This window comes from Perca flavescens, chromosome 1 (genome assembly GCF_004354835.1).
Source record: "Perca flavescens isolate YP-PL-M2 chromosome 1, PFLA_1.0, whole genome shotgun sequence".
Taxonomy (NCBI): Eukaryota; Metazoa; Chordata; class Actinopteri; order Perciformes; family Percidae; genus Perca; species Perca flavescens.
Genome location: NC_041331.1, coordinates 36230528 through 36490374, shown reverse-complemented (window position 1 = coordinate 36490374; position 259847 = coordinate 36230528). Strand labels below are relative to the sequence as shown.

At 40.5% G+C, this 259847-nt stretch overlaps 8 protein-coding genes and 1 long non-coding RNA gene across 16 annotated transcripts; 6 read left to right on the top strand and 3 right to left on the bottom strand.

Annotated features, from left to right (window-relative positions):
• Positions 1–17500: 17500 nt before the first annotated feature.
• Positions 17501–29491, bottom strand: LOC114554441 (N-acetyllactosaminide alpha-1,3-galactosyltransferase). Its single transcript, XM_028576332.1, has 5 exons — positions 29487–29491; positions 28892–28969; positions 28669–28758; positions 25650–25787; positions 17501–18985 (listed from the first exon to the last, which is right to left on the bottom strand). Exons 1-5 carry the CDS (start codon positions 29489–29491, stop codon positions 18304–18306), a joined length of 993 nt encoding a protein of 330 aa, XP_028432133.1. The 3' UTR covers positions 17501–18303.
• Positions 29492–39417: 9926 nt separating this feature from the next.
• Positions 39418–44736, top strand: LOC114556787 (cytochrome c oxidase subunit 5A, mitochondrial). Its single transcript, XM_028579835.1, has 5 exons — positions 39418–39569; positions 41076–41192; positions 41661–41782; positions 44267–44389; positions 44600–44736. The coding sequence occupies exons 1-4, from the start codon at positions 39497–39499 to the stop codon at positions 44378–44380; spliced, it is 426 nt and encodes a 141-aa protein (XP_028435636.1). The 5' UTR covers positions 39418–39496; the 3' UTR covers positions 44381–44389; positions 44600–44736.
• A 933-nt stretch (positions 44737–45669) lies between these two features.
• fam219b (family with sequence similarity 219 member B) lies at positions 45670–51554 on the top strand. Its single transcript, XM_028575819.1, has 6 exons — positions 45670–45896; positions 46480–46588; positions 47844–47937; positions 48515–48592; positions 48849–48900; positions 50598–51554. The coding sequence occupies exons 1-6, from the start codon at positions 45822–45824 to the stop codon at positions 50745–50747; spliced, it is 558 nt and encodes a 185-aa protein (XP_028431620.1). The 5' UTR covers positions 45670–45821; the 3' UTR covers positions 50748–51554.
• A 2080-nt stretch (positions 51555–53634) lies between these two features.
• Positions 53635–113090, top strand: LOC114560371 (AT-rich interactive domain-containing protein 3B). 2 transcript variants are annotated; one of them, XM_028585704.1, is made up of 9 exons: positions 53635–53967; positions 54912–55544; positions 82556–82630; positions 84168–84240; positions 104465–104648; positions 106663–106922; positions 109342–109617; positions 110011–110103; positions 110717–113090. In XM_028585704.1, the coding sequence occupies exons 1-9, from the start codon at positions 53833–53835 to the stop codon at positions 110908–110910; spliced, it is 1923 nt and encodes a 640-aa protein (XP_028441505.1). In that variant the 5' UTR covers positions 53635–53832; the 3' UTR covers positions 110911–113090. The 2 variants fall into 2 exon arrangements, with proteins under 2 accessions (XP_028441505.1, XP_028441514.1); XM_028585713.1 differs by lacking the exon at positions 53635–53967 and adding an exon at positions 54085–54163.
• A 2289-nt stretch (positions 113091–115379) lies between these two features.
• Positions 115380–164801, bottom strand: LOC114545680 (semaphorin-7A). Of its 4 annotated transcripts, XR_003690930.1 has the most exons (15): positions 164334–164801; positions 161547–161680; positions 160847–160915; positions 160652–160750; positions 159677–159785; positions 159121–159225; positions 158842–158984; positions 156443–156621; positions 155483–155585; positions 154588–154774; positions 147906–148021; positions 146042–146181; positions 144012–144088; positions 141664–142525; positions 115380–115893 (listed from the first exon to the last, which is right to left on the bottom strand). XR_003690930.1 is itself a non-coding variant. In XM_028564157.1 (14 exons), the coding sequence occupies exons 1-14, from the start codon at positions 164431–164433 to the stop codon at positions 142170–142172; spliced, it is 1917 nt and encodes a 638-aa protein (XP_028419958.1). In that variant the 5' UTR covers positions 164434–164801; the 3' UTR covers positions 141474–142169. The 4 variants fall into 4 exon arrangements, 3 of the variants coding, with proteins under 3 accessions (XP_028419958.1, XP_028420082.1, XP_028420164.1); XM_028564157.1 differs by lacking the exon at positions 115380–115893 and having other exon boundaries at positions 141474–142525; XM_028564281.1 differs by lacking the exons at positions 115380–115893; positions 160652–160750 and having other exon boundaries at positions 141474–142525.
• LOC114545876 (semaphorin-7A-like) lies at positions 117378–139293 on the bottom strand. The gene is made up of 14 exons (XM_028564476.1): positions 139131–139293; positions 136199–136332; positions 135500–135568; positions 135305–135403; positions 134872–134980; positions 133847–133951; positions 133568–133710; positions 133207–133385; positions 132780–132882; positions 131377–131563; positions 127421–127536; positions 126547–126686; positions 123359–123435; positions 117378–118435 (listed from the first exon to the last, which is right to left on the bottom strand). Exons 1-14 carry the CDS (start codon positions 139228–139230, stop codon positions 118080–118082), a joined length of 1917 nt encoding a protein of 638 aa, XP_028420277.1. The 5' UTR covers positions 139231–139293; the 3' UTR covers positions 117378–118079.
• A 7654-nt stretch (positions 164802–172455) lies between the features above and the next one.
• On the top strand, positions 172456–187462 carry LOC114554367 (synaptotagmin-5). The gene is made up of 5 exons (XM_028576207.1): positions 172456–172540; positions 174655–175658; positions 183305–183476; positions 185332–185498; positions 185654–187462. Exons 1-5 carry the CDS (start codon positions 172519–172521, stop codon positions 185801–185803), a joined length of 1515 nt encoding a protein of 504 aa, XP_028432008.1. The 5' UTR covers positions 172456–172518; the 3' UTR covers positions 185804–187462.
• LOC114559331 (uncharacterized) lies at positions 176403–177825 on the top strand. The gene is made up of 3 exons (XR_003693078.1): positions 176403–176423; positions 177601–177671; positions 177809–177825. It is a non-coding gene; the product is annotated as an uncharacterized LOC114559331 (long non-coding RNA).
• A 29790-nt stretch (positions 187463–217252) lies between the features above and the next one.
• Positions 217253–254105, top strand: LOC114556935 (collagen and calcium-binding EGF domain-containing protein 1). 4 transcript variants are annotated; one of them, XM_028580091.1, is made up of 13 exons: positions 217515–217593; positions 218193–218289; positions 219341–219458; positions 220448–220528; positions 247094–247146; positions 248876–249010; positions 249254–249391; positions 249761–249894; positions 250047–250161; positions 251256–251395; positions 252088–252123; positions 252575–252610; positions 253245–254105. In XM_028580091.1, the coding sequence occupies exons 5-13, from the start codon at positions 247125–247127 to the stop codon at positions 253431–253433; spliced, it is 945 nt and encodes a 314-aa protein (XP_028435892.1). In that variant the 5' UTR covers positions 217515–217593; positions 218193–218289; positions 219341–219458; positions 220448–220528; positions 247094–247124; the 3' UTR covers positions 253434–254105. The 4 variants fall into 4 exon arrangements, with proteins under 4 accessions (XP_028435885.1, XP_028435892.1, XP_028435912.1 ...); XM_028580111.1 differs by lacking the exon at positions 218193–218289 and having other exon boundaries at positions 217523–217593; XM_028580084.1 differs by lacking the exons at positions 218193–218289; positions 219341–219458 and having other exon boundaries at positions 217253–217593.
• Positions 254106–259847: the final 5742 nt, after the last annotated feature.

The window sequence follows — 259847 nt, the reverse complement described above, 5'->3', positions numbered from 1 at the left end:
CAAAAACAACCACCTCAGTTTTTTCATCATTTAATTTAAGAAAGTTCTGGCACATCCAGTCGTTAATTTGTTCAATGCATTTTTCATCCGCATAACTATGGTAACTTATTTAGTTGTTTTCCATAATCTGAGCCAGTGGAAGCATGTAGATGTTAAACAGAAGAGGCCCCAGAATGGAGCCTTGGGAAACTCTGCACGTCATATTTGTATGCTCAGATGCATAATTACCTATAGACACAAAGTAGGATTCAAACCAGTTTAGTACTGAGCCAGAAAGGCCAACCCAGTTTTCCAATCAGTCTAGTAATATGTCATGGTCGACCGTGTCAAATGCAGCACTGAGATCAAGTAATACTAAGACTGAAGTTTTGCCACTATCTGTGTTTAAGTGGATGTCATTAAAGACTTTAACAAGAGCCGTCTCAGTGCTGTGGTGTGGTCAAAAACCCAACTGGAAGGCATTTGTTGTTTAGTGACAAGAAAAAGTTGAGTTGTTGATATCAGCCTATGTTGCTCATTAGTGACGTGTCTAGATGGTTCTTTTTAAAGAGTGGCTTGATTACTGCAGTTTTCAGGGCCTGTGGGAAGATGCCTGAAAGTAGAGACGTGTTTACAATCTGTAGAAGATCTGAAACCAAACAATTTTAATTTTTTTTTAAAAAGCCCATTGGTAGAATATCAAGGCAACAGGAGGAGGTTTTCAGATGTGGTATAATGTCCTCCAGGTTTCTATGGTTGATCGTATGAAGTTGTGTCATGTTGGAATTTGTTTTGCCTGGACACTGTGACAACACACAGCAGAAAAGCTGAATGAATGTTTCACTGGTGTTTTCAGTGATATACCCTTTTCTGATTACCTTTGTTTGGACACTTTTGGGCACAGAGATAGTGCTGTTAAAGAAAATCAGAGAAAGCAACATCAGTCACCACAACCTTGGAAATATTCAAACCCTTGGAGATAATCAAGTCCAGAGTGTCCCCCCCATTGTGTGTGGGCTCCGTCACATCCTGAGCACAGTATTTAGGTGGCCTATAGATATTTAGAAATATAGCTTGAGGAGAGGACCTCAGCTGAAGAGCCACATATTCAAAAGAAGGAACATTTCCATAAGATATTTGCATACATTGGAATGAGTCATTAAACAAAATGGTGAGTCCACCTCCTTTCTTATTCACTCTATTCTCACTCATAAAACTGAAGTTAGGGGGAGCTGACTCAATAAGAACAGCAGCATTGTTATTATGGTCTAACCAGGTTTCTGTTAAAAACATAAAATCAAGATTGTGCTTAATAACAAAATCATTGATTAAAAGATTTGATCGGCTGGGTAGCATTACGTGAGAGCATTTACAATGTTTTGTTTTGCAGATGCAAGTCTGTTTTTTATTAAAGTGATATAGAAAGACATAACATACAGTATTGTGATTGTCTGAAAACAAAAAGCTGTGAACTCCACATAAAGAAACTTAAATCATATCGTATTTTATGTAAATGGTCTTATCTCATTTATGCAAAGGCATGATAACACGGAACATTTTACTTCCCTTTGTGCAGAGCAAACCAGTTTTGGAACAATGTTGTGTTTAGCAACTGTAAAGTCCAGTCAATACTTGCTTTATTCTCAGACTTTGTTCATGCCTCCAGCAGTGACATCTTGGATTTTATTTGGCACATGCTACAGTAGAGTAGAAATGTAGAGGCAATATACTTGTTTACAATGCAGTGGGTAAGGAAAACCTGTTTGCTGTAGTGGAGGTTATGTTTTCAGTACACGACTCAAAATGCACATCCGGACCACGTGAGGTCAATGGGAAGTTAGCAATCAAACGTAAATAAGTGCACATCATGAATGTGTAGTGGGGTTTGCATGTGTGCAGAACTTTAGGTATTGAGCCCTGTAGCTACTGTCTGCTCTTGAACACACCTCCCTACTATCCAGTTAGCTCCACCCAGATCAAACCCCACTCACTAGCTGATCTTATTTAAGGCACCTGTGCCATGATGGCTACCTCTGGTATTCTCTGGCTGTCAGTCGCTACATGGAACCTTCTCTGTGACCATTTAGGAATCCAAAGTTCCCCTGCCTGGAGTGCTGTGATATATTTCTTGGTCTACTGAGCACGTGGTGTAAGGTTGTCAGCTGCTGTTTTGCCTTGGTTTAGTTTTTTTACTATTTTGATTCATTTCGTACGTCATTGTTAAAGTGTCATCAGGCAGCTGCTTGTATTTTATAAATGACCAACTGTTTTTTATATCTTTACTTTGTTGTTTCCTTTTCAGTGGAGCTAGTAGCCAGCTTGTGGTGGAGGCCAGTCACACTAGTGTGGGTCCCTGCACAGTTTGTAGCGATGATAGCACTGGGACACAATTTGCGGTGACACGATTTGCAGTGATCTGATTTGCAGTTACTATCGATTGCAGTGAACTAGGGCTGGACCCAAATATTCGAATATTCGTTCGGTGGGTTGGTTTTTGATTTGAAAATTTGACATTCGAATATTCGGGTTTTTTTGTTTGTTTTTTTTATTTTATTTTGGTTTATTTATTTTCTGCATTTATCGTTCACACTCCAGTCCAGTTGGTGGCGGTAATGCACATTTAAGTTGGTTTGCCAACCGCCAACTACAAAGAAGAAGAAGAAGAAGATGCTGTCGGTACACAATGACGCCCACTTCGAGCATTTAGCAAGCTGGGCAGAGAAACTAGCGACGATAACAAGTGCGGAAATGGAAAACTGTTTCACGTTTTTCCGTTGTGATTCAGCCAGAAACTTCAACATTGTGAGGCGAAGTGATCGTTTTGGAATATAAAGCTTGGATATTACATTTCCTTGGACTCTTCTTGATTTATGAAAATCAAGTTTTGGTCAAAATACCACTTTGTTGCTGAAAGGACAACGAAAACAGGTATGCATGCACTCTCGGCTGCGCATATTACGGCTGAATTGTTTTATTTTCTGTTACTTTGTAACAGTTGTGTACATGGCTGTATATTTTAAATATTTAATGCTTTAAAGTTATAACAACGCACATGAGTGGAAGTTTTGTCGAGGTTACAGCGACGCCCCAGTCACAAAGTGTCCCGGTTAAAGAGGTTAAAAGTTTATTAATTCTGAACGCGTCTGGCCTGTCTATCTATATTGTACCAAATACGACACTGCACTCCCTTGTGAAGTCGTTTGGATGAAAGGTTCTCAAAATAATCAAAATGCAAACAAACAGACAGACACATAGATATTCCTGCCTTTATTAGAGATAATAATATGTTCAGCCCCCTCTCTCCCAAGCTTCGAATATTCGATGCTCATTACTTCCGAAGCTTCAAAGCTCAAAAAATGGTATTCGGACCAGCCCTACAGTGAACACATGTGGTGGGTAAGTTGATGCACCCCTGGAACACACCCTGAGTTAGATTGTCTATCCACAGCTGGCCTCTTCCAACTTCCCCTTTTCATTTGGTTATTTTAATTAACCGGGAATGTAATTGTTTTAAAAAAGAATTTACCTTTTTAAATTGTCGAAATTGTAATAAACATTTCTATCTTTTCTACTTAAATTTGATTATCCTAATTTGATTTACCTACATTTCTAATCACCATCTTTTCAGTCACTTCCAGTCTTTAACCATTTCATTTTCAATAAATGTCTTTTTGGAACCACGTCTGTCTTGCTTTAGTGAACGAACCTGTGTAGCCTTTGTATAACTGGGTATTAGCTAAGGTAGAAGTAAAGTATATCTTGGGGTGAAAGTCCCCAGGTGGGGTTGTCAGATAGTTAAGATTCTAGTGGTGGTTACTCCTGTGGAGCAACCGCACCTTGCCACACATGGAATACAACTGCATTGCTTTTATTTTGAAGGCAATTGTTTTTTTGTTTTTTTGCACATGTTTGAGCAAACATATGCAGCTTCTTCTTCTCTGGTTGCAAGTCACAAATAAAAAGAAGCAGAAGAACTGCAATGTGTTGGACCCCTGTGTCGGCACATCCAGGGATGTAGCAGTCAAGACCAGCTTTGTGACATCCCACAATCTCCAAAAACGGTAAGCCATTTTCTGAAGGGGAGTTTATTAAAGTGTTTGGACTCTGCTGCGCTAAAATGCCCAGAGAAAAAAAAGAGGCATTTGAGAATGTGCTGCTTTCCAGGCGATACATTCTTTTCATTTGCTGCCTGGCAAAATGAATAATGAGCAAAACAGTCCCTGTTTCTCATGTGACCCCTTGGGAAAATCCATTGCCCACCCCTGCCCTAGAGAGTATACTAAAAAGATATATACATATATAGATTTTATCAAGTCGAATTGCAGAAGGGATAAAAGAATTAGAGTGGCAATTAGTTTTAAAAGCAGGTAAAATATAACGACTTGATGGCAAAATAATCGTTGCTTTATGCAAGATTTGGTGATTACAAAGATAATTTAAGTCTCTTGGTTTCACACCAATAATTTCATAGAAGGTTTTGACTATGTTGTTAAGGCTGTTTCTGTCTTTCGCTGTGAAACCAGGCTGTGAATCTTGCTGATGTTGTTTTTAAATATGGCCTTTAGATAAAGTGACTTGATTTCTGAGCCTACAGCCAAAATTAGAGCGTACAGAACAGATCTCTTACCTAAAGTTGAGCGTGTCGTCTAAATTGATGCTCAGATTTCCCTCACTGGTCACGTCACTGGCCACTGACCGACTGTCCGCAAGGACGAGGCTCGCTAAATCATTTTGAAATGTGGAATTGTTGGGTCTCTGTAAAATATAGTGTGGTCTAGACTTTCTCTTTCAGTGTCCTGAGCTAACTCCTGTTATGATTTGACACTATAAATAAAATTGAATTGAATAGTATAGACCAGGATGTAGGTTAGCTATCTGTAATTCAATTCTTACTAGTCAAGAAGAACATTTCAGATATCCACAATAACATTCTTTATATTCACACATAATTTTCCTGGGACAAATGGCGTCACTTTTGTCATTCCTGTGTATTGGGCTATTCATTTCAGATCCCGAGTCTATGTAGTGTCAGATTTCTTACCCAAAGTTGAGCGTGTCATCTAAATTGATGCTCAGATTTCCCTCACTGGCCACCAGCAGACTGTGCAGAGGGACGAGGCTCGGTACATATCTAGTATTGAAAAAAATTCCATTGTGACACTGGAATAAAATCATTTTGAAATGACTCTTGCCAATACATTAGATTGGCTCGTATGTGCTCTTGTAGCGCTTCAAGAGCCTTCATGCTGACTTTGTCTACTCACCTTAAATATAAGAAAGTGAAGCTGACAACGAGCAACACAAGACAGCAGAAGAGCCCACTGAAACGATGCAAAAGCAAGCAAACAAAAACGAGTGTTAAGTTGTGTGAGCAATTCTGGTCTTTAATTTACTGTAACTGAAAGATATTGCCTTAAAGGTCCCATGACATGGTGCTCTTTGGATGCTTTTATATAGACCTTAGTGGTCCCCTAATACTGTATCTGAAGTCTCTTCCCCAAAATTCAGTCTTGGTGCAGAATTACAGCCACTAGAGACAGTCCCACAATGAGCTTTCCTTAGGATGTGCCATTTCTGTGTCTGTAGATATTGAGGAGGAGAGAGGGGGGGCAAGGTGGAGGGTGGGGGTGTGGCCTTGACCAACTGCCACTTTGCTCGTTTGAAAGCCATGATGTCTCTCTCTCATGGGTGGACCAAATTCTCTGGGCGGGCAAAGCAGAGAAAGGGGAGGTAACCTTGCTCCTTATGACCTCATAAGGAGAAGATTCCAGATCGGCCCATCTGATCTTTCATTTTCTCAAGGGCAGAGCAGGATACCCAGGGCTCGGTTTACACCTATCACCATTTCTAGCCACTGGGGGACCATAGGCAGGCTGGGGGAACGCATATTAATGTTAAAAAACCTCAAAGTGAAATTTTCATGCCATGGGACCTTCAAAACTCCTTTAGTGTAAACTTTCAACACATTCTCACTCCCATTGCGTAAAATACGGACACTTAAACGTCTCCTTTAGCCTCATATCTAAACGCGCTTTATCTAAATGCACTTCAACTAAACGCACTTTATTTAAACGCGCTGGGTTGGGACAATTGGCTTCACTTTTGACGCTATGGGTCGGGACGTAAGTGACGTAACTACGGGACAGTTAGGTTTAGAAAAAGATCATGGGTGGTCTTATAAAAGGTACATTTCCGTGACACGTGGGACAACAACGGGACAGTTGGGTTTAGGAAAAGTTTGAGTGGAATAATAAATTACAAACAACGAGACATGAACCCCGGACTCTGGGGTGAAAGTCCTTTGTTGTTTGACGCATCCACCACCCTAACCAAGCTCCCTACGCGGCATTTTGGTCTTTCATACTACTCGCTACCGTTGGCACTCTTAATACTACGTCATCTTAAAGGCGTACTATGTAACTTTTCCCTCTTCTGTCCCCCTGCAGGTTGTCTCATTGGAACTCCAGCTGGCACAGCTGTAGTTCTAATGAGACAACCTGTAGGGGGACAGAAGAGGGAAAAGTTACATAGTATGCCTTTAAATTGCAGCGGAGCTGCTGCTCTGCCCGGTGCGTTACATACAGATGCTGAAGGGTGCTTTTTGCATCGCTGAGAGCCACTGACCAAGCGTCCGTATTTTACAAGTTCGGAGTGAGAACGGGTTGAATCCTTTCATGTTTTGTAGGAAGGCAATTCTACAGTTTTAATTATCTCCTCATCCATTTAACAATGAAAACAAAATGGGGAAAATGTATCCCTAGTGGTATCATACCGATAGTTAAAGAGCATTTAAATACTTAGATTAGAAAAATGCTCCAGAAACAATGTCCCCTGTCACTGTGGATAGTCCACCGACCTCATAATTGTGCATCTTACTACAGGGAAACAGATAAATAAGATCAGATCAACAGGCTAGATTAAAAAGATCCTTTAATTAAAATGTTTTTAATTGGATTTTTTTCTCCATTGCCTTGCTTATATTTACACATGCTATTATTCAATATTTGTTTATTAATTGGCAAGAATGACATCACCAGATATAAAAAGAAAACCATAGAAGATGAGAGACATACATACCTCATAGCTGTGGAAAAACTGCTGCCTGTATTTACCCAGCAAACAAACTCTCACAGGAGGTGAAGGTATCCGTTGGCTGGTGGCACCTTGAAGAAAAAAACATTCAGGTTACACTGCAGTAAAACCAGTTAAACAACAGAAGAATGCCAGTCTTCTTTACTCGCTGTCACACCATTGTTAAGTGATGACAAAAGAAACTTGTTATTCAGGTTCTTATGAAACCACACAAATGTCTATTGATGTCTATTCGTGCATATTGTCTTATTTTTTATCTACATCACTACCTAGTCCACTATTTGTACTAACTGTATAATGACTTTCACTACATTCAACATCCACATAGACTGTCTATTCCGGTTAACTGTGTTATAACTGACCTATATCACTAACCAGACCACAATTTGCGCTAAGTGGCTATTGACTTTTCACTACATTTCATTACATACTACATACTACATATTCACTACATTCATATATATGAATATAACTGATTCAACACCACTAACTAGATCATAATTTGCACTAACGGTTTCTGTTTTGTTTTGTCTGGCTCTTCACTACATCTTAGCAGTGTTATAGTCTTCATGTATATGGTGTTATTACAATATCACTTTCGCATATCCTTCGTCTTACTTATACCTCACTTTGCACCGACTTTGTAATGCCTAGTTAATCTGCACTTTATGTAGCCTTTTGTGTTCTGTATTCATGTATTGTATTGAATGTGAAACTGTATGTTGTCCTGCACACTTATGCTTTTATTGGCCAGGTCCAAATGAGAGCCCTTTCTCAATGGCCTACCTGGTTAAATAAAGGTTTAATAAAAAAATTTCAATACAATGGCATGCCCAAGATCACTCCCTCCTTCTCGTAGTCACTATTCACAACATAGTCAACACTCAATAGTCCTGATCCCTTCCATGTTGTGTCATCACTGATAGATATGGTTTTGCAACATCACATTGGGAGATTGTTATCAAGAAGCAGTTTTCATGGCATGAACACAATTTCATTCTGTTGTGAGAATGTTTATGGCAATATATCATGTATGCATTTCAGAATTCTAAAACTCACATTAAATGGCAGGGAGTAACTACTAGGCATGGTTTTTGGAAAGGTTAGGATAATTTTCAATCAAAATAAGCGAAAGTAGCACAGTCAAATTTGAACTATAATTATTTAATGTAAAGGATTACTTGATATCATATTATGATTTATTAAAGGAGACCTATTATGCTCATTTTCAGGTTCATATTTGTATTTTGGGTTCCTGCTAGAACATCTTTACATTCTTTAACATTGAAAAAAAAACTTTGATACTCATACTGCCAATGGCTGCTATACCTGTATTAACCAGACGCTGTGTTGTAGCGCCTATCTCTTCAAGTCCCCCAAACGCTCTGTTCGGTCAGCGTTTACTTGTCTCAGAATCCGTGCTCTGCTCTGGTTGTCTCTGTACCAACCGTTCTACCGTGAAAAATCACCAATAAAGGCTTCTTAACCAAAAAACTACACAACCAGACATGTTCCAGCAGGAATGTGATTTGAAATTGGGGAGAAATGAATGTTTGGAACTACAATTTCAGCTTTTCCTGACATCAGCATCTCAATGTATTTAAGTGTAATGTAATATAATATATAAATATATGCAGTGGTGGAATGTAACTAAGTACATGAACTTAAGCACAAATTTGAGGTACTTGTACTTTACTTGAGTCTTTTCTTTTCATGCCACTTTCTACTTCTACTCCACTACATTTCAGAGAGAAATATTGTACTTTTTACTCCACTACATTCATCTGACAGATTTAGTTACTAGTTACTTTACAATTTAAGATTGTTGAACACAAAACACATGTGGTTTATAAAATACGATGCCTTTATAAATTAAACATCCCAACAATATAACGGCCTACAAGTACAGCTGAAATGATCAGCCGATTAAACACTTGATTGATCATTTCCAGTTTCTAAAATGTGAGGATTTTACTGTATTGAGTAACATTTTCAATGCAGGACTTTTACTTGTAGCATTATTTTTACAGTGTGGTATTACTACTTTTACTTAAGTAAAGGACCTGAATTCTTCTTCCACCACTGAATATATGTAATGACCATATAAAGAAATCCAGCACGAAATTACATCAGAAAACAGTTGGAAGAGGAGTCTTCAGAACGGTCTGAAATCTGAGGTTTTTCCTCACTGGGATTACTTTTACATAGGTTTACTTCGACACAATGTGATCATCCAACACTGTAATATTATTCAGGCCTATATGACAGAAAATAAGGAAAAGCATATTTTATAATTTTATGAGTAAAGCACATGACCATCACATTTCTCATTCCTAATTAACTTTCAACTTTATTTCAAAAGTACTACTGCAGGGAAACAAAGAATTTGACATCCAAGACAAGGAAGGGAACTATTTTATGTAAAGTCTTTCTAGGTTTGTAGGTTCAAGATAAACTGCACCTTATTCTGAACAGTCAAGGGGAGCCACTCGTTTCCTGGCAGACAGTGCTGATAAATTACCTTCGAGCAGGTGGTTTTCAGGTGTAAATCGACAACACGTCCAGAACCATAAAAGGATTAATGTTCGTCTAGAAACTTTGTTTGGATTTTCCTCAGGTGTAATTTTCCAAATGGCCAAATTTGTTCCACTGCTTCAGAGATCTCCTTCTGTACCAGTTTATGCTCCGTATGACATTACATGGAAAGAGGACAAAAAGGGAGTAGCTCCTTTGACATGGTTGATATTCTGGTTTCAGTCACTGCCCTCCAGCAGTGAGAATTCTCACTTGAAACTTTGACTTCACAGCAGGTATACTTTGCTGTAATGGAGAGGAGAAGAGGAAGATGATAGTGTTAATAGTCGCTATAAAACTGCAGTGTTAGGACAGGTGCGGGAGGGTGTATCATTTTGGTACACACTTATTATACTATGATGGCTGCCACAGTCTAGCCAGGTCAACAGCACACTATGCACAGGTGTACTTACAAAACATGTTCAAAAATAAAATAATTTAATCATTTTTATCTTTAAAAAAAATGTATCATTTGTTTTATTATTTATTTATATGTGTGTGTGTGTGTGTGTGTGGGTGTGTGGGTGTGTGTGTGTTACAGTGAAAGAACTTCCATTCTAGGCAGAATGGTGCTTGGAAAACTGTGCTTTCTTCGTCCTTTTAGTGAAACTTTCCTGTAGAAATAAAGGTTAAAGAAAACGTCCTCTGCAAACATGTACTTGGTTCTCCGAGATTACAGATGTCAATTTCCTCCCCTGAAACCTCATAAAACTCCCGGCCAACCTGATAATTCCCCCACCCCTCTTATCTTATCACTAACAAGGCTGCTTTGGCAAGCAGTTTTAACATTTAATAAAACCACATTACCATCTGTAATTACATTTTGGATATCCATAATAGCATTTCTACTGGATAAAATTGTATTCTCACTAGTTAGAATGGTAATTAAAGAACTACACAATAACATTTTTAAAGGATATTATTTTGATATTTTTCAAGATACCTACAACTTTGATTGTACTGGTCAAAACTATAAATAAAAGATATCAAAAATTGTTTTAAAATTGTAATTGGCAGTTTAAACTTTTAATAGCTGGACTGGATATTTATTGCAGATATCCTTAATCCAACTCTTCCTAGTCAAAAAGAACAATTCAGATATCCACAATGACATTCTTCCTATCTACAATGGTCATTTCAGATAATCACAACGTCATTCTTACTAGTACAAATGACGTCACGTTTCCCATTCATGTGTATGGGGCTTCCAATTTCAGATATTCACAACGCCATTCTTCCTATCCAGAGTGAACATTCCAGATATCTGCAATAGAGTTATTACTAGGAAGAACTCCCATTTCAGATATCTACAATACAATTGTTACTGGTCAAAACTCTAATTTCAGATATCCAAAAGGAAATAAATTATATTGTTATGTTGACTACAGACACAGGTACACAATCCAACTTTATACTTTAGCAAATACACATATTGTTGTTACTGACATAAGGTGGATATATACATGATATTCTGCTTACTGAGTCAACAGTGGCAACCAGGAAACAAGATTGTTTGGATTAATAATTATACAGGTAGGCAACTTACTGTCATGGTGTATACAGAAAACATTAACTTCTTCTTAATAACTTAGTTGCTGTGAGACATTAGCATTTCCCAGAAAGCGTGTTTGGCAGACTCATGTAATAGTCATACATACCGTATAGGGTTTATTGCTCTGTAATCTTATCTGTTAAGAGCTATACAAATGTTTCTCTCTTAAATATTATGTATATGATTTATCATTATATTACAGTTTTTTCCGATTGCTAAACAACAGTGGGCACAACTGGAGTCACATGCAAAACTCTAACTACAGTCTGCACTACCAACAGTCACCTGAGCTAAACAGTTCACATCAGCTGCAAAACGGGCTCAGTGCAGCCAAACACTATGCAAAACCCTCACTGAGATAACACACACTGTCACTCAGAACACACTGAGGGTAAAAACACTAGCATCAAACACCAATACAGAAATTACAAACTTTATAATCTTTACAGTTTGAACAATTTGAGTGACTTGACACTACTCAATAGTTTATTTAAGAAAAAAAAAAGATTGTATAGCATACCAATTTTTACATAAGGTAAAAAAAGAAGGAATGAAAATCAGCAGTTTTCTTCAATAAAGTATTTTGTCTCTAGTAATTTATGGAATTACTGGGGGAAAAAACTAAAGGTACATACGTAACAGTACCAAAGAATAGTGTGACTAATCCTGCCTCGCTCCAGCATCATGTGGCAAGTTTTCTTCATCACATTGGATGTCTGCATCATCTCTAAATAAAAATGAATGTGGTGTTTCTATTGCTTTCACCGCCATTACTTTCTGAAAAACAGTAAGAACACAGTTTTACTATTGTAAAGATATAGTGTTTTTCACTTTTTTTTATAGCTGTGTACATAACCTCAGACATCTTACCTGGACATATTTGTATCTTTGCTCTTTTACCTGTTTCTCTCAAACGGTACAGTGTATAATTGTTTCATTCTTATTTGGTGTTTGTACACAAAAAAAGGCTTTCTGAGCTTTCTCTGTATAAATACCATATATGTTCACTAACTAGTCTAAAATAAGACACCTGCTTAGGCTTTCAGCTAAAATTGCAATCAGCAGTGTTTGATAGGCACCAGACTGAAATCTATTCTGTTTTGAATGTGTGGTTAACAGTTTTGACAGCAGTGTGTTAGCATTTGAACAAAGTGCTGTAAATCTACAGTGTTTTGCACTTTGTGGTTCTTCTTTTGGAATATGGTCCGTGAACCTGAAATGGGGCCTTTTATTCCTAAATTCTCGTTACACAAACGGCAAATATCCTTTACCGACATGTTTGCATGCTGAGCTAATGAGCTATGCTTTGCCTGCAGCAGCAGGGGCGGGCTTGTGGTTGTATTTTCCTACACTTCGTGGATCTGGTTGATTTGGCCCGTCTATCACCAACATAGGTGATAGACAGATGGTTCATCCAATCAGTTAACCAGTATTTCCGCCCCTTCCCAAAAGTTCTCCAACGGAAAGTTCCCAGATGGATATGCCGAGCAAATGCGAAGCAATCCATCTGGCGGAGTCAGGTTAACAGTATTGACCTTCTGGGGGCAATGTTGTGCTACTGACTTTTATTCTTTTCTTTCTTTAGTTAGGAATGTGTTTTGACATATGTCTGTGTATGTATGTGTGTGTGTGTGTGTGTGTGTGTGTGTGTGTGTGTGTGTGTGTGTGTGTGTGTGTGTGTGTGTGTATTTACAAGGTCCATCACTATGCCCAGATTCAATTCTGCTTTTGACACGTAATAAAATGTTAAACTTATTTAAGGGTAACTACTGTTTTTTTAACCTGGACCTTATTTTTCTATGTTTTTGTGTCTAAGTGACTGATGGGAACAACACTATTTAACATTGGTCCAGTATTATTGATCCAGAAACAAAATAAAACTTTGGAAAGCCGTTTTTGGGTCATCTTTACACTTTTCCAACCATTACACAAATTTAAAGGGGTAAAAGTTTACCGATTTAAATGTGAAAATATGTTGGCTCTATACACGCTAAAAGTACTGCTTTTTTAAATAGAGTCTGGTGGGTTTAGCGCTAGCGACTTCAGAGCTTGTTTAAACAGAAAGGTCTCAAAGAGGTTTTAAAGGTATATCTCTGAAGGGATCCATCAAATACTGTTTTCAGACACTTAGAATATTAATCTGAACCTGTCAGTGGCTAAAACAAGCACTTTTGTAAAGGTTAATACAAGCTGGACAATTGCCCTGATAACTTACATTGTAGCTTGTTTTGCTGCTGCCGACTGCGATCTTAATGCTGGGTTTAAAAAAACTGTAGTTACCCTTTAACTACTGCAGGAAGGGTTTCATAGCAATCTGAGTTTTAATGTAACACTATGTTTACAGTATGTAGCCAGCCAGCAGTTAATTTGACAGTGAAGATTTGTTGCTTTGTACAATCCTTCCCCCCACAAGCCTCTTAATCTCGCTTGATTATACCCCTTTCACACCAATGGCTCAATCAGGCTTATACCCAGGTAGACTGTGTGTTTAAATGGGGTAACCGTCCTCGATCTACTCGGCTTTGCGACCCAGGTGCAAGGTGGGTTGGATCAGGGTAGGACAAGGGTCGATTTTAATGTGAATTCAGCACAACCTCAAACTCAAGTCGCAGTTAAGTCGCACAAACAGCTGACTTTAGACTTGACTTGCAACTCGACCCAAAAGACTTCAGACTTGACTTGGACTTGAGCTTCGAGACTCGTCAACAACCTGTTTTCATTTATTGCTTTTTAAATCTAAATGTATTCATGTATTTCTATTTTCTTTTAGTGGTGCATATACGTTGGGGAAATGTGACGAGCTGCATGTCCCCGGCCTTTTGCCATAATGTGCAACGTAACGCATGCGCTATGACTTATGTGCGCATACTCACATATCAAAAAATGCATTGACGATGGCAACACCAAGTCCTCCCGGAGTTGTGCCTTTTGTCATTAGTTTTGCGTGTGTGGCACCAAGATAAATGATGCCGGATCAACAACGTTGAACTTCATCAGGCATCTCAAAACGCACCCAGATAGGTCAGTCACTTGCTAATGTGAAAGAGACGTTAAATTTAGCATATATCGTCACAGGTAACAAGCTAACCATCGCAAAGTGTTGTGCTAATGCTGGGAACAGGCAAATTGTATCTTTAAAGTTGTATCCATATGATGTTACAGACTTAGGTTAATATTTCACCACGTTGTTGTTAAATAGCAATACGGAAAGTATGAGTTCTCACATGTTTGCACCATGGTTGGTGTATTAACTTTCAATACAGATGTTTCCCTCAAACTTTGAACACTGAAAAATGTAGTGCATGATGAGGTTGGGCCTTAGAGCCAGTTAGTAACACAGACAAACATGTATTCTTTGGTGCTATTGTTAATTTCGTCGGACGAGACAAGACTAAATATGTTCGTCAACGACCTATTTTTCCATGACTAAGACGAGACGATGACGAGACTGCACCAATGTCCAAAAATGCTGACTAAGACTAAATTAACATGCATTATTTTTTGACGAAAAAAGACGAGACTAAAATGTTTTGCATAAAATAAAAACTAAGATAAAATCTGACTTCATTTTCATCTACAATCGTCTCTACTTTTTCATCATGAGATAGAATATTCAGCTGTTAGGGCACCGGTGCCTTAACGACCGTTATCTACCGGTCAGGCAATGCGGATTTCGGCTGCGCTTCTCCCTGATGCTCTGAACGCTACACTTTGCAGCAGCTAACGTTAACCTACCGTTAGCTAGCAGCTGAAGTAAACACGGTTAAAATGCTGACAGCTAAACAGTGTAGAAGTTTGTCTGTATTTCACTGTAGGATTCCTGTAGCGGCCGTTGTCTGAAAAACAACAGATGTTGCGTTCACTTGCGTGCTGCATTCAAAATATTAACTTTAATTTCTTATACTGCACTGTAACTTTTATTCTTATACTGCACTATCAATTTTATTCTTGTCTTTTAATGTTTTTAATTTGTTTATTATTGTTTTTTAATTGTTTTCTAACTGCTCTTTAATGTTTTATGTAAAGCACTTTGAAATTGCCCTGTTGCTGAAATGTGCTATACAAATAAAGCTGCCTTGCCTTGCCTTGCCAAAGTTATTGTAAAATACCCTTTTCCCATCCAGTGGTTGTTTTTGTCGTTTAACACGAATTTACTGGTGAAATAAGGAAGAGGCTCAATATTTGGTCGCATTATAACTATTTGATTGAAACTATTTGACTATTTGATTTGACCCCCGGGCCGGCTTGGGGACCCTTCACAGTGTTGCCACTTCACTTGGCACTGAATTACCGTAATTATCTTAATTGTGTGAATGGTGATTCAGCAGCATTCACTGCTTTCACTCCAATTCATACATCAAAACGTAGCTATTCTTGTCTGTTTTTCAGTCAATGTGCTCATTTAAGCAATAGGCCTTATAGTTTTTGAATTAGCTGCCTCAAAGCAACAAGATACCCTCTTCTCCTTATCATCCACGGCAATGTTATTTAGCTTAATCCAGTCTTGAGCACAGACCCTTATTCTAAACTGTGATATTAGAGTAATGTTTAACCTTATGTACACAAATAACATGTCTACAGCTTCAGCAAAGTCTTGAGATGCTCGAAGTGAAGAGATTTCAGGAATACGGTTTACGGTTTTGAACTGGGAAGCAACCAGCAGTGTGCTGCAAATCCTTCTCGGAGATTCTACCTCTCCCAAGTGTCACTATCACTATGACAACCAGTTTATGAGCCACACCTGCACACAGCACTTTCCATAGACTGACTGACCTGTCTGCCTGCCTACCTGCCTGTCTCTCTTCTTCTGTCTGCATTTAAATCTTAATATGCTCCACATCTTTCATTCATTAAGAGTTTTATACAACTTGTTAATTCTATTCTTACTTTTTTTTATTTAGGCTATTCATTCAAATTAAAGCCGGTAATTCAGTTTTTTACATCAGCTTTTACAAACACGTTCATACAATGTTAGTATTATTCAACTTTTTAAAAACATTCATATTAATTACAACCATTTCCTACAACTTCACCTTCTTCTTACACATTGAAGCCAGCAATTCAGTGTAGTGACAGCTTTTCAGAAAACCTTAAAATATTCCATATTGTTTCATACATTTTTGGTATTATTTAACATTTTCATTACAATGTATACTAATTTAAACCATTCCCACTTTTCCAACTATTCTCACTGCTTTACCTTATTATTTCCATTAAAGCCAATCTAATGTAGCTTTACCAATTGAACTTTTCAGCATTCACAAGCATTTCCTGCAGGAAATGCATTTTATAGTTGGAATATTAAATCAGCACTTATTATGTACAAATAAGCATTTAAAGACTAAAGGGAGACCTATTAGCCGCAACACTATCTTTAAATAGACTACAGCAAATACACTATTTGTCTATTAGGCCTACCTCCTAACTTGGGATCCTTCTCAGCGCTTTTAGCTGGATCTGGTTTGACGCATATATTACGTTATCAATGGAAAGTGCTGAATCTCACCTGTCTTCAAGTGTAAGATGTCCAAATGTAGAAAGGATAGGACACAACCAAAGAAGAAATGATGCACAAGGCGACCATAAGGTGAAGAGCATTGGCTACATTTATTACATATAACTAACTGCAAATGACAGCCTATCATCTTGCATCAGAGTTGTAACTAAACCAGAGACAAGATAATCACGTGCGCATCAATGTGCGCATTTGAGGAGCGCCCTCACACACCCTGGGGACTGGTCCCCACGGAGGTTATAATTGCTGGAAAACACAATTTGTGCACGCACATAAGAAAACACGTTTTCACGCACGACGCGGTTGCCCGTTAATCGAATGTATGAAATGACGTTAGTTTGATTTCACTCTCACTAATTTGGCAGAGTCACAGAACACAGGGAGTGGCTGCAAGCAAGCGACTGTCTAGAGACTAGAGAGAGAGAGATGCACTGCAGGTTAAAGCAACAACTTCACTGTTACTGTTATTTTCTGACATCAAACTTGTAGAGAAAGTTGTAAAATACGGTAGACTATTAGGGGACGCAGCGACTTTGCACAATTTGCGCTGGCTTGCAGAACTAGTTTCACAGGCTGTTGCATTATTAGACCTATAGTTCCATTTCCCCTCAGCCCTTACAGCATAAATTAGCATCGCAAGGAGTATGGCAAGCCGTTGTAATAGCTATAGAATTGATATTGCAGATATCCACAATTTTGATGTCAGATATCCACAACGTTATTTGAAACATTTTCTTGGTAGAGCTCGTTTTTTTTTTTTTTTTTTGGGAATTCAAGCTTTTTATTGAATTATTCACAGGCTTGTTACATGGCAACATTTTTTGTTTCACGATACACAAATGTCATGGAAGCAGACTTCATCTTTTTAGTCCAATTAACATAAACACATAAATAGCATGAACATGTTACAGAAGTAGTGCAGTATTACAAGGTCCCAATGAAGAGAAAACAAAAACAATCATTTAATCTGCTTAACATACATTTACATGATGCAGTTTCAGTTTTCATATAGATGGCAGTATTGATCAGAATACAATGTGAAGCACCATGCTTCATTATACAATTGTCAATAAAGGGGCAATTCTAGGATCAGACCTTTAGAGGGGCTCAGCCCCTAATGAGAATGTGACACGGATACAGTACCCTGCTAAAGTGCTGGTGTGCCTCGTAAAGAAGCCAGCTCAGCCAGCCTGGCCATCAACAGGCCCCAGCCCTGCCAGGAGAGAACAACCAACAAAAAAGGGAGGAGGGGAGAAATGAAAAAACACCAAACACAAAATACACACAACCAGGACAAATTCCCTCAGAAAGCCAAAAGATGGAGGTCAGAATTTCTTTGTATAAAACCATGTATTGAAGACATCTTTAATATGTTAAGTAACGCAGATTTGATATCAAAACTTTTTGTCAACATAATCCTTTCAACACATCCTTGACAAAGACAATTAAGATTTACCTGAGTTGGATTTTCAACAAAGTCAAAAAGAAAGGTTAATTCTGTTATTTCTTTCCTAGGTAAGAGTCCAACACAAAGCCTTTCAGTAAACAATCTTGCACTGAGTTATTGCAATTTCTTGCTCTTCTAGCCACTCTACTTAGTACGAAGCGTGTCATAATGTTTTGGTGCCCATATTAGGCGGATGACTTGTATGTTGTCCTTGTTGGAAACCTGGTCCCAGCAGTACTCGGGGGAGAGCAACCTGGTTGGTTTGTGAAGCCAAAAGTATTTGTTTAGATGACTCTCATCGTGCCACAGAGCCTCCACATCATTTAGTTTGTCCTCCATGATACCCAGAAAGCAGTGATCTGCCAAACTCTTCACATGTTCACACAGGCCTCCAAAGAGAGCAGCATGGTAGTAGTAATCTCCGCTTTCCATGAAGGCTTTGGATTTGGGGTTTCTGTCATAGGTGAGGCTTTGCTGTGGAGCTTTGAAAAAGCCAGCATGTATCTGAGCTACAGAATCCCCCAGAGCCTCTGATCCAAATCTTCCCTTAAACTCCTGATCCACGTCTAAGCAGAAGACGTAATTGCAGCGGTGACGAATCTCTGATTCTATGGTATCTGATATCGTTTTCATGCGCATCATAGAGATGTCCTGCCACCTGGAGTGCTTTTCCACCTGGATAACCTTCAGGCTTCGCTGAGGACCAAGCTCGATGTGTGGTACCTTGTCTGGTTGATCCGTGAACACGTAATATGTCACTTGTAATCCCAACATGAAATGTTGTTCTGCAGAGGTAAGGAAAGTCTTCAGGTAGGCATCCAGGTACCTTAGGTAAAGAAAGAGAGAGAAAAACAATGTTGCTCATAGCTCATAATGATGAAAAAAAAAAACACAACAAAAACATTCCAATACTATTATGTTATTTATTTCATTATTCATATAACTATCATCACATTTGTTGACTTTTTAGCCTGTTTTAACACTGGAGTCATTCCTTTGAGTTTAAACCCAAGCTCAGTTGTCCCCATTGCTCTAACCCTGCAGTTCTGCTGTCATGTGCGGTAGGGCTGCACAATATGAGGAAAATATGCAAAAATGTTGTTGAATATCTCAATAACGTTATATTTCTTGTGATAAATAAATTAAGTGTGCTCAGTTGAACTGAAAGCAGCGGAAATGCAGAACTGAGATAGTTCTTTAAATATCTATTTTATTCTATAAAAGTCACCACTAAAAAAACAATGACGGTTACATTTTAAAGGTCCAATATGTAATATTTGTACTGTAATAAATCCAAAAATGACACCAATGCCTCATCAGATATTAAGGAAACATGTTAAACTGAAATACTATCTTTTCTGACAACAATGCTAATGTCAGTATTTTTTCTTTTTGAAATTTACATTCTGTGACGGAATTTATGTTTATGTTTTGATCTGTGTGTTGTTATCAACGGCCCAGTTTGACAGGCAGGCCGGGTTGCCAGATATACCTGTAAACACGTAAACCCAGCGCGTTACAGCTGTAACGGTAGTACAGCCATGAAAGCAGTAAACAAACGAACAGGATCAACGGAGATAGATTCTACATGACATAAAAAAAGAAAACAGCATGTTTCTGACAGTTGCGTGACCAGAGACGTAACAACCCCCTGGTAAATATTGGAGATGTATTTGAAAGATGGAGACAGCTTAGATCCCAAAAGGATGCAGAGTTGGCTTATTTTCTCCTGAACAGGTAAGCATTAGCTTCAGGCTAATTTATCACAGCTAGGATGGGCATTTTTTGTCATTTCAACATTTGTGTACTCACATTGAATTATATAGCTAGAGTACCCGAGTTGGTTACTCGCAAAAACAATTGAGACATAGCCAGTAAAGTCCCGAGTGGTCCTGGCTAACGCCGCCATGCTAACGTTACCGGGAGGACCAGGCAAGCAGCCCATGGCTGTTTACAGCGTGTAGCCTCTTCAGCGGCTGGAGCCGACAACGGTGAGTTATTTTAATTTTTATTGCTGTAAATCGGAAAGAGAGGACTGTGAGTTTGCAGTGTGTTTAGCGATTGTTGCCGTAATTCTAAGCCAATGAAGTGTGTTCCGTCGGCAAGGTAGTGGTATTTTTAGCGTTTCGTATTGTAATTCTAAGCCGAGGAAGTGTGCCTGACTGGCGTGTGGAGAGGACAGTGAGGTTGTTGTGTTTTTAGCGGTTCATACTGTAATTTTAAGCCCAAAAAGTTTGTCTGTCAGTTGGTTACAGAGCTCCGCGTGAGCACTCGCTTTTATGACTGTCAATATAGCCAGCAGCTAACGTTAGCTACTCCGCTGTGCTGTGGAGTAATGTCTGGCTATGTGAGAAAAGCGTCTAGCAACATTGTTAACGCTGCGGTCTCAGCCTGGCAACCCCTGTGAACTTCGAGTCTGGGCAGGAGGGGGCGGGGGAGACGACTCTCCAGTATTTTGAATTGGTAGTGCAGTAACGATTTTAACCGCTAGCTGCCAGTATTACACACAATATTACATATTGCACCTTTAATGTTTTCTACTGATATTTTTTTTTCAACTAACACAGACAATCTCGGAGTGCCTTTCGCAATGCGTGCAGTATATTGCACCAGTTGATCTCGCTAAGACCAAACAACAAGATATTGTGCAGCCCTAATGTGCGGTATGTTTGCGTGATGGTTTTTACATATGCAGGTGTTCACCAACATTGTTAGAAAGTCGTTGCACACTGTGATGTGAAAAAAAGGGGGAAAAAAGAGGGATGACATATGGACCGGTGGAGCCATGTGAACACAACTGAAGTGAAAAATAAACCCTTTGCAAACACGTGACAGCAAACACGTGACAGCGACCACGTGACGATGGCGGACGGCAGAATCACTGGAAGCACAAGCTAAACAGCGTAGCAGACGAGCAGAGAGTTTCATTAGTTTCAATCAGTTTAAAATAAATAACACTAAATAAACTGTAGTAATAATACTATCTTCTTCTTTATGGCTTCTTCTATTGAACTACAAGTTGTCGTGCTGTTATAGGTCGAGGTAGGGGCATCTGGTAGGTGCTCACAAAGAGCCCAACTCTGCTTTATTGTTTAATTTAGCAGCTAATTGCCTGGACTGCATTTAAACTACACTAGTTATACTCAAGCACTTACAGTTTTCTTCTCTTACAGCGACTGCCTCGCTGATCTCACAATTGTTGAAACGCTGTTAGCTACTTTTGCTTAGCTAATTCCTCTCTGTCTCCTGCTCTCCCTTGCTTGTGTCAAATGTTTAGCTATGGTGCGTTCTTTTTGTCCACCGAAGTCGATTTACGAGTCGTTTTCCGGAGTTACGAACCGGAAGTTGCAAAAAGAACGCCACCGAGGTCGTATATATACGACTCGTCAAGTCGTCTGAACTCAGAGGACCCCGAGTTCACTTTCAAAGATGGCTACGTCGTGCATCACACGTAGTAAACATTGTGGTTTTCTACAATCTTAAGCACTTTTGTCTTTGTTGTAACCAAATGAAGAAGTTGTACACATAGCACTGTATACTGCTACCTATAGGCATGTCGCTACAGTCTTATTAGGAGTTAAACATAGTGCTGTATACTGCTACCTATAGACATGTCTCTACAGTCTTATTAGGAGTTAAACATAGTGCTGTATACTGCTACCTATAGGCATGTCTCTACAGTCTTATTAGGAGTTAAACATAGTGCTGTATACTGCTACCTATAGGCATGTCGCTACAGTCTTATTAGGAGTTAAACATAGTCCTGTATACTGTAGTAGATAACTTTATTGTCCCCGTGGGGCAGTTGGGTTTGCGGCACAATCGCAAGGCACTTTATAACAAGACATCAGACATAATACAAACAAATAATTATTATATCAGACACCGACAAACAAAAAATGAAGAATATACATCACACACTACAATACACTACACACCCTTGGGTATGGTCAGACCAGCTGGACGACTAGCTTATTCTGACTGATTTAAGGCTTTTATGGCTTGTGGTACGAAAGAAAATTTGTATCTGTTCTTGATCAGAAGGGGTAAGCAGAAACGACGCATAGATGGCAGTAGTTTAAAATGTGATGCCAGGGGGTGTGTGTGGTCACATACAATGTTATTAGCCTTTCTCAACAGTCTGTCTTTGTAAATGTGTTCAATGCTTGGTAGTGTTACCCCAAGTAACTTGCTGGCAGTTAAGACTGCTACCTATAGGCATGTCTCTACAGTCTTATTAGGAGTTAAACATAGTGCTGTATACTGCTACCTATAGGCATGTTGCTACAGTCTATTAGGAGTTAAAATACCGCCTGATTAGTTATTTTGTAGCTTGTGCAGCTGAAATTGGCTAGAGACACTCGGTTGCTATATGACAACAACGGCTTTAAGCAGAGTCTTGAGCAGAAAGCAGAGCAGTAGCCTAACGTTAACGTTAATCAAAACGTAATTTTTAGGGCTGTAGTCAACCAAAGAAATGCTTAGTCGACCAAAGTCTTGTCCCGCCCAACGATCAGTCGACTAGAAAAAAAAAAAAAAAAAACGCGATGTTTTGCATTTTGATCGAACATTTATTAAACAATTGTCATAGAGCTTTTATAAAACAACAACGAAAAAACATCAATAATACATAAAACTATAATAATAATAAAAAAAATTGAAAATGAAGTGATGCAAAGTGAGGACCTCTGTCCTAGGTCTATAGTGACAGTCACAATCGCGCACCTGACCACACCACACGCTACAAAAAATATAACTGCTAAAACTGCCAAATAATGAAAAATCCTAACAAAAGCTCTTGTTTATACAGGCTGTATATTCTTCTTTACTTTCAAAGCTATGGGTTAACTTTTGTCCAGCCGATCTAGGCGTTTTAAAACAAACACACAAAAAAACCAAATAGCCTAAAAAAACAATCCTAATAATAATAGGCTGTATAGTAGGAAGGCCTATAGGTTTATTTTCGTTTTGTTACATTATTAAGGCTATTTTCAAACACGTCAAGTGTACAAATAAAAAAAACAAAAACATAAGAAAACACAATCTATTGAGTCAGCATAATAAAGCCGTTAAGGCTACTTACAGATCTGCAGGCCTAGTCCACCTTTTTTATGTTGTGGGCCAAAAACACTAACATGTCCACATTCTTGGGTAAAAGACAGCTCCTCGACTTGTTAACAATAAATCCTGCTTTGGAAAATATGCGCTCTGCAGGAGTGGAGGTTGCAGGGATGCAGAGCAGGCGTTTGGCTGCCCAAGCAAGTTGTGGATATCGCTCCTCATCATTTTTCCACCACGCAAGTGGCCCAGCAGTGTCCACTTTACTTCTGTCCTGAAGATAATCTTTCATTTCGTCGCAAGAGGATCTTTGTGCGCTTGGCTCATCAGGGTCATCCTCTGCACCATGTCCACAAAGAAGCATTGCTATCTCCTTCTCTTTTGCCGTTTTCTGTTTTTTTTGCCAACGGGTTTTCATCATCCCCCATCTGCTTTGCGCTGTCTCCTGAGAGGCTTGGCCTTTGTGCAAGTTTTGCGACTCCAGAATAGGCCTCATCCCGTTTCTCATCACTAAGAAAAGGTAGCTGTTTGAAGCGCGGGTCCAGTACTGCAGCTAAAATGTACAGGCTGCTTGTCTTTGAGTTTCCATCGACTATCTATTTCCTGCACAAGCTTAAGTTTCATCTTCTTCTTTGTTAGGCTATCGTTATCTGTGACGGCAAGATGAAAGTTTTTCAGATTCTCAAGCACTGGGAAGGCCGCAGACAGGGATGTGTTAGTCTGTGTTATCTGTGTTAGATAACAGCTCGGTCAGTGTAATAAAGGGCTTAAGAACATCTGTGATGTCTTCAGCCATATTCCACTGCTCTGTTGTCATGTCCAAAGTGCTGCTGTCACTCCTCTTGGTGTAATTGGGGTCCGATAAAACGGCGGTGATGGGCCAGCGTTGTCCGTTACCACTGACACCCGCTTCTCTGGTGGAATGTTGTAAGTGTCCGCGACTTCAGTGAGTCGCGCAGCGACATTTTCTCCCGTGTGCGCTTCATCCATCTGCTTTGTTTCTAACACAACGCTATTCATTTTCCAGTCCGCATTGATAAAATGGGCCGTAACTGTCATTCATGCCTCCATTCTAAGCGAAGACCACAAATCAGTTGTGAGACTTACAGCCTCGGAGGATTGGAGTAGCTGGTTTACATTTACTTTAAGTCCATCAAACCGCGAACGTAGCGCACGCATGACAGTATCCCGTGCTGGCACGGTATATCTTGGCTCGACGATTTTAAACATGTTCTTAAAGCCCTCTCCTTCCACTGTGTTGACTGGCCTCATATCTTGGGCGATGTAATGCACAATCCCCTTAGTGATGTCCTCCTTTCTCTTCGCCGACAGAGGATGGACCAACTCCAGTTGCGTCTGGGTGCTTCCTGACGCCTGTGGCATGGCCTAGGGATGCGCCTAGTACATAACCAATAAAATATATAAACGTTTAGACATTAGACACAGCAAGCTCAGCTGTCTGACACGTGTATAAATCGCTTACCGCTTTTAGGTGATAGGCCATATTGGTCGTTGAGCTATGGTAAGTTAGCTTTAGGCTGCATAGTTTGCACTCCACAGTCTTGTCGTCTTTTTTTGTAAAATGCAGCCAGACAAAATATTTAGATTTCTTGGACATTTTGCACACTAGCTGGTCATGCTAGTTATCTGTATTAGTTTGTTTAGTCTACACGTTAGCTCTTTAGGCTAGCTAGATCATACCACCACAAGTCTGCTAGCCCATTAGCTGGTCATGCTAGGTAGCGTGTTTTCCATAGGATTAAAGTGGTTAGCCTAATGACTGACATTCCATCTTGTTAAGAGATAGAACTGGACCGTGATATTTTATTTCTTATCAATATCACATTTGGTAGCTCAACCCTTTCCAATTGAATTACTGCTAGCACACTAGCTGGTCATGCTAGTTATCTTATTAACTTGTTTAGCCTAGCTACACATCAACTCTATAATGTTTTGAAGACGTTCAAACTCTTGGAAGTAGGCTAAATCTTACCTTTTAAGCACCATAGTGAAGCATCGGCGGCAGCTCTGGAACGGGCGGCCGTTACGATAGTGAAACTGGCAGACGTTTTTTTTCTTTTTTGAATTTGCCATCACGTCGCACTATTAATGACATCACAAGCAAAACGTGCCACTGATTTGTTGGTTATAATGTTAATCCAGGGCAAACAACTTTGTCATTGATCCTGGACTGTTAATTACTTGGTGATATCAGATCGTGCTATTCTCTCCTTATACTGCAACACAGTTTTCATATTCAGATGTAACCAAACTAATTGTATCTCGTTCAGACAGGATTCAGGGAAGGTATCTTGATGGAATTTTTTTTTCTTCAAATAATACCAAATCTTTTGGCAAAGTGCTACCAGATTCAGACTGAACTGCTGGTGTTTAAGCGCTGGTATTCTCACAGTGATACCAGAGAAACAAACCTTCCCACAGCAAACACAGTGAGGGCCACAGATGATTTTTTTTGGATGTGCTTTTGGTCGTAAAGTTTGGGGTCAAACATCCCCTCCCAGATGATAGGAGCTTTCCAAGATGTGCGCGTTTCAACATCCTGTCTGGCCCTGAAACGGAAGATGAAAACAAATGTTTATGTTAAACAGTCATACGAAGAAGAGATTTATATTGTTTCCACAATTATGAGCAAGCAAGTAATGAAACATTAAGTGCAAAAGGAATTTGTAGCAGTTTTGCCATAATTGCCTTGTCAAACATGTGTATTCTTGTAGGTTTCACCATAATAATGATGAAACTAACATCATATTTGCATCATTTAATGTTTTCGTTTTATTGACATTTGATTTGAAATTATTCCCGGAAAAAGACATTTTGATACTGAAGGAGTTTAACATGATCTAATGTTGCCATTTATTGCCGAGGTAGTCTTTGTTCAGGAGACGTGTAGACCTGCATTCTAATAAAAATCTAACAAATATTTAAATGCAGAAATGATAGTTTAGTAATTTTTAAGGCCTCACAAATTATAATTTAAGATATTGTAAGACTGTAAGAAAAAAGGGAAAAATCAAATCAGGGGTAGCAAACCAGCTTGCTAATGTTAGCTAGCCCTCTTCTGTACAGCACCACTAAATTCAAACTAGATGGGGTGAAAAAAAAAAAAAAAAACTGCTGCTGCGAGTCTGGAGGCAGATGTCTAGCAGGAACTTTGCACTTCAGTGCACAATACTGATATTATACAACAACCTGTAAATAAGATATTATTAAAACTGATAAGGCTATCATAAAATAAATAATGTGACTGAGAGCTATGTGCCAATATAATCTAATCTAATCTTTTCCTAACAATAATATTAAAATGATTGAGAATGAGCATAAAGATGAGAACAAAGAAAGAAAGATTGTATGGGCTGGCATTTCCACAGAGCTTTAAAACAGGGTTTCTGTGGGCTCTTAAAGAATCTAAAATTTGAAAATCTTTTTAATTTTTTGGCTTAAGTATTGTGTTCTAGGTCAATCATTTTAAACAGGTCTTGATTTTCCTACGTCCATGCAAAGCTACCTTGAATGCTCTTTTTTAATTTCATGGTGTTGTAGTTCTTTCTTTCGCTTGGCTAAATATAATTTCGCTCTAGAAATAAGACTAACATGCCACCTACTGTATATTGCAGCCAATCAACTTTTGTGTTATTGGCGCAAGTCTCTTTCGGGTTGTACCACAGACATACACTGAAAAAAAAAACAATGCAACTCATCTCAGCTGGTATTCTGTCTATAATGGATTTGAATGGAAATTTCTAAATGACCCCAAACTTTTGAGCAGTAGTGTAAAAAGGATTTTATTCTTTAGCTATGGGGAAGTGCAAGTTAAGCGATATTTGGCTTGATAAAAAAAACTGAATTTAGGGCTTAGTTGTTGTTGTGATAAAGGTCTTAAATGTCATTCATAGTGGTTTAAAAAGGTCTTAAAAAGTTTTAAATTTGATTTGGTGAAACCTGCAGAAACTCTGTAAAAGCTGTTTATACAGAGTACAATTAAGAAGTATTTCGATGAAAGTTTGTCAAAAGGGAGCAGAGCAGAACTCATCACAACACTACCACAACATACTTATGTACTTACTCAACGTACATTGTATACCTTCAGCAACAATATAATCACTAATAGTAGGCTACTGTATGTATGTAATACACATAATTGTGCCTAAGTTTCCCCAGGAGAGGGTGCAGTCTGACACTACATTTTTTTTTTTACTGTGAGGACTCACAAACTTGTTGAGATAGGGCGCCATTTTAACATTAACAAGGCTTCCTTGACCATCCATAATCACATTTCTCCTAATCAAAGTTATATTCTCACGAGTCAGAATGATAATCAAAGATATCCACAATAACCTTCTTACTAGCAGAAATTGTATTTCAAGAAATCAACAACTGTATTCCCATAAAATTAAAATCCAAGATGTCTTTCAATTCGTATAAGTATAAGTTGTAACATATAGAATAGCCAGAATGGATTTCTATTGCAGATCAGAATCAGAATCAGAATAAGAAAGGGATTTATTGCCTTACAATGAATTTGCCTTGGTGGTTGATACATAAACAAACATATTAAACATTAATATAAAGTAAACAATTAATACAGAAACAAATATATACAGTACAAAAGAAAAAATAGGCTGAATTGTTTAGTGCAAAATGTGCAAAAACATATAGGCTAGTATGTGCAAAGGGCAGGTGTATAATGGTGGAATTGTTGGGTCTCTGTAAAATATCGTGTGGTCTATAGAACTTCTCTTTCAGTAAAGTGTCCTGAGCTAACTCCTGTTATGATTTGACACTATAAATAAAATTGAATTGAATAGTATAGGCCTAGACCAGGATGTAGGTTAGCTATCTGTAATTCAGTTCTTACTAGTCAAGAAGAACATTTCAGATATCCACAATAACATTCTTTATATTCACACTAAGGCATGGATACCCGACCCGAGGCCGACGGCCTACCCAACGGGCCGGGCCGAGTTCGGAGTCCGGACAGATATTTAGAAATTATGGCCGGGGTCGGGTCGGGCTCGGTCACATCAGCGCGATAAGGCATTTGTTGTAAAATGGTGCTGTGGCTCCTTTTAAGAGCGCTCACTGCGTGGGTTTGTGTTGTGTGTTTGAGTGTGTGTGTGTGTGTGTGTGTGTGGGGGGGGGGGGTTTGTTGTGCTTTCCACACAAACAAACGTAGCCTACATGTGTCATTAGTATGAGGGGGAAAAAAGATTTTAACCAATTTCTTAATGCCTGTCGGGCTCGGGCCGGGTTCGGACACGGTTCTGTCGGACGCGGGCCGGCCTTGGACAGAAAAATTCGGCCCGATCCAGACTCTAATTCACACATAATTGTCCTGGGACAAATGGCGTCACGTTTGTCATTCCTGTGTATTGGGCTGTTCATTTCAGATCCCGAGTCTATGCAGCCAAAATAAAGTGTCAGATTTCTTACCCAAAGTTGAGCGTGTAGTCTAAATTGATGCTCAGATTTCCCTCACTGGCCACCAGCAGACTGTCCGCAGGGACGAGGCTCGCTACATATCTAGTATTGAAAAAAATTCCATTATGACACTGGAATAAAATCATTTTGAAATGACTCTTGCCAATACATTAGATTGGCTCGTATGTGCTCTTGTAGCGCTTCAAGAGCCTTCATGCTGACTTTGTCTACTCACCTTAAATATAAGGAAGTGAAGCTGACAACGAGCAACACAAGACAGCAGAAGATTCCAACACTTTTATCCCTGAGCCCACTGAAACATGCAAAAGCAAGCAAACAAAAACGAGTGTTAAGTTGTGTGAGCAATTCTGGTCTTTAATTTACTGTAACTGAAATATATTGCCTTAAAACTTTTCTTTTAGAGTAAACCTTCCATGTTTTGTAGGAGGGCAATTCTACAGTTTTAATTATCTCAGTCATCCAATTCACTAATTTCAAAATAAAACGGTGGGGGAAACCTGGTGGTATCATACCGATAGATAAAGAGCATTCAAAACTTAAATTAAAAAATGCTGCATGTCCAGAAACAATGTCCCCGGTCACTCTGGATAATCCACCGACCTCATAATTTTACATCTTACCACAGGGAAACAGAACAATAAAATCAGATTACCATTGGGGGAACTGATCCTTTAATTAAAATGTTTGTTTTTTTGTCAGTTGCCTTGCCTATATTTACACATATACTATTCAATATGTGTTCATTAATTGTCAAGAATGACATCACCAGATATAAAAAGAAAACCATAGAAGATGAGAGACATACATACCTCATAGCTGTGCAAAAACTGCTGCCTGTATTTACCCAGCAAACAAACTCTCACAGGAGGTGAAGGTATCTGTTGGTTGGTGGATACAATGGCACCTTAAAGTAAAAAACATTCAGTTTACACTTCAGTAAAACTCGCTTTTACTCGCTGTCACACCATTGTTTAGTCATGACAAAAGAAACTATTCAGGTTCTTAAACCACACAAATGGAATGCCCAAGGTCACTCCTTCTCTTTGTCACTATTCACAACATAGTAGACACTCCTAGTAGTCCTAATCTCTGTCATGTTGTGTCATCCCTGACAGGTAGTTAGATTTTAGATAGAGTTTGCATGAATGAAATGTGTGCATCTATTAAATGTGCCACATCACATTGTGACATTGTGAGCAAAAAGCAGCGTACATGGACACAATTTATTCCATTGTGAAAACTTTTACCACACTAAATCGTGCAAACATTGCAGAGTTCTAAAACTCACATTAAATGGCAGAGAGTAAATTTAGAAGTAAATAGGACATGATTTAGGAAACTTTCCATCTTGTTTAATGGTTGACAGGCAGGTGAGTAAATCAAACTCTCACCAGCACATTTCTCATTCCTAATTAACTTAAAATGTTTAAACGTTTCTTTTTTTAAAAGCACAGTTGAAGGAAAAAGGGATGTGCCATTTATGACAATGAGGCAAAGAATTGTGTTGTTAGAGGAAGAAACAAAAAGGGAACCATTTCATGTAAAGTATCTGAGGTAGAAAAATGCTACTTATTCTAAATTGTCAAGGGGAGCCACTCTTTTCCTGGCAGGCGATGCTGATGAATTACCTTCATGCAGGTGGTTTTCAGGTATAGGCTTAAATCCACAACGCTTCCATAACCTTTGCAGAAATAATGTTCCTCTGGAAACTTTGTTTGGATTTTCCTCTAGTGTAATGTTCCAAATAAAAAAAAATAAAAAAACATTCTAGTGTTGTAGAGATCTCCTTCTGTACCAGTTTACGTATGCTCTGTACACCGACAATACAAGGCAGGGGACAAACAGGGAGTGGCTTCCTGGTTCAGGTATGTCGTCATTGGGTTAACCCATTCTGGCGGCCAGATTTTTAGAGTGGCAATGTTGGTTTGTTGGTCGGTCCGCTGATCTGGTCCAGACAGAAATATCCAAACAACTATTGGATGGTTTGCTATTTAATGTGTCACAGAGTCAGACATTCACTTGTCCTGTGATTGGATTGGTACACAATTTTGTACAGATATTTATGGTTCACAGATGAAATGAAATGTATCATATTCAAATCATCTATCCCTAACCACTGATCCAGTTGCCACCTTGGAGTTTCGGTATATTGCAGCCAATCAGCTTTTTGTGTTATTGGCGCAAGTCTCTTTCGGATTGTACCACAGACATAAAAACGAATTTTATTCTTTAGCTATGGGGAAGTGCAAGTTAAGCGATACTTAATAAAAACTGAATTTAGGGCTTCATAGTGGTCTTAAAAAGGTCTAAAAATTTGACTTGGTGAAACCTGCAGAAACTCTGTAAAAGCTGTTTATATAGAGTACAATTCAGAAGTAGTTCGATGGAAGTTTGTCGAAAGGGAGCAGAGCCACCTTGGAGTTTCGGAGCTTTACTCCTACCTTTTACCATTTATTAGTCTGAATTTGCTTGACAACTGTGATTTCTACTGAGGCTGTGCCAGAAAGATGAACTTCCATTCCAGCCAGACTAGTGCTTGCAAACTGCGCTTGCCCCTTCCCTCCTTACCACCACTGATGTGCCCCTGAGCTGCTCAGTGTCCAGCAGATCAAAGAGGTGTTGTACTGGGCAGCTTTCATGTGTGAATTTATTTATACATATGTGCAAATGTGAACAGGTTTTCATGCAAAAGAGGGACTTCCTCCCCGTGAAACTTCCCTGAAGAAATAAAGGTTATAAAAACATATGGCTCTGCAAACATGTACTCTATCCACCGAGATGACAGAGATGGTTTAGTTCTTTCAGTCCTAGGAAACCTCAGCGGATCATTAGTTGGAATGCTGTTCAACAGCATTCCAACTCCCTCCCTCCTTCCCTCCCTCCCTCCCTCCCTCCCTCCCTCCTTTTCTCTCTCCGTCCTTCCTCTGTTTTTTTGTTTTTGTCTCCCTCCTCCTCCCTCATTCTCCGTCTCTCGCTGTCTCCTACCCTACTTCTGTCTTCCTCCCTCTGTCTCCCTTCCTCCCTCTGTCTTCTTTCCTCCCTCTGTCTGTATCCCTCCCTCACTCCTTTTTCTTTTCTGTCTCCCTCATTCCCTCTCTATCTCCTTCCCTCCCTCTCTGTCTCTCTCCCTCCCTCTCTCTCTTTCCCTCTCTCTCTCTCTGTCTCTTTTTCTTTACCTCTGCCTCTCTCTCTTTCTCTCTCCCTGTCTCTCTCTCTTTTTCTCTCTCTCTCCTTCTCTCTTCATCCCTCCTTCTCCTTCCCTCTCTTCCCCACTCTCTTCCTTTCTCTCTCATCTCTTTCTTTCCCTCTCTCTCTCTCTCTCTTTCTCTCTCTCTCTCCCTCTCTCTCTTTACTTCTCTTTCTCTCTCTTTGTCTCTCCCTCTCAGACCTCACAATGTTCTACATATTTTGTCATTTTTCAACTTTTGAAGCCAACAGTTCTGTTTAGCGTCAACTTTTAGCTTTTTAATGAAATTCATACTTCTTAAAACGATTTCCACTTTTTCTACTACTCTCACTACTTCAACTACTACAAACATTCACTGGCCAGTCGTTACCATGACAACAGATACACACCCAGATACTACAGGCAGGAATATGAACTTTAGTCTGCCTTCTCTCTTCTATTCTCTTGTTCTGGTCTGTCTGTCTGTCTTCTCTCGCTCCCCCTCACTATCTCTCTTTTTCCACCTGCCTCTCTCTCCCTCTCTATCCGTCTCTCTCTCTTCCTCTCTCTATCCCTCTCTCTCTCTCTTTTTCTTTCACTCTCCCCATCCCTCCTTCTCCCTCCCTGTCTGTACCTCCCCCTCTCTTCCTTTCTCTCTCTCTATCACTCTTTCCCTCTCTCTCTCTTTCTTTCCGTTTGCCTCTCTCTCTCTCCCTCTCTATCCTCTTTCTCTCTCTTTCTCTCTCTTTGTCTCTCCCTCTCTCTCCTTTTCTTTCTCTCTCTTTGTCTTTCCCTCTCTCTCTCTCTCATCCCCCTCTCTCTCCCCTTCTCTCTCTTCCTCTCTCTCTCCTTCTCTCCCTCCCCCTCCCCTCCCTCTCTCCCTCCCTCCCCCCCTCTCTCTATTTCTCTATCTTTCTTTCCCTCTCTCTCTCTCCTTTCCTCTCTATCCCTCTCTTTCTCTCTTGTTTGTTCTATGCAATGGATATGGCTGATAATAAGTCTTTTTAGTCAATTTATTGAAACTTCCACTTTTGACAGTATTACAGTTTAGCTTACCGCTTTTCTACAGATGTATTTCAAGAAATTATTTTATTATTATATATTATATTATATTTTATTAGTGGTGTTCTTCAACTTTTCAATGAAATTCATATTTATTGAACCAATTTCCACTTTTTCAACTATTCTTCAGCTTCAGCTAAAGACCTCACAATGTTCTACATATTTTGTCATTTTTCAACTTTTATAGCCATCAAATCAGTTTAGCGTCAACTTTGAACTTTTTAACGATTTCCACTTTTTCAACTATTCTCTCTACTTCAACTTCTTCTTACGGATTTGAGCTATTCATCCAGTTTAGCTTTAGCAATTCAGCTATTCAGCATTCCCACGCATTTTCTGCAGGAAATGCATTTTCTAGTTTACATACCTCCCTCTCTTTATCATATCACAAAAAAGCTGACAATTGACGAACCATCTGTCCATCTTGGCTGCCATTTTTGTTTTGAACGAAGAGTCGTGGCCGTCACACACACTTCAACCACACCTGTAGCCAGCTCCCAACCGTACGCTGGCTGGTCCGGTGGTAGTTAAACACATTGCATCACTTTAAAAGCTGCTTTATCTTTAGGCTCTAGCAAACAATACATGTATTGTTGTGTGTGTGTGATATTCTGCTTACTGAGTCATCCATTTCAACCATACAGGAAAAATCACACAGTAATCAAACAGTTTTAAGAAAGTCCAACCCACTTGCCAAACATTTGTTAATATGTTAATGATTCAAAATACCAAATTGTGGCTAATTCAGGAACAATATTGCTCTCATGTTTAGTTTTAACACTGTGCTCTTTCTGTATACTTTCTTTCATTTTTCTATTTCATCTCTCTCTTATTTTTAATAATGTTAGTTTGTATTTTTATTTTTAACCAAAAGCCCTACTAGGTGTCGTGAATTAGCTTCAGCTCAAAACACTATGATACATACATCAGATGACTGTTTAAGCTTATCTATGTTTTTTGTATCTGTCCCTACCTAAATGAACTACAATAATAATAATAATAATAATAATAATAATAAACAATTAGGCAACTACAAAACTAAAGCCCTGGGAAAGCGTGTTGTCATGGTTTAAACAGGAAACATTAACTGTCCGAAAATAAGTTAGTTGCTGTGAGACAGGAGGATGCAATTATGGCCTCCAACATTTGCATTTCCAAAAAGCAAGCATATATGGCAGATTAATCTAATAGTCATACCTTACATGACATTATAGGGTTTATTGCGCTGTCTGATCTTATCTCTTCTCTGTCACTTATGTTGTCTGTTAAGCTATACAAATGTTCTCTTAAATATGATGTATATGATTCATCATTATAATAAATGGATACTTTCTCAAAATATCTTTCGATGTATCTTTGAAAAAAGCATCTCCTTTTGATATTTCAAATTAAGTTTAGTGGATTTGAAGAATGCACAACCACATGTATCATCAATCACCCACACAGCTATAAACATTTAAGAAGCATTGCCAACACAGCCGTATAATATAGATAGTGTTAAACACTTGGCCTAGACAGGGCCAGCATTGACCTTCTGGGGGCCCTAAGCAGAGGGTTTACTTGTGCTACTGACTTTTACTCTTCTCTTAAGTTTAGAATGTGTTTACCTCATTATGACATAAAGCAATGTGTCTGCATTTATAAGGTAGAAAAAAAAGGCTGAAAAGAAATCAGGTGTTCATACCCAGCCCTTGCTCTGTAAATGGGAAAAAAAAACAAGGTGGCTCAGACTGAGTCACACAACACTATTCCGTTCATGCTCGTGCACAGGACAGGGGAAAGGCCATGGATCGAGAAGGACAGTAAATCTGGCACATATGTTCTGAAGGAGGGTGTATTTGTTTGGGTGTTGAGTTCAAATATCAAAAACCTTTCTCCTGAGAATCACAGACTCCATCTTTTAATTTCACGTTGCCATTTTTCACAGAACGGTGAGGTACCCATGATTTTCAAAGCCATACAAAGCTCTGATTGGTTCTCAAGTCAAGTCAACTTTATTGTCAATTCTGCAATATGTGCCAGACATACAGAGCTATTGAAAATACGTTTCTGTCCGACCCACGGTGCAATAAGGACACGTACAACAAGTATAATATAAAAGATGAGAAATATATACAAATAAAGATACAAAAGATAAATAATATGTACAAATAAGATAAAAAAACAGATGAGTATACAATAAGTAATACATTCTAAATAGTGCAAATGTGTGTTTTGAGGTAAACGGGTAGTGCTTTGGTATGGCCTTGTTTTAGCTGGCGTTCTCCTCTGTGAGGTTTAGCAGCAGGTTCTATTAGAATCTGTTGCAGGGGACATCTTTAGTGTGACGGGGAAAGTGGTTGGAGCTATATGCTCGGGATCACATCCGTGGTGTTCTGATGGTAACTGCATAGCAGGGGCGTTTTCAGAACCGCTGGTTTGTAATAATGTAATAAAGAGCAGCTGAAGAAGATTGCTCAGCACTACTCTATTGTTGTTCAAGGAAACCCTGAAGTGTATCATAATGGCCAACTTGCAGGAAGAGGGATTACTGGCGGATGAGGGAGGTAAGAGTGGTGTAAGTACTTCTACCGCTGCTTTAACATTTGAACAACAAAAACTATTATTGGTTTTGAAAATGGAACATGAACAAGAATCGGAGAAAATCTAATTCAGAATGGAACAACTGAAATTTGATTTGGAAGTTCAAAAATTTACATTGCTGACAGAGGGCAAAATTTCTGCATCAGCTTTGAATTTAGAAACGTCTCGTTCATGTTTTGATGTTGCCAACGTTTTTTTCAGTTTGTTTGAGCGGATTGCAGATTCAACAAGAGACTGGCATGATGAGGCGTGAACTTTGTTGTTACAGTGCATTTTTACTGGTAAAGCACGGCCTTACTCAGCTTTGTCTTCTGAAGCCTGTAAAGAGTACAAAACGGTAAAATCAGCTGTCTTAAAGGCATATGAGCTCGTTCCTGACGCATATCGCCAACGCTTCAGGGCCTGCGTAAAGACTGGTGAACAAACACGGGTTGAGTTTGGTGAACACGGGTTGAGTTTGGTGAACAAACACGTGTTGAGTTTGATAAACACGGGTTCAGTTTGGTGAACACGGGTTGAGTTTGGTGAACACGGGTTGAGTTTGGTGAACACGGGTTCAGTTTGGTGAACAAACACGTGTTGAGTTTGCCAGAAAATTGAAATTACATTTTAATCGTTGGTGCTCTTCTTCGGGTGTTACAACATTTGAGACAGTGTGTGATTTAGTGGTTGTAGAGCAGTTCAAACAGTCTGTGCCCAATTATGTTGCGACTTATGTTAATGAACACAAGGTCAAGTGTCCAAGTGAGGCTGCAGTGCTGGCCGATGAATATGTGTTGAAACACAAGCGTGTCTTTGGTGAGCGGTACAACAATGAATACTTTTCCAAGGCAGAGTTTATGTCCCCAAAGTTGGAACAGCATTCTACAGAAAAAAGTGACCCAACTGTGTGTAATTAATGCCATCAAATAGATCATTGGAAAAAAGAGTGTCCTCTGCTAAAAGAAAAAAGATGTACAATGTTAAGTTGGTTGGTTTGGCTGCCACTATTCAGAGTCCTACACCTGGTATTGCGGCAGAACTGGTGGTTCAATTTCAGATGCAGGTTAAACTATTAAATACTTCAGAGATTGACTTGTGTTGTGCTCCATTTGTGTCCATTGTCTAAAGGCTTTGTAAAGCTGCTTAGTTGTGATGAAAAAGTTCCAATAAAAATTGAGGGACTCAGGAGCATCGCAAAGCTTTGTGAGGAGAGAGATTTTGCCCTTTTCTCCATTATCCGACACAGGTAGCTGTGTTCCCGTTTGGGGGATGGGTCTGCGGACTGTACCTGTGCACAAACTGCATCTGTCATGTGGATTGGTACAGGGGGAAGTGGAAGTAGGTGTTTGTCCAGAACAGTTGAAGGGATTGACATTATTTGGGGAAATGACCTGGTAGGAGGTTGTGTGTGGCTGATCTAAGCCCAAACGGTGTACACCTACCTGACCTGCCAATACAAATACATACTGTATGTGTTAGTTTCAGAAACTTCAGAGGTCCCTGAAATAGAGAAGGCAGCGTATAGAGTCTCGTCTTCAGAGACACAAGGGCCACTTGTCCAGAGCAAAAAAAGAAAAAAATACGCCATATTATGGGCAAGGACAATGTGGTGGCAGATGCCCTGTCGCGTGCCCCATTGTCATAATGTTTGTTAGAACTGCTTATCATTTTCATGTTTCATGAATCTTTGAAGTGTTTCCTTGGATTTATGGCCACTGGGTTATGTAGATAATGCGCTGAACTGAATGGGTGTTAGAGTTTGTTTTTTCAAGGTTGTGGTGGGACTTTGCTCTTGAGGAGGGCAGGTTGCGTTCTAACGTTGCTACACCTACACACATCCATGCACTACACACAATACTGACAAACTGATAGCACGTTTACCTTTGTTCATTTAAATACATTTGATTTAACTGAGCAAACGTGTGTTCTCCACCTTCTGTCATACCTTTGAGCCAGGTCATGACAATCTTATAGTGTTAAACACACAAATTAAACATGTAAATGTCTATCAAATATACACTGAATATCCACTCCAGATATTGGCAACAATCTGTTTGTTGTATGTATGTACGTATGTGTATGCATATGTAGCCTATGTGTAAGCCAATATGTTGGTATATACACTTTGTATACAAATGTATTTCTACAGAGTATCAAAATGTTTATGTTTACCTTTTTCTGTGTATGTACTCTAACAGCAACAAAAAGACGGAGTCAAATTCCTTGTATTTGTTCACACTTACTTGGCCATTAAAGCTGATTCTTATCTGAATCTCATTTGATAAGATTTGGTCCCAGGGTCCTCCGCCCAATGGGATTTTTGCTTTTAAATGTTTTATTACAGAAAATGTTTGAAACCCATGAGCAAAATAGTTGTGCATTCTGTCATGACTGGCATACAGGAAACTTATGCTTTAAGCTTGTAATACTTTGATATTACTGTAGGGCAACATTCGGTCCATAATGGCGGTGCACTGTAAGCGCACCGTGGCTGATGCACAAAAAGGTTAGTGTTGATTCTTACTATAACCTCATTGATGTGAGTGTCTTTCGGTGTATCAGACAGGGAGGGTCTAATAAAAGATGCTATCAAGTTGCATTATGGTGTGGGATCCAGTGTTTCGGCATGATAGGCTACGCTGGGCTAAAAGTCAGGATGTTTTGGCCTCTGCTGCTTTGATCAACTATGCTCTAATTTAACCAGAAAAGGTTGTTGTTTTTTGGGCGGGCCCGAAGAGAATAAAGAGTCAGTGTCAGTGGGGGTCTGGAGCCTTGTTGATGAGACTGCTCAGGGGAAAAGGCGTGAGGTTTTGGTCCTGGTGGACGGCAGGGGGAGGGGTTCAAACAGTGTGTGTCCAGGGTGAGAGGGATCGGCTACAACGTTTCCTGCCCGCCTCAGCGTCCTGGAGGCGTACAGGTGGCAGATTGCAGCCAATCACCTTCTCAGCAGAGTGGATGATACGCTGCAGTCTGCTCTTGTCCTTAGCAGAGACCGCAGCGTACCAGATGGTGATGGAGCAGGTGACAAACCAACATTCTGAAGTACTAATAATAAGCTGAGAGCCAGGTTCAAGGATGCTGTCATTTACTTTCAAGAGGCCCCAACCCCCTTTTTCCAGACAGGTTTGTGGCAGTATGATGTAAACTTATGTGTTGAGCTCTCATAAATAATCACAGAGTAAAGTAGTGATATGTTCAGATTCTGCCGGTGCAATTCAAAGTATAAAATCAGGTAAACCAGTTTGAGAGGATCTTTTAATTGAGGTGAATATGGCATTATTGAATCTACAGCAACTAGGAATAGATGGGAAAATGAGGTTGCAGATAAAATTATTAAAAGTGCAGGTTGCAGATAAAATTGTTAACAGTAGATTAAACAAAAATTATAATGATATTTTAGAAATTAGTTTTAGGAGGTCAGAAGCAAAATCACTAACTCATCATGAAATAATGACATCTTGGCAGGAAATCTGGAATAACGAGAATAATTAAAAAGTCTGTCGGAGTGAAAAGAAGTAATAGAGGTAAAGGAAGGAAAGTATAGTAAGAGGATGCAGTTTTTTCTAGGTTCAGATTAGGACATATAGGCCTGCTACTGCAACTTTATAGCCTACATGATGAAAAGACAGCGTCAGATAAATGTGATACTTGTGACTGCAAGGAAAACCGTTGTGATGATAGGTTGTAGGAGGCTCATAGTAGAAATAGAAAGATTGAAGGATACAGTGGTGGATATGGGAAGGGAGTCGAGCACCAAAGGATTGTTAGAAACAGGGGAACACATGAATAAAAAATAATTTATTAAAAAATAAATAATAGGTTTAATATCCAGAATATAACTTCTTTATAAAGTGTATTATTATTATTAGTGTTGGTTGTTTAAAGTAATAATGATAAATCCTCCGGTACAGTAGGTGGCGGCCTGCATCTTAAACGTTGGTTTGTAGCCCGCCAATAAAACTAAAGAAGCAGAAGAAGAGGTCTCCTTTAGCACCACACAGGACGGTTAGCACTCACTGCGGTACCATGTTCCGAGCCGTGTTCCGACTGTCGGCCACAGGGGCCCGGAGTCTGGCTCGGTCACGACCCTGCTACTCTGGTAGGACCGTCCGCTTTACTTCTACCGTGAAACGAAATAGCCTCTGTTATAAATATGACTACAATAGGCTTGCTCGGCTAACTTTAGCTGTCTAGCTTAGCTAGCTAGCTATAGCTGTGTGTGGAAAAGCTAACTTCTGGAGACAATACATTCTTATTATGGTTAGCTGCCGTTGTGGTCTTGAACTGAATATTTTTCTGGAGTTCCACCTCACGTAGCGTATTTTATTTAAAGAAACCGCGAAATGAATTAAGCAGAAGAAGTCACGACCTTGTGATGACCCCCCTTAGTTAGTTCGAGAGTGTCATTGACCGCAGCTTATGCGCAGCAGAACGTTAATGTCTAACTCGGACCATATGATGTATTATCATAGACAGTATAGTGTATTATCATAGCTAGCTAGCTATTTAAAATGTACATATCGTTTACTACGGAAGCCTTGAATGATTTAGTTTGGCCCCTGTGTTGGTGCTAATACACTCTCATATTAACTGTCCTGACCTTAACTCTCTTAGGTCGTTATAGCATAAATCTATTATGCAGCTTGCCCTTTTGACCTATTCATGCCAAACCACTTTTTGGTGAACTCAGCTAACTCCCCTACACATTGCACAAAGCTTATTTTTTCAAAACAACATCCTTTTGATTTTATAAATATGTATTTGACAAGAGTAAAAGCTATTTTTAAAATCAAAGGGTGTGATTTAAAAAAAAAATTAAAAAAAAAAGCTTTGTGCAATGTGTAGGGGACTTAGCTGAGTTCACCAAAAGTGGTTTGACATGAACAGGTCAAAAGGGCAAGCTGCATAATAGATTTTTCTAATGTGTCGAATATACAACGTCCAATATAAAACCAACTTTACCACTGTTTCAAAGACCCTGCTTTTGGTACCACTGGCTTACAGTATATGGGTATCTATTCAGACTACTTAGAGCTGATGAGGTGCAATCCACTCTCGCTAGCCTGTATATATTATTTTTTATAAATTTGATTTAAATAAGATGATTTTTTTGTTGTTGTTTGTTTTTTAATGACTGTTTAATTTGAAAACCGACTGTCTTCTCGCACCTACTCCATAGTATTCTGTTTATTATTCTAATTTAATTGCCCTCTTCTTTGTTTTTGAGTGATTTATATATGTATGTATATGTGTGTACTAGAAGCTGCTAAAAAAAACTCAACTCACATTCCCTGTATGCAAAAGCTCACTTGGCCTATAAAACTGATTCTGATCAGTCAGGTGTTAAAGGTTGGCACAGAGTGCCTGGCCAAATTTATAATCTTGTTTTAATAAGATATTTACTCATTTAAAAAAAAAAAAGATATCCTAAACATGTAGACATTCTTGTATTACTGCTGGTGTTTGGCTTATTAAAACCAAAACTGGTATTGTAGAAACTGATTTATTTATTTGTATATTACATGTTCTTGAAGCTTCAGTATTGAATTGTCACTAGTATTTACAACCATATTGAAAAAATCTATTTCTAACTCATGGTTTCCAGCTCCATTGGCCTCTAGATGTTACTCCCATGGCAAGGTGGAGACGGATGAGGAGTTTGATGCCCGTTGGGTCACTTACTTCAGCAAGCCTGACATAGATGCCTGGGAGCTGAGGAAAGGTGACTTTGTTGACAATATATGCTTTTCATATTCAGATGATGTGTCCTCCTCCCCTTGTTCCTCGTTTGGACATAGTTATATTTGTGGTTTGGGTCAAATACCATACCCATATAAAATAAATTGGCCTAATTATTTAATTCCCATACAAGTTCAATCTCTTTGTTTTGACAAATTGTAATATATATATATATATATATATATATATATATATATATATATATATATATATATATATATATATAAATATAAATAAATTATTTAATTCCTGATGTTATACAGCAGTGGACAGTTACAGTTGGCTTCATTCCCACGGTAACAACCTATAGCAAAACTGCTAGTATTGTATGGGTTTAATGGTCTACCAGATATTGCTTTTTCTCTTTTTTATTGTTTGCATTTCCTCTTCTTGTTATTGCTGATTCTGTGAAGTAACGGGGGATTTTTTTTCATTCATTTTTAACCTGAAGGCATGAACACCCTGATTGGGTATGACCTGGTACCCGAGGCCAAGATTCTGGATTCGGCGCTAAGGGCTTGCCGGAGACTGAATGACTTGGCCAGCGCCATCCGCATCCTTGAGGCCGTTAAGGTTAGTGTCCGTCCCTTAATAGGTTCACTCGGGGTCTGCCTAAAACCTTTTTGCTTTGTTTCAGTGGGGAAGTGTGACTCCTGACAGACCCACAGCTTTAATGAGAATCCCTTAACTTACCAGAAGTTTAAGAATTTGTCTTTGTCGGTGTCGTGCAGCGACGCGTCACACTCTTTCACATTAGGGGTTAATATTGTCACACGTTGCTTGAAAAAAGGACCCAACAATTTAATTAGAAATAAAGCACAACTAAAAATGTACTCAGATTTTACTGGAGGGTAAAAATACACCCCTAGTAGCCTATTAAATACTACATTATGAGATGAATTGTAGCTTCTCGCTGCTAAGTTTGCAAGTATTGGCTATGACAAAATAATAATAACTTTTATTTATATAGAGCCTTTCATGAAACCCAAGGAACAGAAGTACAGTGGCTATACTAAGGGAGGTTGTAGGCTGTGGTGTTTGAGGAGTTTTTGAAACCTGTCCAGGGATGTAGCATTTTGAATATCTGCAGGGAGGGGGTTCCAGAGGGATGGGGCTGCAACACTAATGGTGCTTACCCACTGCTAGTACCAGCTCGGCTTGATTCGGCTGCAGTGCCCCATTTTCCATTACAGATTTAGTACCGCCTCATGCGTGAGGGGAGCGTGGCTGGTCGTCATAGCAACACCGCAGGAAACCGCCGTGACCTAACGCGACACACACACACAAAGTCAAAGGTGTGTTGTTTTTGATTCTGTGCATGTTTGCCGCAGCCAGAAGACTAATTTTGTTTCAAAAGAAGGTGGAGGCAACAAAAACAAACCCCACTGACTAAACTATTAGGACACCCCCCATCTGTCACTTGCAATGATGACGCAGTGATTAGTGACGATTCTCTGCGACCAATCAGTAGTCGTAGGCTTTCACGTCACCTTTTGATATCGCCTCAGCTCGCTTGGAACCCTGGACAGAGGTGATACTAAAAAAAGTCAAAAATTTCAAATCCGATCATCACTTTCCAATTTAACATGCGCAAGTTTGGGTTTCTGTAGCGGCTAGGAGCTTGTTGTGTTGCAGCCATGTAGCACAGTAAGCGGTGCTCTAGCGGGGCTTTATTTTACGTTGGAAAAAGCTGGAAAACTGCAAACAACCATTGAATCAAAATAAAACTTTCCTCTTATTTGTGAAAGTAGGCATGTGACCCGTTTCAACTTCACCCCTCAGAGAATCGGAATCGAGAATCGATAAGAACCGGAATCGAAAGGAAGAATTGGAATCAGAATCGTTAAAATCCAAACGATGCCCAACCCTAGTTGGCAGGTACCAGGGACTTTTTTTCATAATATAAAAAACAAAAGCGGCGAGTCAAGCATGTACCATGTAATAGAAAAAACGCCGTCAAGGCTCGGTTTCCAAAGGTACAGAGTCTGGTGTGGGGAATGGAGAGCAGACCAGCGTCTGAGGACAGCAGGTTTCCTGGTGGGGTGTATGGATGGAGGAGGTCTGAGAGGTACTGTGGGGCCAGGGCATGGAGGGATTTGTTGGTGAGAACGAGGATTTTATATTTGATGCGGAGGTGGAGGAGTGTTGGAGTGATGTGCTGCCACGTCTTGGTGTGTGGGTGAGGACTAGAGGGTGACAATTTTTCAATTTTACTGTCGGTAACGTGTTCGGGACGGATCAAGCATAGAAATCAACGGGAGCAGGCGGGACGGAGCCGGAGATTAAATTTAAGAAATGACGCTGCAATGCGGTGAGTGCGCCCAAAGATTGCGAGGCATTTCGTTTTAGAAAAGAGAACCACTTACAACACACAATACGTTTGTAGATTGGGAATACTGTGACCCGCGGGGGTCTCGAAAAATTGTCACTACCTAACCCAGCCTAACTCCAATCTGCAGCGCTGCATTCACACAACATCAGCGCAGCAGAGGAGCTGCTCTTGCTCCCTCGGACCATCGACACACACACACACAGACACACACACACACACACACACACACACACACACACACACACACACACACACACACACACACACACACACACAGTCTGATAACTATAGACAACATAGGGAACGAAACAGGAGAGGGATGGGATTTGGGAGTCTTTCTCTCCGGATTTTGCAGGACAGGAGTTTTTTTTTTTTGGGGGGGGGTCACGTTATCGGGATGTGACTGGAGTATTTTCGTGGGCACGGGATGGGATGGGAGCGACAATTGATTCCCATGTCACCCTCTAGTGGGGACCCTGGCGGTAGAGTTTTGGACATACTGGATCCTGTCTAGGGTTTTGCTGGGGTCCCCAGACAGGACTCCATTGCAGTAGTCCAAACAGGAGGTAATGAAAGCATGTATGAGGGTTTATGCCACGGAGTCAGAGAGTCATGGCCGGTGTCTGGAAATGCTGAAGATGAAAAAAGGCAGATTTGGGCATCGACTTGATTTGAGTATGGAAAGAGGGTGGTGCTCATGATTTGTTTTTTTGTGTGTTTTGCAGGACAAAGCAGGCCCCCATAAAGACATTTATCCCTATCTGATCCAAGAGCTGAAGCCAACCCTGTCAGAACTTGGCATCTCAACACCAGAAGAGCTGGGCATTGACAAGTTATAGACTGTCAAGGTGAGACTAGGCTATACTATACTACTACATGTTCCTTGGGAAGGCTTTAGAAAGAGAATTGCTTCAGGTATAATGACTCCTACTGTCCAGTGCTGCCTCAAACCCTGAATGTGTTTGCTGGACGACTCTATAAATGCACAGCAGAACATGAATTATGTTGCATATAACTTTCTTGCAGCTAAACAATATCTTTTTTTCCTCTTTCCTCAGGTTGTTTGATGTATAAAGAGAAGAGCTCTCCTGATTCTCTCCTGTCAGATATGTCTATATTGTTGATTAAATCCATGCTGTCCTGTTGTGTACAAAATGGTGGACCTAATAAAGTAAACAAATTATCAAAGAATGTGTATCATTTTCTTTTCTGGTAAATCATTGAATACTTTCCAATGGGCCTTTTATTATTTTTTACATAGCAAAAAAAAAGCACAGGTGTAAATAAAACAGATGTTTGCTGCATTTCATTGATGAGATCCCTGCTAATATGCATGCTTCTTTAGTGACCTAGCTTACTGGGCTACTTACATGAAATGGAGCCATTGTTAGTTATCAGTCAGACCTTTGCGTTGACAAGTCAAAATGTCTGTTGTGAAAAAAAGTCTATGCACCCACCTGCACATTCATAATAGACCTTTTTTTCACAACAGACTAAACATTCCATTTTAGTGAATAGAAATACTAACCACTTCTAACTGATTGAATTAAAACTACGAAGACCACAATATCAACCAGTGTGCAGATTTTGGTCAGTGCTTACATTATCCTATTTAACATCTTAATAATCATTTTTTTTAAAACAAGGAAGTACACTGTTTTATTTGGTCTACCATTACAGAAATGTTACGTTTCTCAAGAAGACAGTGGAGGTGTGTTTCCCCTCTAAACTTCTCTCATCCACCTGATGGCGACAGAAGGCTGGAAATCTTTCTCCTGCGTTCATTTTACAATAGTCTTGCATTGCCAGACATTTACAACAATACATGTGAGATAACCAACATGCACTCTGCCATTATATATTATAACATGTATGTATTTTACATATTCTTGTTTATATTATAGTTTTATATATTATTGAAGCTAACTCAATTAAAGCATTTCTGCAAATGTGATGAAAAAAAAGATCCTGTAGATCATTATAATGAGAAATAAAAAAAAAAAAAAGACTAACTCATTATTTTAAGAAAGTTTCTCATAATGATTTAAATGGGCTAACGCTACAATTTTACAAAATGTTTGCGACAATGGGTTTTATTTTTGAAATTATTGACCGGAAGTATTATGAAACTTGTCACTGATAGCATAATAGCATAGCTAGCTAGCTAACAGAAGTGCCTGCCTGCTTCTGGGGGAAAAAAACAACACCGTCCTGCGCCGGTGGGACAATTGTCATCATCATGGCTGTGTTGTGGTGTAGATTCTGATAACTAACGCCAAGATGATGAACGACATCATAGAGGAACCAGAGAAGGACACCTTGCTGGAAGCGCAGCCGGAGCCTCAAGTTTTGTCGGTAATGTCAGCTAGTCCGGCTTACGCTAGAATGTAAATAGAAACTGGGAGGCTAGCTAGCTGACTAGCTTACTAGCTTAGCCTGTGGGTTTGACCGTTATTTAGATGAGACATGCTTACAAAATTAGTGTCGAAACGGTAAACTTTCTGAGACATTGCTAAGTTTGTCTGTAAATGATAGTGAGTGACATGATTAAGGAGCTTTTAAACATGTTTAGCTACATCTCTTCCTATAAACCGAAGGGACTGCTAGGGACATTTGGAGGAGTTACTCCATCTGGCTGGTAAAATGTTTGGGTTTACCACTGGGGTCAAATTTAAGCTAATTTAGAAATATATCAAAATGAGTTACGCTACAAGAGACATGTATAAACAAATTGAATTAATGAAGATTATATTTAAATCACATTGGAGTTTATTTAAAGACTTGTTAAGGTCTCCCCAACAAAAACAAACAAAACAAACAATCTTATCATTTAACTATCACATAATTCCATTTCATTATTATATTATTATCTTGTCATTTACTTAGCTGCCATACATGAATATTAAATACAAATTATCCCTCATTTCTCCAACCTCAGGGGCCCAGTAATGGCACAAGACCTAAGACCGCCGATGGAGGGATCAGGCCTGTGGAGAAAAGAGGACCTTACATCATGTCCAGAGCTCCAGCAATCCACCTCAAACTACGTAAGCATTTTCTTCTTGACTCATCATAACCAATGTTCTTATTACACCTGTCTGTAAGTCAGGAGTCATTTCATAATTGTTATTTTTATGAGTTCATCTGTGGTTTATGCTATTGTCCCAAGCTCAAAATGGGACAGCTAAAGACTGTTGAAGGCTCAGCTGGCAGGAAAGCAGAGTCTGAGTCATGATGGGCAAAGTCGAACAGTTATTTTTATTATTTATTATTATTCAGACTGTGTATAGAAAGCAGTCCATGCAGTCAACTTTTCATAAAGTATTTCAACGCCCTCAAGGTCTCTGCAACAAACATTTCTGCACTTTGTACTGCTGACTGACTGGCGATTCTAATTCCAATATTTATTTGTCATCCACAAGAAAAAAAAGACTGTAGTTGCACATTCCTGAGTAAAGCCAGTAAAAAGTCATGGACAGGGAGGATTTACACACAGAGAAGAGGTTTTATGCACCGTAAAGTGACGGTCGTGTGAGTCGGTCATGTGAGATTGGAGGGACACATTGCAAAAGGCACATGACATAGTTCACAGACTCTTTAGTTTCTGTTTTAAATATTTTCACACAGTAAAAAACAGGAAACCTTACTGACTTTTGGCATTTCTTGGAAATGGAAGGAAGAGAAGAGAGGATGTGATTCGTTGCTGTTGTTGCCATTTTTGGGTATCTGATTGGCTAACTCTTGACATATATACATACATATACACACACACACACACACACATACGTGTAAACGAACACTTTTCTGAAAACTGACAGCTGTGCATGATGTTATTTTTGAAAACGGAGAGGTTGAAATGTCCGTTTATGAAATATCAAAAAGTTATGCACTAAAGCTTTAAAATAAAAGCTTCTACATGGGTATTGATTGGATTTGAACTTGTAGTCCCAAGCTCTGCTTGAATAATGAGAACGGAACAATAACAGAGCCAGCATGTTGTCATACAGGTAATCCAATTTTATGTTTTTCTTTTCCTGAATCAAGTCGTTGTCTCGATCAGGCTTTTAAATGTGTTCAATCTACACCATGCAAAAAAACCCTATAAAACAAAATCATTGATTTTATTCGATAGGTCTGATCATCAACACGCTGTCAGTAATTCTCAAAGACCTTACATACACCTATTGGGAGTGTGTGTAGGACGCTTCATAAATCTCAAGTCCTACTCTGAGATATGAGTATTATTTCAGTATATAGTGTTATCAGCACAATGCACTTCTTATGTGACCTTTTGTTTCATAGAGAAACACCGGGAAATGGCGAGGAAAGCACTAAAGAAGAAAGCCCTTTCACCCGGACCTCCAGTGATGCATCAGCCCAGGCAAGGAGCTAAGAGGTAAGGAGAGGAGTTATGATGAGGAAAGATGAAGCGGCCGTTTGTGTTGTCAGCATAAAGCAGGGGAGGAGATGTTTGTTTTGCATTTGTCTTGCTTTGACAGACCTTTCTGCACAGCGCTGCCGAGGAGGGTCTGGCTAGTCCACACAGCATTCCGGAATGGTATAAAAAACTGCTCTGGTTTATCGGCATTTCTTTAAACCAATCACAATCGTCTTGGGCGGCGCTAAGCGCTGGGCAGGGCCCCGGTGCCGCTGCAAAATAGCCTCGGGGAGGAACTTGTTTTGGTGGAACGTGTGAACGTTCAAAGGTTGTTTTAGTCGTGCAACAGAAAACTCAGATTGGACAGATAGTCTAGCTAGCGGTCTGGATTTACCCTGCAGAGATCTGAGGAGCAGTTAACCATAGTCCTCAGAAATCCACCGGAGTTTAAGATTCCAACACAAAGAAAGCGAAAGGTAACTGACATCCAGCCAAAAAGAGCATCCGGCGTCATCGGACCAGTCACGGAAGTGGAACGTCGTGGATATAGACTAGTTTTGCATGCTTTTTTACGGTTTCTTGTTCTCCCTTTTAGGACGGTGAAGTTTAACAAGGGCTACGCCGCTTTGAGTCAGCACGCTGAGGACACTTTGGTTGCACTGGACTCCGACAGGTAAGGTTACACCAGGTGTACAGGTGATAGTGTTGTTGAATTCCTATTATATGCAGGAAACTGAGCACTGAAAAACGATATACTGTAACAGGAGACATTTTACGTTGTGGCCATAAAGTCATGTCACCTGGACATTTATCAGTTCCAGTTAGAACTTTGGCATCTCCCCAGCTTAAGTGTAAATACGTTTGCATTTGACACACACACACAATAGTTTACATCAGAATGACAGAACCTGTCCTACTTGTCCTTACAGTGATGAAGAGATTGATTTTGAGCAGTATTCCTCAGGATATTCCTCAGCTGAGGTAAGTTGACCCCACAGCACCTTCTTTAGATGTTTTAAGAGGAATCTTAGTTAGTTAGTTACACAGTCACTGGCTGTGTGACTTTTCAAGATTCTAGATGTTTATTGTCACACTGGTTATACGAGTCCACATGTGTGAAATGCTTATTCTGGGAAGCTCCATTAAGGGAAAGTGTGTGTGAGAGTGTGAGTGTGTGAGAGTGAGTGTGTGTGTGTGTGTGTGTGTGTGAGAGTGAGAGTGAGAGTGTGTGTGTGAGAGTTAGTTAGTTAGCATTCTTATGGCCTGGGGAAAACAATCTGTTCCTCAGTCGGATGGCACATGCTTTAGGTGTCCTGCACCTCCTACCTGAGGGCCGCAAGGAGAACAGGCTGTTATATGGGTGTGTTGGGTCCTTAATGACCCCCAGGGACTTTCTGAGGCACCACTGGATGTACAGCTCCTGCAGGCTGAGCAGCTCACCCCCAGTGATGTACTGGGCCATACACACCACCCTCTACAGCAACGTGCGGTCCATGCTGGTGCAGCTGCCCTACCAGGTGATAAAGCAGCATGTCAGGAAGCTCTATTTAGTGCACCGGTAGTTCAGGCCAAATTTCTTTAAGCACCTGAGACCCCCAGGTATTGGAATTTGTCTACTATCTACACCGCTGTGCCGTTGATGGTGGCTAAGGGTGAGTGTCGTCGCCCCCCCTCTCCAGTCACACAGTGCTGGGTTTAGGCCCCAATCCTTGACCTGACTGACGAGCCCCGAAGGTATTATGGTATTGAAGGCTGAGCCGTAGTCCAAAAACAGCATCCTCACATTAGTAGTGTTGAGAATTTGTGCCAGATCTTGTGTGCGTTTGTATGTTTTGATACTTATTGTAGGAACAGTATATATGTAATGCCGGTGCATGAACAAATGTGAGAAACGTATGTGTTTTTTCTTTTTCTTACTATTGTTGTTTTTCAGTTAAACGCACTCGGAGCCTCTGGCTATTTCTTGATTCAAATAAGTAGCCAGGGTTTTTTGTGCTGCCTTTCAACAGAGCTCAGTGTTACTTTTGAGTGACTAGAATTTCATCATAGCTAGGATGCATACAACCAATATATTTAAATTCAAAGATAGAGTTAGTTCATTAGTTAATTCATTAGTGGGGCATGAATCCCAGCTAAGTATGTACAGTACACACTACTTGAAAGAGACTGGTTTTGGGTGATTCAAAAGTGACTTTGAAATTGCTAACAGTGACAGAGATGTCCAAGTGCCTTAGAACAAGTCAGGTGAGCTCATAACACAATTCTGAGAATTCTTGTTAACGTCTGTGGCTTATTACCAATGTAAACAACATAGCTACTGTGGCTTGAGAACATTGTTTGATATTTGAAGTTCCCATTTTTGAATATAACATTATAAACTGTATTTTGACTGCAGATTAGAGTATGTTCCTAATTTAGGATCATAAAGAAGATCATACATATTACTATTGAGACCTTTATGACCTTAGTATTAAACATGATTTTGCTTGAGTGCGCAGGGAAGAGGTAGCTAAAGGCATTAGACATACGTATTTAGTTTGGTTCAGCAGGCATAAGTAATGATGGGGTATGAAAGGGTCCATTTTTAACAGTTGAACTTGAGTGAGATGTCTACCAGGTTTAACCACCTTCCTCTGATGGTTGTGTGCGTTAGTGACGTCCTTCTCTTTGCTCTTCAGGTCCATCCTGATTTAAGCAGGCAGCTGCTTCAGGATGGCTACCGTCTGGATGAGATCCCCGATGACGAGGACCTGGACCTGATTCCGCCCAAAGCCATGGGCTCCTCTGCGTGTTGCTGCCCCGAGGGCCCGTCCTGCTCCATGCAGTGATGTCTGTGCTGTGACTCGAACCTTTTCAAAGGCTTGGCACCAGTTCCTGTCCCTGACTTTAGTCACTGGTGCCTGAGGCCCTCTTTCTGACCCAGCTCCACTGCTGTGCTGCCTGAGGACTTTCAGCTCTGAAGCCAAACTTCTGTTTATGCAGGACTACGTGCACCAGGATCGCTGAACCCACATGAAAACGCGAATGGACATAAGAAGCCTTATTCACTGTGACCCCAAAGCTTGACCTATTTTTTAAATTATGCCACTGCTCTAAATAGAGTGGCAGAGTAAACCATAATTTGGGATATGTCGTCATTGACCCAATGGGGAGATGGTTACTGTCTTTTCTGCGCTGGTGAACAGGTCTGCAGCCCTCGAAAGCACGACATGCATACATGTGGTGTATTGTGTTTTAATGTTCCGGCCCTTGGCGAATTTGAAACTTCCAGTTATTAACTAACTGCTGTGTGAAGGCAACTCGGTTATCATCGACTATTGTTGCGTGAATGGTTTTTGTTTCTTTACTGTATCTGTCCTCAAAAATTACACAGGACTTTTTATTCCAAAATGAGATGGCCACCACTTTGGGAAATAAATGACACCGAGTTAATTACATTTTACAGGTCATTGAGCAAACTGCTACATACCAAGGACTCACTCATCCTCTGCCTGTAGAAGATATACTTGGAGAGAATAGCATCATGAAAAGTTATCCTACAAAGGGATTCACGGTTTTAAAGAGTAATACCTACTCTTACCAGATGTTACACTGCTGTGTATGGCAAAAATGTAGATGCAGATGAGTTACTTTGATAGATGAACCAATGACATTTGATTTCCAATCTCTGTATTGTAGAAATAAGTTTCATTCCAGAACACAATACCCTCCACAAAAAAAAGCTGTTAGAAAAAGATTGAAAGCAAAAATATATTGTAGATTCCCATACAAGTCATCATCTTACAGCATTTAATTATGTGGTCAGATAATGTACTGTATATGTTTCTAATTTAAATGATTGTTTTTTTTAGAAACGATTTGGGGTTGATGTTAAAAAATCGATATACATGAACTTTTTTGCCAAGATGGATAAGTTGCATTTTGGATTAGTACGCTGTCCAGGATCTGATATAACTCTTAGAAAGGATGTGTCATCTTTAACACATCACAGTGTGTGTACATGGCAGATTTGAGTAATTATTTATTTATTCATATATTTGTTGGGGACACTAAAAATAGTTGTTACAGGTTAAAAACAGTAAACTACATTTGCATAAGGATTGAGGCATGTGTCTACCCTTATTATGTGTTAACCATATTTACATACATCAGTTTAAACTATGTGTTGGTATATTTGTGTATTGTGTTATGATGTGTCTGTTAGACACATGCTGAAAATCATGTTATCATTATTTAATTATTCCACTTTAAAAAAAATGTATCTGTTCTCTCATGTTACAGTCTGGTCAGATTTGTACTATTAATTGTCAGTCCTGAATATTTTAACTGCAACAAAAAATGTTCAATATCAGAGCAAGTGACAATGACGAGGATGTTTTTTTTGTGTGAGTGTGCAACTAGAAAGTAATTTGGCTTTCACACACATAGTAAAATAAGCAGTTTGAAGATTGCACAACTGTTAAAGTCAGGCTAAATGTGTGACTGATGTTTTACTTACTTGCGGGCCACACTGTTATTTCTCATGCTGTGACGTTGGTTGTTACAATGCGTAACTCTGTCATATAAATGAAAGGTATAGAAGACCACTTGGCCACCATAAAAAAAATGTAAGGACGGGCAAGAATATGACATTTTGTGCTAGAAAAAGTAAGAACCTTGATTTTGTACTCCAGAGTCTGGATCAATTCACAAATTCAAATTCACTAAGTGGATTCTGTTAAAACATTTGCAATGAAAATGGTTAGTGTTCAAAATGTTATATTATTTACATGTGAAATGTCCACTGTCTCCACACAGCATTCCATTGTTCTAATGTGGATGATTTAGAAATGAAAGCAGATTCTGCTATTACACTAAGTGAGTCACTTGATACGAGCTTGAGGTAAATGCTTTAAATGTAACCGCTGAATTTATAGTGTATTGAACCCAGCCGTGGGTCTGCACAATGTTTTTATGTACACAAATATTGCACTTAACACCAGTGGTCAGTAGCAAGTACACTTTACTCACCTGTACTATGCAACTATTGGGACAATCTGCTTGTTATACGAAATTGGAACAATGTAAAGTTATTGAGTGCTAAATGCAATAACTTCGTTATTTTTTGATGGTAAACACTTAACTTTTTTTTATTGTACTGTTTATTGTTTTTCATTATTAAAATGAAACGTATCTATACTTTCATGTGTGTGATTGTGACCATAATTATTAAGAATCGTTTCCGGTATTGCTCGTGTAATTAGGTAATATGTCGTTGTTTCCACAAGGGGGAAGCATGGAGCTATGCTGCTTTCTAGATGCAATACCTCCTGCACTTACAATGAGGCTTCTGTAATATTGTTGTCATTTAAACATTGCATCATCATCATAATCATTTCCATTTAACATTCAGAGAAAGATGTGATACTGTAAACAGGCCATGTGAAACTTTTTCACAAGGTGAATGAGACACACACACACACACATCGAGGATACTTTTGCTGTAGGCTTTTTATTGACCTATCTATATCTAGTTTTTGTAGCCTACTAAATAACAAATATATTATTATTATATTATTATATTAAACAAATGAAGATATGTATATGAATACATTAACTTAATAAGAGTGTCATGAAATTGAAAAGGCGGCGAGACTTGTTGCTTTCGCTGGGCGGGTCTAAAATGCTGTTCGCCATGCGGGGGGTGTCAACTGAAGGGGAGGAAGAAAAAAAAAAAAAACGACTGAAGGGAGTTACCTCAGCGCTTTCCGAGATATGAGATCGGGCCGTTTTCCAGTCGGTCCCCTTTTCTATTAAAGAAGAAAATCACAGGGGGAAGAAAGACAGACAGAAACACAGGTACATTTGGAGTGGTCGCGCCGAAGAGAGCATATAGCGCCTTTCTGCTGGCGGATCAGTCGGTATCTACGGTGCATGCACAGCTGCCCCCGTGCGCGCGCGCGTGTGTGTGTTTACAAGTGTTTGAACGAGTGCCACAAACAAGGGAAGGACGATAAAGCCAAGGAAGGAGGGATGGTGGACAATTCAAGCAGTAGTAAGGCACAAATGGTAAGTCGTGGATCCGGCTTGGCGTCCCTTTACATTTCCGTGATCTGTAACGTTACGTTAACGAGCTAAGAAAACAAACTCCGAAAGACAGACTTTGAACGCCTCATTTAACGTCACGGGAAAGAGTCAACGAGCTTAACGTGACCTTTTCCAAAAGAAAAAGAACTAAATAATTTAGAGCTAATTTGACCATATGGTAGGTTACTTTTTTAATTATTTTACAATTCTGTGACAACACTAATACAGCTTTTAGAAAAATGACTGACGTTAATAAGCCAGTTTCGCTTATTTGTACCGTTACAGTAATTTATCCTAAAACCCTATTACGCTTACGTTATCTACGTATTTTGAGGATGTGGCAGCTAAGCTGAATGCGGAAAGGGTGTACCATGTTTTTTGTTGTTGTTATTTTTAACAGTTTTAACAGACTTCTATTCACTTTGGTGGTTGTGTGCTCTATTAAAGATGTCTAGATTTCAATTTACCCTCCTTTTCATTTAAAACTGACGTTTCTACTGGATGCGAACGTAATTTGGAAGCAGTTCATCCCCCAGTTTTACTAAAACGCAATAGTTGGGGAAACTTGTTCACCTCTTGCTTTGATTAAGGCGTTTAAACGTGTAACGGATTTCAATATGATAATTAATTAAACTGTAGGACTATAGTGAATAACTAACATTTTAAAAAATTTTTCCCCCTTCTGGTACACCCAAATAATCTTTCGTGGTTGGCTGCAGTAACTTGATGTCTAACGTTAAGCTTAGCAAGGACCTGATTTAAATTATATGGTTGGGTTATCCATGTTTTTGTATCATTTAAAAATCAGTCTCCTAGGCCATCAGGCCTACACATGTGTGACATGTCTTTTTTCGTCCTGTAATTAGATAAAGTAGGAATTAGATTTTAGTATAGGTCATCCATGACTCCTTCTCTTCCTCCCACAGCCCAGCATGTCTCAGGACCCTAGTGTGGCCTTTCCCCAGAGCAGCTCTACAGGGGGGATGAAGCTAGAAGCAGTAATGGAGCAGCTCCAGCGCCAGCAGCAGGCCCGACTGGAAATGGAGCGCAAGGAGAGGAAGCTGCGAGAGGCCCACATCATGTATGCTCAGCAGGTTGCTGCCCAGCAAGCCATCCTGGCAGCTGCCCGGGCTTCTGGGGCCAGCTTCATGGGCAAAGGCCTGCCTGTAGGGGTCCCCGGTGGTGGGTTGCCTCCCCGGGTCTCCAACCAGAGCAGTGTGGACTCGGAAAGAGAGGATGACGAGGACAGAGGCCGGGATTCCGGGGATGAAGATGACGACAATGAGATGATGGAGGGGGACGAGGGCAGTGACGATGAGGATGAGGGAAGTGCCAGTGGTCTGGAGTTCCTCCGCAAGCAGACCCTCGCTTTGCAGCAGAGTGCCTCCCGCATCCCGGCCCGTCCCTTTGGCAGTTACTCTGCGTCAGCCCCCCAGAGGGCCGCATCCCCACCTATCAGAGTGAAGCAGGAGCCTGACGAGGGCCTGTCCCCTGCTGGGCCTCGCTCTGCTACGTCTCCTAACGGACAGGCCGACTGGGGCTTTGATGACTTCAGACAGGTTAGTGCCCTTCCTTGGCTCCTAGCCACAACATTTTTTTCCCTTTTTTATATCTTCAATTCCTCAAGACAGAGCTGCATAATCAAAACACTGTTCCTTGAGACCCAAAGGAGTAAGGGCCCTCTCCCGTTGAGTGCTTTTTGATTTCTCAGCCCGACCCCCTGCTGTGAGCAACTGCTTGATCTTGATTGTGGGACAAACCTCTCCAGCAGTATCTTTTGTGTGACACATCAGATCTCTGTGGCTGGTTGACCGCCGATTGGCTTTTGTGGCTAAAAATCCTCCTAAGTAAGTCCTGGCAGTGGGCCAGGCTGGGGCGCAATGTGTTCACACTCACTAGTTCTCTCGTGTGTGTGTGTGTGTGTGTGTGTGTGTGTGTGTGTGTGTGTGTGTGTGTGTGTGTGTGTGTGTGTGTGTGTGTGTGTGTGTGTGTGTGTGTGTGTGTGTGTGTGTGTGTGTGTGTGTGTGTGTGTGTGTGTGTGTGTGTGTGTGTGTGTGTGTGTGTGTGTGTGTGTGTGTGTGTGTGTGTGTGTGTGTGTGTGTGTGTGTGTGTCCCTCCCTCCCTCCCGGCTCTGTGTTCAGGCTTTGGTTTGGCTCTGATCCAGGTAGCGGAGTCAGCCAGGGCAGGACTGCTGCTGTGAGGCTGTGGGTGGTTGGCCGGGTCAGCACGAGGATTTTGGGTGGGTGGGATGCTTGGATGTTGTACACAGTAGCAACCTGTCACACCCCCCCAACCCAAGAGTTTCGGCTGTTTGCCAAGTGCACTTTCCCTTGAAGGTAAATATTGCCTCAGCACAGTGTTACCAAACACTGGCTTTTAAAATGGCAGTGTTTCCCATACATTGATTTATTTGTAGTGGATTGTATTGATTTTCTATATATATTTAAAATGGGTAAAATCCTATTTCATTGTAGAGCTGCTCACAGTGCATCGATTTGCTCAGCCCCTCCTTGTCCTACAAACGCATTCGGACCTGTCTGGGAAAAGCCCTGCGGCCGCCTTCTCTGCCAACACGACTGCTTGACCGCAGTAAGCCTCTGGCTTTACCGTATATCTACTGCAACTGCTTTCACGAGTTCGAGGCAATTAGACAGTCTTGTCTGAACTGACTCACTGGAATAGAGGTCTACGTTACAGCCTATAGTTTGTAAATGACATAGGTCATATACAGAAAGCTAGCATTAGCTAGCATATTTGCATTTTCGCCAAGCCAGAATGTTCAGTCTGTCTTCATTTGTTCAATAATAATTATCACTGGCAAACCTCAAAGCTAGTTTTGGATTCTTACTTAGATCATTTGAGCAGAAAAGCTTGTGGTTCTTCATGATTGACCAATACATGTAACCAGGGTGCGATTTGCCTGGGGGGGGATTCGTGCGTGTGCCATTTCCCCCTTTCTGATCTACATATCCCTTCCTCTGCTGAATTATTTTTATCCCCGATGGGGACAAAATGTATCCACCCTCAAAGTGATCATCTACTTCACCAATAGCCTAGACCATATATTAATTACATACCTAAAATAGAAGTATTTTAAACTGTGCTGTAACATGACCAGTCTGTAGTGCCATAGAACAATAAAATCCAGCATTTGCTGGTTGTATTTAGCCGCTACAGAGCTCCGGGACGCCGGCTACCAACAGCAGTTGTTTAGCCGCAGACAGTGAGTTGGGTACAGGCACAGTCCGATAAAGGGCCTTTTCAGGAGCCATGGTAGTTGAGTTAAGCCAGAAAAAGTAAGCATCATCCGGCGCTGACGGTTAAGTTTAGGCACCAAAACGACTAGTTCAGTTTAGAAAAAAAATCTGATTTGGATTAAGACATTACCGAGTAATGAACGAGCATTTCCTTGGTGAAAGTATTTAGTTTTTTTTGCTGCAAAGTAAACTCAACAAAAGTAAACTTTAAAAAAAGAATTTTGAAAAACTAATATTTAAATAAAGACATGATGTTCATAAAAGTCAAAGAAGATTACTTTAGGTAAACCATTCAGTACACAGAATCAGGTTGTTAGTGAGCACATGTTTATATGCTAAAGTAGGCCAAAGTTCAGCCATAGCTACAATGTTAGCTTCTAGCAAAAAGTCAGGCACTGCTAGGCACTGTCAGGCAAGGACACTAGTGGTCAGTGTTTGGAATAACGCCGTTTAAAAGAACGGCGTTAGGTAACGACATTATTTTTTCAGTAACGGGGTAATCTAACTAATTACTTTTCCTGTCGTTACAACGCCGTTAACGTTACTGGACGTTAAATGCGGTGCGTTACTATGCACTGATTGAATAAACTGTGTAATCCGAATGCACCCCTGGCTCGCAGCTAGTGAGGAGGTGGGTTAATAACGAGGTAAGCGATTTTATGATTGGCTAAGGCAGAGTCATGTTTCATGGTAGCCAATCAGAGCCAGTGTTTTTACACACACACACACACACACACACACACACACACACACACACACACACACACACACACACACACACACACACACACACACACGAACAGAGATTCAATGAAGCAGCAGAGATGGCAAGTCAGGAAAAGTTGGCATTTTCAAGGTGGAGATATAAGCACTACTTCAAATTCATTGTGGTCAAAGGCAAGAACGTGCATGTAATGTGTACATTATGTCCAAGAGTGAAGACTTTGTCAACATCCGTTGTAGCAACTCTAATTTAATGAAGCATCTCACAACGACACACGTATCTACAAAGCTAGTGGCCAAAAACACCGATACCTCCACCACAGATGATCGCTTGCCATCCACTAGCAAAGAAGGACTCGGAGCAAAGTCCTCCAAACAGCAAAAGCTAGATCTTTCTGCCTCACAACAAAAACCTATGACACAAGCTGAAGTCAACCGTATGATAGGCTGGTATGTTGTTAAAAGTATATGTGTCATATAAGTTTATATGGTGTAACTGTTAACTGTTTACTTTTCTTACAAAGATAATACTTGAAGTGCAGGATAAACCTCTTGCTGTCTGTCGACGTGCAATAAATATAGAAAGTTATATACAAACACCTGTCTGTTCTACTCATTTCAACTGACTTGTGAAAACTGCTAAAAAAAAATCCCAATTCTTTGACATATAGCAATTTTTTTTTTTTCAGTAACAAATAGTTACTTTCCCTGGTAACGAGTTACTTTTATTTTAGAGTAATTCAGTTACTAACTCAGTTACTTTTTGGACCAAGTAGTGAGTAACTATAACTAATTACTTTTTTAAAGTAACGTTCCCAACACTGCTAGTGGTGCATCTAGCGGTGGGGGGTTTAAACACAACATAAACCTGAACCACTATATTACATGAATATTTTTGCACGTAAAAAAAAAAAAAAATATCGATATTGCATTTTTGAAAATTGATACAGTATTGCAAAATAAAATGTCGCAATACTCAAGTGTATTTTTTTTCTTTTCTTTTTTCTTACACCCCTAATAAATAAGTGTTTTGGCATGCCTGGCTGAGACTTTTCTTCACAAATCACACCTAGGGTTGGGCATCATTTGGATTTGAACAATTTGTCTTCCAATTCCGATTCATCCTTTCCATTCCGGTTCTTCTTGATTCCGATTCTTTGAGGGGTGGAGGTGAAACGGGTCACATGACTATTTTCATAAATAAGAGGAAAGTTTTTATTTTGATTCATTGGTGGTTTGCAGTTTTACAGCTTTTTCAATGTAAGATAAAGCCACACTAGAGCACTGCTTACTGTGCTCCAAGGCTGCAACACAACAGCACCTGGTCGCTTCGGAAACCAAAACTTGCGCATATAAAATTGGGAAGCGATGATTGGATTTGAAACCAAATCCTCTGAACGATTCCAAGTAGGAATCGGTTCTTGATGCCCAATCCTAATCGCACCCTGCGTGTAACTGATGCTTCATGTTTTTAACTTTACTTTAATATTAATCAGGGCAGCATTCATTCCAAAATGCGGCTGTGCTGTAAGTGAGCCCTCTTGTGACTGTTGCGCCAAAAGGAACATCAGATATTATTATAACCTCTTTGGCCTAATGTTAGCTACAATAGCTGACGATAGCTGACATTAGCTATTGTTACCACTTGTTAAAGCGGACCACTTCAGTTAAGTTAACTTTAACCAGGCTGGTTCTATGAGAAAAAAAAAAAAAAAAAAAAAGAAAAAGCCCCGGCAGAGAGAAACAGACTTTACTCAAAATACTGTGGTGATGCTGGTGTGGCTTCGGAGCAGCGCGCTGTGGGTCCAGAAGACTCTCCAGATTACATGTAAATCACGCTATCCTTGCTGTCTCTGCTCAAACCCCTCAACAGTGACAGAAATCAAATTTGAAACTGAAAAAAACAAAAAGGGTGACATAAAAAACCAATCACATTGGTCCCCCAACCACAAATAGGCTGTGATTCTGTGGGAACCGCTGAACTGGGAACCAAGCCGAGCTACATGCCGTTTAGCATCATAGCTTGTGACGTAGCAGGTTTGAGAGAGCTCAGCAGCATGTGGGTGATATAAAAAGCCTGAGTTGCACAAGAGTGGGTAGTGTCAAAGGACATATCTGAGCTTGATCAGTGGCTTATCATGTGTCTGGCTTTTATTACTGCCTATTTAAAGGCAAATGTCTTTGAAGGTGCTTCTCTAGACCACATTTCCATATTTAGGGAAAGCAGTAATATAGAGGTGGGATGAGGAAGCAGTAGTAGTCTTATTTTTATTATTACTTACTGTATATCAAGTAGAGCCTCTGCGTTCACAGGGATCTGCTTGAGATGATATAAAAGATCACATGCATATTGTATGAAATGGAGTATCATTGCATTGTTTGGGCTGCTTATTGTTTCCATAAGTGTCAGAAAAAAAGTTGAGTAAGAAGTATTCTACTGCGAGATGGCCAGACTTTGTGTGAATGTCTCCGAACAGAAGATCACAGCAGCAAAGTTGCAGCTGACCAGTGCTCTGTCTGTGGCTCGGTGTCTTTTATTAGGAGAGCCTGGGGGTTGGGGGAGGCATTATGGGACGAGAATTGGTCTGGCCTTTTTTTGTTTCCTCTCCTTTATCTTTCCTGTCATTATGTCAGCTCTGCAGTATTTAATGACGGCTCATCTCTTCAGGCAGTTTCAGGTTGCACCACTTTAGGGGGGAGGGGGGCAGTGGAGGCAGGGGAACTGTTTTTGTTTTATGTCATTGTCTTCGAGAGGCCAGATGCCGCAAATACCGCCGTCCCCTCCCTATAATAATGTAGGGAGCACATTTTATTATGTTCTAAAAAGCAGTTGAGAGATTGGATGGCTAGCTAGAAGGGACAAGTGTATGGAAGACCATTTACATTAACATTTACATGTAGCCAGTACCATTAGGTGGAGGCTTTAACCCAAAGCACCCTGTTTGTGAATGCTGTGACCACTCTGACAGAGCTACTGCCATGCTCTCGCAACAGATAGCAGATCCCGTAGAAACAGTTTGGCTTCTGATTTCATCCAGAGCAGAGTCCAACAGGATAATAATGTCAGTTTGCTAGTTCATCAACATTTCAAGCAACATATAATGATGATTTTCTTTTTTTCTTTTTTAAAGGTCGTACTGTAGCTCTTAAACAATGGGTGGAACATGAGTGTCATACTGCAGAATAAGAACAAACATATCCCTGTAACCAAGGTAATGTTTAGTTGTATGTTAATTACCAGCATAACACTTGACTGACAACCATTTGATTAATCTGTCTTGTAGTCCTGTACTCCTTTAAGTGTTTTTAGTGTATATAAGTGTTGATGGCCTGTACAGGTCAGATGGGGGTGGACAGACATGGGTAGCCAGTCTTTTCGTGTCAGTGATGTATGTGTGGTGACCTAAGCCCTGTCCTAAACAGCAGAGTAAATAATTGTCAAACAAGGGGATGGACAAAAGCGTCGCATGGAGAGTGAGAGAGAGAGAGAGAGAGAGAGAGAGACAGGGTGGGCAGCCGGCCGGCCTCAGCACTCTGGCCTCCACCACAGTGGTACAGAGGCTGCATGACCCCTGTAAATCCCCCCACACCCATCCCTCCGGCTCTCATACACACACACACACACACACACACACACACACACATGTCCATAGACCCCTCTACTCCTTGTGATAATCCCTCTGTGATTAATAGTTTTAATCATGCCTGCAGAACAGCAGATTGTGTCTTAACGTTCCACTGTGTTGGTGGTGACAGCGCTTCAGTCGGATTGGCTGGGTGTTGTAACTGAGAGGTGTTGTGTGGTATACTACAGGTGGTGTGTGAATGCAGTGGCTTTTCGTTCCACAGGTTTACAGGTTTTATTTCCACGTGCTGTTTGTTCCTGTGCAACTCCGTCTTCCGACAAATGAGACAAAGTTGAGGTAGTGAGCAGAGCATGTCTAGATTTGTAATGCTGTGATCACAGAGGGAGAGTGACGACACAAAGCTACAAGACAGAAACCGATGTGAGTTCTTCTCTCATCACATAGCAGGGCTGAATAACAAGTTTAAGGAGTGATTGTCAGGTGTGGAAGTAGGCCTCAGGTTGAGAGATTATTGACCACATTTGAATGTGTCTAATTGGGGCATTGGTACTCTTGTTCAGGGATATCCCAAGATTCAATGAAGAAAGTGATATTACAGATACTCAACATTGCATCTTTTTCATTATGTCACATAGACTAACAGCCAAGAACGTTAGCTCAGTTCTAGAGCTGCAACGATTCATCGATTAAGCTGTTTGTCAACTTTTCAATTAATCAGCAACTATTTTGATTATCGATTAGTCGGTTTGAGTAATTTTTTTTTTTTTTAAGACAAAAGTAAAAAAAATTTGATTCCAGCTTGTTAAATGTGAATATGTTCTTGTTTCTTCTCTCCTCTGTGACAGTAAACCGAATGTCTTTGAGTTGTGGACAAAACAAGACATTTGAGGACGTCATCTTGGGCATTTTGGGAAACACTGATCCACATTTTTCACCATTTCCGGACATTTTATAGACCAAACAACTAATCGATTAATCGAGACAATAATTAACAGATTAATCGACTATGAAAATAATCGTTAGTTGCAGCCCTACTTAGGTCATTTACATTTTACAAGGTAATGTTTTTAGCAGGCTCAATTACAAGAGGCTGGATAATTAGCCCCTACAGCCCGATGAGATTTTTCTTGACATTTGGATCGGAAATGCTGCAAACCAGAATGAAATGCCGTTTGAGAAAAAGGGGTATTGCTTTTTTTTTTTTAACTGCATGTAAACACACTGATTGACGCACAACCCAGTGGTCTGTATATAGTTTTATGGATCAAACAAAGCTTCAATGCAAATAATTTGCATTAATGATTTTAAGTAATCAAATTATTTGTGTTTCAGCCCTACTCTTATTTGCCTAGGCAGAACAGAGGAAGGCACACCTTGTCTACAACTTAGGTCAGGGATTCATTTGACACAAAGAAAGGGCCAACAGTCCACAGTGGTCCAAATCTGATTCCTGGGGTTAACTGTGCATCTGTCACGGCTGAGCACTGCCATCCTTTTGCCACCCATGAGCCCTGCTTCTGCTGCTCAAGCACTGACGCCTGTCTGTTGATCCAGCGCTGTTGCATAATTTAACTGTTGCCCCAGCAACACATCAGCCAGGAAGTAAGGAGCTGCACGGCTGCAGCACAGAGATCAATAAGGATTGTGTGTGAGCTCTTAGAGGCAGGAATGTTTGGCCTCGTTTATGGTTCATTTATGATAAATGAGGAGGGCATTGTATTTAGCAGATGGGACTCAGGTTGTCATTTTGACAGTGGAATGTGGAACAAATCTACCCGGGTGAACCAGTGAATCAGCTGCAGTGTTGACTGTGTCACTGAATGTGTGAGAAATGTACAACCATATCACTAAGTATCTCACTAGTGTCACGGTGGGAGCTAGAAGCCCTCAGTGCCTGATGGGCATGCTGCATATGCCAACCCGACCTGGTTTCTGCTTTCTGAATGTTACGCTGGTGTCTCGCATGCCATAACTGTCAGTGGGTTTTAAATGGTGTACTTAGTCTAGTTCTGTTTACTGGACTTCCTGTTAGGCTGATGTAATAAGGCTGGAATTACCATCTGACCCCTATTTGTACAAAGCGCTTGCAAATGGAGGTAATTCAGATGAGAAACAATGAGGAAGGCTGAGGTCCAACATGTGGCTTGTTCAGAACAAGAAGCGTGACTGTAATGTGTGAGACCTGCATGTATATTTCTCATGTGCAATGTTCAAACTGTTAGACAGGGAGCTGACAACCTTAACACTGACTGTTAGGGCTTTGACTTTTGCTGCAAAATCATATTCGAAGTTTGTTTGTTTATTAATATTTGAATATTTATAAATAATATTTTGACCATTAAATGCCTTCAGTAAGTATTGGTATCAAACTTAAGTTTATTTATTTATTTATTTTTAATTAAAAGTCCGACCCTGGATTAAACACAAACACTATGCTTTCGACAGGAAGTTTGGAGCTTCGGGGCGGGGGAGGGGGCAGTGTTGCCAACTTAGCGACTTTTCAGACCCCCCTTAGCGACTCTTTTTTTTTTCACAAAAGCGACTAGCAACAAATCTGGTGACTTTGTGTAGAAAAGACAGTGACTTTCTGTAAAAAAAAATATTCCTGTGGCCACCAAAAAGGTCACCTCTCTCTTCTGTCCTGTGACTGAGGAGCAGCCCCGCCCTCCCCTCCCCTCTGTGCTCTCTCCTCATGTGCAGCACCACTGAGCAGGCAGGTAGGAAGGGGAGAAGGGACAGGTTGCGGGGAGCGGTGTAGGTAGGAGAGACAGCGGCATGCAACGAGAGAAAGACGCCGCTGAGCTGGTCTGGCCCTGGCCCTGGCCTGGCCCTGGGCAAGCCAGCCTTCTTTAAGAATTAATGCAACGGGGGAATGCAACGCTACCGAGCCACAGCCGAGAAACGTGCGTCGCCGCAAAGTGTACTTACATTTGGAAATGCGTGAAAAAGCCTTGGAATCTGAATTGAAAACGTTTTACAAGCAAACACATTTACAAAAAATAATGCCCATAACATGTTCGAATTAAGGGCTACCTAATATTCGTTCGAATATCATTATTTTTTTAAATATTCAAATAACGAAGTTCGGAGTCAAAGCCCTACTGACTGTTCACTTTTCTGTCACACTGACAACAATGCATGCATAACAAAATGTAGCCTATACATTGTTTCACATGTAAATTATGTTATTCTGTGTCGAGGAATACCCAATTTCCTTTTTACGGATACCTCACTCAAATTTTCTTAATTTCTTTTGTGAATGTGAATCACTTTAAAGCGCCCATATTATGCTCATTTTCAGGTTCATAATTGTATTTTAAGGTTGTACTAGAATAGGTTTACATGGTTTAATTTTCAAAAAACACCATCTTTTGCTCTCTCTCACTGCGGCAGATCCTCTTTTCACCTGGTTTCTGTTTTAGCTACAGAGTGAGACCTCTTTTCTTCTTCTGTACTATCTTTGCTAACCCCAGCTAACGGTTGGGGTTAGCCAGCTCATTTCGGTTTGTGACGTCACAAGCCGTGCCGATTTTGAACAGCTCACCCGGAGACTGAAGGCAGGACACATTCAGAAACCGTATCTCACTCAAAACAGCATGGATGGATTTTTTTCAAAGTTTGTTTGCATGTGGAAGCACCAGAGACACAAAAGAACACCCCAAATCCCAGAAAATTTTTTATTCATAATATGGGCACTTTAATTCCTCGCCAGGTTTTCTGTCATCTGGATGACTTCATGAGTACAAAATGATATTACTAATGGCATTTGTGATGAATGGCCTGGGCACTAAATGGTTAACCTGATTTCCAAATAAGCTTTTTCCCCCTTAGCTACACTAGCTAACATTGATCTAAATACAGATTAGGTTGGCTAAAAACCCTTATTTTTAGCTCACAGGGGTGAAATTCCCCTCAACATTTTGGTTGACCTGCCCTTTCTTTGTCTATTTCTGTTTTCATGTAATACCTTTGTTCAACCAGAACAACTCCAAAATGAATTTATGTGCACACTATTCGCATGTCTTTCTATTTAGCATTAAACTATCAAAACACTCTTTTCCCAAATTTGGTTTTTGGTAGCATTGTGAACAGACAGCAGTGAGGTGTAGTGTTTACACATTCATTTATGTGGTGCGTTTCTCTGGGAATTTTTCAGTTTATGTTTGTAGTTCAATGCTGTGTGAACCTTGCTTTGCCTCATTAACAGCAGGCCTTGGCTGCTTGGGTTGGATGGAGGCGACTGGGCTTTAATCTCTGGATTGCCTTTTTTGATGGCATTTTTCTGATTGATGCTACTCGGTGCTTAATGTAGCCCGACCGGTATGGCTATGGTTGAACTCGTGTCAGTATGGAAACAAATAAAAGCAAAATTCATGATGCCTAAATTATATTTTGCTCTTCCAGTTTCCAGTAAAGTTGACATATAGGCAATATTGGAACATTTAATTTAATCTGAATTGGATGTCATATTTAAAAATAGTCACATATGGAATAGGGATGCCACAGTGAGGACATTTTCCCTCCTGTTAAAGACTTTGTGACAACACTGTGTGTTAACGATTTAAACCAAACATTTTACAAGAAAAGATATTCGTTGATGATGCTCAATATCTGGAGAACCTCTCTGGTCATGCTCTCTACTTTTTGATGCCATTTGTCATGTGCTCAAGTTCAACACTGCTGGCCCAAGTGACCTGAAGTTGCTCAACCGAGATTTTAACAACTTTCTATTTTTTGGTACATTAGTGTGGATGGCAAACATCTGTTAAATTACCTTAAAATGTCAGTGTTGGTGGGACATTTTTCACATGCAAATGCTAGTTTCAGTTTGATCTGATTTAGAGTGTTAGGTGTAATCGGGCTGGCATAGACCAAGCTACAGTTTGTGCTGACCTGCTCTTAACAGCCACGTGTGGACGATTTCCCCTGCCCAGAAATAGAGGTATTGAATTTAGTAGGGAGATGAAGGGGAGGGGGAGGGAGAGGGAGAGGGGGTAGGAGATACTGGGGAAGGAGAAGAGGGGTTAGTGGTCTGGCTCAACACACTACACTGCCCCACCCAGAGGAAACATTCCAGACGGAATTAAAGAGTTAACTCTTCAAACAGTGAACATTCCCACCGGGGGCTCCCAACAAGAGACAGGGGGTTTGATGGGGGTGGGTGGGTGCATGTCCATGTTGTAGTCAGGCCCCTGATTGGTGATCTTTCAATTCATTTCACTCAGTGTCGCAGGGGCTGTAAAAGGGAAAAAAAATGCCAAAGGGCCTGAATGGGAAGAGCGGAGTGGGAGGGCCCGCTGGTGCAGGCAGAGACACTTTTTCTTCTTCTTTTTTATCTGTCTGAGTCCCAAAGGGCACATCTGCTGCTGACAGATGGGAGGAGGCTTCTCTCGTTGTGTCCAGTCCACTCACTTTGGCTACACCGTGACCTGGTCAAACACAGCACCAATTGGCAGTATGTAGTCTGTTATGATGATCCTGCCATTTAGGGCCATCCCCAATATCATTTTTGGGGCTTCGGTGAGAAATATGCAACTAATATTCAAAGCGTCCTCGAAGCTGTCTCGCAAAGTCCGCCAAACTTTTTCAAATTCATTCATATGAATACTAATTCGGATGTACATCATCCAGCTTCAAAGCATTTGGGTCAGCCCTGCCGCCATCCACACACAAAGACAACTGGATCTAGATTGTCTTAGGTTATTCATTCATGTATTAATCGTCCTGCATCCTTGAGAGCAGCCTACTGTGCTCTCCACCATAGGGGCCACAGATGTAAATTAGCTGAATAGCTAACTCTGGTACAGGGCTTGAACTGTGCATGGTCCCTGACAAATAAACTAATAAAATAAAAAACAAGAAATGCTTTACATCATTAGTAACATTTTTTTTTACTCTACACTGTTAATTTGGGTGACATATGTGCCACACTAATACCCTAGATGGAGAATACTTGGACCAAACTTATTTTAAATCGAGCTCTGTAGTCCCATGGTCAAAAAACATTTGGCAATCTGTGTTTCAAAGTATTTGCAGAAGAGCAATGTATTTTCAACTAAACAGTTTTTCTAGCAGTATGCCCCTTCAAAGGGATATCCAACATTTAAATATCAAATAAAATGTTCACTGGGCTTTTATTTTATAAATGTACAAGTGGCAATTGTAATTCTTTCTTAGATCATATTTGGACTTTCCTCGTTCCTTCATGGAGATAAAAACACAGCTGTTACGACGTTGAAAAGCTAATTTCCTTTGTGGCTGTTATTTATATGCGTTGGTGATTTGCATTGTGGACATGTTTGCATAAAGTTGGGCCCCTGAAGTCTGAGTGTCCCACACCTCCATTCAGATTCCACATTACTTGCACTAGTCCCTTGAATAACAGAAATGTCTTTACGACCCAAAGAAGTATGTTGTGCTTTTTCAGCAGAACCAATTTTAATCTCACTTTGCCAAATGTAGCTGTAAAGAGCACAAGCCTTTTAGCTGAACTAATTGCTCCTGCAACATCATGCAAATGACTGCCCTCATGCACATTGTCACTGTGGGCCACGCTGCTCGTCTCCATTTAATTGTATCGAAAGGCAAAAAAGTTCTCACATTTAAATGCAAATGTTGCACGTCCGTTACAGTTGTCACACTTTTTCCCCAAATTGACCCTGGAGGATTGACTTCCCTGCTTCTGATGGAAACTGAGCTACTGATGCCTGCTGTAATTTGATCAGTTGGTAGTGAAACCACAAGCCCCCCCCACACCACTGGTTCCATTCGTCCTTTACAACCACTCCCACTCAGCATATCTCAACACCTGCTCTTTAATGAAGGCAAACAGAATAGCCAAATAAAACAAAGACATCCACCAACCCCTTTGGCAGCTGCAGGGAAGTGGAGCCAAGGTCATATAGCCTAACACTGTTCGGCAAAGTCTCCTTGAGTTTTATATAGGCTGACTTTATATAGTGATGTATACAGTACACATGTACTGTATATAGACTGTTCACAATGTGTGTTGCGGTGACCCTTGGCACGGTATGCAAGGTCTTGTTGTCCTTGTACCATGTACAGTATGGTCAGTAGGTTTTAACTTGTTGGTCTGTCTTTGCACCACTGCTCACATGGTTCACGTGTTGCATGTACTTGGTATATAAAGGCATTTTGAGTTTTCACTTAAAATGTAAATAAAAAACATAGTTTTGAGTTTTCCAGCATGAAGCCATTTCAAGAAACTATTCATTTATTTAAGTGTAAACATCCTCTTTTTAAGTATTTGACACAAATATTTTGCAACAATAAAATCATTAAAAGTATTCTGATACGTGTGGCTGGGTTGGCTCAGTGGGTAAAGCAGGGGCACATATACTGAGAGGTTTATGCCTCGACGCAGCGGTCCAGGGTTCGAATCCGACCCATGACGATTTCCTGCATGTCTTGCCCCTCTCTCTCTCTCCCCTTTCTCACCTAGCTGTCCTATCAATTAAAGGCAGAAAAGCCCAAAAAATAATAATAAAGTCTTCTGATACTGTCATCAGTCACTGTGGATTAGAGCTTAGTGGTATCGTCTAATTACTTTTGGTTCTAGTGTCAACACGAAACCTGGATTTTGGTACTGAAAGCTGGTTTCTGATTGTTTTTGAATTTCGTTGTTGACGGAGATCCACACGTGATGATGCTGGGACACACGTGATTTCCCCAAGTAAACAACATTTTGTGGAAATGTAAATTTAAGTTCAGGCTCTAGTGTTTCAATGGAGTGCAGATTGGATATGGATTGGCCTTTTTCATATTGCTGATATTGATCAATTGAAATGCCCTGATCTAGCCAGTCCAAACATGAACAATTCACAGCAGGTGAATCAAAAATAGTTTGCATTCAAAGTGTAGGCTGTCTCATATTGAGGATATAAAGCTGCCACAACTTCCTCCAACTGGCAAACTGCAGTTGCAGACCAAAGATATGGTGCCTTTGGGTCAGGCAGTGAGGAGGTGTGGCGGTGAGGAGTGAGAGTTGTTTATTGTTAGTGCCTTTCTTGGCTGTCTTCTACCACTGCTTTGGCTGAGCTCCAGGCTGATGTCAGGGGCCTGTAGGTGCTAACTGGGACACTGTGTCATGGCCCTTGGGTAAACACAGCAGAGAAGGAGGTGAAAGAAGTACAGCAGGCTTTCCTTTCACTATAGCCTGCATACTTTTCCGTCTGCACAGTCATTGCACTGCCTGCCAAAATCCCATGTAGTTTATAATAGCATGTGGCCAGGTTGTTTGGCTGCCAACTCTTTAAACACAAATTGAGTGTAATCATATGCTTGTAAGAGGGAGCTACCAGCAGAGGAGGAAGGAAGAAGGAAAAGAAATATATAAAAAAGGCCCTGGCTGCTGCCCAGGAAACGTCACATTACACTGAAAGCAATGTGTTCACAGCTCAGCTTCCTACATTTACATTTACATTCAGGACTGTACATCCTCCAAAGCTGCTTACTTCCTGAATGACAATCATCACAAGAAACCAACAGTAAGCAGCATGTCTATCAAAGCCACTGGCTAGTAATCCTAAATGTTGTGCTAGTGTATACACCGCTTCATATAGGGGTGGGGGCGGGGGAGAGATTCCTACTAGCATGAGCAAAGTCCTGTTTGTAATCTAGTAATTCATTCGCAGAGTTTTGTTGAAGAATATTAACATAATAAGATTTTCTCTTCTTTTGGACAAAATTCTCTTTTGCAGATTACATGCTGAGAGCTTGGATTGCTATGCTTTTAATAAATGTTCTGGGAAAAATCCAAAATGTTCGGTCTCTTAAATATGCGTTGGTATGTTAATCAAGCTAAAACAAATAGTATTTAGCTTTATATACGTAACTTATTTTATTTTGCAATTAGAAAGGGGAATGTCTGACTATTGTCAGACCCTTTTTTTAGATTAATGTTTGCATGGTTGCCAGTAGCAGACAAATTGCTGGATTCATCACTTGCAAGGCTTTTATTGAATCATTTCAGATGAAAAAAAAAACACATCAGGATCTGACCTATAGCTTATCTGGTTAATGGACAATCACACAGAAAAGTACTATGGACCATGTCAACTGCAGTCAATAATTTCAAAAGCCACGTTAGTAAATGATTAAAGAGTGGCACAGAAAATTGAATTATTAACAGCAGGGATTAGAGTGAATGTAGGTTATTATAAGAACAAAATGTTGTAGTATGAGGAACGTATCATAAATGCTACTTCATTGTTTGGTATCATTTAGTGGGATGGAACGTACAGTGCAGACTTTTTCACTTGAACTTTATTTGACACAACAGAAATATAACCTTGTCCGTGTCTTTAGCTGCACGTTACCAGCTGGTAAGCTACGTTGTGTCTGTTTATCGTTTTTTTTTCCCGACATGCAGCAGTAGGCCGGAGCGGAGCGAGAACAAAAATACTGGGGGAATCGCAGATCCTGCTTTTGATTTCGATAGTCGAAATCAAAAACTCATTTTGACCTGTGACGTCCCTAATCGGCATATTGATGTGGAACATCGTTCAATAATGTTTGTGGCAGATTTGGGATGCCCCAACCCCCAGTAGAGCCAGCCTTGGTTAGCCAGCCATCTGGTCAGACAAAGACATCTCAGGTTTTCCTGCCCTAATGAAATGTGATTAGAAAACCTGAGGAAGCTCCACACTTTCAGCACAGGGAGGATGTGTGGTCAGAGCATAGGTTTTGTCTGTTGAGAGCACAACATTTTAACAAAATGAAAATGCATTTAGAGGCTGCGTTGTTCTCAGTTGATGGAATGAATCGCAATCAATAAGACATTAAGTAATGCATGTGAACTTTTCACGAGTGAGTGTACGTATAAAAATGAAGGCAAGTTAGATCATGAAATAGAGCTACTTGTGCTTTATTGAGGATTCGGTAGCAAGCTCTTTACAGTTTTCGGTTGAAACAATAACTACCTATAGGCTAGCTGGGCACCACAGGAGCTGAATTTAATTTAAATAAGGATGAGTAAATGTACTCTGCAATAGGGCTGGGCGATACGGAGAAAATCAAATATCACGATATTTTTGATCAAATACCTCGATATTGATACCTCAACGATATTGTAGTGTTGACTATTGGTGCTTTCACAAAATATTTACACAATGAGATTTTTGATAAATAATCATCAGTAATGTGGATATAATGACTAAATGGGTAAAGGCAAATAATAGAACAGTTAGAACTGTCTGGTACGTTCAGAAAATGACATCACTTTACGGTAATGCAGCCTTTAAAACCAGGAAAAGACACCACTTATGCCATATTACGATACTACGATATCCAAAATCTAAGACGATATCTAGTCTCCTATCACGATATCGATATAATATCGATATATTGCCCAGCTCTACTCTGCAAACATCTGCTTACCTGTAATACTGTCATGGAAACCCTGCATGTCTTTGGATTTATTAATTTTACTATTCACAGTATGTGCTTTTGCTGCTGTTGTATTACATTCACAGTGATAAGTTTGGTAATGTACTGACATCACAGGTGGTCATTTGAGAGGTCCCAGTCCTACTAACTTTTTTTTTTTTTGCCAATGTTGGGGAATTGGGGAGAAGGTTAAAGAAAAAGGGATGGAGAAAGAGTTTGAGGAAATAAATATTATTAGTGGGGGAGTAGACTGACATGTTGTGTGTAACCTGAGAAGCTGCTACGTTAAAGTTCCATAAAAGCTTTGCCGTGGTCTTCTGTACAGCAGAACAACGGAAGAGGAATGAACAAGAGCTAAGGGACAGTGTTATGATTAACTGAAGTGATACCGTGAATTACGGTGTTACCTGTCGGTAACATGCTAACGGGATTAGCATTGCAAAGTCTAGAAACGTCATGAAACTGATGGGTTTAAAAATGCGCCCGTGTGTAGACTGCAGGCTGTGGGAGGATTTCAGACTGGACACTGCAGCACACCAACACGGTGCTTGGGAGACTGAGAGCATCTCGGGTCTAGCGTTTGTGTGTGCGCTCTCACGTTTTTGTTACCTCTTGGGGACCTTTTTTTGTGGGTGTTGTCAAGGAGGTTTAATAAGAACTGTGTGTACGTTTCTTTTGCGGTTTTGAGGTTTATTTTGTTTAATTTATAAGATTTCAACACATTTGTTGTTCACAATGTGGCACTATCGGGGGGGGGGAGGGCGCATGCTAATTACGCATGGATTACTGCGTCCTTTCGGATTTTTATCTGAGAGACACAGGAGGCGTGCCTAGCAACGTCACTGCATTCAGTATTCTGTTTGCTTAGCATAGCAATCCAAGCTCTCTTTGCTCGATGTTGTTATCTAGATCATATTCCCTGCTGCTGCAGCAACCCAATTTCCCTATGAGAATCCTTACAGTTTTATCTGATCATATATACTACTCTTGATGTCTGTGAATGGACTGAACTGCAGCATGAATTGAGAGCAAGCATTTCATTAGGTTCAATGCCTTGAGGCCGTCAACAATTTAAATATCTAGTTTGAATAAGCATAATAATTTACCTGGCAAATATAGTTTTTTCTTTTTTTTTTTCTTTCTTTCTTATGCAGAAACCCTCTTATGGACCCCACTCCACTTGTGGATCTGTGTTTGTAAACTTGGTTAGGTAGACTAAAGGTAGGCTATTTGTATGTGAATATAAATGTTTATGATTAGTCTCGCATTGCCAGACCTTCCTCCACAGCGCTCCTGAGGAAGGTCTGGCTTGTCCACACAACATTCCGGGATGGGAGAAAAACTTGCTCTGGTGGAACATGTGCACGTTCAAAAGTTGTTTGAGTCCTGCAACAGAAAACTGAGATCAGACTGGATTTACCCTGCAGAGATCTGAGAAAAGGTTTCCAAATTCCAACACAAAGAAAGCGGAAGGTAACTGACATCCGGCCGAAAAAAGTGAAATCCAGCGGACTTTCCCACGGCAACGGAGCAATCCCGGAAGTGGAACGTCATGGATGAAGACTAATGACCAGAGCCTGTGATGTTGTGTGTCATGAATAGTTTTCCATAGGACAGGGATTGCACAATAAAAAGGTTGACTGCTGTAACCAGAGCAGTGTAGATGGTACTTCTTTTAGCATTGTTCCCTTGCAGTATTTAAAAATGATCCACCAACAAGAAAGACTAAACAAAAGTTTTTTCCTTGTGCTATTTCACAGGATGGCTAACATTTTTAAACCAGTGAACTTGACAGCTGCTGGCTAAAATTAGCTTCATAATGGTTGCATGCCTACCACAGCAATAACACAATGTTTTGCTTTCTTAAATTTTGGATTAATCCCACACTAACCATGAGTTTGGTTGTCTTTTGAGTGTCCAGTAGAGATGTAGTGGCTTGTTGGCCCCTGGAGATGAGCTCCAGATGTGTGATGGGCTGCATCATCCTAGCCCACGTCCCAGGGGGGTACAGGCCTGTCAGAGGTGGAATGCCCCTGCACACTTAACGCTAGCTGAGAGGAAACAGATATCTTTGGCTCGGAGCAGAGAAATAGCTCCCTATCGATTAGACTCTGCAGAAAGCTGTGAATTGCGCTTATGGCTTCAACATTTGATACTGCAGATTCAGAGAGATAGTCATAACACTAACTTCTCTGATGGAGGAAACCCTGGGAATAACGGGCCTGACCCCCTCCACCATACGCCAAACAAAGAAGTAATTTGCCCATCTGACTACAGGCGTTGTGCCCTCTGTCATTTCATATGTAATGAGATGTGATGTGTCCTAATAGCAGTGAAGTTTTTTTGTTGATTGGGAATGTATCAAGTTCCTGGCGCTGTCCGTATAATGAGAATGTATATAAAGGCCTATCAGGTCTGTGTGATGTCTCCAGCTGCCATTAGCATGGGGGTGAAGTGGATGCTTACTCTTTGAAAGATGTGAGATATGCATGGTATTTTTAGCCAAAGCTTTTAACCCAGAAGAAACGGCTAATAGCTGCTTAGACCTGAATGCAGCAGTATAGCTTCTTGCTCAAAGTGGCATTGATTACTAGGGGCCCCAAAAATTTGTTTTTTATTGCACAATTATTTTAGCCTTAATGTGCTGCGAGAACATGAATTTGTGTCTTTGTGAAATGATAGCTTTGCATATTTGAGACTATTTAATATCTGTCTCTGTACACTTCACAGAGCAAAACTAATAGCTTCAAATCAAATAATCCGTGAGGAGTTACCAAGGGGGCCCCCATGCAAGTCTGTGCATAGTTGGTTGGAAAACCTAGTCTCTGAGGTCTAGTTTCATATGGGCCTTAAACACTACGGGAAAGGGTTAACTAATGGAGTACTGTATGTGGTGGCACAGATGTGATTCACTAAAATGTTTGCTCTGCCTGTGAAAGGGTCTTTGAACCAATGAGTGTGAACTTCTGGCCACACCAGCCTATAAACGTTGCATTTGTGTGAGGCAGCGAAAGGGGCCAGCTAGTGTAATGGGGGATGGGGCCTCTGCCTGTGGAATGTGGTGTCTTGGTGAAAGGGCTGGAGCTGAACAAATGCAGTCAGTTTATTTGGCAAACCAGACTTGCTGGTCACTAACAGACATGTTTACCCAGGAACTAAATATGCAGATCCACCCCTTTCTTTCAGACATAGGTCTCTCTCTCTCTCTCTCTCTCTCTCTCTCTCTCTCTCTCTCTCTCTCTCTCTCTCTCTCTCTCTCTCGGTGTAAAATTGGATGAGGTGAAAAAAAGTGTGTTGATCAGTTTTTCCTCTGCGTGCGTGTGCCTGCCTGCCTGTCTATTTTCATTCTGTCTTTCTATCTGTGACCCCCCCTCCCATCTCTTTCTTTCTCTTGTTCAGCTTTGTAATTGGAGTGATTAATGGAGGGAGGGGTGGTCTTGCCTGAAGGCCTGTTTTTCAGTGGCCTGTTTAGAGGTGCTGATGCCGGGGCAGGTAGCAACACGTTCTGCCCTGGACGTTTAGCCCCTTGTCCCTGCCACTTTGTCTGTTCCCCTCAAAAGCCAGAAATCTCTTCCAGCTACAAACATGACCGGACACTCCGAGGCAGGCATGCCCCTGGGTGCTGTTCTCTGCTGCCCGGCCTGCTCACATGTGATATGTGACCTTTTTTATGCTCCATTATAATTCTTAATGAGAGCAGAGAACCAGTAATGTGTTTGTAAGCAGGATCTTTACCATATGTTCCCGGGTGGCAGTGAGATTTACTTGCCTCTCGTCGCACATGGAATCACCATTAGCCAGAGCCTTTGTTGGTGGCAGCGTACGGGCAGCTTGAGATCTTTTACAGTCGTTAGCAGAAAAAGAATGCCATCCGCTCAGCCCAACTCCCAGTGTACCCGCCCCTCACCCATCAACCCCTCCCCACGGCAAGGGCCACTATAAATGATTCCCGGAGTCCCGCTGTGGGATCAAGACCAATTATTTGATTTGGATTAGAGATTGCTGCCCCCCACAATGCTCGTTTTTACAGGCATGCTGAGAGGAAGCAGATTCGCTTTCTTTGAAAGACTTAAACTTAAGACATCAGGGCTCTTATCCTCCAGTAGCTGAGGAAACGGGCTTAGTACTGTATATGCAGTCTGCTTTAATCATAGCTCCAGTTCTCTTTACAAATAAGTGTACAATGCAAATACCTATAAAGTTATCTTTATATCTATCTTGGGTCACTACAGTGCATTTTAGTCACATTTTAGAAAACTCTGTAACTGCTTTTCTAGTCAAATGTACAAAATGTGCAAGTTTGCAAGCACGTGTAGCCTCTTTTCTTGCTACTCGCCATTTATCACTATTGTTGGCTGCGATCCAGTTTTTCTGCTGGAGGCCTTGATTGTGATTAAATTACTGCCTCTGTGTCTGTTTAAGAGATTTCCCTTGCTGAACTGTTTTGACAGGCAGCAATTTGGCTAAAAAAGATTAGTCCGGGAATGAGATGTTAAGAGTACCTGTGGGATGAGAGGGGCTCTACTGTTATTGTGAGGTCCTGTTACTGGTGTACAGGAATGCTGGTGAATTTCACTAGTCACCCTCCCTCCCTGTGTCTGTATGCTGGCACTGCTCTCACTGAGAGCACAGTGCCATTTTGTTACCCTTGGTTTACTAGCCGGGGTTGCTATAGTGATTTTGCTTGTGTGTGCATGTATTTTGTTTTCATTGAGGACAAAGGGTGGCTGTTTACACAGTTTCTTTTTGTAGACAACTGCAATTTGATTAGGGTTTCCTATGGAAACCTTCACTGTGTTAGTCAAAGTTGGGGTGTTGGGGAAGGGTTAGATCACCCTGGGAGCTATGATCCTGCCCTCATCTCAGTTTCCCTTGCGTGGCTGTAGATGACTGAGGATGATGAGTATTGACGTGTTGTGTGAGATTGCGTCCGGAGGGGGCTGGGGACTTCCCTTGTGTTTGCACATCCAGGGCTATTGATTTACCTACTGTTCAATGACTGTGGCCCAGGGGACTTGGTCTGTAGGGTGGGACACAGCTGAGCCATGACAGTAGCTCAGAGCGGGAAGACAGGGGTTAGGGTTATGGCTCAGGGCTAACGGGGCTCTAATGTGGCACGGGCCTCTCTTCATTAGGCCTTGTTTGGTCTGCAGGATTAAACAGGCAGGCTGCAAAACAACTGTTTTCAGGCCTACTCTACATTTGAGATGAGGTATTGTGTCACTTGTTTTTCTACCACCGCACCAGTCAGAGTCCTCCAGCAAGAGTCAACGATGCCTATGCAATATGCAGTTAGCTATTGTGGAAATGTACTCGATCCAGTTTTCCCCCTGCTTTCATGATCTTGAGATGATTTCCAAAGTGAGTCTAACACTATGAGTACATCCTGAGCTCAATGGCTGCTATTTGAGCCCACTCAACCTCCTACTGAAAGAGTGAGGGCAAATCACATGATGCTTTTATTAAGAACAAGCCTCTTCATCTAATAACAGCTCCACTATCAAATTGGAGAAGTGATGTCAACATCCTGCGCAATCAATGCCATCCATCCCCCACTCCCCAAGCAGCAGCCATTAACCCTTCTTGTTCCGGCATGCCTGGCCTCACTAAAATGGTGGCTCTACTCCAGACATCTTTCTATAATGGCTGCGTAGAATTACCCTCAAGCTATGCATCAACATTCAAGTAGAAGTGTGTTGCGTAGTTTTTCTCATACAGCTGGAGGGACATACAAAGAATGTCAACTTGCTGCAGGCGGACGGTTGCCCACTGTATTTTGTACATTGCTGTCACATAAATGCACAATTCAAATGCATGGATTTCACAACTGGTGAACTCAGTGTTTTAGGAAAAGAAGCCAAATCCTCCCCAGCTGAAAAAGAATTTTTGAGGACTCAAAACTGCACAAATCAATTGTGTCATCACTAGAGTAGTAGTAGAGGGTGACTTAACTTTTTACAAACTCTACAGAATACCAAATAAAATGTGTGAACATTAAGCGGTGACCACCTAGGCAATTTACATGAACGTCAGGAGACCTGTAGACCGCCACTCAAAAAAAATATTTTCATAGCGAGAACTTTGTTTAGGTACAGAGGAACTGTTTATGTACGTCAATGTGTGGACAGCTTTTTCTCCCCCCGCCCCTCCTTGGCGATGACCAGCTACTGCTCACTTCAGATCATCCAACTTCTTCTTTTCCCTGATTTGGCGCTGCGCCAGTCAGTCACGTTCGGCCATAATGTGATTAGGCCACCCACCGCCCGGCCCCTAAACCTGCTAACAGCATGAGAGAGAGACAGAGAGGAAACATGGGCTGCTTAAACATATATGAAGGCTTCTGTTCATCCTACACACACACACACACACACACACACACACACACACACACACACACACACACACACACACACACACACACACACACACACACACACTCAATGCAAATGCATAGACACGCAGACATGGTTAATGCTTTATTTTAATTATTATAATATCATTTGACCTACAGCATCTGAATTGTAGTTACAATAACATACTTGAATATCTGGCTATAAGACGTTTAATGTTTTTTTTTTTTTTTAAGTAAATAATCTATACTGTAGTAATCAAGCAACGTATAATACACATACATAAAAAGACATGCTTTAAACACTTAATTTGAAGCACTTGTGAATTATATCAAGCAAGCCAAGCCTTTTATGCCCCTGTCATGAATGTAGGTAGGGAGATGGAATTTCCATTTTTCAAATAAGTCAAATAACATTTCTGGGTTGAGCACTGGATGTGATGAAGGGGCTTTGGTGACTGTAGGAGTTGTCCCAAAACATCAGTATCCACTCCTAACTTGACAAAAAGCAACACAGTGTTAACATTCCTCAGCTGACCAAGGTCCCAATTCAGGAGCCAACATGTCTGTTCATGGTTTACGCCTTCCATGTTCCAATTACTGTGCTTTTCTTTTAACCAGCTAGAGAAGCAGGCAATTTCTAGATGCAACTGAACTTATTTGCGTAATAACAAGTGACCACAGAATCGCACTCCCAGACCCTATCGCAGGGAATCATTTGTTGTTGTCCCAACGGTCCCATTGGTTTTGAGATCCAAAGGTTTAATGTCTGTGAAGGTTTTCAATCATCCAGGTCGTAGTTATCCAAGAAAGGGTTGAAATCAAAAGCAACTGGACATCAGGGACTTCAAAGACAATTTGTCTCTCATCCGAGAGACTTCTTTTGAGTTGAGTTTTATATCAACAGCCTCAAAGTCCAGACAGCCACATGGCGCAAACACCTGCTTGGTTGTTGTAAGTTGCTTTGGTTAAGGCTGTTGGTTAAAAGAATTGATAACCTTTTAAAGTGTATCCATTTCATACTTTTGAATAATATTATTCTATATTATGTGTATTATATAATATATTATTATATATATTTATTTATTTATTTATTTATTTATTACAATAGTTTGGTTTTCAGGAATTTCCCCAGTGTGAGAATAATAAAGTCTATCTTATCTTTTATCTTTTGTCTTTACCGCCATCGATCATTTTCCTCATTCCAGCCAAACAGCCAGAGCTTGCTTTCTACAGTTGAGGAGGACAAACGGACTCCTTGTTCAGTAAGAGCGATCACTCCGCAGTTAAGTCAGAAGGGATGCTACAGTAGTCAGCAGTCTGTCTGATGGAGCACACTTGAGTGGATATGTTGTTTTGTTTAAATTATGTGCGGGAGTATGCGGATGAGATATTGCAACAGATGGTTACTAAGAGAGTAATCTATCACAGTGTGAGAACGTTTTCTTGATTAGCGATTTCTAGATAAGTCTTCATTCCCACATCTATCTACAAACACCAAAATCAGATATTTTCTGTAATAGATTTTGTGTAGCATCAAACATCTTTAGCTGAATTTCTGAGTCCTTTTTGTACCGAACAAGGATTCAAGATTTGGCCCCCCTGTAACTGCAGTGACTGCTCGATGAAGAAAAGCATTGTGACTGTCAAAATGAAATCTATGTATAGCCCATTTTTTGACCGCAGGAACTTTCCCCAAAGGACTAGGAACGTTTTGAGGAACTCATTGGGATTCGATCACAGGGACCAGGGTCTAAATTAAGTATAAATAAATACTTATTTTTGTGACAATCAAGTATCAAAAACTGAGGAGGACACGCTGTTGGATGCTGTCCTCCTACTCTTTCTTCAATGCCTAACAAATCAATCTCCATCTCTCTCCCTGTGTGTGTGTCTGTGTGTCTCTTTGTCTGTGTCTGAACACATTGTGTTCACCTAACAAATCCAAGGGCAGTAACCCAGCAGCTATCGCCTGTTCTTCTGCAGTTACATCTGATTCTGGTGATTCTGATAGTCATTGGCTCTGCATAAGAGCCAGAGAGATCTGTTAAATTATAGAATGCATTAGACATTTTATATCGCTAAACACAGTTCACAGTTAATACAGCTATCAGTGGGTACTGTATGTACACACACAGGTCATACTGTTGTTGCAATAGTTTTTTTCTTTTTTTTTTCTCTTAGCCAAAACATTCACTCACACAGGTTTATCTATTATAAAGAACTGATACTGATATTCTGTACTTAGAAGTGGAATTGCACTTTGTTGGAAGGTTTTTCAGAATACATTAACTTGTTAACTGGAGGTTTAAGGTTTCTTGTTTGGTCACTCTCAGTAAGATTACACAGTGTCAACCTCTGTGTCATAAAATGGGGAACATCTAGCATTGTATTAGAAGTGCCGAATGCTGTTTTTTTTCCATGCATGTGAGATTCTACATGACTGCAATCCGAATTATCTTCTGTTTATAATGATTTATAATGGTTAAAGGTTACCATAGGTGGATCAAATTGTGTGCAAAGGTCCATAAGGCATCCAAATTTACTATAGTATACTGTATATTAACCCTCACATGGCGATCCTGTTGTAATCTCTATGACATACTATAGATAATGTAAATTGACAGCGAAATACATTTTTGATAAGGAAAATGCTGTTTTGTAGCTTAATTTTCAACAAAAGAGATCTGCTGGGAAGCCAATGTCGAAAATATATACAACTCTCACTTTGGAGAGGACGGCAATCTACTGGTATGTCTTTAAACATTAGACTTCAAATATTAAGTTTTTTTTTTTCTTCATACTGCAAATGTAGCATTTTGGAACCGAAAATGACCATGAGTTAAAGAGGGAAATGTCGCTTTTTTTTAATTTCCACCCTTTTTATATAGCCAACTATTTTTGGAGACTTTTTTTCAGTTTTAATGCGTAAGAGAGGGTGTTAGCTGTTCTAAGTAGTAGATATCGCATTTTGTCTTCATGCGTTTTAACTTTACCCTGAAACATACCATTTGCAGTGGGTTTGCAAGTTGATGGCTGATGAGTATTTGTTTAGGGAGCATTAATGTTGACAACCGTTACATGTACAGAGAGTGAGAGGGTGAAAATGACTTGCTCTCAGGGGCCTTGACCACCTTTGCCCTCCCGGCTCTCGTTTCAGGCCTTGTAATTGCCACTGACCAATGGGCTCCCGTTTGAAACTAGACCCTGGACAGCAGCTATTAACGTCCCCCTCCAAACGGATCTTGTTTTGATTCCTGATGCTTTTATAGGTTTTGTCTTTAGGAGACATTCCTGGTCGGCACATACCGTGCACCCCTTTCTGCCCCTATTTTCCTTCCTTCCCGTCTTGTGGGGCCATTGCCCCCCCTCCCTGCACTCACAAACATACACAAAGCCATGATCAGCCTTTGCAAAGGTGTGTGTGTGTGTGTGTGTGTGTGTGTGTGTGTGTGTTTTAGTTATAGGGCTACTGACCAGCCCACCCTCCCATGGCCCCTCCTGACAGCCAGCTACACTCCATGAACTTGGCCACCCGCCACAGCTGCGTTAAGATTGAAGGATGGGGGGCCCTTGTATCCAGCTGGGTCGGAAGACATGGGTGGGGGCAGGGCAGGCCCAGATGCAGATGGTTTAGGTCAAATGGAGATGTTTGAGGATGAAGGGGGAGGGGGGACACAGGAGCTCAGGGGCACAATAACTCCAGAGGTTACTCCTTCCACCCCTGGAAAATGCACTCTGTTGGAGTTTGAGTATATATTATTTTTCATGTGTTTGTGTTGCAGAATGTTGGTAGTTGTTGTAACTAGCTTAGAGTTTACTCAGGTTTTTTAGCCTGACATGGACTTTTTGACCCACAGTCAGTAAACCTGATGGGATCTTTGCAGCTAGAAATCAAATTAACACCTTTAAAAACAAAAAAACTAAAAAAACGTTTGAGGTCAGTCATTTCTTAAAATCACAAATGTGCAACTACATTAGTGGTGGAACCAGGCAGCGTCCCAAGTTCAGTTCCGGCCAGGGACTTGTTGCACTCCCCCATGTCTCCTGTCTCTATCTCTGCTATATCTAAAGCTGTCACAATTTAATAAAGGTATATACCAATGTAATAATTTCAATAGTGTTCATGTTACTTTTGAAAGACTCACCACTACTCAACTACAGACTGGACCCTCTCTGTAGGTGTTTGTAACCACTTTTTGATTGTTTACTGACCTTATCTGTGTTTTCTCTCTTGTCTGTTGTAGAATGGCAGTGCAGGCTGGGCGGATGAGGCTGACAGTAGCAAAGGAAGAGGAGAAGCCTCCAGAGACTTTGCTAAGGTAAGCCTTTGGATCACCGGGTGGCTTCTGTGGGTTCATTGATTAAACAACCAAAAAGCCTTTGCACCAATTACATAATAACATTAGTTCTTATGAAAGTCAAACCTTTGGAAATTGTGAATACGTTAACCTTTTGATACAATCTCCAACCTCTTGCAGTAGAGCACACCACAAAAGTAACAGCGAACGGTCAGCTGGCCATTGACGTGCATGTTCAGTACCTTCTGTGCCTATGTGAGAGGAAATGCAGTATTTGCGCTGCAAAGAACATTGCAGAGACGAACCAAACAAAGTAGCCAACAATTTGCACGCCACTGTCAATCTAGTCTTGCATTGCCAGACCACCCTCCAAGGCGCTGCGAAGGAGGGTCTGGCTAGTCCACACAGCATTCTGAGATGGGAGAAAAATGTGCTCTGGTTTATTGGCATTTCTTTAAACCAGAGATCTTCAACAGGAGGTCCGGGACCCCTAGGGGGTCCTCAGAGTCACTGCAGGGGGCCTCCAAATTATTGTACATTTTTGAAAGTTTAAAAAAAATAAAAATAAAATGTGTTCCAATCTAACATATTATTAGCGAATACAAATCCCCACTGATGATAGGCTTACTGGTCTATAGGTAAGGTAGTCCCTAAGATAGCCATCCACAGATACACTTAATCCTAAGGATTCACTGTGCCACATGTATGTTTAACATTAAAAATGATTTATAGAATCATGGCAAAAATTATTTTAATAGCTTTGTATTCTATGCAAAAAAAGTATATGTATAAAGGTCGGCCCACACGTTAATATGCAACCTAATTTTATACAATATATGTAGTAGGGGTTGCCTGCTCGGTCTCTTTTAGTTAAGGGGTACTTGGTTTAAAAAAATGTTGAAAACCCCTGCTTTAAACCAATCACAAAATAGCCTCGGGAAGGAACTTGTTTTGGTGGAACGTGTACTTTCTAAAGTTTTAGTTGTGCGAGAGAAAACTCAGAGTGGACATATAGTCTAGCTAGCTGTCTGGATTTACCCTGCAGAGATCTGAGGAGCAGTTAACCATAGTCCTCATAAATCCACCAGAGTTTAAAATTCCAACACAGGTAAGCGGAAGGAAATGGATATCGGCAAAAAGACATGCATCCGGCCAAATTTCCTGCGGCACCTGAGCAATCCCAGAAGTGGAACGTCGTAGATATAGACTCCTGTCAATCTGATTAAACCATACAAATATAGAATATGTCTGACAAAAAAGTTGCAATTGAAAGGTTTTTCTCGGTTTCGAACTGCCATTATCAGACTGCGGTCTTATTTTGGAAGAAGTAAATAAAAAAATAAAAATAAAAGGGCAGAAGCAAAAATTAAACTGCACTCAAAACTGCACAAAATAATTAACCGAAAGTACTTCCAGTGACAATTTAACATGCTGACGACTGACTAACCGTGCCAGACACACACACAGCAAAAACTACAGATGACTGTTGGCTACATGCAGTGGTCAACTGACAAGCTGGTGCACCATGGCCCTAATAAACATCTGTTTTCTCTTTCAGTTGTATGAGCTGGACAATGACCCCAAAAGGAAAGAGTTTTTGGATGACCTCTTCACCTTCATGCAGAAAAGAGGTAAGAGTACTTCAGCTGAGTCTTCACTTGGGCTTTCCAGAGTATAGATTTTCTTTTACTTGTGTCAGATCCAGCAGTTTGGCATACATTTAAAAATCGAAGGTAGAATTGGGATTTACGTGAGAATTCTCTAAGTACATTAAGGACCTTTTCAACAAACTCATCATATATGAGTTTTCTACAGGTTACAGTTTGGTGAAAATTGACTTGCTGAAGTGTACTTTGTCAGTGGATTCCTGATTTGGTCCTAATATCTGGGTTTAGCTCTATCGTTTCAGGCTTTATATCCTGTAGACAATTCAATATACATTTTAAACTACAACAACTTGTAAGAGTTGCTACAAAATGGACATTGGTTGGAGTTCATTTCCCTCCCTCTGCCTTTGTGGAAAGAGCAAATACCACACAACTTCCATTTCTTAAGAGTCATTTCCTGCCTCAGTGTGAGGAGGGGGTGCTATTTTTTTTCCAAAGCATCTGGAATTTTCACTATAGATTCATTCGTGTTAGGCCTACGGCACAAACAATTCATACATGGCCATACAATTGTTAGAGCCCATACAAATTATTAATGTTCTTTCCTTTTTGGCTTTGGTGCTCCAAATCTATTGGCTTGCCCTAATGTTTGTCAAGAGTGCTATGGCACTAATCAATTCAAAAAACATGCTGTAACTCTCACTGTGACTCTCATCCTTTACTAATTCCCTTCCCCAGAGTAAAAGCTCTAAGCGTTCAGCGGGTGAGATCTGCCCCCGATGATCCTGTGGTTCTGCAGTTCTGCATTATCCGAGCCAAGAGGATCTGGCACTTGCCAAACTTATTTAGTTGGCCAATAGCCAGGGAGGCTCAGCTGACCCCTTGCTGCTTTGACACCGCTTACAAGACCCATCTGACCAGGGCAGTTGATGTGCTTAGGCTTCTATCATCTACTTAGGCTTCTATCAGATCTGTCGCCAAGCAAGTTACGTGGCTTGAGCAATACCTCCCAAGGTGAATCCCAATGTTATTACAGTGGTGCATACTTTTTAAATGATGTTTTGGCAGGCTGTGATGGGTGATACAATATGTATGCAAGTGTGTATGTGACGCATAGCTGTTCCGCCAGACTGTGGCGGATGATAATGGTGCGTAAATGTGTGTAGGTGGGTCCATGTGCATCGACGTGCGTGTGCGTACTTGTACGCATATGTTGGCCAGCTCACATTCGCAAGAGAAGCAGCTTCTGGGTGTCTGGTCTGGTCTTAGCACCCAGGGGTCTTGTTTGGAGGTGATGAATTAAGCCGAGTCAGAGAGCGAGAGGGAGGGACAGGATCTGTCAGGGCCCTGTTAGCATCTTTGTCCAGTGGCAGACACTGGGAGTGGTTGGCTGACCCTTTACTCACGCTGGTCAGATGGAGAAATCCATCATGCTGACTAAAATGCCACCAGCTGATAACTGGCTAATTACAGTGCACCATGTTACATTATTTTCACTAACTTTGCCTTTACTTGAGAATTACAATGGGTTAACATTTAGAGGAAAACAAGCTTGTCTTTGTTATCGTCCCATCGTGTTTTGAGCAACACAAATATGGAATAAATGATTACATTAATTTAAAAAGAAGGAAAGACAGATACAAATTTGTAAAACCATCCCGCCTCAAAGCAACGAAAAAACCCCACTGATTCACTGAAATCATATTTTTAAAATTAGAACTCATTTTGTTAAATTGTGTAGCTGAGGAAGTTATATTGAGTGAAACTGGAATTGGCTTGCGTGGATCAAGTTCCTCTATCATCATGAGTACATGTGACCAGTAGTTCGGGAGTGCAAGGGTCTTTGGCCGATTTAAAAAAAAAAAAAAAAAAAAAAATAGAAATGTCAGTGTAAAGAAAAGGAAGATAATAATAATTAATTTATTATTTGGGGAAGGTGAATGGACCCCAGAAAAAATGACATTCTTATAACTTCTGTGGCTGCACTCTGCTTTAAATATGATTGCAAGATTATGACCGGGACGTTGCTGTTGACATTGTGATGTCAGCTTTGTGCAGGAGGGTAGGATATCATTTCAGCTACTCTAGAGCGAGTTCCTCTCTTAAGATAGGAGACACTTGGCTGACCTCCGCTGTCTCTCAAACCAGAATCCTAATCACAGGGAACAAATTGCTCGGTTGGATTCCCCTTTTGCTGTTAGTGCCAAGAATATAATGAAGAACAAGCCTAGCTAAGCTCGTGTTAATGGCAGCCTCTAATTGCTGAGCGTTTACTCCTCCTTCCATTTCACTTCATAGATATGGGGTCAGGATTTTTGCACTCTCTTTTTTTTCTTCTTTTTTTTAAATGAAAGAGTACTTAGAAAGACTTTTTAATTTAACATAGCTATGTGGAAGAAGGGGGGGAATAATAACAGCCTCTTCATTTGACTGACCTTCCAAGCAGAAAGCTTAAAAACTACTGCCTCATTTTGTGAAGCAGATTGGTTGGAGAGAGACAAATGGTGAAGTGCTTTTCCCACCTCGTCGTGGGGCCTCCAGGCCTTGAGAGCAACAGCGGAAGGAAAACTTACGAGGGATTCCCATTTCCTGCCTCTGCGCTTAACACAGTCGTGTGTGTGTGTGTGTGTGTGTGTGTGTGTGTGTGTGTGTGTGTGTGTGTGTGTGTGTGTGTGTGTGTGTGTGTGTGTGTGTGTGTGTGTGTGTGTGTGTGTGTGTGTGTGTGTGTGTGTGTGTGTGTGTGTGTGTGTGTGCGCTGAATGGTTGAGGAATTTAAGCAGCTGTCCTAAAACCTGTCTGTGCGTAAAGGGGCCCATTGATGGGCTCTGCATCACAGAAATGGCTGAAGACACAGATACACATCCCCTCTACCTTTTACTTCTTTGACTCTTATTTCTCTGCTGACTATACTTCACCATTCATTGCTGGGCCTCTTTCGCTGTAAACGGTGTTCTTTATTCTGCTGAACCTCCTGTCAATCGCTGCGGATAGAAACTCAATCAGCTAATGGCCTGACTGACATGTAAATGTAATGTAAATGCACTCGGGCTGCTTACGTTGGAAGCGTGTTGGTGGATGATCTTTGCCTTCATGAGTTCCACCGACATCACGGTTCATCATATCCATTACAGGTTTCATGCCCACTGGGAACATAGAGAAAAGCTTTGACGCCAGTAACCACCTCAAACGTTTCGATTCAAGCAGATGGGTGAATGTTTGTTTTGGCTTGACACCCAGCCACTTTCTCATTGGGGCAGGAGGTGGGGTTGCGAAGAGTTAATGGAGGGGGGGCAGTGAGTGAGGCTGCGGGAGCTACGGGTGTGCAATAAAGAATGGGGGAGAAAATAAAAGAGTGATGCAGCCAACTGCTTGTCAGCGCTGTCCACTTGAGATGATTAATGGCCACAGGCTGTGATGGACAGAGCCAGAGAGAGAGAGAGAGAGAGAGAGAGAGGCTTCTGTTCAGTGAAATCACCAATTGAGAAGGGAGGGGGTAACGGGAGGGTAAAGACAAGTGTTTTAGCGCCTTCTACTTCAGCCACAAAACCCCACACGTCGCAGTCACCAGTATGACACTCTAATGGGAAGTGTAGATTCAGCTTAAGAGGGACCACATGGTGTTCTATCTCTGCTTTAGAGTTATTTTAGGGGGAAATCCCTGCGTAGTATATACGGTCTGTTAATAGGAATAAAGTGGTAAGCTGGACTTATCTGTGCCATTAAGTTGCAATGGTCTTGATGGGGCTGGAGAAAGATGTACAGCATTAAATGGAAGGAGTAGGAGGGAAGCAAGGGGAGATAATGCTTATAATTAAGATGTCCCATTTAGCTGCAGCTCCACGGTTAAACCTACTGGCAGTGGCTCTGCTCTGTTCGTTCCCATGGATCTTCACTGTGACGGCCGATAATGTTATCAGGGGCTTTGTATCAAAATGCCATACATGGGATTCTGTCAATGTCAATATTTTAGTGTCATATTTGTCCTTTTAAATCTTATTTTTCTTTACTGTAAAACAAAATGACTGCACTTTTTAGTTCACTACAGACAATATTAGAAGGTCAGACAATTGATATTTAAATAAAAAACATAATTTCATCATCAAAAAACAAATTAAAATAGCTCTGCCAGTTTTTCCACATTTGAAGAAAATCCATTTTACGCCCTTGTTAAGCTGGATTTATTTTTTTGTTGTTGTGTGGAAAGAGTGGCCTCCCAGCAGGACATTAGAGGAACTTCCCTAACTGTAACCCTGAGACCAAGAGCTCTGTCCACACCAATTACACCATGAATGGGCTCTGGGGGATCCATGTATGCATTATATTACTCCCCCGGTCAGCCTGACACTGGCCCTCTTAACAGGCGGGCCCTCTGTACAAACACTACACTACAATAGGAACATTCTCTGGCTCTTTGATATTGCCTCATTTTCCTTTTAGTTAACACCCCACAACTTCTAGAAAGTGGCAGCACCTGGTTTGTTCAACAACAAAAACACTGGGTACAGCACATTTGTCCATTGTAGATAGTGTTGGATGGCGTGTGAAGTGATTTTCATTTGAGATCGCCCTTTTGAACTGCTACTTTGCTGGACAACTATTTCACAATGAATGTAATATGTTTTATTTGAAATTGGGTGATCAACTTCTTTCAACTAGATTGTATGTTCTGATTCCTTTAAACATGCATCTTCTCCAAATGGATGCACTTTTGTGACCCAAGAGGCATGTTTTACTTGGAATGCATCAATAAAATGTATTTAGGAAATGACATTTTGTCCTCTCCTGTCTTTTCTTTCTGTCTCCATCCCCTTCCTCCTCCTTTGCACCCACCCCATTTTCCTCCCCCTCTGTTTATTGTGCTACAGTTACAACCACTGAAACTTGATAACACCATGGGGGATAGGGGGGTAGGGGCGGAGGGCCGCACTGTGGCCTGCTCGGTGAGGCGGGGGGTTGGATTAAGGGGCCTCCTGTCCCACATGGGATGATTAATGATCTCCAAAAAGTGGGGGCCAACCTTTTTGATAGGGCAACGCTGACGGACAGCAGACAAGGGAGTGACCGTCGCGTGTCTGTTATGTGTGAAAAGGGAGAAAAGAGAGGATGAATGATTTAAAGGGCAGACAGGGAAACTGCAGTGGGAGACGAGGACAGACGGGGTGCCAGGGTGACAGAGGGGAGGTTAAGGGAGGCATCGCCCAGCATGTGTAGAAACGATGCCATGCTCTTTAATTTCCCTTTTTTGAAAGAACTTTGTCAGTGGGCTGACCAACCAGACAGACAGACAGATAATCAGGAAAACCTACTAAAAGACCAGCACTGGTAGCAAAGGGCCCCTACTCTCAGGAAAGGGTGGGGACTCAAATGATACACAAATTCCAACCACTGCTTTCTAATCATTCCACCAAGACAGACTCTTAAAAAAAAAAAAAAAAAAAAAAAAAGTCAGAACTATTCTTATTGGACACATCCTCCCCTGCATTTGTGATCAAAGATTTTGTGGCTACTGTGTTGATGTAGGCTATGTGAAGGCTGAGATTATCTTTGCCTTTGCTAAACTCCACCCGTTGGCTGGCAAATTACAGCCCAGCCTTTGGGGAGCGAGTACATCTATGGTGGTTTTGCTCTTCTCTTCCTTCAAAACAAAAGGAAATAGTAGTTTTCCTGACATTTTCTGCGTGGGGGTGCGATGGGAGACTTTAGATTAGAATCTTGACTTTTTATTTTTTTTTGTTTCTTACCAACCAAGACTACTCTTTGTGTCTCTTCCTCTCTCTGTCTCTTTATCCCAACCCCCAGTCAGCACCGCCTCCCTGTCATTTCCTCTGTCATTTAGCCAGACTGTTCCACAGCCCTGGATTGACACTGTGCTGTCCATCTTTAATTATGTACCATATTGTATGTGGATTTGAGTCTCTAAGCTGGGAGATTCTTAATCACCATGTTTATACCTACGCAAGCAAGGAAGAGGGCGAGTGCAGGCCTCAAGCAGATTCATGCTTCCCAGCAAGGTCATCGTTCAGGGTAAAAATAACACCGGCCCCTCAGATCCATACACCATGTTTTGGCTTCAGTGGATTACATTTGTAAATACCCTGCAAACCAAATGTGAGAATCAAATACTATAATATTTCAGCGTTATCACTGGGTTGACTGCTGTGGGGCCACACAGGCAAGTCGTCCCATGTTTTATTTCTCAGTGATCATTTTTATTTACTTTTTGCACCTAAATGCACCAATATCGGTCTTGTAGAGCCAGGATTATTGGTGCGTTCTTTTTGTCCACCGAAGTCGATTTACGAGTTGTTTTCCGGAGTTACGAACCGGAAGTTGCAAAAAGAACGCCACCGAGGTCGTATATACGACTCATCAAGTCGTCTGAACTCGGAGGACCCCGAGTTCACTTTCAAAGATGGCTACGTCGTGCATCACACGTAGTAAACATTGTGGTTTTCTACAATTTTAAGCACTTTTGTCTTTGTTGTAACCAAATGGAGAAGTCGTACACATAGCACTGTATACTGCTACCTAGAGGCATGTCGCTACACTCTTATTAGGAGTTAAATACCGCCTGATTAGTTATTTTGTAACTTGTGCAGCTGAAATTGGCTAGAGACGCTCGGTTGCTATATGAAAACAATGGCTTTAAGCCGAGTCTGGAGCAGAAAGCAGAGCAGTAGGCCCAACATTAATGTTAATCAAAACGTAATTTTCATGTATCAAACTGTGAAATATATGTGTGTAATATGTCAATAACTGGGTGAATAGAATCTTAAATGTTACTAAAAATGTTACAAAAATCCATCTTTTCTCCGACTCGTAGTATTGTGTGACAAACAGAACGCAACAACCCGCGGTTATTTGTTTTCCGACATGGATGTGACGTCACACTCGAGCTACTAGTCGCGATTATAAGACAAAAAGAACGCACCATATATCTTCTCTGACAGCCAAGTTGTATCAAAGCATGTCCTCCTGTGCTTGTTGGGGGGGCGGGGGTGCAGATGTATTATCAGGAGAGCTGCTAGTGCTCTGGCCAAGACTAGCTTCCCTTCTATTAGCAGCAGAGCTTCCTTGCCACTGTTGCCAGATTCGGTTTGAGTGTGCAGATATTTTGGCCTAAATATCAGTTGTTTAGGGTTGACGTCTTTCTATCTTTGGTTTTAGACGGACAAATTACTGGAAAGCTTTTACTGCCCTTACAATATACCGAGTTGTAATAATTAGTGTCTTGTCTGTATTTCTAAAAAGTAAAAACGCGATGGTATTGCAATGCCAAAACAGTTAAATGTGGCTGAAACTGAATCAGCCAGCATTCTTTTCCACAAATGAATGAATGAATTTTTGATAAACTTTCTAAAAGGCATCATTTAAAAACAGCCTAATGATATAACAATAATATGACTGACATAGCCTAGATTTAGATTAGCCAGGACAAAACATTTTTATGAATCAAGAAAACCATATTATTATTATTATTATTATTATTATTATTATTATTATTATTATTATTTAGCCACATTAAGATCCATTTTAGGCACTCTTTTCCTTTACATCATTTGTAAGTCCCATTGTACCTTTCATGTGAAATATTTAACTTTTTTCCTCTCAAAATATTTTTCTTTAAGTTGTTCCCACATGAAGCTCCCCTGTGATCAAACAGATTTCTCAAACTTCGGCTATCTCTACATATCTGCGTGTCTTGCTTCTCCATCTGTGTCCTGTGTGTGCTCTTAAAGCAATGTTTCCTGGCCTCCACACCCCTGTGATGGATGGTATGAAACACATTACAGCCCCCAGAGGAGCCCTACACCGGCACAATAGCCCTGAGCTCACTTCCAGTGTAGCTCTGCAACAGTGTTGCTTGAGCCACACAGTAACAAAGATCTAAGTGCAAAGGGGCCTAATGGAAAACAAGACGCTTAAATTGAGGCAAGAAATGGACATTAAACACAGAGTTGCCAAATGTTATTTCCTCTTTGTTGATGACATTTTAGTTAATGTGGTTTGTTGTTTGGGATACACGATTAGATAAAGGTAATCGTCCGTTAACAAGTTATGATAGATGAGATTTCATCTTCTGCAACCAGGCCTAAACATGTTTTTTTCATGCTGTAATATACAGTATGCCATGATCTCTTTCTTGGCATTTCATACTGTTGCGTAACTTAGGCAACATCCACATTACTACGTTTTTGTTTTAAAACGCAAATCTTATGCTACAATTACACCTTGTGTCCCCTGCTTCGGCATTTCCCAGCCCCTAAACGGAGACTTTTGGAACCATTTTAATTTGAAAACTGCTGGGTTGCATTTTGGTCTGGATGGGCAGAAACTGAGACTTTTGGAAACGATGCAACGACACCCGCGTTCGTTCCCTCATTGGGTCTTATCACTCCCAAAGTGTCCTTGCCTGGTTAGTCACACCCTCTATCACGTGACCTTTTTCTGGAAGAAAACAAATGACCTTAGCCTTGAAATTCTGCATTTTATAATGCTACTACTGCCTATTAGCTATTGTTCAAGCGATTTGCGACAATTCCTGTGTCCAGTGAAGTTATCGGCCTTCCCTACACTCACATGCCCAGTGTATGTGAATGGTCTATGATATACATTTTCAGGCAGAGATTAGTTCTGAAACTGTGCTAAAACGTTCGCACAGTTGGAGATATTTTTCGTTTTAAAACACAGTTTTCAAAGCCTCAGCGTCCTCAAAAAGGATTAACGCTTTTAGATGTTTAAGGCCCGTTACATGTTTAAATGTAGTAATTAGCAGTTTTCCTTTTTCACTAACGAGGGGTTTTATACAGGTTTTTTTTTTTATACAGAGTATTGTTAAATTGTAATTAAGAAACAAATGCATATTCTGCAATTCACCTCATTTTAAATCACTCTGCGTTAAGCACATCAGCTAAATCCTTGAAAGGTAAATGTATGACCCCCATGTCAAGGATTCCAAAAGCCAAAAGTAATTAGCATTGATGGGAGTTGAAATTTCCAAGATTAGTGCACAACCCCCCGCAATCTCTTTGCCTGTTTCAACATATCCCTTGTTCTCCTCGGCTTATAGCAGCTGATGTCTCCCGTATTGATCAGTGATGCTGGGCCCCAAATGGGACTCGTCAGCTGATGGCTTTATCTGTCTATCCGGGTGTCCATTGATTCAAACAGTTAGCAGTGTTATAAAGCTTGCTAGAAGGGAGAGGGACACCGTCAATGTTGCACCTGCCAGTGAAGACGTCACTGGCACTTACCACAGATGACTTCATTGTCAATGAAGAGATAGTGTTGTTTCTATTTTTTCTTTTCTGTACTTGTACAGTATATCTTCCACAGCCTCTCTTCCTTACATTGTTTATCTTATACATGGTCTATTAACCATTTTTCTTTTTATTCATTCTAAATATTATTTTTATTGCCCTCGTTGTCTGTTTCTAAGAGCTCTGATTTGTTTTACCCGAGTTTCACGCTACTCAAGTGGAAAAAGTTGAGCATAACTGCTGCAGCTTTATCACAAGAGCCTACCGTTGATGCCGTAGCCCCTCCCTCTATTGTGCGTACAACATACCGTTTTCATCTTGCTGTGACATACATTCTTGACATTTCTGCAAAGATCAGATATGTCTGTATACAAGGCCACTCTATTGGGTTGCTTTTCTCTCACTTAGATGTAAATATAGAGAGGAGGTCATATCTGACCAAGCTGTTAAGTTTTAAATTGTGATATGAAAAGGCATTAGCTAATATATCCTAGTACATGTTCTCAATAAGGGTTCAATATTTAGTGTTTGATATCTGATGCATCAAATTGTAAAACTGTATGGAAATCCTTAAGCATGTATTCACAGCAAACTGATTTAGGCACTCAATGTTAATAATTTAGTTGACCGTATATCTTTTAGTGTTTTCATTCTTTTTAGCAACCGAGTAGTTTAACTTGTGGATAGAGAACAACTTGTATTGACCCTTTCCTAACTGACTCTAACTCACAATACAGGCCCGTATCGTCCGTGTTTAATTATAACCACTGCATTGTCAACATTGTACCCCCCTACAACTGTAAATGTCCTAGGTGTCATATGCTGCTCACCCTTGTTCCTAATGCTTGCTCATACATTTTATTTTGCCAAAATATTTTTAATCCAGTCATAATTACAGCTTGGGTCATTAAAGCCAGTTCAAAGGTAGGTTCAAACCGATGGAGGGATGAGATAATAAAGGATGCATTTAAACACTTAAACCTTTTTTGAGTACTGATCAAATTATGTCTATCCATTTTGTTAACTTTACACACTATTTAAGACACATTTTTTACAAAGCGGTTTCAGAAAGTTTTGGAAAAAAATTGGATCTTTAATCCGTACTAGTGATGCAAAATTTTCAACAAAAACAAGCCTTACCAGACGACGACAACAACTTGAATTTGTATAGCGCTTTTCATAGACTCAAAGTCGCAACGAGAGCAGAGAAACGTTGACAATGCATGTCTCATGACGAGCAATGCAACAGGTTTATGTGGATTCTGTAGTTTAAGTGGAGGCATACTATTATCTGATTCATTAATCATAAAGTAAGTGACCTCGCAGTAACACACAAAGCATTGGCCTCTGGCTAGTACATTGCAAATGTATCAGTCACCTGCACGATGTCACTGGTCAACTAGATGTTAATGACAGACAAACATTGCCAGATAGTGGTTGGTTGACTTCAAATATGTCTTCCTGGGTGGAGTAACTACACTATGACAAGGAGAAACAGCCTGGAGCACTAATGGATGGATACATCAACATATAGTAGATACAGGCTAAGTCAATAATTATTTCCTTTTTGTTAAGCACAAAACAGAGCACAAGGGGGTCAATTTCTCCTGTTCAACTATCAAATGTCTAACCATTTCTTTAATTCTATCTCCACCTTTTCTATGAAATTGCAACATGTTATGGCCTGAAACTTGTAGTACTTGCATTATTATTATTATTATTATTATTATTATTATTATTATTATTATTATTTATTTGTTGAGTATTTCCTCTACTAGCCTCAGCTTTCTGTGAAATCCACAATGTATAACTCCTCTGCCAAGGAGGTTATGTATTCTGTTTGGGTTTGTTTGTCTGCAAGCAGGATTACAGATAAACTACTGGCCCGGTTTGCATGAAACTTTGTGTAACAACAAGGGCATTTGTGCTGCATTCATGTGGTATTGGAATGAAAAAAAAAAAAAAAATCAGTTTCTGATCATATTTCGTGGCTCACTTGATCCGTCCAAGTCGTTTCCACACTACGACTCAAAGCTCATGAACACACCAAAGTCAGAAGCACGACTTCCCAACTTGGGAAATGGGAACATCCGAGGAGCACGTGAATGCACCATTGGGGGTCTGTGCTCTCCAAAGTTCCCTTCTAAATTATTTCTCTTGGTGTATTCCTGTAAAGTGACCCATTTTATATATATATATATATATATATATATATATATATATATATATATATATATATATATATATATATATATATATATAAACATACACCTGTCAGATGTCCTCTCTATTTCTGAGAACGTTCAGAAAGACCAGTCACCCTGAATAACCACGCAGCATAAGAGACATCAACCATCCATCCGTCCATTCATCCATCTCTCTGTCAGCTCCATATCAGCTGGGCTTGATTGGGGTCCAGTAAGTCAGTTGATCTGCTGGGTCCCTAGGGATTGAGGGGACTTGGATTACAGTTGGAGAGGCCATCTCACTTTTCGAGACCCATCTTCATGACCCATGGATAAGGTGTCATGTTTCTTCCTCTTTTTCTTTCGCTCCCTTTCTGTCCCGTCTCTATAATTCAGTTCAAAGATGCATTACTGTCGGAAGATTAAGGCTGGACAAAATAGTTAACAGTACTTTTTCCATCATACGAACTGTATCAGGCTTGTCGGTGCCGAGATTTACAGACAAATTGTACTTGGAAAAACATCTAATCGTGTAATTCAAGTTCTAATGGTGTCATTATTTGTAGTCTGACAGCCTCCCCAGTGTGTGAACAGCACCCTGTGAGATTTACAGCTCCTGGCTGTTGTTTGGAGCCTCGCCAGTTTTGTGATGTTTTACACCACAGGCTGAAGCCGTTGACAGTGTACAGAAGACAGCTCTTTTAATATACTGGCTGCCTGCTCACTGTAATCATTCCTACTTAGAAGCTACTCTCACTGTTTGTTGAGTAAATATAGCTACAAGTGACTTATCTATCATTGAATGTTTGCTTTTATTCCCCCTAGTATTTGTTCTTTTTATTAAGATGGAATGAAAACTGGGAGGAAGGGACAATAAAAAAGGTTCTAGTGGTATTTGATCTTAATAAAATATCAAGCTGAATCTGAAATTTGTCTATTGCATTTGTCAGACTGTCACGTCCCCTTCTATGGAACCGGGGACAATGACACCGCAATCAAAATGAGTGACCGAGTCAGTCCCTACGCATACAAGCGTACAAGGTCTTTGCCACCTTGCGTTGCGCGTCACACAAACCTAGTACAGATTGTAGTAAAGGTGGCGCTACAAAGTAGGAAATCATTTTTTTTCTAATCAATAAAGTTACACGTGAAATGTGCTCATGTGAAAAAGCACTTTATGTTCTTGAGCTGATCTGACATATGTACAGTTGCTTTGTCACTTCTTTGCCCAGATGAAGAATACACAGTACTTTGCCTTCTGTTCTTCTTACATGTGTTATTGTACTGTTGTTGGTATAGTCCCATCATGGCATGGCTTGATAATGTTGTAGCACAATGTCTTTATGTCTCTGTAGATGGATACTTGTGGCTTCACTGGACATAATCTTATTTATTCTTTAGGATGTCTTTTGTTTTTCGAGTTTAAACACACAGGCCAAGGGAACAACTCTGTTTTTCTTTGCTCTTTGTGTTTATTATCTAAGTACAGTTGGCAGAAGATGAGCCACTATTTCTTTCTCTTTCTTGTCTTGCCTCTCTCCTTTGTCTGTCTCTCTCTGCCTTTCTGCCTCTGTCAATTTAGAATAATTGCACTTTATTGACAAGACAGGAATGAAACCTATGCAGCTAACTGTATAGAGAATATCGACCCACATTTCTTTATCATAGACTTTTTTTTTTTTTTTTTTTTTTTTTTTTTACGACTGTCATTTCTATCTCTCTGTCTACGTCTCTATCAGCTTTGGCTATGGCTTCATGCTTAGAATAGCGATGTATCTATACAGCGTAATGTTATATTTAACTTTCCTTATGTGGAGGGTACATATCTTAACACTTGATATGAATTGGTCCGACATGCGAGTGGTGGCTCTGCCTGGACTAAAGATAGCAAATTCCATACACTCAAGGCTTTTTTACCTTTTATGTCCCTGGCCATGCATTTAAAATAAAACAAACATGCCCCAGCATAGCAGCGTCCTGACAATATGCTGCCCCGACGTACGTACGTATAAACTAAACAGCCAGGGGCTGCCTGACATAAAGTAAACACTTGGCATGTGGAGCCCAGACACTTGTCTCTACTGTCAGTGTCTCTCTGTCCCGTGTTATTGAAGAGTTTGGGCTGTTCTTCTGTATTGACAGAATCCATAAATTGAAAGTGTGGGTGAAAAGCACAAATTGCAGCGCTTCAGGCCATTTGAAATATCAGCAGTAATACTCACGGGTGCAAATTTTTGCCTTTTTAAAATAATATATTGTCTTCTTTGTTTTAGTCCAGAAAGTGTATATACTGCTTTAGCATTAGAGTTTCTTACTTAACAGTCGATCCAATATAAGTGAAATGGATGTATTTTAAATTGAACTAAAGAAGTGCAGAGAGTGAGCTGTAGCCCTGGCTCGGTCTTATCTGCTGTGTAGATATGGTGGTTGAAGTAGGGAGGAGGAAGGTGTGGGTGGGGCGTGGGTGCTCTGAAAGGACTCAGACACTGCCATGAGGCCAGGGGCTGTTTGTGTTTGCGGACACCTACCTAGCAGTAATCCAGTCTTTCTCCAGCTGGCTCGTTACTACACCTCCCCCTATCTTTTTCCCTTCAATCCATCCTTCCTTCCTTCCTTCCTTCCCTCCTAAAGGCAGAAGAAATGTCTCCCTCTTTATGCCTTCTTTTTTCTGTTTTTCACAGTTTTATTTTTTTATTTTTTTTTTTATATATATATATATATATATATATATATATATATATATATATATATATATAAAAAACGTCTACATTTGTGTATGTCCTTGGAGTGTAGTTTTTATGCAAGTCGTTCTAGGTTTCTACCACACTTTTGTGTTTCTTTTTTATGTTCTGTGAAACAAATAAAACGGAATAATCTTTAAATTGATCCACAGAATCAAAGAAACTAAAGCAGAGTTTCCTTGTCTCCCTCTCCTTTTCCTTTTCCACTCTGAGATCATCTGTAGTTGTTAGGGAAACCTCACACCAGCCAATGATCATTCAGTAAAAAAAATTCATTTCCTGTGTATGTTGTCCGCTAGAAGGCTGTCGCTCTGTCACTTAATTATTTAAAAAATGCCCAGCGTGTGAAGTCAGCGATATGTAATTTACCACCACTGGCGCCAGGGGCACCCAATTGATTTATTATAGAGGACCTTTAATGTGAACAGCTGTTTCCTACTAAAAATAGGTCAGGGGTCAGATAAAATGACCTTGTTGCTTTTTTCTCGTCCTCACATTGAGATAGAAAGCTGGATGTGGGGTGGGAAATGTTCATGTTTGATTCAGATGGACAATCTGTATCTGTCTGTATCTGTCCACAGTCTGTTTGCTTTTGCTCAGTGGTCCAGTATAAGTGATTGTTAAAAATTGTGTATGGTCTGATCAATTTCCAGCCTCTGAAATGATGGCTAAAAGGCTTTTGACTTGATTACACATTTGACTGTATAATTGAGTTTGCATGAACGTGTTTTAATATCATTGTGTTGTGTTATGTTGTGTTGTGTTATTTGTGTAAATGCTGTAAATGATTTCTACTCTGCTGGGAAATCATCACACTCCTCATCAATTATCACCCCTCTCTGCAAACTTGCATAATGAAGTTAAAAAATCCAAATGTCTTCCTGCCTGGACACTTCATTGAATTTTAACAAACAAGTCAGATGTGTTGTAAAGGGCAGCTTTTATCAGCGTAGAATCTTAGCCAAAGTTATCCATGCTTCTGTCACCTCTCGGCTTGATTACTATAATTCCCTGTATTTTTGGGCCGACCCATTCCACCCTTTCTCGACGCCAAATGGTTCAAAAAGCAGCTGTTGGACTTTTAGCTTGAACAAAGAAAAGACAACCCATCACTCCTGCTGTGGCACATGTTCGTTGGCTACCAGTGAAATATAGAATTGATTTTAAAATCTTACTATTTGTTTTTAAAGCCTTAAATAGATTGGCTCCATATTCTGCCCCCAGGTCATTAAAGTCATCCTCACAATGACTCCTCTCGTGCCTTAAAAACCGAAGGTGAACCTTTTTTCTGTTGCTGCTCCCAGGCTCCATTGAAAATGTTAAATCAAATTTGAAGACGTACCTTTTTTCACTTGCTTTTAGTTCAGTCTAAGGCTGTACCATGGTTTCTGTCAAGTCCCCTCCTGACTTATTTCTAATGCCCTCTTACCGTTTTTAAGTCTACTGTTAATTTTATTCCTTCTCTCCTAACTTCCTATGTCATTACTTTTGTTTTGCACCTTCTATTTCTTTAGTGTTGTTTAACTGTGTTGAGGCAGATCCTTCTTCCATCTGTCTAGACTGTAAAGCACTTTCGGTCATCTTATGCTGTGCTATATTAATAAAGATGACTTGATTTGACTTAAAATGCATGACATTTATGAAAAATAAAGATATTGATTATCTACACAACATATCAACTATATCAATACCTAATATCAAACTCTCTTCAATAGGAATTTTCCCTGAAAGGTCTGTATTTGTTAAACCTTTCTTTCTTATCTGTCTGACTCTATCTATATTATCCCTCATCATTTGAAGTCTAGCCGTTTGAAGACAAGCGGTGTGGCTCTTGTGTTCACTGTGGAAGTCGGAGGAAGGACTTAGGGAGTGGTTCAGGGGCCCTCAGCCGCAGCACTTCCCACCAGAGCGACCTCTGACCCCTGGTGCCATTAATCACTAGCCTTCTGATGGCCCTGTCCCTGGGGGAAAATCAGTCCGGGGCAAAGGATGATGGGAGGTGAAGCCTGCAGCCAATTACAGATTGGATCAGAGCAGCCGAGTGGACAAATCAGGGCTTTACAGAGAGATAAAAATACCAAATAGTTGCCTACTTAAGGCCTGCATAGCCTAATGACATGAAGTGGTTTCGTAACATTGCTGCTCATGGTGTCTCCAGTCTTGTCTAAAGAAAAATTAACAATAAGGTTGAAATGGGAACAATTATAACAGTGGAATGGAGTGCGTATTAAAGGGACTGTGAGGCAGAGGTGTTGTGCTGCTGCGATCAAAAGAAATGTTTTGGACTGGTCTAATTAAGCCTGTTAGAGCTAAATGTCTCCAGGGTTGGAAACGGAGCAGATGTTGGACACCAAAGGCAGGCTCTCAAATTGGGGAACTCTCTGGCTAACTGCCCAAGTGTTATTAATGTGATTTTTGGTCAATTACGGTATTATCAAAGGTGCTTTCCCAGCGCTTTAATGTGCTCAGGCCATGTTGAAATGTGAAACCTGGCTGAAGTCGAGTGTTGACTAATTAATGCTTTTTTAGGTTTCAAAACTACCTCTGGAACACTTACGATATATAGATAACTATTTGGTTTAATCTAATAAAACGCACACAGACTTTGTGTGGTCATGTGCTCTAAATGTAATATCTTTTAAATGCGTTGAATCTGAACTTATTTGACAGCAGACACTGATTAAGGGGTTAATAAAAGCATAGGCGTGAATTAAAGCCTAACTAACTGCTGGCCTGTCACTATGGGGCCAGTGCTGTTGTGTCTCGTTTGTTGTGTTCTCATTGTTCATGTCCGGGCCAGTATGAAAACATGGCTTCCTGCTGATCTGCAGTTTAATTCACACATCAATAACCCCTGGCTGATCTCTGACCCCTCCTAGTTGTACTAATTGTTTGATGCAGGATTGATGTCCAACGCTGCATTAAATAACTGACGAGGCGCTGGCAACAAAGCATTCCTTTGATCCGCTGCATGTTCTGGAAATGTGGTTACTGCCCAGAGACGTAGTGGAAGGTCTGCCATCTGCATTATGAGCAGTATTCGCACATTAACTCAGGACTATGTCCGAGGAATTAGTTCCTGACATAGTCCGGAGTTTCCCTTTCACACATGTAGCACACAACAGGAGATTGTCAGATGCATTCTCACTTACTGAAACTATTCTGTTTGCTTTAGACGAGGGGTGGCGCCTGGGTAGAGCGTGCAGCACACAGGACAATACACGTATTATAGAGCCATTCATAATTTGGTCAACAACTGATTCTCTTGCATAATATGTCTGACAATTTCGGTCATGTAAATCATCCTCCTTCTTCACCCTCGGATGTTTTTTTAAGTCCGGTTTTGTGCAAGCGGCATAAAACGTCACCAATACGCCCACTCGATTGCTGTAATTTTTCCACACATTTGGCGCAATCAGCGATTACACAGAGTTTGTACTAAGGAGCTGGCTGAGTAAAGACCGTTTGACGTCCGATCCGACTGATAGGGACATTTGCGTTCTCACATACAGCTCTGCCGGGTAATGTCTAAATAATTTCAGGTTTGCAGTGCCTGTGTGAAAGCGGCTTAAGTTTACTATGCCACCTCAAAATAAAGTTTACCTTTTTTTTTCAGTCTGATAGGAATTTGATAACCAAATTTGCGATCTACTGGAGAGCAGGACCTTTTTTTGAATGTATTGTATAGTTGACTATTATACTATTACATTGCTGGCTTTAATTTATATACTACTGTATACATTTTTAACTTGGTTGCAACTGATTTTGTGAAGGTACATTGTGTAAAGGAAACTATGCAATTAAAAAATAGCTACCACCTACTGTTAAAAGTTTTAAAAAAACAACTAATATTTGTTTAGAAGAATTATGGCTAATTCACTTATTGGATAGCTAAATAAGAATACAGACTGGACATTTAACAAAGACAATAAATACTGAACATGTTTTCCTCTTCTCTGGCTCTGTGCATAGCTAATCCAAATGATCTGTAAAGCAAGCAGGCCTACTGGCAAAGGGCCTGTTGTTTTGCTTTGCTTACTGTTAATTGGATCTGCAGATAAGATGGCTATTTTCCCAGAACAGCGCTTTCACAACATTAACCCACATACAGTATACTGTGGTGCGCTGGTTAAATTGATTTTACAGGGTGAGAGGAGGTCTTATGAGTATGTTTCGAAGTATGTGTAGTTTCTTTTTTAAATAACCTAATATTATCTAATGCAATCTATATCAAATATTAATTTACGTAAATGGAGGTGGACATAATTAACTTGACAAAGGAAGGGGGGTTATTAGATTACATTAGATTTTACATGTGTACCTAATGAACCGGTTCCACTGTACATATTATATTTCCACATGTATCTCTGCTCTCTGTGTTGTGCTGGCTGCCTGTAGTTACTTCCTGGTCTGTGTTTGAATGTATATAGACCTTAGCAATGGGTTCCTATTTTCTTTAGCCTGCAATCCTGAAAAACCCACTCACGTCCAATAGTTGCAGCGTTAACATGCAGAATAAGGAAACCATGCCAAATAATGATCGTTCAATATTGCAGCCTCATCGGCTTTCCCAACCCCCGTGTACAGAACCGCTGCTCCATAATGAAAAGTATTTAACCGGTTATAAATCTCTCACCACACCCAATCACAGGTCTTGTCTTTGTCTTCTAGAAAGCTGCTGTATTTAAGAGTGACTTTAGGTGAGCACAACAATAGAGAAAGCTTTAGCTGCACCTTCAACCTTACAACCAATAGTAAGTATTGCACGTACCAGGTCAGAGCCATAGTGTGCTGACAGTGCTGCCACACCTTCCTGATCTGCACACTTATGTGTTCACCTAGGCCCCTTGCACATGGCTTAAAGACATGTTGCTAACTTAAGAAAATTAATCAGGGCTAATCTTCATGTCCTAATCACATTGCTATTTTACAAAGTCATTAATGAGTTGGATTCTAAGTTAAGAGCAGCCTGTGGAGGGGCTGAAGGATTGGCTGGCATTAGCTGTGAGGGCAAATCTGTACGACTGGGCCCGGCAGCACTAACATGAACAGCAGAGGGGTGTGGATTTACTCAGTACAATCCTCTAAATGAGCTGTATTATACTGACCTATCCAGAAGCCCCCCACCCACCACTGCCCAAAGATTAGCAAGTCGTCACAATCCTCAGTCCCCTCCTCCCGCTTCATGTTTACACTGTTGCACATTGCACTTTTTGATTCTGTTGCATACTGCGAACCACCCCCTCCTTCCTCCTTGCCCCCCCCACCACCACCACCACCACCTCCCTACACGCTCCTTGCAAGCCTCACTGCAGATAATCTGTTGACAAGATTAATGCATCTGTATCAAAAGTCTAGGGCCGCTTTACTTTGTGTTGTTTGCAATCCCCTTTTCCGGGTCAAGACAGATTGCCTTAACTGGGCTAATATGTTTTCATGGCAGATTGAACAGGTGTGCCGGCAACATGCCTGGCACCCTTGTCTTGCCAGCATCCTGACAGCACTTAGATCAGTATCTAGAGGTTCTAAAATGATTCTCGGTGTTTCAGCATTGATTGGTGCATGAATGAATGTATAATTTAGAATTAATCCAGCTTTGGGGTGCCTGGGTAGCTCACCTGGTTGAGTGTGGTGCACCCCATGTACAAAGGCTCAGTCCTTAACGCAGCGGCCGCAGTTTCGATTCCGACCTTCGGCCCTTTGCTGCATGTCATTCCCCCTCTCTCTCCCTCTCTCTTTGTTGTCTTAAACTGTCCTGTCAAATGAAGGCCTAAAAATGCCCAAAAATAATCATTTTCACTGTAGCAGCTTTAAATGTATTTTCTGTTAAGTGCCAAAATGTGTCAGCAGATACGCGCACACAAGACAAATTGTCAGCATTATGGGTTCCATTCCCGTTGGGATCGTCAGTTTAAAAATGCATGCGCGTTTGATACACAAATGCACTTTGAAGTACATTCATCCACCATAAAGCATTCATTGTGCGCCACTAAGCTTTTCCGATTCAGATGTATGATTTATACTGTATTGATTTATTTTATGGTTTTCCTCTCCTCCATAGGAACCCCAGTCAATCGTATCCCCATCATGGCCAAGCAGGTCCTGGATCTGTATATGCTGTACAAGCTGGTGACGGAGAAGGGAGGCCTGGTGGAGGTTATCAACAAGAAGATCTGGAGAGAAATCACAAAGGGACTCAATCTGCCTACCTCCATCACCAGTGCAGCTTTCACCCTGCGCACACAGTAAGTCTCTGCATCTGTGTCACAAAACAACCAGCAAAATTCATTTCGTTGGCTGTAGTAGCTATAAATTGACCCAGTCTCTCTAATGTTAATCCTATGTAAACTCTAATTTACAGGAACTAAATAAAGAATCTCGTGTGTGTGTGTGTGTGTGTGTGTGTGTGTGTGTGTGTGTGTGTGTGTGTGTGTGTGTGTGTGTGTGTGTGTGTGTGTGTGTGTGTGTGTGTGTGTGTGTGTGTGTGTGTGTGTGTGTGTGTGTGTGTGTGTGTGTGTGTGTTTTTTTTGTTTGTGTTGGTAGGAGTATGGATGTCAATATTAACCCGGTAGGAGTATGGATGTCAATATTAACCCGTGCCTGTGTATTTATACACATGCGGGTTTGTTTCCTACACCAGGCCACCTTCCCTCTTCGCATTCAATCCCTCCGTCTATTACATCTCACATAGCGGCCATTGATGCCCATAGATTTATTGATGTGATTTGGGTCAGAGTTCATAATAACTAAGGTGGGGTTTTACTGCCACGACTAAAACGCCCTTGCTATCTCCATGGAAATCCTTCCGTAGATGTGACCCCTCTCTATCGTGTCCACTAGCAGGGTTCCCTAATGAACCTTTATGTATTTTTAATGTCGGTGGGCTGTTGTTTAGCATGGCTTCGCTAGGTCTATATAATGGACGCTGCTCTTAGCTTCTTATTGATCTGCTATTCCACCATTATGCAGTCAGTATGCACAACACTGTATGTTCATTCTACAGAATGCTCATATGGGATGGTGAAAATACCAGAGCTGTGACTGTGCATACTTGTAGAGCCCCCGCAATGTTATCTCCGTATTATACTCGGCATACAAAACATGTTTTTGCACAATTGTCGTACCAGGTGTCTCAGGAAGGTTACTGTCAGCTTTCTGGAATCACTTGATTTTGTAGATGTCATGTATACAAGAAGGGGGAAGGGGAGGGAGTTATAATCAGGGTAAGGGATTAGAGAAACACAGTTAACACAGCTAGATTTCTGATTTTTGGCTACGCATATGCATTTAACCAGGTGTTAATAATTATGCAGGATTGACTTCAGACAAGGGTATATTCACTGGGAAAAATCACCTGAGGAAAAATGAAAGATCATTCTTCATAGCTGTGTATTCTTTTATCCAAAATGAAATCCTAAAACTGACTCTGACATCAACATAATTTAAAGTAGTCTTTACAAACTAAACAAACCGTTTCTACACCTCAATTGGTAGACTATTTGTAAAAGTCTAGACAAATTTGCGCCTCAAGGAAAAGATTTCTCACTTCAAAACCTGAACAGCGTCCCTCTTTCATTCCTTCAACCAGCTTCTTGAAAAGGTCAGCGTAGCAATGTGTTTCTCCTTCTTATCGGACCTGCAGCCTTGCAAACTGTTGGCTGGTTGGTTTGTGTACAGCAACCATAGCAACTCACAGAGCTGACCATAAACCGTGAACTGGGCGGAAACTGCAGTAAAAACCCAGATTCAAAGAATGCCTCTAAAACCCGAATAATACCGGAATATCCCATGTCTTAATCGGAAAATGCTATATTTGGAAAAAGGCCTTATTCGGAATATCCAACCGGAATATGCTGTTTACATGACCTGAATCAATATTATTGTCATATTAGCAATAATAGTGGAATATTGGTGTGCATGTAAACATAGTCATTGATCCACTTTGAACAAGACTACCTTGGTTCAAATATATGATTGGGTAGGCGAGAAATCAGTTTACATATTGGCTGAATGTAAAAAATGTACCTGTATTTTTCCTGATTGATTCTGTGCATGTTATTTTAGTTACTGTTCAGCTGAAGAAAAAAAAAACATTTTGAAGGCAGAGATTACTGTTCTTGTTTTGAAACTGCTGACAGACAGTATAATGTGCTTATGTATATTACAGTTGTCATGCCAAAACAAATACTTACAAATACAAATGTTTTTGTGGTGATCTAATGTATTGCTTTGTGTATGTGTGTGTGTTCTTCTCTGAAGGTACATGAAATACCTGTACCCGTTTGAGTGCGAGAGGAAAGGCCTCAGCTCCCCAGGTGAGCTCCAGGCCGCCATCGACAGTAACCGGCGCGAGGGCCGTCGTCCGAGCTACAGCAGCAGCCTCTTCCGCTTCTCTCCCTCTCCCAGCACAGCTCCTCACATCCTCTCACCTCCCAAGATGCACCTTTCACATCTGGGGTCAGGGGCCTCGGGGGTCCTCAACGGCCTTCACGCCTCACCAGGTCCCTCTATGAAGAAAGGTAGGAACCATAGAGATGACAACCACACATAGAAACTTTTGGTGGCATGAATAACACCTCTAGCAACAGTAACCTCATTACTTACAAAAGTTTAACACAACATAGTATATATATATATATATATATATATATATATATATATATATATATATATATATATATATATATATATATATATATATATAAAAAATAATTCCAAAGCTTCATGGCAGCATAAAGAGGCTTTTTTTTTTTTTTGATTATGTTTTGGGTCTTTTTCCCTTTATTGTGTAGAGACAGTGGATAGACATGAAAGGGGGAGATATGGGGGATGACACGCAGCAAAGGGCAAGAGGTCTGATTCAAACCTGCGCCGCTGCAGGACTCAGCCAACATGGGGCGCACACTCTTACTGGGTGAGCTAGAGGCCACCCAAGGAGGAGGCTAATCTCTATTGCACAAAATAAAAATGTGGGAAGAATACGTTATGTGGAGGTAATCTTCTAAAAGAAGCCTCCCTGCACGTAAACGGGCAGCTCTCAGATGTGTAACTGTGAAGGGTGAAGAAGGTTGTTGTGTGTTGCTGGGAAAAAAGAAGCATATATGCTCAGAAACCTTTCTCTAGATATATGAAGGTTATATTAAACTGGGTAAATGTTCACTACAGAGAATGCAGCCTCCCTATACTGTTTAGATTGAACTGAAGTGTTCCAGTTACAGATGTGCTGAGACTTTGAAGTATTTATATGGAAATACTGCCCTCTGTCGCAGTTAAGGAAAACTACAGCTAGTCAAGGCAAGGGATAAACACCTTAGTGAAACATTACGATATGGGTCTAGTTTAAATAATTTAAGGAGGCTTTTTTTCAGTATACAAAGCATTTAACAGACATTACATATAGGCCCTGACACTAGCACCTGCTCTTTTTTTATCAAATGTGTGCGAATGTGTTTGCATGCGGGTGTATTGGTATGACAGTGTGTGCATGCAGGAATGTTGGTATGAGAGTGTGCTCTGTTACATTTGCGTATTGCATTCCCGCAACAAGTCATGTTCCTTCCCTCCACTGTATCGTGTGTGTGTGTGTGTGTGTGTGTGTGTGTGTGTGTGTGTGTGTGTGTGTGTGTGTGTGTGTGTGTGTGTGTGTGTGTGTGTGTGTGTGTGTGTGTGTGTGTGTGTGTGTGTGTGTGTGTGTGTGTGTGACTATATTTGTGGGGTCCAAAAACCAGGAGTCCAATATACTTGTGGGATCCCGACAGCTTTGTGGGGCCACAATGCTGGACCCCACAAGTTTAAAGGGCTGTTTGAGGGTTAAGACTTGGTTTTAGGGTTAGAATTAGTTTATGGTGAGGGTAAGGGTTAAGGTTAGGCATTTAGTTGTGATGGTTAAGGTTAGGGTAAGGGGCTAGGGAATGCATTATGTCAATGACGGGTCCCCACAAAGATAGTGCCACAAACCTGTGTGTAAGTGTGTGCATGCCTGGATGTGTGTGTAGCCCATCCAGGTGTTTTTAAGAGTCTATGTGTGAAGCCGTTTAGCCTCAGGCTGCTGAGAGCCCTCAGCTTTTCTACCGATTAATAACATGGTTCCCACGCTGGGGAGGACACTTTATAAACTTTGAAGCCTTGAGTCCACATCAGTAGGATCCTGTTGATAACTGTCATTACCTCGCGGCCTTATCTAATGTCACTTTGACTTGGCTGGAATGTGTAGCTGCTGTGGACCCTGACAGTATCCGTGGTTTGACTTATGTAAATGCACTGTATTTTACCTGTCAATCATGGCGTCAATCATGGCACAAGGTCTGACTGACCCACTCACTATTGATGTGTAAGTGCTCTGCATGCCCCAAACCAACCCTGTTTTATTTTTATTTAAATTAGTGGTTTTTAAAGTGTGGTTCTGGGAAGTTATTTCTGTCTCAGTTGTCTAGTTAGTCCATTACAACTAAAATCACTTGGAGTCCTTTTAAAAAAGTAAAATTATGTAAATGAAGCCTTGGGGTCTTAACAGACAGTTCTTTTGAAGACTTTTATTATATGCAAACTTTCATGTGCTAAAATCCTGCCTGAGGTCTGTTTTCTAATTGTTTAATTTTTCTACTTTGGTGAAATTTCCTTCTGTATAAATAAAGTATCTCTATCTAAATTGGGATCGGACTACATTCTGACCAACACAAAAATTTGATGTGATGAACTATTCCAATTCTCCCATAGTAATATGTGGTAGATAATCCAGCCATTTTAAATACCTACTTATCCTATACAGCATTGCACAAGCTGGACTATCCCATCTTATGTTGGGCAACAGAGCTGACACATAGACAACCATTCACCTTCACCTGATGTACATTTCTAAATTTATTTTCCATCCATGTAGATGGACTAATAGATCCATTACAATTCATCAAACTAACCCTTATTTTCTCTCTCTTCCAGATGACCTGACCTCCTCCATCCTGGCAGCGAGACCCTCCATGGCACTGGCCCTGGGGCACCAGCAGGTTGCGGGTTTGGCAAGAGCCGCCACGCTGGAGCAGCTGAGAGAAAAGCTGGAGACCAGCGGCGGAGGAGAGGGGCCAGAGAGGAAGATGGCCCGCATGGCAGAAGAACAGCAGCGCCTGATGCAGCAAGCTTTCCAACACAACCTGCTGGCCATGGCTTCCCAAATGCCCATGAACCTGCGCCTGGGAGCCCCCACCATCACCACCAGAGGTCAGTGTTGCCATGTTTGTTAAAATACTGTTAAAAGAACCTGGAAATGATGTAAGTTTAGTGTGTTTCAGTCAAGTCAAAAGAGGAACTTAGTATTAGGCAAATTGTACTTTGCCACATTTATTTCAACAATGTCAAAGTTAAAACTAATTTCTACAAATCTATTTAAATTATATACAGATATAAAATGCCCCAAAAACTTGATTGAATAAGTATTCAGCTCTTTGAAATTGGTAAATAGTTCATTTCAAATTGATAATTATTTGGCAGGAGAGTGTTTTTAAGTTCACTCTTTCTAGATGAACACATCGAAATATACTAATGTTGGGATTTTGAGGCAAAATATGTCACAATAAAAAAAAAGAAAATGTGTATATATTTCTGTTTCTTCAGATGAGAAGCAGCAGGACATGTCTCTGAGCATCTCAACCAATGGAAATGCCAGCATCACTGTCTCCGTGGAAGTCAACGGCACAATCTACTCAGGTTTGTATGGGGGGAGGAGTTTGATTATCATTGAAAAAATAGTAATACTGTGGTAATTCTTTTACCTTACCCTTTAAAGGGGATGTACTCGACATTCAGAGCAATAAAAAAAAGAATACTTTGTAAACAAAATTCAGTACTAAAGCTTTAGTGCATAACTTTTTTATAATAATGAGCGTCCGTTAAATTCAAGCCATTGCTACATGAGTTGATACAAAGCTAATTAAGACAGCTCCACACAACTCTCTCTGGATTTTTCAGCGTGGCTATGTTTAGAAATTGTTGCCGCCCGGCGACTTTCGCACACAGAAACTCGAGTAAAGATAACTACCTCTTCTGAGTCCATCATGTGTTTTTAATCCTCCGTGTCCTCCTTGACTACTAGCGACTGCGTGGGGGAGGGGTGGAGGTGAAGCTCGTTCACAGAAGGCTTGTGTCATGTGGATGCACCGACAGAATTATTGTCATTACTTAGAATTCCTCATGGGGGAGACTGCAACTACACACTATAGCTTTAAGGCCTTATTTTGAAAATATGAAATACTTTTAAGACCCTGCGGTTACTTTGTCCTTGTAGGTGATAAAGGCGTCATGTCTTCCTTTTTTTCAACAGGAACCCTGTTTGCCCAGAAGTCTGGTGGGGCCCCCGGGTCTGCTGTGGCAGCTGCTGCTGCTTCAGCTTCCGTTGCTGGAACCAGCACTAGCTTTAACTTCTCTGCACCCCTGGCACAGACCCTCAGCCCCACGTCCTCCTCCTCCTCCAAGGGTCCCAGCTCAGCTGAGCCGGCCCCCAGCGGGTCGCCCTAACTCAGGCTGCCCTTTGTACCTGCTCCACAGGCCTCTCTTCCACCGGGAGGCCCAGCAAGAATATACAGTACAATGAGAAATCGATAAGAATAACAAACTGTTGCACAACAAATACCTCATCAACCCTGTCAACCTCTTGGCTGTCCAATCATGAACACAGAGCCCAAGAATATTATATGACAGCACGTGCCCAAACGCACAGCTATGCATTTTATTCAACATACAAACGCATACACGCACTACACTACAAACACACACAATTATACATATACAGGCACACAGTCTACACATACATACTCTCGTTAATCCTAATGTACATGCTTAACACAATCAGCTCAGCCAAAACCCACTGACAGGTGTAGTCACAACTGAACTTGAAAAGTTTTTATCTTAGGACATTTTGTTTTGTTTGTTGCCATTTTGTTGTCTTTTTGATTTTGTGTTTTTAGAATGATTTTGTTTTTAGTTTTACTCTTTTTACATACCTCAAATCAAGTAACCTGCAGTGGTGTCTTTACCTCAGGAGCTGTAGTATATTTAACCTGAATCAACTTTATTTTTATATTCTTTTTGACCTAGTTGCAATCAGGGGAAGTCGGGTAACTCTCACCAGTGGGACCTCATGTACAGAGCACCCACCACACAGTGGCAGGCCTCCAACCCGGACCGCTCAGGTTTCTTCAACACACTGTAGACTCTTGCTGAACTCCAAACTGGTGACCGATCAGATGCTGTAGACCAGCACGCACCTAATTTCGTGACTCCGCCCTCAGTTCAGATCATGTTAAGTCCATTATATTGGTTGGAAGTTTAATGATGTACACGAACCTCCCAAAATGGACGGGATTTCTCCAAGCTGTAAACTCTCACTAACAATGGATGGCATTTTTTTTATGTCCACCTAAAAATCCAACTTATTGCAGGTCCATACAAACTGTCTTTAAACACGTAGGGCACAAAGTTGGGGGAACGGCAACTCCAGTCCACCCACAGCAGGCCGAGCAGACCCTGAGCTCATTTCTCATGTTACAGAGAGGTTGTACCGAATCCGGTTTGAGGTTTGTTGTCCCCCATTTTGTTTGTGCATTCTTCCTCCAGCCGCAGCCACACAGCTGAATGTCAATCACATGGCATCATCGTCAATGCATAGTTCTCAGACGTCATACTGGCCTCTCTGCACTGGAGAGCGTCTCTCTCAGGAACCAATGTGACACCTGCAAGGAATCGCTGTTAATTTAAAGAAAAAGAAGGGATTCATACGTGAAGAATGCACAAGTCTACGTGACCGTTCAAGAATACCTCATCAGACTCTCTCAAAAGGAGAGCTACACTACATACCTCATAGGGCGCCAACGCCATCAAAGACTTTACGCCACAACCTGCGATGGAAATCCTACCTGAACTGAAACTGACGTGAACATACTGACACGCTGCTGGTGGTTTCTGGGGACAAACCGAACCGGGATGGGCTCGCTATCTCTCTCCTCCCGTGTTCACTTGTGTAACTTTTTTTTTTTTCTGGCTTGCTTCCATTTCCTTTCTTTTTTTTTTTTTTTTATTACCTCAAGTTGTTTTTTCAGGGAAGAGGAAAAGAATAGATAGTTCCTCACTGACACGTGTAGATTTGTACGATTGTCAACAGGTTTCCACGTCGCAGGGGTCAAACAATTTAAAACAATCGACCACGTTAACCTTAAGCTCGACTGCGAACACCTAAATCGCAGTTAACGCGCCTTTTTCTTCACGACAGCGGCAAGATGATATGCACGTGTACAATCATGTGACCAGTGTTTTAACACGCTAATCTTCTGGTTCACGTTAGCCTCGGGTTATTGCACAGCTAGATACCAAAGACTAGCCAGGTCGCTCTTCTTGATTTGATCTCTCGTACAATCCTGCCACACCTGCTGTGGTCACAGCAAGGCAGTTTAAGGTCTGTTTATGGACTGCAAAAAAGAAAAAGAACGTTGCATTTTCTCATTTAATCTGATTTTGTGTTTTTTTTTTTTTAAAGCAAGTGAAAATCTGCAAGAGGTAAATTCCCTTGTTTCACATTTTTTACAGCATGACTTGATTATTGAAAAGTTACGATGGAAATAAGTAATTTAAAACTGGATTTAGGGACTCAAAATCTGATGTACAGACATTGTACAGATATTTAAGTTTTGTTATCCAGAACAGTAGCCCAGACGCTGTGCTATAGCTGATGTGCTATCTCCCTAATGTAACACTTTACACTTATGGTCTCTTGGGGCTGGTTTTTAACACAACACCCAGTGTGAACGCATGCCCTCTCAGCCACTGTGGACAGAGAGGCCCACAAGTCTGTCCCCTTTCTTAAAAAAACCCACTTTCTGATAATCCAGAAACCGTTGGATTATTCCTCTTTTGCATTTTGAAATACCACAAAGGGTGAAAATGAATTCTCTAGCTTTATCTGTGTCGAATGTGAGGCATTTTAATTGTTTAGAAACCTCTTTAAGCCCAGTGTGAGCCTAGGTGGGCAGCCTTGTTGCTTTTATTAGACTGTATTTTAGCCATTACGTGTCAGGTTTTGCATATGTTTTGCAGTGCAGATCAGAGTTTAGGGTTTGAGGAGGGTGCCGGAAGTCCTTTTTGGTGTACCCTTCAGAACCCGGTATGACACACGACTGTATTTTATAAAGGTGAGAACTGTAGATGCTGCTTTAAAGTAGTTGCTGGTGAGATCTGGCCAGTGCAGTTTTCACTATACTCAACTGGCTGGGAAAATGTCTCTCTTCAAGCTTAATCCTTGGGAGAGCAATCACTTTTTATTTTCACTTTCAATTCAATCAGACATTGGACACCAATTGTCATTCATCCTGTTGGTAACAACAGAGTTTTTGCTATTTATTTGTGTGGTTGTTATTTTTTTATTTTTATTTTTTTGTCCTGGTGGACCTTGTTTTTAGTAACAGTTGAGCTTAATGCCTTAGGCTGTGATACTAAAACATTTTCTTGTTTCTAAGTCTTTCTGTTTAATCTGCTTAGTCAAAGCAATGACTGTTTAGCGTAGCTTCACTGCCTTTGTGTGCGTGCGTGTGTGTGCGTGTGTGCAAGCAGGTTCAGTATATACAGTATGTGGTTGCTGTTCCTATTACTGTATCTATATACTGTATCCTATTATATCGCAGGAGGAGGTGATTTCTCAACATTTTTAACAAATCTTAATTTAAATGGGGGTAGTTCTCTCCAACATAAGCCTCATTGACATCCATGGGAAAGGCCCATTAAAGCTTTGAGGGCTGGTCATTCACTTCTCTCTGATCTCTCAAGCCAGCCACCCATCGGGTCACCTCACGGACCTCCAAACTCTTGCCGTGTGTGTGTGTGTGTGTGTGTGTGTCTGTGTGTCTGTGTCTGTGTGTCTGTGTGTGTCTGTGTGTGTCAGAGACCGCCCCTACCTCGTCATACCACAATACCTCAGGGCAGTGGGCTGCAGTCACTGTTGTGTTCGATAATGAAGCTGCGTTGAGGGACGAGTACTGACGGAAGCTGTGGTCACTTCGCCGAATGCAACGTTGCTGTTGGTTTTGCATTTCTAGATTTGTGTCGTCAGTAACAGTATGCAAGGTCTCGTCACTCAGGAAGCTGTGAAGTTGGGAGTATGCAGAGCCTCTTGTCTCTAAGATGATTTTAGAGTTAATTCAGTTTTAAATTGTTTAAAAACTAACCTGATCTGTGTAAAAACAGGCGCATATGCAAGTGGTTATCGAATACCTCATTTATCAATTTTATGTTTTTGGCTTGTACAATGCTCCGTATATAAATTCAACTGTGGGGTTTGTGCATATTTTTGTACTGTTATTATTATTATTATGGACATGGTAATAATTATATTACTGATATTATAGTTTTCTCTTTGATTAAAGCAAACAAAAAATAGGACAAAACACATGAATGCTTGTAAAAACTGGTTTGTGCTGATTGTATTTAAGAGGAGCACTTTTCCAAAGTGGTTTTCACACATTCAGTTTTGTTCATATTAGTAATATAAAGATATGGTTCTCAGGGCTTTAAACTTGTATGTCATGATAAAGTTTTACTTTATATCTTATTCCCATGTGTGTTTTATTTCTAGTGTCATTGAGTCTCTGAGACCACCAGATATGCAAACATGTATGTGTGTCACACCCACTCAAATTTTAGAAGCATTTTCACATCCTCTCACGTAGACTCAGTAAGGCGAAACAATCACATTCATATCCACTTTTCACAAACAGTCCATGGGCAGGTTTCTGTGTAAAATGTTCAGTAAGTTCCCTAATAAGAGATACAACCTCATCATTGAAATTTGCCACTTCGGTTTTTCCACAAGCACATTGCCCGAGCATGTTCCTTCCGATCAACCCCTTTCTGATGGTGTTGTCCCATTTAGAGCACAGGGGCCAGACTAGAGCCGGTAGTTTCTTTTTTCTTTTCTTTTTAAAGGAGACTGAAAAAAAATGGAACTTTCAGTTTAAGGTTTATTTGACAGTGGACATGTGTGCGGAAGCCAAGTAAGCCTTACAGCTGTTTTCGCTTATGAGGTTTGAAGTACTCAACTGGTTGAATGTAACAATCAATTACAGTAAAGCGCAGAAGGAAAACAGATTTGAATTATTATGACAAAGAAAAGATGCACATACTGTAGAAACAAGTTTTTTTTTTAATAACATTTTCTTACAAAAATAAATCAGAACAGCTTGATTAAGTGCAAATCAATTATGGAACCTTCTGGAAAATCTTAAATGCTGCGCCATTGAACATTGAACTTTAGCATGGCTAAACACCACTAGAGGTAAAGAGATTCCTTCATTGAACTACACAAAGATGTGACAAGTTAAAGGTTTGAGTGCTTTGGGTGAACTCTAAGACATCTCTTTATGAAAAGTAAAGTGCTACAACTGCCGGGATTTAGGGTAACCGAGCAGATAAGTTAGAAAATACAGGTCAAATAAATTTTGTGTTAAAAGATGTAACCTCAAACATTTGGCAATATAATTTGCTAACACTGGATCTAAAAACACAGAACGGTCAAAATTTTGTTATCTTTCTACCCGGATTCACGCATTTTGGGCTTTTATTTTTGACAGGACAGGTGAAGACATGAAAGGGGAGAGAGGTATTTTAGAATAACTCCAGCAGAGGAGAGAGCGCTGTGTACATTGGCTTCGGGTGGGATATACACAGCCCTAACGATCGCTACTGTTAGCTCTCTCGGTAGAAAAAAAGGCCGGCATCTTACAGACATGTACTCGAGGTCAGGGGAACAATGTTTATCTATTATTGTCCCGTTATTACACCAGTTCTCATGCACGTACATACAGAGCCCCCCTCCACTGCTCTTACAGTCCTCAGTCCTGTCCCAGCGGAGCAGAGTGTGGCCTGCTAGCTGCATGCTAGCATCGGGTATCCCCGGGTCAAGCCAGGTTTCAGTGATAATCAAAACACTAGCCTAGAAATCTAGACGCACCCTAGCGGCAGCAAATTTATTTTGCAGCCAGGGTGGTCTAGGCACTCTCCGTTGGCTTGCGCCAATCCCGCCCCTCGGATTGAGCCCTGTCAATGGTGAGTTCGCAGACCCAACATCTTGATGTGGGTCTGGCCTGTCAGGCTATCAAAACACAGCAGTCACGAACATAGCGATTTCCAGCGAGTTGTAATCCTGAGTCGTCTGTTTTATGCACCAGGGATCTGGTATTGGGGAGATACAGGCTCAGTAGAGGTGGCTTGTGTGCTATGCTAGCTTTAGCATAACACCAGACCTGCCCCTGCTATTCCTTTCCCTCCTCCGTCTGCGCCGCCTCCTAGACCCAACAACAATCCATGAAGAGCCCGGCGGTCTCGCTATGTTGTCTGGGATGTTGGGCGTATAATGAAAGACACTCGAAATAAATACCTGGAGCTGGTCACCGATGTCCAAAAGGTTCTGGCGGGTGTAGCGGATGTTCGCAGAACCGGCAGTAGTAAAGCAATTTGTGATTCTCGCGAGATGTAGCAGGGCGCCACCTCCCAAACTTGCATTGCTGGTATTCTCAGCGGCGTCCCTCCCCTGCTTTGCTGTCGCGATGATTCGCCCTACTACGAGTTTGTTTACCATCAAAATGACTTCGAAGCGGTTATATTAAGGTACAAATCTTGCATAGTGTGCCTTTAAATCTACCATCTTTTATTCTGTGACTTTATGCTAATGTCATAATACCAAAGAGGAACCTACACCGTTTGTGTAGTTTTGCATTTAGATTGTTATTAGAACAGAATCAACAAAAATATTTGCTAACAAAATATTATAATAATTTCTCACTTCAGTTTTTCCACTAGCACATTGCCCCAGGTTTTTTAATGAGTCATTCTGGGAAGTGTTGATATTTATCTATGATCAATAACATTTCTCAAGGTTTTAAGCCAAGTCTGAGGTAGTACGCAAGACAGGAAATGACATTTCATTTTCTTTGCATCAACACAGGTTTTCCTGCGTGTGACATCATTTTCTTTGATCATGTTGTATTATTATATTCTGGTTTTCTGAAAAAAATAATCTAAATCCCCGGTTTGTTTATCTTCTTCTCACACAGTTTACCAGGCTGAAGCTCTACATGCATTTCTTGATCCAAAGATGATGGCAGAAATATCATCTTGCTCGATTTGTATGACACAGTAAAGACAGTTTTGCATTCAGATTGTTATTAGAACAGAATCAACAAAATACTGTATATGCTAACAAAATATTAATTATCATCATTATCGGTTAAAAGTACATTTTGCTGTTTGCTTTCAGCTGAAGGCAAACACTTTGAACGGACAAGCGCTGCTCTTTCACTTTCACCACCCAGATTTTATCCTGTCGGTCTGGGGATTGAACCGACGACCTCCCGGTCACAAGCTCGCTTCTAATGTGGAATAGTTGAGCTTTTACACACATTTTCTGCTTCACATTCTTTTGAAAATATGCATTTGATAGTTAAGTTAAGACACCTATTTTTCATTAACTTCTACTGCACTTGAAAATGACGCTGATACATAGATGCCAAAAGTGCAGCAAAAAATACTTTGTTTTGGTTAAATTAAAGAAAAATAATTACAATTTGGACTTGTAAAAAAATAAGATTTTAATTTAAGTTATAATGTTGCAGCCCTTGCTATTGTATCATGTTATTTCCTCGGGACTAATCGGCCACACTCTGGATCAGAACAGCCATTAGACAGAGCCATACCAGTGGGCTTGATGACCGGCCCGCCGCCGTGCTACCCAGCCGTAGTTGGTACTGGGCCAGGACTCTGCTGTAGCCCTTCTCCTCCGAAACACATGTGTATGTTCCCACCTGCTCGGGGCCCATGCTATCAATCAGAAGAAGGCACTGTTGCTCCATCGAACTGCAGGATGTGTGGCTTTCAGGGTGACGCCAGGTATATTGGGCATGATGGGACGACACCGGGCACCGGAGGAAATACTTGGACTCAGGGGGAAGTGTGATGCTGCCCTTGGCCTCGTCTGCATGTGTGTCAGTGGAATATCTAAACACTGAGAATAGAACACAAGGTCTCATTTCAATTAGAGCATGACAAGCCTCTTGGCAAGGCACTTGGACAAGTCGAAAGCGGACTAAGCCAAGATGGTTTGTGCACCTAATAGTGTACCAGTGTAAAATATTTCAAATGTGTAGTTTTTCTAAGAGGCTTTAGGAACATATTCAATGGCAGAGTAGAACAACAAGGGTCCGGCTTATAGTAAAGGAAGCTGGATAAGTGTATGATATAAATAGTAAAAGCACTCTTACAGCATTATTATCATCATATGTTGATGATACAGTTATGTATCATCAGCATATGATGGGAATATAAAAGGATACCTCTCTGTTATCTAACTAGGACCCAAGAAAGTACAGTACAAAGTGTGATCTCTTTAGATCTACAGGACATATTTGTTAGTAGTGTGTTATGTAAACTGTGTACTGCATTGAGAGGGGACCTCTATTAACTTTTACACCACCACATCACAACGGCATGCTTCGTACAGCTCGCTCTAGTTTGCTCATGACAGTACATTCAAGAACAGATGAAGAAAGAGAGACTGGTGGTGTTTAATTGTAGCAAACTCAAACAATTCAATCATCAATGTAACTTTCAGAATTAATTGTTTTATTGCCGGAAACATCCTGGTCCCAAATAGCTAGCTGTTGACAAATGACTATGCTACTATGTCATGCTAGGTGTATTGCTGTTTTGAGTGTGAAGTTGTTTGGATGACAGTTCTCGGAAAAGCTGCAAGTAGTAATGCCTAAGGCTAGGGAATTGGCCTGTCCAAACAGGCAAGTTTTGAATTGGGACTGTACTAGTTTAGGTTAATGAGAAAAAGATGGTACCTAAAATTGAGCCTTGTGGTACACCATTGATTATCAGGAGTGGGGGAGATAAAGTTAGAAAATGAGGGAAGAAATAAGTCAGCAAGTGTACTGTGTACTGTAATACTTTTTTTTTGTATTTCTGAAAGACAGGTCTGAGGTCTTAAAACTGCAGCCCAACATTGTTACAGACGTCAGAGGCAACATTAATTTTGGCAGTGTCATGACATGAAGAGCAAGATACCACACACTTCTAGGAAGTGACCAGGTCGGTTGTTTGTAAGTGTCCCATATCATGTGAAACATATGGTAAGATAATATGGTAAGGGTTCAAATCAGCCTACATTTCTCACATAACAGACTTAACGTTTTATCTTAAAAAGATGTGTTGCAGCGGATGTAGTGTCAAGGGCTGTGGCTTTTAAGATAAAGGCATGACAACTATATAAGTCAACTTTATTCCTGGGATTCAGAGACAAGCTGCAGTGAGAGAGATTACAGTATGTAATAGGACTGGCAGCTTCAGAGTGGGTAGTTGAACTTGAATTAGTATAGTTGTGTTTAAAAAGCTTAGCTTTTCATTTGTAATATAAAGTGCATGTGTTGGGTGTGGATGATTGATTTCCTTACAGTGTCCCACATTTTATAAAAGCCTGCAGCCTTGAAAAACCTTATGATATCATGAGAGCACACACATACACCACTCCCAAACCCTTAACTAGATAGTGCCTTGCTGCTTCTACTGAGCTATTAGGCAGTAAAATATGTAAAGCTCTGTGTAGTTTTAAATTATTTTCATATTTTGCATGTGCATTTGATTAATGCTTTGTTTTATTTACACAAGTCTTCTTTGTATGAGCAGGCCTACAGGTTTCCTTATCTGTTTATGATCCATGTTATCCCAATGCAGACCTATTCTCCTGTGTGTGGTGAAACAGTGTTGTGTGAACCTTAAGAGAATTTGATCGATTGTCAGTACATTGTGATTGTTAGTCCCTAAGCATCTTAAAAGGGGTCAGTGGCAGTGCACAGGGTGAGCCTCAGGCCAGAATCCATGAAGAAGCTTCTGGAAGTTGAGTGCCTTGCTCACATACTGGAGTGAGTGAAACTGTTTATGATGGACAAACAGCAAAACCACACAACAGAGTCTGCATGCTATAGCTAAAGATTTTCTACAGTGGCCGAATAAATAGTTTGACTTGTCTATTTTAGTTGTCTAAACAATAGTCATATAGTGATCAGATCCAACACCATCCTGTTGTGTACATCACAGCTGCATTTCCTGTTCAACATTTTCTGTTCCGCTTCCATTTATAACCAACTTTAGCTAACTGATCATAGAATCAAACGTTTTGTACTTCTCCATTTCTTTTTCTGCAACACAATGTAGAATGTAGAATGAAGAATGTTGTGAGCATCTTAACACTTGTCTGCAGCCTATGCCCATGCAGATACGTGTCCACATGGCACAATGCACTCCCACATGCACAGCATATTTGTAAGCAGTACTTTATAGGACAAAGACGATCCAGTTGAGATTGACAATGGAAGGGCTTGTTTTGGTATTTCTCAACACTATTTCTAGAGAAGCTATCGCTGTCATTACGGGAAACAAAGTTAAGTTGCGAGCGATTGAAAATTGCCAGAAAAGAGGAGCCACACTGGTGTCTGGTGGCTCCTTGGGATAAGGTCTGGAAGCCAGAATCAGGCCTCAAAACAGGATGAGTCCAAACAATTCTGTTATCTTTAACGGTACCAACATTAAGACTTTATTTTGACATTTAGGGAAACTTGCTTGCACACTTTTTTGCCAAGAATAAGAAGATCAATTACATTCTAATGTCTGTCTGGTAAATATGACACTATAGCCACTAGCCGGTTAGCTTAGCTTAGCATAGAGACTGGAACCAGACTGTAGGCTAGCTGTTTCCCTCCGTTGCCAGTCTTTGTGCTAAGCTGAGCTGGTGGTAGCTTCATATTTAGCATGCAGACTCTTGGAATAAAGATTAACAAGCGTCTTTCCCAAAATGTCGACATTTTTCTGAACTATTGTGAAATACTAAACTGGAAATTAGTTTTTGTTTTAAATGGATTTAAATGGCTAACAAATATTTTTAAGGTAAGTACATTTTATATTATACAGTAATATACAGTGGGGGAAATAAGTATTTGACCCCTTGCTGATTTTGCAGGTTTGCCCACTTACAAATAATGCAAAAATCTACAATTGTAATCATATGTACATTCTAACAGTGAAAGACAGAATCCCAAAGAAAATTCCAGAAAATCACATTATATGAATTTATTAAAATTGATAACCATCTGATGAGGAAAAACAAGTATTTGACCCCCTGGACAAACAGCATGTTAATATTTTGTAGAAAAGCCATTATTGGCCAGCACAGATGTCAAACGGTTTTTATAGTTGGTGACAAGGTTTGTGCACATTTCGGCAGGGATGTTGGCCCACTCCTCCCTGCAGACAGCCTCCAAATCATTCAGGTTCCGAGGTTGTCGCCTGGCAACTCAATTTTAAGCTCCCTCCAAAGATTTTCAATCGGTTCAGGTCTGGAGACTGGCTAGGCCACTCCAGAACCTTGATGTGCTTCTTCTTCAGCCACTCTTTTGTTGCTTTGGCGGTGTGCTTAGGGTCGTTGTCGTGCTGAAACACCCATCCTCGACCCATCTTCAGCTCTCTCACTGAGGGAAGGAGATGTCGGTCCAGAATTCCACGATACATGGCCCCGTCCATCCTCCCCTCAATACGATGGAGTTGTCCCGTCCCCTTTGCTGAAAAGCACCCCCAAAGCATGATGTTGCCACCACCATGCTTGACGGTGGGGATGGTGTTCTTTGGGTTGTACTCGGTGTTCTTTGCCCTCCAAACACGACGAGTTGAGTTGAGGCCAAAAAGTTCTATTTTGGTCTCATCTGACCACATCACCTTCTTCCAGGCCTCTTCTGAGTCGTCCAGGTGGTGAATGGCGAAATTCATGCGGGCCTGTACATGTTTCTTCTTGAGCAGGGGGACCTTGCGTGCGCTGCAGGATTTCAATCCATGACGGCGTAGTGTGTTACCAACCGTTTCTTTTGTAGCTGTGGTCCCAGCTGCCTTCAGTTGATTCATCAGTTCCCCCCTTGTGGTTTTGGGATGATTCCTCACCGTTCGCATGATCAGGGACACCCCACGAGACAAGATCTTGTGTGGAGGCCCAGACCGAGGGAGGTTGGCGGTGGTGTGGTGCTTTTTCCATTTCCTGATAACTGCACCGACAGTTGATCTTTTCTCTCCAAGTTGCTTTCCGATTCTCTTGTAGCCCATCCCAGCCTTGTGCAGATCAACAATCTTCTCCCTGATGTCCGTAGAAAGCTCTTTGGTCTTGCCCATGGTGGTGATGTTGGATGCTGGTTGTTTGGGTGTTGACAGGTGTCTTTTATACAGGTAACGAGGTGAGGCAGGTGTATTTGATGTAGATAATTGGTTCGGATTGGGGCTGTGTCTTAAAGAAAGACTAACTGGCTTGTAGGAGCCAGAATACTTGCTGTTTGTCCAGGGGGTCAAATACTTGTTTTTCCTCATCAGATGGTTATCAATTTTAATAAATTCATATGATGTGATTTTCTGGAATTTTCTTTGGGATTCTGTCTTTCACTGTTAGAATGTACATATGATTACAATTGTAGATTTTTGCATTCTTTGTAAGTGGGCAAACCTGCAAAATCAGCAAGGGGTCAAATACTTATTTCCCCCGCTGTATATATATATATATATGTTTAGCTAGGCTGCAGTTTATCTGTGGTTTTGCTGAAGATGAGCTTGTTTTGACACCGCAGTTGCATGAAATTAGCACGTAGACATTGGCTTATCTGTGTCTTATCCGTCTACTCATCTACGAAGAGTCCAGAACACAGCGGCTTTTTGTTTTTCAGTACATCATATACATACACACATATACACATATATATAAATATATACATACATATATACATACATACATACACACATAAGTATGTCAAACTTATCTGCTGTCTATGTGAACTAAACAATAATTCATTGAAATACGCATCCCAGATTGCAGTAAACTCATAAATATCTTTGATACCTTTTCCAGGTTGCTGGAGCTTTGATGTAGACACACAAATGGAATAGTCCCCTTGGGTTACATCCTGCAGTTCGCCACTGTCAAAGGAAAGGTTAGCTCAGTTAGAAAACTATACCAGTTACTGTATATTATTGACATTGTGAGGGGTACCAAACCGGGACACTATAACAGGAATTAAAAACTCATCCCCCTAATGCACAAACACACTTGCCAGCTCATGCAAGTACATCTGACATTCAAATTGACAACAAGCACACAAGCATCTATAAGAGGAAGTTAAGACTGAGGAAGTTCAGGAAATGTATTTCAGGTTTGCTGTATTTTTAAGGCATATTGTCTCTGCCTTCCCTGTTCTACCTGTAAAGCACTTGGGTCAACTGTTGTTTGTTTAAATGTGCTATACAAATAAAATGACTTGACCTGACTTGACTTTTAGACTAATTTCTCTCTCTCTGAACAGCTGCCAGTTTCTCTGTTTAACTTCAAAGTTTTGGAGAAATAACCTCAAATAGATGTAGTTATAAACCAGTAAATTATTTTACAAGTAATATTCCACTATTACTATGTGACTTTGCCTGATTATCTTATGAAACAAAAGGCAATCTAAACAATGAAATGGAAGTAAAATGATTCAGTAATTGTAGTCATCTGCGTACAATCTATTACTGTTCACAGTAATACACTGTGAGGTACATTCCCGCATTAAGTGTTAAATTATTTCTTTACACCAGTATTTAACAAATCCAGTAACAACTACCATTCTTCACTAACATCACATCCTGGTAAGTAGAGTAAAGGGGGGGCTTGACAGGGCTTGCAGTCATTGCAACACTATAGGTGCACTGCAAGTCAGTCTATTACTCACACTACCCTATCTCCAGTTTGCATTGTTAGTCATCCTTTTCTAATTTGTGCAACATTTCCCTATCACTTCCTCCTGGTAGAGCCAAAGAGCATGTTCCAGACCACATGTTCTGATGTGTGAAAACATCAACCACAGGAAGTGTGAATGCAGTTGTGTTGCTTTAGGGGTAGAAATATGTGTAGCCTAAGCAGGTGTTAGGGTGGGGGTGTCTATGTTTCTGTGGAGGTGTAGGGACAAGTAGAACCAAAGTTTACACACACACACACACACACACACACACACACACACACACACACACACAAATCTAATTTTAGCCTTTCTTATTAAATACATAAATGCCTGTGGACTGAAACTGTATATGTGTAAAAATGTAATAAATACCAGTTCACATGATCTGTGCAGTTCTTCATCATTTGCAAGTGTTTGAGTTTAAAATGGAGAAATGCCACATGAGACAACTCTTACAGTATTAGTATAAGAGGAAGGTTTTGTTTTCTGGTTATAATGACACCCTTTTATCACCACACTTGATCAGACTTTGGTTCAAGCGGCTGTACAGGAAGAGAGATCTATTTTTAAGTAGTGCTACTTTGCACATTTTTTGCACAATTCGTGGGTCTGAGGTGTATATCACATTTTAGCTGCCAAAGCTGCGCTGCTCTCTGTTTCTGATCCTCAGGGTGAGAGGGGGAGTGGCCAGCAGCAACCCTTAATCCATACATTGTGCACGCAAACACCAACATTACACTGATAGCACCGACTTTCATTTTCCTGGTCCCGCAGCAATTTGTTTCCCCAAGGAACACGAGCTCCATGACAATGGCTATTTTATTCCCTGTTTGGGCCAGGGGAAAGGGTTTATTTGAGCGGGGGAAAGCTATTGTATCAGTATAAAATTATGGGCTGTATTGTAATGCAATGCTTATTCAATTACAGGAAATTAATGTTATTAGTATTATTAGGAGTACATGAGGTGTATGAAGTATATTTCAATGTATGTGTGTGATTAGATCAAATATCTGCTGAACCACTATACATAACAAAACCCCCTGTGATGTTGTTTTCTACCAATTAGTGTAATTGAAGGGCCTTATTTAAAGCGCAGGTTTTTCTGCCTCGAGAGAGAGTCGGGAGAGTGTGAACTTGCTGAGAGGTTGTATGCAGAAACTTGTTGAGAGAAGAGATTTTTTTTTGCTTGTGCTAATTAAATTGAGAAACCCAGTGGTTTGTTTTGGAAGTTTTTTTTGTTGTTAACAGAGTGCTGGATGACGTATTTTAGAGCACTGTAAATAAATCTACATTTTCCCTGCAAATTCACATTGGCTGTGTCTTCATCCCATCACCACCCATTCTCAGTGTGTCCTTGGAGGCCCATTTTTCACACGGTTCAAGAGATATGCGCACAACACAAACACACACACACACACACACACACACACAGACGTTCCTGCAATTTATAGATAGATAACAAGCTTTTCTCATAACGTGGTCTGTCATAATAAGGTCTTTGTTGGAAACTACTAACACTGGCAGTTCTGAGCTGCGCATAATAACAATAACATGTGACATTGAGCCTTGCCCAAGTCAGATGACTGCTGTGTGACAGCCGTATGAATGTTCAGTGCAAACTAAATGGTGAAACCTTTGCACGAGAGCGTAGTGTGTGTAAAGAGAACTCATAGCTCTGAAGTGATCATTTGTTTTGGGGAAAATCCTGTTTTAAACTGGTTTGGATGCAGAATTTCAGTTTTAAAAGAGACAAGAAATGAAAATGATTGGCAGTAATTTAAGTCACAAATGTAAGTAGCTCCTGCAGATCTAATTCAATTCCACATTTCTACACTCTTTTGATGCTGCAAATGAAGTTATGTAGTGAACATGTCCATAGCAACTTTTTAAACCACTCTTGCAGAATAATCATCTCCTCCACTCATCTCCTCAATGCTCTCTGCCAAATACTGGCATACAGGCAGCGCAATATACATTTCTGCCGCTGGTGCGCTATTCCATCGATCAAAAATGAGTGGTAATGCTGCAAGAAATGTAGCAATGTGCCAACAAGAGTAGTTAAGAAGGAGAGTGCAAGCTAGCAAAAATGAATGTAGACAAATGACAATTTGAAATAGTTAAAAATAAATGCTTATGTTTTTTAGTCCTCAAGCAAACCAAAGAAAGAGTGAATGTATACATAGATTTAGTTAGTTTACAAGAAAACCCCACAGAGCACCTTTAAGCTAAGGTTATATGTAATCTCTGGATGAAATGAAAATGTATGTTTGGATATGTAGATTATATGTCTCCAGGTACAGACGGGTGGTCTTACCCAGGGGTGCAGTGGGTGCCGTTCCAGCCGCAGTAGGAATCTCTGGCCAAGACACAATCCCCACAGCTGTTTCCATAATGGGCACAGTTTGCCACATCTAGTTGGACCAGTTCACTTCTCGAGTTCACATACAGCTTCCTCTGCAATGATACAGTTTTAATTGTACTGGGACATTTATGATCTTTTTATTAAAACACCAATATTCTTGGAAAAGTTTAGACTAACCCTAACCCTTAAGAAGCACTACCATTTTCCTTTAAAGTGCTCATATTATGCTCATTTTCAGGTTCATAATTGTATGTAGAGGTCGTACCAGAATAGGTTTACATGGTTTAATTTTCAAAAAACACCATATTTTTTTGTTGTACTGCACATTGCTGCAGCTCCTCTTTTCACCCTGTGTGTTGAGCTCTCTGTTTTAGCTACAGAGTGAGGCATCTCACTTCTGTTCCATCTTTGTTGAGATTTGCACATGCGCAGTACCTAGGTAAGGACAACTAGCTAATCAGAAGCAGAGTATGAGGGCGTGCCATGCTAGCAGCTAGGCGAGCATTATAACGTGTATTACAAAGTGACCTCGTTTGTTTCTGAAGAAAAGGCTGGACTACAATAGAGCTGTTTGGAGCAGTTTGGGAACAGAGTTTTCTGTTGGAGATGGTAAGTCCATTTTGGGTGGACTTTGGTCTTTTTCACTTTGTAAACCTATAACATGCACAAAAAAGATATATAACCCAATAAAGGAAAGGGAAAAAGCCAACAAGCATAGTTTGACTCACTATAACCTTTTTGGCGTATGAATTAAAGTATTTTATACTCCCCCACCTCGTGTCATGGTGTGGGGAAATAGTTGTGTAGGCAGCGCTTTGTTACTCACAGATGTAGCATTCATGACCATGCCGAGGATGTGGGCTCTGTGGTTGAAAGGTCGGTACTCAGCGATGACAAAGGTCTGACTTTTACTCTCCATCACCTTATGAATCCCTCCATTATCTGTTTGAAGACAGACAGAGAGTATGACTAAATACCCAACCCTGTATAAAACACACCTGAAACCAACCCACTCATATTGTATATCACAATAGTGTGTTTCATCACCCCATTATGACTCTTCCAGCAATGTCTGAAGTGCTAAAAAAACAAAAAAACCAACAAGGAATAAAAAAAGAATACCACATTTCTCATGAGATATTCCACATGATGTGTTTCTGTTCTTGGGAAATTACAAAAAAAAAAACCTCAAACCAAAACCAAAGGCCAGACTATCTGGAGATAGTGTAGGTTGGAAATCCCCCCCTCCCTCCACCACCACACATACACCCACACCTCACTGCCAAAGGTTGATAGTTCATTAGTAGTCATTTTAAATCCCCCCCACAAAGAAATAAAATTATCTAAACCAAACCGGAGCCTTATTCATGTAAAAAGCCCCATTTCTGTGAATGTGTTGGCACGCGCCATGTAACAATCTAACATATAACTAATGTATCAACAATCCACACAACTAACTTTATGCACTCATAGCAAAATCTATGAGGCCAAGGACATCAAAATAAAGTATTTGAAGCTCATAATTAAATATCCCCCTTCCACTAACCTGGCTACGGGCCTGAAAAACACCCAAAGAGAACCTTCCTGCATTTCTGCTGGTCACCTATGCAAAGCAGCACCTATGCTGTTGGACCCCACACTGGTCCAACAGAGGAGCACCTTCTCTAAGAGGCTCTGTCTACGTCCACAATCACCAAAACAATCTTTTTTTACCCGTCTTCCCTGGATTCGTTAGTTGCGTCCAAACAAATCCATTTGTAAAAGACTCAACACGCTACTTCATATTCCAGGCCTATAGGCGGCGCTGTTTCTGCTACAGAAATTCACCAAAAAACGGAGAAGAGCATAGTCACTTCCACTTCCCATCATAACATGACTAGCTAGATTATAACGTTCTCTTAATACATCCGTGGACTATAATAAATTCACCACTGCTCTTTTTATAAAGGCCGCCGCAAGAAAACGTATCTTTGTTTACATTGTATAATGTGCTGTTGGATTGCTTTTTATTTTGCATGATTGCAGCGCGCTAGCAGCGACGTTAGTGCGCTAACGTTAGCTAGCTCTAACATCGGCAGTCAAACCTCAATGATCCATGAATGATGTCTTTTTAATAATCTATACGTTTTTCTTGCAGTAGCCTTTCTACAATAAACCATGGTAAAAGTTACGATAATCCGTTCAAGGAGTTGATAAGCAGGCAGATTAGCTAGCTAGCTAGTTGATAAGTTGTCTACTTCCACTTTATAAACAGATAGCCATAGCAGCTAATGTTAACGTTACTTCGCTGCTCAACATGGCATCATGACTTTGCGTAAATATATACGCCACTTTCATAAAGCCAAATGGCGTGTTATTGTACGCATTTTCAGCTATCCACGTGTATGATACACGCTGTATACAGCTGATGTAAACATACCCACCACGTGCCCTCGCCACGTTGCGCGTTTTCGCGAGAACGCAACGTACTATTGCGAGAACGTCACACGCCTGTTAAAAAAAAAAAAAAAAAAAAAAAAAGGTTTAGGAAAAGAACACAGGGAAAGGCTTTAGTAACAAAACAGTGACAAAAACACGGAAAATAACGACAAAAACACGCTTAGGACAACAACAAATGGTTGGGTTTAGGAAAGAAACATTGGGTAAGGCTTATCAAAAACAAAAACTTAAAAAAAAAAAAACAGCCGGAAAATCGCCACACACGAACCCGGCTCTCCCGGGTGAAAGTCCTGTATTTTACCCATCCGCCACCCATCCTACCTCCTTACTCAATCCCCCATTCCTCGCTACGGCGGAAATTGACTCGCAATGTAGGTCAATGGCGGCCGATTTGCGTTGATATACACGCAAAAATGCGATTATGCGTCTTGATAACACGACAAAACGGAATACAAATTGGCGTTTCATACATACGCCAATTCATGAGATCAGTCTGCGCTGCTGGAGCGGTCAGCAATTTTAGCGATGTTTAACGTTAGCTTCATAACGTTAGCAATATATCTTGTGTAGAATCCAGAGGGAAGGGTCAGGGAGCAGAGACACAGTATTTAGATGAAGTGAGCTGGTTTGACCATGGAGATGGAATGGAATGGTGGAACGAGCTCCCTATTGACATCAGGATGGCTGACAGCTTACACATCTTCCGCCGAAGGCTAAAAACACATCTCTTCCGACTACACCTCGGATAAAAAAAAAAAAAAAAAAAAAAAAAAAAAAACTCTTAAACCTGCCCTTTCATGTCTCTTTGTAGCTTTGCTTATTTAAAGCTAATGTACTTGCACTTACTACTCGTTGTCTCGAGTTTGTACCTTCAAAGTTGAAAGCACTTTGGATAAAAGCGTCAGCTAAATGACATGTAATGTAATAATGTAATGAGATGGGATATGCTTGCTTAGCTTCACCGCAGGTGTGTGCGTCAGCGGCCGTGGGAGAGGGTGTAAAAGAGGGGTGTGGCGATGACCTCAACAATACGGATTTGTATTCACCATCCATACGAAGCCAAACGAGAGCCGTTTTCGGATTTTTTCACCCTGAGACCAGGTTTCAAAAAAGTGCGTTTTCAGGCAGTGCGTTTGCAGGATTCGTTTGGACGGTCGGCCCAAAAACGTGCGTTTGCACAAAAAAAAGTTTCCGTGGATGGCTACTCTGACAGCTTCGTTGTCACACGGACCGCTAAAAGAAAGCCTTCCTACCACAGAAAATAAAACTTTTTAACACCTCATCACTGGGTGCTAGATAAGACTTGCAACTTGCACAATAGCTGTATAATATCTTTATTATTACTAGTTAGGCAGTTCCAAACTTGTATATTTAAAATATTTGTTCTTGTATTCTATCCTATTATTATTTTATGTATATTGTATGTATGTATATTGTATCCTAGTATTTTATGTATATTCTGTGCTGTGTAACTGATATTTTGCTGCTGTATCACTGTAATTTCCCATTTTTGGGATCAATAAATATCTATCTATCTATCTATCTATCTATCTATCTATCTATCTATCTATATATCTATCTATATATCTATCTATCTATCTATCTAGCTATCTAACCTTCCTGCCTTTCTGCTATGCACCTAGCTTTTAAGAGGCCAAGCCAAGTTCAATATTTATACAGTGGTGAAAGTTGTTATAGTCCATGGATGTATTAAGAGCACGGGAAGGAACACGACTATGCTCTTCTTCTCCGTTTTTGGTGAATTTCTGTAGCAGAAGCAGCACTACCTATAGGCCTGGAATATGAAGTAGCGTGTTGAGTCTTTTACAAATAGATCTGTTTGGACACACATTTTTTGTGGACGTGGCCTTAGTGACTAGACTGAACTTGATCTTTTACACTGAATGCTTCCTGGAATTCCTGGAACAGGAAGCATTCAGAGTAAAAGATCATCTTTACTGTAAGCCTCTAGGTGATGGGATCATGCATAAAACTTTTGTGTTTGACCTCTCAATAAGTCACACCAACAATGGCCCAAGGTGATCAATTCTGCTCTCTCCAACTCCTCCACAGTGCTATTTTCAGTCTAAGCTAAATAGAACTTGGCTGAATCATGCTGTGAGCGCATGCAGGCCTTTTTTTCCAACCAGATACTTGAAACTAGTATTCAGAGGTGCAGCACTCTCAGCTACTTTGTTAAACTCTACTGTTCATGCGTATTTAAAATGTCAAGCAATAGGTTGTTTAAATGCTTTTCCCAGTATGGGAAACTATTTAAAGGAACCTGTGTGTGTTTCAATATGACCCTCCAATGTACATTACAGTACACTATTCTATACTCACTTAGAGACAGGAACAGGACGGTGGGGTGATTGTTCTGGGAACTGTCAACGTAGATGTGAGTGTAACTGTGGTGATTAAATAGAAGTGGGCCAGAGTTGTTAACGGGCCGGACCCATTCCTCCATCTCAGAATTCTCAATGATCATCTTCAGACCGTCTAAAGGAATCTTTGTGCTGTCTGCAACACACTGATGAAAAAGGCATACATTTTAGTTTGTGTTTGGGTTCAGTTACTGTTGTTAATGCTCTTAAAACTTTCCGTTTCTGCACTGCACACATGCACTTGACAGTAATAATGTAATAACTTAGTCATTTTTGAAAAAATGGATCTTTGATTTCAGACAGAGGGAGACAAAAGCAGGCGTCTCAATTCTAGCCTGCAAGAATCGGTTTGGTCAGCTGTAGCTAACTTGCTAATGAAGCTATTGTTAGCTCCAGGAGTTGATGGTAAAACCCCTGTGTCTGGCTTACCTTTTAATGTTTCCGGCAGTATTGTTTCAAAAAAAAAGAAGGCTCTAAAAGTGTTCCTAAATATGCATTTCATGGCTACATACATCAAATTTAGCTTCACACTGACATTAAAGGAACATGCCGACTTATTGGGAATTTAACTTATTCACCGTAACCCCCAGAGTAAGACAAGTCGATACATACCCTTCTCATCTCCATGTGTGCTGTAACGCTGCCTGATGGTTCCAGCATTAGCTTAGCCTAGCACAGATCCTGCAGGTAACTGGTTCCAACTAGCCTACTGCTCCGAATTGTGACAAAAGTGACAAAATACCGCCAATATGTTCCTATTTACATGTTGTGATTTGTATAGTCGCAGCGTGTACAAAAAACAACGTAACATGAGACACCATCTTCTAACAGTAAACAAACCGGGAACTATTATTTTGTCACTTATTCGGGGCAGTAGGATTACTGGAACCAGTAATCCTACTGCATTCATTCACCTGTTCATGTTCCGTCAGACAGCATTACAGCACGCACGGAGATGAGAAGGATATGTATTAACTTGTCTAACTCTGGGGGTTACGATGAATAAGCTAAATTCCCAATAAGTCGGCGTGTTCCTTTAAAACCAAGGATGGAATGGGGTAGCAGCGTGCATTGCTGCCTGTATCTTTTCTGATGCTACCACTGGGTTTGTAAAAGTGGGAATTTCTATAAATAGTGGCTTTAAAATACAAAAAAGAGAACAATAATAATGCTCATACTTAAAAGGTACTAGTAAATATGTACGTAAATATTGTAATTATACAGTATATAATTAATTTTACTTTGTAACTACATTCAAGCACATGGTTTGAAAGAACAATGCCAGGAATCCTTTTGTGAAAAGACAATGTGTTATACAGTAGTTGTTATTTTAGACCTCAGATCAATTTGCATGACACCTACCTGTCTAGGCCTCCCATGCTGATTGTCTTTGCCTTTAAATGTGGAGGTTGTGAAGATGTTTTCAATATCTTGTATCGTATAGACACACACAGCGCTCATACCCCTGAAGAGAGACACAGACAGAGGTCGTGAGCTGGTGTACACGGTCCAGATTGTGGCCCTTGGTCCGGACTTTGAGAAACAGTACAAACTTTGCCAAAATGGTTCACCAGTCAAGTTTGCAATTTTTTTGGAAAAGCAACATTTGATAAAGCTAATGCTCAACTTATGACTATACTTGAGTACTTATACTGTACTTAATGTTTTAGGTCATTTCTTTTACTCCTACATGATTCAAACTTGAAAAATAGCAGTGTTTTACTTGAGTAAAACTTTACAGTATCCTTTCTACCCTTTTGTGAATACATAAATGATAATGGAGTCATACCATTCATTTCTGAAGAGTGCATAAACCCTGGTGTTTTCCCATTGGTTTGCATGTACAGTAGCCACATCCACCAGCTCAGAGAAGTGTTGTCTGCTGTCAGGGTCTCCGCAGAAGAGCCTGGCATTCATCTGGGACGTCCAGCTGAACTGCAAATGGTTCTTGGTTCCACCACGATCTTCCTAGAATGCACAGCCAAAGGACCAATCACTCCTTCATAATATATATAATCTATAGAATGACTGATATGTAATGGATATGTTACACTTTTAGTTTACGGGCAGCATCTTTGTGCACATATCTGATGATAAAAATTAGTTGTTAGTCTAGCTAAACACATTCAAATTAATTATGTAGGCCTTACCATGCAAACCCGGGTCACAAAAGGGAGCCACATTTTACTGTTAAAGCCTGTGTCTCTGTTTTTCTCGTTATAGAAGGCATACACTTTGCTCTGTATGGAGTCGTCTCCCCGTCTTATGGGCACCAAACCCACATAGTGCTGCTCTAAAGACAAAACAAATATGTAAATATTCATCTCTATAGCCTTAGTACATATAAATGTTTAAGTGAACATCATTTAACTAATGAAACGTCTCAAGTCCTTACAGAAAACCAATATACAATATCTCCATGCACATACCTTTATCTTGTCTTGTCGGTGCAATTCGGTTTTTCCCAAACTTGTAGATGCCAACTAAATCTTGAGATCCAGAGTATGTAATGAAGAGATCACTATCTCCTGATTCTGCAAAGAATGTTCAGGACATTATAGCAGCATCGCTGTGCTTTGGTTTGCAGCCGGCATCAGTTCACCTTTGATATTCCAGATGCCAGTTTCTCCTGAATGAAAAACTGCTTACTTCTAAGCTATGTCTGTTCTGGCGGTGATGCCAGTGGGAGAAACTGGAGTCTGGAGTAAATATTACGTACAAGCAGGAAGTACCAGGGCAATCTCATAAGTAATGGTAGTTGGGACAAAATCATGAAAAAAAGATTTGAGCTGAGTAAAGCAGGTTAGTGGTACTGAAGAAGGCAAACACCTTTCCTGGACTAGTAGGGAAGACGAATGCACCCTTCAGGATTAAAAAAGTCCAAAATCATTATGACAAACCAGCCTGGTCTCACAGAATTCCGTGAAATGATAACGAACTGTTAACACCGCATTACGAGGTGGTGTCAAGGAATGTGTGAAAATTCCGTGTGGCCACCACCGAAAACAATGCCAATGTAAAGTCAATGAGAAGATAACGTAGCATTAAGAGCGACCACGGTAGCCAGTAGTACGAGAGCCCGAAAACCTGCGTCCCGTTATTGTTTTCCTGAACCCAACCGTTTATATTTTTCCTAAACTCAACTGTCCCATTCTTCTTTTCCTAAACCCAACCATCCCGTTGTTGTCCCGTGTTGTCATTGAAACGTAAGCCCACCCACGACGTGTTCATTTCACGGGATACTTCCATGGGCCCATCACGGAATTTTCGGCAATCCGTGTACATTTCATGGAATTTATCCGTGGGCCCATCACGGAAATTTTTGCGATTCTGTGAAACTGCCACAGGGGCCGTGTTCATTTCACGGAAATCTGTGAGATCAGGTTGGACAAACTGTTAAATTAGAAAGCAGAGAATCAGCATAGAAAACTATCCTATGTGTACAGAAACTCACCCACAAGTGCAGACGGTTCGCCTTCCTTTATGACAAATCCCTTTATGTTTTTTTTTATGCTGTCCGTTTTTACAGAGGGAATGCACATGGGTAACTGCTCTGCTAAATCCTACAGGAAAACACAGATCTCATTATCCCCACATCCGGTAGCACAAATATGATTCAGTATACCCAATCCATAGACGCTTGTGCATCTTACAGGTACGTCTGAAAAAACTTGAATACGCAGAAAGTGTTGTACATCATTTTCTGTTCTTGCAACAGCGTCGGTGGTTTGTTTCAAATACACAGAAGAAGAAGTGGCTCGTCACAATGAGCAGACAGAAAGGAGCACCATTGGTGATTATTTACAATATGTCCCAATTCTACAGCAAAACAGACGTGTTCCTTCCATTCTGAGTAACATTTCCAGTAAATATCTGTAGTGTCGTACCATGTCACAGCAGACTGTTTCTTGGCCGTTGGTTCCACACAGAAAGACCTGGTTGTCCTCTAACTTCTTGTGGACCACAGTGATGTTATAGTTGCAATTCTAGATCATAAGAGCAAGAATGTTTGTGATATTTCAATCAGATCTTTACTATATACTACATGCTTGGAATTTTGCTTTTAATTAATGTTCTTTTACCGCTTTCACTTTTTGGGGAGACCCTTTGTCGATGCATTCTGTCCACAATACGCTTATTTCCCCAGGAGTCTGTGAAGAGAAAGAAAAGCAGGACTATGACTACATACACATCACTATAAATGCATTCTATCTGTTATTTGATTGCAGACTCTAGATGTTTATTTAAAGCTGTAGTGTGTACTTTCTGTCGCCGCCCATGAGGAATTCTAAGTAATAACAACAACACTGTTGGCGTGCCCACATGATACAAGCCTTCCGTGATCCGTGACCGTGCACCACCCCCACCCCGGCTCCTCCATGGAGTTGCTAGTAATGTTTAACCCGTCAAATCAAGGAGGACATGGAAGATTAAAAAAGCATGATGGACTCTTCAGAAAAGATAAGTATCTTGTGATTTTTATGTCGTCTTCATCTCCAAAGCTGAGCGCTGCTATTGTCCTTTCACAGCAGTGACGTAAAACGCATCACTCGAGTTGCTGTGCCCGAAAGTCGCCGGACCAAATAATTTAGTATACAGCCATACTGAGAAATGCAGAGAGAGTTTTGTGGAGCTGATAGGATTAATTAGCTATGTATCAACTAATTTGGCATTGGCTTCAATGTATAATGGACATCCATTTGTATAAAAAAGTTGTGTGTTATAGCATTAAGGCCTGAGTTATGTAATCTACAAAAAACACTCTCAGAAATGTTCACTACCTTCTGAGGATTTTGAAAGTGGAATGCATACAGGTGTGTTTGTCCAGCAGCTATGACAGAGTCTGGCTCTCTTTCCAGAACAATCCCGACAGGTGCATGGTGTCCAGGTAAAGGTATCCTTTTTATTGAAGTTTCTACAATAAAACAAAATAATGAATGAGTAACATTGGGTGTACAATGCAAAAGGTCAAATTGTCATTGATTGTACTCAACTGAACTATATACAGTACACAGTAACATATTAACCTGCTCTTACCCAACCTAGGGGTGTGACTCTATTGATGGCAATGTCGGTCCAGACGGAAATACTGTATCTCTATTGCATAAGCTCTTGCACAGACAGCAATGTCCCCAATGTGGTGGAATTTCTAGAAACACCATGTTGTGGTAAGATGAGACGAGGGGAAAACGTAGGTAACAACAGGTCACTCGTAGGGGACGAGAACATCTGGCCATACTCCATCTATCAATGAATTCAAGTAAGATATATGTGTCTCTCAGAGGTAGAAAGTAACGGTTAAGTAAGGGCTCAAACTTCTCTCTCAGCTCTTTTTTTTTTATTTGCTCACACAACTATTTTTGTCAATTTTCATGTTAAACTCTATTCTTCCAGGAGGGACTGAGTGAAAATGTACGCTTTTAATCCCACATTTAAACAATAAATTGCTTGTTTTGTCCAACCAACAGTCAAAGACCAAATTATTTTCAATTTATAAGTATACTAAACAAAAAAAAGAATCAGAAGTAAATAAAAATAAAAATGTCATGATATTTCTGCTTTTCAAGACTTCCATGTTGTCTCTATTCATGGTGGCCATGCAATGGTACAGTAGTCTTGCCAAGCACAGAAAGGAACACTGTCAACAACTTTAAATATAAAGTAAATGTTAAAACTTGCTCACTCTCCGCTACAATTAGTTGACCATAGAGGCTTTGTGTCTGGCCAGTTCAGAAATAACATGCTTTGCTTGCTTCATGTCCCCCAACAGGCTAGTCAGCTTGTTTCCAATCTTTAAATCTAGTTATTGATAAAACAATCCACTTTGACTTGGAATTTTGTTCATCATTTGGACGATGAACATCTTGCTTTATCATTGTCTACTTGAGTAGTAAAAGTTCCTTTAGTTTGGGCTGACGCTAACTGCCGAGAGGTAACTAATAGAGCTTCCCCATAGACCATAATCCAGCCTCAGACACAACATCGGGGACTTGTAACAGTGTAGCCTGGCATGTCAGTCGGATATTAGGGGAACCTCTAATAACTGACTAGTCTCGCTTTGCCAGACCTTCCTCGACAGCACTGCGGAGGAGGGTCTGGCTAGTCCACACAGCATTCCGGCATTATCGGCATTTCTTTAAACCAATCACAATCGTCATGGGCGTTGCTAAGCACCGGGCAGAGCCACGGTGACACTGTAAAATAGCCTCGGGAAGGAAGTGGTTTTGGTGGAACATGTGTACGTTCAAAGGTTGTTTTAGTTGTGCAACAGAAAACTCAGATTGGACAGATAGTCTAGCTAGCTGTCTGGATTTACCCAGCAGAGATCTGAGGAGCAGTCAACCATAGTCCTCAGAAATCCACCGGAGTGTAAAATTTCAACACAAAGAAAACAAAATGTAACTAAATCCGGTGGAATTTTTCGATGGCACTCCCAAGTGGAACATCGTAGATATAGGCTATTAACTGACTGACTAAAAAAATGTATTAAAAAATGATTTATTCTTCCATTAGCCTATTCCAATAGATGGTACATCAAACCAAGACCCACTTATCACCATGCAACCAAATTAAGGGTCTGTAGTCACCTGTCTGGCAGGAAGATGCATTCACCTCCTCAACAATCAGGTGAGAAGTCCTTTCAATCATTAGGGTATACTTTATATAGGGTATAATTTAGTTACTAGTTACTTCTCAGATTTAGATTATTAATACAAAATGCAATCAACTAATAAATGATGATGCATTATTTTAGATTATTCCCAGCAGTATGTTTTCTACCCAGGTGTCAATTTGAAAGCCACAATGCTTTAGAAACAAAATAGTAATTGGACAGGTCTTTTTCACTTGTTAAATCAGAAAAAGCGCTGATGTTACTAATAACATTAACAATGCCTCAGTTCTATTCAAGTGTCCCAGTAAATCTTCACAGTGAGCCAACGTGCGCAAACTGAAGCAGCTTAATGTAATGCAGCCATCATTCGTGTTATACATATAGACCTGTGTGCTTCCTCCTATACGACATGTCAACATGTCTTCTGTTAAAATGGTCAATTGTTCATGAGGAAGTCACAATTTCCTCTAATTGGTTCAATCGCGGAAATCTTCCAAAAGTTTCAAAATGGATTATATAGCCTACTCTTATTCTTCAGTACATGTTAGTTTTAATCATACTGATTAGGCCTACATTATTAAATTAAATTGATTTATATTCTAATTATATGTCACCTCTTATGATATGAATGTGTGTGTGTGTGTGTGTGTGTGTGTACACACACCATATAACCAGTCAATAGCCTAGATATTAATGTAGGCCTACTTCTTCTATCAATATGTCTGTCCGACAGTTTCCTATAACAATTCAAATTCCTTTCGGAAGCTTTTGGGACACGCTTTTTCTCCATCCTCACGCTTGAACAAAACGCTGATGTCTGTTCCAGAGGAGCTCTTCAGTGAGTATAGCCTGATATAGTCGCAATGCAGCAGCTCTGTTACGTTTTAGTGTGTTTTTTTGTTCAGACTAAGCACGACAGTCTTGATCTACTTTTGTTTGTGTTCAAAATAACTGAGAAAAACTTCATACTCCTAAAACATTATAAACCATTTCAGTTGTCTTCTTTTCACAACATGTAGGGTTATTATAGCTTACATCACCGCAATTTAAACAACAATGTCATTTTTCGAAGTTAAAGAAAAATGCAAAATATGTCATACCTTTCTCTGTGATTGTCATCCTCGGTTGCGTTGAGTTGGCCTCTGACAAACTGTTGAGGCATGACAATAGTAAATACACCGTTAAATGTAAGAGTGCCATTGTGTGTCTGGTGTCAGTGTGACATGAAGAAGTGCTGAGCGTCTGTTCAGCGCTGCGGAGGTAGGTGCGTATCAGCACAATTCAGATTGTGCGTGACAGGAAGTCGAGCACAGAAACAAAATAAATATCCGGTTAATTTTCAAAATAAAATAAAGCGTGCTCACGGCGGATCATATTTCCCTGCACTAGACCTTGAGAACACAGCACAGAGCCGTTTCCCTTCTACTCCTCTCGATGGAAACTAACTGTTGTTGGTTTTGTGGTTATAGTCTACGTGAATTCGCGAGAACTTGTGGGTCCTCGTGACTACAGCTGTCAGTCATGGCCGCAGCCGTTCCGCAACAAATCCGGACCTGGTGGGAATTGACGGACGCCGGAGCACGCAGCAGACACGCGCAGCGGAGCCTGTCCGCAGACGTTACGCATGCTGTGGAAATGAGGACAGATGTGTGTTCTGTATGGTATGGGCTAATAATAAGTTTTTCTTTGGTTTGATAAAGGTATTTGATAATCCATTACCAGTTGTATTTAATCTGAGATGATAACAGCACCACAAAAAAAACTTACATTTCTTTTTTAAATAACACAAGCCCAATTATGTTGTGTGTCAGGGTGGGTGTAGCAGGGAAACGCAGTCAGGTGATGGGGAAGTGAAGAAAGTCTGAGGCCATCTGGTGGATGGATGGAAAATGGCATCGAGAGGACAAGAGAATGTTCCTGCAGGACCGGAGACTAGCCTACTATTAGAGTTTAAAAGGTTCATTCTACCCAAATTCTACTTTCTGTCCACGTACTCAGTTTGAAAGGTTTATTCCACCCAAATAGCCTACTACTTTTTTGGGGTCGCCTACTATTTAACATGCAAAGGATCCTCTCATTTCTTCCATTTTCTTTTCTTTGTCTTTTCTTCTTTTTTGTGTAGATTATATAAAAAAAGAATTATATTAATTTAAATTCAATAAATGTACTATTCAATTATAATAAAATGTCCTCAAGATAATTACCATCTTTTGCTCCACTGCTGCCTTTTTGGGGACATTCTAGCTTTAACACCATCCATCAAACTTTACAAACCAACAATAACAATAAAACAGTCCTCAGACCAAAAAGGTTGGGAATCAGTGCATGCTATAAGACAAGGGTAAAACACACAGCAGCTACAGCTCAACGTAAAAGCTAACATTGACACCTACCAGAGATGTACACAATCTTTCGCGCCAAGGATCAGAGAAAACGCAGCATAGGGAGAGCTCTTCGGTACCATAGAGTCTGATTAGCCACAACTGAAGTCTAACAGCCTATAGTGCAAAAATAATTATCATTTACATACTATAATAATAGTATGTCATAAGAAGCAAGGTTACGTCCCATTTCTCTGCTTTGCCCACCCAGAGAATTTGTAATTATGCATTAGGGGACCACTAAGGCCTATATAAAAGCATCCAAAGAGCACCATGTCATGGGACCTTTAAAGAGTTGGCCGTGTCGTAGGGTCTCCATCTTTTAATGTAAGCACTTCCTGAATTTATAGTACAACACCAGGTGATGTAATCAGTGTAATGGGACCAGGTCAGAATATTGATGATTAGTCATCTGCATTAAATTACTTGTTTGATTTCATGGGAATAGGGGGCATGACGGAGCAGCAATTTAAAGGGATATTTTCACATTTTTTGGCTCATGTGGAGGAAAGACACCAAATCCCAGAATGCACTTGCTTCGCTGCTTTAGCATCTACTCCCAAACCACGACTATTGTTTACAGACAGACAGACTTTTATCGGTGTTTTTTGCCCCCAACGTCTCCTTCTAGGCAGCACTGCACTAGGATTAGGCACTGGTTATGGTTATGGTTATGGTTAGGGTTAGGTGCCTTGAAATCAACAGTCACAGCGCTGCCTTGAAGTCGATTAGGCACTGGTTATGGTTAAGCTAGAGTTAGGTGCCTTAAAGGCAACGGTCGCAGCGCTGCCTGGAAGGAGACGTTGGGGGCTTAAAACACCATCGAGCCAGACAGACAGTGAGACAGCCAACTCAACTTGAGTGTGTTTTATTGTCATTTCAACCATATACACGAAACAACGTTTCACCGTGGCTCAAGTGGTGTTACACATTTAAAATACATAAAAAGACATTATATAAAAATGACATTATATGCTCCGTAAAGTTCAGCTAACACATAGCTACTAGTATTAGCGCTTGGTGGGCTGTTAACACAGAGTATAAACACAGCCGTAAATTTGCGTGGAATGTAGAATGGTCGGCATTTAAAACTCACAAACTCCACCAGCAGTTAGCAGTTAGTTGGATACAAGCACCCCATTACTGCACCAGGCAGTCCGAGTTAACACAGCCCACCTCGACTAGCTAGTCTTACCCGGTAGTCTAAGTTAGAAAATACAGGTCAAATGAATTTTGTGTTAAAAGATATAACCTCAAACATTTGGCAATATAACGTGCTAATACTTGCTATCTGAAAACACCTAAGAAGGGTCACAAATGTTATTTTCTAGCCTGATTCAAGCTTCACTGACTTATAAAATCGGCAATCAGGTTCAATAGGGCCTTCGTCGCTGTCGGTGCTCGGGCCCTAATAATGAATTTTTCCCTTACAACATTCTTTTGAAAATATGCAAAATTGTGCACAATCAGCATTTTTGCTATTTTAATTTCTATTATCAAAAAAGGAGATTGTTGGCAAAATGAAGACATCTGTTTTTCATTAACTTCTACTGCACTTGAAAATGACGCTGATGCATAGATGCCAAAAGTGCAGCAAAAATTATTTTGTTAGTTAAGAAAAAGAGAAAAAATAAAAAAATAAAAGATTTTCATTTTAGTTATAATGTTACAGCCCGCGCTATTGTATGAATATAGGCACTTGGAAGTAGGAAGTGTTGTTTATTGCAATTGTTTTTGTATCATTGTATTTCCTCGGGACTAATCGGCCACACTCTGGATCAGAACAGCCATTAGACAGAGCCATACCAGTGGGCTTGATGACCGGCCCACCGCCGTGCTACCCAGCCGTAGTTGGTACTGGGCCAGGACTCTGCTGTAGCCCTTCTCCTCCGAAACACATGTGTAAGTTCCCACCTGCTCGGCGCCCATGCTATCGATCAGAAGAAGGCACTGTTGCTTCATCGAACTGCAGGATGTGTTGCTTTCATGGTGACGCCAGGTATATTGGGCATGATGGGACGACACCGGGCACTGGAGGAAATACTTGGACTCAGGGGGAAGTGTGATGCTGCCCTTGGCCTCGTCTGCATGTGTGTCAGTGGAATATCTAAATGCTGAGAATAGAACACAAGGAGGGTTTAGCTTTGAGACTTTATTTAATCTTTATTTAACCAGGCAGGTCTCACAGCTGCATTTCCTGTTCCGCTTCCATTCATAACCAACTTTAGGTAACTGATCATAGAGTCAAACGTTTTGTACATTTCCTTTTCTGCAACACAGTGGATGAAGAATGTTGTGAGCAGACTGCACTCCCACATACAGGTCCCACAGGCACAGCATATTTGTAAGCAGAGTCCAAACGAGTCTGTTATCTTTAACGGTACAGTGGGGGAAATAAGTATTTGACCCCTTGCTGATTTTGCAGGTTTGCCCACTTACAAAGAATGCAAAAATCTACAATTTTAATCATATGTACATTCTAACAGTGAAAGACAGAATCCCAAAGAAAATTCCAGAAAATCACATCATATGAATTTATTAAAATTGATAGCCATCTGATGAGGAAAAACAAGTATTTGACCCCCTGGACAAACAGCAAGTATTCTGGCTCCTACAAGCCAGTTAGTCTTTCTTTAAGACACAGCCCCAATCCGAACCAATTATCTACATCAAATACACCTGCCTCACCTCGTTACCTGTATAAAAGACACCTGTCAACACCCAAACAACCAGCATCCAACATCACCACCATGGGCAAGACCAAAGAGCTTTCTACGGACATCAGGGACAAGATTGTTGATCTTGTCAAAGAAAAGCAAAGAACACAGAGTACAACCCAAAGAACACCATCCCCACCGTCAAGCATGGTGGTGGCAACATCATGCTTTGGGGGTGCTTTTCAGCCAAGGGGACGGGACAACTCCATCGTATTGAGGGGAGGATGGACGGGGCCATGTATCGTGGAATTCTGGACCGACATCTCCTTCCCTCAGTGAGAGAGCTGAAGATGGGTCGAGGATGGGTGTTTCAGCACGACAATAACCCTAAGCACACCGCCAAAGCAACAAAAGAGTGGCTGAAGAAGAAGCACATCAAGGTTCTGGAGTGGCCTAGCTAGTCTCCAGACCTGAATCCGATTGAAAATCTTTGGAGGGAGCTTAAAATTCGAGTTGCCAGGCGACAACCTCGGAACCTGAATGATTTGGAGGCTGTTTGCGATTCTGTCTTTCACTGTTAGAATGTACATATGATTAAAATTGTAGATTTTTGCATTCTTTGTAAGTGGGCAAACCTGCAAAATCAGCAAGGGGTCAAATACTTATTTCCCCCACTGTACATTAATGACAACAGACTTTATTTTGACATTTTGGGAAACCTGCTTGCATATTTATTTCCAAGAATAACAAGATCAATTCCACTCTAATGTCTGTCTGGTAAATATGAAGCTATAGCCACTAGCACAGCAACTTTTTTTTTTTTTTTTTAGTACATCATATACATATATAAGTATGTCAAACTTGTGTGCTGTCCATGTGAACTAAATTATAATTCATTAAATACGTTTCCCAGATTGCAGTAAACTCATAAATATCTTCATACCTTTTCCAGGTTGCTGGAGCTTTGATGTAGACACACAAATGGAATAGTCCCCTTGGGTCACATCCTGCAGTTCGCCACTGTCAAAGGAAAGGTTAGCTCAGTTAGAAAACTATACCAGTTACTGTATATTATTGACATTGTGAGGGGTACCAAACCGGGACACTATAACAGGAAGTAAAAACTCATGTGTCTAATGCACAAACACACCTGCCACAAGAAAAATTCCTGCCAGCTCATGCAAGTACATCTGACATTTAAATTGACAACAAGCACACACGCACCTATAAGAGTTAAGACTGAGAAAGTTCAGGAAATGTATTTCAGTTTTGCTTTTAGACTAATTTTCCTCTCTGAACGGCGGCCACTTTCTCTGTTTAACTTCAAAAGTATTTGGAGATATAACCTCAAATAGATGTAGTTATAAACCAGTAAATTATTTTAGGTAACATATGCATGTTACATCATAAGTAATATTCCACTATTACTATGTGACTTTGCCTGATTATCTTATGAAACAAAAGGCAATCTAAACAATTACAGTTTTTCTTGATCGCAAACAAGTGTATGAGCTCTTCCAATCAACCATTACACAGTGCACAACAAAATACAAAATACAGTACTCACTGTAGTCTATTGCTTTATGTAGCTTTCACGCAAGTGCCATTTGTTGTCAAATTTGCCTTCTTGCTAAGAATCGGATCCAAAATCAGAAATGCTTTGATGCAAATTGTATTGATTCCATTGATTCCTACTTTCAAACTGTGGCTGAAAACTGAAATACTGTAAATATTACACAACAGACATGTAAACCAAAATAAAATATATTAAAGTATAAGAGATTAAGAATATCTAAATAAACTCGATTACAGTGACGTATAAACATCTATTACTGTAGAGTATAAGAAGTCTCTTCTGTCTTGACGATGGGGCCACATGGCCTAACCCTGCACACTGATTGCTAATTTGTGTGAAGGAGTGTCAAACAGGTGCTTCAGTGATTTCATACTAATGTAGGTAGTTTCTAATAGTTAGGAACAGACGGTTTCTGTTTGGTTAACATAGCTAAAACAATGGAGTTTGGACTGCTTGAATGACGTCTGTGTCAACTGTTCTGTAAAAGGGTGGGGAAAATGTCAATCCAGTGAGAAATGGTTAACACATTTGCAAGAGGTGTCTTTTGCTCTGCTGAGACAGTGATGATGAAAACCGAGTGGATCCCACTTTCTTTAAGCAGGTCAAAGCAATCAAGAAAAACTGTAAATGGGAGTAAAATGATTCAGTAATTGCAGTCATCTGCATACATTCCCAAATTAAGTTTTGAATTATTTATTTTTTACTGTACTTTACTTATATATCCACACCAGTATTTAACAAATCTGGTAACAACTACCATTCTTCACTTACATCACTTCCTGGTAAGTAGGGTTAAGGGGGACTTTTAAATTTAACATTTTTTTAACCTTTATTTATCCAGGTAAGTCGATAGAGAACAAATTCTCATTTGCAACTAATTTGCAACGACGACCTGTCACATTCACACAGTTACACATTCATACCTGGAAGCTGCCCAGTACAACCACAGTCTGATCTGCTGGCCACTGAGGAGCTCCACTGGAGCGGTTGGGGTTAAGGGCCTTGCTCAAGGGCACCTCAGTGGTGGAAACAAGGGAGGGACAAGGCACTGCTCTTTCACTTTCCCCACCCATATTTTGTCCTGCCAGTCCCCTGCCAGGGATTGAACCAGAGACCTCCCGGTCCCCGGTCCCAAGCTCACTTCTTTAACCTTTAGGCCACCAGTGGTGGCCTAAAGGTTAAAATAGGTAAAAAGGTAAAAATAAATGCAAATGTTTGTTTGTTAGACCTCAAGCAAACAAAAGAAAGAGTGAATGTATGCATAGCTTTAGTTAGTTTACAAGAAAACCCCACAGAGCACCTTTTAAGCTAAGGTTATATGTAATCTCTGGATGAAATGAAAATGTATGTTTGGATATGTAGATTATATGTCTCCAGGTACAGACGGGTGGTCTTACCCAGGGGTGCAGTGGGTGCCGTTCCAGCCACAGTAGGGATCTCTGGCCAAGACACAATCCCCACAGCTGTTTCCATACTGGGCACAGTTTGCCACATCCAGTTGGACCAGTTCACTTCTCGAGTTCACATACAGCTTCCTCTGCAATGATACACAGTTTTAATTGTACTGGGACATTTTTGATCTTTTTATTAAAACACCAATATTCTCGGAAAATTTTAGACTAACCCTAACCCTTAAGAAGCACTACCATTTTCCTTTAAAGTGCTCATATTATGCTCATTTTCAGGTTCATAATTAGGGCCCGAGCGCTGACAACGGTGAAGGCCCTATTGAAACTGAAGGAATTATTATTCTTAATCCGGCAAATTAATCGCCTTTTTGAGGGGCTTAACATACTCAAAAACTCACCAAAATTGCCGGTCGCATCAAGTCTGGTGAAAATGTACGTATTTTAAGGGTTTTGGGAATAGGTGCACAAAAATGGTTCACTAGCGCCCCCTAAAAATAAATAATTGAGCCCCTGCAGTACTTTTAACGTAGACAAACAGAACTTGGTACACATATGTAGCATCTCAAGACGTACAAAAAAGCTAATTGGAGCCATACCCTAAACCCAACAGGAAGTCCGCCATTTTGAATTGAAAGTTTGAAATTAGAGCGATTTTGGCCATTTCCACATGTCGTACTTTAACAAACTCCTCCTAGAGATTTTACCGGACAAAATTGACTCAAAGTCATAGCGCCCCCCCAGTGGCAGCAGGAAGGAGGCCTAAAATCCAAGGTGCTATACTTAAACAAACTCCTCCTAGAGATTTCATCCGATGGACTTCACATTTGGTCTGTACCATCTCAACACCTTAAAGATGAAAAGGTATTACAAAAAAAACTTTTCGTCAAACGGCGTGGGCATAGTGTGGTGGCCATTTATAGTGTCTAGCGATGAACAAGAAAATGGCTGTAACTACAGTGTACATTGTCATATCTGCTTGAAATTTCCCACAATCAACAAGTCCAGGCCTGAGGACATACACAGGCCAATATTGACTTTTGGTCATAGCGCCCCTCTCTGGCAACAGGAAATCAGCCTTATATGACAAACATCATCCGATTTACATGAAACTTATGTGTGGTCTACATGTTATACTGAGTCGCCCCCTATACTTTAACCACGCCCACTTAATCAGGACATGCCCCTTTCATAACATTTGAACCGTTTAAGGTAGAGTCTTGTGTGAGGTTTCATTGAACTCAGCACAAAGTTCCTTATTCATTGGTGATGGTGTGGCCCGCCCCCCTATACTTAAGCCATGCCCCCTTTCATAACTGGTGACCCGTTTAAGGTAGAGTCTTATGTGAGGTATCAATGAACTCAGCAGAGACTTCCTTTTATTTATTGGTAAAGGTTTGCCCCGACCCCTATACTTTGGCTATGCCCCCCTTTCACAGCTAATAAACTGTAGGACGTAGAGTCTTGTGTGAGGTATCATTGAACTCAGCAGGGAGTTCCCTTTTCATTTGTGACGATTTGCAGTGTCTGAGTGCCGCGTAAATGCACGGTCGCAAGGAGCGGCATCCGCCAGTAACCCCAACGCGCGCAGAGGTGCGAGGTCCCGTCCAACGCTGCTTGCAGCTTTAACTGTATTTTGAGGTTGTAGCAGAATAGGTTTATGTGGTTTAATTTTCAAAAAACACCATATTTTTGTTGTACTGCACATTGCTGCAGCTGCTCTTTTCACCCTGTGTGTTGAGCTCTCTGTTTTAGCTACAGAGTGAGGCATCTCACTTCTGCTCCATCTTTGTTGGGATTTGCACATGCGCATGGTGCAGGGAAATAGCTGTGTAGGCAGCGCTATGTTACTCACAGAGGAAGCGTGCAGGACCATGTGGAGGACTTGGGCTCCGTGGTTGAAAGGTCGGTACTCAGCAATGACAAAGGTCTGACTTTTACTCTCCATCACCTTGTGAATTCCTCCATTATCTGTTTGAAGACAGACAGATGCACATGAGTATGACTAAATACCCAACCCTGTATAAAACACACCTAAAACCAACCCACTCATAAAAAAACAATAGAAACAGTATAAAATAATAACACATTTCTAATTTTTCACAAAATGTGTTTCTGTTTTTGGGAAATTACAAAAAAAAACTCAAACCATAACCAAAGGCCAGGGGTCTCATTTATAAACGTGGCGTATGCACAAAACGGGGCTGAAAATGTGCGAACGCCACTTCCCACGCAAAGGTTGTGATTTATAAAAAAATAAAAACTTGATGAGGGAATGTGGGTCCTCCACGCAAATTCTGACCCATGCGTATGCACATTTGGGAGACAATGGGAATAGGCGACGCAGATGGTGAGGTGGTGAACTGAAGTCAGACTGCAGAAAGTAAATGTGGGAATACCTAGTACTCGTAATATTTTAGTATAATAATATTAAGTATTGATGCCTCACGCACATTTTTTCACTCCATATCATCCACATTATCATGAAGATTTGCGCTTGTATTGAGTGATAATTGTTCCATTTGTTCTTAATATTTAAAATTGTATCTCATATATATAGATAGATAGATAGATGAATATATATTTAAATTGGGTCACTTATGTAGTAGAACTGTGATTTTGTTTTTAGAAATTGGTAGCTTCTAGGCCAAGAAAAGCCAGAAAATGTGTTTTTGGCTCATGTGGATGAAAGACACCAAATCCCAAAATGCACTTGCTTTGCTGCTTTAGAGTTCACTCCCAAGCCATTTACGGACAGACAGACAGTCAACTCAAGTGTGTTTTATTGTCATTTCAACCATATATACACGAAACAACGTTTCACCGTGGCTCAAGTGGTGTTACACATTTAAAATATATAAAAACGACATTATATAAAAACGACATACGAAACACGCTACATTTAGTGCACACACATTATAGGCTCCTTAAAGTTCAGCTAACGCATACTAGCATTAGTGTTTGGTGGGCTGTAAACACCGAGTATAAACACAGCCGTAAATTTGCGTGGAATGTAGAATGGTCGGCATTTACAGTTTTTCTTAATTGCTTTGACGCAGCAGTCAACTCAAATTCCACATTTTTCAAAACAGTTAACACACAGGCCGAAACAGTGGCACTCATGGTCAAAATGACACATTTTGTTTGCAAAAGGCTCTAACCGTGCCAAAACATTTAACATATGCAACAAAAGCTAATTCCGCTGTCAAACAACACAACTTGCAAACAAGTGTATGAGCTCTTCCAATCAACCATTACACAGTGGACAACAAAATACAAAATACAGCACTCAGTGCACCATTGCTTGTCATTCTAGCCTATTTCTGTACGTAGCTTTCATGCCAGTGACATTTGTTGTCAAATTTGCCTTCTTGCAAAGAATTTGACCCATAATCAGAAAAGCTTTGATGCAAATTTTATTGATTCCATTGATTCTTATTTTCAAACTGTGGCTGAAAACTGAAATATTACACAAAATACATGTAAACCAAAATGAAATCTAATATAAGAAATTAAGAAAATAAAAATAAAATCTATTACAGTAAAGTAAACATTACTGTAGAGTATAAGAAATAGCCACTATTGATATTAAGTCTCTTCTGTCTTGACGATGGGGCCACATGGCCTCATCCACATCACAGGCCCGATCCACATCACATTCGATATCCTCGCTTGCAATGCACCGAGGGAAAAATCTTCTTGCATGCCTTATCCAACCTTGACATTTCTCTGCACCTATTTCTTGGGCATCTGCTCATAGGGACGCTGATCATAAACCTTCCACCTCCAAGCACTGAAGTACTCCTCTATGGGATTCAAAAATGGGCTATATGCTGGAAGGAACTGCATCATCACCCGAGGGTGTACTGCAAACCAATCATTGACAAGGTGAGAGTGGTAGAATGCCACATTGTCCCAGATAATGACGAAGAGTGGCATGCCAGGCCTCAACAGCCCTCTCTCCTCCGGTGGGATCAGATAGAATGGGGCATACCTGTTTTCCTGTCGAAAAATTCTGACAATGGATGCAACAGTGTTTCTGTTCAGAACAGTTTGGACTCTTTGTCCAGCTTCTCTAAGTGAAAGGCCATGATTGATAACGTGATCAATAACAGTTGCCCGAATTTCATCAGAAACCTGAGCCCTTCCAACTATACCTCCACCTCGCACTTGGACTCCTCTTCCTCAGACCCCTCTACCTCCTCCTCTCACTCTCATCTGCCTTTGACCTCTTCCATCCATGTTAGCAAAGAACAACACAGACGCTGCACCTTTATTAAGGCCTGCAGACTCATTGCTAATTGAAGATTTTTGTGAAGGAGTACCAAACAGATGCTTCAGTGATTTCATACTGATGTAGGTAGTTTCTAAAAGTTACGAACAGATGGTTTCTGTTTGGTTACCATAGCTAAAACAATGGAGTTTGGACTGCTTGAATGACGTCCATGTTAACTGTTCTGTAAAAGGGTGGGGAACATGTATCAATCCAATGAGAAATGGTTAACACATTTGCATTTCTGCTCTGCTGAGACAGTGATGATGAAAACCGAGTGGATCCCAGTTTCTTTAAGCAGGTCAAAGCAATCAAGAAAAATGTTAACAGTCACAAACTCCACCAGCAGTTAGCAGTTAGTTGGATACAAGCACCCCATTTCTGCACCAGTCCATGTTAACACAGCCCACCTCCACTAGTCTTACCCGGTGACAGAGCAGCAGGCCTGGTAGCTGGATAGTCCAGTACACTGTTGTTCAGCCATGTTTCCACAACAACAAAAACACAGCAGTCTCTGAACTTGCGTTGGGAGTTTCGTTGAAGTTGGATGTAGTCCAGTTTGTTGTCTAATGAGCGGACACTTGCAAGCAGGTTTGATGGAACAGGTGGCAATGCACATAATTGTTGTAAAAGTTTTCTGCTGAAAAGACGGAGCCTGTTCAGCGAAGCTTCAAGATGGTTGACACTCATTTTGCTTCGGCAAGTTAAAATAATTTCCCCCTGGAATTATTAAAGTATTTCTGATTCTGATAAAGACGACAGTCCTCTATGAGCGGGTTGTAGCTCCTACTACTGGCTGTAGTCCATTGTAGTCCATTGGCAAAAAATCTTCCAATGACTCAAAAATCGTTGTTTTCCGTCATCGGAGGATTTTTTCCAGACCCACAATACAGAGATCTCTCATCTCAGCGGGACATGAGGGAGGGAAAATACTACCGTGTTTCTACTGATACAAAGCTTAATGCTAAATCAGTGAAGTATCCCTTTAATAGACATAGTCTATAGATCAGGTTTCCCTACACTGTGCAAGAACAGGCCAAAATCATAATTCAATTTTCAGCAATTCGTGAACGTCTGAGAAGTTTTTTTACTTTTTCTCCGCCAGTCTGCATGATTCTGCATAACGAAAAAACAACTGGCAGGTCATTAACATACTAATCAGAATTCATAATCAATCAATCAAAATGTATTTATATAGCACTTTACAACAACCAGCAGGTATCCAAAGTGCTTAACATCAGAAACACATATCATACAATAGAAAGAATGCACATAGAAAACAGTAAAATCAGAAAAGGTTACAAAGAAACAAAAGAATGAAATTGCCACACCACTGCTACGTATTAAAGGCCAGACGAAACAGATAAGTTTTGAGTTTGGACCTAAAAAGAGCTACATCTGTAATAGTGTGAATATCAGGGGGTAACTTGTTCCAGAGTCTCGGGCCAGCAACTGCAAAAGCCTGATCACCCCACCGTTTATACCTTGACCATGGCACTTCTAAAACTCGCTGATTTGAAGAACGCAATGACCGGTTGTTCTCCCGCAAAGTTAAAATTTCAGACAAATACAGACCACTTAAGGCCTTGAAAGTAAACAATAAAATCTTAAAATCTATTTTAAAACGCACAGGGAACCAATGTAGAGTGTGGAGAACGGGAGTAATATGTGCACGTCTAGATGTAACCCTGGGGTACCCCACAAGAGAGAGGAGCAGCTGACGAGGAGAGGTCACCAATCATGACAGAAAAGCTCCTATTTGCCAAATAGGATGTAACCATTTAAGTGCCGTGCCATTTAAGAGTCAGGCGGTCATACACCAGCAGCGGTGACACATTTCGAGTGACAAACAGTAGAAACAGACAAATCAACAATAATCAAAGCAGAGGTAAGCGGCGAGACACACATAGTGGCGGCATCTTTACCGGAGATGTATCTATTTCTATCACTGTCTATAAGTTGCTTTGCATTGACGATTTATGGTTAAAATGGGTGTGTACAGGGTGGGATAAGAGGCTGATTCACATACGGACACTTTATGGTAATCTGTGATTTATAAAAGGAACATTGCTTACAGATGCGCATATGCACTAGTGCTGGCGTTAACGCAAACCCATTTTAACGGCATACGTTTTTTTATTGCAAGATTAACCTTCTTTTTGGCCCAGCAAACTTTGTGGTTTTTTTTACATGCTGTTACAACAACTAGCAACGTTAGAAAAACTACAACACCACACCGGATCTAGCTAGACGGGAAACAAAACAACAGGCACGCCGCACACTCTTGTTTGGGCTTGCGAGCCGGCCAAAGAGCAGGAGGCTAACGTTACGTTTTGAGTGGATGGTGAGCGCGAGACGCCGAAATGGATGCCAATAAGATTCTGAATGGAAAGTTTACTTTTAAAAAGTTACCAAATGGTTCCATTGACAAGACCAAAGTGATCTGTGTGTTTTGTCATTGTGAACTGAGCTATCATCGCAGCACGTCCAGTCTGAAATACCACTTGATGGCCAAGCACACACCTGATGCGAATTCTCCGCCCCCTCGTCAAAGCCAAGTTGACAAAAGCACCAAGCAAGCCGATCCACTTTTCCACGTTGATAAGAATAATGGGACAAAAAGAAATCAAGGGACCTTTAGAATAGATAAAAATGTGCGATTTTTGGCGTGTGCCATTTTTGGCTTTTGGGCATAATTACACTTTTGGTTAGGATCCTACACACAGTTTTATAAATGAGACCCCTGGTCCTCCTCAGACTATCTGGAGATAGTCATCACTCTAACTGATCTCCAGATAGGCCTGTAGACAGGAGGGTTGGGTGGTTCCAAAGACCGCCAACCCCATTCACTGTCAAAGGTTGATAGTTTAAGTCCATTGTCTTTTTTTTACTGCCAATAATTTGAATACCCCCACAAATAATTAAAATTACCTAAACAAACCAGAGCCCTATTCTTGTAAAAAGCACAATTTCTGTGAATGTGTTGGCTCGTGACATGTAACAATGTAACATATAACTAATGTATAAACAATCCACGCAACTAACTTTATGCACTCATAGCAAAATTCTATGAGGCCAAGAACATCAAAATGAAGTATTTGAAGCTCATAGTTAAATACAAAATGAGGGAAAAACTGCAAAAAGTTCCACTTTTTGAAAAAAAGATTCCCCACTCCTTCCACTGGCCTGGCTACGGGCCTAAAGAACAACCAAAGAGAACCTTCCTCCTTTTCTGCTATGCAGCTAGCTTTTAGGAGGCCAAGCCAATTTCAATCTAGTGACTAAATTGAACTGGATATTTTACACTGAATGCTTCCTGTTGCCACTTTTTCTTAAGTGGCAACCTTTTCCAGGAAGCATTCAGTGTAACATATCATCTTTACAGTAAGCCTAAAGGTGATTTTTAAAGGTACTTTATTTGTCACATACACGTACATGTAGCGAAATTCATTCTCTGCATTTAACCCATCCCTCAAGGGATGCAGTGGGCAGCCAATGACAGCGCCCGGGGACCAACTCCTTAATCAAGGGCACTGCCTGGAGAACCTAGTACATGTTTTTGATGGTGGGGGAAACCGGAGCACCCGACCCACGCAAACATGGGGAGAACATGCAAACTCCACACAGAAAGGCCCTGGATTCGAACACATAACCTTCTTGCTGTGAGGTTACAGTGCTAACCATTGGGCCACCATGCTGCCCGTGATGGGATCATGCATAAAACCTTTGGGTTTGACCTCTCAATAAGTCACACCGAACACCCACAATGGCCCAAGGTGATCAATTCTGCTCTCTCCAACTCCTCCACAGTGCTATTCAAAGTCTAAGCTAAATAGGACTTGGCTGAATCAGGCTGTGAGCGCCTGCATGCCTTTTTTTCCAACCAGGTACTTGAAACTAGTATTCAGAGCTGCTGCACTCTCAGCTACTTTGTTAAACTCTACTGTTCATGCTGATTATAAGTGGTGGTCACTTATATATATTATAAATGTCAAGCAATATGTTGTTTAAAGGTGCCCTGCCATCCAAAACCGTTTTTACTTGTATTTTTTGAAATATGTTAGGTCCATATGTGTTTGTGTTATGTTGTGAATGTGAATGTTTAAATAAACTGCTACCTCCTTTGTCAGCACCTTTAAATTCTTTTCCTCCCAGTATGGCAAACTATTTAAAGGAACTTGTGTGCGTGTGTTTCGATATGACCCTCCAATGTTCAGTACACTATTCTTAGTATTAACTGTCCTTGATATTACTTCATACTCACTTAGAGACAGGAACAGGACGGTGGGGTGATTGTTCTGGGAACTGTCAACGTAGATGTGAGTGTAACTGTGGTGATTAAATAGAAGTGGGCCAGAGTTGTTAACGGGCCGGACCCATTCCTCCATCTCAGAATTCTCAATGATCATCTTCAGAGCGTCTAAAGGAATCTTTGTGCTGTCTGCAACACACTGATGAAAAAAGCATACATTTTGGTTTGTGTTGTGATGGTTCAGTTACTGTTGTCAATGCCGGACAAGCTTTCCGTTTCTGCACTGCACTGCACACATGCACTTTACAATAATAATGTAATAACTTTTGATTTCAGACAGAGGGAGACAAAAGCAGGCTTCTCAATTCTGCGAGAATCGGTTTTGTCAGCTGGAATGACATCAAATTTCATCAGCTGTAGCTAACTTGCTAAAGAAGCTATTGTTAGCTCCAGGAGTTGTTGGAAAAACCCTGTGTCTGGCTTACCTTTTAATGTTTCTGGGTGTATTGTTTCAAAAGAAGAACCCTCTAAATATGCATTTCATGGCTACATACATCAAATTTAGCTTCACACTAACATTAAAACCAAGGATGGAATGGGGTAGCAGCATTCATTGCTGCCTGTATCTTTTCTGATGCTACCACTGGAGGTGTAAAAGTGGGAATTTCTATAAATAGTGACCTTAAAATACAAAAAAAGAGAACAATAATAATGCGAAATACTTAAAAGCTACACTCAGAGTTAATAATTATATACCTACAGTATGTAATTAATTTTACTTTGTAACTACATTCAAGCACATGGTTTGAAAGATAGCATAACAATGCCAGGAATCATTTTGTGAAAAGACAATGTGTTATACAGTAGTTGTTATTTTACACCTCAGATCAATTTGCATGACACCTACCTGTCTAGGCCTCCCGGGCTGATTGTCTTTGCCTTTAAATGTGGAGGTTGTGAAGATGTTTTCAATATCTTGTATCGTGTAGACACACACAGCACTCATACCCCTGAAGAGAGACACAGACAGAGGTCGTCAGCTGGTGTACACAGAGTTGTGAAACAGTCCAAACTTTGCCAAAATTGATCACCAGTCAAGTTTGCAATTTTTTGGAAAAGTAACATTTGAAAAGGCTAATGCTCAACTTATGACTATATTTGTGTACTTATACTGTACTCAATGTTTTAGATCATTACTTTATTAAAACTTGAAAAACAGCGATGCACCGAATCCAGGATTCAGCTTCGGATTCGGCCGAATATTGGGCTTTTTGACAAGGTTTGGTTTCTGCCAAACCTTAGAAATTTTTTTCACCGAACCGAACCCTACGCTTGCACTATGCACTTACGCTGGTCGATGTAATGGCGCCGCAGTTGATTACTGGAAGTTGTTTATGTAGGTGGACCGTTTAATGCAGTAGGCTGTGAGAAAGTGAAAATGGAACTCGTGAGCAGAAAAAGTGTTGTTTGGCAGTGCTTTCAGTCAAAAGAAGGCGATTCAAGTCGAGCCACATGTTCAATTTGCAATGCCGATTTGTCTCGTGGTGGCAAGGACCCTAAACAATACCCAACATTGCTGCTGTTAAAACATTTGCGTATGAAACATCCGAAAGAATACGAGTTGTGCATGAAGGAATCTACAGACAGCAGCCAAAATGCTGTGGACGTGGTTTACTTCATTAATGTGTTTACTGTGTTAATGGACTGAGGATAGGAGTAGGATTCGGTATTCGGTTTCAGATTCGGCAACCCTAAAAATCTGGATTCGGTGTATCCCTATTGAAAAATAGCAGCGTTTTACTTGAGTAAAACTTTACGGTATCCTTTCTACCCTTTTGTGAATACATAAATGATAATGGAGTCGTACCATTCATTTCTGAAGAGTGCATAAACCCTGGTATTTTGCCATTGGTCTGCATGTACAGTAGCCACATCCACCAGCTCAGAGAAATGTTGTCTGCTGTCAGGGTCTCCGCAGAAGAGCCTGGCATTCATCTGGGACGTCCAGCTGTACCGCAAATGGTTCTTGATACCACCACGATCTTCCTAGAATCAACGCACAGCCAAAGGACCAATCACTCCTTCATAATGCATATAGAATGACTTATATGTAATAGATATTGTAGCAAACCAGGGGGAAACAGACTAGCCAATCCGGTACAGGGGGCGGGTCCATAGGCTCAGATTGGGGGAGGTGATAGAGGGAGTCTATCTACCTGTTCAAGTGCTGCAGCCACTTGGCACATGGCACTAGTCACACCTGCAGCCAGTGAGGACTGGCTCCCATGAAAGCAACAAAGTCAAAAATCTGAGGGGGTTTCTCATATCTGAAGGTGTCTGCCATATGTGGCATTGTAATTTAATCTTAAACAACGCTCATTATCCATCCCTGTGCGGTGTCTTACCATTAAAGACGTTAAATTAAAATGTAAAATATAGGCTACTACGGGACATAGACCTGAGCTATTCCCTACTCTCATGAACGCAGCATGACTGCACTTCACCACCACACCACTAGGCTATGTGAGCAAACCGCATACGATCAATTTGACAGCACTCGCAAGTCCGAAGAAGTCACCTTGCATTTGAGGTAAATACCACCAATACATCTTAAATATAAATAAATCTGTAGCTATCCTCTGCCATTCAGAGCTCCGTAAAAGTTCCCAGATATTTTTGAAACACCTGTCAGTTATACAATGCTGACAGGTGGTGTCAGCATTGTGGCGGAATATTCAGTGCATAGGCTACCCGACAACATTCCAAAATTGTTTGTCTATTTATTTCCACGGTTCAACACACGAGACGACTGAACACCCAGGTGTTTTTATGGACGATGATCATCATCCATCGTGTTGGCTGGCCGACATCACGATGGAAAGCCGACATCACGATGGAGAGCCACCATCGTGATGTCCCCCCCCCCCGTCAAACACACTAATCCTAGTTGCGGGCGCTGGATTGGAAATTGACAAGTGCGTCGGTCTTAAACTAGCAAAGACACAAAGACAGGACATAGGGCTCCTTAAGTGGAAGCTACTTTTTCCCCCCTTTACGTGCAACCTATTTGTAAAAAAGACCATCACTTTGAGCAGACTGCTGATTGGCTGTAGTGATACAATCTCTCTCTCTCCCTGTCAGTTGTAGCTCGCTCTACCTTCTAGTAACGTTGGACACAGCGGTCTCGAGTGACAGAGAAAAAAGCCTTAACGTGGAACGCTATCACACTTTCCTTTCTCCCCTCATTGGACTAAGTTTGTTGACACTACTCTATGCGTGCATCAATAAGTAAGTCTGAGGTCCTGTAGGTACGGGACGATGTTATGCAGGATTTATGAATGTACGTTAGCAACAGGCTAATTCACGAGGGTGCTATTTTATGTGTGAGCTAATATTGCGCATCTGTTCATGTGTGCTGCAAGAGTTATGTTTCTGTTTATTGAATGCGTTATTCAGTGCAAACATAACCATGAATGTAGTTTAAACTCAGTAATGATGGTATGTTATGTTATTACAGTCGCTCTGTTGAAGGCAAACGTCCCACTGTACTGTCGTTACACAGATCTCGGACATGTGATTGACTTTACTGCACCGTACTTAAGTGAAAGTATGTCAAGTTGTAAAGCCTACCAGCAGGGCACCATTTACAGAGTGCCTTTAAATGTTAACTGTTGGCCCATAGTAGTAGAAAAAAATATTTATGTAAAGCTCCCCCCAGCCCCGTCGACGATATCATCGTCCATCACGATGTTTTACTGTAACCATCGTCAACTGCCAATTTAGGGGACATCGCTCAACCCTAACGTGTACATTATAAGACTAGAACAAATGCCAGATAGTGCATTTTCCCCGTGTATAAGTTAAAGACTACATGCATTATTGTGTTTGACACTGAGGATATCTGAGACGGTGGTCTGGTTGAAATACGTTTTACAGTATTTCATTGCGAAATTGAAATGAAATATGGGCTATTACAAATCAATAATATGTTATTGTTATATGTTATTAATGAAAAGGATTCCATTTCTGTAATAAAAAAAAATCTCTCTGTCTTTTCCTGACGTAAGTTATTAAAGAACACTTTATGTTAAAGCTAACTGTCTCTGAGTTACCTATTTTTATTGTGAATTGGGCTTTCAAGTCCCCTGGGTTGCTACAATATGTTACACTTTTTGTTTACGAGCAGCTTCTTTGTGCACATATCTGATGATAAAAATTTGTTGTTAGTCTAGCTAAACACATTCAAATTAATTATGTAGGCCTTACCATGCAAACCCGGGTCACAAAAGGGAGCCACATTTTACTGTTAAAGCCTGTGTCTCTGTTTTCCTCCTTATAGAAGGCATACACTTTGCTCTGTATGGAGTTGTCTCCCCGTCTTATGGGCACCAAACCCACATAGTGCTGCTCTAAAGACAAAACAAATATGTAAATATTCATCTCTATAGCCTTAGCACATATACATGTTTAAGTGAACATCATTTAACTAATGAAACGTCTCAAGTCCTTACAGAAAACCAATATACAATATCTCCATGCAAATACCTTTATCTTGTCTTGTCGGTGCAATTCGGTTTTTCCCAAACTTGTAGATGCCAACTAAATCTTGAGATCCAGAGTATGTAATGAAGAGATCACTATCTCCTGATTCTACAAAGAATGTTCAGGACATTATAGCAGCATCGCTGTGCTTTGGTTTGCAGCCGGCATCAGTTCACCTTTGATATTCCAGATGCCAGTTTCTCCTGTATGAAAAACTGCTTACTTCTAAGCTATGTCTGTTCTGGCGGTGATGCCAGTGGGAGAAACTGGAGTCTGGAGTTAATATTACGTACAAGCAGGAAGTACCAGGGCTATATTTTTATAAGTAATGGTAGTAATGGTAGGTGGGACAAAATCATTAAAAAAAGATTTGAGCTGAGTAAAGCAGGTTAGTGGTGCTTAAGAAGGCAAACACCTTTCCTGGACAAGTAGGGAAGACGAATGCATGAATGAGGAATAAAAAAGTCCGAAGCCATTATGACAAACTGTTAAATTAAAAAGCAGAGATTTATCAGAATAGAAAACAATCCTATGTGTAAAAAAAAAAAAAAAAACTCACCCACAAGGGCAGACGGTTCGCCTTCCTTTATGACAAATTCATTTATGTTTTTTTTTATGTTGTCCGTTTTTTCAGAGGGAATGCACATGGGTGACTGCTCTGCTAAATCCTACAGGAAAACACAGATCTCATTATCCCCACACCCGGTAGTACAAATATGATTGAAAAACTTGAATACGCAGAAAGTGTTGTTCTTCCAACAGCATCGGTGGTTTGTTTCAAATACACAGAAGAAGAAGTGGCTAGGGAGCACCACCGGTGTTTATTTCCAATATATTCCAATTTTACAGCAAAACAGGCGTATTCCTTCCATTCTCAGTAACATTTCCAGTAATTATCTGCAGGTTTGCCCGCAACACTTAGCAGCTAAGGCGGCCTCCTAAGCAACACATGCCTGCTGCCTTAAATACGTCGTAAAAAAATTATATGAGCGATATCCGCCGTGTTATTCTGTCCTGTTTTTCCCTTTCATTCCAAACCACAGATAGCAGATAGCCACATAGATATAGATAGCTATAATGTATTAATTATATATTATTATTTAACTTCAATATTTATTGTTTAATAAATAATTGTTAAATGCATAGGCGCCGATACCGTGGGTGCTCCGGAGCTTGAGCACCCACGTAAAATACCGAGCACCCACTGAGCACCCACGTGTGCCAGACTGCCAGTAGGCTACATTCATTTAAAATTAAACATTGCAATTGGTGCTAAGTGGGGTGTCTGTCACAATGGGATTGGTTATGTCGCTGTCAGTCCCCTGGTCCATATCCTACCCACCAATCACATTGTCTCTTGGAAGAAAACTCGTCGTCGATGCTCGTTAGGTCAGCGGTAGTTGGTGATCTAGTTACCCCAGAATAGGGGACTGTGCGCTGGATACAGAGCACCGTGAGCTGCCGGTCGTGGTGCTCCGTCAGGTCAGTGGTAAAAAACAAACAAAACAAAAACAAACAAACTGTAGTGTCGTACCATGTCACAGCAGACTGTTTCTTGGCCGTTGGTTCCACACAGAAAGACCTGGTTGTCCTCTAACTTCTTGTGGACCACAGTGATGTTATAGTTGCAATTCTAGATCATAAGAGCAAGAATGTTTGTGATATTTCAATCAGATCTGTCCAACATACCACATGCTTGGAATTTTGCTTTTAATTAATGTTCTTTTACCGCTTTCACTCTTTGGGGAGCCCCTTTGTCGATGCATTCTGTCCACAATACGCTTATTTCCTCAGGAGTCTGTGAAGAGAAAGAAAAGCAGGACTATGATTATATCCACATCACTTATACAGACATGCTATCTGTTATTTGATAGCAGATTCTAGATATTTATTTAAAGCTGTAGTGTGTAGTTTCAGTCGCCCCCCATGAGGAATTCTAAGTAATGACAACAACACTGTCGGCGCACCCACACGATACAAGCCTTCCGTGATCCGTGACCGTGCACCACCCCCACCGCGGCTCCTCCACGAAGTTGCTAGTAATGTTTAACCCGTCAAATCAAGGAGGACATGGAGGATTAAAAAAGCATGATGGACTCTTCAGAAGAGATAAGTATCTTGTGATTTTTATGTCGTCTTCATCTCCAAAGCTGAGCGCTGCTATTGTCCTTTCACAGCAGTGACGTAAAACGCATCACTCGAGTTGCTGCGCGCGAAAGTCGCCGGACCAAATAATTTAGTAAACAGCCATACTGAGAAATGCAGAGAGAGTTTTGTGGAGCTGATAGGATTAATTAGCTTTGTATCAACTAATTTGGCATTGGCTTCAATGTATAATGGACATCCATTTGTATAAAAAAGTTGTGTGTTATAGCATTAAGGCCTGAGTTATGTAATCTACAAAAAACACTCTCAGAAATGTTCACTACCTTCTGAGGATTTTGAAAGTGGAATGCATACAGGTGTGTTTGTCCAGCAGCTATGACAGAGTCTGGCTGTCTTTCCAGAACAATCCCGACAGGTGCATGGTGTCCAGGTAAAGGTATCCTTTTTATTGAAGTCTCTACAATAAAACAAAAATAATAATGAGAAACATTGGGTGTGCAATGCAAAAGGTCAAATTGTCATTGATTGTACTCAACTGAACTATATACTGTACTGCAGTGGTTCCCAACCTTTTTTCCTTGGCGCCCCCCCTACTCATGTCTAAGAAAAGCTGAGCCCCCCCCTAAACCAAAGTTGAGGTAACTCTCGAGATAAAGCCTTACTTTCCTTTTTGATACAGAGCAGTTATCAGCACTGTTACGTTTCTCCGCCATGTTTCATTCATAAAATAGTGATGCCGTGGCGGCAGGAAAAACGAGGATACAACAAAATATATAGTTTTCATACAGACTTTTGTATACATTATATATGCTAGTGTATTACCATAATTTGTTTAACGTGCAAATATTTCTTTTTTTACCTCAACCTCAAACCAGATAAAGACTCGCGCCCCCCCTGAGATCTTTGCCGCCCCCCCTGGGGGTGCCCGGACCCCAGGTTGGGAACCACTGCTGTACTGTATACTGTCTGTCCAGACTGAAATATCTCTATTGCATAAGCTCTTGCACAGACAGCGATGTCCCCAATGTGGTGGAATTTCTTTGAAAGCTGCATTTATGGATTAATATAAAATATTGGTTAACCTCCTCCTTTCTGAAATCATAAAACATTTAAAACTGCATCAGCTTAAATGTTGACGTTTGTTAAAGCCATATTACATGAGAGGGTTTAATTTCGAGGTCCGAAAGGCGCATCACTGAACTGTAGGATAGGCCTCCTCAAGTGTAATATTGTGATTATACAACAACGGTTACCAACAAATAAGTGATAATCAATCTGTATTCATATTGTGGAGCAATTCAATCTTGAAATACAAAAAAAAAAAAACAGATAGGATTTCTAGTCACTCCTTGTTTAGTCAGCCAGACAATTTGAACTTTGTAGAGACCGTGGGATTTCCCAAACTGGATAAAACCCGCCCGCACATAGCCTATATAAAAACAAAACGCCTTTGCTAGCTCCATCGTGTTTTAACTAAGACATCTGCTGAAAAATAATTGTATTCATTAGCATGATTACCGTACTGTTTAGTTAAAAAACATCCAAAACACCAAAGTACGAAAACATAGGAGACCAGATGCAAGCTTTTATTTTGAAAAGTCAAAGCTCGGGGACAGCACCATCTGGGAGGGCATGAGACGGGAGCCAGGAGACGGAGAGCTCCAGCCTGCAGCCATACCAGACTCAATTACATTGCAACAATTGCTGACTTCCCAGCCACATGAACGCACTAATATTCATACAGCGTAACTGGTGATAACCATGTCATTACTTTTGCCTTTCTTAAAGTAAAAGTATTATACCTTTTTTAAAGACAACACATGTATATCTTTAAGTAACTTAAACTTTTATGCTTATCAAAAATAGTTAATTCAAAACCTTTTTAATGAGGAAACAGCACGCCATTAGGGGGCAGTGCAAAATCAGCAATTGTGGCAATATAATTGTCAAAACGTCTATTTTTGAGCTGGATTATCTCCATAATTCTACAGTAGATATGGAAATATAGGGCTTCATTGGAAACATTAGTAACTGTAGTAGGTGAATCAGGTGAGAAATCCAATGGACAAGCATATTTGGCCATTTGGGGGCAGTGCAAAGTCAGCATCTGGTGCAATATAATTGTCAAAATGTCTTTTTTTGAGCTGGATTTTCTCCATAATTCCATAGTAGATATGGACATATGGGGCATCACTGGAAACATTAGGTTCTGTAGTATTTGAATCAGGTGAGAAATTCAACGGACAAGCATATTTGGCCATTTGGGGGCAGTGCAAAGTCAGCAATTGTTGCAATATAATTTTCAAAATGTCTATTTTTGAGCTGGATTATCTCCATAATTCCACAGTAGATATGGACATTTACACCTCACAGTGTGGTAGGCTACTGGTCATGAGAATGTTTGACTTTTTAAATATAATATACAAGATTGTTGGCTTTTATTCAGACAGATCCAGCAACAACAAGTGTCATGATGTATATATATATATATATATATATATATATATATATATATATATATATATATATATATATATATATATATATATATATATAATATATAAAATATAAATCTGCCCTGATGCAGAATGGCTCGATTTTGCGATAAACACTGCCACCCAATGGCTGAAACAGGCATTTTTTTTAAAGTGGAATCGAAACTCAAGGAGAACCGGAGCGAATGTGAAGCCAAGTTCAGCGTCGTATATTCATGTAGGCCTACTTCTTCTATCAATATGTCCGACAGTTTCCTATCACAATAATAATTCCTTTGGGACACGCTTTTTCTCCATCCTCACGCCTGAACAGCCAAAACGCTGATGTCTGTTCCAGAGGAGCACTTCAGTGATTATAGCCTGATATAGTCGCAATGCAGCAGCTCTGTTACGTTTTAGTTTTGTTTTCAAACTAAGCACGACAGTCTTGATCTACTTTTGTTTGTGTTCAAATTAACTGGGAAAAACTCTTCATACTCCTCAAACATTATAAGCTAAACCATTTCAGTTGTCTTCTTTTCACAACATGTAGGGTTATTATAGCTTACATCACCGCAATTTAAACAACAATGTCATGTTTCGAAGTAAAAAAAAAAAAAAAGCGAAATGTCATACCTTTCTCTGTGATTGTCATCCTCGGTTGCGTTGAGTTGGCCTCTGACAAACTGTCGAGGCATGACAATAGTAAATACACCGTTAAATGTAAGAGTGCCATTGTGTGTCTGGTGTCATCAGTCTGACATGAAGAAGTGCCGAGCTTTTTTAAATAGCACAAGCCCAATTATGTTGTGTGTCACGGCGGGTGTGCGCAGGGAAACGAGGGAATTAAAGACCCGAATGTAAACGGGGCAACGGATAAAAAAAAAAAAGCTCAGATTGGATGAGTAGGCCTAAATCCAACCAGTCCAAACTAAAGCTGTCCACAAGAGAAGCAGGGAAAAGTGAATGTGCAGGCAACTCCAGAGGAAAGTGGGAACACAGGAGGGGCAGTCAGGTGATGGGGAAGTGAAGGAAAGTCTGAGGCTATCTGGTGGATGGATGGAAAATGGCATCGAGAGGACAAGAGAATGTTCCTGCAGGACCGGAGACTAGTAGCCTACTTAAGAGTTTAAAAGGTTCATTCCACCCAAATTATACTTTCTGTCCACATAGTTTGAAAGGTTTATTCCACCCAAATAGCCTACTACTTTTGTCCAAATTATTTTAGTTTTAAAGGTTTAATAATCATTTATACTTGTTTTATTTTTTTTATTATTGTACACAGTACAATAAACATAGGCCTGAAACACACACAAATGCTCAGGTCCTATACATGCTCAAATTGAGACAGGGGACTTGAACCAGCAAATCTCCGGTTCCCGACCAAACTCCCTACGGGCTGATCTACTGCCATCCGCTATCTGTTTGTCCTAGGATTGCAATCCTGAACGTTCAGCCTCTGGTACTGCAGCTTTGTGGTTGGAGAGGAGAGATAGACACAGACTGTGCAATTGTTTATCAAGTGTGCTTAAATATATGCAATATATTTCTGTTGCAGGTGAAACAAATAAAAACAAGACAATGAAATAAATATTGTGTCATTATTAGGCTCCAGTGACAAGTGATGCTGGTCTCTGGTCAGTTTGTGATTTACAGTATGAAGATGACTTTTGCAGCCTCTGCTCCTCAAGCAGGCCAATCGTCATGGACATCAAAGAGTCTGTCACCTTTGACTTATTTAGCCTAAACTTAAATGTAAATCAATGCATTTGCTGTAGACTGCCTAAACCTCCAGCAGATGGTAGTGTGGGTTCATTGCTGACTGGAACCATTCATGTGAAGATATTTAACAATGAAGGATAGTCAAAACTAAATATTACCTCACTACAAACTAGCCTAGCCTAGCTGACCATGTGTTATTGTGACTTACATGCAACCAAACCTTTTAATAAGTGGTTTATACCATTTTAAGACAGGAGAAAGAATCATACAAATCTCCTAAACTAAACTGCTAAGGTAGATTCATATCAGGTGGTAGGTGGATGTCCCACATCACTTAAACACACCATTTACTGTTCTCAATAGAAACTTGAAATGTAGACTTTTTTTATAAAATGGTCAAGATATTCACATTGTCTCAAATCAGATGAGCTATAGGATTGCCTATTGGTAAAACAATCACACAATCAGCCATAATATAATATATTATTATAAGGACCGCTTTTGGGCTGAAAGAGTGTTATTATTACTGCCATGAAATCAAGATGTTACAGGCTTAAATCACTCTTGTCGAAAAAGGAACTGTGTTTTTCTAAAGATTCCCACTTCCCCTAGGGGCTGAACCCGGGCTGAACATGGACAAGAGAGTTTACACTTGTCTGTGTCTTTGGCTGAAAGAGGAAAGCTGACTGCAGTTTTGACTGGACGTTGGCCAGCTATACTGTAAATGCTGCTGCAGCACACATGCAGAAAGCTGACTGCAGCTGATAGTCAGAGCAGGTGGCTGAGGTGGCTGAGCTACCTCAACTCATACTCACGACACACAAAGGAAGGATGCCACCCGGGGAAAAGAGCAGAAGGAGTGTATTGTATGAGTAATTAGTGTTACTCATGCTGTAAGGATTTCATCTGGCAGCAGTACAAGAGCCAATGGATGCTGACTCTGATGAGGAGTGATGATGCGCAACACATGTGAGTCAAATGTTTTATCTGCTAATGTCTTTTCCTCTGACTGCATTCCTGCAAATCAACTCTGAATAAGAGACAATGTTTTTTTTGTCAATTTCTAGTCCTGTGGTGTACAACATTTTAGACACTATTACTCAAGTAAGAATTTGCAATATGGAGACTGAACTCACCACTTCACAACACGTATCTTTTTTTTTAAAGTCCAAGGCCTCTAAACAGGGATACAAGGCAAACTATTACCCTCCAACCAATGAGGCAAAAATAGAAATAGAAAGGGATCCAGCGAGTGATAAGTTTCCTAATAAACTATGTCTGTGTCTCACTAATCTTTTTAGCTTTCTGGTCCTCCATGTACATTTTACATTCTTTAGTTTTGATTTGATATTAACCCAGCATCCAACTGTGGAGCAAACTTAAAGTCCAGGCTCATCGGCTTTACAAACAAACTGTATCAAAGCTCTGCAAGGTTAAGGTTTTTATTTATATAAACACATTTCCAAGGTGATATTGAAAGTTGGCCACCAACTTCCCACAGACCCACAACCGATGATGCCTCATCCAACTGAAGAGGAAGACCCCAACCATCCTGTGTGGCAGCTTGTCATCTCTTTCTGCTGTAAGGGAATGATCGAAGGCGTCATCCTGCTGCTTCTCCTCTGGCTCCTCATTCAGGTCCTCTTCATTAAAGATTTGGAAGGTACTGACATCTAAATCACTTCATGTGTGAGCATGTGTCTGTGAGTAGGGGGATGATTGTTGGAGTGAATGTGACTCCCAACAAAAAAATCTTAGCCTATATTATTATAATTCTATTGAGTTGTTTCTTTGCAGCAAAAACACATGTATATAATTTAATACGAGTAAAATGTAAGATTTATTTATTAACAATGCACCTTAATCAACATTTCTGTAAATGCTCCAGTGTTAGCCAGTCAGCTAATTTTCATCTAGAATGCATGTCTTTGTGGTGGGAGGAAACCTACACACAGAAAGGTCCTGCCTGTACCGGGGATCGGACTCTGGCCAGACCAGGGATTGGACTTGGCTTTGCCTACTTGCTGTGAGAAGCAGTGCTAACCACTGATCCACTTACTACTACTAGAGCTCCTACTCATACTGTACAACCACTGTACAAAATGAACATGAAATCTAAAGAACAGTCCCCTATTGCCATGCCACACATCAAAGAAACTAATAAAGCTGGTTGAGTAGATTTTTATATTTCTCGTCCAAAATGGCCCTCGGTATGAAGTCAACGCATGACAAGGAAATGCCCAAAAAATCAATGTAGTCCCAGTAAGACAGACCACTGATACTGTCATCTCGTCATCATGTCTACACGTTCACATACCCACATGTTGTAGCATGTTAGTATGTCAATATTATAGATATTCTGACAGATTAAATGTTTTTAATGTGACAACTGCAAAACTGACTCTGTACTGTATCCAAGGACGTATCTTTGGGTTCAACATTGTGGGGCTCGAGATCTCCACTCTGAACAAAATTGAAATTTTGAGCATATCAAACACTTCATTTCCTGCTTTCTGGGGACTTTTTCTGCAACAATTTGTGCCTTTTCTGCATCAAGTTATGGTGCAAATGTCTTTATTTATATAAAGGAAATTATAATAGGTTTTTGTTGGGGGGTTGCACTGGCCAGTTTCGATTATTGCGGCGGTTGTAACCCCCCATCCCCCCTGTAAATTATGCCTATGACTGTATCTGTAATTTCAGAGAGAAGCCTACAGTGTAAACTTCCTCAAGAATCCTAGTATAAAATATATATTAAACAGTTTGCTGTTTTTTCAACACACTGACAAATAATGCTAAGTCAGGTTAAATGGTAGCTCATTTATTTTTATTCACATGAGAAGATATTTGACCACCCACACAAAAGCAAAAAAAAAAACGGACCCTGGGGTGTTATAATGCTTTAATCTGGAGCGACATAAGGCTTCTGTTAAGAGCCACTTTGGCCTGAGGGCAGCCATATTTATATATTAATATAACAAAGCCAATGGCTTGTCAGGCATGTCATGTATCTCCAGGATCAGGGGGAATACTGTATTTTTCTCTGTTGAAGGTGAAAGAGTGTGACAGGGTGTTGAGTTGGGTGACTGAGTCACTCCTTTTGAACAAAAATCTATGTTGTTATTTAAAGCTGCATTAACTGACTGCACTTTTGGTCAGCGTAACAAGTTAAAAACACACCAATGACATGGCGAACATGTTAGCCAACAGTTGCCTCTGGCAGACGCAGAGAGTTATCATTAATTTTAAGTCCAATAGTCACTGTCACAGCTTTAAATTAAATGAAATTAAATGAAATTAACTAGCCATCATGGCTAGTAGATTTTTAAAGTTACCAGTCAATCAGATTTTGCACCAGCCACATGTTGTTTTTTAATTCCCTAACTAACTGTACTTAAATTTCAACTCCTCTGGTTTGTTTCGCACCGTTCCGTTCGTATTCTGCGTTTCAGCGTAGCTCGTAATCGATACCACCCACGCTAGCCTCGTAGCCAACGGTTGTAGGACACGTCACGACATAGTGTTCATGGGAAATGTAGGCGTATTACTACAAGCAGTGTTGCCAGATAAAGGATATGTTTAAAAGCCACACACAAAACCGCCCAAATCTCTTGGCGGTTAAAAACAGACCAATCTGGCAACACTGATTTGTCGCAACATTTCTGCAGCCTGACAAATCAAACAGACGCAGTGTTATGCGCTTCATTCATCACCAGCCACATCGGCTAGTAACTTTACAATGTTACCTGCCAAAGTTAATTTTTACCTGCATTTGTGGGTTGGCAAGTTATCGTTATTTCCACATTTACTTTCTGCAGTCTGACTTCAGTTCACCACCTCACCATCTGTGTGCCAATTCCCTTTGTCTCCCAAATGGGTCAGAGTTTGCACGGAGGACCACACATTCTCTCATCAAGTTTGTTTTTTATAAATCACAACCTTTGCGTGGGAAGTGGCGTACGCACATTTTCAGGCCCGTTTTGTGAGTATGCCACGTTTATAAATGAGACCCCTGGTCACTGTAATTTCACCTCTGTGGTCAGTCTCCACCAACTCCTGAGAAAAATAGCTGGCTCTTTGGCTGCTAAAGGCTCCACTATGTTCACCAGCAAGGCTGGGTACCAAATTCAATACTTTTTAGGCACCAACCGAATTGCCTCAAAATTATCGAAAAATGCCTAGACATTCAATACCCAATTTCAATACCTAAAGAGTAAATCTCATCAGTGACAGTGAGCCAATGAACACGCAGCATGCTTCTACCAAGATCTAGTAATGCTTGTGATTGGCTGTCTAACGTTACACGTTGTAGAGACATGCAGGAAAAGCTATATGTTATGCACAGAGACGGGGCTCGTACTAGGAGCTGAAAAATAAATTAAAAGATTTGTGCCGTAATGTGTAATGTTGTAATTTCTTTTTGTTTTGATCAAATTGGTATCGAAAAAAGTATTGTAAAGGAACAGGTATCAAAGCCATGGTATTGGTATTGTTATCAGTATCGACGATACCCAGCCCTATTCACCAGCAAGTGGCTAACTGTCTGCTGTTTGGTGTTTAGCAGGTAGTGTACAGTGGGTTTAGCTGATCTTCTTTTTTTAAACTGAAAACAGCTGCTTGCCAGTAGTGGAAACAAAGTTAATGAGAGTAGAGATGCGGGCCAGGAAACAAAAACAAGAAAGAATTTGGAAAAAAAGAAAATGCTTCATTCGTTTAAAGCCTGGGTCACACAGGTCCGATAATCGGCCGTTGGGGAGTCTGGCGAGGTCAGTGACTCGAGTCTGTTCGGTGTGTCCCGTGCCGTCGTCAGTCTGGGTTGGCTGTCGGCCTTCATTTTGGCCGACCTGAAGTGCTCAGTCGGAGGCAGGGCAGTCGGGACTCACCTGGAAATGGCGAGTGGAATGAGGTGACTAGAGTCTCTCAAAATCTGACGAAATCTTTTAAACTGACCTTTGTTGAGCTGAAATGAAGACAGATTCAGCAACTGCACGGCCTATTTCTCTCTTAAAATGTTTTCAGAAACATGTTTCAGTGAACTATTTTAGTACAATATGAGATCGTATTCTGAACGGCCGCCATGACAGTCTGGCTTTGAATTTCCAAATGTGACGCGTTCGTCCAATCAGCTGCCGGTTGTCTTTTCTTGGGCAACAATACAGAGTAGTGCCGCCTGCCGCTATGGAGACGTATTACGTTTCTCATGTCAGTGTCGCCTCAGTGTGTCCTGAGGCAGTTTTTTGGACCTTGGGGACGCATCATTTCCACTGGTTTTTCTGCCGAGGGTCGGCCGTCTGGTTGGTGTGTAACCACTTTTAGTCTAGCACCTTGACTTTCAGGCCTACTTCTTCTTGCCACTATGGGGCACTATGACTTTGAGCCAATATTGGCCTGTAGTTGTCGCCAGGGTTGGACTCTTATGAATCCTGAAAAGTTTTGCCAATTGGACAATGTACACTGAAGTTACACCCACTTCCTGTTTTGATGGCAAAACCACAAAATGGCCGGCCCGCCACAGCCATGCCCTATGACGAAAAGTTTTTCTTTTAATAACTTTTCATCTTTAACATCTTAAGATGGTACAGATCCAATTTGAAGTTGGTTGATGAAATCTCTAGGAGGAGTTCGTTAAAGTAGTTTTTTTAAAAGTTTTTTGTACGTCTTGACATGCTACATATGTGTAGCCTAACCAAGTTTCGTTATTCTACGTTAAAGGTACTGCAAGGGCTCAATTTTATTTTGTAGGGGGCGCTAGCGAACCATATTTGAGCGCTTATTCGCCGGCTTACTCACCTTTATATGTTCATATACAAAGGCATTTTAGGCAGGCTGCCATGTTACATATCTGAATTTCTTTCTTTTACACAGAGTACTTATGGTTTACGGTCCCAGAACACTATTTCATTCAGAGATGTTTAAAAAGGTTTTCATGTTTGCTGCTCCTTCTACTTGGAATGACCTACAGAAAACACTCAAACTACAGTGTCTAATTTCCTTAAACGATTTTAAAGGTTATGTTAAAACCATAGAACATGAGTCCATCCACACGTGTAAATGTTTTAACTAATGGTACTTTTATTTAATTGAAATGCACTTGAGATGTCTTTGCCTCTTTTGTGATTGTTTTGTGATTGCAAATTGTTGTTTTATGTAACATACTTGTTCTGCTATCTTGGCCAGGTCTCTCTTGAAAAAGAGATTTTGTATCTCAATGAGACTAACCTGGTTAAATAAAGGTTAAATAAAAATAAAAAATAAATTCCCGAAACCCTTAAATACATAAATTTACACCAGTCTTGATGCGACCACCAATTTTGGTGAGTTTGGCAGTATGTTAAGCCCCCCAAAAAGGCGATTAATTTGCTCTATAAAGAATAATAATAATTCCTTCAGTTTCAATAGGGCCTTCGCCGCTGTCGGCGCTCGGGCCCTAAATAGGGTCCAGGTTGAAAAAAAACGGTAGTAACCCTTTTAAGCTTGAAATCGTGGTTGAGATGAGAGATCAGGGTCTTGTCTAAAACAAGAAAGACTTTTTTTTTACTGCATTAGTCAACAGAAAATGAATCATCAACAACTTTGACTGTACAGAAATTATTAGTGTGGAGGGGAGCTGAAACCTACTTTTTTTTAAAAGAGTCTCTTGTTTTAGACAAGACCCTGATCTCATATCATATATTTTCATGAAAATCTGTCATGCAAGTTTCAATAGAAATTGTATTGGTGGTAGATTACAATGACATATAATATATTTTCTGGCACGAGTCTCTGACATGGCTGCTCGGATGATGTGCCACAAGAAAAATATTGGATTTTGTACTGATATGCGTTTTTGTGACGTCTTTTTGTTTGGTCTTTCTGTTTTTATGATTTCTGTAATAAATACATAAAGCATAAGACCTATAGTTCTAATAAGTGTAATAAAATGACGGTAGCGCTGGTGGGCTGGACTGTTCTGAAAAAGGCAGTGGACCCTTTCTGCCTCCAACGCACGATCAGTGCGATTGAAATAAAAGCTCAGTCACCCGGCGAAGCCATTGGCTGGAAGGCTTCATAAGCAGCACTCACACGCTGACTCAACACACACGTCAAACTGAATGGGAACATGTCGCAGTACACTCTGGGAGGTAAGAAAACCTTAAGTCTTCTTCTTTCTAACTTGTACTGCTTTTGTTTTTGGTCTTTAATCTTTGTATGGCGGTTTTGTTTTAATTTGTAGCTTCCTTGTAGCCTATACCTATTATTTTTTTCCGAGAGGAAGAAAAAAATGAAAATATCAGGACGTATCACATCTTTCATTAAAAAAAGAATGAAAGAATTTGTCCTGTTAAACTAACCTCAAACATGAATGCACTCACACTGAGGCATGAACTGCGGAGAGGTGCCTCTGTTGTTTGTTTTAGATAAATTTGTATGAAAAAGCTTGTAGACAAATGAAATAGATTATTCTAACCCAGATCAGAATAAGCTTCAAACACATTCTGCCAATGTAAAGTACTGTAAGTGCATGTTGTTACTACTACAGTACGTGCATGACTGAGTGAAGTCTACCACAGACACCACAGTAGCAAAACACAGACACATGCTGAATTAGAGCAGGTCAGGTTTGACCATTACCTCATTTGGTCTGTAATCATGTCTACTGACTGGCCGGTCTGAGTTAGAGCTGATGGGCAATATAGAGTAATAAAATATCACAATTTTGTTGACCAAATACATCGATATCGATTTTGCGGCGATATTGTAATGTTTACTCTTGGTGCTTTCACAAAATATTTACACAATGAGATATTAGATACATAATCATTAATAATGTGGCTATAATGAATGAGTGTGTAAAGGCAAATAATAGAACATCACTGCTGTCCGAGGAGCTGCCTGCTCCTGCACAGGCTTTTTGACTGGGCTGAAATGGATCTGCACTGACAGGTAGCACTCCCTTGCTTTGGTAGTGATCACATCTTTATAAGTCTACACCTCGTGCAGTGTGCTTAAAGTCTCTGATAACTTATTGGGACACGCCCCTCAGATAATCAGAGGGGATTTATGTTTTCTCAATGTTTAGCTCCTGATTAAACAAATCTGTTCCAAAGATGTTGGGCACCTAAACTCAATTCATCCTCCTATATTTGAGGCTGATTCATTAGGGGGAAACAATCATATTACTCCCTAACAATTTAGGAATGGTATATAAGTATATGGTCTTCTTTATTAACAAAAGCACCCAGCTTTTCATTCTCAGTGGTTGTTTACCTTGCGATGGTCACTGGCTGAAGCTCACAGCTTTCCAGCCGTGTTTTCACCACTGTCCACCAGTGTGTGGGATGCTGCATGAGTCATCCAATACACCCTTATTATCTGTCGTTAAATAGACATCAGGGCTCATCTTTAAAGGCTTCAATCTCAGTAACTTGCGCAGCTCTGTCATGATTTCATATAGAGTGTTCAAACCAATATAACTTTATTTTGAAATGATATTCAAGAATTCATTTTTTTATGTATTAATTACATTTGCTAAGATTAAGTTCAGGAAAATCTGAATAATATATAATATTTTACATTATACATTACATTATTTTATGTAATGGTGCAGCAATTATGTAATCTGTGACTTGAATAATAGTGCTGCTAGAACACATATATAGAATACATATGTAGAGTAATAATGTGTGGGAAAATGTTTTAAATAACGTTATAGTTTAACTGGTAAAAATCATAATGCTGAATATACACACACACACACACACACACACACACACACACACACACACTCACTCACTCACTCCCTCACAATTTGATTACAAGGGTAACTAACACCAAGGCATTGCATGTGCACTGCTCCTGTTTTGGATCAAAGCAGCAACTGTGACAATACCATTTCTACAATTATGATTACAACCCTGGGACATTTCCTTTTTAGTCTCATCAAGGATGCAGAGTGCAGACACAACAAGATAATGTTACTGTAAGAGTCAAATAGCCTAAGATCATTCATAATGAATTTGGCTTCATTAAAAGTCTCTCTTTCATTTTCTTCTTGACTGACAGGTCACTCAAATGCACAAAGCTGATTTGATTTGTTAGTTTGTTACAATTTTCTCTTATACTCTTGTCTATATGTCGCTTTGCCTGTTTTGTTTCTCCCAGTTGCTTTCTTTTTCCTGATCACTCACAGATTCACGTCATCACTTCATTAATCCCACTGATGCAATATTAAACTGTTTGTTTTCTGTCTGTCTAGTTCACCTGCAGATCCTGCTGGCTGTGGGTCTGGCTGTGTTCTGCTACTGTCTGGTTCTCGGTTGCATCCTTTGCTGTCGCAGGAGGAAGAGTGTTTCATCGGAGGACAAGGAGACAGTTTTCTTGTCTCCTCATTCTGCTGAGAGGGTGACTGTGACATTAACGCCGTCCCCGTGTACCCAGCCTGTCAAGCAGCAGTACGAGCAGCTGGATGGGGACGTGTTGGAATTCCCTTCATCTAAAATCAGCTTTTCTCCCTCTGAGGATGACCACACTGCTTTGCCCTTTGACCACAGCCCTACCAGACCAGCTGAGCTGGTGCAATCTCCTGGATCTTCTTTACCAATGCGGCGCCTCAGCACCCCGGCTGTTCCCTGCTCACCCAATAAACCACTACGTCACGGCAGAGCCTCTCTGCCCTCCCTCGCCAAGCTGAGCCTGGTGTCCAAGTCCCGCCGGGCAATGGGTCGCCGCAGCACCGTGAGCGGCGAAAGTTTTCTTTACAGCGAGAGCAGTCGACTGACTGCAGGTGCTGCCACAGCTCCCAGCCAGCAGGGGGAGCCCAGCCTGTCACAGTATGGCTCTAACTCTCTCTCTATCTCCTCCAAACCAGCTCCTCTCCTGCACTTCTCCTTGCTCTTCTCCTCTGCCTGTGGCACCCTGATGGTCAACATCCTGGGGCTGTCGGGGGCCAGTCGAAAGCGCACCGGGGTGTTTGTCCGGGCCAGCCTTCCTCCCCTCTGCCCCTCCCCTCAGCAGATGGCCTCTCGGCGCCGCAGCCTCAGCCCAGATCTCAACAGCCAGACCTTTGTGCTGCAGGTGGGCTCTGTGGAAGAGCTGCGCACCTGCACCTTGAGACTTGCTGTCTACAGCAGGGACTTCTCAGGCTTAAGAGAGGCTGCACTGGGGGTGGTGGAGCTGCCCTGTGAGCATATGGATTGGGAGCCAGACACGACCACCACCTATACCAGGCAGCTCAGCCCAACTAAAAGCAAGCTGAAAAAGGTATATGGTGATTGCATTATTTCATTCATTTGATGTATGCATCAGCAACTGGACCTGAGCCCAAACATGCCTTAAGAACCAAGTAAAGGAGAGTCTAGTAAACGTGAAGATTAGCATTTATTGATGAGCTGCTTCCAATTTAATTTATAAACCTGAGCACTTGTTGCCTTATCGGCACCAAAATTCACAACAACTTTGAAACAGCTAATTGAATAAATACAAGTTGGCTCTTCAGAACTGCAATGCACACAAAGAACACAAAGAACCAGCTAACTCAGGGAAAAACTCAAGAGCCAGCTGTCTCCTGGTAAGAATGCAACACTCTTTAAAGGAATAGTTCAACATTTTGGGAAATACACTTAATCGCCTTAATATAGAGAGTTAAATGGAACGATCAACACCACTCTCACATCTGTAATATGAAACTACAGCCAGCAGCTAGTTTGCTTAGTTTAGCTTACACTCTTAGAAATTGCTGTAGATTTAGCAGCACAGTACTGTAAAAACCTACAGTACAATACCATATGTCTTCATTACAGTAAAATACTTTACTTTTTTTTATGTTGCATTGTGGGTAATTTTGATGAAGCGGGAATATTTTACAGTGAATTTTAGGCTTGCTGTAACCTGGCTGTAATATGCCATGGCAATAATACAGCATTGCTGTAAAAAACGACTCTTGATGTCAGTTACTCAGACAGAACACCAACTGGCCCCAGATACTGAAGGAGAAGCAATGCTAGTGGAGGATGTTTGGAAGTGTTGGTAAGTTTGGTTTATTTTATGTATTTCATGCTAACTTTTATCATGTTTCATGATTATATGCTCAAGTGTAGCTAACGTTACCACAACATTGTTCTTTTTTATAGTATGGGGTGCACTTGGCATCCTAACGTTGCGATATCCTCACACAGTAATTTTCTAGCTAAAATTGTGACTTTAGTGTGGATAGCAAGTGGCTATCCTCTGAACATATTGGTTATTTTCTCTGTACAAAATACCGTTAAATACAGTTAACGTTACGTTAACATTACTCTAGCTAGCTAGTAAGTACGGGTTCTGCCCATTACTTTCCAGACTCCGTTAACATATTGTTCAATTTAAAAGATCTGGGTTCCCCTTTACACATATAGCTAGCTAGCTAATACTCCTATTTTATAACGTATGACTTTGTATGACTCCTAAAGAAAGGCTTTTCATTTCGGCTTGTATTTAACTTAAACAGCTACTCTGTAAACTAACTTTAAACTAAAGTGAGATGATAAAGCTAGCTAACGTTATTGTTTGAAGTCCCGAAACAACGCCAGTTAGCATGTCTGTACGGAGCTTTTACAACTTATTATTTCATTAAATTAGAGTTCTGCTTCGTGAAACATGATGCCGATTTTATCAGAATAACTTAGTGAATTACGAAAAGTCTGTTTGACAGAAATGACTGACAACGAGGCAAATCAAATCTTCAACTCGTTCATTGTCTGAGGCAATCTATCATTAAATTAAACAGAGCCGAGCTTTACCGGTAAACATCTACTCCTTCTAAAAGATCATTTATGTTTTCTTACGACTCATAAACATTCACTAACTCTTTTTGCGATCATGAGTTAACATAACTTGGTTTTACCTTTAACTCCATGTAAAGTGATTAATGATGTTTCCCAGGTAACATTAATGTTTGTCTGCTTAACGTCGTAGTTTACACATTTTTATTACTACTGTTTTATTAAATCGGAGTTTTACAGAGTCAAACATGATCGCCGAATTTAACGTTGCAGAATAACTAACTTATAAAGAAAAGGTATATTAGGTAACAAATATCAGTACCTATCGTCTAATAACCAATAATGACATCCAAAATGAATCCACATTCATCACTATAGTCTACTCATGTTGTCCTGGGACACTATAACAACTCTTTGTTTAATGTTGTTTTATCATGATGCAGATCACTGCAGCCTAAGCAGACATGGAGGCACATCAGATGACCAGACAGACACCCCCACCCTCATTATGATGGTAAGTAGAATACAATCCCTTTATAATGGAATCCCGTCAGTTCCTTCCATTTGTGCATCAAAATAGTAATAATATACAGTATGTGTATGATTTCAGATTAAAATACTGTAGGTAACAGTTTATTTTATTATTTTCAGGTGGATCTATTGAGGGAATTGCTTCTGCTGCTCTTTGTGGAAACATGTTGAAGGATATCAACACTATCACATTTGACTGAAAGTTGCTGCAGCTCTCTGGGCTGAACTCGCAGGAAAAATATGAATGTTGTCAAGGAAATGTTGAAAATTAAAAAAATGTTTAAATAAAATTATTTTTTAAATGAAGAACATTGTTTGGATTGCCTTTTGATTTGTATTTGTTATTCTGAAGTATACCTTATTAGTAGTACAATATTAGTAGCTGGAGATTATTATATAATATTATTTATTATAGTAACAATCAATAATATAGTAATAATTAACAGTAATATATCAATATTAATAAAACTGCATATTACAGTACAATACCATCAAATTACAAAATACCATAAAAATGCAGTAAAATACTGTTTTGTACTTTTACAGTATTGTTTATATATACTGTAAATTGCATTACAGTACAGTTACAGTAGTTTGCTGTAAAATTTATTTTACAATTTAGAGTAACTTGCTGGCAACTGTGCTGCCTGTAATTTACTGTAAATATACAAGGAAATTGTTTAGCATAGTATAAAGACAGGAAACAGAAGGAAACTGCTAGCCTGGCTTTGTACACAGGTACCAAAATCGAAACGGACAAACATGAGGGTGGTATGCATGCTGCACGTGGTGCTGATGTTATGAGACTTTTTCTCAGGTCTTTCTGGGTCCTGTCAAATCCAGAACTGACTGGGTCAGGTCTTTGAGTTTTTGAGGCGACTGTGTCACAATCTTAAAGTTTGTGTGAATCTGTTTGTACATACACTACCGGTCAAAAGTTTTAGAACACCTACATTTTTCCAGGTTTTTATTGAAATTCATGCAGTTCAATGTCTTATTGTAGTCTGAAAAGAAAGAATAGAACAAATGAACAATTTAAGTTAAAAAAGAAATCATGGAATCAATTTATAAACCAAAATGTATTCTAAATTTTTTGACTCATCAAAGTAGCCCCCTTTGGCAGATATAACAGCTGAACACACTTGTGGCATTCTTTCTACAATGGAAATCAAATATTCTTCAGAAAGTTCTTCCCAACTCTGTTGCAGAAGTTCCCATATATGTGTGGCACTTGTAGGTTGCTTTGCTTTCACTTTTCTGTCCAGTTCATCCCAAACCGGCTCAATGGGGTTTAAGTCTGGTGACTGTGCTGGCCACTCCATGTTTTTAAGCTTACCATCTTGTTCTTTTTTGCTAAGGTAGTTCTGGCATAGCTTGGACTTATGTTTTGGGTCATTATCTTGCTGTAGGATGAACCCCTGACCAACTAGGCGCATACAAGAGGGTACTGCATGGCGCTGCAAAATGCTGTGGTAGCCGTTTTGGTTCAGGGTGCCTTTCACTCTGTACAAATCACCGACCCTGGATCCAGCAAAACAGCCCCAGACCATCACGCTTCCTCCTCCATGTTTGACAGTTGATGTCAAACACTAAGGAACCATCCTTTCGCCTACTCAACGGCGTACAAAAATCCTGCGTGATGAATCGAAGATTTCAAGATTTCATCAGTCCATAACACCTTCCAGTTTTCAGTAGTCCATTGACGATGTTTCTTGGCCCAGGCAAGCCTCTTTTTCTTATTCTGACGTCTTAGCGACCTATCAAAATTGCAGCTTGAAGTCTTCTCTTTACAGTTGAAACTGAGACTTGCTTATTACGACCACTATTAAGCTGTGCTTGAAGCTTTTGTCCTGTGAGCCGCCTAGCACGCAAGCTGTTGACTCTCAGAAACTTGTCTTCTGATTCTGTCATGGCTTTGGGTCTGCCAGACCTCTTCCTGTCAGAGTTTTCCCCAGTTTCTAAGTGCAATTTCTCTGTAGGAAAGACCAACATTCTTAAGTGTTATGATGGTCTGTCTCTCTTCCATTGTTAATTGCCTTTTTCCCGCCATTTTTATGGCAACACACTACTTTCTGCAGTACAATACTGTTAATGCTCACGAGGGTACGGTACCACAGTGTGTTCCAACAATACTTTTACAAACAGAGGGGGTTGGAAGTAATCCAGACAAGTTGGAACACCTGTGGGAATTGGTAGCACCAACTTTCAAAGCTTGATCAACCTCCATTGCTGCAGAACAGCTTTACATTGTTAACCCATTTCTTGTTCCCTGAAAAAGGCCTTTTTGTAAAATTCTGAAATGTACATTATTTTTCAGTTTTGGGTAACATTACTTTTTTTTTAACCTCAGGCAGTTCACCACTTAACCTTTGTACCATTTCAAGCTATTCATTGGACTTGAACTGCTAAAATTTCAATAAAAAAATAGAAAAATTGGGGTGTTCTAAAACATTTGACCAGTAGTGTATGTGGCTTGTTAGTAGGGTTTGTAACTCCTTTTTAGTCTATGTACAACATCATTTCTTAAAAAAATATTTTTAACAAAGTCTGCATTTTCAGTTGATTAAACAGCGAGGGAAAGGCAGGCCTATACATAGCACATATCATGTTTTATCCATGAAGGAATGTAGCGTCTAATCAGCTCTCCCATTAGCCATTTTTCCACTGTTGTTAGTCATGGTGACATTGTTGTTAGAGACTGCAGAGCAAACAAGCAGAGTGTAGCAAATTGGCAGGGCGCCCGCACCGTGCCCTCTGCGGCTCTCTTGAAACACTGCCATAGGGCATTAATAGCTGGCTTTTGAAGGGAGGGGGGGGGGTCCTGTTGTTTCAGTGGACATTACTCAACCAGTCACTCTGATTTTTGCCAAAGTGACGTGCTGTGTGCTTGGCAGGGATATCAGTATCATTTCTCCCATTTTACAGTCATGTGGAGATCAGAGTCAGGTGGGCTTACCTCTGTACCTCCTTTCATGTCCATGTATAGTTCATCATCCCCTACATCCAGCCGCTGCCGGGTGTGTGTACCGGTGTGGATGTGGAGCAGACGGCTGCTGGATAACTCTTTAAAGAGTTGGGCGTGTACGGAGGCTGTGCCGCAGGGTCTCCATCTTTTAATGTAGGCACTTCCTGGATTTATAGTACAACCCCAGGTGTTGTAATCAGTGTAATGGGACCAGGTCGGAGTATTGCTGATTAATCATCTGTTTTGACATTTCATGGTAATAGGGGGCATGACGCGGCAGCAATTTAAGGACTGTGCATTTTAGCACAAAATGAGCTTGGTCACGGCAGGGCTGCTATTGGTTGTCAGGATGATCCACGTGTACTGTAGTGTGCTTAGCTTTCTGAGCTTGCAGGCTTTTTATTTTTAATCGTTATTACATCATTCTCGGCAAATGCTCACTAACCTCAGCTTTTTATTGTCAGTCATAAATAAGAATAACATTATGAATGCATAAACCGATGACAGAACTGAGAATGATGATCAACATATACAGTAACATATTATGACCATATTTTGTACATTACCTGTTTTTATGATGTGTTGTTGCTTTAAGCTTTAAGAACAGAGCATCATGGGGATCCCATTAGATTCTACCTGCCAAATATTTGTGTGTTATTTTTTTTTGGTCACTGAGCTATAATTGAGATAATGTTCTGGGTCTCTTTTCCCTGCTGGATGTTCACCTTTTATCTTGGTCCACTCATTTACTTTGGCTCCACACAATTTTCGAGCTGGGCTTTAACGCCAAATTGGCTCATTTCGGCATGTGGGCTTAAAGCAGTTGCCCTTGCAGGGGCTGAGCAGAGGGATGGCTTCTGGGATTCCAGCCCTGAATATTTTCTCAAAAGGCCTAAATCTTTTAAGCCGACTTTACTGTCTTTCAGAAGCTATAGAAGTCTCTGTTTTAAAGCTAGACAGAAGATAAAGATATTTATATCATATGAAACTAGACGATCATTCCTGCATAAATAATAGTAAGACGAGGGAGATGTTTGTCAGTCTTATATTACTTCCCCTTCTCTCTTATGAGGCGTCCATAGTTTGGAGATCACTGGATGACTCGTATAATCAGGTTTTAGGGTCTGTTATGTGACCCAAGTTAAAGGAGTTACTAAATAACAACAGACTTCTGCAGTCTCATTGCAAAAATAAGATCCACAAACCTTTTTTGTGTCATTTTTTTGGCGGAGGCTAAGAATGTTCCTCATGATATTTCTTAACATGAGTGCAATTTACGTGGGAATTGTTTTTTTATTTAAATAATGACACATTTTGAAGATGAGGATGATGTGGTTGTAAAGCCATGTTTTCAGAACCAGCCTTAAGGTGAATTACTTCATCTCTGCAGTTAGAATTTTCATAGGAAAAACAGGAAAGAGACACAGGTCAGGGATGCAGCACAGTTTTTACTGCTCAATGAAAGACAGTGTTGGAGTTGTCATTCATGATTTACTATTTTTTTTGTGTCTTGTTTTTGTTGATAGTTAATAAGAAGGTGTGACGTATAAACACTAAAATACTTGGAGTCAAATATAATCATCCTGAGTTGTAATACCTCCATTCCTGTGTCCCAACTCTGGTATATGTGAAAGGATAGCTTCCTCGGGACTGAAGGCTAGCAAGCTGAGTGTGCACCTTCACCCAAAACGAGACCAAAACTAATGTTGAAAGGTTTTACCATTAGGAACCTGCCTATGAAGTGACCAGCATCAACTGGACAGTTTGATGAAAGGTTGAAACACTTTACTTCACTGAAAAACAAATGTTGCTATAGCTTTAAGGTTTTCTTGGTAATGTGTGTTTTGCGGAATAACGTCTCTCCTTTTTAAAGGCAGTGAAAGTGTGGGTGACGGGCTCTGAGGCAAAGTGCCACTGTATAGTCACAGACAGAGGCAGTGAACCGAAACTCACTTGTTGAATGAAATTGCCTTCACACTCTACTGCCCGGCCTCAGAAAGTTGCCGGCGGGCAAACACTCGGTGACGGTGACTCATCGCGCCCCAAACAATGCAAGCTAATGAGATCTGACATGAAATCAGATGGAAATTACCATCATGTGCATGCATGTCTGTATTATTTAAGAAAGGGTGGTCAATTTGGCAACACAATGCTTTACCCTGACAGCTATATATAACCAATATTACAGATTAACATTAAGTGATTGGAAATGTGATAAAGATTTAGTCCTGCTGAGCTCCTCAGGCAGGTCAAATCCAAGATACCTCATGAATAACACTGATTATATTTGGGATATATCATTCTGATGAAGAAACACTTATACAAATTGAAACTCCTTACCTGCTCCTTTACTTTGGTAGGCAGTGATTAAATGTGAATCCCTATGAAGGGGAACACTGAAACCTTGATTCTGAAAGTTTCAATGCCTCGGTCGACTCATTTACTGACAGAACTAGAAACATGTTCACGAGCATGAGTTTTAAATGCCTTACAGCTTGAATCTGCTCCATTCTCTTGGTTTCTTTCCTTGGTTTTATTTCATTTCATTCCCAGCCTGGATGAAGGAAACATCTGCTCAGTGAAAGAAGACATTTTCCCCCTCTTGCTTAATCTCTCACATTTTTTTTATTTATCTTTCCTTCCACCCTCAGAGTGTGAGTTCTCAGGAAACATTGGGTCACAGGAAGAGCTCGGTGTGTGTGCCTCGGGCTTTGGGCCAGCTGTTCATCCTGCTGCAGTACCAGGCATTGGCCCAACGCATCAAGGTGTTGGTCCGAAAGGCTGAGAACTTGGCAAAGCTCACACGGATCCCAGGAGCACCAGGTAAAGACTGGAATTAATTCATATCCAAACAATAAAATAGGTGGTTTGCCATTGCCTTACGTAATGCCCCATATACTGTACGTGTTTTCTGATCTGTCGCACCTAACAGTGTGTGCCACATCTGTGCTTAAGGTCTGGTTTAATTGATGGCAACTGCAACTACTTAAGGTAGATTAGGGAAAAATAGCAATGTCACGCTACTTTTGTATTTGCTTCAGAAGAGCTTGCTTGTCTGGAAAACGTGTAAATACTGTAGGTTGTTTTAAGCATTTGGACAAATGACTTGGTAAGTAGAATCCTAAAGACACAATAACAACTTTCTAAATTCTTTATCCTTCTATTTGTAAGAGTAAGTAAGTTATTTTATTGAAAACAGCTTCCCGCCGCTCGAAAGCTGGTTGATGCAAGGGGGTAAGCTTCTCCTCGGAACGCGTAGCTCCTATGGCGTCATGCCATTCATTTTCACTTTGACAGCGAATAACTTTACATCTGAAGTGTTTAAAGACTCTATTTGTCCATTGTTTATTTCTAAAGAAACACCACAATGTATAAAAGGCTCCATTACCTTGTACCTCACATTATGGCTCCGTAGCAGCTGTTTTTGTAAAAATAGGTTAACGATAGTTTCATAACCACGCAACTTACTTTCGCACAGTAGAGAAATTACCGTACAATACAGGAGAAGCTCGCAGGCAGTTTCGACTCACTTTAGCTGTTTAGCTTTAATTACTAATGTTAACTAGCATTTTAGTTAGCAATAATTAGCCTGTGCCTATGTTATCTCCTTACATATACCTACCCTCTCAGTCTGCAAGTTTGGGAATGATTGAGATTTCTCTTGGCTACGAGCAACAATTCTCACATACAAGTAGTCATGTGAACCATCGTCAACAAAAAAATAATGGGTATTGGCACTTTAAGAACGGTCTCTCAGTATTTTATCTGAAAAGACTTCCAATTCTAAATGTATTTTAACCTTTTCTTGGTTGAGATTTCAAACATTTGCAAACAGCTTTAAACCCTCAAGTTACTGCCTGCACTTTGCAAATATTTTTTTATTATACTGACAATGTAAGCTGCACACACTGGTCAACATGTAAACTGCCTCATAAACCTCTGTCTGTATTCTCCTCTATTGCCTCAGCCACAGTCAGACAGACCGGATCCTTGATTGGCTTGTAGTATAATCAGATTAGGAACCGATCTGCCCGGTGTCATTTCCCTTCCTGTGTGTATCGTATCTCACTGCATCTGATTTAAAGCTCTGCTTTGAGGATGCTGGTTAGAAGAGGAGCAAACAGAAGATTCTGTAAGAGGAAAACTACTTTAATGTTTTGGTTTCCCCACACTTAAAGTAACCGTTTTGAGGCTACGTGGTCAGTAATTTGTTCTTTGTTAGTTTCAGGATAACATTTTTTCTGAAATATGTAAATACTGTACATGCTGTTTGCAGATGCACGATTCGTGTCTGACAATGACGCTTTGCTTTTTATTTTAGTGAATCTAATTAGCATGTTAAAATGGATTTACAAGGGAAATCATGTTTTGCAAGTGATGACGCATAGAGTGGAGAAGGGTTCAGAGAAGGTTATGAGGATGTAGATGCGTAGACTGTTCCATGTGGAGATAAAACAACACACAAGACTGCAGTGACGTGTACATTCATTCGCTAACACCAACAACAACCAAAAAATTTGAAGATTTTGAACCAATGATTTTGCTGCTCCTTTTGTATTTGTTTACCCTTTTAGGAAGAAACAATTTCATCCAAATATTGTATGACATAAATAAATAGAAACAAGTCTGAACTAAATAAAACAAAGTCATGACTGCGGTGTAATTGTTTTCTCCATAGACCACTACGTTGTCATCAACCTGCGTCAGGATGGGAAAGTAATCGGTACCAAGGAGACCAAAGGGGCCAGCGGTGCAAACCCCGTCTGGAACGCTCCATTCCTGTTTGACCTGCCCTCTGGTGACATCACTCAGCTACCATTGGTCCTTGAGTTTATCGTCATGCAGGTAAGAAGTTCTACATTCGTTGGCAAAGTCCCCTGATACTGTATAGCCTACGTTACATGTTAAACAGCGACATGCAGTTTTATGTAAATATGCTGAGGTATTAGTAACTGAATATCTTCATAGTTGTTAATTCAGTTATGTCTATGTATCTACAGGGCCGTCTGTACACTAAAAGCAGTATTCTGGGCCGCGTGTTGATTGGCAGCGATGCCAGGGAGGCGGGACAGGGACACTGGAAGGAAATGTGCAGTCGGGGTCAAATAGAGACAGCTCGCTGGCACGTCATCCAATCAGATATGCTGTAGGACTGATTGACAGACTGTGGGACTGCGCTGCTGTCCATCCACTGCCCAGTGAGTGAAACGCAGAGGTGGAGTGGGAAATAACATTCGATTAGGGTTCACATGCTTCAAAGTATTTCTTTTTAGTCGTTTTATTTTTTATTTTAGATTTCCATGTCATTTATTATTATCAACAGATAATGTTCATGAATGAAATAACTGGGCATACTGTTTTAGGGAGAGACAAACATTTACATGGCCCATGAGTATCTGCAAAACTTTAGAGGGAGAAGTACTGATCACTGTATGGAGCAGGGATGTGCGGTAGCTTTCACCATATCAACAGTGTTCTGCATTCCAGCATTGCCTTTGTGATTATTTCCACTGTGACTTCTTAAAACTGTAGTCTGTTTAACTGTATCATTTGGGTTGTATGCAACTTGTGCTGATGTTGTGGTACTGTTTGTATTGTGCCCAGAGGCTACAAATGTTACGGAGTATACAGTATATGTTGCCACTCGTGGTTTGCTGTAGTGCATTACTGTGCCATAATTTATCCACATACAGTACTTTAAACATCTCTCCTTACGAATATGTACAAGGCAAATTACAGTGGCTTCACTTTGTGTGGCATGCCTGCTAAATTACTTTTTTCCTTTGATCAGTTCCCAGAAGGATTTATAAATTTTGTTCTCTTTTCATCCACTGGAAGCTACAATAAACAATAAATATTTAAATAAAATGTTGGTTCACAGATGCCACAGCCCAGTTCTAAATTTACTGTATACTTACATGGCTAAAAAGATTTCTATAATAATTACGACTTTATTCAACAAAAATGCAAAACAGATAAATACAAGAGTGAAGAGCCACTTTACATTGTGTCTGCTGTGTTGCTGTGCAACATAAGGTCTTTAGCCAAATGATTGTGACCAAGCAGCAGCATTACCAAAAAACTTATTTTATTATTTAACACAATCTGCAGCTGTGTCTTCTCAATCCAAGAGAAGCCTCAATGAAGAATAGCATTGATCACATTGACTTTAGCATGGACTGACCTTTCACTGCAGTCAATGGAATACTGTAAAACAGAAATAGATGTGGTCTATTTTAGACAGACTTGCAGAGTCAATATAAGGCAGTCAAAAACCAACAACGAATGAAATCATCTGTCATTCAGTCAGTTAGTCAATCAATGCCAAAGTCATCACATTTAGATGTATTTTTTAATAAAATAATTAAGATACTCTGTGGGATAGGAATATTATTTTTCTTCCTCTTTATAGCCACAAGACACATTAATGAAACTTTCATTCTAGGGCTTAAACTGAACTAAATTTGTCTAGCCTCTTATTTATCAACATTAAAAACAATAAGAGTTTAAATGCCACAAAGTCCAGACTACAGAAACATTTCTATATAACACTTCACTTCCTCATTTAAATAACTGAAAAACGTGACACCTACTCTAACAAACTGAAGGGGTTTGAACAAAACAAATCTTAATCTTATACAGCATCTATCACATATATAATAATGACAGAAAATGTAATGTTTTTAACATTAATATGCAACGTTTTTTGGTTTCTGGGAAGGAATTGTTGTGTTTGTATTAGTAGTATATTGACCATGTTGATGCCTGCTGGTGACACATATTATCTCAACTGTATATGAATGTCTTTAATTTTAAAAGGGAACAGTTTCAAAGAAATTAGAATAAATTGTTATTATATAAAATTAATTTTGCCAAAGAAGTGGATTTTATTGAGTTTTTGAATATTAATTTCTTTGAAAAAGACACAAACGATGATTACATATATGTTTGTGAAAAGGATCATGTCAATTTGGTCATTTCATGCATTAAAAATGTTTTGAAATGTATAGAGAGTTTTCATCCTGCTGTCAGACACCACATCACATTCACATAACTGTGAAACAAAATAAAGAGGAAACATGTTCAGTTTATCTAAAGCAACATTACAAATCCACTGCATTGTGATTTTCATACTTTTCTGGAATGAAAATCTATCCATAATGATTTCAGTTATGTCGTAGAGGCAGGCGCTAGTGGCAGCTGCAAGGAGGGAGAGGTTGGCTGCCACTCTTGTGAAAGCACATGGCTATTGGCCACTGCATTTGGAGTTTATGATAGGTCAACCTTTTCAACTTTTTGTGGCCCGCCGCAAGACCATGGCAACCAGAGAAACCACAGCCAGGGAAATGGTAGAGGAGAGAATTCTGTCGGCAAAAGGTTCCCTGAATCCTTTTTACCAACAAAAAACAAAGTGAAGCATGAGCTTCAAACTTATTATAGTCATATTGCAAACTAGCCTATTTCCTCTATTTTCCATCTTTTTTTAGCTGTATGATTAGATTACATTAATGTAGGTGGATAGCAGCAGCCTGTGGTGTATGGTATAGGTAATTAGTTAGTTGCATAAGAGGTAGTTAGGAGCCACAGTGGTGGCGTTGTGCCTTATTGTGTCAATTAAAAATACAGAACACCGATACCACCAGTAGCAGTAGCCTAAGTAAGCACCATCAGTCTACAGCCATGCTAGAAACTCTATACCAACTGGACTTTAGTTTAGTTTAGTTTATTAGTTTGTGTGTAATGTCATGGACAGTCCCCTTTAATTCACTGTACAGTAAAAGGAGCAGCTTTAGCCTCTACAGCTAATTTCCAGCTGTAGTCCCCGGCCAGTTGCCAAAGACATCCTAATACAATAACTTAGGCAGAGCTGTGAGCTTTGAGCTAAATGTTAACGTCACCATGCTAACATGTTCACAATGATACTGCTAACATGGTAATGTTTAGCAAGGATAATGTTTACCATGCTCGTCGTCTTATTTTTGTGTGTTAGCATGCTAACATTTTGACATTTGATTATACAGTTAAACATGCTGTAGTAATGGACAGACAATTCACTGAAAGCCACAAACTCCAACGTCATGGTGGCAACTCGAGGAAAAATCACGGGATTGCCAAAGTCATTAGGGATCCTTCCTCTAGGGGAAAATTAATGTCTGTAGTTTTCAATGGCTTTAATAGTTGTGGAGATATTTAGTTATGTCTGGGCCACAGTGGTGGACCGACAGACAAGCCCACAGACATTGCCATCCATAGAGTGATGCAGCTAGCATGGATAAACCTGGCTGTAATGATGATGTCACTAAGAGACAATTGCTGGAGCTAGTCCAGAGACAGTGAATAACTAAACTCCTCTGACGTTATGACAGCCATCATGGTGATTTTAACAATAATAACATGTTTTTCATTCAATAAAATGAATAAAACTCAATTGTCTGTAATATTTGAAAACTAAAACTCTACGAGGGTTGAGGAGGAACAATGCGGATTCCGTCCTGGTCGTGGAACAACGGACCAGCTCTTCACTCTCGCAAGGATCCTGGAGGGAGCCTGGGAGTATGCCCAACCGGTCTACATGTGTTTTGTGGATTTGGAGAAGGCGTATGACCGGGTCCCCCGGGAGATACTGTGGGAGGTGCTGCGGGAGTATGGGGTGAGGGGGTCTCTACTCAGGGCCATCCAATCTCTGTACGACCAAAGTGAGAGCTGTGTCCGGGTTCTCGGCAGTAAGTCGGACTCGTTTCAGGTGAGGGTTGGCCTCCGCCAGGGCTGCGCTTTGTCACCAATCCTTTTTGTAATATTTATGGACAGGATATCGAGGCGTAGTCGGGGTGGGGAGGGGTTGCAGTTCGGTGGGCTGGGGATCTCATCGCTGCTCTTTGCAGATGATGTGGTCCTGATGGCATCATCGGCCTGTGACCTTCAGCACTCACTGGATCGGTTCGCAGCCGAGTGTGAAGCGGTTGGGATGAGGATCAGCACCTCTAAATCGGAGGCCATGGTTCTCAGCAGGAAACCGATGTGGTCGACGTTCAAGTACCTTGGGGTTTTGTTCGCGAGTGAGGGGACAATGGAGCGAGAGATTGGTCGGAGAATCGGCGCAGCGGGTGCGGTATTGCATTCAATCTATCGCATCGTTGTGACGAAAAGAGAGCTGAGCCAGAAGGCAAAGCTCTCGATCTACCGGTCAGTTACTGTTATCCTCTGGCGGTGCTACACAATTAAACTCCCTAAAGCAGAAGAAGTGACCGGATACTTTAGCACTGGTTGAGTTGCGGGCTCATCCACGGAAGACAGATCCACAGGGCTCATATCATCCACTCGCGAGGCAGAGGCAGAGGCAGTAGCACCGGCCCTCACCTATGGTCATGAAGGCTGGGTCATGACCGAAAGAACGAGATCCAGGGTACAAGCGGCCGAAATGGGTTTCCTCAGGAGGGTGGCTGGCGTCTCCCTTAGAGATAGGGTGAGAAGCTCAGTCATCCGTGAGGAGCTCGGAGTAGAGCCGCTGCTCCTTTGCGTTGAAAGGAGCCAGTTGAGGTGGTTCGGGCATCTGGTAAGGATGCCCCCTGGGCGCCTCCCTAGGGAGGTGTTCCAGGCACGTCCAGCTGGGAGGAGGCCTCGGGGAAGACCCAGGACTAGGTGGAGGGATTATATCTCCAACCTGGCCTGGGAACGCCGATCCCCAGTCGGAGCTGGTTAATGTTGCTCGGGAAAGGGAAGTTTGGGGTCCCCTGCTGGAGCTGCTCCCCCCGCGACCCGACACCGGATAAGCGGACGAAGATGGATGGATGGATGGATGGATAAAACTCTACGAGCTCACAAAGACACTGGTCTTGATGATTCCTATTCCTGAGACATATAGCCTACAGACGTTTTCTTTCCTGCTGGATTTTTCACCCTGCTTGCCTTCAAATCATCTGGTCCTGGCAGATATGTTGTGAAAACTGTATGCTTCATGACTAAATATTGAAGGTACTGTTTCCTGTTCACAGTCTGTGACATCCCTCAGATAGCTATAAATACCCATAGGATGTGCAATCCAAATGTGATGTCATCTAACTCCTAGGGTGATGTTATGTCACATCGGACCACCAAACAAATGTGACTACTGCCATATACACACACACACACACACACACACACACACACACACACACACACACACACACACACACACACACACACACACACATATAGTAACAGTGCAAACACTAATGCACACACCCACACAAAAAGCCACGGAAAGTCGGAAAACCATCACAATTTCTAAAATGGGCACATTTATATCTCATGAGCCCAGTTGGGTGGAAAACACATTCTCTCACTTAATTACACTCATCACATCAAGTCATGCTTCCTCCCTTCCTCACTGTCATTTGTTCTTTCTCTATCCAGATATGCTTGAGGTTACTCTAGAAGGTCCAGAGCAAAGTTAAAAATAGTTTAATTTGACTGTTGGTTTAGTTAATGTATTTATTTGTAAGTTGGCACAATACATGAATGTATCTGGCATTTCCTTTGTACCCAACTGTGGACACCTAAAGTATAAACTTAATAATGCAGGCAGTAAAATTAAATCAATCTATAACCATTATTTCCCAATACCGATATAGGGTTTGACCTGTAATTTCGCAATACTGACTTAATGAAAGTGAATTTGAGAAAATATTTTCCCAAGATGCTTCTGTGGTGCTTGGAGATAAACCCTTTAAACATGAAAGCACAACATGCTGCACATCCTGTTTAGTGTAAAGGATATGGAAAAACATTCCTGGCATGAGGCTGCAAAGCATTTGATACAGACATGCCTCTCTTTCTTCATTCCTCTGGTCTGCCCCCTGTGCTGAGGAAGGCTAAGTAAATGAGAATTCTTCTTGATCTATCCGCAGTGTTATCATCTCTCTATGTGGGCCGGCAGTAACTCTGCCACTGTTGCATCAAAGCAGCTTTGGGATTCCCTGGATCAGATGCTGCGAAACAGAACAATTTGGGAGTGAGAGAGACGAGAACATGAGAAGAAGAAGAAGAGGAAGACCTTAGAAAAACTGCACTGCACGTGTAATTGTACATGTATTTGCATTTTTGCACATTAAAGGAGTAAGAATCCTCCCTTTAAATTGGGGTATCAAATATTTTACTTTGTACAATGCTGAAATTGTAACAGAGGAAACAGATGCTGCATAATGCTACACTGTGAACCAAAACAGTGTTTCATATTCTCTCCTCTCCGAAAACAAGAAAAGTAAAATATAACTAAGTGGACTGGACACTATACCTCCCACATAAAGACAGAAAAATTAAACAAAAGCTAACTCTGTCCAGTCCAGTAAGCAGCAGTCAGACCTTTAAAGTCTAAAGCACCAGCTTATTGGAATAATATACCTGTTGATTTTAGATCCATTTCAACTTGGTATGTTTTTTTTAAAGATTTTTAGGCCTTTATTTTTGACAGGACAGCTTAGACATGGAAGGAAGGCGAGAGGGGCAATGACGTGCAGCAAAGGGCCACAAGTCGGAACCGAACCCCCAGCCGCTGAGTCAAGGAATAAGTCTCTGTATATGGATGTGCGCTCTACCAGGTGAGCTACCCAATGCGCACAAATTAATATTTATATTGTATTTGGTGATCCACTCACACTCTACTGTTTATGTTATTGGCCCTTTTGGCCACCTAGTGGTTGTAATATTTTGATCAATTTAATGTATGTGGTCTGTCTTTTGTTTTGTTTTTTGTTTTTTTCCCCCTGTATGTACGTTATAATTGTATAATTCTATTTTTAAATTTTTTTTAATTTAACTTCTCTGTTGTTATGTAGTGATTGTGATATACAGTATTGACACCCCCTCGAAAAACAAGATGGTACATCTCAAGGGCTTTTATCCTAATAAACAAATTTGAACACAGTCCCTGAACACCCCTCTATTGGTCTGACTGTCGACTGTGTTTTGGCTAGAAATGGCCCGATAACATTTTTTGCTTCCCGATACCGATTCCGATACCTGAACTTGCGTATCGGCCGATATTGAGTACCGATCCGATACCAGTGTGTCATATATTTTATTATGTTTTAACAACTGTATACTACTATCCCTGTATGGATGTGATATTATTTCTATCTTTGTTGTCGGTCTGGCTCAGGTTAAACTCTTTGTGAAACATGAACAAACACAAACAATGAATGCCCCAGAACTTTCTTTTATTCTCCAGTTTGACAGTCAGTTATAACGTAAAAAGAACATAAATAAACTACTTTAACCTAGATTTTCTTTAGGGCTTTATTACGTGGTATCGGATCGGTGCATAAACTCCAGTACTTCCCGATACCAATACCAGCGTTTTAGGCAGTATCGGAGCCGATACCGAAACTGGTAACGGAACATCTCTAGTTTTGGCATTATTGATCCACACATGCCAGCTTCTCTACCTGTCTGTGCACCTATCTATCTATCTATCTATCTATCTATCTATCTATCTATCTATCTATCTATCTATCTATCTATAAATCAGTAATAATTCCACAGTGCATGGATTATACTGACAAAGTTTTATTCATGTACAGTATGTGAGAGTGCAGGCATCGCAAGTGGTGTATAAAATGGAGAACTTAGATTAGCATAGAAACTATCATTGCTAACCATTAAATCTGGCTAATGATTTCAGAACTAATGATCTCCAGCCAACGGAGTTCTAACATCCTCCTCACTGCACAGCAGGACACATCCGTGACTCACTGTTTTAGTCTTGCGCTGCTCCGGTGGCCTTCACTAGACCCACGGTCTGACATTTACTGCCTGTCACTCTGTACCTGCTTTCATCTGAAGAGACAGCAGGGACTTTCTGTTTTGGAGTACAGGGAACGTGTCGTCCACTATGCTAAATTGGATACTGAGGCGTACCACCTACTGTACACGCTTATAAAATATTATTAAATACTTTACTTTCAGAACATAGAAAAAAGTCAAACTAGAAAACAAAACTACTTCCCACACACTGCCTTACCAGAAAAGATAACCGTTTATAACTATGGAAACAAAGTGATAGAGACAACTTGGCATTTTGAAATTCAACTTAGCAAGACCTCAAAGGTACATAATCAAAAAGCCTAAAGTAGGAGTAAATTAGATGTATGAGTATGCAGTATCATGAGCTTCATTTTTAAAACAGATATGGACATATAAAATGCAGTTGTGAATATTACCTCAGTGCTCTTGCCTCAGGCTAATTCACCTGACTGTCTAACCCCATCTTGGCCACATGTATTGACTGTGCTCGGCTTCCACTTAGCACCTAGATCAATAGCAGTGGAGTACTGTACCTTCAGAGTGCACAGGTCAGTAACCTCTTCCGTCATCCTTGAGTAGCCTTGAGTGCCTGACGTAACTGTGTACGTCAGGCACGGCGTTATGGGTGGGGATGGGCCTAGGCCCACCCACTTTTCAACAGGCCCACCCAAAACTTTTCTTCAAAAAACATTAATTAATTAATGTATTTTAATTTGGTGAAGAATTATTAAAAATCTGCAAATAATCTCATAATTGTCTAAATGTTTAGTTTTCAAAAACAATTTAAAAAAGCTGGTCATGTCTATTTTATGTTTCTGCGCAAGTTCAGCAGACAGTGAGGTTCGGGATGGATGTAGCTTGTCAGTATGCTAGGCTAGGCTAGGCTAGGCTAGGCTAGGTTAGCTCCAAGTGATCTGAAAGTGTGAAAATCATTTCCAGTAAAGGACAATGTTGCAACAGTCGTTGTTTAGGTACCTTAAACGTGCACGAGCGGTCTCAGAGCGGGTCTCGCTGTTGAGGAGATGAAGGAGAACGTCCACGACACAGAGCACATCTTTGGCTACGTTCACACCGCAAGTCCCCGACTTGCGAGCACGTTAAACTCCTTGGTCCGTGTTTACAGGCGGGTCGGGGGTTGCTGACATCACCTTTTTACGTGAGCCGATCCCCGCCCTGGCGATGCGACGCGCGGTTGGGGAACAATGAGGACAGTCTGCCCCGGTTAACAGCCGCACTGGAAGCAGGGGGCCCCGCGCCTCCCCGCGGGGAGAGTGGGCGCAGTGAGGGTTTTTGAGGTAAAAGTCACATCAAATCCGCCTTGGCTGTTCACACTGCGGTCGCATTGAAAAAAATCAGATCTGGGTCGGATTCAGGACCACATGTGGAAGTGGCCTGAATCTGATCTGAAAAAATCTGATCTGGGCTAGATTTGAGTGTTCACACTACTTCTGAAGAAGCCTGACCTGGTCACTTGACCCCAAAAAATTGGATTTGGGCCACTTTGGCCTGCAGTCTGAACGTAGCCTTTGTCTCTGCCACCCCAGGATGCTAGCGCGGTTAGCGTGACCAGTGCCGATGCTACTGCCTCTGCCTCTGCCTCGCGAGTGGATGATATGAGCCCTGTGGATCTGTCTTCCGTGGATGAGCCCACAACTCAACCAGTGCTAAAGTATCCGGTCACTTCTTCTGCTTTAGGGAGTTTAATTGTGTAGCACCGCCAGAGGATAACAGTAAGGTATGTGAAGGCTACTCTGCCTGTATTGTATTATGTCGTTATATTATATGGATTAAAATAATCGATTCATAACTCACTACAGAGCTGCAGGCGCAATTCTATTTCTATAACAGCTTACTGTTGTCAAGTTATTTTTCCCTCATGGTTTTCTCTTGTTATGGCCAATGATGCTTTAGGGCTTGTTAATGTGATTTATTTATTTTTGTTAAACATGTTTATAACATGAATCATCACACTAAAGTAGGGAAATAACTTGAGTCTTGTTTTACATGACAGATGACGTTGTCAATGAGCAAGTTCTGTGGCTGAGTATTGATTGAAACTGTCGGGCAGTGTTGTTGATCTGTATATTGTTGAAAACTTAAAACAGTTGAACAGAATTGTGAAATATTCTGCCTCATGTTATACGAGCCAAACTGAACTATGTTTTGGGGAAATATTTGATTCCTGACCACTTTTACAGTCTATAGGCCTTAGGTTAGGAGAGATGTGCTATAGCACAGCCAGGTATGGTGCTTAATGGAGATTCCAAAGCGCTCTTCTTTTGGTCAGAACCAAGGAGAGCGATCGCGGATAGGTCCGTCCTTTTCACCGAAACTTTTTACAATGCAACAACATATTTAAAGAGCATCAATCTATTACAATCTTTATTATGTAAGCACATATAATATATATAATATAACTGTATATTAGTCAGTCATTTGTATTAGGTTAAACAGAGATTTGATAACATTTTTAATTTAAGGCCCACCTACAATTGGTCTGGCCCATCCAAAACTGGAATCCTGGCGCCGTGCCTGGTGTACGTAAATGGTTAATGTACTGTAACCCCCAGTTAGAAAAACGCTGCACTGCAAAATCCCAGACAGAATAACTATGAATAAAAGAGAGTTTTCTCCTATTGTTTTCTTAAACCTTCCTCCAAACTTCATCCCAGACAATCACATTAGACTTGTATATCAGACATCTCAGCTTCAGATTCATTAACAAATTGTGCTCATACTTATATATGTTTTACTGCATTTCTAATGCAACCAATGTTTTGCTGTATTTAGGCAATAAGTCTATGCATTTAGTCAGTGACTTACAGTACAGGAGGATTGAGACCTTGCCGAGGTTGGGGGGCTTGCGTGCCTCAGTGACCCCTAGAGCTATGCCAACGGGAGCACAGTCTCCTGGCAGGGTCACCCAAGCTGGACAGGTCGAAGGTAGAGGCCTGACAAAGAGCGAGACACTGGTCCTCCAGGTTGGAGGTTGGGCACAGGGCTAACAACCCAGTACCGTAAAAAGGGTTTGTACTAAAGACACTGGCCCAAAACAGACAAGAGTGGAAATCCTTTGTTGCTGCCCTCAGTGTTGGGGAGTAACGGAATACATGTAACGGCGTTACGTATTCAGAATACAAATTATGAGTAACTGTATTCCGTTACAGTTACACTTTAAATAGTTGGTATTTAGAATACAGTTACATTGTTAAAATCAGTGGATTACATGACGATACTTCTCCGTTTCACGAGTTTATTCACTCTGAATAAATTAAGGCAACTTAATGCATTTTCCAGAAGCCCCGATATGAAATAGAAAAAAATTGCTATTTGCGTGATCAGTCACAATGGAGTCGGAACGGGCACACTATCTTGGAAATTCAAAAAGCATTTCACATTAAAGAACGAACAGGGAGAACGAAATACAGCTAACTGTGCCGTGCAGCCTCTGCTTGCCAGCAACCAGCCTCCTTTCAGCTCCAAATTACTCCACCTCCAACCTGAAGAAGCATCTTAAAGTAAGCTATTTTTTTAATTAGCCAAGGGTAGTCGTCTGCTGTAGTTTTACTGGTCACCTTGCTATTTTAACATTGACATGCAACTTTCCATTCTCCTATACGTATACGTGCTGATTTACTAGCTCCAGAGCCGTTTAAAGACTGACTAGCCCCGTTTGACATGCTAACTAACGTTAGCTAAAATTAGCTTGTGGTAGCTTAGACCGCGGTTAGATTTTTGTAGTAGGCTATGCAGTTTGGGACTACCAATACAATAATCTATCTGCTTGTTCAGGTACACATTCAGCTAGTTGGAATAAAAAGAACACACCATTATAGGCCTGTTTAGTAAACTGGATGTGATAGCCGCATTCCTACACTTATAAAACGCAATTCAATGTGGAAGTAATCCTGAAGTAATCCAAGAATTCAGAATACGTTACTCAGATTGAGTAACGTAACGGAATACGTTACAAATTACATTTGTGGGCATGTATTCTGTATTCTGTAACGAAAAAAAGTGTCCTTCCCAACACTGGCTGCCCTACATGCCAACAGGCATAATGGGCAGTAAGTAAGTTACAGTACACATAAATCACATTCTTAAATTGCTTTATGTATTTGCTTATACACTAATAAGGTTGATATAAAGAAACTGAGTAAGGCTATGCATCATGAAAATTTGTTACTGTTAAACATAAAAAATGTATAAGAGTAAGTGGATATTCGATTTTGGAGCGCTATTTTTTTTAAATAACATATAATAATGAACAAAACTTGGATTTTTCATGTTTACAGTAATTTAAGTGTTTTATAATGTCTTGACTTCCTGGCCAGACTGTGTGAGCTATGAAACGTGGACCATGATTCCTAGTAAAACTGCTTGAACATCGCCCTCGTGTGGGTCTCTGAGGAAAAGCAGCTGCTGGCTAAAACAATCACTGAAGTAAACTAAACAAGAAAAAGGACTGATGTGAGGTTAATTACAGAAACATCACATATGAGCTGTTTTTGAGAGTTTAGCACATCATATGAGAAACAGGCAGCTGTGTGTGTGTGTGTGTTTGTGTGTGTGTGTGTGTGTGTGTGTGTGTGTGTGTGTGTGTGTGTGTGTGTGTGTGTGTGTGTGACTGTACCTGTATGTGTTGAATGCCTGGGTATGTGTACTGTTGTTGTTGAGATGCTTTAAGGTCATATCAGCACAAGTCAAGCATGCACGCACACCACACACACACGGACACGGACACATGGATACACACACACACACACACACACACACACACACACACATAGACACACTATTTACTGGCAGTAAAGCAAATAGCATCAAAGGCCTGGCTGTCGTCTGCGTTTCCAGGTGAAAGCTGCTGTCTCCTAGCCTCGTGAGACCGTCCTGATCTCGCGAGCTCCAGTCTTCCACTCGCAGATCAGTCTGGCATCTTGAGATATAGAAAATTTGGAGCTGTTTGCCAAACGACCGGGCCAATCAGAGTCGGTTTTGAGGTGGGTTAGGTGGTGATAGACAGATGGTTTATCCAATCAGCTAACCAGTATTTTCAGACAGCGGTAGCCCTAATTCTGTTAGCCGCTCGCTAATGCTTTTTTTCTCTTGGATCCTTCTTTTGGAATATGGTCCGGGAACCTGAAATGGTGCCTTTTATTCCTAAATTCTCGTTACACAAACGGCAAATATCCTTTACCGACATGTTGCTTGCATGCTGAGCTAACGAGCTATGCTTTGCCTGCAGCAGCAGGGGCGGGCTTGTGGTTGTATTTCATACGCTTCGTAGATGTGGTGGTTGATTTGGCCCGTCTATCACCAACATAGGTGATAGACAGATGGTTCATCCAATCAGCTAACCAGTATTTCCGCCCCTTCCCAAAAGTTCTCCAACGGAAAGTTCCCAGATGGATATGCCAAGCAAATGCGAAGCAATCCATCTGGCGGAGTCAGGTTAGCTGTCTCCACCTCAGTAATACACTAATGATACATTTGAGCTACATTATGTCAAAACAAACACACACTGCCTCTCTGGTCTTGCACATGCACATGATTTTACAAAATCCCTTGTGTGTGTGTGTGTGTGTGTGTGTGTGTGTGTGTGTGTGTGTGTGTGTGTGTGTGTGTGTGTGTGTGTGTGTGTGTGTATGTGCATGAATGCATGAGGTTGTTACGTGCAAGACAATGCGTGTGCATGGACCAGTGTCTATGTGTTTGTGTGTGTTCCAACTGTCGGCCCTCACATCTGGAGCCCACTACAAACCTGGTGGAGGATCAAAGAACCATATCTGAGATCAAATCTGTCTCTTTTCCTTTATCAGAGCCTTCTGTGACCATGATTAATGAACGCTCCGTCACGATTTGACCAGCTTTCACGCCCCTTATGCACCAGCTCAGAACTTTAACCCCTCCGGCTCAGGTTGCTCCAGTCTAGGACCTGAAATCACAGCACGTTCAGAGGTCTCCGGTCTATCGGCACCGGATCAAATGGCTGCTGGATCGAAGAAGACAGGAACGCCATTCTGGTGCCTGAGAGTGTGTAAGTGAGAGACAGGCGAGGAGAAAACATGTAAATATAACTCTCTTACACACGTTTTTAAAGGTCCACACACCATTCATAAAGACATTAAGGACTGTATAAAAATGATTGGTGTGGTGAGGTGGCTGAAACTTTTACTTAAAGAAAGAAGAAGCAAAACCCTCCCCAATACATTTAATATTTTCTTGTGACCCTCCCCTTGATACCACACTTGTATCTCAAAATAAAATGACAGTATTGAATTGATACAAATTGAATAACAATTTAAAAATTTAAAATGGTGTACCTTCAATTGAACCTAAAGTTATGGCAAACATAACAAAATTGTACTCTACTTTTTAAATTAACCAAAAGGTGCAGCGGTGAGCACTGTCACTTTTACGTAAACTTGAATATGGCATCAGATTACTGTATGTTGTAGCCTGATATGTTTAAGAATAAAATATAAATAAATATAAATGAGTAAAGTCAAAAGACCCTACGCTGCTCTCCTGAAAAAGAAAAATATATATAAACCTCCCCATTTTCTGATTCTCCCAATATAATATAATATAAAGCTTTATTGCAGACCCAGGTCCATATAACACATAATACAGTATACATAGTATAAAAATAATTTTTTTACAGTCCCTTAATAAGTTTCCTCTCGGTTGCATCCTCACCACTTGCATCACTTGATTTTACGTTCCTCAATGAACAGCATTGATTCAGTTTATAAAACTACACGTGAGTCTAAAAGATGGGGTTATTTTAATTCACCTGCCACTATATGTCAACAGTGTTACCTTCAGACTGAAGCTGATGAAAGAAACCAAAGAGTCAGAATGGGCTTTAAATGCAAGAAGTGTTACACACTGTATACTCATACACATACTGTATCTCCACCACAACAAACTGTCCCTGCTGTGCATTCAGTGGGACAGCATGGTTCAAGACTGCAGCTGCAGGGGAAGGTTAGTAGGAGCTACAGTGAAGATGTGTTGAAGATTGTGAGGCCCAACTATCCCAGAGCAGCTGGACTCAGTGTGCCTCTCTTGTCTCTGTGTAAACAATGGGCCAGGCAACATTAAGCAAAAACACATGAGACTCGTTTCTATTCAAACTATCTCCATTGTTGTGTTTGCTGACAGGCCCTTCTGCACGAAACACATGTTTGAACTTATGATGGGTCTGAGGGTGCTATTAGTGGTGTTTTAACCCCGGAGAATTTCAGACCATTCAAGGACCACATTTCATGGGCTGGAGCCCTGTTTTTTAGATGCTGTGACCACATTCAATCCAGATTAGAATTATTATTTGAACATTATAGAGCCATTTGATGGCAAGATCAGCAAAATCCAATGACTTTTCTTAGATGTGGAACACACTCTCTGTTTTCTCATTCGACACATGCATGTGTCGAGAACAAAGCACCATAACTGCACAGCCTTGCAAATTATTTCTCCATTTTTCAAAACTGGTAGTTTGGCAAGTAAGAAAATGTGAAGGCGGACCTTTTAATGAAACACTGTGGCATTGTGGTATTATTTTTATGTACATATGGACTTCAACACTACACAAATACAATTTCAAAACACCCAAATTGGGGTTAAATGCTTTGCTCTAAGGTACCATGGCAGTGTTTGAGTAAAGGTCCCATGTCATGCTCATTTTCAGGTTCGTACTTTTATTTTGGGTTTCTACTAGCACATGCTTTAATGTTCAAAAAACATTTTTTCTAATACTGTCTATCTGAATATACCTGCATTCACCCTCTGAAATGCTCTCATTGGTCGGCGTGTCCAGGTCTTCTGCATCTTGGGTTCTCTGCACCATCATCGCAGTCAGGGAATGACTATAACGGCACTGTGGCGACACTTTTTACATACAGTATTAATTATAGTTGTGACATCACAACCGTATGAAAGTCCTGGCGTCTCATTTAGAGGCACAGTTTCTGGCTGTGTGTTTTTCTGTGAGCATTTTGAAGCACCTAGACATGCTTCATAAAAAGAAAAGACGTTAAAATCTCACCTTTTACAAAATGGGACCTGAAGATGAATACATGTACTTTACTCAATTTATCCGTTCATATTATTACAGCTGTTGAGTGTCAGGAATGCAAACTGGTGGTCTTCGGTGTTAAAAGCTCACACTTATTGAGATATCAGTTCATTATGTGGAGGACAGTGAAAATTGAAGTTACTAAATACCATACTTATTTATCCTTTATACTAAATACAATAATATTCCTTCCTATAGGATCTAAATTTTACTCTAAAAACACGTTTTCCAGCAACTGTTAAATATAAAATCTCCGGGGAGCATCAAATCCTGGCATTTGTGGCATAGAGTGATAAGTGTCCTCTGTTAGAAAGAAACTGTAAAAGAAAAGAAAAGGCCTAAGACAACATTGAACAAAGAATTGATCAGTTGGTCTGAGAATAATACACTGGTACACATTTTCTGTATTAACTACTTTAATCACTGGAGTATGAGCCAAGCTGTTGTCTAACAGCTTGCTCCATGTTGTAAGCAGTATGCACCACTCCCAGCCAGCAGACTCTGGCCACTCTGCGTTGCCTCGGCTCTGTTCGCCTGCCAGGGGAAATAAATAAATAGGAGTAAACCAATAATGAAAGTCAGATGATTATGTGACAATGATGTTACGGGAAACATTTCAGGCTCAACATGTGATGCACAGACGTGTTATATATTACTTTGTAAAAAAAGAAAGAGAAAACAAAGCATTATATATTATTTGATATCTGCAAACATTACGACATCCTGTCTGTATGGGCTTGATTATTTACTGCCATAATATCATCGCTGGATGTTGTTTTTAATTAAATGAAGATCACAGCTCATTATGTTTCAGCCAGTTTGATCACAATAACTTCTTAATTAGAAGTCTCAGATCAAAGTCATGGCACGGTGTTTCTGTGACACAATAATGGATGACACAGAGAGGCTAAGAGCCAACGATGTGTTGCAAACTTTGTGTGTATTGTCATGGCTACGTTCCGGTAGACCTGAAAGAGTCTGTCTCAGATCCTATTAAAGCTTTTTTTCTTATCAATTCCCTTTACTGCCTTTGCTCTTTATCACGGTGGGAACGTCAGGCTGCACAGGCATACAGATCACACAGATGTGCCTATTCATTTGCAGGCACAAACACATGCACGCATATATACAGTACGTACACCCAGGCGTTCAACACATGCAGGTACAGTCAGGCACACTCACACACACACACACACTCACAGCTGCCTGTTTCTCATATTATGTGCTAAAATCTCTAAAACAGTCCTTTCTGTGATGTTTGTTGTAATTAACCTCACACATCAGTCCTCAGTGAGAATCTCAGTTTGAAAGAACTGGAAAATCCCCTACTGTACTTTATCCTGTTCCGTGCTATTTGACACAAAATAACATTCTTTTAAGGCTAAGATGGATCAGCCTGATGATTAGAGTGTAGAGTATCTGGTTACTAAAATAAATGGGTAAATGTTTCCACTTTCTTTACAACTGCCGCTGCCTATTTTGTAAATAAGGAAAAGTGCAAAGAAAAGTCCTTATTAACCAAATTAACTGTATTTTTTTTCTCAAAACTCGTTTTATAAACACTACGGCGCTTTTCTGGCCGCACCCCGACCCAGTCACGAACGGCTACTCCAGACCAACCGAAGCACTTAGGCGCATGGGTATCGCTACGTCTGGGAGGGATTCTGACTTAGAGGTGTTCAGTCATAATCCCGCAGATGGTAGCTTTATGGTAGCTTTGAGACACTCAGTTTTTGAAACATAGTAAACTATAACCTGTCTCAAATAAGACCCTCATCATTTGGGACACTCAGATTTTGGAAAATAATTTGGGACACTAAACTGCACGTGTACCGTTATATACTGTACATTATGCAGGTTGCAGCTTGCGTTGTACAAAATAAAATGAAAATGTCCCCAAATCTAACAATTGTTGAATGCAATAACAGTTAACATACTGAACACAAATACTGTATGTCCTCAATGCAGTGTGTTCCAGTGTGCCAATTAAGTGATTATTGAGAATCAATTGAGAATGAAACCTTTACATAGTGCACTGTTAGTTTTCCATTTTCCATAGCCTCAATACACTAGAGTGAATTCCATCTGCAAGGATGTTTTGCCTCAGTTTGAATGGAAACAGGTTTGTACCTCTGCTCTCTGTTGCTGCTTACTGTGAAACGTTATTTTAAACCCCCCCCCCAAAAAAAACTGATACTGAACATCACAACTTAATGGGGTTTTAAAATCATTCATGAAGTACACATGTTTTTCTTACCTTTCTGAGAAAGGTGAGAAAGGCTTTCTCACTTCAAAGGTAGAGCGTTAGAAAGACAACTGTATTGTGTTACGGGCCTCCACCGTCAGCTTTAATGGACAGTTACTTTCTTCAGCACTCTCCGCAGTAGGCCGACTGTCGCACATCATCAGATGGTTCTGATTAATGTGATTAAATGCTGCTTGCTCACATCATTGTTTGTTAATGAGACACCTTCCTTGGTACTTGCATTCTGCATTTTACCACGCTGACGAATTTCACAAACTCCACATTTACAGGGAACAGTAAAGTCAGCCAAATAATAAAAGCGAATATTTACAGAGAGCAATTAGAAGGCTTTACCACATGAAGTTTGCACACACTGAACCCATCTGCTCCTGCTTACTGGAACCTTTACAGTGTTAAAATCACCACTTCCCAACCATTTTCATTCTTTAGAATAAAGCCCACCTTGTTAAAGATTGCCGAATTTATTTGTTGCCTGAAGTCCAATTTGTTCGGTATTTGTTTATATTGCATCTCACATATCTTAGATTGGCCCTCAGTGCCTCGGTCAGGTCTCCAAGGTTTGACCTGTAAGTCTGCATGCAGGGACAAGTGCCTTGTGGTCCTCATAAAGCAAATTATGGAACATGGTTTTTATTAAGGTCAGTGACCATGGGAACACTGCCGGTCTGTCTTGCATTTTCAGCATGTATATTCTTTTAGCAAGGCGAGTAACAGGAAATTGTAAAACAACAGGTAGTTTCAACCAAACACTTTGATTGGCCAAAGACGTGTTCCAGTAATACTTATAATTCCTCATAAACAGAGCTAGTGTTTCTTTATAAACAAGAAAGTGGTTGTTGTGCTTAGTCTTATGGTAGCCAGCAAACCCGTGTTGATTTTAATGTGGTTTTTAAATCCCTATTTAGAGCAGCCACCCTGTTGTGATTAGAGAGGCAGTTTCAACTGATGCCTTTATGTATAGGGATACGAAATGTTTAAATCGAGCCGTCATTTACCAACTGTATGAAGGTTGTGATATAGCCTCTTTACTAAATAAGGTTAAACTACAGTAGTTAGTTAGGACTTCAGGTTTCTGCTGATGGGAACTCCGTTTTCCTTTTTCCTATTCTGTGTGCACTTGTATAGAGACTGTCCTCACCTGAAAAAAGACAGCACAGGTTTTTTCAAATTACATTTTAACCATTTTCCAAACAACTTTTTTTAAACATTTTTTGTGGCATTTTAGGCCTTTGGTAGCTTATATATGAAAGGGGAGAGAGAGGGGGAATGACATGCAGCAAAGGGCAGCAGGTCAGAATTTAACCTGCAGCCGCTGCGTCGAGGACTGAGCCTCTGTATATGGGGCGCAGCATCTACCAGGTTAGCTGGCCAGGCGCATTACAGACATGAAACATTTAAAGGGGAAATTTCTATTTGGTAGCACTGCTAACAACTCATAGACAAACATGACAAGGGGCCCCTCAGAAATGGCTGTAGGGAAACTTCAGAAGGCGAAAATTCTTGTTAACTTTTACTGAGGAGCAATAGAAAGCCTCCTGACTAAAAATATTACAAACTGGGATGGTTTGTGCACAGCCCAGGACAGGACAGCTCTGCAGCAGGAGATTAAAACCGCCCAGAAAATCCCTGATGCCCATCTAAGTATCAGTGATCTCAGTGAGGTGCCTGCACAGAACCCAAAGAATAATACCCAGCCCAGCATCAACCTGTTCATCCCGCTGCCTTTTGGCAAGCGATACAGACGTATTTGCTGCCATACCACCAGACTACCGAGCAGCTGTAAGACTCCTCAACTCAACCTTCCCAGTTTTTTTTTCTTTTCTTGTGTAGCATAAAAGGACTACAGCTCGCATTTTGTTGTGCAACCTTGTGTTGTAGAATGACAATAAACGGACCTTGTAACCTTGTACGTAGACACGTAGCTTTTTGGTAAGGGGTCACAAGCAAAAAGAGTTGGGAACAACATATAACAATAATTTGAATTTTATAAGATGATCACTTATTTTTATGTAAAATAAGTATAAAGAAATATCAATTATACTGGGAAAAGTTGTACTTTTTATAACTCTGTTTGATAATTGGACTTGAAGCTTTAGTGCGTAATTTCTTGATATTAATGAATGTCCGTTACATTCAAGCCATTGCCAAATGAGTTGCTACAAAGCTAATTAAGACTATCAGCTCCACACAACTCTCTCTGTATTTCTCAGTATGGCTATGTTCAGAAGATTCTGGCATCCGGTGACTTTCCCCATGCAGAAACTCAAGGGTTCATGGAAGGCTTCTATCATGTGGACGTGCCGACAGTTTTGTTGTCATTACTTAAAATTTCTCATGGGGGTGGCAGAAACTACGCACTATAGCTTTAAGTACAGTACTTGTACCTACTGTTGAGTTGCCTTGCCATTTAAAGTCTTTTATTTCTCCCCTTTGTTGTGTCTGGTGACAGTTTATATTCCAGCACCTCCCAACTTTCATCTGTATTCCTGTTGTTCCACTTTTTCATATTTTTTACACTCTTTGTGTACCTGCTCCATGTCTTACCCTGTGTTTACCCTCATTTTTTGATGATCCTTTTCTTGTGATTGTGTGAAGCCTCTGCTTTAAGAGCTAAAGGTACATACACATACATATTGTCACATACAGCAGTATGTGGGAGCAGTGCCATTTACAGTGCCCGGGGACCAAGTCCAGATCTCACTGACTGGAGAACCTAGTACATGTTTTTTGATGGTGGGGGAAACCCACGCCAACATGAGGAGAACATACAAACTCCACGCAGAAAGGCCAGAACAACTTGAACCCAGAATCTTCTTGCTGTGAGGCCACAGTGCTAACCATTGGGCCACCATACTGACAGTGATTATGAGTAGCACAAATATCTTTAAAGGAGAATTCTGGCCAATTTTTACATTAAAGGTCCCATGACATGGTGCTCTTTGGATGCTTTTATATAGACCTTAGTGGTCCCCTAATACTGTATCTGAAGTCTCTTTCCCGAAATTCAGCATTGGTGCAGAATTACAGCCACTAGAGCCAGTCCCACAATGAGCTTTCCTCAGTATGTGCCATTTCTGTGTCTGTAGCTATTGAGTAGGAGGGGGGCAAGGTGGAGGGTGGGGTGTAGCCTTGACCAACTGCCACTTTGCTCGTTTGAAAGCCATGATGTCTCTCTCTCATGGGTGGGCCAAATTCTCTGGGCGGGCAAAGCAGAGAAAGGGGAGGTAACCTTGCTCCTTATGACCTCATAAGGAGCAAGATTCCAGATCGGCCCATCTGAGCTTTCATTTTCTCAAAGGCAGAGCAGGATACCCAGGGCTCGGTTTACACCTATCGCCATTTCTAGCCACCGGGGGACCATAGGCAGGCTGGGGGAACGCATATTAATGTTAAAAAACCTCATAAAGTGAAATTTTCATGCCACGGGACCTTTAATCTTGATCACTATAAATATGCGAGTACTTTCGATTGGAAAAAAACTCAACCTGAATCAGTCCTAGCAAACTGGAGTAGCTGCAGCTACCTCTATGAGCTTCCACTGAGCTAAAATGGCAGTTGTCAGGGCAGGTTTTAGAGTGCCTTTGTGCCTCTTAACGGACACAAAATGCAATTAAAATGTCTTTGCAACATGAACAGGGACCTTACATGACAACAAGATGCGTCTTCAACTCAGACATTGTTTAAATTCAACTACCCTGTTTGTATCCAGCCGGTAGCTAGCTCGCCCTGCTAGCTGCTAGCTGGTGGGTAAAACATAAATGCAATACATACATTGTGCAGCTGTCTGTGATTGATATTGTGAGTGCCACTTATTTTTTTCTTTTCACAGTTTAAGAGCCCTTGCAATATTTCACCTTGTTTGTCTAACACAGCCACACGCACATACAGAACACATGCTGACACTGTGTGGTAGCAAGACCTCACATACAGGGAATGAGATTTAGTACGCAGCTCTAATTAAAATTGCTTGTCATCGTTAGTCATCCAGTTGATCTAATTACTGTAGCTCTGGGTTCCTAGGAAGCACATTGTCCATTTTATTAAAGCATGGCGGTTACCCTGGGAAGCATGGAGCTGAGTGGACAGTGAACAGACCTTCACTTTGGCTCAGTGTACCATTACTGAGAGAAAAACTGGCCCCATTAGTTGCCCTGTCTCTGTTCCCTTTGGGACGTCACCTCCAAAAGTCAGTTAAGACGTAAAATATTTCCTTTGAGCGTGAATGGAATGATGGATAATCCTGTGCTTTCCATTGTGTGTGTTCTACAACCATCTCTGTGTGTGACTTACTGCATGCAGGAATGTTTGTCCCAGGCCACACAGCTGTGCTAGGTATGGTGCAGCCTGACTGCACAGCCTGATTCACGACAAGGGTTTCACATTATCTTTTCAGAGCTGTTTAATTCGCAGTTTCGTCCACAGATTTATACACTTTCCCCATTCTGTTCCCCACTTCATGCTGTCAGAGTGTAAATTAAAACTCGGCTGGGAGAATAGCGTTCCAACTACGCACACTTTTTCACTGTCGTATATCTGACTTTTGCCTGCATGTGGTCCCATTTAGCTAAAGTGGTAGATCACTGCCAGACGTAGGGCTCTGATTCCTGTGACAATGCATGCTGGAAATGAAATGCAATCACACAGTATGCTACATTTGGTTATGGATTTTGAATGTCATGTAGTGCAATAGGATCAAGTATTTAACCTTTCCCGTGAAGGAGGTCTACATTATAGAGATCCTGATGCAAAAAAACTGTAGTGTTTTCCTTCCCCCCTAAGTATTTGTATTGCAGATCTTTCAGACTAGAGTCAGTCAGGGGGTCTTTTTAAACCTTGTAAACCTGCATGTGCAGAAAAATTGTCGAGGGCAGCACCTAAAAGTCACAGACTTCCTTTGTGGCCTTTTGATGTTGCTGATCTGCAGGTCTGACCGCAGGATATGTGTGAAAAAAAGAAGGTCCGTCCTCTCCCACAGCTTGTAATCCCTCCCGTCCGAGGAGGTCACGGCTGTGTTGGGAGGCATTCCAGACATAGCCACCGTTTCTACCCCATTAAACCGATCACTGAACACACACAAAGTGTGAGCTTTCTTCACCCGGGTCACGGTGCTACTGCAGCGGGATCCCCCTCTGGCCTGACTGATTAGCATGTAGTTGAGGGGTACCCACCTGAATCAGTTTACGCAGCTTTTCATTCATCAAAATACACCCTCCCACTAAGCCAGTATAAACCCTTACACTTAGTGTAAGTACTACTGCCGTGACTGATGGAGGTCACACATGGGACAGGATTTTTTTTGTGTGTGAAAGATAAATTCCCTCCCAATTTCAAAAGATAAACTAATAGCCTACTGTAAGTAAACCATTAGGGAGTATTTGTGCTATTGCAACAGTTGCTGCAGGTGGTTCAGCCCAATAACTCAAAGTTGTATCTACATCTTGAACTTCCTTGGTAACAGTCTTTTGCGCTTCTCTCTGTAAATTAAAGTTGTCATCTTTTAGTTCCTTGTTGTCTGAATTTAGTGATATCTCATTGTGGTGGTATTTCTAGTCTACACTGCATCTCTTGCAAAAAACAAAAACCTAAAATATTATATTATATTATATATATTATATATTATTATAAAGGACTGAGTTTCTACAGGTAGTGCTCTTTTTATGTGTTTATTCAATCAGGCAAGCTAGATATTGCTATTGCTTATGTTGGAGGTGATGAACAAAAAACTGAGGTGGTTTGTTTTTGGAGCAAAAGAGGAACAATTAAAAGTGAGCGCTCAGCTTCAATCGACAATGTTAAAAACAACGGACACAGCCTAAGATCGTGCTGTAGTCATGGACTCTGACCTGAATTTCAACAGCCATATTAAGACAATTACAAAGTCAGCCTATTGTCACGTTAAGAATATACCAAGGGTTAAAGGACTTACTGTATGTCTCAGCAGGATTTGGTCTTTAGTAGACTCGACTACTGTAACGGTGTCTTTACAGGTCTCACTTTAAAATTAATCCGACAGCTGCAGCTAATTCAGAACGCTGCTGCTCGAGTCCTCACTAAGACCAAGAAAGTGGATCACATCACTCCATTTCTGAAGTCTTTACACTGGCTTCCTGTCCCTTTAAAGAACTGATTTCAAAATACTTCTTTTGTGGCAGGTTTAGCTCAGTTGGTAGAGCAGGCGCACATATGTGGAGGTTTGCTCCTCGACGCAGCGGCCATGGGTCCCTTTCGTGTCTTCATCTGTCCTGTGAAAATAAAGGCCTAAAAAAGGCCCCCCTAAAAATACTTTTGTTGGTTTATAAAGCCCTGAACGGGTTCGGGGCCAAAATAAATTTCTGACCTGCTGCTACATTATGAACCACCCAGACCTCTCAGGTAGTCTGGGACACGTCTGCTTTCTGTCCCCAGAGTCAGAACTAAACAGGGGGAATCAGCGTTCAGTTTTTATGCTCCACATATCTGGAACAAACTGCAGGTCCGCCATAACTCTCAGTTATTTTAAATCAAGGCTTAAATCTTTTTGATGCTGCCTTTCTTTAAATAATTGTTCATTTCCTATACTGTCACTTTTATTTATATTTTAAATTGTTTTGAACTCTTCTTTAATGTTTTATGTAAAGCACTTTGAATTACCCTGTTGCTGAAATGTGCTATACAAATAAAAAAATGTTTGCCTTTAATTGCCTTTAAAGGAATATTTCCACATTTTGGTTAGATGTGAAGATCGATAGCTCTCTTCTGGACACTGAATAAGAAGCTACAACCCACGCTGGTTAACTTAGGGCACAAAGAGTCAAAAAAAAGGGGGAAAAGCTAGCCTGTCTCTGTCTGAAAATAACAAAAAATTAAATTTCAATTGATCCCTCAGTGAAAATGTTGGTGCCAGAGGGCATCATGTGACGGACACATTAAGAGCAGCAAATTATCAAATTATATTTTGAATGAACCGGTTACCAACATTGCAACGTTTTTGTTCCCCATTACATCGCAGCCTGATGTCTCGTAGCATCTCACCTGTGATAACACAATGCTCACGCTTTGAAACTGATGTTTCGTAATTTGTCCCCAGAATCTTCCTTTACTGTTGTTCTTTTTTCTACTTTATCACATCATCATCTCCGAGCTAAGCCAAATCCATCACAGTTGACAGAGGTTCAGCACATGGCTGAAGTGCTGCACGGTGCGACATGTGTTGAGGTCTGAGTTATGTCGAAGCCGGACTTGCTTTTAAAGTGGTTGTGTTTTCAGCTGCTGACTGCTGCGTGCACTTGTCAGAGTAAAAGAAACTCTCCCTTTGAAAGCGTTCTACAAATTATAAATCTAAAGCTTGTGCAGGTACAGTAGGTGTAGGATTTAAAGGAGGCACAATTGCAGTGTGAATTCACATGGGAGAAAGGGTGTGAGCTGCTGAGAAAACTTTTAGCCAGAAACCAGCTTTTGATTATGGCAATTTATCTCCACCATTACGTCATACACGAACATTTCATGAATTGCTTTGGTTAGGATTGTATTTCACATTGAATTTACTTAAACAACTGAGAAAGCGTGCTAATCAGAAGGGTAGAAAACACGTTGCCACTGTGTCATGTCTATTCATACACTTTTAAAGGTCCCATATTGTGAAAAGTGAGACTTCCATGTCTTTTTTGATTATAAAGAAGGTTGAGGTGCTACATAAATACTGTGAAAGTATCAAAACTCTCAATCCACAGAGAAATGCCCACAGCCCATTTTCAGAAACTGTGTCTTTAAACGAGCCGTCAGGACTTCTGTATGGTTGTGATGTCGACAACTACACTATACATAGGTATAGAGTGCCGTTACAGTCATTCCCAGGCTGCAATGACGGTGCACAGATGCAGAGTACACACATGCAAAAGGCCCAGAAACGCTGTCCAATCAGAGCAGACTTCTTTGGCAAGAGACAGGCACTCCTAGGGTGAATACAGGTATGTCAAAGAATTTCTAATAAGGGAAGAAGTTTCACTCTCTCGATACTTCCGGCTTCTGAACTGGTTGCAGTTCCACCAGAGTTCCACTTGGGGCGCTCACAGGCCAGTGCAGAAAGAATGAGACTCTATGAAGCTATACCCCTCAAAATCCACTTTTCTCAGGATATGATTTTTTGTCTAGTAATTTGAATTGCTTTCAAAAGGGGAGGCTAAGAAAATACACACTGCTGAGGGTTACATTTTAAAGTGGCTTTTTTGTTCTAAAAAGTCTTTTAAAATGTCAATGACGTCATACACGGCCAGAGGTACTGCTTTACGGCAAGCTCGGAGTCACTTCCTTTTTTCTCTTGAGGCATCGCCAACACAGCTGACAGGTTAGGCTCTCCCTGTCAATGCACATGCTAGAAAGTGGTTTGCTAATGTTTTAAAGACCATGCCGAAATATTCACTCTGACATTCTGTTTCTGCTTCGGATGCTGTCAAGCTGGATCTCTCATCATAATCAGGTTGTTTTTTTTTACATAAAAGTATGCAAACATGTTCTAGTAGAAAAATCAAAACACAAGTATGAACCTGAAAATGAGCATGATATGGGACCTTTAAGGCATAAAAACAACTTTTCATGTTCACTATGAGCTTTCAGTCATTCTGATTTGTTTACTAACCCTTGCGTGCGTGCACATCTCCAAATAATGTTGCTCGGAAACCCGTCTCTGTAGACGAAATGCAGGAGACAGGATTTAATGGTTTACAGTGATATACTGCAGACAAAAAAATGGGAAACTGAGAGATTTGAGTAGTTTGACAGTTCTAGGAAATTTGTATGAAATGATTTGAGTGTACATGAATTTTACCTTTAGTCAACACAGCAAACCTGTATTAAAAATAACATTTTCCAAAAGAGAGCTGGTTCTCAAGCGGAAAGTCAGATGTTGAACAGTAGTTGGAAGGTGGGAGGACTTTTAAAGTAAACCAAAAAATTATTTTCCATTGGCTGTGCCACATCTCTAGAGCTTTTTATAACCAGGAAAGAAATGTACTTTTTCCAGTTTGAATTTCATGAAACAATAAGAAGTGATGCCGCTGCGTTCAAGTTCATACATGGTCCCGGTGGAGCAAAGGCCCCAGGTCTGTGTTACTGTGAGAATAAATACTGTATGACACCTTGACTTCAACTCCTTCTGAAAATGTAACAATGAGACCCAGTGAAGATATTTAAAAAGTGTAGTCCGTGGAACAGGCTCTGTTAAATCCATTGCTGTCTGTTGTAATAAAACCAACAAATTGTCAAAAAATGATGACATGAAGAAACAAAACTGCAAGTCAAAGCATGTGTCCAAAGGTCAGCCAAATGTCAATTTGTTAACTTTTGTGTCTGCTAAACATAAACCGACACCAAAACGTTTGTGTTGTGCAATGTATGTCGTATTACAAAAGAGGTTTTCCTTCCACATGATCAGTTCCGACACTGATGGATCACTTCTGTGTTATTTGGCTTGAACAGTCAGGTGTTTACTACTTGATAAGAAAGGCATGCAGCACTCATATTTCTGAATCTCCCTCAGTTTCCAAGCAACAGAACTACATTACAATAGAAACAGAATTGCAGCAACATATCAACATGGAAGAAATGAAAACTTTGGCCATGTTTGCTCTCCCTGTCAGTATTTTATTGACAAGCAGTGTTCAATTGGGGTGTTGATAATGGCAGTAAAAGACTATTAATTATGAATAAATCACACAGATGAAGAGAGGTCCCTTGGAGCACACTTGTAAAAATAAGTTATCTCTGTGCAGCTCTGTGACATGAGTTTATGACACTGAGATGTTAATATTTTACTACGAATAGAGACTGAGAAATGTTACTTGCATTTACGTGTCAAATGCATTTAATGACGGACTGTAAGGACAAAAAGCATAATGAGAAAAGAGAATAGAGAAAATAGAATTAGTCACCGTCATTTTCTAAGATTACAAATATGTCTCTGATGTGCAGGAGTTTGACTGGATTAAATATCAATGAATGACAGAAACTACAAAACTGCGTGCAGTATCCTCTCTCTTAACATTGTGTAATGTCTGCAGTGTATAAGACTTCTTACTTTATGAAAGGGGACACCAGCTCTTAAAAAAGACTGACAGCACAACATTGAAGAGATGGTTTGAGAAATGGTTTGAGAAATGGAGTCCATTCAAATGTAAAGAAAGAACTAAGCCATACAATTTCTTTGAAAAAGAGTAGAAGGTGTCAAGCTTATCAGAGTCAAAGTTGAAGTTAAAGACTGCAGTGTGTAAAAGCAGACGGCTGGACATGCGGTGTCCTGATGGAGGGAATACTTTCCCAGTTCTGTATGAGTGAAGGCCATGGGGTGGGAGGGATGGATTCATCACACCCTTGAGCTGAGAGATTGCAGCAATTTGGGGCAGTGCCCTGTTTGATGATCTAAACTTGCACCAAAACCAGCAGTAGGTCATCAACTGACATACTTGCGTGGGTCAGTACTTTGAACTGATGAAGGAGCTTTGATGGCTCTTCACCACAAGAGCAATTGGAGCCATAAACTCTCCACCCAGATACAACAACAACAACAACAACAACAACAACATGTATTACATGCAAGGAATTTGTAACTCTTACCTCCTACAGCCATTCAGGGTCATACCATTTCACATGCTGAAACTCCACTTGCATGGACTTGTCTGAAAGAAGAGACTTAAAAAGATAAGGCTTCTAGAGAGGCTAATGTCTTTCACATACTCAACAGAGATATTATCATCAAGGCCTGTGCTCCTGAAACTAATGTAGGGCAAAAACAAGAATGGAAACACAGATCCTTGAAGTACTGCTGATGTCATTTGAGTTTTGTTGACAGTGTGTTGTTGCTAAAAACTCATTGGGTCCTGCAATGAAAGTACTTGAAAGTTCTAGATAATATCAGAAGAAAAACACAAAAAAGACAGTCATGATTTAGTGTGTCTTTTAGTAGACAAATTAGTGTTAAATGGCTAAAAAGATTATTATTATTTTCATTTAATGCACACTTTTCCCAGGAGTCCCAGGAGGTAGGAGAAACTGGTCTGAACCGAATGGTGTAGAACAGGGTTGTCAATTTCACCAAGGGCCACTCTATGAGAATCACATCTAGGGCCAGAAATGTATAGTTTATTAACATGCTTTTATTTAGTTGAAATAGGAAAATATTTTCGAATGTATGATGGCATGTCCCATATAGTTTAACTTACAGTTTGGTCGACATAAAGCCCTTAAAAAGTCAGCAAAAACCAAGCCAAACAATCAATCTGATTACATTTTTAAAAGTAGGCTACCGCAGAGCTGAGTCACAGCAACCTGTTTCACAGCCTGAAAATGCAAACTCTCTGCTTCTGTGGGAAATTCATTGAGTCTCAAAGTCGACAAAACTGACAAGTTCTGCTTTGAGTGTCGCGTAAATACAGTTTTCTTTTCTTTTTGGTTTGGCGTACAACTATGAGGGCCAAAATGTATTGTGAAGCGAAAGTGATAAATGCAGGTCGGATCAAAACGTGGGACGGGCGGAATTTGGCCCACGGGCCTTGAGTTTGACACGTGGTCTAGAAAATGGCTTTGTTTCAACTGTAAAATCATAACAAAATTCCCAATTGCAATTAGTGCAATTTGTTCAGTGTCTTCATCAGATCAGTACTAACAGTGCATGCCTCTAAGTAGTCTACTGGGAACTTTAGTAGTTATGTTAGCTGATTAGTAGTAAGTGGTACTAAGTGGTAAATGCACCATATTCACAGAGGCTTAAGGTGATGAGCAACAAAGCTGTGCCCATTCTATGCCACAAGTTTAGAATCCCCTCTAAAGGTATTGTCTTTTATGTGTTCCACAATTTGGCAGTTTTATCCATGAATGATATGAAGTTGGTCGCTAGGCAGAAGGTGGCCCCAGCCCTCAAAGAAAAACACATTTATTTCAGTCTGCTTATAAGCAGATAGACAAACACCAAATAAAAACCACAACCAAAGTAAACCGAGAAAGGAGACTCTCCTTCGTGGGAACAAGAGAAACCGTGACCTGTGTGGTCGTAATAATGAGGCAGAGACTGCCATTTCACCAGCTGCCTTTTGCTGCGGTTCTTTTATATTGTTGCTTTATATATTTTATGAATTCATTTGATTCTAGAGGGAATGGAGCCAAAGGAGACCATACAGTTTAATTTGATGTGCTAGAAGACCAAGTTACCGTGTGCATGCATGTATACAGTATGTGTGTAAGTGAGTGCATGTGTATTTCTAACATGATTCATTTGTGGTGAATAAAACCAGCTGTTTCTATTGAACGGTGGCCAAGAACCCCATGCACCGTAAGAGACCACTGAGTACAGAGTTACCTAACATCGCCTGACCATCCACTGACCACTGCTATGCGCTTTCTACTGAGGTGACTATTGGTCAGATCTGATGTCACAACAACGGAATAACCCTTTATTTCTTCTGAGGAATCATCAGGAACTCCAGTAATGCAACTGGCAACCAAATCACCCTGAAGAAAATATCATATTCAGGGACAAATAAGTGTTTTTATTTAGAAAGGGACTTGTGCTGTGTGTGATACTCTGTGTGAAATGATGATACCTTATTCTACTTAATGCCATTTCTTCAATCTTATATGAACGTATTAGTACTGAATGACAGTTTTGCAGGGATGTATGTATGCCACTAAAATGTATTACAGGATTACTATAGGATTGTTTCTGTAGGTAATTCAATTACTTATTCAGGGTAGGTTCTAATTTGTATTAATGTTATTTTATATTAACCATATGTCAAGCAGACGTATAAAGACACAGCACCTTCTTAGCTGGCCAGTACAGACATTATGTATTTCACATTAATATGAAAGACCTGTGAAAGTAATGAAGAATAATCTTTTCAGCACTAATAAAAAGAAACGAAAATGTACAAGCAACAGGGCTCGCATGAGTTCATTAGTGTTGAGATGTTAATGTGGATATTGCAATTCATCATAATCATGTGAAAAATTATGTACATTGTGTGCTGGGTTAATCAAATAGCAGTGTACATGCGGGCCAACTTTGAACTTACAGCTCAAGTAATTAGGCTGTGATTGCAAGTATGATTAAAAAAAACAGAAATAATGAGTAGATGATTATGCATAGAAAATTGACCTCATGGAGGCTATTTTTAAAATCTTTTATTTTTGAGTCCTCCTCCCTTCAAACTAAGCCTATTTTCCAAACCAAACTTAACAGATAAGTGTGTTGGGATCTTGTTTATTTCGAAAATTGATAAATGTGTTGACTTTCAAAATATTATATATTTACATTTTGGGATTAAGGGCGCTGTTCAATTTATTTGATGATGTTTACTTGTATTATTATTATTAGTACTATACGTCATCACCACCGATGAGCAGTGCCTTAATCTCTTCTTTAAAGGCAGGAATGTAAATCCAGTGGGATTAGTGAGAACACACTGGGCTGTAAACCCTTCAGTATCTCTCCAAGGGGTCTCTGCCTCAGTGCGTAAAGTTAAGGACGGTGCTCCGGACGCACCGCGCATGCAGCACTTATTATCCCTCAGGCTCCATGTGCGTCACCTCTGCGGGATACTTGACAAGGATTTCTGATATTTTGATATTACTGCCCGCGCGGGTCACTGACGGATGAAAACATTAGCGTTTTGCTGATGTGAAGGCGTTTTATCCCTGAACACATCATCTGTCCCGGAGCGCAGAGGGGACATGGGTCAACTTTATGGTGCGACTCTTTTACCATTTGGCGCTATCTGTGTTGTTTTCCTGTGGGGATCTGGGGCCAGCTCTATCAGGACGACGCTTACAGTGGACACCTCGAGGTAAGTCTCACGGACCTGATTAGAGGATCCAAAAAAAAATACCTCTGTCTTTTGTGAATGAACGGCAGTGAGGAAGCTATCATCCATATTAAGTTTAATCAGGCATATGTGGTTTACAAATTTCGGGGTTTCATCATGACGCAAAACTCCACGAAAAGCCTCGACAAGCTATTCATTGGTATGTTTTTTCAACTTGAACCACACCATCTGTATAATAGTTTACTGTGTCTTTTTAAAAGATGAATGTGAGATTAAAGCTCTGTAAACACTTTGGGAACATCTACCGCTCGCATTGTTTCGTCTTTTTAAAATTTAAACTCAAAACCAGCATTTCCCTGTCAGATTAGCACACAGTGCCAACAGCCATAATATAATTTGGTCTGTTTTATTGGTTACTGCTCTTTACGACATACTGTGAGAGCAGGCTGTCAAAGAGGAGACCCCTGGATGAACCGCTGTAGCGCGTCCAATCTAATGTGATTTTCAAGGAAATGCAAAAGGCAAAGGGGAAACTCCAAATGGTTGGAATCGGTCGCGGTGCAGAGAGCCAAATGTTACTTGTGCTCAGACATAACATGACAGATAAGGTGGATACACAGCAGGTCAGGAGGTGAGGAGAGGATGTGAGTGGAGCACATGCGCCCAATAATCTGAGGAGAAGAGGAAAGCACTGAGGAGCAAACCGCTGAGCAGCAGGTTAGATCCTTGCCCATAATAAGACAACTTTATTAGCTTGGTTTTTATGTAGTCTGTATACATTCTCTCCATCTGGTTTAAAATGACAAGGGAACGCATATAGCTATATAGAGCCTTACGATTTATGCTTTAAAGGTTCAGTGTAAACTCACATTTATATACTGAGATTGATTGCCCTCATACTGCAGTTACATATTCACTGGAGTATACTATAGACTGTGTTTATTGTGTCTCTGGCTGTAAAATGTACCTGAAAAAAACCTTCTATAACCGGTGGTGGAATGTAACTAAGTACAATAACTCAAGTACTGTACTTAAGTACACATGTGAGGTTCTTTTCTTTCCATGCCATTTTCTACTTTGACTCCGCTACATATCAGAGGGAAATATTGTACTTTTTACTACACTACATTAATCTGACAGATTTAGTTACTAGTTACATTACGTAAGAGTTTTGCACCCAAAACACATGTAGTTTATTAAATACGATGTTTCATTATAAATGAAGTTATACTCAGTAAATGTAATACAACTTTTTTTTTTGCCACATGGCATCATTTTGTCATTGATTACATGCCACTTTGCAACACAGTAACACAACAGAGACCTTATTTATTGATATTGATTGATTTCAATATTGATCAATCCAACACCAAAGATTCTTTTGTACCTTAAAATAAAGTTTCCAAAATCGTTACAGTGGTTCATTAACTCTTTCGAATGAGACATAAGAATAATGGTAATGGTAACAGTAATGGACAATTCCGCTTCCAACCTGTAAGGGGACCGAAGAGGAAAAGTGCTTTGGTGCCTATACTGTAAAGGTGCTGGTTGACAATGCTAATTCTTGGTGGGTAACATAAGATTAAGACATCGTTCAACACGCTTAGTTATTTTTAGTATGATTGTTTTGACCACGGTTAACAGCTCTGGGCTAACCCACAAATTCATCAGTAATGTTAACTGTATCATAGATAGACGACTAATCTAATGGTAATTTAGCCAGCTAGCACACCCCTGTCTGTCTGCCTCCCTCTCCTGGCGCTGCAAGGCTTCAGTCGGGATGAGAGCTGGCAACAGAAAGATGTGGTAGCATTGGATCTGGACGGGAAGGATAACTCTCGGAGTTGGAAGGGGTCGTGATTCTGCCTTCTCACTCCGCGACACAGGTTTGTGGATCAGAGAGTCGCGATTTCGGTTTCTTATCGCATATCGTTACAGCCCTAGTATCGGCATATATGTCGGCAGATGAGTACAGAGATGCCAAAAAAAAGTTTGAGGTCAAGGTGTCTCCATTGCATAGTTTTTCCAGCAGAGAGCACTGACATGTTAGGACAAATGTGTCAACTGTAAAATGTCCCACTCTGTATATCTTGGCCACAATTCTTTAATAACCAAGTGGAAACAGTTTTTTTTTTTTTTTGATTATCAGATCAAATGTTTGGACCATCACATTTTTTTTAAGGATGCCTGTCACAGTTTTGACGAGACCATGATGAAGTCATCAAACAAACAGCCCAAACCCCATATTTATGGGATCCTCATGGAAAATAGGGCTGCAACTACCGTAACAGTTGTTTTCATTATCGATTGATCCGGATTATGTTCAGGATTAAGCTTGTTTTATTTATTTACCTTTTGGCCCAGACAATGTTGAAATAGTGAAAAATGCCTGTCACAGGTTTTGCAGAGGCCATGGTGAAGTAATCAAAACAAACCGTCTAAAACCCATATTTATTTTATGATGATTTTGGTGATTTATGGATAGAAAACAAAGAAAAGCAGCAAATCAGTATATTAGCCAATGTATTGTTCCCTGAGTTTTCAAATATTTACGTCGCTATCGGCCTCAAAACTCCAGTATCGGTCGGACTCTAATGCCATGTATGTACAATACTGTATAATGTAGCCATTTATCTCAAAGTACTTTTGAGGTTTTACCCCCTTGGCCTTGGGTTAAAGGGGCTGGCCATGAATTGCAATGTCCCCTGTTTACGTCCAGTCCTGGACCTTTGTCGCATGTCACTCCCCATCATGTCACGCCCCATCTTTTTCATAATATGGAACTGCTGGAAAACAGATAAAAAAAAATTAAAAATTTAAATAAATAAAGTACCAGTCGATCACATTTGTTTCCAATGCATCTTTCTTTTCTCAGGGCGGAGTGTCCAGCTAGTAAGATCTTGACCGTGGAGTATCCCTGTGTCAGAGCTGGGGGGAAGAACAGAACTTGTTTCAGGTAAGACTCCCAACTGTCCCTTGGTTCACAGCTGGGTGAAACAACAGGGAGTTACACTATACATTTATATTTTGGTATTCAGCTGACTGTCTTTCCCAGAACAGTGATTTGCCCAAGGACACTTTGACAGGACAAGTGGCTGCTGATGCCTGTAAGAAGGATTGATCCAGAAACTTTCTGGGGCTATGGTTTCTGTAACCACTAAACCACCCAGCTGTGTCATTACCAGAACTCCACACTGTATAGCCCCCTTTTGGAAACTATATATCCATTTGGGAGAGAAAAATAATAATTTCCTGAAGATCCTCACTGAGACTGAATGATGATCTACACTGAAGATGCAGTGTTGAAATTCATCATCCCCACACAAGAAGACCCCACACTTTTTCCTGTCAACACGCACACATACACACACATGCATGAACACACTACATTCACAAACAACACAACATTGTGCCATGTTTTTCCTGCTCTTCTCTCCCGGGAACTTTACATGCACTTTTTTGGTTTCCTTTTTTTTTTTTTTTTTTTTGTGTATAAATAAAATTTTTCATTTTAAAGTTAAGAATCTTTTTTTTTGGTACATAGCTTGTATACCTTACTGTCTCTGATAACTAAACCACACTCTAAAATGTCTTACCATATGTTTTTCTAACTTCATGTTAGTTTGTTAGTGTTAGATTTTGGAAAATAGAAGGGACTAATGTCAGTTTGGAAAATTTGTATTTCTTTCCTTGTCCTGCAGTTTTCCTCTGCACTGAACAAACTTGCACCAACCTTGCTTGTAAAACATAATTTGTCCTTAAACTTCTTCGGCTTGGGTCCAGAGCTAAAACATTTAGGGAAGGCATCCCCCTCAGGGAGTTAGGCCTGCATTATAACCTAAAAAGTACAAGTAGTCTGGCAGAAGAGAATGTGATAAGCTATTTTTATTATTTCTATTGCACTGTATCTATCTACAAGAATACATGGACTACAGACTGCTTATAGTGATTACCAACACCAAATTTGGTTTAACTATTGAATCATCAGTGTTTTTGTAATGGGCGAATGCAACAAAGATGATATATGAGAGGAATATGGGGCAGTTTTTGAAAGGTATGAAATATTTCTTGATGAAATTGGTTCCTTTCTTGCTCTTCTATCTTTTCAAAATCCCTTTGATATCATATTTTATGAGCATCTTGAAACAAAGGTTGAAGGAAATAAATAAATCCAATGCAAAGATGCTGTGGCAGGTTGTAAGACTTTTAGCTCATGATACATTGTACACAACAGGAGAAAATCAATGTAAATCCCTCATTTTGACGTTTAGATAACTATTGTGAAGCAAAACTTTGGCTTGGATTTGGTTGTAAGAGGATCCTTTAATAAATGAGGCACCAGGTCTGGTGTGAGGCCAGACAATCTGATCTGTTTACTGTCAAGGTTAGACTGTAACAGGCTCTGCGTCTTGTTTAATTTCCGGCTCTACAAGAGATGTGTGCTGCAGGAGAAGGTGGATTAGATGAGGTTGCATTTTCCTTGCCATGTTTCACAAGGCAGTCCAGCAAAGACCTGGATCAAATTGATTTTTGCAAATGACTTCAGGAACGACCAGATTGATCCATTGTGTCTGCCCATAAATATTACTTTCAATGTCGTTTCAATGAGAGCAGTATGTTGTACAGACAGGGCTGATGAAGCGGCCATCACATATTTTCATCTTTTTGGACAGACTGAAAGTTTAAATTGTAGTTTGTCTGGTTGGATGTTTACTTCTTAATGTAGGTCTGAGGCCAGTTTCACAAAGTAGGTGTACTATCTAAATAACTTAGTCAGATAAAAGCAGGATTGACATTTGTCATTTTAACCAAATGTGCCAAATCTTGATGGAAGATTTAAGCTGGTGTAGCTAGCTAGGGGAGCGTTTCTATTGCAAAGATTCAGTAGCCCTTTCCAATCTCTTACAATGTTAGTTTATATCAAGAGACATACATACTCCAAACTCAACACTAGACTGGACCAACTCAACCAAGAAGAAAAGCAACAGAACAACTTCGGAAGGACGTATATTGGAATGGTACAACGTAATTTCACAAGGTTACATTAACCGTGATCGCGTGAGTCTCCGCTTTCAACCCACAATTTGTAACTCTAAGGAGGACACTGTGAGCATTTACATTGGACGGCAGCTGGATTCTCGCGATACTGCAAGATCACGTGAGAATCGCAGGATCACATATCAGACGAAAATCCGTCTTGTCAGGCTTTAAGTAATCCTTTCATGTCCGAACAGCAGCAGACCGAACTAATCAGGAGCTACTGGCTGCTAGGTGCGTGGTCCATGTGTGCGTGAAGGCCACGACTTTTCGTTCAAAACAACAATGGCGGACATGACAGTCATCCAATTACCTGCTATTTTTTGAAAGTGCACAAACAGTTTACAATGACAGCTTCTTAGATGGTTCTGTGTATGAAATCATCTGGCATTTCAGGTTATTTGAGAATAGGACCATAGAAACATAGTGATGACCCCCGTTAGCTAGCAAATTACATTATTGTGAGCTTAATGAGTCAGTTTGAAAATGTTGTCTTCAGCCAAATGTTTTAATGTTTACAGCTACGTCGTATCCAAACAAGAAAGAGGTTTTAAATATGAACTTGATGGCTATTGGCTGCATACATGATGTAGTGCTAAAAAATTTAGGATAAAGATGCTTCCTCACTAAGAGCAGAACAAAGCTCCTAACGTTAGCATGAACTCCGAACTCATCCATGGCCTGCGTCCTCAGTGGAGAAATACTACACAGTGTATGAAGATGCACCCTAAAGTTTGTAGCCGGAAGTTTGTGTGATCCACTATACTTTGGACCAAATGTCTGAAGTCTCTCCCACGCTACACAGTGTTTGTGCTTGTCGGGAACAGGGCTTAACTCCTCTTACAAATGTAGTTAATTAATGATGTGCTTTTTGGCCTTGGAAGTAACACTTGGTTAGCACTGTTGGTAGTCAATTAGTTAGCTGTAGGCCTGTGCATCTTAGTTTAGAGCAGATAAGCACAGTGTTCAATCAATTTCTTATAGCCTACTTTTGCTCTTGTGTTTTTGGTTTTGGAGGGGCGATACTACTACAGCAACTGCAACGCATGCGGAGAAATCCTAAGCTTGACAGGCCTGCCGTGCTTAGTTACGGTTGCTAAGCTATGATTGGACAATTGACGTTTTTAAACTGTATTTGACCCGGACCTGGTCAGTCTAACAGACTAATCTTTACCAACAGCTCTGCCGTGTTCAGACAGGCTGGACATTTTCCAATCATTTCTGGTTTTCTTCTCTAATTCCTTCACCTGGCACTACTCTCTCACATTCAAACAATCTGGGAAACGGTTATATTTCAAGAGTTGATTGAAGATGACATGTTAACCATTTGGAAAAAATTCACACCTTTCCAAAGAAAGTGGGCTAAGTTGCTATCAAAACAATGAAGCAAATTATGGTACTTATGGTACTTAAATAATGGCAGCACTTAACGTGATGTATGAGATTTTATTCAAAAAAATCTAACAGAGATATTTAAGAAATATAGAACAATTTCTTATGACTATTTATTTGTCCAATAGAAACTGCCTATATTAAATTTGTCCAACGTGCTGTTGTGAACTTTGACTCTTTATACTTCTTGCACATGGTTGCTGGAAATGTTGATCTTCCCGGTCTTGACGTCATCTTGTTCTGTGGATAAGACTGTTAGGCTACATGCCTAAAATGTGTAATGTCTCTGTCTCAGAGGGTTTTGTGGTGTTGTGCAGAAGTAAACCCTCACTGCTCTCACCATCTAAACAAAGACCTTGCCGGCCTCACGTCTCCTCCTCCTCCGCTGTGGCTTTCACAGCGATGAGGGTGAATCAGCTCAATTTCTACATTTCTATTGTTCTGGCTGTTTCATGTCCTCATTCTGTCTTCACTGGAGGTCAGGTTTCAGCCGTGCCAATCCAAATATACATGGTTCGAACCCAGATTCTGAGAAATATCAATGTGTGTGAGCATGCATGTTTATGCATGTCTCTGTATTGTCTGTGCTGGAAGTTACTGCAGGTTTATGATGATGAAAGTTCATTTTCTGCTGCTTTCTGAACCCTCTCTCTCTCTCTCTCTCTAAACACTCTCAGCTGTGTAGTCCAACTGTGACAGCACTGATGAGCTACACTAAACTGTAAACCATCCTTTCAGTTGATTGGCATGTCGTTTTGGTTTAAATACCCTGCATGGCTCATTACTGCAACAGATAACACCCGTACTATCACGCTACACTATGGGAGCTCAGGCTCTTACTCAGATTAAGTAAGGGATGATGATAAAAGTCATGGAGGCATGATTGATTTTTATTGTTTCCATACTCTATGCTTCTCTCGTTGTTACAACGATCGAGCTCCCCCAGTGGGATCATTATAGTTTTGTATTCCATAGTATCTTTTGAGTTCATAAGCGGAGATCATCTGTTTCTGCAGCATCATCTTACAGAGTGAAGGGTATCTTAATGTAATTATTTCTGCTAGCATTTTGAGAAAAGTCACCTTTGTCTGATTCCATTTCAACAGAATACATTTGAGTATAGTTTTTAGAAGAAACTAAAATTAAAAATGGCTAGCTGGAGCTGAAACGTATTTTGCACATCACAACAAGCGGGCTGTTTCCAGCACCTGAACGGATCAGCGCTTACTGAGATTGGCAGTATCACAAGTATTCAGTACTGTACTACTGCCAAGCTAAGTCAAGTTTGAACGTTTCATATACAAGCCACACAAGAAAGTTATATGCTAAAGTTTACACAGTACACAGTACAACCAAGTGCACAGCATCAGTGGCGGCTGCTGGTCATTCAAAGAGGGGAAGTTCATTTTTGGCCTGAATCATATAAATTGTAGGGCCGGAACTCGATTAAAAAATTTAATCTAATTAATTAGAGGCTTTGTAATTAATTAATCGAAATTAATCGCATTTTAATTGCATAAATATTTGACCTGAGAACAGTGAGAAGTAATTTTTTTCACATGGATTTTTAGTATACCATTGAATAATGACTTACATAAGCTTAAGCAACAAAATAGTTTATTTTTGTTCAACCAAGTCCAGCAGACCAGTGCAATTTTTACCATTAAGTGTAGCAATAGCATATTTAGAAATATAGTACATTTCAGAAATTCAGGTAGCCTATAGGTAGGTAGAGCTTCTGTAAACTATGTTTTTTTAAGTAAAACACAATACTTTCAAGTACATTCAGAACATTGGAAAACCTGAACTTCCTTTTCATTTTCATAAAGCTGCTGGACTCTTTTTATCACTGTCTTTCTGCATGGCAGTTCGTATGTTGTGTCAGACGACGCAATCTGTAGACCGTTGGTTATTTTTTCAGACGTGGACTTAGTTACCCTGGTCCTTAAACCAGTCATCTGGTGGAGTGTGGGTCCTTGTACTCGGAGTCGGGCTAACGTCCACGCTAGCTGCTAAATGTTTTGCGTTGAGATGATACTTGAGGCTCGATGTGCTGCGGTGATATGCGAATTCCTTGTTGCATAGCTTGCACACAACCATGCTCTTATCGACGCTTCCATCCGTTCGTTTTTTATAACAAAATTTCCCATCCACGGGGCCAAACAGCGGTCTCGTCAGCTTCTTCGTTCATTTTCACTGTGGTTTGTTGTTGTCTGAAGTCATGAACGCTAGTTGGTGCTCCAGTATAATCGGTCCGCCGAAACTGTGATTAAAATGCGTAAAAAATGTTTAACGTGTTATTTTTTGTGTAATTAATTAATTAATGCGTTAAAGTCTGTAATTAATTAATCTTAATTAACGCGTTAAAGTCCCGGCTCTAATAAATTGTCCATTTATTTATGTTAATATTGTAATATGTATATATATATAATAGTAATGCAATAATTTAGTTATATAATAATAATAAATAATAATGTAATTATTATAAGAATTTATAATATCCATGGGAAGGTGTCATCAAGAGGAATGGCCAGCAGTACATTTCTATCACAGCACAGCCAGCTAACTTTGTCATACCAGGAGAGCTGAACAGACTTGTTACTTTGCCTTGTCTTTTGCACTAAATCAATCTTAAGTGTTGATCTAACCCTGCTGTTTAATTCTAAGTTTGTTCTCATAAGGAAGACTTTCAAATGGCTTCGCCAAAATCAGGTTGACAATATTAGCATTGTCTGCCATCGGGTGCAGTTTGCTAGCTGGCTAGCTCACCCCTACAATACTAGCCTAGCCTACTGTATGAATGAATGAACAAACGATCTAACAAAACGATATTAAACTTGAAGGAGGAAATGTAGGAATTAGGTTAAACTGAAACAAGGAATGTGGTGTATAATTGTATGAAATGTATGATGAAAATTGGCTAGCATTTCGCCAGGCAAATACCAAAAAACAGGTTGCAGCAGTTCTTCTTTCAATTAGACTTTTAAAATCCGCGATGGGACTGAGCTGAGCTCTGCTTGAAGTTGAACAGCTTCGGCGACTTTTATAGTACAAAATCGCTCTCAATCAAAAGGAGATACAGTCCTCCAATCATCACGCAGAAGCCCAGCGTCCAGGCCAGCCCACTGCTCCATTGACCCCCAGAGACGCTGAGCGTCCGTGGGCGGGACATAATCACAGCGTTTATCCAATGACCTTCTAGTTTCGAAGCACTGAAAAAAACTGCTCAAAGCAGCCCCATTGAAGTCAACGGACGCCAGGCTTCAACGGGGAAATGCACTGAGACGCTACGGGAATGTATGAGAAGGAAATCGAGTCAGCCAATTCTGAACCAACTCGTCTTCGAGATTAACGTATTCTAACGCATTTTAGTCAATAAAATGTTAACAAAATAGTACATATTTGACCATTTAAATTTTAGACATTTTAGGGGAAGCTGAGCTTCCCTTTCAGTCTTAAAGAAATCGCCACTGCAGAGCATGTGGTTGGATGAAAACAGTACAACTGTATTAGAGAGAGAGAGAGAGAGAGAGAGAGAGAGAGAGAAAAAAAAAAAGGAATGCTTACAATCAGTGTTTCTGGATTTTGCCTCCAGAAATATCTCAAGGCTGAGTCACACAGGCCTTGGTCATTTTGGCAGAGTTTTCGCCTCTGAAGCATCTTTGCGGGGGTCTCTGATATCATAACACTGTTGGCCCCTTACGCACATTTTTGCTTTCAAATTCACCATTCATTTGTTAAGGATGAGGTGTTCACTCACTTGCTTTCCACACATAGAGTGCACACATACAGCCGTGCGTGACCTGACTACATGTTTAACAGCATCACTATCAGGGCTCTTCATTGCTGACATGGTTTACCTGCTTCTGATCTTTTGAGCCTATGTATGCTTTCTGTACGAAAGAGCTTCACTTGTCAAAAACATAATGGACAATATGGTGGCCCAATGTTTAGCACTGTGGCCTAACAGCAAGAAGGTTCTGTGTTCGAATCCAGGTCGTTCCAGGGCCTTTCTGTGTGGATTTTGCATGGTCTCCCCATGTTTGCGTGGGTTTCCTCCAGGTGCTCCCGTTTCCCCCAAGTTCTCCAGTCAGTGCCCTTGATCAAGGCACTGGCTCAGATCTGGAGTTGGTCCCCGGGCACTGTAATTGGCTGCCCACTGCTCCCTTGAGGGATGGGTTAAATGCAGAGAATGAATTTTGCTACATTTACGTGTATGTGACAAATAAAGTACCTTTAAAAAAAATAATGCCAGCTTTAATAAGATTTTAACCACAACCACTTCCTGTATTGACTCATTATACCATTCATGCAGGGTTTGCCTACGTGATTGCGGGCTGACTGTTACAACTGGCATTCACATGCGTCTCATAGGATATACTGTAGCTGCATTCCCCTTCCTCTTTCTGTTGCCAAGCTACAGTTTGAGCGAGTGTAATCTTGTGATTTCCAGCCTTAAAAACGATACACATGGATCATGAAAATCCATTTCATGAAAGTATCGTTCTATCCAAGTTGTTTTTCCCTTTGTTTCCTAGTGGAATGTGGATGAATGTTTATTGTGTAGCTGTGCGTTTTAAAAACTCTTTTAATCTTTCCAGGAATCAACACAAAATTAACTTATCCCTGCTTCATTATCAATTTTTATCTCAAACCCAGTCCCTTTAATATTTATGCAACAAACGATCTAATTGGAAAAATGTGTGCAATGTTTTTTTCCACATAAAGCAATCCAGATCAGAATCATTGTTACAAGCCAAGGCAGAACAAACCACAATTCAATGAGAATAATCCAACTTTCTGTGCAATTTAAGAGGTCTTCTCAGGCAAACCTTCACTCCCAGACTGTGTATCACCCCTAAAAAAGTCTTCCAAATTTTAACATGTATCTAATTTTATTGCAAAGAAATGTGAAAAAAATGAAAATGCTGCAATTTGCATCCTAATTTTTAGCCAACCTGTAGGTTGGATTGCCTGACTTTTCCTCTTGCACCACCATTAGGTAGAAATTTGTAGTTTTGAGTGAAATTTCTTCACGACTATTATAACTAATGATCTTCCCATCAGTCCCAGCTGTATTTTTGTTTTGTGCTATAAAGCAAATGTTATGCTATAAACCCGCTAAACTAAGATGGTGTACATCAGGGGTGTCTAACAGAGTTTCTTGTCAGCTTGATGTTGGCAAACGCAAGTTGCTTCTGCTACGACAAGGCCATTGTAGGAAAAAAAATTATGTTACGGACCCAGGAGAGAGGGGTAACAGTCCGAGAAAAAAATTACGATTAAAGTCGTAAATTTACGGAAAAAGAACTTGGATATTCTCGGAGATTAAAGTGGTAAATATGGAATTGGAATGAATTACTTCTCTGCAATTTTCACACTTTGAAGTCATCCAGTGGGCCTGATTGGACCCTTTGGCGGGACGGTTCCGGCCCACGGGCCATATCTTTGACACCACTGGTGTACATGGTACAAGCTACAAATCTGTATATTAGCATGCTGACATTAGCCTTTAGTTCAAAACGCTGCTGTGCTTAAGAACCACCTCACAGAGCTGCTATTGCCCTAGACTTTTAGCCTTCAGTCATTTTTATAGTTCTATAACCAAAGAGACTACAATATATAGAATACATTAACATGTTGCTGTTAGTTTGGCCAGGGGCCTCATTTATAAACGTGGCGTACGCACAAAAGAAGACATCAAGTGTGTCTCCGAGTGCTCCTCTCTGTAACACTGGGCCCAAAACAGCACAGAGATCCAGCAGGACGGCTCGAGGCAGCCTCGAGGAGAGCTCGAGGCTGAGGACGAGTGGCTCTGAGGCCACTCGTCCCCGTTTGCCAGAAAGTCTTCTTGCGGCCGGTCTCCATTTGCCACATCTCCCAACAATGCAAAGCCAGCCATTGTGCATCATAACGCATGGCATGCCTTTTTTTACCCATCAATTTGATTGTATCTAAAAACCTAAAGGTGTCGGAATTAATCTAATTCTAATAAAGGAGCATGTAATTAGTAAAACTTTCTATTGTACCTTTCACAATGGTTAAAACATGCTTTAGACCTACAATAAAAACAAACATTTAAAACAAAAATAAAACGAAAAAGGGAAAATAAAAATGTTTATAAAAATTAACACTGTATAAAACACTATGATACTGTATATATGATGACCATATTAAAACGATGTGCACCTCCAGACGGAGGCATCGAAAACAGCATCAGTGTAAAAATTATTTGTCCTGTTAATCGTGTTCTTCATGAGAATAAATTCCATAACGTGCCAATATAATTACAGAACATTTGAGTTGTTTTCACAAACATATCTTCATTTGAATTTACGATAGTATCGTAATCGTATCGTTTTTCACCGCAGATGGATCAAACAGGTGTTTGTGTAGGATATTAATCGTAAGAATGGCTCTGTGAATTCTTCATATCATCAATGAGAGGCAATATTTCGATTTGTTTTACACAGCGGTCTCAGTTTCACGTGTTTCATCCATCTGCCGTCGGGGTCGCCGTTTCTCATTTCACCCGTTTCTGTGCGTACGCCTGGGTCAGAGTGTCCGTGGAGGAGCGCACATTTTCCCGTCAAGTTTGCTATTTTTAAATCCCAATTCTTGCATAGAGAGCGGCGTACGTCTTTTGTGCGTACGCCGCATTTATAAATGAGGCCCCACATGAGCTTTAAATTTGTACTTGGTTGCTTTTAGTCAGTGAACATTGTTGTTGGCTTGACTCAGTGAGTTCAAATCTTTGCTGGTTTTACTTGTTGAACTGCACGGTTTGCTTGTTTTGCTGTGTGTGAAGTGAACCACAGTGTGTGTCTTTGTTATTCTTTATGTTTTATGCAATCCTTATGACTTCCTAAAAGGGGTTGTTGAAGGTTAAGTATTTGTTTGCTGATCTCTACACATCAGTCATTCCCTCTCTTTAATAAGCGAGAGCTAAAAGTCTTTGCTCATTATACAGGCCATGGCAGCTCATGTAATCGTTTTTGGTCCTGGGCATGAGGGACGGTCACACGATGCCTGGAGGGTGGATACCAGTAGTTTTGAAGGTCATGCCACAGTGTATGTTTATAACATAATTTGAACATCCTGCCAAACAAAAGTTCAGCATGTTACTTTTTGTTTTGTTTTTAGTTTTTTGATCAGAAAGGACAAGGGTGGAAATGTTAAAGACCTTTATAACATGTTTGGAAACTCTGAAAGCGGTCTACAAGAGGCGTACATTTCCTTCCCAAGCACCATGTCCAAGTCCAAACCCCCCCCACCCACAGTTGCCCTGTGTGTCACGCAGAAACAGTTAAAGTGTCCATAATGAGACCCGACTGAGCCTGACTCAGGTCCAGGTCTGGACTCCATCTCCACTCTACAGCTCCTCTTTTTCTTGTTGGACTCAGATTCTCTGTTTTGCTCCGGAGAGACAGAAGCCAGGCCTCCGTCTAGTAGCCTGAGTATTAACGCTGGGGTTGAGGTCAGGTCAAATGAAATAAACAATGCGTTTTGTACATTGTTGTATTGAGGTGCGCATAATTACAGACATTGAACCTACTGACGGGTGCCAGAGCTTTATTGCTAACCAAAGGAAGGTCAGTGAGGTCAGTGTTGAGACATTGATCCTGTTATTGTCCTTGTCAAAAATGATCATGTCTAAAAATATGATAGGAAACACTATAGTCTGGCTCGATTTGCTATTTCATCTGAGCACCAGCATCCTCTGCTTGTGTCCTGTTATTTCCATTCCACCGCTTCGAAACAGTGGTGTCTTTGGATAAGGGGTAGGATGAGGCCACAGGGGAGCATCTCTGGTGTCATTGTCCCTCTGAGAGATGAGGATGTGTAGAGTTTCAGCTGTTAAAATAACACTGAGAAGGCAGACACAGAGTCTGCTTACAGGGTGAATGATATCCAGATTGAACGTTTAACTGACCAATTTGCTGACTGACTGATTGACTTGCTGGGATGATTGATTAACATACTGACAGCTGTTGGCTGAGATCCAAGCTTGTACGGTGTATTTTGTATGTGACGCATGTGTGTGTGAGTGTGTGCGACCTTTGATCCTTGACACCTTCATTGCAGGATTTTAGATTAAGCGTTATCTCAGAGTCTCGAGATCCCTCTCATCTCCTTTGTTTCCTTCTCGATTGAAGGCATCGCTAAATTGCCAAACAGGCCAACTAAAAGCAGGACTCATTTAAAATAAATTGCGTAAACAAAAGAGCCATCAGCAATTCAGAAAAAAAGCAACAGCAGAGCAGATTCAATAAACGGAGGTAATGAGTCATCCAGCTAACCAGACATTGACATGACAGCTGTTGCGACTAACAAGACACATACAGCGTAAACAGGGCAGATAAAGACATGAAGGCCACATTACAGACACAGCGTCCCCAGTGAATGAGGGAAAACATCATTTATTATGCTGCTGTAAGGAGTTTGACACTCTCTAACATCATGGTCTTCTAAATCAGGGATCTTCAACAGGGGGTCCAGGACCCCTAGGGGGTCCTCAGAGTCAATGCAGTCGGGCCTCCAAATTTTTTTTTCAGAAATTAAAAAGTCCTAACATGAATCCAACATATTTTAAGCAAATATAAATCCCAACTGCTTACTGGCCTATGTGGTCACTAAGGCAATCCACAGATACACTTAATCCTAAGGATTCATGATTTATAAAACCATGGCAACAATTATTAGGCTATTTTAATAGCTTAGTATTAGGTGTACATCAGCATAAAAGCTATGTATAAAGGCTTTAGGCCGCCCTTCACGTTATTGTAGGCCCAGTTTATTATGCAACTTCATTTTATACAGTATATTTAGTAGGGTGTACCTGCTCCATCTCTCTTTCAGTTAAGGGTTCCTAGGCTTAAAAAACGTTGATGACCCCTGTACTAAATGAATCGGATATACTTGATCTGATCAGTACTAACAAGGATCATTGAGCATTTATTAAATTATAATTTAAGAGTTTGTTGGCAGCTCCTAGGCCACTAACACACAGTGTAGGAAGGATAGTAATACAGAAACATAATAAAAGAAATGCAAAAATATGCAGCTGGGAAAACTACAGTGCAGAAAGGTGGCAGATGTAGAAAAGGGAAGAAAAAGAAGTAAAGTAAAAGAGGGGGAGGTGGGGGTTTGGAAGCAGGGGTATTTGTTTGATCCAAACGCAATATAGCTGCACCCTGGCAGGCTGAGCGCACTGCTCAGTGGGGGATTTGCCTGGAAAACCACGTTAAAAAAAAGAGCAAGAAGGGGAAATCAGAGCAGGGAGGGAAGCTTCTGAGTGTTTTTCTCTCTCTTCTGTAAGTGGCTTCCCACTTCGATGAGGACATGTGTTGGGATGCTGACTGAGGCTCCGCTGTCAGTGGTTCAGACGCTCAGCAGGAAAACAGCAACTCCGCTCAGTAGACATCGACATAATATTCATTTTACGCTCTTGGATTCCCTCTCAACTTCTTTTTTTCCCCATTCTTGTCATTTTGTATCCATTTCTGTCACTCGCTATTTTTTTCTCTGTATCTCTTTCTCCCTTTCTCTCTTCTGTGTTTATTTGTTTTCTTTTATTCTGCTTTTACCTGTTTCTCTCTCTGTTGCTCTGTGACACACATTCACTCTTCCTTGCGTGTTTCTCTGTCTTATATACTCTTTGTTTTCCTCTTTGTATAAGAAACATCAGTAATTTATAGTAAAGCACAGAAGTATACAGTATGTGGAATGTTTCCTGGTCAGTTGGTCCCATGGAAGCATGAAATGTAGAACACCTGCTCCAAATGCATACAAACTTTCCGCATATGTAACAGTGCTGTTTAGTCTAGCTACCTTGTCTGTAGTCTGATATAACTGTACATGTACACAGTGCACAGGAACTGGGATTTGTCCTTTCCCACAGCGCCTGAACTCACCATGGTAGATTGCAGAGCATTCAAGTGTGCAGTCAGCCATCAGTGTGATAATAAGCTAGTATGCTCAATAACAGGATCCTGATACTGAAGCCGATAAATGAAGTGTAGCCATCGTTTATTTTCCTTTTCACATCTGTGCTTTTCCTACTGCGACATGTCAAAATATCTTTGTAAAAAATAGTCAGTTTTGCTCTGCCTGCGTTCTTCTGTAGGCAGCGAGTAGGAACCTCCAGCCCGTAACGTTAGCAACAATACACTGTTAGCCTGGCTACGCTACCCAATGAGTACTGAATGCAGACGGAGAGCAACCTATGCAAGCTAACATTAGCATGTAACATTAGTCAAGATGAACACTCTTTTGACTGTTGGTCAAATGAGCACAATTGTTTGTTTTTGCTCACAGAACGATGGGCTCATTGCCAAAGACAAAAAACCTAGGTCATTTTTGTTCAGTTGTACTTACAGTAAGTGCTTTATCATACAAGTTAATATTTATGTCAATTATGTGGACTGCAAATTGAGTCCCACTGTGTCTGAGAGACAGATGCAGAGAGAAATGAGAAATGAGAAATGAGGAAAAATGTATCACATCATTTAAGTGCTATTCATCTGTATCTGGTTGTAAAGAAGAGAGGGCTGCTTTCCATAGCAGATGATGAGAAGCAGACGTGTGTGTGTGTGTGTGTGTGTGTGTGTGTGTGTGTGTGTGTGTGTGTGTGAGACACACACCACATGTTCTCTCCTCTGCGTGCTGCCTGTTGGTGTGTGTCTCCAACTGTACGCTGTACGTTCAGGGCCTGCTGGGATCTGCAGTCAGAGGTCCCCCTCTTACAAGTTGTGAAACAAGCTATTACGTTGCTGCTGTCACTGCAAAAAAAAAAACATCCAACTGCAAGTATGATGTTGTAATTTTTCTCATGTGAATTGGAAAACATGCATCCGTAGTTTCCTCTTTCTTTCTAAGAGATGTGCTGTTTGTACATGTTATCGCGCAATAAAACGCACACAATTTACATTTCACCAGCAGCCCCAGTGGCTTGTCCCGCAGTGATAAGGTCAACACCAAAATGGACATTAAACAGTGAAATTAGGTGCTGAAACCTGTTATGTCAAACAGCAGGAAACCCCCAAGTGAAGAATGAAAGGAGGTGATTTGATTTAGGCTTTAAACAGGTAACAAGCACCAGATGCCTGCATCATTGTGTGTTTCTTGTGTCTGCACATATGTTAATGTGCAGTATGTGAATATGTTTGTGCATGGATGCATGTGCAGGTTGCTGTACTTTGTAGATGTCTGGATTGAATATTACGACATTTAATATTTTTTGTGTGTGTTTGTGTATATGCCAGGTGCACATAAATGAGATCATCCTTTAGGCTTGTGAACGTGCACACAAGAGGGGATGCAGTCTTATTTTGTAGATGTCTGGTGGTATTGATAAACTGCAAATATGTGTGTGTGTGTGTGTGTGTGTGTGTGTGTGTGTGTGTGTGTGTGTGTGTGTGTGTGTGTGTGTGTGTGTGTGTGTGTGTGTGTGTGTGTGTGTGTGTGTGTGTGTGTGTGTGTGTGTGTGTGTCTGTGTCTGTGTCTGTGTCTGTGTTTGTTCTGGTGATTAAATTCCCTCTAGCAGCAGTCTGTTTATTATCCAGCAGATTTTAGTAAGGCACTGACAGCTCTGTCTTCAGCTCAGTCCTCATCATTAACACAATGTATAAAGTGAATTTTTTTGCCTCCAGCTAAACGTTAAAATACTCGGTCAAAATCTCCGCTCTCGTCAAGTGGAAACAAATAGTCGACTCGCACATGATGCCAACACATTCGGACTGAACACGATCCTCTTACGGATTGTTTGCACTGCATCCAGAAGTCCACAGGGGCATCTTATTCAAACTATCGCTCTCTTCTCTCCCTTTGGCGTTTTCTCTCTGTATACTTTGGATGGTGATCAACAAATCCCAAGCTGTGGGAACAGCAACCTGGTCATTTTTTTTCTCAAAAAACGTTTTTCAGCAAAGTTGTACCGCCCTGAGTTTTGCTGTTTCATTACACTGAGACACACTTAATGTTGTCCTCTGTCTTCGTTTTCACAGAAAAACTTTTATAAGGCCTTTGAGTTACGCTTCCTGTGTTTAATTGTCTTTGTAGAGCTGCAGACCAGAGTCGGACCTCCCAAAAAACTCATTTTACATCTTTTTCTGATTAGTGTGCACCTGAACGTCCCTCTGGACAATCACAATGGAGGTTATTTTGTTTTCTGTTTTGCGTACAATCTGCTCTACATTAGCTCTTTTCACTCCCTTTATTGCTGCACTGTCACTGTCAATACCTCAACGCAACAAATTACCGGCAAATTAATAACAGGTTGGAACAACATTGTTGTTGCAGTATTGTTTGAAGTCATCAAGCCCAGCGTGTTTGCATGTTCCTGAATGCAAGGAGCTTTGTCTCATGTAACAAAGTTTAAAATGGAGAATAGAGGACGTAAGTGTAACACCTGGGGAGTTACAAGTGAAAGTGGTTATAACCATAGACAGTATATAATGGACCAATAGACCCCATTGCTCTGGACGGAGACCAGTGAAGGCTATTAGAAGCACTTTTCCGGTGATGGCCAGCTTTACTGCGCAGCCTCCAACTGAGAGAATGTGACGTGAGCAACGTGTCTGAAAGTTGTAAGTCTTCTGGTAGCTGTGCCGAGAGAAATCTCAATCATTCTCAATCTTACAGATACGGAGACTGTAGGTGTATGTAAAGAGATAACATGGGCACAGGCTAATTATTGATCACTAACATGCTAGTTAACATTAGAAATTAAACCTAAACATCTCATGTAAGTCGAAACTGCCTGCGAGCTTCTCCTGTACTATACGGTAATTCCTCTACTATGCGACAGTAAGTCACTTGGTTATGACACAATCGTTAGCCTATTTTTACAAAAACGTCTGCTACGGAGCCATAACGTGAGGTACAAGGTAATGAAGCCTTTTATACATTGTCGTGTTTCTTTGGAACTAAACAACGGACAAATAGAGTCTTTAAACGCTTCAGATGTAAAGTTATTCGCAGTCAAGTGACGTAAAAAAAAATGGCGGTCAGCGGAATGCTAACAGGAGGTGCAGGCCAGTTAGCAACAAAATGGCGCCATGATGGCTCGAGTTCTGAAGCGAAGCTTACCCCCTTGGTTATAACTCTCTCAATACCTCCATGTTTTTTCAACATCAAGGCAGTAACAGGGCCATTTAGAAGACTTTTAGAGGCAGTGTTGTAGTCTGATGTATTGTAGTGTGTATACTGTTGTGTATATTGGCCAGAATCTGCAATCTGCTTCCCTCCTACAGTTTAAAGTGTGTTTCATTGGGGGAAAAAAAAAACATTATTCAAGCAGCATCCAAGTAAAAATAAGTGTTACTTTTGAGAGCTTCTCTCTTTTTTGCACACACATCTGAAGACTGACGTGATTCTTTCTATTCTGTTTGTGTGTGTGTGTGTGTGTGTGTGTGTGTGTGTGTGTGCGTGCATGTGTGCGTGTGTTTTCTGATTAGTCAGGACTGAGAGCCATGATTCACTTCAGTCATGCTCATGGAAACTAGCCTAATTTACTGTTTTTTTTTTTTTTTTTTTATTTCTGCCAATATTTTAAAGTGCTCATATTATGCTCATTTTCAGGTTCATAATTGTATTTAGAGGTTGTACCAGAAAATGGGTTTACATGGTTTAATTTTCAAAAAACACCATATTTTTGTTGTACTACACATTGCTGCAGCTCCTCTTTTCACCCTGTGTGTTGAGCTCTCTGTTTTAGCTACAGAGTGAGGCATCTCACTTCTGTTCCATCTTTGTTGGGAGTCGCACATGCGCAGTAGCTAGGTGAGGACTGCTAGCTAGACACTGTTGCAGAGTATGAGGGCATGCCACGCTAGCAGTAGTGGTGGGCAGATCAAGGCTTCGTGAAACAATGAACCAGTTGAAGCAAATGTGCCATATTGTGTCGAGGCTTCGAAACAATCCAACACCCTCTCAACGATGACACCTAGTGGTCACTTGCAGGTGTTGATCTGAAACAACCTTGACAACGAGCCATTAAAAAAAATATATATATTTTTGTAATATGTGAAGCTTGTAAGGCTTGTAGGCACTGTTTCACGGATACTATCATCAAAACTTTCCCATAAACTGTCCTGTGTTTCTACTGGTGTTGATGATGATTATGATGGGCCTGATGTTGACATTTGTGGTTCTGAATGAAAATGAAAACAGAGCTTCCATTTTTATCTATCTATCTATCTATCTATCTATCTATCTATCTATCTATCTATCTATCTATCTATCTATCTATCTATTAATGTGTCACTGTATGTATACTCTGTCTGTCTCTAGCCTATCAGTCAATGTGTACATTTAAATGTAAGCCTAAATATAACTAAACAAATCGCACTATAAATGTCACTATATCACCAAAAATCCGCTATCTCAAAATCAAACTCCTGTCTCAAAAACCAAAAGGTCAAGATGTATTGACTTCACTTTTATACAGATGTGCGATTGTGTGGTTTGTTCCAGACCCTGTCAATCAAACGCTGATTCGGCGGACCATGCCACCTGTTGAAACACTTGTGAAACACTCCGATGCTTCATTTAGCCGTAGTCACGTGACATGGGTGTTTTGAATCACGCTTCGGATCAGTGTTTCGAAACTCTGCGCTTCGGGATCTCGACAAAGCTTCGGAACGTCAGTTTCGCGTCAGCCATCCCTAGCTAGCAACTAGGCGAGCATTATAACTTGTGTTACAAAGTGACGAACGTTTGTTACGGAAGTAAAGGCTGGACTACAATAGAGCTGTTTGGAGCAGTTTGTGAACAGTGTTTTCTGTTTGAGATGGTAATTCCCTTTGGGGTGGACTTTGGGCTTTTTCACTTTGTAAACCTAAAACGTGCACAAAAAAGATATATAACACAATAAAGGAAAGGGAAAAAGCCAAAAAGCATAATATGAGCACTTTAAACATTTAATTTGTAGATATATAGCTGGAAACATAGCTTGTCTGTGAATCCCCCTTCATGTCCTCCATCACATGTTCTAGACGCTGACCACTCTTTGCTGTCAGGTACAGGAGGAGACTGTGTGCGTCTGTCACAGTTGAGAGGGTCTAAAAAAGCCACATTCCTGCAGTGATACTGAGCCCGGATGAGGTCTCAGAGGCCACAGACGACTGGAAGAGTTTAAGACATCGTCATCACAATCATGAAATCCTTACTTTTAAACAAGTGAAAGTCAGGCAACAATAAACGTGTTGCCCCATAAATGTTTCAGTCTCTTGATGGCACAGCACTTACAAAACAAACCAAAGTACTAATGAGCCAATTTGAAAATCTGGCATCAAGTGTGAAAATGAACCATTCGCCTACGTTTCATTAAAATCTGGTCAGTGGTTTGTGGAAAACCCTTTCATGAAGAATGTAGGGTAATTTACAAAATGTCACAATGAGGTGGTGAAATTCTGCATCATTCTCAATCATCAGGAAATCTGGTCTGTGGTATCTGAGGTTTTGTGTTTAATGGAACAGTGAATAGACAGGAAGAAAGGGGTCTGGTCTCACACAAACACTTTAAGTAACCCTAACAGTTATATGAGTCCACTTATTTCTCTTGCTATTCATCATATCTTAAGGATTTGACTGGCTTTTAAAGACATGGTTCATTATGTTGGGGGTAACTGGAAAATGGGGGAACCCACACTCATGTAAAATTCTTGAAGTTTTAAATACAATTTTGAGATGTAACACAGGACCATGCGGATTAAGGTTGTTGTTGTTTTGATTGACACACCTACCGATTTTCAAAAATGTCTTGAAGTTGACATTTCAGGAAATACACATACTCACTTTCTTGCCCATAGTTAATTTACAACAGTAGTTAGCAGACACTATTCCTAGGGTGCTGAAATGATGACAGTGGGGAAATCCGCGAAAGGTTAAAGGGTGTTTTTGAAGAGGGGGGTGGTGATGGGAGAATGGCAGGAGAAATGATGGAAAGATGAGGCGAGTGGGGAGAGGTGAGGCATAACGGAGGGGAGGAGAAGTGCAGGTCAGCCTGTATTCTGGTGGAAGTGGTTCAGACCTCCTGTGCTCCCAGTCAAAGCTTCCTCTGTTAGGCCAGAGCTCTGATGTTTCCCCTGAGGCCTGGGTCCTGGAAGTGGGCTGGCAGAGCAAATAAACAGAGAGGAGGTTCTCACTCTCGCCACACAAACACCTTCACATATGTATACTCACAAGAGTTTGAAAAGAATACACACACACACAATTATACGCCAACAGTAAAAGCGCTGTGCATGCGGCTGTGCGCAACACCTTCACACCTCTAGGAGGAAGGTGACGTAGAGGCTTTTTTTGTTTAATTTGTGGAGACCAAACCTCCAAGATCAAGAGAGGATTTTTTTTTGGGAGTTTAGGACATTTGGAATATAAAGATTTGATTAGTTTAGCCTTCTTATAAAGTAGAATAAATATGCTTTCCCTGGGGAATTAAAAACACGCAAAAGGTTTATGTACAAAACGCCTTATTAAGAAAAAGCTCATCCCAGCAGTTAGAGCACATTGAAAAGACAAAAACCAAAAAAGCTCCCCATCAGGACTGACGCCCAAAAGAATATATATAAAGAAAGGACATGGCAGCCCTCCAAAAATGTGTTTCAATGTTAGTCTCATCATGCTAATGGGTTTCAGCATAATCCATCATCACACCATCATAGGCAACCCGACCAGCCAAGTTTTTGAACTGCTTGCGACTGTGTGTGTTGCTGAGCAAATAAATCAATTACAGCACGGCTGATGAATACAACATGCTGTAATTGTAACGTGTATACGCCACATCAGTAAGAAGCATCCATCAAACTGACAAGTCATACACACTCACACATATACACACACATGGCCGGTCTCCTGTCCTGGCGTGTCAAGAGGCCATTGACCTCCACTGAGCTCCACTTCCTGTGTTCCTCCCACCAGTCCCAAGAGGGAAACTCTAAGCTGACAACAACCTTCATCCCTGTCTTTTAGTCATCCTCCTCCTCCCTCCTTTCGTTCCATTTCATCCCCCTCATCTCATTTTAACATCCCACCCCCTCAGTTAATCCCACATTTCTGCAATCTGAGGCGATGCACAGGAGATGTGATTTATTTTGAAGGATATCAGAAGAGAGGGATATTGAAGCCTCTTTTAATCTCCCTCACATGTAGAAACTCTACCTCCAAACCAGGAGAACCACATTCTGTAATGTGAGTGGCTAATAAGTTGTGACAGCATCATCCATACTGTGCCTTGCTCTCAGGACTGTATAGGCTGAGGACTTGGGGAGGTAATGGGGTTTTCTTGGGGTGCTATAATGAATATCACTGTCTTTGTAGCACATTCCTGCCTGCAAATGCACAAATAAATCACAGTTACTCTGGATGGGAACCCCCACCCCCTGGAAGGTGACCCCTTGCTAAAATACATAATCTTCAGTGTAAAGTGATCCAGGCCAAGGCCTGTCTCTGGATCCTGTCTCAGTGTTTCTTCCAGTGCTGCCGTGCTGATTTTGGCAGCAGCTGCCGTAGCAGACAGGGTTCGACTGCACCTCTCGCTGGGCAGGTAGCTGCAAGGGACTAGTGACAGTTGGTACCCAAAGACCAGAGAGGAGGATGGACAGGGATGGAGTTTAGGATGCTTTAAATGGGATCAGGTCAGTGTGGCATGCAGACTCGGTATGGAATAGTAATCACATGCTCGAGATTGCATGTAGACACCATCAGACATCCTTAAGACACACCACCAGGCCAGGCCAGAGGCCTGTCAAGGGGGACCAATATTAGTTTTTTTTATCTTGCTCACAAGAAACAGCAATTGTCACTACTTGCTACAGATTTTTTCCCTGCGCATGATCTGTATTAGAGCACTCAAGAATTTAGTTTTAATGGATTGTAGGAGCTAATGTCCAATCTATTGCCAGTTCTTTGTTTATTGTAATGTATTGCACTCTACACAAGCTGTCAAAAACAGCAGCCAGCAGTCACAGTTAATGATATCCGCACTGACAGTGTGTTAGCAAAAGCCAAGAGAGGCTGTCCAATTCCTCTCCAGACCTATCTATCTATCATCCATGTTTTTTCTTAATACAGAGCATATCTGCTGTGAAACATACCCAAATTTCTACTAATTACAACACATAAGAATTTTAATGCAGGCTTACTCAGCCAAATTAAGCGATAATCTGACACAAGTACAATTCAACAACAGATAAACTACCAAAAAGGCATCCTTAGTAACAATATCCTGCTTTGTGTCTATGGTTTAGTACAAGGCTACAATTCATTACAATAATTGCAAAGAATTGAACAATGTACTACTCATCTATTTGGGTCATAATCCACTGAACACTACAGTGCTGTGGTTGTTAAACTTAGTTGAGTTCTTGTTTATGTCATGTCATGCCATGTCTGGCTGTTTTTGTTTTATTACACAATATACGCTGTTGAGAAAACACTTGAAATGTATCAGTATAGGGCCAATACTCAATAGCAACAATAACAATAGCAGTATTATTTGCAAATGTGTGTGGAGAGTTGTGACACTTTATCTCATTTTGTATGTGTGTACTCGGTTACAAACATACACAATGTGTACATGTGTAAAAGACTGAAATGTACTAAAAAAAACCTGAAGGTAATAAGGTAAAAGGCATCAAGAGATGACCAAACAGAAAAATCTTGAAATCGACATCAAATGGCTGTATTTTGTGTGTTACATGCGTACCAATCTTATGCCCATTTATATTTTTGGGTACATAATCACTCATTAAGTATGAAAATCTAAATACACAGAAATTCAAGTATACATTCACAAATCTAGTACAGATCTGAATACAGTTTCACAACTCTCAACACAACTCTCATCATTGTATTGCTTCAATATTGGCCCCATAGTCAGTCAGGTTGTATTCTGAATCTTAAACATTATACATTTAGAGTTAAAAGTTATAATAAATAGTACACAGGCTAATTCTCCGGCATTTCTCAATATTGATGCATCAAATTAGACCCCACCATAACGTATGGAATTTAATGTGAATTTTGTGAATCATTACATACACTGTGAGTTAGTAAGCAGGCCCAGTATTCAGTCCCTCATGTGGCCATAGTGCTGTATGGAGAGGTGTGCAGGATGGCTAACCCTCTACTCCAACCTCACAGATAAATCAATCAGATAGAATCAATGTATTGCAGCAATAAATTGATATAAACTAAAGCTTAAAGGGGCCCTGTGAAGTTTTCTTTTAAACAAACAAGGGTTATGTTTACATTCAGTGTTTCTCACAAAAACATATTGTGTATATCCTTGGACACCATAAAACTTTTTATTTATAAATTTTTTTTAACTGCATTGTTTACCTCCATGTACATAAAGCAGTCTTCTGTTTCCCTGCCTTGTTTGCACATTGCTGTGTATCTTGGCACAGTACTAAGCTATAATAATAGCTAATAATTTCCCACAGAATAGTGTTAGAGTAATACAAACTGTTGGAAGGACTGCGTGTTTACATAGACGACAATAGAGGAAGCTCTCAGTTGATCCTGAGATGTGTATGAAGTGTTTTGGTTGCATTTGTGCATTTAGGAGCTGCATGCTGGTTAAGAAAACTGGTTTAAGGAGTTTTGAAAAATGTGTGTAACCAGTTGTAAAACAAACAAACAGATTGTCTTGTTTAGTGCTGTAGTTTAAAATTGTCTGTTAAAGGCTCCTGGCCTGAGCAAGTCTTGTGGGGAAAGGAAAATATTCCTCTGAATGAAATAAAGATGGAAAATGCAGACACCTCATCAGGTTTTAATGGACAGAAGGCAACATGAGGCCAACAACATGTCAGTCTGAAGAGAAGAGAGAGAAAGAGACAGCGATTATGTAAACAGCTGGCGAACCAGTGGAGTTCACTGTGAAACAAGAGTCTGATAGAGCGGCCGGAATATAAATCGACGTGTTTCAAATCACAGACTAGCCCAAGTGAAGTAAAAAGTGCACAGAGAGGACATGAAAAAGAAGAGAGAATGAGAGGGAGCTTGCTAGTGTCATGGATCTAATAAACCCTGACTGATATTAAAAGGCTGTACCCAATTACTGGATGGCATCCGAGCCCTTACACACACACACACACACACACACACACACACACACACACACACACACACACACACACACACACACACACACACACACACGTATGTGCAGATGTGAACACCGTTAGATTGTTTTGGGTTTTGGAAGGTAGGTTGATTTTTCTAGGATAGATTTATTTTTTAATCAAGACTGCTGTTATCCAATATTTTGTATAATCATTTTTTGTCCATTTTCATGCCAAAATAATACTACTACGATGTATATACACTGACAAAAGAAGCATACTTGTATTCTTACCAGACAAACGTCTACACACACACATTAAGTCTGATTCCAGTGAGTGTAATGGTCCGTGTTTTAAAGGCCGTGTCATGCCTGTTGCCTGTCTGACCAACATGCTTTCACATTCCAAAACAAAAACACACGGGTCACCTCTCTCTCCGCCCTCTCCTGCTTGTCCAGAGGCCCCGTGTCTTCCTGTCCTGTCCATCACAAACACCCAGGGGAGAGCTGCTGAGGCTGCTGCATTTCTGACTGACAGACAGCCTGTCGATCTATATGCACTTGTAGTGTGTTGAAGTCAGATCAGCTGACTTCACCGCTCCGTCTATCATTCACACAAGTTGTTTTTTCTGTAATTTGCCACCATATTGTTTCAGGTCTCTGGTTTTCATGTCTTTATCTTCTCTGTTTTAAGTTTCTTGTGGAGCTTTCAGTTGGTCTGTCATGGCTTGTTTCACATTTGACCAATGTTCAAATGTGTGATGATTTACCACTAACATTAGAATGCCAGTATGTACGGATGTGTGTGTGAGTGTGTGTGGGAAGGTTCGTAGCTATAAGAGTATAGTGCAGAGACCATGAAGGATCCAGAGTTGAGGTGAGAGTTGAGAATTACCGCATTAGAGGTTAGTCTGATTCCGTAAATCCAGAGGGAAAGAAGGAGATGAGAGGGAGCACAAGACTCGGAGATAACGCTACTTTATCTGTAGTCCTTCGCTTCCGCCTTCGTGTAAATCAACTTTCTTCTTCACGCTCGGATGTTTGTTTTCTTCCAGTTTTGCCCAAGCTAACAGCAACTCCCACTCGCACACTGTGAATTGTCACACATTAATCAGACATTACACAGATTTTGTACTAGGGAGCTGGCAGTGAAAGAACATTTGATATCCAATCTAACTGAAATGTTGTTAACTCGCCTGTACGGATTATTGAATGCATCTCCTCTTTTAAACTTATCAGTAATATAAAAAAGTCTACTCTTTTGTACTTGCGTTACTTCCACGCACCCCAGCAATCTTTTTGGATCAGTAAAAGAAATTAATAGCAGTCTTAACAGTTTAGACAGTATTGCTAAACTGAGAAAACAGATTGCACTTTATTATCTAAATATTGCTTGATCCCATCACTGCAATGCTGCATTCAGCAACATTTATCAGTTGTGCTGCAAATACTCATCTGCAATAAATTTATATTGGTGCTGCATAGGAATTGATTTCTGTTGCTTGAAAACCCTTATTACAATTAAATGTGATTTTTATGTAAGGTAACGTGAGGCCGGAGATTGCTGTGGCACTAAAATAATAAAAATAAAAGAAATTGAATGTAGATCTGTCATGGCTGATAACCAATAAGATCAGTCTGTACTCTTAAAAAGTAAGAATTGTTTAGGATGATTAGGATGAATTCAGTGTTTGTGTAGTTATAAAATCAGGGTCGTCATCTTGAATAAAGATGTTTACAGTGTTAATATATATTATAAATAAATAAACTTTCTAGTGACTTTCAGGACAGACTTGCATCTGCAATGCATTATTTCAACTGAGATGACTGACTGACTGACCTAATTGATTGATTGATGGATTTATTGACTGATTGACTGACTGAATGACATCTTAGCATTCACTATCCTGTCTCCACCTCAGCTCAATGCCCGGACTTATCCATCCCTCTCAACACACCCAGCGACAGGCTGCAGATTAAAGCTGCTCTCATCTGGATCTCATCACTTTAGGCTGGCCTCGCCGTTTTATAGGTTATTTTTCATTCAGGAGAAGGAGGCGGGATCTCAGAGTGATTTAGGGTTACACTGCATGGAGGCTGGAGGAGAATAAAAGCAACTTGTTGTCATGAGGGGGCTGTGAATGGGGCAGCACACTAACTCCCCTCCAGTAACAGCATGCCGTTTTTAGGACAAGAGTCGTGCATTCTTCCCCATTTTGTGTGTGTGTGTGTGTGTGTGTGTGTGTGTGTGTGTGTGTGTGTGTGAGAGATTTTTTTGCGTGGCTGTGCTGCTCCAGGTTCTGAGCCATTTCCTCTCTGTTTTTCCAACTGTAATGTCTGTAACATGTGGTGGATTGTTGCGGGATTGCTGGGCAAGTGTCACTGCCAAACACCATAAATCAATTATGGGAGAAATTGTTTCCCAATATTCATTGCACAATACTTTATTTCAAAAATACTGCACTTACTGAACTGTTACGAGCTTACATCACAAAAGCAGAAACTATAAAGGAGTTCAACACTTGAGTTTCAGTAATAATTTTGAGTTTAGTTTACTTGGTCAGGGTTCAAGTACTGGTCAGGGAACAAAAAGAGAAATAAGCCAAATCAGAAAAAGTAGTGCCAAAACTGCAGCTACTCTTTTTTTTTTTTATTGTGTGGTGAAAACAGTGGAACAGACCAGAAGCCCTCCAACATTTGGAGTGGTAATCTGCTTATAAGTGTTTTTACTTACTATGTATATATATATATATATATATTCCGATTTTTGGTGCTTTTGTATGGGTCAGCAACCTTTTCTATGATTAGCGTCAATGTTTAAATCCCACTATTGATCTTAAAGTAAAAATGTAGCTTATGCTGAGCTAAGATAACCGGTTGCTGTTTGTACCACACGCAGAGTGCAAAGCTGCAAAAAAAGTATTTCCCAAAATGTCAAACTATTCCTTTAATGAAATTCTGGCCCTGCTGATGTGAAAACGGTGATAGAAATACAAACATCCGATTGCTATTTGTTTTGTTTTTCAGGAGGAAATGCTGTGACGGATTCAGGTTTGTGATGGGCCAGTGCATACCCGAAAGTAGGTAAACCATTCACACTATCCTCTAAAATTGGCTCGAGAACTCTCACATCTGATTCACATGCTCCAAATCTGATATCATTTCCCCACTACAGCAGTTTCTAGATTAAAACCACATTTGTCTATGTGGACCTCCACAGAAATCCAGATAATCCACATACTATAGTCGACTTTTGTCATTTTGGAGTAATTAAGTTTAATGAGTCGTATCAGATAACTTGCACATTGCAGTGTACAGCACTGGAACAAACAAAAATATCAGCCACCCAAAAAAACAACCAAAAAATAAACTGCCCACAGGTTTGTCACAGAGAACTGCCCTATTGTGCTGTGGTCATCCATATAAACAAACAGGTTTACTGTCTATAGCATCAAAACTTTGAATATATACTGAGGTATGCCTCCATAGAATAAAAATGAGTCACATTGGCCACTAGGGAACACTGTTCCTCCATGAACACAACAGCCTTTCAAGGATGGATGTGCCGTAAAATATATTACACATAATGTGTGTATATACCATATCAATATATGTTGGTCATATGGATCTACTAACATTTTAAAGTTTAAACTAGAGTTAATCAAATGTGCACCACACCAGATTACTACACAGTCTGATGTTCCACTATGTCTTGAGACCGATGCATTACTTGATTTTAACAGTTTTACTTGATATTTTCAGCGGTGGTGCTTGCTGTGATCTATCCATAATTATGTCAAACTTTTATCTAAAATACATTTCATGCAACAAGGTATAATGTAAACACTGTCAAGCCACAGAGCACACACACACACACACATATATATATATATATATAATTATCTTTTATTCAATACAATTACAATTATCTTTGTTTCTCATTTAATTTAAAAAGAGGAAGTGTTGTTTTCATAGTCCCAGCCAGAGGCTTTAATTAAGAGTGGCATCAGATAAAGGAAGTTGTTGTGGGTTCAGTTATTATAATAGGCCTTTGACTATATATTATTGTATGGTGCATTATATTAACCCAATGTCCAATTGTATTTGGGTATCTGAATTCTGTGTGAAACTTACAGACTTTAGTTACCCTAAAAAATTCCCACAGTGGAACGAAAAAAAGTAATGTCCATGGGTGTGGACTACTTTCTGCTAACAGTCCAGTTATGCAACGCTACTTCTGTCAGTAATGATCCCAAAATAATGCTGATTCATAAGTGCCCAAAATCTCAATTTACTGCTCACTATAGAGCAGCTACTGAGTAGGGAGTAGTAGTGTAACATTGCCGGTGGCTCCGTTCTACTCAAGTGTCCCAGTAAGCCGTGACAGTGAGCCAGGACCCTGAAACTGAAGCAGTTAAATGGAATTCAGCATTCATTCATGTTATTATTAGAGCCTAAGGGGCTGTCTGTGGGCTGACAGTAGAACGTGTATTGGTCAGTTTCGACCTGTATTGGTCAGTTTCCACTTGTGGATTTGGAACTGTAAGAATGTAAGAAGGTGGTGATAAAGAACCACTAGTTGTATTTGCTGACCCAACTAGATGGCACTCTTTAGAGAAAAATGCTCAAGGAATGGCAATTTAGTCTGCTTTCAATCCTTTGTTTACCAGAGAGCGCCATCTATTGGGCTAAAACATGTAAAGAAAATGCCTCACCAAGCTTCACTAGTGATTACAGTAACGTTGGTATCAGTGATCCAGAACAACTTGCTCAGTTGGCGTACTCTGTGCCTCCTCCCTCTCTGCGTAGGCGTGGATGTGTGTGCAGCATCGCCCTGCGAGCAGCAGTGTACTGATAACTTTGGACGAGTTGTCTGCACATGTTACCCCGGCTATCGCTTCGACCGAGAGAGACACCGCAACCACAAATCTCCTTACTGTCTGGGTCAGTACACTCCCTTCTCATCTGCCCGGTGCTGTGAAATACTTTTGACTATGATGTCTATTACTGTCATGGAGTTTTTATCAAACATTTCATCACACAGTGACCCACATGCATATTAAAAGAGGGTCCTCAAATAAATAACTTCTGTAAGGCTTCTTTAAACAGCACTTAAAATGAGATTTTATTTTTTTAAAGATTTTTAAAGACTTTTTTTCTCTCCCCCCGCCCCACTTTTACATAAAGACATTGATGAGTGTGAGCATCCAGACAGCAGCATGTGTGACCATGAGTGTGTGAACACAGTGGGCAGCTTCCTGTGTCGCTGTCGCAGTGGCTACATACTCGCACCGGACCAACGCTCCTGCATCCCTGTACACAACTGTGAGTTTATGTCACAACTGAGCTGCGTTTGGATGAAAATTCAGTAGCAAACTCAAAATCATTGTCCATCAGTACATGGGTTCATTGATTATTTGTCAATTTTTAAAAATAGGGTATGATACTGATGATTCTGATATGGACGGTGGTTGTTTTAATGCTTGTGCTGTAATTGTTTTACTATTTTACATGAATTAAGTGAACTTTACTTCACTTTAATTGTGATTAAGTGTGATTTGACTGTGTATTGCTCAGCACAGTGTGACACCAGTAATAGGAATGTTCAGGGTTTGATTCCAAGTGCAGCCAAAAACCCACAACAAAAATGTGTGCCAGACATTTTTTTTTTTAAATGTATGTTTTGTTTTGCAGTGAGTTCATCGGGGAAGTCAGACACCCTGATGAGTGCTGGCACCTGCTCGTTCACCTGTCAGGATTTTATGAACATGAAAAACAGCCTGCTGCAGCTAAAACTGAGGCTGGGCAACACACAGTCACCCAACCAGGTAACATGTCTACAGTACTTTAGAGAGGTAAAACTAAACTAAACCACCCGAGTTAAAAGATGTCTAGAATTACTCATCTAACATTTTGTCATCTACACACCCCACTTTTCCTCTATTTATCCTACTGAGTCTTTTCTCTTTGTGTTTTTTAGGTACCTGGCCTGGCCAACAGCAGTGACAAGCCGTCTCTGGGGAGGGCAGGAAAAAGTCCTGATAGCCCTTGTCTTCCTGGTTTACCCGGCCCTCCAGGAGCTCCTGGGGTCCCAGGTAATGTAGACACACACTATCATTTAAAGGTTTGAAACGCCTGCCACATGATTGGGTGCAGTGAGATGGCTGAGAGGACTAGAAAGTCCTCTTTACAAATAGATGTTGTTTTGTGTAAAGGGTTTGCAAAACAGAAGTAATGTTTCATGGAGAACAAACGCTGTACAATGGTTCAACCAGACTGGCAGTTGGAAAGGCCAGGAAGAGACAAAGATACCTCTGAGCAACACTTAAATAAGAATAGAAGAAATCAGCAGTCATTGGTAAAATAAACTGTAAGCTAAGTATCAAAATGTCTGCAAATTTAAATAGGAAGACGTTCCTGTTTCAGTGTCAAGTTCACAATAATGCAGCCTATAACATGATGGAATTAACAGATGCTATTCTTCAAACTTCACAATAGAAATAGAAGGTTAGTCTAGGGTTAGCACTATTAGAATATCAGCTGAACACACATATGTGCATACCACATACAACATCAACCTCTTCAATCTAACCATTGAGTAGACTGCAGAGGGCCCAAAGAAAAATCAATATTAAGAGTCCAATTTCCCTGTTGTGATTCAATAACGATCAAGGGTCACTTAACGCTTTTCTGGACCTGAAAATAAATCCAAGTTCCAACGGTATTCTCCTCTGTCATGCAACACTGTGGGGACAAATCGACTAAATGGAAGTTTGATTCATTTAATCCTTCTTTATTCAGGCCAAAACCTTTTCAAATATAAATAACACATTTGGTGTGTAAATTATACTGTTTTTGTTAAAATAGCCATTAATGGAAGGAAAGAAGAAATGCATTAATATATGTAAATATATATATATATTCCAAACGTTTGAACAGTAGTAAGGTTAGAAAGGTTTGTGATTAATGCAGTAAGCAACTGCAACAAAATGAATGTTGCTTTGTTGTTAGAATAACAAAAAGGAAGAGGGTAAAGAGCAAGCAAGTAGGGTTTTAGATGACCTGTCTAAAGAGATACAGTAGAAGAAAGAAATACTCTGTTTCCTTGATATTGCAGTTTGTCACTCTGATGCTAATGACTATCCGATTTGAAATAGCTTTGTTTATTGCTGTATCCATCTTTCCTCAGGACACCCAGGAGAACCAGGAAAGAGAGGGGACCCAGGGGAAGGGGGCCCACCTGGTCCTCGGGGGCCACGGGGAGACATGGGACCCATGGGTCCAGAGCCAGACCTGAAGCACATGAAAAGAGGCCGCAGGGGGCCAGTGGTAAGAAGGGTTACCACATCTGTTTTTCAGTTTATTTCCTTCTGGAGCCTCTACCTCAGAACATCAAAGTAGTGTCTCAAAACCTGGAGCTCACACCTTCACTGTGCCTAATGATCCAAAGTGTCAGCAAGTCATATGAATATCAGTTTAGTGCCACGGGTGTTACGTGAACAACCAAGTATATAAATCCACTGTGCAGTGACAGACCACATCAGCCGCCGTCCATCGCCTTCATTTCCCATGACGAAGGGAGGAAGTAAAGGTAGAGAGGGATTTTGTCAGTATTAATTTAAAATTGTATGGTGGAATTTCTGCGGTGGAAACCATAGTGACTCAAGATTTATCTTTACCGCTGCTACAACTTCTTGTCATTACTGCTTTAAACAGACTAAAGCACAGCTGTACGATGGCTCTGTCACACTGAAATGTCGTGACAGTGAGGCAGCATACATAAAACCTGGGGACTGTAGCACTCGGGGCCGCAGCCCTGTGCTTTTCCTGCTGCGAGATGTCAAAAAGTCACCAAATAAGTTGACCACCTGATGTATAATAATCTCTTCAGCAGGACACCGTTACCATGATTGAAAGGAAGCCTGCTTCTCTACAGTTGTAACAACATACAGTAAATGAATGTTTCTCCTCACAGAATTAGCTTGACAAGTGCTAATACATGTGTATTATCTTTCATACAGGGACCCACTGGGGCAACAGGAAGAGATGGACTAAAGGTCATTATTACATATCTTCATTTTCCTCACGTGTGCTTTAAATTAAATTCACGTCTCTGTGTGTGTACTGGATGTGCATGTGTGGAGCTAGTGTTGCCAGCTAGTGTCCATATCGTCTTTAGACACCTGTCACTGTCACATTGGCTGCTGTAACTGGGTTACATACAGTGATAAAATAAAATGGCCATGCAGTTATGAACAGCTAGCTCCGCTTTGTGTCTGGTTTCTGATATATTACACTACACACACTGTTATTCCAGTAATAATCATAACAGTTTTTATCCGCTTGACATTCAATTGAATGTTTTTCAGGACACTTTAGCGAGTTGTTACTCACTAAATAGAACAAAATGTTTATGTATCTGAATCAATTTGCCGCTCTGCAGTTTGTACAGCTCTTAAAAAGCTGTCGGTTGGAACGGGGTTGATTGGTGCTGTTTCTCCTCTACAGGGTGACAGAGGAGCTCCAGGTCCCAGAGGTCCACCTGTAAGTTCATTTAGAAATAAAGCGTAATTTTTAAAGCTCCGGTATAAATGTACTCATAAACACGCTCTTAAAAAAATTATTTTCCCACCTTGAACCTGCTTCCTTCATCTACATTTTGCCCCCAATTGTATAAAGTATTCTAACTGTAATGTAATTGTTTTATTTTCATGTTTGAAGTGGATGTAGTAATTAGTTTAATCAGTGAGGGACTGATAGGCCAGACTGATTCATACAAGAGGGTGGTGCATGATATGTATTTTGTATTATTTTGTATCAGTGTAATAGAATTTTTTTTTTTTTTCTCAGCATACATTTTGACTTGTCATAGCAGGAAACGCAAAGGGGAAACAAATTGAGTTAACAATGGCTCAGTTCCATCAAGTGTCTTAGTAAGTCATGACAGGGAGCACAATACAAGGACCCTGGAACTAGCTCACCAAACTGGAATATATAATCATTTTTTTATGTTTAACAGTTTCCCTGTTATTACATGCCAACATGTCCTCTGTGAAAAGGGGCTATTGGGCCTCACACCTCCCCAAAGGAAACTATTTATTTTACTGATTGTCAAACCCAGTGAAAGATGACATGCAGAGCATCTTAATCAATTCCTCACTTTGTCTTCTGTCCCCAGGGACCACCAGGCTCCTTCGACTTCCTTCTGCTAATGATGGCTGACATCCGCAATGACATAATTGAACTGCAGGAGAAGGTGTTTGGGGAGCGGCGGGGCATCTCTATGGAAAGTCCTCCTCATTCCAGCGGGGAAATGGATTTTGTAGAGTGGGGCTCTGGACAAGGAGATCTCCTGCTCAGTACCTGACCTTTGACATCCCACACACAGTAACATTCTCTCAAACCCAGCAAAAGAAACACCAAACTTAACTCTTTATTTCTTTGTTGATAAAGGATGCTGGTGGTCAAAGTGCCAACGTGTAAATAATACCAAACCACACAGCTGGGATGGACTGGGCAAGGAGCCTTGATTGCATTTTCGACACTGCCACAGACAGTAAAACCGAGAGATATACGGATTATAAAAAAAACAGTAATTGGACCAAAGCCTCTCTTAACCACTGCAAGCACTGTCTGGCTGCGTTTCATATGCTGTGGTGTGAGTGAGGGGTGTGTGTGCAGGACATAGAGGGAGAACGATGCAGTTCCTTTATGTCTGAGTCTGAGCTGAACCACTTCAAACGAACTTTATCGTCTACATCTCTTCCTGTTCCTGAGTCTGCCCATGGAAGCTCTGCTGTCACTGACTGTTTGCCTGCAGGGCGTTGGTACAAAGACCCAGGACCCGCACTGCGAGCCTCCCCTGCACCTGCCTGCAGTATCAAGTCTGAGCTCTGCAGCTATTCTCTACTCTGAGGCATCTTCAGAAACTAATTCATGAGATTCATGGGTTTTACAATCATGTTGCCTACTGTTGGACAAAAACAGTCTGATGTATTTTTGAAAATGTACAATTAAACAACGTCAAGTGTGATAAACAAAACAATATTTACCGCAAAATGTGTTCATAGATAATCTCAGAGAGATGCTAAATATTTAAGACATTCAATCTTTTGACAATACATTTTAAATGAGTAGAAAAGCTGGTGTATGTTTAGAGAAGAGAAATAACATGCAGTATTACATAAATATTACCCTAAAAGGTTGTAGACAATCAAATTGAAAGGATAAAATTGATTTTTGCATTTGGAAGAGTGCAGGGAGGCAGAGAATCCTTTTTAAGTGACTTTTAACCCATATATTATCAGGCAAGTTGACTGTGAGCATATTCTTACAGTAATAAGAGAAATGACCTGAAGGGAACGGTTTGAGGCAAATGAGGGTTGCACATATTCTTGTACTTTCACTTGGTGGTTGACCAGAAACAAGAGACATGAAGAAGGAAGGCTGCTTGAAAGTTGTTGTTGTTTTTTTCAATTTCAACAAGGGCTTACTGTTATTACAATGGGCAGCTCAAATAGATTAGCTGGGGCTCTAATGTCTGGATCAAGGGAATTTTAATGTTGACCAAAGAGTGAGACATGCATGTACCAGAGAGTCAAAGTAATCAAATCCAACAATAAGCAGGGAAGACTTTTGTGTGGAAAGTGGATATATAATACTCCTCTCCTCACTCGTCTTCGTCTTGCAACCCATTTTGCACCAGTAGCGCTGCTGGTGCTCAGTAAACCTTGGACAAATAACGTTAAAAAAAACAAACAAATTTTTCTGACCACACTATCTTCCTGCTACAAAATAACCTTTTGAATTGCACTCCTGCTACCTGAAGTAAACCCTCTCCACCAGCAGAGGGTGCTAAGTCCCAGGTTATACCCCTGAAAGTTGGGCCTCACCACTCTTATCACTCTGAATACCAACCAGGTGGGACAACCAAAGTCACAGTTTTCACAGCATTACATGTATAATTACCATCCAAAAATATTCATAGTTTCCCAAACACGCATGTTATGTAAAACAAATAAATCATCCTTGAATTCATGTGTGAGGCGCATGCCATTATCCTGTTCACATGCCATTGAACTGTAGCGTGGCTGAGTGTCATTATGAAAGGTGTAAGTATCAGAGGTTAGAGGTCAAATGCCTGGGTATAAACAGCTGGGGGGGTGATTATAGCCCACAGGCTGTCAGACGGGGCCTGTCTGGGCTCGTACCCACCACCGAAGAGAAGTTTGAAAAATAACTCACTGTGTGTTTGATCTGCTGTGTTAGAGCTCACCCTGTCTGGCCTTTTGCTGTGTTTGATGCTTTTATCCTGAGGAACAGATCTCAGTAAATCATTGTGTGTGTGTGTGTGTGTGTGTGTGTGTGTGTGTGTGTGTGTGTGTGTGTGTGTGTGCGTGTGTGCATGCATGTGTGTGTGTGTGTGTGTGCATGTGTGTGCATGTGTGTGTGTGTGTGTGTGTGTGTGTGTGTGTGTGTGTGTTACTTGACAGGCTTCTCACCTAACAGCTCTGGCTCCTGCCGTGCAGGCACTGCTCACTGTAGAGTCGTTGCCGGGGCAACCAGGATCAGGAAAAACAACATGAAACAATTTAAGAACCATGTCAGTGAGAGAGTGAAAGAGATTATCTAATTTCCTTCACCACTTGTCATGCAACTGGTGGCTTTCCTCTGAGCCTGTAGGGGACAGCAGAGAAGAGGTCAGCAGAGTGCACATTGAAGCAAAAAGTTCACTTACCCCCCCTTAGACGATAGATCGGTCATCTCCATCATAATGAAATCAGCAAAAGGAGAATATACGTCTGACTTTCAGTAAGGCAAACGTTCACTTGTCTTACATTTACAACTTTTATCTTAATTCACAAATGGCAGCTTATAAAATTGAGTGATATATGTTTTTATCACAGACTTTTTTTTTAAATATACTGGATCTCTGGTTACAGTTTTTTACAATCACTTTGCTACTAATTTCAGAACCTTGATGTCATTTTTCAAAACTCTAGACATAAAACTCAAAACGATCATCACTTGTAACACAGGCTGTCCAATGTTCAAAACATTGTATTGTGCATTCATATCTTTAAATAAATCTTGCACTTGCACAGTCACTGGTTCAAAAAACAAATTTATGGTGAAATACCATTGAAACGTTACTTTAGATCACCCACAAGCTACCCATAGTTTCACTGTGTTATTGTTCGTACAATCATTAAATATTGTAGTACAAAATAGGTGATACATGTTTCATTATGGTACTAGATGTAAATACATCCCTGTAAAAGTCCTGCAGTAGTAGAGAGAATACTACAGACGCAGTGAAATCATTGAACAAAACCTGAAATGTATTGATGAAAAACAATACAGTACGATCACAACATAGGTTTATTTGAATCAAAGCAAAATACAGTTTTTTACTAGCTACAAAACAGAAAAGAAAAGACAGTACTGTAAAACATCAAATGCAGTGGTCCTCAACTTGTTTCTACTGTAAAAAGCAAAACAAAGAAGTGATTACTGTACTTCTACATCTTCATCAACTCTGTCTTGTGGATTTGGCCACAGGTTCTCATCCACATTGCAATTAGCCAAACATCTCAGAAAGAACCTTCGGGCATGGCAAACAATGTGGTACGAGTGTATATGTATATGTATATGCATATGTATATATACAGTATATATAAAGTATATATCTCAATCATTAGTAACGAGTTGGCAGAATTGGACAAGCAATTCCAAGGGCCTGCATGCATACAGTGCAGTACTGTCAATAATGTAAATAGTCTCAAAGGTGGTACATGTGGCCATAGAAACAGTGTCTGGTAAACAGTAATACATTACAGTATAAAGAATGATGATGAAATATTACAACCATAGATAATGTAGTCTAATTGGTTCATGCTCCACACTAACTGGTGACAATAAATCTTATCTTATCTTGAAACTTTCATGATCTAAACATGGAATATTGTTTGTCTGTTTCCATACAACTATGCATTAAGGGTAATGCAACAGTTACTTATCATTTTGAGCAGTTGTATCAATTGATAGTTAGATCATTGTAATTAAATTAATAGACAATCATCTGAAATGTAATGTGTAAATTGCTTTTTGAAATAGTAGTACTAGATGTTAAGTTGTGTCATATTGAACAGATGATCTTTGTTAAATGAACAAATGATCTTAGGTTCATGTGTATTGTATCCAAGCAATTGAAACAAGTGTTAGAGTTTTAAAAAAATTTGCAATTTGATTATTGGTTGTGAGTTTTGTGTCTAGTGTTTTGAAAAATGACGTCAAGGTTGTGAAATTAGTGCCAAAGTGATTGTAAAAAACTGTATGAAAATCATCATATCTCTGACTATCTAGCCATTGGGATGCCAAACTCCATTGATGTTGAACTGTGAGGAGAGTTGTGTAACTATTTGCTATATAAAGATAGAATACATCAAATTTGGCCAGATGTTCCCTAGTATGTGAGGAATTTCCTCACTGGCACACTATGGCCATTGATAAATACATATTGCATACATCTTGCATGACAAGCCTGTCACTTCAAACTGTGTTTGTGTGTGTGTGTGTGTGTGTGTGTGTGTGTGTGTGTGTGTGTGTGTGTGTGTGTGTGTGTGTGTGTGTGTGTGTGTGTGTGTGTGTGTGTGTGTGTGTGTGTGTGTGTGTGTGTGTGTGTGTGTGTGTGTGTGCGTGCGTGCGTGCATTCGTGCATAAAGTAGCTTATGAGAGTGGCCTGTGTACATGTTTGTTAGTGGGGTTGTGTGTTAGGCAAGCGCATACTGTGGTTTTGGAAATGCAAATGTGTGCATTTGAGTGTGATTATGTTCTCCTGTGTGGATCTGTTTGGCTGCCTTCAGGGGAGGGTCAGAGGTCAGACTCAGTGTTTCATTATTCAGTGTTTCACTCAAGGATGAATAAACAGGTCAGAAAGGGTCACAGGGATTGAATTTATACATTCCAGGCAGTCATTGACTTCTGCTTATTACAGCGCAGTTTAAAATGAACATGCATAAAACTGGAAACTTCTTTGAAAATGTTGAGAGATAATCCATCCCAGTGAATGTCATTTAAAGTTATGCCATGGCAAGGTATTTTAATTTGTTTCTTTTTTCAAATCAGCCAAATCAGCCGATCAATCTTTACCTGTCTCTAGCCTTTGGAAGTTGATTTCCCTACCTTAAGCCTAAGCGCACGATCTGATATCACCAAGTAATTAACAGTCCAGGATCAATGACAAAGTTGTTTGCCCTGGATTAACATTTTAACCAACCAATCAGTGGCACGTTTTGCTTTACCTTGTACCTCAAGTTATGGCTCCGTAGCAGACGTTTTTGTAAAAATAGGCTAACGATTGTGTCATAACCAAGTGACTTACTGTCGCATAGTAGAGGAATTACCGTATAGTACAGGAGAAGCTCGCAGGCAGTTTCGACTTACATGAGATGTTTAGGTTTAATTACTAATGTTAACTAGCATGTTAGTGATCAATAATTAGCCTGTGCCCATGTTATCGCCTTACATACACCTACAGTCTCCGTATCTGTAAGATTGGGAATGATTGAGATTTCTCTTGGTACAGCTACCAGAAGACTTACAACTTTCAGACACGTTGCTCACGTCACATTCTCTCAGTTGGAGGCTGCGCTGATGTGTAGCTAGGCTAAACAAGTTAATAAGATAACTAGCATGACCAGCTAGTGTGCTAGCAGTAATTCAATTGGAAAGGATTGAGCTACCAAATGTGATATTAATAAGAAATAAAATATCACTGTCCAGTTCTATCTCTTAACAAGATGGAATGTCTGTCATTAGGCTAACCACTTTAATCTTATGAAAACATGCTACCTAGCATGACCAGCTAGTGTGCTAGCAGACTTATGGTGGTATGAACTAGCCTAAAGGTAGCTTACTACTAAAATGTTCATGCTAAGCCTGTGTGAGTCTGTAGACGTTTTTTGCATAACTAACATTACAGACAAAACACCTTAGCAATGTGTGTTTTAATCAAAGTTGATAGCATTAGCAACATATGTGCTATGCTACAATTAGCTGCAAGTGATTAAGTGTTGATCCTGGACCACTACAACATCATACATCCTGGACTGTTGTTTGTCCTGGACAGTCAGTTATTCTGTGCTGCCATTAAGTGTTGATCCAGGACCACCACAGAGTGACATTTATCCTGGACTGTTGTTAAGTGGTAGTCCAGGACAATCGCAGCATTACAGCCCCAGAGTAATAGTTATTAAATCATAACTCCGGCATTATGTGATCTATAACCCTGTTATTCAAGGTCACCTAAGGCTAATCTATCAGGGCACTTGGCTTACATTTTGGTTTGGTTTCAAATGCCCAGTTAGGTTAACTTTAGCTGCTGAGTTATTTATTAAATCTATAATGGAAAGTATTGTAAGTAAAGTCTGTGGAGGTAAAACCATGTGCTCTTTCCTTTCAGAAATGGATATTTAAAAAGCGGTCATCAATGAAGAAAAAAGAACATGGATCCAATAAAGCCAAACTTGATGTTTTTGTGATGCCACATCAGCAAGGTTCACAGTATTCAAATGGAAAAAATGCAAAACCTTGTTTATTTTAACCTGCTGCTGCATTTTACCTTGACCTCAATTTCTGTCTTCCAGGAACACCACCCTTTGGAGTACATGACAATAAAGTACTTGAACTTGATTAGACAGTCTTCTTGTGTGTATTAATTTGCACATACATGAAAATGGATGAAATGAAAAAAAAAAAAACTCAGAATGTTTATTAAATG

What these genes read in the sequence shown, in the direction of transcription:
- LOC114560371 (XM_028585704.1), top strand. Translation starts at nt 53,833, where the DNA reads ATGCACAGCTGCCCCCGTGCGCGCGCGCGTGTGTGTGTTTACAAGTGT. An exon ending in CCCCACCATCACCACCAGAG is followed by an intron (nt 109,618 to 110,010) that starts GTCAGTGTTGCC and finishes CTGTTTCTTCAG; the next exon opens with ATGAGAAGCAGCAGGACATG. An exon ending in CAACGGCACAATCTACTCAG is followed by an intron (nt 110,104 to 110,716) that starts GTTTGTATGGGG and finishes TTTTTTCAACAG; the next exon opens with GAACCCTGTTTGCCCAGAAG.
- LOC114556935 (XM_028580084.1), top strand. Translation starts at nt 217,481, where the DNA reads ATGGGTCAACTTTATGGTGCGACTCTTTTACCATTTGGCGCTATCTGT. An exon ending in CAAATCTCCTTACTGTCTGG is followed by an intron (nt 249,011 to 249,253) that starts GTCAGTACACTC and finishes TTTTACATAAAG; the next exon opens with ACATTGATGAGTGTGAGCAT. An exon ending in CAGGAAGAGATGGACTAAAG is followed by an intron (nt 252,124 to 252,574) that starts GTCATTATTACA and finishes TCTCCTCTACAG; the next exon opens with GGTGACAGAGGAGCTCCAGG.
- LOC114554367 (XM_028576207.1), top strand. Translation starts at nt 172,519, where the DNA reads ATGTCGCAGTACACTCTGGGAG. An exon ending in CTAAAAGCAAGCTGAAAAAG is followed by an intron (nt 175,659 to 183,304) that starts GTATATGGTGAT and finishes TTCCACCCTCAG; the next exon opens with AGTGTGAGTTCTCAGGAAAC. An exon ending in ACGGATCCCAGGAGCACCAG is followed by an intron (nt 183,477 to 185,331) that starts GTAAAGACTGGA and finishes TTTTCTCCATAG; the next exon opens with ACCACTACGTTGTCATCAAC.
- LOC114556787 (XM_028579835.1), top strand. Translation starts at nt 39,497, where the DNA reads ATGTTCCGAGCCGTGTTCCGACTGTCGGCCACAGGGGCCCGGAGTCTG. An exon ending in TGCCTGGGAGCTGAGGAAAG is followed by an intron (nt 41,193 to 41,660) that starts GTGACTTTGTTG and finishes TTTAACCTGAAG; the next exon opens with GCATGAACACCCTGATTGGG. An exon ending in GCATCCTTGAGGCCGTTAAG is followed by an intron (nt 41,783 to 44,266) that starts GTTAGTGTCCGT and finishes TGTGTTTTGCAG; the next exon opens with GACAAAGCAGGCCCCCATAA.
- LOC114554441 (XM_028576332.1), bottom strand. An exon ending in TTCACTTCCTTATATTTAAG is followed by an intron (nt 28,759 to 28,891) that starts GTGAGTAGACAA and finishes TTTCAATACTAG; the next exon opens with ATATGTAGCGAGCCTCGTCC. An exon ending in GACTACACGCTCAACTTTGG is followed by an intron (nt 25,788 to 28,668) that starts GTAAGAAATCTG and finishes CTTCCGTTTCAG; the next exon opens with GGCCAGACAGGATGTTGAAA.
- LOC114545680 (XM_028564157.1), bottom strand. Translation starts at nt 164,433, where the DNA reads ATGGCACTCTTACATTTAACGGTGTATTTACTATTGTCATGCCTCGAC. An exon ending in GCACTCTTCAGAAATGAATG is followed by an intron (nt 155,586 to 156,442) that starts GTACGACTCCAT and finishes GTCTCTCTTCAG; the next exon opens with GGGTATGAGTGCTGTGTGTG. An exon ending in GGCACCCACTGCACCCCTGG is followed by an intron (nt 144,089 to 146,041) that starts GTAAGACCACCC and finishes TTCCTTTGACAG; the next exon opens with TGGCGAACTGCAGGATGTGA.
- fam219b (XM_028575819.1), top strand. Translation starts at nt 45,822, where the DNA reads ATGATGAACGACATCATAGAGGAACCAGAGAAGGACACCTTGCTGGAA. An exon ending in CCCAGGCAAGGAGCTAAGAG is followed by an intron (nt 47,938 to 48,514) that starts GTAAGGAGAGGA and finishes TCTCCCTTTTAG; the next exon opens with GACGGTGAAGTTTAACAAGG. An exon ending in CAGGATATTCCTCAGCTGAG is followed by an intron (nt 48,901 to 50,597) that starts GTAAGTTGACCC and finishes TTTGCTCTTCAG; the next exon opens with GTCCATCCTGATTTAAGCAG.
- LOC114545876 (XM_028564476.1), bottom strand. Translation starts at nt 139,230, where the DNA reads ATGGCACTCTTACATTTAACGGTGTATTTACTATTGTCATGCCTCAAC. An exon ending in CTCCCCAAAAAGTGAAAGCG is followed by an intron (nt 135,404 to 135,499) that starts GTAAAAGAACAT and finishes CTTATGATCTAG; the next exon opens with AATTGCAACTATAACATCAC. An exon ending in GCTCCAGCAACCTGGAAAAG is followed by an intron (nt 118,436 to 123,358) that starts GTATCAAAGATA and finishes TTCTATTCTCAG; the next exon opens with TGTTTAGATATTCCACTGAC.